This window comes from Vanacampus margaritifer, chromosome 9, assembly GCF_051991255.1.
Source record: "Vanacampus margaritifer isolate UIUO_Vmar chromosome 9, RoL_Vmar_1.0, whole genome shotgun sequence".
Classification (NCBI taxonomy): Eukaryota; Metazoa; Chordata; class Actinopteri; order Syngnathiformes; family Syngnathidae; genus Vanacampus; species Vanacampus margaritifer.
In genome coordinates this window covers 18,647,772-18,891,564 of record NC_135440.1, presented here as the reverse complement: position 1 = coordinate 18,891,564, position 243,793 = coordinate 18,647,772, and the positions used below count along the sequence as shown (strand labels likewise).

General features: G+C 39.5%; 12 protein-coding genes and 7 long non-coding RNA genes across 38 annotated transcripts in view; 5 read left to right on the top strand and 14 right to left on the bottom strand.

The window, feature by feature from the left end:
* Positions 1 to 2,660: 2,660 nt before the first annotated feature.
* Positions 2,661 to 16,581, bottom strand: adar (adenosine deaminase RNA specific). 3 transcript variants are annotated; one of them, XM_077576240.1, is made up of 16 exons: positions 16,487 to 16,581; positions 12,355 to 13,765; positions 10,573 to 10,901; positions 10,249 to 10,441; positions 9,974 to 10,176; positions 8,702 to 8,837; positions 8,388 to 8,617; positions 8,086 to 8,242; positions 6,855 to 7,023; positions 6,656 to 6,749; positions 6,464 to 6,580; positions 6,231 to 6,358; positions 5,967 to 6,149; positions 5,596 to 5,708; positions 5,229 to 5,356; positions 2,661 to 4,174 (listed from the first exon to the last, which is right to left on the bottom strand). In XM_077576240.1, the coding sequence occupies exons 2-16, from the start codon at positions 13,678 to 13,680 to the stop codon at positions 3,862 to 3,864; spliced, it is 3,819 nt and encodes a 1,272-aa protein (XP_077432366.1). In that variant the 5' UTR covers positions 13,681 to 13,765; positions 16,487 to 16,581; the 3' UTR covers positions 2,661 to 3,861. The 3 variants fall into 3 exon arrangements, with proteins under 3 accessions (XP_077432366.1, XP_077432368.1, XP_077432367.1); XM_077576242.1 differs by having other exon boundaries at positions 10,573 to 10,886; XM_077576241.1 differs by lacking the exon at positions 16,487 to 16,581 and adding an exon at positions 15,331 to 15,605.
* Positions 16,582 to 17,519: 938 nt separating this feature from the next.
* Positions 17,520 to 28,089, top strand: LOC144057789 (neuronal acetylcholine receptor subunit alpha-7-like). Of its 4 annotated transcripts, XM_077575693.1 has the most exons (11): positions 17,520 to 17,657; positions 20,134 to 20,273; positions 21,610 to 21,654; positions 21,854 to 21,963; positions 22,098 to 22,177; positions 22,784 to 22,951; positions 24,735 to 24,929; positions 26,698 to 26,784; positions 26,861 to 26,970; positions 27,043 to 27,132; positions 27,208 to 28,089. In XM_077575693.1, exons 1-11 carry the CDS (start codon positions 17,606 to 17,608, stop codon positions 27,862 to 27,864), a joined length of 1,734 nt encoding a protein of 577 aa, XP_077431819.1. In that variant the 5' UTR covers positions 17,520 to 17,605; the 3' UTR covers positions 27,865 to 28,089. The 4 variants fall into 4 exon arrangements, with proteins under 4 accessions (XP_077431819.1, XP_077431818.1, XP_077431817.1 ...); XM_077575692.1 differs by having other exon boundaries at positions 26,725 to 26,784; positions 27,043 to 28,089; XM_077575691.1 differs by having other exon boundaries at positions 27,064 to 28,089.
* A 1,612-nt stretch (positions 28,090 to 29,701) lies between these two features.
* LOC144058030 (uncharacterized) lies at positions 29,702 to 32,686 on the top strand. 2 transcript variants are annotated; one of them, XM_077576222.1, is made up of 7 exons: positions 29,702 to 30,173; positions 30,239 to 30,310; positions 30,555 to 30,648; positions 30,734 to 30,846; positions 30,927 to 30,981; positions 31,838 to 31,939; positions 32,020 to 32,686. In XM_077576222.1, exons 2-7 carry the CDS (start codon positions 30,264 to 30,266, stop codon positions 32,602 to 32,604), a joined length of 996 nt encoding a protein of 331 aa, XP_077432348.1. In that variant the 5' UTR covers positions 29,702 to 30,173; positions 30,239 to 30,263; the 3' UTR covers positions 32,605 to 32,686. The 2 variants fall into 2 exon arrangements, with proteins under 2 accessions (XP_077432348.1, XP_077432347.1); XM_077576221.1 differs by having other exon boundaries at positions 29,703 to 30,310.
* A 3,221-nt stretch (positions 32,687 to 35,907) lies between these two features.
* On the bottom strand, positions 35,908 to 48,075 carry snx27b (sorting nexin 27b). Of its 3 annotated transcripts, none has more exons than XM_077576420.1 (13): positions 47,558 to 48,075; positions 44,511 to 44,742; positions 44,167 to 44,359; positions 43,920 to 43,984; positions 43,712 to 43,816; positions 43,546 to 43,624; positions 42,625 to 42,788; positions 42,464 to 42,553; positions 41,665 to 41,814; positions 40,255 to 40,383; positions 40,106 to 40,165; positions 38,418 to 38,480; positions 35,908 to 38,344 (listed from the first exon to the last, which is right to left on the bottom strand). In XM_077576420.1, the coding sequence occupies exons 1-13, from the start codon at positions 47,902 to 47,904 to the stop codon at positions 38,291 to 38,293; spliced, it is 1,731 nt and encodes a 576-aa protein (XP_077432546.1). In that variant the 5' UTR covers positions 47,905 to 48,075; the 3' UTR covers positions 35,908 to 38,290. The 3 variants fall into 3 exon arrangements, with proteins under 3 accessions (XP_077432546.1, XP_077432547.1, XP_077432545.1); XM_077576421.1 differs by having other exon boundaries at positions 35,908 to 38,309; positions 38,432 to 38,480; XM_077576419.1 differs by having other exon boundaries at positions 38,432 to 38,480; positions 47,558 to 48,074.
* An 896-nt stretch (positions 48,076 to 48,971) lies between these two features.
* Positions 48,972 to 49,918, bottom strand: LOC144058200 (uncharacterized). Its single transcript, XR_013295399.1, has 3 exons — positions 49,792 to 49,918; positions 49,545 to 49,719; positions 48,972 to 49,464 (listed from the first exon to the last, which is right to left on the bottom strand). It is a non-coding gene; the product is annotated as an uncharacterized LOC144058200 (long non-coding RNA).
* A 1,954-nt stretch (positions 49,919 to 51,872) lies between these two features.
* LOC144058063 (uncharacterized) lies at positions 51,873 to 53,037 on the bottom strand. The gene is made up of 3 exons (XR_013295375.1): positions 52,676 to 53,037; positions 52,324 to 52,491; positions 51,873 to 52,229 (listed from the first exon to the last, which is right to left on the bottom strand). It is a non-coding gene; the product is annotated as an uncharacterized LOC144058063 (long non-coding RNA).
* Positions 53,038 to 54,761: 1,724 nt separating this feature from the next.
* Positions 54,762 to 56,686, bottom strand: LOC144058061 (uncharacterized). Of its 6 annotated transcripts, none has more exons than XR_013295370.1 (3): positions 56,661 to 56,686; positions 55,188 to 55,357; positions 54,762 to 55,082 (listed from the first exon to the last, which is right to left on the bottom strand). It is a non-coding gene; the product is annotated as an uncharacterized LOC144058061 (long non-coding RNA). The 6 variants fall into 6 exon arrangements; XR_013295372.1 differs by lacking the exon at positions 56,661 to 56,686 and adding an exon at positions 55,837 to 55,855; XR_013295373.1 differs by lacking the exon at positions 56,661 to 56,686 and adding an exon at positions 55,751 to 55,768.
* A 1,280-nt stretch (positions 56,687 to 57,966) lies between these two features.
* Positions 57,967 to 59,036, bottom strand: LOC144058099 (uncharacterized). Its single transcript, XR_013295384.1, has 3 exons — positions 58,874 to 59,036; positions 58,584 to 58,753; positions 57,967 to 58,493 (listed from the first exon to the last, which is right to left on the bottom strand). It is a non-coding gene; the product is annotated as an uncharacterized LOC144058099 (long non-coding RNA).
* Positions 59,037 to 61,554: 2,518 nt separating this feature from the next.
* On the bottom strand, positions 61,555 to 63,354 carry LOC144057236 (uncharacterized). Its single transcript, XR_013295191.1, has 3 exons — positions 63,251 to 63,354; positions 61,935 to 62,081; positions 61,555 to 61,861 (listed from the first exon to the last, which is right to left on the bottom strand). It is a non-coding gene; the product is annotated as an uncharacterized LOC144057236 (long non-coding RNA).
* A 4,674-nt stretch (positions 63,355 to 68,028) lies between these two features.
* Positions 68,029 to 68,821, bottom strand: LOC144058264 (protein S100-A6-like). Its single transcript, XM_077576627.1, has 3 exons — positions 68,666 to 68,821; positions 68,410 to 68,588; positions 68,029 to 68,332 (listed from the first exon to the last, which is right to left on the bottom strand). The coding sequence occupies exons 2-3, from the start codon at positions 68,542 to 68,544 to the stop codon at positions 68,132 to 68,134; spliced, it is 336 nt and encodes a 111-aa protein (XP_077432753.1). The 5' UTR covers positions 68,545 to 68,588; positions 68,666 to 68,821; the 3' UTR covers positions 68,029 to 68,131.
* A 1,716-nt stretch (positions 68,822 to 70,537) lies between these two features.
* On the bottom strand, positions 70,538 to 74,275 carry s100a10b (S100 calcium binding protein A10b). The gene is made up of 3 exons (XM_077576628.1): positions 74,138 to 74,275; positions 71,917 to 72,075; positions 70,538 to 71,066 (listed from the first exon to the last, which is right to left on the bottom strand). The coding sequence occupies exons 2-3, from the start codon at positions 72,052 to 72,054 to the stop codon at positions 70,908 to 70,910; spliced, it is 297 nt and encodes a 98-aa protein (XP_077432754.1). The 5' UTR covers positions 72,055 to 72,075; positions 74,138 to 74,275; the 3' UTR covers positions 70,538 to 70,907.
* Positions 74,276 to 75,812: 1,537 nt separating this feature from the next.
* krtcap2 (keratinocyte associated protein 2) lies at positions 75,813 to 77,788 on the bottom strand. Of its 2 annotated transcripts, none has more exons than XM_077575828.1 (5): positions 77,627 to 77,788; positions 76,581 to 76,735; positions 76,418 to 76,481; positions 76,149 to 76,215; positions 75,813 to 76,074 (listed from the first exon to the last, which is right to left on the bottom strand). In XM_077575828.1, the coding sequence occupies exons 1-5, from the start codon at positions 77,628 to 77,630 to the stop codon at positions 75,954 to 75,956; spliced, it is 411 nt and encodes a 136-aa protein (XP_077431954.1). In that variant the 5' UTR covers positions 77,631 to 77,788; the 3' UTR covers positions 75,813 to 75,953. The 2 variants fall into 2 exon arrangements, with proteins under 2 accessions (XP_077431954.1, XP_077431956.1); XM_077575830.1 differs by having other exon boundaries at positions 76,581 to 76,732; positions 77,627 to 77,770.
* A 777-nt stretch (positions 77,789 to 78,565) lies between these two features.
* Positions 78,566 to 80,529, bottom strand: tmem107l (transmembrane protein 107 like). Of its 2 annotated transcripts, none has more exons than XM_077575961.1 (6): positions 80,371 to 80,529; positions 80,033 to 80,146; positions 79,823 to 79,890; positions 79,647 to 79,747; positions 79,099 to 79,195; positions 78,566 to 78,971 (listed from the first exon to the last, which is right to left on the bottom strand). In XM_077575961.1, the coding sequence occupies exons 2-6, from the start codon at positions 80,117 to 80,119 to the stop codon at positions 78,902 to 78,904; spliced, it is 423 nt and encodes a 140-aa protein (XP_077432087.1). In that variant the 5' UTR covers positions 80,120 to 80,146; positions 80,371 to 80,529; the 3' UTR covers positions 78,566 to 78,901. The 2 variants fall into 2 exon arrangements, with proteins under 2 accessions (XP_077432087.1, XP_077432085.1); XM_077575959.1 differs by lacking the exon at positions 79,099 to 79,195 and adding an exon at positions 79,269 to 79,365 and having other exon boundaries at positions 78,568 to 78,971.
* A 449-nt stretch (positions 80,530 to 80,978) lies between these two features.
* On the top strand, positions 80,979 to 93,336 carry trim46a (tripartite motif containing 46a). Of its 2 annotated transcripts, XM_077576767.1 has the most exons (12): positions 80,979 to 81,152; positions 81,492 to 81,750; positions 82,214 to 82,364; positions 84,615 to 84,813; positions 84,883 to 85,029; positions 85,110 to 85,205; positions 87,129 to 87,382; positions 87,458 to 87,579; positions 88,539 to 88,868; positions 89,686 to 89,915; positions 89,987 to 90,054; positions 91,741 to 93,336. In XM_077576767.1, exons 1-12 carry the CDS (start codon positions 81,093 to 81,095, stop codon positions 92,141 to 92,143), a joined length of 2,319 nt encoding a protein of 772 aa, XP_077432893.1. In that variant the 5' UTR covers positions 80,979 to 81,092; the 3' UTR covers positions 92,144 to 93,336. The 2 variants fall into 2 exon arrangements, with proteins under 2 accessions (XP_077432893.1, XP_077432894.1); XM_077576768.1 differs by lacking the exons at positions 89,987 to 90,054; positions 91,741 to 93,336 and having other exon boundaries at positions 89,615 to 89,759.
* A 4,994-nt stretch (positions 93,337 to 98,330) lies between these two features.
* slc50a1 (solute carrier family 50 member 1) lies at positions 98,331 to 102,965 on the bottom strand. The gene is made up of 6 exons (XM_077576916.1): positions 102,752 to 102,965; positions 102,438 to 102,515; positions 101,822 to 101,945; positions 101,584 to 101,745; positions 99,855 to 99,974; positions 98,331 to 99,686 (listed from the first exon to the last, which is right to left on the bottom strand). Exons 1-6 carry the CDS (start codon positions 102,817 to 102,819, stop codon positions 99,588 to 99,590), a joined length of 651 nt encoding a protein of 216 aa, XP_077433042.1. The 5' UTR covers positions 102,820 to 102,965; the 3' UTR covers positions 98,331 to 99,587.
* Positions 102,966 to 104,709: 1,744 nt separating this feature from the next.
* On the bottom strand, positions 104,710 to 117,574 carry efna1b (ephrin-A1b). Its single transcript, XM_077575999.1, has 4 exons — positions 117,361 to 117,574; positions 107,310 to 107,605; positions 105,875 to 106,060; positions 104,710 to 105,792 (listed from the first exon to the last, which is right to left on the bottom strand). Exons 1-4 carry the CDS (start codon positions 117,456 to 117,458, stop codon positions 105,671 to 105,673), a joined length of 702 nt encoding a protein of 233 aa, XP_077432125.1. The 5' UTR covers positions 117,459 to 117,574; the 3' UTR covers positions 104,710 to 105,670.
* LOC144057956 (uncharacterized) lies at positions 106,696 to 138,416 on the top strand. Its single transcript, XR_013295356.1, has 3 exons — positions 106,696 to 106,765; positions 106,867 to 106,921; positions 138,244 to 138,416. It is a non-coding gene; the product is annotated as an uncharacterized LOC144057956 (long non-coding RNA).
* Positions 138,417 to 164,784: 26,368 nt separating this feature from the next.
* The window catches only part of efna3b (ephrin-A3b), a 114,180-nt gene continuing 35,171 nt past the window's right edge, over positions 164,785 to 243,793 (bottom strand). For 3 of the 4 annotated variants that reach the window (XM_077575965.1, XM_077575964.1, XM_077575963.1), the window contains 4 exons: positions 177,926 to 178,218; positions 177,774 to 177,839; positions 175,878 to 175,955; positions 164,785 to 168,094 (listed from right to left, as the gene is read on the bottom strand). In XM_077575965.1, the coding sequence (XP_077432091.1) occupies positions 167,976 to 168,094; positions 175,878 to 175,955; positions 177,774 to 177,839; positions 177,926 to 178,218 (556 nt within the window). In that variant the 3' untranslated portion in view covers positions 164,785 to 167,975. Of the gene's footprint in view, positions 168,095 to 175,877; positions 175,956 to 177,773; positions 177,840 to 177,925; positions 178,219 to 241,126; positions 241,348 to 241,571; positions 241,945 to 243,793 lie in introns of those variants that run through there. The other variant, XM_077575966.1, reaches the window with a different exon arrangement.
* On the top strand, positions 204,930 to 236,594 carry LOC144057940 (uncharacterized). Its single transcript, XR_013295349.1, has 3 exons — positions 204,930 to 205,034; positions 234,283 to 234,360; positions 235,838 to 236,594. It is a non-coding gene; the product is annotated as an uncharacterized LOC144057940 (long non-coding RNA).

Below are 243,793 nucleotides of genomic sequence, written 5' to 3'. Positions count from 1 at the left end.
CTGCTGTTTCGGTTAGCATGTGTGCACACCATTTAAAGCCCCTCGGAATAACCCCAAATAAAGTTGAGATGTTCTAGTAGGCTTTTCTGAACATTTGTTTTGCTTTCTAACAAAAGTCTAAATTTTTTATTTTTTTTTGCAAATCACTGTCTATTTTGAACTGTTCTTAATTCCCTACGGCACATAAAAAATCTCAGATATGTGAGAAGCGTGTAAAAATGTCTATTAGAGGAATGGCCACTACTTTGTACTCTCTTTTTTGTTCACTTTGTTTCCTCATCCCCACTGGCGCCGCCGCCTCGTCTTTATTAAGCATCGATGCTCTTACAAGTTGTTGTGATCTTGTGTCTTTTCACACTTGACTCCAATGAGGCCTTTAACCCCACCCCCACCCCTTCCCCGGCGCCGCTCAGCTTCTGCCATATTTCCCCTTTCCCTCTTCTCATTTATTTCCTTTGGAGACCATCGATTGGCTCCTCCGAGCACTCGGCCCTGGACTAATATTTCACTCCAAGACCCCCCACCTCCCCTCTCCTACGTGCTTGTTGTCTCACTCTTCATCATTAGCCTCACTCTCAAAATACTTGACTTGGAAAAAGGCTTGGGGGAGGAGGGGGGGGGGGGGAAGCAGTGATTGAAAGAAGCTCTCATTATTGCACATAGGGATGCATAGCTGATGACAAATTAGATGGGAGCTAATAACTACATGGTCATTATACAAATGTTAAATCGGGCGTGTTGTTGATTTTGTTTTCCACAAATGTCTTTGGGAGGGAGAGAAGAGGTTATAATAAAATTATTTATGAGTAACATGACTAATTAGCTGGCAATATTGTCGTCTTGTCTCCTGACAGGAACAATGATTGCCAAGCTATGACAACCTCTAACAAAAGTTTTTTCACCTCAGCACAAGGTTGTCAGTGATAGTAAAGTCCTTACAGTGGTCAACATTAAATACTTCTTGATAATATGTTATAGGTGTGACCCCACTAGTCTAAACATGACATTCTGAGTAATATTACATATGTGGAATATGAGTTAAGCAGCAAAATCCAGCCATTTTTATCCATCTCAGGAGGCGGCCATTTTGCCACTTGCTGTCGAGTGAAAATGACATCACAGCTGCTCAGGTCTCAGGTAACAACCAATCACAGCTCAGCTCCAGAAAACAGGTGAGCTGTGATTGGTCGTTAACTGAGCCCCGAGCAACTGTGATGTCATCTTCAGTCGACAGCTAGTGGCAAAATGGCCGCCCCCTGAAATGGACAAAAACAACTGGATTTTGCTTCATAACTCATATTCTGTCAATGTAATATTAATCCAAATATCATGTTTAGACTAGTGAGGTCACATAAAACATATTGTCAAGAAATGTTTATGGTTGACATCCACTTTAAGATCTTCTATGAGGATCATTATATAGCATGTGAATCACCTCCATGCTTTTAGTGTAATTGATAACAAATGAATCATTTAATAGTTTAGTTTTGACCACTTTAATACTCACAATTTCATGATGAGAAGCATCACGTCACTCTCCTCTCCGCTATCGTGCCAGCAGTGCCGCTGCAACTTTCAAGAGTTAGACAAATTCAGTGTCACCATGAAAAAGGTTAACATTTTCCATAGTTTTGATAAGAAAAAAAAAACTCACCTTCTCTTCACAGGAGTAGCTCCTCTTTGTTTTCCTCACAAACATGCTAACAGCTTTGAACTGCTAATTGCTAGTCTTCGTGAATCAAGTCTGCACCATAAACAGTAATATGATGGTATAGTACATTGCAAGAGAATGGGGGGGGGGGGGGGGTTGATCTGCCTAATACTAAATTAAGTTCCTATAAGACGTTTGGGGGCTCCTGTAAATCTTAGAACCCGCTTGCCTAACCCCTGGTCAAGATTACAATACTACTTTAATAACATGTAATCAAATGTAGTGCTATACCGACTATTGACAATTCCCTAGATGACATCACGTCAAAATGGCGGCCTTATGCTGCGTTTGAAGTCGAATTGATCCCACTCGGGCAAACTGACACAATCAGAGTGGGATAAATCTGACTTCAAACTTTGGATCGCTGTCATTTGATTTGTGAGGACTATTTTGATTTAAAAATGTGATCAAATGTTGTTTGACTACTATAACAACATGCCTGGTTTGTATGCTAGTCACAGGTAGCAATAGCAATATGTTTAATGACTTCATGACATTTGGTCACCCTACCATAGCATCAAGTGCTCTTGCTTCTCAGTCTTAATAGCAGAACTCCTGCACTGAGTCAGAAGAAACCCCCAAACGAGATCTTGTTAACGTCCCACTAACAACAGGTCACCCGGACCGGATTCCACAAGGTCTATTCGACATTCACACCTCTTAAAGCCCCGAGCTCTTCACGTTCCCATCTGCTGATCCCAGCGAGCGCTAGAAGCCACTTTTAGCCCAACTCCCCCATTGTTATGGAAGCCTCGCACCCTTCAGTCATGTTTCAGCATAGAAGGGATAGCGAATAGATTTGGCACAAAGACGGGCAACCCCTGAAGGTTACATACAGTGAGCACCCCTCTAAAATTCTGCCCTGAGGTAAAGAAAGCACCCCTCGCCTCAGGGCTAAGCAGCAGATGATGAATGAATTCTGTATGAAGGATGAGAGGAAAGTTCCAAACACATTCCAATGGAATATGGTCAATTTATTCTTTTTGAGACTTCCAATCTTAATTTGTAAAAAAAAAAAAAAAAAAAGTTCTATACAAGATTTAATCTACATACACACACATTGAGTGTCTAGAATACAATGTATTGCTAATGGGGGGAAGTGAAGGCAAAAACTTTACATTAATTGTAAAATAAAACATTCTGTTAAAACAGATTTTGCGCATGCACCAATCAGAGGGTTGCACCACGCTAAGATAAATGGTTTGTAGGTACAATCTTAAATTTTAAATCAATTAATAAAAAAAGAAATACTGGGTGGATTTTTTTAAAGCTTTTCCACAAACGTGTCAGCAAAAAACAAAAACAAAACAATAAAAAGTCAAACTTAATTTCCAGTTGAAGCATGTGTGCTTAAACACAGTAGTCAGAAAAACTCATTTTACTACAATAAGTACAAATTTAGGCTACCTTTGACTGGAATTGTGTATTTGGATCACACTTGTGCATTTGCAGTTTGCATATTGCATCACCTAAACTAAAACTTAAAAACAAAAACACACACAAATCTCAGTTAACAACAAACGTGTTCACGGTCAATGAGCTCGTAGGACTTTTTCACTGCAAAAGTGGAATGACCAAATATGGACGCAGGACAAGTTAGAAGAAACACGGAGAACTCGTGTGCGGCCTGGAGGCCATGACATCTTTTTTTGTGTGTATATAAAAGCATAGGACTGATCAAAGAAGTGCACGAAACTATGGTGTGCTCACGGTTACCATGGCGACCATGTACAGATGGATGTGTTTTTTCATAGCTGGTTTAAATCACTAGAGGTGCCTTTAGTCCATTCAAAGAAATGCAAATCAAAGCTCGCTTGCTTGGTCTTCTTTCAGCTTCCCCGTTGGTCGTCAGGAGAGAAGGAAGCCACTGGCAGGTCACATGATGTTCAGACATGGAACTTGTCAGTGACTGCGGCTCTATGTATAAGATAGCATAGCCTCATTGCTCCCTATCTTTCGATTGCCATTTTCAAGCGTGCTCCTCCTTCAGGCTTCTCATCATCTCATCTTAAGTTCATCCGTTCCCATCAGTCTGTTAGCCTGTAGCCACGTTTCCATCAGATGACACACAGGCGGCCAGTGGCTAATCGAGGTTTGATTGTCCTTTCGCCTCCCTCCCTTTCCGAGCAGAGTCTCATAAACATCTCGCGCTACGCCTCCGCCTGGTTGTATTCCATCGGCCCTCCGTTCCGACTGCCGGCGAAGGCGGCGGGCGCGCTGGCTGACTCCTCCCCCGACTCGAAGCTCTTCTCCTCCATCGGTTTGCCGATCCAGGCGCCGTAGCCGTGGTCGCCGAGCGCTTGGAAGAAGCGGCGCTTGGCCAGCTGGAAGGAGCTGGCCGCCAGCTTGGCCTGAGAGTACGAGTGCATGGCGAGGAGGTCGGCGCGGTCGCAGCGTTGGCACAGTGTGCGGAAGAGACAGAATAGGTTGGACTTGGACACGCGGGACACGGCCAGCTTGTTCCTGTGGGAACCACATGTGGAGTATTGTTGAGGCATGATTTATTTATTTATTTATTTTTAAATACAAGTTGAAGTTTGTTTTTACTGTTTTAGTGGGACTTTAAGGCCCGCTGCACAGCGACCTGAGACAAAAAAAACTGAAATGTCCCCAACCCACCACCGTTGGCGAACATTTCCCCAGTGTTTTACAAAAAAAATTCCTTCGTGACTAAAAACAAAGCATGCACGCGCTCTAGTCCAGCTGTTTCATCTCAATCCACTTCTTCCTTGACAATCTTACCATGTTGTTGTGGTTCAATACACAGTATTTTGTATGTAGAGCCTCCAAACACAATACTGATATTTTAATAAAAAGTTAATATTTGTGTTATATCAAAGGTAAAGTAACAAAAGTATATTAAAAAAAAAAACACTAGGAAGCTAAAAAATTGGGCAAATTGTCATAACATGTCGAGGTTCAAAATGGCTCCATGTGGTAATTTCTTAATTATTGTAAATGGGAGAAGAGAAATAAAATTATTATTATAAATCATATTTTTTTTGTCAAAAAAAAGCATGCATAAAAAATCTGCTGTTATAATTGAACCTTTTCAAGGCTCTTATTTAATGAATGTTATATGAAATATTCTAATTAAAATTTGTAAAAAATATATATAAATACACCATATAGACAGCATAGTTAGCTTGAATCATAGCACAATAGTGCTTTTATTGTCCATAGAAGGCATAAAGGGGGGGTGGGGGGGGACTTATATACAGTAAGTCTGATGCCACTGAACATTTTGAGTAGTTGAAAGTAAAAATATATTCTTAATTAACTCAGTCATCACAATTCAAGAGCAGAGGCTATTTTGGGCTGAAATACCACAAGTCTAGAAAAAAAAAATACAACCCAAGGGTTAAGATGCTTAAAGAGTTGAAGTCTTGTGTGATTTGATGACATTCACCGTTTGTGCATAAATTTCCCCCCAAAATGTTCCAACTTGATGACTTTACAAGTTCCACACTTTCGGAAAGCTTCAACAAGAAACATTTTCTGTAGTTTGGTGACTTACCCATCTAGTTTGCCTTTTGTGCCATCCAGAACTTCCACACTGGTGTGGTCCGGAAGGCTCCAGTTCACGCTGGACTCCTTAGTTTTGCCCGTGTGGCGTGTGGAGTCGTACACGCTGACTCGGCCCACCTATGGAGCAAGGAATCCATGCATTGGGCCTGGTTAGTATCAGAATGCCAATTCTGTCAAGCAATGCGCACATATCTGAGATAATTAGTGCAACCGTAGTCAGATTTCACCTCACAGTAAGAGTGACCCGCTTTGTTTGGTGCTGACAGATCAATACACTTGTTTCGTTGATAAAGAAAACGGCTGGAGGGCTTCAATTAGTGAAAAGAACACCGGGTGATTGATGACAGTGCTCTCACCTCGGGGTGGTTCAGCTGGAAGGGAGGAGGGAGACTTTGACTGAATGCGTCCCCATCTCTGGCCAGCCTGCAGCACACAGCCCGAGTCAGGTGACCGTGGCTGTACAGATAGCCTAAACACAAGAACGGTTACAAAATGAAGGAAGCTTAAGATTTCAGCCCCCCCCTCACTGGTGACATGTAAACAAGTCAATTTTTTTTTTAATAATCTGCAAGCCATTTTTTTTTTTAAATCGTGTTGTAAATGAGTTTGAAATGAAATAAAAGGGATAGCTTGCGGTGTAACTAATTGTATATAAACACGTTGTCTAATTATAGACAGAGATGTTTAAAAGCTATCAAGCCTGAGAGCGTGTAACAAAATGCTTTACCAAGCGTGATTGACTTCAGGTAGATGGGATGCAGAAAGTGAGTGAGCAGCGCCCCCTGTAGGCCCAGCACGTTCCAGCGCATGATCTTGTCACTGCAGCTCATGGTGCGCAGCCTCTCCCCGTGCTGTATTCCATCCCAGGTGGGCACAATCGCGCTGGACTCCACCGGGATGGTTCCCTCGCCTTGTAACGCACAAACCGACATGATCACATGGGTCCAAAGTGTACGCCGAGGATCATCTTGGTGTGTTTTGAGGGTCTCACCATTCTCCACCTTGGTGCGCAGCTTGCCCTGCTTGGCATTCTCAAACAGGGGCTGGTGGCAGCCCACCTCTTCGCCCGTTTCGCTGCACGACTTGTCGAACAGGGCGCCGTCCCCGCATGGCGCCGTGCTTCATGTGAGAGAAAAAGAAAAGAGCAGTAAGATCTGCCATGATATCATTGGTGCATGTGGCAGAGAAAGGGGCAGAAGGGGGAAAAGGGAAATGTCATCCCACCTAATGTAGAGGTGAAAGGTGATGTCAGATTTGATCTGCAGTTTGTTGTCCGCCGCCATCTCAAATATGCTGTTGTCTGTACCTTCAACGTGTTTCAGCAACTCACTGTACAGAAATCTAAGAGGGAGATAGATTTGTAAACAAAAATGAAACCATTGATTTTTTTTTTTTTTTAAGAAGATCAATTTGTACCTAACAAACCCCCTCCTGGAGATGATTTCAGCATGGCCATCATTCACAGTGTCCCCTTTCAGGCTCAGCTCCTCCCCTTTCACACAACGATTGCCTGGAATTGACAAAAAGAAAACACAATCAATGTCACAGATCATTGAAATATGCTACGTAATTGATCAATAGTCATTTCCTGGGAAAACACCACACACACACACACCCGTTCCCAGGCTGACAACAGTTCCTAGGCCTTCCCCCCTCCTCATGACGATGGTGGCCAGGATCTTGCGTCCCAGCAGGCTGTGTTGGATGCGAGTGGTCAGGGCGTTGAATCGCTGGTGGCTTAACATGGCAATCTGGTCGTGCAACGTGCTGCCACTCACAGGAAGCTAGAAAAGAGAGATACAGGACGATAACGACATCCTACAGTCGATCATTTTACTCAAAATCAATTTCCTGAGGTATGCTGTGGTAACTGTATAGTATGGAAACATAAAATAGCGTTTACGATGGTTGTAGCTTTAGGCCAAATGAGCAATTGTTGATTTATTGATGCATCTGCAAATAAACTAAATACAATACAATGTATTTGTTTAATCATTAGTTAATGATACAGTTAATATACTGTCATTTCATAGTGATTATTAGCAGTTATTTGAAGGTAAAATTATACATTAAGATTTAGTTAAAAATTGTGTAAGAGCATTGATTTGTTCTTGTGTTAAATGGTGTGTATTGAATTATTTTTACCACTAGGTGGTGGTAGAGTCTGCTATTGGACATTAATGTGCGTTCGAGACAGATACGAAGAAAAAGATGCACTTGTTGCCTATATAGAAGAGCGAAGAAGAATCGAGATTAATAGAGAGGGCGGAGAAAGACGTGAATTACGCAGTTGTGTTTTTTTGTGTGCACGTTGGAGTAAAGAAAACAAAGAAAAGACAACTTGAGACTCGCCTACATTTTTGTATTGCAGAAACTTACAATTAGCCCCCACAGGATTTGTTTATTAAATAATCTAAACTCGATAGTCCAATAAATTTAGCATTTGTAGAAAATGAATTAAGCAGCCAAGTCCACACGTTTTTATCCATCTCAAGGGGCGACCATTTTGCCACATAATGTTGACTGAAAAAGGCGGCTCACTTGTTTTGGTCGTTTTGTTTGCAAGCTGAGCCGTGATTGGTCGTTACCTGAGCCCCGAGGAACTGTGATGACATTTTCAGTTAACAGCGAGTAGCAAAATGGCCGCCCCCTAAAATTGAGTTTGCTGCTTTATTCATATTCCACAAACACGGCAATATCAATCAGAATGCCGTGTTTAGACTAGTGGAGGCGCATATGACGCATTATTGTAAGGAAAATTTGGGGGTCTACTTCCCCTTTAAGTGTTATCTTCTATTGTGTCCCCTTCGCAACTGGGTCAGCCACCATTAGTGACTAAAAAATACCTCAGCGGGGATGAGCTCCCCAGTGCGGGCTGCCCTCTCCGCCTCCCCAATCAGAACACGTAGAGCAGCGTCGGCCGCCTCCTGTTTGCCTTGCTTCTTGTTTGAGGCGCAAACTGGCGGGAACCAGCGTCCACCCAGCTTGGCCTGATAGGTGAACCTGAAAGCCAGAAAATAAATCAGGGCATTTTTTTCTTATTCCCCAAATAAATAAATAAATAAATAAAAATTAAAAAAAATTGATATATATTTTTTTAAGACATTCCCATGAACTATCGAGACAGACATGTGAAGCTCACACATACTTAGGCTCATGCGCTGACCCAGACTGGCCCACCAGGCGGATCTCAGCAGCAAATCCTCTGGCCCTGGCGTACTCCAATAGCCCCGACACAGCGTTGTTGTTCAGGTGGTTGATGAGATCCCCGACCCCGGCCTCGTGGGCTGCTCGCAACTCGTCGGCTGTCAAAGGTGGCAGAGAGGGGCAAGTCCCGCAGCTATCGCTATCGCTGGAGGAGCCGAGGGGCAACTGGGGCTGATGGCAAGGAGACGAGGAGAAAATTTTACAGAACAAGCAGGGAAGGGGAAGACAATAGAACCACGAGAAAAGTTTGCTCACCTTGTTGAGCTGCAGCCTACCGTCGGCCATCAATTCTTTGACGGCCCCCTCTGCTGCCAGCTGGCGCGCTGCCTTTTTGCTTGGAGCCGAAGCCTCCGCAAACAGATTCTCTCCAACCTTTACTCTGTACATGAACCTGAGGACAAGAGAGGCGGTTGACATCCAGTTTAAGTGTTTGAACTCGAAACATATCATCACACTTCTAGGCTTCTATTGTAAATATATTGTTACAATGAGAGGAGCTGATGGTGCAAGTCAAGACGGATTAATACATGGCTTATGGCAAAGTTAGAAAACACAAGCTTGCTGTGTGTCCTAGTCAGCTGACTGTGACCAAAAGTAGAGGTAAAAAGACTGAATTGACACAGGCTGTATGACAAAATACTCCTGGAAGGGCAAAGTGGGATGAGATAAAGAACCTTCTGACAAGCATGTGACCACGCAGAAGGAAAGACCCAGGGGGAAGGGGTCGTGAACAGACTTAATGTTAGCGAAAACATGCTAGCTTTTTGTTGTCTACGCAAGAATGTTTAGCATCGCCGTAAATGATTATAGGGGGGTGGTAATGCTACATAATGCATGGTTTAATGGCTAAATCAGGCCCACAATTTTCACCTGTAAGTATCATACTGTCCTATGTTTGGTTAATTGAAACAAAAAAACTAGAGATAGATCATATGTTTTTTTTCAGGGCAGATACCGAATATTAGTTGTCACGGTGGCCGATAATCAATATTTGAAGCCAGGAAAAAATAGTGGCATCAGAATGTTTTTTAAACTACAAATGACAATCTTGAACTTTGTTGTAATGTCTTAAAGCATGTTTTTTGAAAAAAAATTCTGACTTTTCAAAATGTGGATTAAAAAAAAAAAAAGTTTTATCAGACCTAGACTTCATTTTAAATTTCTAAAATATCAGTACACCTTAAAATGTCAAAAGTAAAGTAAAGTAAATACCATAGCTCACTAGTCCCAATAGTAATAAAAAATTGAAAAATACCTGACATCTTAAACTTTCACATTTCTTTGTTTTAATGTCAAACAAAAACAAAAGGTTCAGAAGGTTCCTAGGGTCAGCAGCATCTCTTATAACGATAACTGAAAATTTAAACAAATGGTTCCCTGAGATTAATAAGGTTTTAGATTCACCTTTTATCCCTAAAAGAAACATGGGTTTGGTTCATTTCAGCCCCCACCACCATAGAGGAAAAATATTTAAAAGGACAGTTCACAATAAAAACCCAAAGGCTGTGGTAGTGAAGTCGTAAGTACCTTGGATCATGTGGCGGGCCAACTTGGCCTGTGATGATAAATTCAATGGGGTTCCCGCTGCGTTGGCTGTATTCCATCAGAACCGACACGGGATTCTTTCCCCCGGGCAGTGAGCGAGACAGTGGCTGGCGAGGTCCCTCGGGCATCCCCATCACTTCCACAGTACCTGCTCCGAAAACACCCCCGGAGCCCTCAATGGTGCCCTGAAAAATCAAAGCCAGTCGTTACTGAAAGCTTAATCTGACCAATGGTGTGACTCTGGAGTCCCGACTTACATCACTGGAGACCGCGTCCATTGTTTGGTTCATACCGGCAGTACTTCCTTCATTCCCGCTACTTGTACCTCCCTGCATCTCTCCGAAGAGAATCAGCAAAGTGGCGGCGGCGGCGTCTTTCTTTGCGACCTTCTTAGCAGAGGCTTCGACAATTGGAAAGAGTCTCCCATTCAGCATCACCTGCATGCGGAATCTGCCAAACAGAGCATAAATAAGAGTAAAAAATTAGGCGCTATAAGCAAATCTATTACATTCAGCATGCTAGCATTAAAGTTTTTATTAAAAGCTATTGATTTTCCTAAAGCATACGCTTGGGGGACTAACCTGGGGTCATGGGAGGGTCCTGACTGGTCGAGGAGTATGAACTCACAACTCTGGCCCAGAAATTGAGCGTATTCCATTAGGCCGCTGACGGGGTTCTTCAGACGAACCTCCTGCAGTTTTGCCCAAAGGTTCTGTGCCGGCGGAGCAGCCAGAGACACAGCAATAGTTCCAATCGGGTTGGCGTTGTCGGCGGCCGCTCTCTCCACGTCCGTCTGTTTGCGAATGGCGTTGAGATATTCTGGAATATCGTCGGAGGCCCACTGTCCTTCAACAGTCATTTCCTCCTGACTTGAGGTTATGGGTGGTGGTTCAACCTTGGTAGGAGACAGCTGACAGTAAAATTAAAATCCGATTAGGGAGTCCTGAGCTTCACACTTTTGTTGCTTATTTTACTATTGTTTTCAAGTCAACCTTAACTCTTTGACTGCCAGACGTTTTCAGAAAAGGGATGCCATGGGTGCCAGCCGATTTAAGCATTTTTGACTGATCTTTCAAGGTCCACAGAAAATTATGTGTTTGGACTATGGAAACACACATACTACCAAATGAAAGATTGGACTCTCATCTTTCATCAGAAAAAAAAGTTTGTTTCTACCTTATTCCGTTTTTCAGTAATCAACAATAGAAAATGGTTAGTTTCACCTCTGTTTTGAAAAAAACGTATTTTAACGTCTTTGGCACTCCTCCATAGGATTTTACTAAACGTTATTTAACGTTTTTGGCAGTCAAAGAGTTAAACATGTCTTGACAATAATATGTTATATGTGACCTCACTAGTCTAAACATGATATTCTGATTAATATTACATTTTTGGAATACGAGTTATGAAGCAAAATCCAGCCATTTTTATCCATCTCAGGGGGCGGCCATTTTGCCACTTCCCGTCGACTGAAGATGACATCACAGTTGCTCAGAGCTCAGGCAACAACAAATCAGAGCTCGCCTGTTTTCTGAAGCTGTGCTGTGATTGGTTGTTAGCCGAGCAACACTGATGTCATCTTGAGTCGATAGCAAGTGGCAAAATGGCCGCCTTCCAATATTACATGTTTGGAATATGAGTTATGAAGCAAAATCCAGCCGTTTTTATCCATCTCATAGGGTGGCGATTTTGCCACTTCCTGTCGACTGAAGATGACATCACAGTTGCTCAGGGCTCAGGCAACAACCAATCAGAGCTCACCTGTCTTCGGAAGCTGATCTGTGATTGGTTGTTACCCGAGCAACATTGACGTCATCTTGAGTCGACAGCAAGTGGCAAAATGGCCGCCTTCAAATATTGTTAAAACAGCTAGATTTTGATGCTAAACTCGTACACCATTAACATAATATTAAACCAGAATACTGTATTTAGACTAGTGGGGCTGCATAAAACATATAAATTAAAGGGGGGTGGGGGGTGTTGGCTTCCCATTTAAAAGATAAATTAAATATTTAGGGAAACATTTAACTGGTAATCACTCTGAGCAGCATTTGGGTGCAACTTTCAAACATCAGTCTATAGTGGACCACAGAAACATTATGGTTTCCCTCAAAGGTTTATTAGCCTGGTGGGCCGCAAGGCTTAGCGTCACCAACGTAATCACTGAATTGGGCGCTAGTCGTTCATCGTCCACACCCCCTAGCCACCAGGCTTACAAATATTTTGTAGGGGAACATGGATTTGACGAATACATGGTCCAAAAGTCAACAAAGTAGACTTGATTTACATGATCCAAAATGGACAAAATGGAGAAAGCTAAATCTTTATACATACAAATCAAACAAACGTGAAAGAGAACCTACCACTTCAGTCTTTGGCGACCAACTTTCAAACGGCAGCTGCTCAAGCTGTGACGTTGGTTCAAGTGGTGAGATAGGTTTCGCCTCATTTTCCATTTTCACTATCTGATCGCTCTGTGCGGCTTTAAGCGTCCTCATCATCTTCTCTTTGCGGTGGGCTGAGAGCTCCCAGGTGGGAGGTTTGTCGTCACGGTTCCTCACGACTTCCCCGAGCTTCTCTAGGGCATACAGGGTGGAACTGACCTGCTTGGAACTCTTCAAGCCCATGTTTTTGGCCAGCACAAGGGCAGATACTGGCGCTAAATCCATAAGGTGCTTCAAGACGAGCTCCTTTTGATCTGACATTGTGAAAGGTTGATGTTGTTGACTTTGACCAGATGAGTGAAATTCTTCAGAAGCAAAAGACTCCGAAGAAGAAGTTTCTGTGTCAGAGTCTTCTTCTATTTCTGTTTTAGTCTCTAACTTGACTACAGTTTGTTGGGGGTTCCTTGAAACAGACTTTTGAGGTTCCTCGACCCTGACAGGTTTGATGTATAAAGTCCACTTCGGAGGAGTTTGTCCTTGCTTGGAGACTTTCTGTAAATCCGCCAAAGAGTAGAGGGCCTGGTTAATAACCTTCTTTGGAAGATGTAGTTTTTTGGCCAAGAATTTTGCAGAGACACTTTTGATTGGTTGTAAAGCCCTGTGCACCTGGTCCTGGATTTCTGGGGTGAGAGGAATGACGCTCAGGGTTCTTTGGTAGAGGGACAAGCTCTGAAAACTGTCGCACAGAACGTTATCATCCACGCTCCATTTGCTGTTGGGGACGCGGTATCTACTTTGCACCTGGTTTTGATTTGGGTGTCCAGCAAGACTAGGGGCCTGGCTGTAATGACCTCGAACCCAGTTGGGCTTTGGATATCTACTATAACCCGACTGCTGCTGGTATGAGGGATTATTTAACCGGGCAGGTTTGTGAGGACTGACTCTGAACTGCGGTGCCTCAGCACGCTGTCCTCTCAGAAACTGGACCTGTAGGTCCTGAAAGGAATTGAGGTCAGGGTGGGAATCACAACTCTGACTATGTGAGGGTGTGTTAGGGATAGGAGGTTTCTTAGAGGGGCTTGGTTTGGGTGGGGCAGGGGGGCTAAGGGGGGGCGGAGGCCGTGTGGATGCTACAGGATAGACATGTCTGTTGCAGTAATTTGGAAACGGTTGATGGAACTGCGGGGCGCTTCTCAGGAAGGAAGCGGATGGATCCGATTTTTCGTAACGCTCCCTCGTCTGGAGATAAGGTGGTGGGTACCGGTAGAATTGATCGTTGTAAGGCCCTCCTTTACCTCTGCTCATAGCGCAGGGGTCGAGAAAGAAGGGGCCGAAGCGGCTGGATGTAAAGTCTAGGCAATTGTACACCTACCACAAGCAACAAGTACACCTGGAAGACAAACAAAAACAATCACAGGACAACATTAGAATACAAATAGAAGAAGCTATTTCCCGTTAAAACCCCTTCTGGTGACCCTTCAACCTGACATGATCAAGTGTCTCTGAATAATGTGATGCACCTCATAAAATATAAAATATCAATACCACACCAGGGGCCTTTCTTTTCCCAACAGACATCTCTACCCTGTGATATAAGAATTATATCAGTACCATGGGGGAAAAAAAAGATAGAAATCAACACCATGGCTGCCATGGTATGCATCCAGAGAATTATAACCTTGTCAGTCAACAAAGACATTGCAAAGTGACTTAGCATCTCAGTCCCAGGCACACTGAAACTTAATCCCTGGGTAAAAGGACAGGGATGAATAATTTAAATCTTGTTGTGACTATTCCATTTTATTTCGGGCCTTACAATGTTTTTGATGGATGTGAATTTAACAAAGTAATGTGAGACTGCCGCAGACAAAAAGTCACCCAAGCGACAATGTTAAAAAAAAAAAAACTCACAAAGGGCATTAGGAATTCACTTTCACCTGCAACCACACCTCATGCACACACTGTACTTGACTATATTGACTTTATATTTATAAGTTAGCAAATAATATACATTGCTCTATTGCACAAGATTGATTCAGAGGTGAGCCTAATTTTTGTATACACAAGAACAACAACAAAACACCAAATACTGGGTCAGGTTTTCTTCAGTCAGCAGATCTGACCTGTCACATAGATGTAAGCAGCCACGTTAAGGGACAACACTGCAATGTTGGTGCATCACGGTAATTGGGACCGAAATGAACAGAAGCCTGCAGCTATGGCACGGACAATGAGACAAAGTTTTAGGATTTAGGATGGGGGATTTTTATAACTATTACAATGTTTGTTTGTACACTTAACATTTCATTTTCGCCTGTCAGAATGTGCCAATGGGTTTGTATCCACGCTAGTTCAGTTTTGATAAATAATGTGTGCACTTGGTAGTTTGGCAGAGTGATCAATTCTTAAAAAAAATTAAAAAATGCCAAGTTCTTGCTTCAAGCTGTCTATTGACATTCCCAATTGAAATTTACTGTCAAACTAAAAATAAAACAAAGAATGCCACAGTGAGTATTGACCTAACTTTGCACCTTGTGAAAGCCTGTTAGCTTAATGCTAGCACAAAATGCAAAACACCATGGACAGACTAATGAAATTAGCAGCAATGTTTTGGTGATAGAATCCTTTAACTACATTTTAACGAGCAACAACACATCCTTTATCCTCTGTGAAAACAACAACTAATATTATTGCAGTTTACACTTGTTATGGTCTTCTTCAGAGTATCAAAATCATAATTATGTCTGCACATACACTAAAAATTGAGGAAAGCACTGCTAAAGAATAGTGAGTAAAATGAATTTCCCCTTGACGGATTAGAACTACGGTATTGTAAAAAAAATATATATGTATTTTTTTTTTAAAGCTAAATATTTCTGATTAATGCTAAATCATTGTTTTCCAAGTGTCTACGGTGCTAACAGGAATTGCGTTTAAAAGTTATGCGATCCTCACCTTGTTGCTGGAAATGGCTGCGATGATGAGTTTATATTACGATAGATTAAAATGGGTGGCGGTGAAAGTGGAAAATAACACGCAAATTCTACTGGAGGTTAAATACGTTTTGTCTGCTTCTTCCAGGTGCGGACTGGTTGTCGGATTTTTCCACGGAGCAAGAAAAGAACATCAGTAGTAATCTAAGTACGGCACCACACACTGTCTTAATACATACAACTGATTTCACCAGCAAAAATGTCCGACAATCGTGCAAAAGGACAAGGTAGAAAAACCGCCGTGAGACAAATTTAGTTTCGATTTCCCTTCTTGAAAGATTGTTAACTTTCGTTTGAGTCATGTGACCGGAAGGTAGACTGATTGTAAAAAATAAAATAAAATGACGTTTGTAAAAACAGAATTTATGGTGCGATGTTGTGGCATTTGGGCAGAGAGTGAAGGTCACCACAGAAAAAAAAAGTAGTGACTGCAAAAACACATGGTGTCAATCACAAACGAGTGAGCACATGTCGCATTCAGCCCTTAAAAACGCAAACATCACCCAAGGAACCAAAACAGTCTATTTTAAATTAAGCCTAATTTTATCAACATCCCATTACGAACACAAATACACATCACTTGTCTAGTCTCGTTCATAATTTAGTACACGCGCACATGTACATTTGTGCACGTGTTAAATGCAGCATTAAACCTACGTGCACGTGAAATCGGTACAAATTATGAGGCGTATAAAGTTATAAACATATTGACAGATAGGTGTGCAAACAAAAGGTAATTTATAAAGTGATAACATTAATACTCTTATTTTGGCTGGGGGTTCTTCGCGATTTTGAGGTGGCGAGACCTACACGGTAATCTAACGCAACATTGCTTTACATTACAATAGGCGTACACGGAGCAGTGTTTCAGAGTGTGTTTGTTTCGAGCGTCACGCTAAAAACAAATAAATTAAAAGTGCGAAGTGGCGACAGTGCAAGCTAACAGATGCTAGTCTTTAGTAGCCTAGCTCCATTATGGTGGCGGTCGCCGCACCGCCACTGCACCATTTTTAACCTACCGCTTGGCGCATAGACCATTCATTGGCCACATAATACAGAGCTTTAAAAATAAACTCTCCAAAATATTTGACTAAACAGCGAGGAAATCCATCCCCTACCTCGATCCACTGTTTTGTCCACGCTGGCTCAGGGAACAGCGTATTGCGGAGATGGAAACAATCTCGGGAACGATAGACGGAATTGTGACGCAATCACCATGTGACAAAAACGTACGAGGACGTGTCGCGTTAAGATTACGTCACGAATAAACAAACAACATCTTCTAAAGAAATACTGATAAGAATGCAACACAGACAAGCAAAACGTGTTTGGAATAACAGTACTAAAGTTAATATTTTTTTTGTTCACAATTTTAAATAAATCTCATGAAAAAATGTTTTAAATATATGTTTTCGCAGTTGGTCACTCGTAAAGCAGATAAAAGTAACTAGGTAATGGCATCTGCTAATATATAGAATTTTTAGAATCCCTACTAGGAAAATATTTTTAAACATAACAGTAATTCTTATTGGCATTTTTCTTGTTTTCTAGAAGGCTGACTTAATACTTAAATTGAAATATGAGGAGTTACAATCCCCCCCCCATGTAATAAAGTACATATATCATATGTTTCAATAAATTTCCAATGTACCTAATGAAGCGTGTAGAATTTTTTTCACTTGCTGTAATATCCAGTAGGTGTCAGCATTGCTCTACTGTGAACTGCACAGGGGTTTTAAAGATACCAGATGATTTCGAGTACTGTACTGCACTGTAAAGTGCCAGTGATTTTGAGACCTGTTGTGATTTTGTTTCTTCATAGAATACTATATATAGAATACTATACGTTATACCCTCTTAAATAGGGTGGGGGGCTGATGGGCCTAATGAATGAAATGATGAACTTCCCTTAACTAAACTACAGACTGGTAAAACAAAAAGTGCCAAATAAATGTTGTATATGTGTATGTCAATGTAAAACACACTACAGGTAAAAAAAAAAAAGAGTATCCTCCTTCATCCCACTAGTGTTTGTTTCACTCCATCTTTCTCTCACCCACCCTCTCTCCTCTCTCTCTCTCTCTCTCTCTCTCTCTCTCCTCCTCCTCACCTCATCTCCTGCTCCTTCCCTTGCTCCGCTGCTGTTCATTTCACACTCAACCTCTCCTCACATCTGGATCTATCCATCATCTTCCACCACTCTTTCTCCGTGCATACAAGAAGGGAATGCACGCAGCATGTTGCAGGCTGCGGCACTTTGGCTTTTGACACTTGCCACCCAGCTGCGAGGTGAGTGACTTTGACAAGCCTGGCCTCTAACAAGTGTGGTTTTGTTTGTGTGCGTGTGCGTGTGACCTTGCATGTTTTGTTTCGCTACCGAAGAAGCTGCTTTGTGACGACAGCCGTCATGCTTGAGATATATTCATCTCAAATTATTGCTTAGCAGCGCATGAGAGTACTGATTTAACCATGCTGCAATAAAGAGATAGCGATTACAGGTCATTAAGTGGTTACTTAAAATGGCTTGACCCATTGGACTCTTGCAGTATAGCCATAATCAACAGATTAATGCTCTGGTAAATGCTACATGACGGTGATTAAAAAACTAAAACAAAACAATACAGTACATACAGTGGATATCAAAAATCTACACACCCATGTTAAGACGCCATTTTTCGTGATAAAAAAAAAAGAGACCAAGATGAATCGTTTCAAAACATTTTCCATCAGCAATGTGTGACCTGTACAACTCAAATGAAAAAGAAAATCTTATCGAGGGAGGAAGTAAACATAAACAAAAGCCCCACAGAACATCTGAACTTTATGTGGGGTTAATCAGAGGTACTTTAAAGGGTGGCAGTTGTGTGCTGAATACCATTTAACATGAATATGGTTTATTAATACCAATTACAGCCACACCCCCATTTAGAAGAGGGTGCTTACACTTGTGCAAACACATTGTCTCAGTTGTTTATTTTTTATTTATTTTTAGCTTCCCCAACTAAATTCTACAGGTGATAGGTCACATAGGTGGATACAGTTTTGAAATGATTTATCTTGGTATCAATTTTTTATATCGCCCAAAAAAAGGGGTGTGTAGACTTTTTATATTCACTATATGGCCTGTTATGTTACTTTTATATTAAACAATTCTCAAAAAATACTTGTACTAGTTTGACTCTTCTATTGTTTGTGTTTATATCTCACTACACTGTAACCATAGCAACAATTGAGATGTCAGAAAGTTAGATTAATGTTTTAGTCATCTTTCACCCTCAAGGCACATTCAGCTAACCAGAAGTGAAAATAAACACGTCATCAAACAAAATGCCATACCTAAAAGCCATAATAAATGGCAATTACAGCACTCGCAATGAAGATAAACAAGTAAATTGATTACATGATTATATTAATTATGAATACTTTTTAAAAGCTCTCAACTACAACAGTGTTAATTTAATACTGAAACAATCTTGCATCATGGATCCCCAAACTGTGAGGATATGAAGTGGAATGGAATACCAATTAAACTTTTTTTTGTGATTATTTTTTTAAATCACCGCCACCAAATAATAAGAGTGTGACCCATGGACCACGTACTGTACATAATTGACATTATCAAGATTCCTAATATATGTGTTGCTTGCTTTCATTTAGCTGTTTCCCCCTAAAATTCAATAATTCAAATTTACACGTCGAGAGGAGTAATTTAAAGTTTTATGACTGCAATAAAATGTAGGGGGTTTCAATCTTGGTGGTTTATAAGGCAGTGATTCTTCTGGATACTAGTTTTTACTTTTACTCCGTACATCTTATTATTTAAAAGTGGAAGTCAACCATAAACATTTCTTGACAATAATATGTTATATGTGACCTCAATAGTCTAAACATGACATTCTGATTATTATTACATTTTTGGAATATGAGTTATGAAGCAAAATGCAGCAGTTTTTAATCCATCTCGGGGGGCGGCCATTTTGCCACCTGCCATCGACTGAAGATGACATCACAGTTGCTCAGATCTCAGGCAACAACCAATCAGAGCTCGCCTCTTTTCTGCAGCTGCGCTGTGATTGGTTGTTACCTGAGACCTGAGCAACTGTGATGTCATCGTCAGGCGACAGCAAGTGGCAAAATGGCCACCTTCTGCTGCATTTTGCTGTTTAACTCATATTCCATTAACACAATATTAACCAGAATACCATATTTAGACTAGTTGGACTACATAGAACATATTATTGTCAAAATATATCCCAGATTGCTTCTGACTTTGTGGAACACTGTGAGGAAGGTCCTTTTTTGTTCCAAGAGTTAACTTAGCATCCATCATATACAGTAGACCAGTTCTTTTGTCCATATGTAAAGTGTACCGTGGCTCTTAAATGATCGTTGTGTCCACATCAATGTAATTACCCTCTTGAGAAATCACCCAATGGAAGCCTCCTCATCTGGAGTTATGGTCCGCGGAGTGAAAGCTCATATTCCAGTGAATGCTGTGTGACCCGGTTATGTCCACGTTTAACAGCCTGCTGAAACGCAGCGGACATCTTTACAACAGCAGGAAGAGCATGTGTGTCGGCCGGTGATCAATCAGGGGTCGTAATTGATTAGAAGTAGCGAGGTTCTATTACTCTTTTGCTTTCTTCTGACACAGCGTTCTCTTGTTCATGACTCCCCTCTCCTCTTTTCTCCTTTTTTTCCCCACGTAATCAATACTTTCCAAATTCTCCATCTGCACTTGATCCCCTTCTATCGACCCACAAAGAGACAACGCAGGGTCCCCATCAACGCTTTTTGCTCAGGGAGCTGCTGAAAGATTATAACCCCATGGAGAGGCCCGTGGCCAATGACTCCCACAGCCTCACCGTCCACTTCTCCATCACTCTAATGCAAGTCATGGATGTGGTAGGCAAATCCACACCACCAGCACAACACAAATCATGTCCGGTTGAATATTGTTATTCAAAAGCTATTGTTACAAACAAAAATACTTTATTTGAAATACAAACACCAGGTGTGCAGGTTAGAGTTGCCGGCTGTATCATTTTCACAATTGTCCAGTTCAGCCAAATCACTCGGTGAGGCAAGCCTGAACTCCACTTTAAACTACACAGACTATTCATCTAGACCCAAATCTGGATTCATGTGAAGCATGTACACATGATATGATATTGTATATGTACATAGTGCATTTAACTCTATTTATCATCATCAGTCATTCAGGTCAAGATTGTATCATTCAGAAATCATCAGGGAATTTCTGGAGTCAGTTGTCTGCACTGAGAGAAAAGGGGATGAATAATTCCATACATCCTACTTTTCAATTATTGTTTTGTAAGGGGAAAAAAAGAGTTTAAAATATATAAATTTTGTTCCACTTCAGAATTGTGAGTGTTGATTCTACACACACACACAATTTTTTTTATATATATATTTATGTTTAAAGCCTGGAAAGTGGTAAAAAGATTTAAAAAAAAAAAGTTAAAGTAAAAAAACAAACAATGAATTAATAATATTAATGATTTATGTATATTTTTCTTAAACTATAGGTCTATACAGATTTTATTTAAAAAAAAAGAGAAAGAAACTAATAATGAAATTAAAGTATTGATTATGTCATCATAATAATATTATATATATATATATATATCTTTAATTTTATGGTCTAGTATTTATATCATTTATTTAAAAATAACATTTTGCTTTTTTTTATGAAATAGTTTTAAATGTAAAGTACACTGATAAGAATAAGTACTACAATAAAATAAACAAATTACATGCTATTGTAATTATTTAAATTATTGTCATCATAAAAATCGACCCTATTTTGAAAAATATGATCTGAGGTGATTTAGGCCCTATTTCTTTTTTGTCAATATGCAATTTTCCATATTTTCTCCTCTCTGGGACTTCTCTCGCAGGGACACTCCTGTCTTTCTCCTTCAAACGTTTCCTTTGATGGCATTTTCTTGTTAAGACTGCTACCTGATGGTAACGAAATAGAGAATTACAATTTTGCAGGATGCTCTGTTACTTTTAGTTCAACTCCCAATAGCTATGTTTACTCTAATTTAAGTTATCAATAACCGACAACTGTACAATGTTACCCAGTAGGCTCCGCCAAGGTTGAACAATTCTTTAGTAGAGAAAAAAAGGTCTGGAATGTGTCTATTAAATATGAATGAATCACTTCACAGCTTAAATTGCTTGTTTTTTTCCATGTACTTTTGCATTGTTCAAGGATGAAAAGAACCAGATCCTCACCACAAATATCTGGCTGCAGATGGTGAGTTATTAATTAATAATCTGTTATTATAGCTGTTTATAAATAGACAAGCCCACATAGCAACAGATGGCAAGAATAAGTGCAACAGAAATGCAGAATTGAATAATTTAATACACTTGACTGCTGTATAATTTATGCTTGTTATGCTGATCTGAGCACCAGATTAATCATCAATAAACTGTATATTGGTGCCCCCCAGCAGTGGTATGATCACTACTTGCAGTGGAATCAGTCAGAGTACCCTGGAGTTAAAAACCTTCGCTTCACTGCGGATCAAGTATGGACACCTGACATATTGCTTTATAATAGGTTTGTCACGCACACACACACACACACACACACACACACACACACACACACACACACACGCACACGCACGCACGCACGCGCACACACACACACACACACACACACACACACTCATCATTGTCACTCTACTGCAGTGCTCACAACAAGTTTGACGGCACCTTTAAGACCAACGTGCTGGTAAACTCCAGTGGATTCTGTGAGTATTTGCCTCCAGGTGAGTTGCTGTTATTTAATTTATTTATTTTCTAATTTTTATTTTTATTTTTATTTTTATTTTTATTTTTATTTTTATTTTTATTTTTATTTTTATTTTTATTTTTATTTTTATTTTTATTTTTATTTTTATTTTTATTTTTATTAAATATTTATGTTTTTGTTTTTATTTATTTATTTTTAGTTTTATTTATTAATTAATTTTTTTAAATTTTTTTTTATTTTTTTAAATTTTAATTTTAATTTTAATTTTAATTTTAATTTTAATTTTAATTTTAATTTTAATTTTAATTTTAATTTAAATTTTTATTTTTATTAAATATTTATGTTTTTATTTTTATTTATTTATTTTTAGTTTTATTTATTAATTAAAAAATTTTTTAATTTTTTTTTTATTTTTTTAAATTTAAATTTTAATTTTAATTTTAATTTTAATTTTAATTTTAATTTTAATTTTAATTTTAATTTTAATTTTTATTTTTATGTAAAGCACTTTGAGTTGCTTCTTTTCATGATAAGGTGCTATATAAGTAAAGTTGACTTGACTATTTCAGAAAAAAAATGTTTTTTAATGCCTTTGGAACACTGACACTCCTTTGTTTCTAAGGAATTTTTATCAGCACCTGTAATGTGGACGTGCGCTGGTTTCCATTTGATATTCAGCGATGCGAGCTGAAGTTCGGCTCCTGGACGTTTGATGGCTGGTTGCTGGACATCCAGATGAAGGAGGCAGACGTGTCCGGATACATGCCCAATGGGGAGTGGGACCTACTGGGTGAGGCTGACTGTTTACATCTGGTAAAAAAAACTAAACAAACATGTTTGGTAGCACAAGTGGGTGTTCAAAATGAGCCTTTCATGCCTCATTAAGAGTTGATATTGTAGTGTGATACCGTACTGTGCAAAAGTCAACAACAAAGAATATCTTTGCATCAGTTATCTTGATGTTAAGAAACGGATGCTGTTGTGCTTTGGCAGATGTGCATTGCAATGTAACATCTCTAATAGTTTGCACAGTACTGTATGATTATCGGGAAATACAATTATTATATATACCTTGTGAAAAATGTCTTTGGCAAAAATGAGAAATATTGCATTTCAGTTTGAATGCGTGTTAGTTAACAACGATAAACTAGAGGAAGTATCCCACCGGGCCTCACCCACTTTTTCCCGATGCTATATTGTGTACACAGTATATTTGCACCAAGAAAGTTGCTCCCCGATGAGACTTTTTTCCCTTCTAATTTATATTCTAAAATTTGTTATTAGCTCTCCTGCAGCTGAGAATGTAACAACCTAAACTTAGGAGGTCCGTGGTTTTGCTTCAGTTCCTATGGTGACGATGTAACCTGAATATCAACATAAATCAGAACGCACTGTAGCCTATCACTTACCTACAGTGTCAAGAGAAAAATGTTAATCCTTTGAAGGCAAAAAAAAAAACACACTCAGAGAAAAATGAGAGATACAATTGAATTCAAACTTACATGCAAGTAAACAGGTGAAATGCACCTGATGGCGTTAAGGGCAGCCGCAAACTGTGCAACGCTTGATCGCCCCCACACTTTGGGCGATTTAGCATAAGGACGCTGCGATGTGAACTGCATGAATATGTATGGTCTTCTCCCCATACAACAGATTGGATTGTATCTTTTTTTTTTTTAATCCATAAAAAGATGGCGAGTCAGTAAAGGAAGACTCAGGTTGCAACAGAAAAAGGGACATGGGCGAGAATAAAGACAAACCGTTCACCACACCGCTCGCATATATATTTAACAAAAGCGTGAAATATTTCATCCACAGGTACATATTAAATTATAAATAAGATCAAGTACTTTTGGAAACACAATATGTGTACTGTGTATACTGCATTTATATCGTGACCAGTGTCCAGGTACTCGTTTATAACCTGGAAATAGCGTCTGTACATTTCGCTATATTTTGCGCTGACCGCGATTTGTGTTTTGAATCTTCATTAAAACCCTGGAGAACCCACGGGGTCAAATTTGGCCCCTATAAATTCTGCTACTCAAATAACAAAGACCTTTTTTTTTTTTTTTTACAAATTTAACTTCAAAAGTCCAGAGTGCCACTTCTGACCCCTGCATGGGGCCATCTAGTGGATGAATATTGCACTTACATGAGCCAGAGTGGTGGTGACAAGATGGCTGGCAACATGCTGTTTTGTTGAGCTGGAAATCAATCCAAACAAAACCATCTTCTCAGCAAACCATCAGATGGTAAAATTGTGTTTTTTTTTGTTGATCTATTTCATATCATGTTGCAGAATACCTAGGAGTATGTTTTATATACATATTTTGATAAATTAGCAACTCGGAGCTAGTTTAAAAAAAAGGGTTAAAATTGAAAAAACATATATTTTGGTGTTCATAGCAGTCATTTAATGTATAATTCATAATTTTCCAAAGAAGAAAAGGGTTCTTGGGTTCTCCAGGGTTAAACCAGCGGCCCACTTGTGGCATCACATATAAGGACCATCATAAACTGAGGAGCACTTCCACTGTATTGTTTCATTGTCCCACTCGTGTCGCCCTCAGAGGTTCCCGGCACTCGCCATGAGGTTTTCTACGAGTGTTGCGCGGAGCCTTACCCGGACGTGACCTTCGTGGTCACTCTACGCCGGCGGACCCTCTACTACGCTCTCAACCTTCTCATTCCCTGCGTGCTCCTCTCGTCCATGACCCTGTTGGTCTTCTTGCTCCCGGCCAGCTCTGGGGAAAAGATCAGCTTGGGTGAGGAGACGCCAATATGAGAAAGCGCGCTTGGGTTAAAAGTTGAAACACGCACGTGCCCGTCTGCATATTCGACACTAGTGGTTCTTTTCGAGTCTTGCTCTGTCAACATGATGGAGAAAAAAGGAATGCTGTCAGAAAGTCAGCAGGATTTAAAAAAATAAAGTAGAGAATAGCAAGTACAGTAGAGTGGTAAACATTGGTGTGACTTTGATTTGAATGACTCTCAAAACAGAATTTTGCATACGGACATAACACATGAAACACTTTTGATCACAAGTGACAAGCATATGGCAGCTAAAGCCCGTATCCCACTGAGGAGTGAACATTTGCGACGCTAACAAACATTGATTTCACGTCAGGGTTCGTTCAATGTCTCAGTGTTTCCTTAACATTCTCTAAACAGTCTTAATGGGGCTCTAATCAGTCTTAATGGTCTTTGTTGTTGCAAGAAAATATTGATCATGTCTTTTTAAATTTCAAACTGTTTAGAGTACCATTAAAATTGTTTCGAGAAAATGTTTCCTAAATGTTTTCTAAAGAGTCTTAACGGTTCTCTACACAGAGAACGTTTAGGAAACCCTTTCTCGAAACAGTCTTACTGTTTAGAAAACCAATAACAGTAACAGTAAACTTAGAGAACGTTCAGCAAACTCTTTCTCTAAACAGTTTTAATGGTTCTCTAAAGTGAAAGTGTTTGCTAAACGTCTTAATGATTCTCTACTCTCTAGACAGAGAACATTTAGAAAACTATTTCTCTAAACAGACTTAATGGTTCTCTAAATGTTCTCTAAACAGTCTTTATGGTTCTCTAAACAAAGAACATTTAGGAAATGCTTTTTCTAAACAGTCTTAATGGTTCTCTAAATGTTCTCTAAACAGTCTTAAAGGTTCTCTAAACAATCTTACTGGTCTTTTGAAAATGTCAACATGTTCAAAATTTCCTTGCGAGAAGAAAGACCAGTAAGACTGTTTAGACACCCATTAAGAGTATTTAGAGAACGTTTAGGAAACGCTGTGACCTTGAAGGAACTCACGCTAAAAAAAATGAAAAACGCTCATCCCTAGCATGACAAGCTAACAAAGGAGTCTACAGCTTCACTTAGGGCTCCTTATTGTCCAACAGCATAAACAGATGGAATCAAACAACAAATGCAAACCGGTCATAAAAGATCTGAATCAAAAGTATTTTGTTCATACAAAGTTGTGTGTTACCAGCTGAGAGTCCTATCGAGCAAATGGCAATAGAACAAAAACAGGAAGTAGAAACCAACCACCCCCCACCCTCCCAAAAAATAAATAAATGGTCAATTGTATCTCTTATCTACACCATGTAGTGCCAAAAACACTTCACAAATTCACAGCTGTTGCAATGCACACTGGGAGCAAACTAGAATTCACTGTCTTCACCAAGGACACTTTGACAGTCACAAGTAGGAATTGAACTCGTGATCCTTGTGTCACTGAATGAGCCGTTCGACCCCCTGAGCCACAGTCACCCGAAAACAGCCTAACAGAGGCGAGAACTTCTGCTATAGTCATCTACATGACGATAGTCTCCGGACATCCAACTGTCAGCACACAAGCAATGAAAAGTTAATTTGCCAAAACATGCCCCCTTTAAATACGTCAGCTTATTTCACAGTTCAGTGCAAAGTTCATCCTTTGACACGTTTCTGAAATGAAGTCTAGGGAGGTGTGCTGTCAGCTCATCAACTCCAACTTGACTCTTCTGTTAAAGATGATTCTTTTTATCTCGTCCTTCTAGGCATTACCGTTTTACTTTCTCTAACAGTCTTCATGTTGATGGTTGCCGAGATCATGCCCGCAACTTCAGATTCTATACCACTCATAGGTGAGCTTCTTTATGTTTTTGCGCAGTTTGACATTCATTGATTTTTCAGGCAAGACGTTAACAATTTCTTTCTCAGGTCAGTATTTCGCCAGCACGATGGTGATTGTTGGCATGTCCGTGGTGGCTACGGTCGTTGTCCTTCAGTTCCATCACCACAACCCCAACAATGGACAAATTCCACATTGGGTGAGTCGGATCCTTCATGTTGTTACTTCTGCGACGCAAGCACTCTCTTATTCTACTGTCGTCGTTTGACAGGTCAACCTAATCCTGCTGCAGTGGGTTCCTTGGTTTCTCCGGATGAAACGACCAGGTGAGGGAGTCGAACAAGATCTTCACAACAGCCAGGTGGACGCTCAAAGCAAGACCCTGTCCTCACCCGCCACCACCACCACCACCCAGCTGACTTCCATCCTCCCCCAGAGCCTCGCCTCCCTGAGAGCCAGCCTGGCTCAGCTCCACCACTCGCCGCCAAACGGGTGCATCTCCCAAGCCATCATCCTCCCGCATCCCATCCGCAGAGATCCCGCCCCCAATCCGCATCCTCAGCCGAACGGTCATCTGCCCTACATGGGCTTCCAGGCCTTTTCGTCCACAGCAGAACTGGAAGCTCAGAGTCACGGTCAAATGAGAGGCTCTTACGGGGCAGCAGGCGAAGATGGAGAAGGATCAGACGGAGGCGGAGATATGCCGAGTCATCAACATGTTTCATCCGGCAAATCCCAGGAAACGGCATTGTCGCCGAACCTTGAGTCAACCGCCGCGTCTCCGGGGCCATGTGGGTTAGAAACTGGGACGGGCTCAGGGAGGGATGCCACCTCAAACACCCACGGTGGTCTCAGTGGAAACAGGGCAGTGGACAACCAGCTTCAGGCGCTTCTCACGGAAGTGCAGTTCTTGGTGGAACGGGTTCGCGAGCAGGACCGGCAGCTCAGCCTGGCCGAGCAGTGGCAGTTCGCCGCGGCCGTCATCGACCGCCTTTGTCTGGTCGGATTCAGCGTCTTCAACATCATCTGCACCATCGCCATTCTCATGGCCGCGCCCAACTTTGGAGAAGCTCTGGCCAAAGACTTCCTCTGAGAGGCCAACCAGACGGACGTTTGCAAGCACAATTGCCGTTTTTTTTTTCTTCTTTTTTTTTTGCCGTTTGCTGTTAAATGAAATGTGAAGATATGAGAACTGCATGCAAAGTGAAATATGTGTGTCCTGGGACACATCATGTTGCAGATTGTATGCATGTACATGACATCCAAGCACATCAATATTTTTCTCCCATAGGCTATTAAAACAAACATGTTAAGTTTAGAGATTGGTGGTTCTTAATTGCAGTTATGATTTGCCAAATTGTTTATTTTACAAATATTTTTTTTATTTTATTATTCGCAATTCACACATTTTTATTGGCCATGATTGAAGTCAGCTGCGACCTCGCTTTCAGCGGCGCAGCCCTCCTTCGTCAGATCCGCTGGCCTTTTACCAACAACGGGGCTAAACCTGCCTCAGCGCAGAGTTGTGCGATGTGCACGCAGTATTTATATGCCAGTCATCAAAATAGAGCAATATGTGTCTCGGCAAAATGATCCCCTATTAAGATATTTTAGATCATTTTGTAGAATGAACACCAACATTGGAAAAACATCCTCCTCTGATGGAACATTCAAAAAGATTCAACAGGGGGTGTTGCGATGGGATAACTAGCCGGAGAGTGATGGTAGTGGAGGGAGTGATTTGTGGAGCATAGCGATAAGGGAGGGATAAGGCATAAATGAGACGGAGGGGATGATTGAAGACAGAGGAGGAGGAGGAGGGCTATGCAGAGGATGCAAAAAAGTAAAGAATATGCTTGAGAGAGAGGAAGGAGGGAAACCTGCTGAGGAAGCAAACGGGCTTTTACAGTTTTAAATGATTGGCCATTAAAGCGGGATGCAGCTTGAGGGGAGTGACCCCGACTTTGCCATGTAAATAACAAGCACAACGTCGAAGCTATAATTGTTTTGTTCCATTAACAGCTTCGATTCTGAGCGTTTCGATTCTTGCAAGGTGTACCTTATTATGTGGCCACTTAGCATGTAACACGACTACTGTACAGGGTAATGCATCGTTCGTTGCATCAAGTGACTGTGCTGCTGAGCCGCAACTGAAACGCAGTGCAGGTAATAAATTTAAAAGACGTCAGGCACGTGCTCTATAATAACAGCACCGGCACACCGAACATACTCACAGAAACATGCAGGTGGTCTGCTATGGTACTACAAGTTTAACTGAGGGCATTGAATGACATGTCCTTGAATAACTGGCTTTGGTGGAAACACAACTGTTAAATCATGCCAGAATTAGAGCATAATTCAGTCACTGACATATTTAAAAATCATCTTATTGTATGTCTGGTTAGAAAACAGGCAATAAACAAACATATTGTAACACCCTCATATGTGGTAAAAGGACAACACGGTTGCTGATGCTCTTCTGTCGCTTTATTGCCACAAGTGATGACATTCACACACAAGTACGTTCATTCAAAAGCTGTCTTCCCAATTTAAGCTAACCTTCAATCTGCTCTTCCATCCAACACTTCACGACACACTTATGATGACAAAGCAAATAAAGACCAACTTTTAACTTAATGCAACTATATACAATAGTGGGTTGATGACACGATGGTTTGAAGTCAAACTTGCTTTAAAAAAAAATCGTTATGGTTGGTGCGGACAAAAGTTAAATAAACGTAGATAATTTATTGGTACCTGAATGAAATCTAAACATTGGCTATTGCCATCTTCATAGATCATTGTGGTGACATTTTGTGTTACAAAAAAAGAGGACATTGTAGACATTTAAAGTTCCCAGGGTGGTATGTCAGAATTGTTATGCCCTTCGACATTCACTCCAGCGAGGAGGAAATTTGACTTCCTGTTTTAAGCATGTAAGCTATAATTTTGAAAGGGCATGCACGGAACTCAGCGTTTAGCGCTAACGGTAACTTACAAGAAAGGAAAAGATGGAACCACGCACGTAACGTGTATTCTTTTACAACTAGGCACACAGGGTTTAAAATTGTAATACTGTCAGACAAGTTTAATGTGAATTCTGTTCCAATAAGTTTTGATCTAAATGAGTTACAGTATTTCACTTTTGATGCAACGCTAGCGTCATGTTAAGCTAACGATATGGCAAAATACAATACTTTTTCCTTTTCTATAGCAACGGAAAATGATTCAGGATAACCCGTTCAAGAAATCGTTGGAATTATGTTTGATCTAACTTGAAAACTTAAAACATCTTCAGTTGTATTGTCGAATGGACAAGTAGCGTCTCAGTGACGTCACGTGGACAGTGATTGACGATGAAAGAGCAAAATGAAGATCAAAGTGATGAAAGAGACTTCGCAGGTACAAATAGAGAGAGTGGACAAAAAAAGAACTTCACACTGCTTACAAACTCAAACAATTCAAAGACCAGCAGAAACGCACGGAGCTCTCATGACTTCAACTATGGGGATTCTAGCACCGACTCTAGCCTCGATCAGGTTTGTAAACTTTTAAGAAACATGGACATTTAATGATTTTGGGTGGGGAAAATATAATATAAGAACGTCAAAAAATAGCTAACTTAATGATGTATTTATATCTCATAAGAGCCTATAATTTTTTTAAACAATGTTTGCTATATTGCATTCTCATGATACACAGTACAGTATATGTTCTCAATTCTAAAATCTATTTTTTTAATATATATTATAATATATAATAATATATATATATATTTTTAAGATCTTACTTCAACGCTGACGCTTACAACCTGCTTGAAGAACTCGTCGAGATGACCTTTTTGTCTGAGCATGAGCAACGCATGTACAATGCAGAGGTAAAGGATTTTAAAATGATACATAATATTGTGTCCTGGTGTAGCTTCTCAACAGCATATTTTGTGTTTTTTGTATACAATACAGAAGGCGTTCATGAGGCAATATGTACTTTTGGCCAAGGAAAATCGAGTTCCACCATGTCTCTCGCCAAAAGACATGAAGGTGTGGTTGCTGAAAAGAAGGAGCTTCCAGCGAGAGTAAGTACAAAGTGGTCAAGAAATGATGTTGTTTTTTAATTGGCTGCATGTGGAAATAACTGTTTGTGTATATTTGATAGGTACCAAGATATGCGCACGAACGTGGATGACAGAATGTTTTATATCCTTTACGTGGTGAGTACAGAATAATAGTTGCAATATTGAATGTCTAATGTAAAAAAAAACTAAGTGCAAGCAGGAAGTCACAAGCTCAAGAAATTTGAATATTTACACTGGAAACTATTAATAAATTGTAAAAAAAATAAAATAAAATTCAGAAGGCAAATTCAATTCATCCCCAATTTTAACTCATTTACTGCCATTGACGCCTATTAACGTTAAAAAATCATTTGAACTATTTCTATTAGTTTAACATTTTTTCCCCACTTTTGTTAACATGAGTATGAAATCCTAGACTTTTTTTTTTAATAATCTTTTTTTTAAAGAAAAGATTATTAAAAATTAGGGGCGTCCGGCGATTAAATGTATTTTATTGTAATTAATCGCATGACTTCAATAGTTGACTCACGATTAGTCACAAATTCTAAATCTGTTCTAAATGTACAATATATTTTTTTCTAGGTTTTCATACTCTTGTTCACAAAAGTGGAAAAAAATGTTAAACTAATAGAAATAGTTAAAATGATTTTTTGATATCCGTAGCGGTCAATGGCAGTAAATGAGTTAATAAATTGTAAAAAATAAAAATAAAATAAAATAGAATAAAAATAAAATAAATAAAAATAAAATAAATAAAAATAAAGATTAAAATAAAATAAAATAAAATAAAATAAAATAAAAATTGAAATGAAATAAAAATTGAAATGAAATGAAATGAAATTAAAAAAAATAAAATAAAATTCAGAAGCAAATTCCTCCCCAATTTTAATGTGTGATGAATCTATATAATACAGTATGAGTTAAATAAACAAACTTATCTGTGATAGTCAAATCAACAACATATCCATAAATCTACTTGACATGTGTCCAGGCCTGGACAATGGCAAGGGTCTTACGCCTGAACAAGATGCAGAGAGAAGTCAACATGGAAGTACACGAAGAGCAACGCCTTTCGCGATTGCTCGGGAGGAAGGTAAGCAAAATATTTCCTGCACTAAATGAACCACGTGCAACAATTCAGTCGCTTATTTCCCATTTTTGTCTTTTCAAAAGGTGACACTGCAAGGCCTCCACAGGTACCTGTCAGCACTGTGGCCCCAAGCCGAACGGGACACGGACACCTTCCTCTGCCATCTGCTTAATGATCTGCTGACGTTGCCGGACAGCACCGAGATGACCGTGACACAAAAACTGTTTTTCCACCCACTGTTAAACCGCGCTCTCTGGTCCCTGGTGCGGACGATGGTAGAGTCGGCTCTGCGCGTCCTTCTGCAGGAGCTGGAGCCGCCTGCCAATGAGAGATCCGTCACGGCAACTTTGGTAGAAAGATCTATGGGCGCGAGCGAGGAGATCGGCAGGATGCTGATCGCCGCCCTGATTTCGATCCCCCGCCTGAGTCCTGAATACATCGCACAGGACGAGCTTGTGCGCCTCTGCTCTGTAGTTGCTTTGAAAATCACCCAAAGTTTGTTTCAAAAGTTCGTGGAGTGTTTTGCAAACTTTCCCCTGATGGACTCGGATGACACCTCGGTCACTGCGCGGGACAGCGTCGTGAGTGCCATCGTGCAGATGGTCTACACGGCCAGTCATGAAAACCCGTGCTCCTCTGCTGCTGTTGCACACAGCAGGGGGAATTGAAGGACTACGGGCATTATCACGTGTGTTATCATTTTACATTTGTTCATTTGTTCATTAAATGGTTTAATAGAAGTACCCTCAATCAAGTGTTTGTTTTTTGTTTTCTCTTAGGGCAATAGATATTTTCCAATTTGGGAGCTAGTCTATGTTTATGCATGTTTATTAGGGTTGGGAATTTTTGAATGTCTCACGATTCGGTTCAGATTTTTGGGTCTGCGATTCGATTTTCCATTGAGAACGGTTTTTAATTCATAATGATTTGATTGACAATGATTTTTGCTTCAATCTATAGATGTGCAAGGAATTGTAATGATCTACTTCAGTCTGACTCGCTAATGCTAATTAGCGCGCTACTCGCGGCACATTCATCACTTAAAAGAGCGGCTCCACACTGAAAAAAAAAAAACTTTTATTGGAATAACTTGACCGTGACTTTTTCCTTCTACTCTCTAATGTGGCTACAACTCAACAGTGTATTAGACCGCGTGGAACCACACTGCCCCTCAGTGGCCAAACCGGGTACAACATGTCCAAATAAAGGCACACACAGACAAAGGCAAGACAGTATAAAATAATTTAAATAAAATCGATTTGGGGACATTAAAATCGATTCTGAATCGTACTAAATTTTTTAAATGATTTTTGGGCACACCCCTAATGTTTATACACCTGCCCCAATGAGAGTGCAAACAAAGAGGTGCGATTAATTGAATTATAAATGTCATTTAAATCCATGAGAACAACAATTAAATATTAACTTTAAATATGAATATACCTTAAGTTGCAGTCTGTTTCTGTGTAGTGTATCAGAATACTATGATTATGACTGGATGCATGTTTGGAGGTCCATCAATAAAAAAGGGATATATCAGCACGGACCAGGTGAGTCATTTTATCACGCAGACATTTTGACTACCTGCATGAAGCAAATAAAAACAAATGATTAAATTATTTCGATTAGTTTACCATTTTTTTCCACTTAAGAGTATGAAATCCTAGACGTTTTTTATAGTACATTTAGAACAGATATAAAATTTTTGATTAATCGTGAGCTAACTAGTGAAGTCCTGCAATTAATTACAATTACAAATTTTAATTGCTTGTCGCCCCTAATTTGTAATAATCTTTTTTTTTTTTAATCTATGCCAGTGAAAGAGTTAATTTAAAAAAAATGATGAGGAGCTGCAGCTGCATCATTGGGTGGATGGAGGCAATGTTTTAGTCGTTATTTCAACATCAAACTAGTGATTCAACAGTGCCTAGACCTACTTGTAGTATAACATAAAGACCAAATAAACACACACACACACACATATATATACAGTATAACTACACAGTAGCGCATTATAATATTTATCCAGAGGTGACATCTTAAAGAGTTTTTGTCACCTTTGAGATTGATCATCTCTCTTTTCCCGACATGTTTCTAAACACACATCCTGAGATCATATTGTGCACCACCAGCAGCCAATAGCTATTAATTACATAGCGACGGGGAGTTGGTGCGGGTCGATAAGGAGCGGCCATTTTCTCCGCTTTTGGGTATTTGTCTCCCACATCTCATTAAGGGAAGTTGGGAGACGAGGAAGGCGATGAGAAAGGGAGCAGGATAAGAGAAGCGAGTGGGAGGCCTGGTGGAAAATCCTCCTAACAGGATCAGTCTCATTCCCAAAAGAAAGTGTAAACAGTCCATTGCGTCAATAAAATGGTTTATTTAAAATAATATTTTACCATTGATTACAATAAGCCAACAATCTGCAGGTTGTCAGTTATCATGTGGGGCTATTATCACAAATGCAGAAATTGATCCTTAAATAAATAATCAAGGCGACAAAATTAGTCTCAAGCAGGAGACGGAGAAACAGAGACGCGCACGCGCAACGGGGAACATCAGACACGGTCCGGTCAACAAACAGAATCCCGCAAAAAAAACGCTCCGGCAAACTCCAACCGATCAATTTCGAAGCTCATCACATTCAATTAGGTCTCCTTCGCACGACTCTGTTGAAGCTCATTAATCACTTGAAGACTTTTAAAGGAAAGTAACATAACATCTTGCAAGATGCATTAACGTTGCGATCACCCACACGGCTTGAGAGCGGCAGCTTTTAAAGTGTGAGAGGCTCAACAGGCAAAAAAACAACAACACACATTCCGCTAACTAGAAAAGCAGATACATTTTTAGATCGGATAGTGACAGGAGACAATCTGGGAAAGAGCATAAAACTTCCAGAAAAGACTCTAGAAATTGAGTTTGTTAACGAGGGCATCCATTAACTCATTCAAACTCCAAAATGTATGAATGTTTTTTTAATACTTGTCCTTCACTCCCAAAAACGTAATTATACGTTTTTGTTATGTTTATGTTTTTTTGTTTTTTTTACAGAAGGCTTTGATACAGCTTCTGACATGAAGAGGTCGCATAAAGCAATGGTAGTTATCACAAAAAACGTCCAGCAGGTGGCAGCAGAATATAAGAGATCGGCCTGGGCCACAACAAGCTCTTTTTCCCAGTGTTTTCAACATGTTTGTGAAAAAATTATGAAACTTTGCTATATTCTAATGCAAATTGCTGCAAAACGGAAACAGATACAAATATACCTTTTTTCCTGATGAAAGAAGAGACTCTAATCGTTCCAATATATATAGAACAGAATATTCTGTGGACCTTTTAAAAAATCCAGTAAAACAGCTGGGAGCGAAGGGGGTTGCGTCAGTCAAAATGGCTGGGAGTGATTAAAAACCCTGTAAAGTAATTCAGAGATTGGTTTCAAAATACATCATACAAAGATAATTGATGAAAACGTGCTAAGACTGAGAACCATGTAGTATTGAATTGTGTCGATTTTAGTTTTCCACTATTTCAGTTTTCTTCATTTTTTTTTTGTCTGTGACTCAAACGACGGCAAGCACTTTGGAGTTCGGCGTCACTTGTCCTTCCCCAACCGGAAGGCCTTTGTTTGCATCAGCGGTTAGCAAGCTAGTTATGCTTGCACCCACAAAATACATCTTCCCTTTGGATAGTCGACTGGCATGGTCGCTTTAGAGTGCCTCGTTGTCGGGACGTGAACGTGAGCAATATATTGAAAGGCTGAAGAGCAAGGAGTGGGGGTGGGGATCATTTTTCAAAAAGATCAACTTGACAGCCAGCGTGTGGACCCGGGCTTCGGGCTGGCATGGCTGCTTTAGAGCGCCTCGTTGTCGGCCATGAGTGCATGCACGTCACGGAGAGAAGAGCTATGCATATTTTCTGAATCATTCAAATTTGTCAGGGTTGCTAATAACACTCATTACTGTGGTGCGTCAATTACACAAGGCATTTATTTTCACTTCATTTGTTTTAAAAGCATCTACATACAGTCGGTGAAAATGCAAACGTTCAGCACAAACTGTTGTGTGACAAAGGCAGACTTCCGAGTCACTCTCATTTTAAAAGCACTTTTCCCCCCCCAAGGGGAATAATACACAGTGAATTAATTTGTTCCAGGCTCACACAGGTGGCATTATAAAATGTTAATTAACTCTCCAGGCAATGCTTTAATGAAAATCTTCACATTCTAAATGTGAGCCTCAATCCAAGTGTGGATGAGGAGAAATGTTGAACTGATGGCTTCGTCAAAATACAATATAAACATATCGTTACATTAAAACTTGACATAATTAATACTATAAAGGCGCCAAGCATTACTATCATCAATAAGGCAGAATTTTTATACAGCTCTCATGTTGGATCTCATGAGCTCTGTCTGATGACATCATCACTCACAAGTTGGCTTCTGTTTTGATTACCACAATAACTACCTTTTCCTCCTAAATGATTTGAAATGCAAATAATAATAAATATTCACACATTTTCATATTTCATGGATGTTAATGTTGCATATTTTGCATGAATAATGGCATAAGCTATAATTACAATCTCTTATTACATTCCTCATTTGCCATACCTCATTTCGGTGCCGTTTGTATTAGATTACTCTGGAAACAATAACAGGATATCAAATTAGACAGTTCATCACATTAGACTGCAGCTACTGTGTGTCCAGCCCTTATCGAAAGTGCATGTATGAATTTCTTTAGTGCCGTTGTAAATATTTGTCAAATACCGGCTGAATTGGGAGCGCGTGAGGGATTTACCCGCTGAGCGAGGAAGCATCTGCAGCAATAAATTGTCGTATGTTTGAATTAAGGCCTATTAATTACTGCCAGTGGGGGAGCCAGCAGGGGGAGAAGGACCCCTGCTGGTCAGTCTGGGTCATGCACACAGCTCAGAGTAAACAACTGTCACTTTTTCTCAGGCTAATTCTCCAAAAGGACTTAAGTCTTTAGGCTTGTTTATATAATACTATAAATATATGAAGGGTTGAATGATAGCTCAATGCGGAACACACAGCGGCTTAGAAACCAGTCAGTCACAATTTGAAAGTAAACTACAGTGCAAACCGCATCAATCCTTGGGAGGGAGAATGTGAAAACACCCTGTTGAAATACTGGAAAAATATATAAATATACTTCAATCCAAAACAGGTTCGGACTTAAATCCAAAAGCTGAAGTGGGCATCGCAATCTGACACATTTGGAGAACTTGCTGCAACCCAAATACTGTATGACTGAATGCTCCCTTTTACCGGTAAGCTAAAAGTGCTCCAACAATCGTCTAGGTCGAATTTCACTTATTTGTAACCAGCTTACTGGGTTTATTTGTTGCAACTTTTCCCTCCTCAAAGATTGCTTCGTTTTTTTGCTGCTCACTTTCTATAACCTCAGTACGTGGCATCCTGTAATACATAACGCGACGTCTTGTGTATACAGTGGTTCCTTGACTTAAAAGTGAGCTGACTTGGTTTTTGCTTTTTGAACAAATACGAAATATAAAGTGCTGGGTGGCGGCAGCAAATTCAACTCAATTTGCTTCAAACACACAGTGAACAATTCTTCAAAAAAGGCATTCAGCTGTTTAATGCCACTCCCAGTTGATGTTTACGGTCAAACTAAAAATAAAACAAAGAGAATTCCACGGGCGTTGGCCTCCGAGAACCAATACATGAAGGCAGACAATATACCAATGCTCAGGCATATATTCTTTATCTTCCACAAAAAACAACTAATATTACTATTATTGCGACTTACTGAGTTGTGAAATTCTTCATGCGTGTGTCTGTCTGTATTACACTGCCCCTTTCCATGGGAAAAGATGACTTGACTTGTGAGTGTTCTGAGATAAGAGCATGGTCACAGATCATATTGGACTAGCAAGTCAAGGAGCCACTGATCAGTTCGCGTGAGCTTTTAGAACCCATTACAACAGGCCAAAACTGTCTGAGGATGACGGTTTCCTGCTCCATATTTTCCAGTTTCCCTTTTAAAAGTTGCAAAAGACGTTGTCTTTTCATCTCCGCCTCTTAAGGCTAACTTACCTCACGTTGTCCGGATTGCAGTCAAGTTGCTCTTGATGCTCTCAATGCATGATTATGTGCTGGATTCAAAAGTTCTCTACATGTTTTGCAGATGTTTACTGGTTCGTGTGTGTCTGTTGGACGGAAGCGTAAATGCTGACCGTGTCCTAAACAGCCGAGCATCGCTGCAGTTCAGAAGAGGGCCGGGCTGGGGCGAGTGGACGATTCCGGCGTGTAGTCAAGAGGTGACGACGATCTGTCTCGCTGGGGGCCTCCATCCCTTCGGTACCTCAGCAGCTGGAAAATATTCTGCGGCGGCAAACAGGACGGGGTCTGAAATAGACCTGAGGAAAAAAAAAACAGGAATGATCATGTCAGGCTTTTTGCTTATTGGGATTGAGGCAGGCAAAGCTTTACCTTGCCACACATACCGTCGTGGGAGCAGTTCTTGTTGTCTTTGTCCGTAGCCTCCTCCTCCAACTGTGGACATTGAAAACAGCGCATAGGTTTCATAATACTAATTCCCCCCCCCCCCCCCCGCCACTTCTTCATACAGGATTTCTGCAGGTATCAGCAAATCGAATTGAATGCTTTTAAGGCCGTTTTTAATGCAACTTAACGTTAATATATCCATATATGCATATACTGTACTCATTATACATTAGGGATGTCGGTGATTTGCATTAATTAATCCGTTTCCATGATTAATCGCAATTATATCTGCTCTAAATGCACAATAAAATATTGTTTCAAGTTTTTCATACTTTTGTTAACATAAAATTGGACGAATATGGTTACCAAATACAAATGCGGTTGTAACTTATTTCATTGATAAAATTATTTTATAGAAAGTATTACATAAAGTTTTTTAAGTTAAAAACACATACCTTTTTCCCCACTAGTTGGCATTAGTGTTTCATGTTGCACATTGGTGACAGAAATAGTATATTTTTATTTTCAATTTCAGAGCAATTGGTACTTGGAACATGAAGCAACTTGTGGACTCCACCTGAAAGAGGCTAATTATTTGTCCTCTTTTGCATGTTCCAAATTTTTGAAGACAGATTTCTTGTAAGAAAAAACACCTTGCAAGGATGATTTATTAAACAGAGAATTCTCCGGTCACGGCAACAACACTGAACATCACGTATGAGGTGGACTTTTCAGAGTGCGCATGTGCCCCCTCCCTCGGGGAAGAGGGCTTCTTATAGTAAAGTAAAACGCCTCTCTCCTCCTACTAAGAATGAGTAGAACAGATTGGTTCTCACACAATATGTTACATAATATTATTTTCATACACAGACTGCAGCTGTATTCATCTCTAGACAAAATATACTTTCAGGGCACCTCTCGTCCCAAAACAATATCTCACAAACAAATTGAACCAGATTTAGAGTGGCCGTGAGCGATGGTGCTCTCAGCGTATGTGTGTGGCAAAATCTGTTCTCACGAACAGAATGTGTTTTCGCACAGAACACTGAGAAGGAATTTTAGACGAAAACAAGGTTAAGGGCAAATTATACTGAGTTCAACACTATTTCACCTACTCTAAATTCTATAAAACATTTCAACATGGTTAATATATAAAATAAAGAATTAAAAATGTTAATAATGTCTAACACACCCTATTCACTAGTCCCCACAGATATATTGTATTCAAATTTTTAATGCCTCTGAACATCATATATAATGCTTGTTAATGCCATTCAAGGCCTTAATTTCTTTAGCAAAATCCATTTAATGCCTTTGATTGCTTTCTAATGACCCGTGGAAAACCTGTAATAAAATCCAATAAAAATCACAAATTTATTCGCCATTGATGCAAGTCGCCAGCCAGCCAGCCATGTTAAAGTCTGCGCTCATGCTGCCCCCCCAAACTAATTAAAAAAAAGCAAACGACTGTGGCTACATCATGTTCCCAAAATCTTCCTCAAAAGGTCTTGGATCCATGAGTGATGCAGTAAATAAAACGATGAGCTGACTAAACCAGTTTAACGGCTAACGGACGGAAATTAATGTGCACACGGTTACCTTTGTGGCTGACCACTTCCCTCTGAAATCAAGTACTGTTCAGTGGAAAGCAGCCAAAAATGGACGGTCCTTACCTCCTTTGTCCACTTGAGCTCGCAGAAAACTCTCTCGAAGCATTCGTGCATGTAGTTAAACTGGAATGACAAATAAGAAGTTATGGTAGAATGCAAAATGAATCCCTTTCCTGTGATTAAAAGAGCAAAACAAAGCTTTGTCTCCTCACATATGGTGTGAATATCTTGACCCAACGTGGTTTCTTCTCCCCTCGAACGTACTCGAAGCAAAAAGCGATGCCCTCTTCGTCAGTGTCCCACCGCTGCATCTCCCGCCACTCAAAGGCAATCACCTGGTTCTGAAGAGTGGTTGTTAGCGGACACAATGGACGGTAAGAGCCACAGGTTAAACCTTGGGCGAAGGGCTGAACATGAACAGACCCACTGGCCACTACATTAGGTACACCTGCTTCAGATTTGCATCAAAATCCTGTTGAAGGCATATATGGTCTGTATACTGGGGCTAGCTTTTGAAGAGGTGGACTGCACTTCATCATATTTAGAGCTGTTTCGAACATTTTTGTTGCATTATTTAGAAAATGGTTCAAAATATGGGCTGCATCTCTCGTATGACGCAAGACAGTACACCACGGCAACATCACCCACAAAATAAACTGCTTTTAGTTGAATCAATACCACTGTGACGTGGACGCTAAATATTATGTGAGTGTATAGGGGGAATACCAAGTTTATGTGAATCAAATAAAAAATAGATATATTAATTTCCCCCACAGATAAGCGACACCCCCACCCCCCCCCCCCCCGCTCTGTGATTGGCTGGAGGGGTAAACATAGACTTTCCCGCCCACAAACGTCTCTCTCATGGCAAAAACACAACAAAATGGCAAAATACAGGCTGTGGTGGCGGTGGATGATGACAAAAATCACCACCACACATTAACAGAAGCTCAGAGGTGTTGATTGAGAAAGATTACATGTGTATACATCCAGTGTTTAAGAAGTGTTTATATCTGAGTGAAAACTAAAAACCTCACCTTTAATCAAAATAATCTAGAAGAGTTTGTCCGACATGGAGTCTGCATTTTCTCTCTTTGCTTCCTCCCACATTCCCAAAAATATGCCTGCTAGGTTCATGGAAGATTCTAAGAGGTGAATGTGTGTGAATTTGTATTTGTCTCTATGTGCGCTATGATTGGCTAGCAAACAGTCCAGGATGTAGAAATTTAGCAACCGGGTCAAAATATCAGCTACACCTTTTTCTTGTTAAATACCTCTCCAACTAGCATATTGAATATGATTTTGTTTTTCTCATTGAGTAAAATAGCTTTTTGTTGTTAGCATTAGCTCAGCTCAAGGTTAGAACCAGAAATCAAAGTAAAGGGAATTACTGCCCCATAATGGTGCCACTTGGATTTTTTTTTTGCTGAGGGGCAAAGTGTTTATTTCTTCAAGGGAACAACGCACACGCCAGTTAAGAGCGGCGACGGCATCTATTAGAGCAGAGGTCAGTATTTTCCCGTAAGCAGCCCATGTATTGGATCTCATTAGATTGTGCAGGTGTGCCTGATGATCGTGCGTATATAGTTAAGTGGCGCACGCTAAGAAGCAGTTGCCCTTGCCTCGAGTGTCCCCTCCTCTGTGCAGGCGTGCAGCTTGAAGTGCTGAATGCTGATGGCCGCGACGACGTGGCCTTTACGTCTGGAGTCGCACGAGCAGTGAGGGAACAAGATTTCATTGTAGCCCTCGCAGACCCTCAACAAACTCAGATACTGTGATGGGAAAAGGGAGAGGACAGCACAGGTTAAAGATGACTTGGAACGCATGCAAGACTTTTCTGATACTTCAAAAATGACAGAATGTTTGTATGATTTTGTTTTATGTATTGATACAATGGATTGTAAATACAACAGAAAGGCCAGTTAGTGATCAAATAATAATGTTATTTGTCTTTTGACTTGATGAAGCAGCATCTGGCTCATGACCCACTGTTATTTTTTATGCACTGTACACCACATTCCAAGTAACTGACATTGGCGGACTTACCATTAGGCAAAAATAGGCAAATGCCAGAATTTTCCAGGGGCCCACAAATGTCCAATAAAAAACTGATGAATAAAGTTTCATCATTTTCACAATGCTTAATCTATCACGAACATTTCGGGTGCTGCCCCTCTTTTCTCTTGCGATGGAATATTCCATCTTCTTACTGTGTGAATGTTGTGTTAGTGTTATCAATTACTGGAAAAGCTTCGACAGCAGCTGTCGCATTTCTCTTCTTTCTTGTGAGGAATAAACCAGAAAGACAACCCTACCAATGTTTATTGTCATGACATATAATTATTATAGGTTCTGACAAACCTGGATTAAAAAGCTACTGTAAAACTGTCACTGGTATGTGTCTGTTTATGAGAGACTGACCATGGACATATTTTTCTGCTCGGCAACCTTCTGCAGCTGGTAGGATTTCTGCTCTACTTTGATGAAACCTTTCTTTACATCCTCCAAGGCCTGTAAAAAGAGAAATCAATTTAAAGAGGGGAAGAAATAAAGGTGCCGCCATTACAGAACACAACAAGCACCTGGTGGAAGAAGTAGCAGACAGCAAGTTGGTTGTCATTGAGCAAGGTCTCCTCTTCGGTAGTGAAGAGCCATTTCCGCATGATGAGGCAGGTTCCAGGGATGGCTGAGGTGTAGTTTTGCACGTACAGCTTGTGGGGGAACTCGTTGGGGGCGAGTTTACGTACTGAACAAAAGAAAGGAGAGCAGCTGGAGAAAGACGACAAATGCAAAATATAGAGGACAAATATGCCTCATTCATAAGGTAAAAAATAAAAAATATATTTTTTTATGAAACAAAAATTTATTCACTGACAATTATTATATATATGTATGTTTTTTTTATTATTTATAGCCAATGTGAGTAGTTTTATTTCCAATCTGTTTACACTGTTTATCTCACTTTATTTCTTTACTATAATTTCTTTTTTCCTTTTACCCATTCATTTGGTCACACTGACTTCTAATTAAAGGCAAATATGAGTCATAAAAGTTTGGTTCTTAACTTGTTCACTCCCAGCCATTTTCACTGAAGCAATCCCCTTTGCTCCCGGCTGATTTACTGGATTTTGACTGATTTTGCAAGGCCCACAGAATATTGTGTTCTATTGCTATAAAAACACCTACCAAAAGAAAGATTAGAGTCTCTTCTTTCATCAGGAAAAAAAAAAACATATTTAAATCTGTTTCCGTTTTGCAGCAATTAGCATTAGAATGTAGCTAAGTTTAATCATTATTTACAAATCGGTTTTAAACACTAGGGAAAAAAAGGCTTTTTGCAACATGGCCCTGGTTGATCTCTTATACTCTGCTGCCATCTGCTGGCCATTTTTGTAACAACTACCATTGCTACAAATATGTTTTTTGGGACAATGGTAATATTTAAAATAGAACACATTTATACGTTTTTGGGTGCAGATGAGTTAATTATAATATATACTCACAGAAGGTTTGCTCGATGACCTCAAACAGTGCAAAGTAGCTGGCCGTTAAGCTGTCCATCCCTAGTTTCATGACCAAAGCCTGAAAAACAAAGAAAGAGGTCAAGCAATATGAGAAATGTAACATGACTAATAGTAAAGAGACATGACGTTTTTTTTTTTTTTGTACCTGATACACCTCATCAGTGGTGGAATTTTTGCGAACCCGCACAGTGAGCGTGGTCATATCGGGAACGGCTATTCTCAACTCCACATCCCACACGCCGTTGTAGTTCTAGATCATGAGAGGGAAATATGTAGTGAGGTAATATGCTGCATTGCAAAAAAAAAACATGCACATATTTGCATATAATGCACAAATAGCAATAATTTCTTACTTCATCTGACTCGGACAGGAACTCTTGCATGATGTCACTCTCACCAATGACCCTCACAGAGCACACTGCAGATAAACGGTATAAAAAAGTGGAAGTGGAAAGATGGATGTTATACGAGTCCTCCCAGTTCAGTGTGCAGTAAATATTATTGGAGTTCATAAATATGTATAAATATTTGGGACTTATTTATGATGCATGCTGCAAGGTGCACTAAAAGATATGCCAAAAGAACCTTCTCACTCCACACCTCTCTCCAGATATTCTTCCAGGCCTCTGCGCCGCGCATCCAGCTGCTGTTCCGACAGAGAAAAAGGCCATTTCCCGGGAAGTTTGGGGAACGTGAAGTTGGCAAACTCTCTCTTCAGGTTTTGGTGAAGTATCACAAACTCTCGATAGCGTTTAGAGCACAGCTGCCTTCCCGCTATGTAGACATTATATACCTGCAGGGAGAGAAGGTAGATAGAGATAGGTTAGATAAAGATAACTATATAGCGCATTTGCTAATGTAACAACATACTGTTTCATTAGCATTGGACTTCAGAGGTTCGACCAAAACTTTCCAGCACTCAAATCTTCCTCTCAAGTACTCACCACAAACTTATCCTGATTGAGCTCAGTGTGTTTGTAGCTGGGCACCGAGATTGGGACGGCCTGCTTGTCCAAGTAGTCGTAACAGAATTGGGCCGAGCCGTCATCCCCGACATCCAGGCAGTCGGCTTCCTGAGGCGGGACTGAGAGCACGGTCAGCACCAGCTCCATCTCTCCGGCCCGGATCAGGTCCACCACCTGCTTGTGCGTCGCGCCTTCGACATTCACTCTGTTTCTATTCAAAGGAAGACGTGTCAAGGAAGGCAAAATGATAAGTAATTCACAGACAAGGGTCACAACAATCACAATTTTATACCATCAAATATGGAAAAATTAAGTTAAGATCACTTCAGATTTTTTTTTTTTTAAATTGACCTGAAATCTTCCTGTGTCAAAGTGAACCATTAGCTTTAAAAAAAGACAGCAAATTAACCTTACTCGGTTCATGTTGTCAGCTAACGGTTAGCCAGCTGCTAACCTGAGCCAACTCTACACTCTTATTCGACGATTCCCACGTCAGTCACCGTTTTAACCAAACACACTCTAAGCCAAACATATTATAGCACCTAACATGAGGGTGGCGACCATAATCATGCCTGCACCTCATATGCACCTGTTGTGTGTTGAACACTGTAATATTGTCATATTTTAACTCATTCAATGCCATAAAAATAAAAAATAAAGATTATTAAAAATTAGGGGCAAGAGGCGATTACATTTTTTTATTGCAATTAATCGCATGACTTCACTAGTTAACTCGCGATTAATCACAAATTTCATATCTGTTCTAAATGTACAATAAAAAAATGATAGGTTTTCATACTCTTGTTAACAAAAGTGGGAAAAAAATGTTAAACTAATAGAAATAGTTAAAATGAATTTTTGACGTTTATAGCCGTCAATGGCAGTGAATGAGTTAATAAGCGGTTGGGATGAGGATCAGCACCTCCAAATCCGAGACCATGGTCCTCAGTCGGAAAAGGGTGGAGTGCCCTCTCCGGGTCGGGGAGGAGGTCCTGCCCCAAGTGGAGGAGTTCAAGTATCTTGGGGTCTTGTTCACGAGTGAGGGTAGGTTAGAGCGGGAGATCGACAGGCGGATCGGTGCAGCGTCTGCAGTGATGCGGACGCTGTATCGGTCCGTTGTGGTGAAGAAGGAGCTGAGCCGAAAGGCAAAGCTCTCGATTTACCGGTCGATCTACGTTCCTACCCTCACCTATGGTCACGAGCTGTGGGTCGTGACCGAAAGAACAAGATCCCGGATACAAGCGGCCGAAATGAGTTTCCTCCGCAGGGTAGCCGGGCTCTCCCTTAGAGATAGGGTGAGAAGCTCGGTCATCCGAGAGGGACTCAGCGTCGAGTCGCTGCTCCTCCACGTTGAGAGGAACCAGTTGAGGTGGCTCGGGCATCTGGTTCGGATGCCTCCTGGACGCCTCCCTGGGGAGGTGTTCCGGGCATGTCCTACCGGCAGGAGGCCCCGGGGACGACCCAGGACACGCTGGAGAGACTATGTCTCTCGGCTGTCCTGGGAACGCCTTGGGGTCCCGTCGGATGAGCTGGCTGAAGTGGCTGGGGAGAGGGAAGTCTGGGCTTCCCTGCTAAAGCTGCTGCCCCCGCGACCCGACCCCGGATAAGCGGAAGAAGACGGACGGACGGACGGAGTTAATAAGCACAACAAAAAAAAAATCATCAAAATTGGAAGTTGGGTTTTTGTGCAAAAAATCTGTGCCACCATGAAGCAAGAGCAGCACAGTGTAAGTTAAGTATGTGGAGCAGCTGCTGTTCATGCTAAAGCAGCTGCCAAAAGTGCGCTTCAAGCTAATTAAAACAATTCCCAAAAGGACCTGGTGGTGTTTTGTGTTACGATCTTGCTAATGGCGCTGATAGAGAACAGCAGTGATGCAAGATGCTGGTAGCAGAGGCAGCTGGAACACAGACCAACAGGAAATGCTTTTAGGACTTTTAACTTGTGACTGACAGCTGATCTGTTGTCAGCTGTTATTATTATGTCACACAACACGGTATAATGCTACATGAGTCCAACAAATGAAGCCAGGAGGTAGAATGAGAGGCAATAAGCAGGTGTAGTGACAAAAAAAAAAGTGGTGACCAGTGCAAAGCACCGACTTAGCACTTTGGCAGCACTTCAATCCTGCAGTTTTATGACTCCATAAGCACCTCATGCAGTGACTTTTGGTCCTGCAACTTCAGCGCTTTCCACTGTGTCATCAAGTCAGTTGTTTTCCTGTGTTTCCAGTGAATGATTTATGTTTTCAATTGCCTTGGTTCACCTGTGATGAGATCTCTTTTTTGTTGTTGGTCATTAATGATTTCATCCTCTTTGCAAAACAGTCTACTTGTAGAAGTACTTGGACAATGAACTTATTTGTCATCATTTTGCCTTCACACGCCGCATAACATTATTTGAAAGAAGTCTAGTAACTACATTTTCAGGGGCTCAAAAGTATTTGGACAAGTGACATGAAAATAATTTCCCTAAATTTTGAGGCAATGAAATATCAAAATAAAGTCTCATACGGGCAATGACAAAACCTATACACAAGCGCCCAGAAATATTGGGGTCACCAAACTGCCAGGTTACTGCAGGCTATCCATTGCCAAAGCGGCATGCAGCTGCCAGCCAATGAGATGGCAACTTTGCCAGAGAAAAACCAATCAGTGATAACCGTTCCTGTCTTTGCATACCTTGCACGCACACACCCACAGATGAAACTGAAGCAGATGCTGTACGCTGTCCTCTCCATAGCAACAGAGCCTAACATCATCAACCGCCAATCAGCGTAATGCGGTCAAATGCAAGTCACAATTTAGTGATGCTGAGCGTGAACTGGCTTGATGGTGATAGGTCGAATAAAAGGTGTACAATTATTAGAATTGGGGTGCGAGATGGAACTAGTGTGACAGGAATGTATAATGACCCCTTGCACAAACATCCCATTCACTAGCCCAGTGCAGCTTTCACACTGACACACTACACTGTCTGTCGCGTTGATTTTGTAAACAAACAATAGAAGCATGGGTGTTCCACTTACACTTCAAGGATCCTGTCCCCTTTCGAAATACCGGCTCTCTCGGCAGCACCTCCCGGTAGGACCGCACTGACGTGCTGCAGCGGAGCGTACAGTTCCCCGTTGATGCTCCGAAGTTGCCCTCCTTCACTAACTTGGCCCCGAACGTTGAAACCATAACCCGAGTCTGACTTGACTATTCGGATAAGCCGTGGGCCCGACGTCACGGTGCTACTCGGGCTCTGGAAGACGCCGTAGCCGTCGCCGTCGCCGCCACCGGCGTCCGGAGTAATGTCGCCGCTTCGGGTGCCGTTACACGCCGAATGCTGAGGCAGCGGTGTACAAAACGCGTGCCCCTGGACATCCGCCATTTGTTACAGCACTTTTGCCATCCGCCCCAGTAGGGAAAACGGAGATGAAGCGACGGATATTAGCTGGATAGCGGCAGGCTAATCAGCTGTGTTAGCTAACCCGTTAAACTGCCCGGGAGAGCGGAAAATTCCGAAAGAAGCCGATGGTTAACGAGACCGCGCCTCGGCGCGTTCACGTGAACTGTATTAGTGGTGGCTGAACCCAACCGATTTTCAATTGCACAAAAAAAAAAAAAAATCTTTGAAACAAATCTCACGGTAAACCACCAAACAAAAACGTCACATAACGTATGAGTACTAAAAATAAAGATGATGTCTCATTTTACTACAATTGACGTACTTTGTGTAAAATCTGGGTCGGTTAAATTGAACACAAAGCTGACCTACTCTCGGGAAGCCATGACTTATTCTCACAGATGGATAGTTGCCAACAATTGTACTCAAGTAAGAGTAAAATGTACCCATCAAAATAATTACTTGAGCAAGTAAAAAAGATACTCAAGTTGAAGTGCTGTTGTACGGAAGCGTATTGCATTCACTTGGGGGAAAAAAAAACCCCTCCTGTTTTTCTGACAAATTTTTTTGGGTTGCTTTTTTTTAGAGTATTTTTTTTTCTTTCTTGTTTTTCTGACTAATTTTTTGGGGTTGCTTTGTTTTTTTGAGTATTTTTTTTCTTTCTGTTTTCTGAATATTTTTTTCAGTTTTACTGAAAAAAAATGTCCCAAAAAATATTCAGAAAAACAGGCTGAAAAAAAAAATATTCAGAAAAACAGGAGAAAAAAATGTTCAGAAAAACAGAGGAAAAAAATTATTTAAAAAAACAGAAAAAAAAAATTCAGAAAAACAGAGGGAAAAAAATATTTTAAAAAACAGAAAAAAAAATTCAGAAAAACAGAGGAAATTTTTTTTTTTAAAAAACAGAAAAAAAAATTCAGAAAAACAGAGGGAAAAAAATTATTTAAAAAAACAGAATTTTTTTTTTTAAAAAAACAGGGGAAAAAAATATTCAAAAAAATTAGTCAGAAAAACAGGACTTTTTTTTTTCAAGTGAGCGCAATACGCTTCCGTACTGTTGTGAGTTCGTATTTATTTATTTTTAATCAAATCCAAATATTACCCAACAACATAACTTTAACTTTGATTGATAAATCAGCAATGCTGGCACGTTTTCTTATTCAAAATCTCAACACTAGGTGGCAGCAGTAGTAATGTAAACACAGTCCAGAGGATGCACATACAGTAGCATACAGCATTAAAAAAAAAATCACACAAGACCAAATTAATCAAATACAATTTGTATGGATCAAACTGAGGAAAAAAGTCATTTATCATTCATGACATTTTATAGTCAAGACTAATACAAGTGTATTACTCAAGGACTTAGAATAGTTTAGTGTTTGTTAAAGCAAGCATAAACATACAAAGTATATGTTTTCATGAAGGTGACAACAATGTAAGGAATGTTGCCATAAGAACACAAAACTCATTGAAGTCCATAACACCGTCGCCATTGGAGTCCAGCCTGTTGAAGAAGTCATTCAGTGACTGACTGCTGTTGAGCTACACAAAAGCAGTAAAATAGTCAAACACTTGGGAATGATAAAGACTTTCATCTTTTTCTCTCTCTCTCTCTCTCTCACCTGCATTAAGCACTCTTTGCGGAGCATCAAAGCAAAATCTGCTTGGGTCATAGTGTTTGTTTCCCCTGACATCGCTGCATACTCTATAAATGTTTCCTGTAGAATGCTCATTGCTTCTAGCAACCTTGGCTTTGTGCACATTCCTTCCAACTTTTTCTGAGTGCTCATGTTGGTTCTGGAAGGAGAGAATATCGTATGTACTTAATGTCTAACACAAATTTTTTTGGGGAAAGAAATCTCCACTTACCGAACTTTGTGTTATCAGCTGATGAGTTTAAATGGCGTTGGAGAGGAAAAGTGTCAACAGAAGACGGTACAGACCTTTTAAGCAACAGTTGGCGACACACCTTGCCACCCCTTTTGAGCAATGTGAAATGTGGCGTGTTTTGTCTGAGCAGATTTGGGTGACAAGAAGCCCTATTTGTAGAATTTAAAAAGTCATATAGCCTAACCTACAGAACAGTGGTGCCCTGAAATGCAAAATTGAAGTTGAAATCAAGTTCAAAAAATTTGGAGGGCAATAATAAGTTCTATGTGCCCCCACTAGTCTAAACACGCTATTGAGATTGAAAGATTACCTTTATCTTTGTAATCTTTTGCGTGTTCAAATAAATCAAAGATGAGATTCTTGTGAAGAGGGTCCTTGTAAGGTTAATTTATTACAGAGATCTCTGGTCACACACTTGTGTATGAATTTATAAAACCCCACCAGACGCCTGGACAGGATGTAAAAAAGTGGACATGTCCAGGCAAAAGAGAACATATGGTTATCCTAGCGTAGCGCCCTAGCATCCTAGCTAGGGCGGCCCTAGCATAGCGCCCTAGCTGACGTGAATCTTAAATCAACATCACATGATATGGCTTTACAAAATAACAACATATTCAAAAGCAACGCATTATCTCGGAAGACTAAGAGGATGTTTTGACACGGAACTTTTGATGACATTTTTATTTACCGGTTCTTACTGAGAAATCCACTTCTATTTTTGGTCTCTTTTTGTCTCTGACACACTTTGTTTGTTCTAGTCTGCAACAGGTTCTCACAACCAATTTGATGTCGGCAGTTCAATTATTAAAAACAAGCTTTTGGTGACACACCCAACAACACACTTTTGACAGTAACAGTATGTTCTAATTTAATTTGCTTGTTTTGAGTCACACGGCAAAATTACGTTCTATTTACAAAGGCACATGTTCATGTTATTCACATCACATGATACTTGTGTATGCGGAATTCAAGCCTTTCGTTCTTCACATTGGCCATTTCTTCTTCTTCGTGTGCCAGGTCTGCTACAGAGTTCGGCGATCATTATTTACCTTACTATATAGCTTAATAAACATGATACATACGTCTTTAACAGTATCAAAATGTAGCCATAAAAGCAGAATATTCACTTGTCTTCATTTTTCATCATGCTTTGTAGCAGAATTTCATGAATAGAGGTTTTAACAGATTTTTGCACAGATTAATTTTGAGAGCTGATGTCCTTCAGTGATGAAAGACGTCACGTGTACTATAAATAAACAGGTTTCCTGCTATTGCTCCTTTAACAGCTTTCTTGAATGCCTTTTTTGCTACCATGGCAACAGCCACAACAGAATGTGACCTGACATGACCTGATCTTATCTGACTTGAAAATTACCTGACATGTCATGGCATGAGAAGACATGATCATGACATGACCTAGAGGAAACTGACGCAAGTTACGGAGAACATGCAAACTCCACACATGAGGGCCAAGATCCAAACACCAAACTTTAACACTGAGAGGCAGGTGTCATTAACTCATTTGCTGCTATTGACGGCTATAGACGTCCAAAATTCATTTGTACTATTTCTATTTAACATTTTTTCCATTTTTGTTAACAAGAGTATGAAAATCTAGATTTTTTTTTGTATATTTAGAACAGATGTAAAATTTGTGATAAATCGTGAGTTAACTAGTGAAGCCATGCGATTAATTACGATTACAAATTTTAATCGCCTGATGCCCCTTATTTTTAATAATCCTTTCTTTTTTAAAAAAAAAACTAAGAAAAATTAATCAACTTTTTTTTTTAAAGAAAAGATTATTAAAAATTAGGACGTCAGGCGATTACAATTTTTAATCGTAATTAATCGCATGACTTCACTAGTTAACTCGCAATTAATCCCAATTTTTATATCTGTTTTAATACAATAAAAAATGTTCTAGGTTTTCAAACTCTTGTTAACAAAAGTGGGAAAAAAATGTTAAACTAATAAAAATCTTTTTTGCTGGAATTTTTTACGTCTATAATGGCAGTGAAAGAGTTAATGTTGATAATAAACAGACAGGATCACCAGAATGATCAATCTTCATTGTTTATTCAGTTAATTGCATTGACAAAAAAACTGAGAAACATTAGTTTGGCATTTCAACCCTAATTATTGCCCCTCCCGCCTCTGCCACCTCTGCCGCCCCGGCCACCTCGTTCTTTGTCATCATCATCATCATCACTGCTTCCTCCTCTGTCACCTTTCCTACCTTTGCCACCACCCCATTTGCCACCACCACCCTTACGACCCTTCCTGCCAGCCTTTTTGCGGTGACATTGAATCATTTTGCCCACAACGCAGATGTATTCCTTGAAGGTGAGCTGGCCATCATTGTTCTTATCCAGCTCGTCAAAGAACCCGTCGATATCAGATAGCTCGAGTTTTCCCTGTAAACACACAAAATGGGCCACTTGAGGAAAAAAAAAGAAGCCATACAACCGTATTCTGTGGTGAGAATAAGTTTGCTGTTTTGTCACTTACGCTATAATCAGGTGAATTGATTTCCTCAGTCACCAGCGCCGTAAACTCTTCCCTGCTCAAACTGTCGCTTTCATCACTGGAGTGCTCTTCAAAGAGATCCACAAATTTTTCAATAACATCTTGCATCTTTTGAGGCATAGCTGCTTTGGGAGGGTAAAAACTCTGTTTCTGGTAAAAGATGTGGGGGGAAGGAGAAAATAGGTCAATGTTAGGGATCTTCAGCATGTTTGCGGAATGGGCTAAAAACTTAATAAATTGGTACAAATGCAAATGACATTGTATTGTAATAATGATAAAATAATGCAGATACAAAAGTCATACAGTACATATCACAAGTTCCATCAGTACTTACGGAATGTTTAGTGAGATCTTATCTGGTTCTCCAGCAACGGTAGTCGTCTGAATGAAGTGAACTCTCTCATATAGTGTTTACGTGACTCATCTTGACTCCACCTTGACAGGTTTCACTGGTTTAATTGTGACTAAGCCTCGTTTCCACCGACCGTATCTACCCATGTCTACTCTACTTGGCTCTACGCCAAAAAGCAGTGCGCCTCCACCACCCCGGGAGCCTCTCCTCACCTTGCCAGTGATGTCATGCTAAGGCGACCGCAGCTAGCGTGCGCTGCACACACAGGCAAAAACAATGGCGAGCGCAAGCAATGGTTTGTGCCTGTTTAATTCAGACCTGAAGACATCGAATGAATATTGCAACAACCAGAAGACTGCATTCAATAATGTTGAAAAGGTTTGCACCTCCTCAAAAGTCCAAGCATGAATCCGTTTGGAAGCCATTGTTGTCCTCTCTTCATTGTTAATGGCAGCTGTTTTTCCGGGGTGGTGGTTTACGCAGCTGCACATTGATGACGACGAACCAATCATTGGTCTCGTTTTGGAACTGGGCTACTTTTTTTTTTTTACAACCGCAAAAGAGGAAAAGCCAGGAAAAGCGAGTAGAGTAGAGCCGGGAAGATTCATTGGTGGAGACGGGGCTTTTGCAAAGTAGAGTAGAGTAGATACCGGCGGTGGAAACGAGGCTTAACAGTGCAGATGCTGCAGCCATAACATTTGTGAAATTTTTTGAATGAAGTGCACATTTTTGCTTTGACATAAATAGTCAACTTTTTTTTTTCTTCAAGAAAAACAGTGTATTCTAAATAACATTGCATTAGTGGACCAAGAAATAAACAGAATCATTCATTAGTCTCAGGTGGCCGCCCTATTGGGCACTATCACCCGCTGAAAGTAATGTCATAACGACATTAGCACTTTTCCAGCTAAAACAGCACATTTTAATAAGCCGGGTTTCATAAAAATAGATTGGTATGAACTGCAACTGTGTCAGCCTGTCACCATCAAGCGCATGGATTGAGTTTTATCATATTTGGATATGGTGTTGAACTGTTGATGTTGGTGGTAACAGTATTGTACGCTGGCAGTATAAACTGGTGTAAGGCCAGCTCCCAATCAAAACGACAAGTCAAGTAATGATGTCATGTACGCAGGTTACAGCTGAAGAGGGTCTTCTGCCCAGATTTAGTCATAACTGTTTTAATTTCCTTATTTCTTTTGTCGCGATTTCTGCCGGCATGTCTGGAGGGCCTCCTCCATTTCCACAACAATGGGCCATTGTCTGTGGTTGAAGTCAATGTGTTAGTATGATGTCTTTAAAGTATCTCATGTCCGGTGAACTCCGGGTGGGCTGTTTCCTGGGGGTGTTGTGGTACCGCCCTTCAAGATAGTATAAGAATGTTGTGAGTCCTCTGAAATCTTCGCACTTGTGAGAGGCTGCAGCCACTGTCTGGAACTCACTTGTGCCCGGAATATTCTGTAGAAATAAAAGCTTTGAAGTGACTGTTCATCGATCTCCAGCCTGCATTCGGATAACCAACATTCTCACTACCCGAAAGAAAACGAACACGCGGAAGAAAAATATCCTTTTCTTCAACACAGCCTACAGGGAATGTTATCAAGCCGTGATTCCTCCACAAACCGGTGCGATAGAGTAGACAGAGCTTCTTCCAGCTCAAGCGAAGCTTCACAGGTAAAGTTAATAACGTGTATATCCGATATTTATTTTATAGAGTTTATTTCAAATAACTTTGGACTTACAGTCTTGTAGCTTTAGCTAAAGACATGCTATAGCACTAAATTATTAGCATTTGGATTTGGCTAGTGTTAGGTAATTAGCACTGGCATATATTATGAAAAACTGTGAGAAATAAACTTGATACATTTATAAATCGTGTAATTCAGCGCATAAATCCGCCCATTGCTCTTTGCTATCCCTCCACCGGCTTCAATGTAAACATTTAGCTACGTAGCATGTACCACATTGGCTATTGAGGGGTTTATGAACCGTTTTCTTCATCCAAAAGGGGCATGACAGAAAATAAATCTTGAGAATTACAGTAATGAAGAGACAGGACGCTGAAAGGTTTGTTATTATTATTATTTTTATTTACTTCCTGTCTTGAAAAGAAGCATACAGAATAAAAAAAATAAGGTTAAACAACTTTGCAATGGACCCAAATTAAAGAATTCCTTTGTCACCAATTAAATATGATGCCTTTTTTTTTTTTGCTATCCCTGATTATTTGATATATTTTTTAATCTCTTGCCCCTGGCGTAGTCTTAGTGTAGTACAAAATTGCCAGCTTGGTCATCGCGTTGCAGAATTCAAGGAGTTTGACCTCTTCATCTTTGTTCCTATCCACTTTCTTCAGTGTCTCCTTGATGTTCTCCATCGTGATTTTCCCCTGTTCAAACCCAAATCAAGAAAACGTTAAGTCACAGGGAACATTGTACGCACGAACAACCGAGTCCTGTGCTGTGAATGTGTTAGCGTCGGTACGGCCCCTCACATCAAAGTTAGCGATGGTGACTTCATTTGCAAGCAAGGCGTCAATCTCATCCTTGTCCAAACGCTTTTTACATCCGCCAGTGTTGTATTCCTCGAAGAGGTCTGACATCGTCATAATGACTTTATCCAGGCGGCCCATAGCTTCTACTCAGGTTGGGAAAAAATCTATTCCTGTAATTGTTATGAAAAAAACAGGAGTCATTGTCTTTTTAAAAATACAGCACAATAGATTTAAACATCACCTGCAATGACAGATATACACGCATCCAGCAAACCCCGTCAAACAACTTCCTTCCGCACTTACAATATGTTCAGCAGACAAGATGAGAGATGTCTGACAAGTCCAAGAGATGTGCACCTTCTTATTTTCAAATTTGCACACACACACACGCGCAATCAAAATGCGGTTTAAATAAAATGTTTCAGACAACACCTAGACTGGTTTCACCTTCCAGCCCAATTTGACAGAGAATCCACTTTCTTTCATTTGTTCCGAACCACTTATCCTCACGGGGGCGTGCTGTAGCCCATCCCAGCAGTTAATAAACGAGTGAGAGGGTGTACCTTGATGAACTAGTTGCCAGCTGGAAAAAAACAAACCAAAAAAAAAACGTTCACCTTCACACCTTTCGAGTCACCAGACAACCTACCAAGCATGTTTTGGGAATGTGGGAGGAAACCGAAGCAAATGGAGTAAACACGATGAAACCACTTGTACATGTGGAAACTGTTTAACACAAGAGAGTTTCTCTTCCTCATTGTGTTTGTGGTGTACTTACTGGCAACTAAGTAAAACTTACATAAAAGAAGAATGTCTTTGTACTTGCCACACCTATGTTAAAAAAGTGCACAATGAATCCCATGTACAATCAATGGCTGTGATTTCAAAGTCGCATAAAATGACTATTTCAGAAATAATCTTAACACAATTTTTATTATTATTATTGACTCCACTACTAAAGCACTGTAATCGTGCCATTTTACCATTACGTAACTTAGCTAGCCTTGATTTTTCTTTTTTTAAATTTTGCGTATGCTGCTGAAGTCCTCTGATGTTACACTTTGAAATCACAGTGACAGACTAAAAAAGGTCATCTGGGGTTGCCGTGGCAACTTGCCATCGGCAAGTATTATTGCGATGTACTGCTGCTTAATGAAGATTTCCTTTAATTAAAAGCGTGCTTATATGCCTTTTTGCTGCCAAATGTTAATGCAGTGGAACCACTACTGTGCTAATTGTCAGTAAGGTAGGGGCTTTAGGACCCAGATGCGGGAAGGCAGAGCAAGGAGGCAGAGGTGCAGTCCAAAAAGAGGTTTTAATTTCTAATAAAAAAAAAACTAACTTCAAAAAACAAAATAAACTGAACTAACAAAAGATGAAGCTAAACATGACAAAACAACTAAGGCGAGACTAACAATATGACATGCATCCTGATAAGGTCACAAGGTCAGCGTGACGTGGCGAAAGACTTACGATAGTGGCAACAGCAAAAATGAACCGACACAGACAGGGGGGAGACAACCGACTAAATACACCAACACTAATGACATGACAAGACACACCTGGCTGAGGGCACTGATTGGATGACACATGAGGGTGATGGGGACACAGGTGGACACAATCAGGGTTGACACAGACACCACACGAGGAAGGGCAAGTGACCAGAAACGAGAGGAGTAGACTTTTCACAATAAAACAGGAAATGACAAGACAAGGGGAACACACAAGGAAAACATGACAGGGAGTAAACAAAACTGAAAATAAACATGACACTAATAGGTCAACGTTATTTATATAAGTGTACAACTTTTGTATTGTACCATACTGTATTATAAGCAGGTCATCCTACAGATATTGCTGTTCAACAACAAATTTCAGGTTTTACCAGTCAGCATTTGAGGACCATTATGTAGGAAAAGAAAGTGTCATGAATTAGTCTGAATATCATTCAAAGGGAAAAGTTACACATCATTTCTTTAAGGTGTGTCGTCTCTTCTTCCTTTTTGGTTTGCAGACATGGTATCGAGTAAAAGCCTGCATGACTTTTTGTTATGATGAAATGTCTTGAAAAAGCCGTAACCCTTCATTGTTTGATGAGAAGTAGTGTTCGTGATGAGATAATTAATACTGCAGGGCTAAGTTGGCCAAACGTAAGTAAATACTTATGTATTTTAAGAAAATAGTTCTATATGTTACAACTTGAAAAAAGTCAATATTACTTGTTTTTGGTCTAAAAAATGCTATTTTCAAGACCGCTGTGGATGATATGAATATATATATTATTTTCTTATTTTTCAAAATCTTGTCAAGTAAAATTTTCTTGTTCTGTAGGCAGATCATTTTGCTTATCGTATTTGAAGTCATATTTTTCTTATTTTACTTTTTTCCTTAAATTTTATTATATTAATATTAATATTTTACTGCACCTTTTTGCAGTGTTGTATTGTTTTGTTCCCGTGTTTTTTAGTACTTTACTTTGTCCCACTTCTCATTTTTGTATTTCTTAAATTTATTTTGGTCTGTTAACCATGTAAAATGACTGCAAATACACATTTATTTATTTATTTATTTATTTATCCATTTATTTATTTAGGATTTTTCTGGGTAAGTATGTATGTTATGTTTTATAAAGAGTAGTAGTTATTTTGTAAAGGAATACTACACAGACATGTCTAGCCCATTTTATTTGCCGAAGCACCCCTAAAATATAAAACACACCCCAAATTTGAGAGAAAGTGAAATTGTAATTACTGCACACAGCAAAAAAGAGACAACACCCTCAAAGGGTTATTATTATTTTTATTTGGTTCCTGTCTTGAAAAGAAGAATACAGGGGGGGGGGGTGCAGACCAGTAACGTTGTAATCGACCGATATAAAAGAATTTATTTGTGAAAAAAAAATATATATATATATATATATATATATATATATATATATATGTGTGTATATGTATTTAAAAAAAAAAACATTTATTAATTTTTTTTAAATTGATTTGTCTGTTTTTTTTTAAAAAAAAAGGAGAGCAATGATGATGTCAAATCGAATGAACAATACTGAGCTCTCCTGAAAAAAAAAAAAAAGAATTTATTTGTGGTTAATTATAGCAATATGATGCCATTTTTCATATAACTATCCCTGATATTTTTTTCCTTTTTTCTTTTTATTTATTGCGCTTCCTGTTGTTTCCTGCGGTAGTACACAATGGCCAGTTGAGTCAAAGCTCTGCCGAAGTCAGAAATTTTGAGCTCATTGTTCTTGTTCATCTCCTTCAAAGTCTTCCTCATAATCTCCATAGTGAGTCTCCCCTGTCAAAACCCAAATTAAGAAATTGTTAATATTGCACACTTATGCAACCATGTCACATGCTGTGAATGCATTTACTGCGTGTCCCTCACTTGAAAGTTGTCTATGTTGACTTCATCCTTAAGCAAAGCTTCAATCTCATCCTTGTCCAACCGCTTTTGATCTTCGTCAGTGTTGTATTCCCTGAAGAGGTCTGACATCGTCCTAACGAGTTCATCCATGCGGCCCATGGCTACTCAAATTCGGGAAAAGGATGTTCCTCCTGTATGAGTTTTGGTAAAAACAGAAGACATTCAGACAGCACCCGCAATTACAGATATCCGCTTTAATTTTTAGCCTAACGTGCATCCAGCATACTCCAAACATACAATTGAGCACGTACTGTATGTTGGACAGGCGAGATGAGCTCTTGTGTGACTCCCCAAAGATGTCCAAAGGGCTCAATCGAGATGCATCTTTTTATTGAATGTCTAACCCATTTATTCAAATGTGATCCAAGTCAGATGTTCCGGACTCCACCTAAACTGGTTTCACCATTCTAATTGGACCCAAGTACATGTGCCGTTCTTAATTTGACAGTGACAACAATTAAATGGGTGAGGACTGTTTATCACAAAGAGTTTGTCTGTGTACGAGGCACACCCATGTTAAAACATGCTCAGTAAAACCCTCTGCATTATATAACTTCCTTAATCAATGGTCGTGGGTTCATTGCAGGGGTGTGCGGTATGGGTTTGACTGAACAAACTGTATGTATAAATTTGGACTCTACTGGCCAATAATATATATATACTGTCATCTAAATGGCCCAACATGTCTGACTGCACGGCTGGGGGGCTGCAAGCACTAATTGGTAGACACAAGGGATGATGAGAACAAGTCGACACACAAACCTGACCATAGTGACAAGATATATTAAAAAAATGCAACACAGAGAAAACATGGTAAAACTAAGTCCATTCAAGACCAAATGAACATAAGCACAGATCATGACAGATAAACCATGCGGTAAGAAAGGTGTGCTGCACTAGCTAATGAAGGTATTATTTGATTACTATATTAAGTGTAATCTTTGCGTGTTCCAAATAATTGCATTGAGATCTGATGAAGAAGGATTCTTTGCAAAGATTTATTTAGAAGCTTCCAAAGACACAGTTAGGACACCCACTTCTGAATGCAACGTGGAGCCCCAAGTGTGTACTCGAATACAAAACATCCACTTATTTATAGTCAAAAGATAAAAGGTTCCTCTTCCCGCCTCTTGATTGAACAAAGGACAGACATGTCGACTCCTAGGTTGAACAAAGGTGTAATGTTGAACAAAGGACAGACATGTCAACTCCTAGGTTGAACAAAGGTGTAATGTTGATGGTAAACAGACATCTTTAACAGTTCCCCTTCTTGCTTGTGGGAACAGATGCAATCAGGATCTGACCCCAGTCCTTCAGTCCCTAATGACAAGAGACTCTGATAACATCATGCACATTCCTATCTTCAATAGCTTTGAGGGTACGAAGATCAAATAAAGTTCACAAAATCACCATCCCACTGTATATATATATATGTATCTATATGCCTGTAAGTAAATTCAAAAACAGCAAAACTATAAATTGAAAATGTTAAATGTCTTCACTAACTACAAACTGCGGCTACGTAGCATTGCTTTTCTGCCCTCATTAGTCGTGACCATATTTTATTTATATATACATTGAGACACTAAACTTATAAAAAAAATAAAAATTGTTAAAACATTTTCATCATACTCTCTTTTGTTCAGCCTACCATTTATTTTGGGTGTTATCCCATTTTAGACCACCAGGTGATGACAGACAATGTAATCATCAGTAACCAGGTAAGTACTAACGGACCTTCTCAGTCCGTCAAGGCCAGATAACGACGCAAACGCTGACAGATGCCCACTTCACTGTCGCACCGCAAAGTACTTCAACTTCTTTCCTGGGACTGCAGCCGAGCCACTCTTTTTCTCCTGCAGCAAGCAAGTAAACATACACTTAGCAGGTATGCTAACTTGCTCACGCACTGAAGACATTTAACATTTTCAATTTATAGTTTTGCTGTTTTTGAATTTACTTATAAAGCATATAGATGTGATATAATCATGAGTGTTTAATAGAATACAGTGGAATAATGATTTTGTGAACTTTATTTTATCCTCTCACCCTCAAAGCTATTGAAGATAGGAATGTGCATGATGTTATCAGAGCCTTTTGTCATTAGAGACTAAAAGTCTGGGGTCAGATCCTAATTGCATTTGTTCCCCCAGTCAAGAAGGGGAACTGTATGTAAATGTCTGTTTACTAATAACATTACACCTTTGTTTAACCTGGAGTCGACATGTCTGTATGTAAATGTCTGCTTACTAATAACATCACACATTTGTTCACTAGGAGTCGACATGTCTGTCCTTTAATCAACTTAGGAGGGGAAGAGGAACCTTTTATCTTTTGGTTATAAATGAGTGGATGTTCTGTAGACTGTTACAGACTTGGGGCCCCACGTTGCATTCAGATGTGGTGTCCTGACTTTGTCTTTAGAAGCTTCTAAATAAATCCTTGCAAGGAACCTTCTTCATCAGATCTCGAATACAATTATTTTGGAACACGCAAAGATTACACTTAATATAGTAATCAAAATATTCCTTCAGCACCATTCTCCAAGCCTTCTCTCTTCTGGCTCTGTCCCAATTCTTATAGCTGGTCGTGTTGTAGAGCTCAGGTAACTACAGACCGTGACAATAATGTTTTGAATTTCTCACTTATGCGAGCATTAGTTGAGTGCTAAATTCATTTTACATCAGGCACGTTGTTAGACAGTTGGGGTCCTTTGCTGCGCCATTTTATGTCAGGCAGGTTATTGAACAACAAGGGGTCATAAAAAGGGAAGTATCGGGTCCGTTGGCGATCTTCTTCTGCATTCAAGGAAGGTTTTGAAGTTTGAAGAGTGTCCCGGTTCCGCCTTGAAAGCGTTGGAGGCAAATGCAAACAACTAAAATGGCTGATTCCGATAAATTGACACGATTAAATGACACAAGATTAAACATGATCAATCGTCTCAGATTTTTATTGAATGCCAAGATTACTGACATCAGAAGAAACACGACAAACGGTTGGACGGATTCCTCCTGGTTATCGGGCAATGATGTCAGTCGAATTTGGTATGCAAAGGAGGGGCTAATAGTCGGCCTTTACTTGCGAGGCCCACCTCTGGATTGCCCTGCACGCATTTTTTTTTGGTGGCAAATTTTCATAATGAGACTAACGATCTCCGTGTATTCTACAAAGTCGAGTTTGTCATCTTTGATCTTGTCCAGGTGGTCGAAGGCCTTTTCGACACAGCTTTCATCGATCCCCTGTGGAACACAAGTTGGCCTTTTTGAGAAAAAGAATCAATAAACAACTGTTGCCGTGTCATCACTTGTGTACCTCGAACTCTTTTTTGATGAATCTTCTGAACTCATTCTTGTTCAAAAACTTGTCGTCGCCCTTATGCTCGTTAAAGAAGTCATTGAAGTTGTTCATGCCACACTGCGTACTTGCCATGGCTACTCGGGCAGTCTGAAAAGTCAGCACCTGATAATTGTTGTGTAAAAACAGGAGAGAAATGTCTTTGAAAAATATGAAATAGTATAATATATAAAAGTTCATCTGAATTTGTTGTAAGTAAGTTAGTTAGGTAAGTTTGCAACACATTACAGCCATGCTATTCTGGCGTCCATTATAACAGATTACAACATGAGATAAAAATGTTTTCCATGTTGTTCTTATGTGGGGAAAGAGTCCAAATCATTTTTTTTTAAAGCCCAGCAGAAAAAATGCGGGTCTGAAGGGGTCAAGTTGTTTTGACCCAGAACTTCTTTTAAAAAAATATCCATAAGGCAAATTTTCCGTTTCAAAGAGTAATGCATATACACCTTAATTATTGGTTTGATTTAAAGCTGCGATATGGAATTTTTTGAAAAAGTATTACATTTGCCAAAAATACCTTTACAGTAGCCTTTTTCTTTGAGCATTTATGACTGAAATGTCTTCTAATTAGTAGATTAACTCCTCAGCTGTTCATAACGGGAACTCCTGCAAGCCTCTGGCCAGTATTTTTCAGACTGGATTGTTTTTTTTGTTTTTTACATTTTGATGCCTCGTTTTATATAGGTGGTAATTTATTTATTTATTTTTATCATTTAAATTTGCCAGGATAGTTAACAGCACTCTTCTCTGTGGTGTGTCAACTTTGTAACACATTTGCTTTCCCTTTACCGGGATTTTAATTGTCTCCAAATGTCAATATTTGTTATGCGTTTTCATAAAATCAGGCTTATGTCGTTGAAAATGAAAAATAGCAGTAGCGATTCGAAATTCAATTTTCTGCATTCAGCAGCTTGAAGGAAGAAGAAAATACAAGTATCATCCTTGAATCCATAGAGGAGGTGTGACCGTTTAATATGGCTGCATTTTCGAAACCACAATTGAAAAAAAAATTGCAAATCAGGTTTGTGTCGAGTTTAATTTAAACAGACGGTATAAAGCGGAACATCATTTGCATCAGAAGTATGAATAAAGGTTCTATTCTATTTCTCTTCCACGTCAAGATCAGATTTATGAAACATATATCGCACTAATAATTTTCAGAAAATCTTAAACTAAAAGTATCTTCCTCATCACTTATAAACCCTACAGGGTTGAACTGAATTAATAATTGAACCGTTGTCTAGTTGAAGTCCCATCTTGATTTTAATACTCACAGTATCTTTAGGCGAAGTGAATTCTTGTGTTCTCCAGCAATGGTGATCTGCAATAGAGAAGCCCTTTTATACTTTCAGGATCAATATTCATGATCTAATTTTGATTGTGTGTGTGTTGGGGGGTTGGGTTTAAAACCAGTTTTTCTGTCCCTTGAGTAAGTGGATTATCTTTTCGGACATGTGGAATCTGTGGAATGAATAAAGTCAACAAAAAAACAAAACAAAAAATGCGGCCGCAAACTAGTGCGCCTGTAGCATGGCTCTCCTCTATTCCGTCCACTATTGAACCTGCTTATTCGTTAGAACTGATTTGGTTCTAAATAGTTTTAGTTAATTTTGTTTGCATATTTGTACCATTTTAGTTTCTGTGTTTTATATTACTTTACTGCATTATATTCTTTACTTTTGTATTTCTTACGTTTATATTGCGCTTTTAATCCTGTAAAGTGACTGAGTGACATGAAAGACCCCCCCCAAAAAAATATATATATATACTGTATATAATGTATTTATTATTTATTTACACATTAGGCGAATCATTCTTCACTTTTTTAGCATTGCACAAGTGAGTCATAATAAATCTACGTATGTAGCAAGCTACAAAATACTACTACTACTACTACTAATAATAATAATAATTAGTAGTAGTAGTAGTAGTAGTAGTTAGTAGTAGTTAGTAGTAGTAGTATTTTGTCATGTTATGGCTGTCTATGTACAGAGGCCAAGTTTGAGCATTTGGACCATTTCGGGCCACCGTACTTTCTTTTGTTATCGTCATTGCACACACCCTCACGTCACTTTTGTACACGCATTCAGTGTCATCTCTGCATAAAGGGCAGCAGCCCCCCCGTGAACACAAGGGAGTTTCTCTTCCTCATTGTGTTTGAGGTGTACTTACTAGCAACTAAGTAAACCTTACGGATGTCTTTGTACTTGCCACACCTATGTTAAAAAGTGCACAATGAATCGCATGTACAATCAATGGCTGTGATTTCAAAGTCACATAAAATGACTATTTCAGAAATAATCTGAACATCATTTTTATTTCTATATTCAGAAAAATATGTATGACATAGAAGAAAAAAAGCTCAGACTCCACTACTAAGACGCTGTAATCGTGCCATTTTACCATTACCTAACTTAGCTAGCCTCTGGGGTTGCCGTGGCAACTTGCCATTGGCAAGTATTATTGCGATATACTGCTGCTTAATGAAGATTTTCTTTAATTAAAAGTGTACTTATATGCCTTTTTGCTGCCACTACTGTGCTAATAGGTCAACGTTATTTATATAAGTGTACAACTTTTGTATTGTACCATACTGTATTATAAGCAGGTCATCCTACAGATATTGCTGTTCAACAACAAATTTCAGGTTTTACCAGTCAGCATTTGAGGACCATTATGTAGGAAAAGAAAGTGTCATGAATTAGTCTGAATATCATTCAAAGGGAAAAGTTACACATCATTTCTTTAAGGTGTGTCGTCTCTTCTTCCTTTTTGGTTTGCAGACATGTTATTGACTAAAAGCCTGCATAACTTGTTGGTATGATGAAATAACCCTTCATTGAGCGATAAGAAGTAGTGTTTGTGATGAGATCAGTAATACTGCAAGGCTAAGTTGGCCAAACATAAGTAAATACTTATGTATTTTAAGAAAATAGTTCTATATATTACAGCTTTCAGCTTTACAGCTTGTGAATTTCTCACTTATGCGAGCATTAGTTGAGTGCTAAGTTTATTTTACATCAGGCACGTTGTTAGACAGTTGGGGTCCTTTGCTGCGCCATCTTATGTCAGGCAGGTTATTGAACAACAAGGGGTCATAAAAAGGGAAGTATTGGGTCCGTTGGCGATCTTCTTCTGCATTCAAGGAAGGTTTGAAGTTTGAAGAGTGTCCCAGTTTCGCCTTGAAAGCGTTGGAGGCAAATGCAAACAACAAAAATGGCTGATTCCGATAAATTGACAGGATTGAATGACACAGGATTAAACATGATCAATCTTTTATTGAATGCCAAGATTACTGACAACGTCAGAAGAAACACGACAAACGGTTGGACGGATTCCTCCTGGTTATCGGGCAATGATGTCAGTCGAATTTGGTATGCAAAGGAGGGGCTAATAGTCGGTCTTTACTTGCAAGGCCCACCTCTGCATTGCCCTCCACGCATATTTTTTTGTTGGCAAATTTTCATCATGAGACTTATGATCTTCATGAATTCTTCGATGTCGAGTTTGCCATCTTTGTTCTTGTCCAGGTGCTCAAAGACCTTTTCGAGACAGCTTTCATCGATGGTCCCCTGTGGAACACAAGTTGGCCTTTTTGAGAAAAAGAAACAATAAACAACTGCTTCCGTGTCATCACTTGTGTACCTTGAACTCTTTTTCGAAGAGTCCTCTGAACTCATTCTTGTCCAAAAACTCGTCGTCGCCCTTATGCTCGTCAAAGAAGTCCACCAATATTTGCATGCCACTCCGCATCCTCGACATGGCTACTCGGGCAGTCTGAATAGTCAGCACCTGATAATTGTTGTGTAAAAACAGGAGAGAAATGTCTTTGAAAAATATAACATGAAATGAAAATGAAAATGAAATAGTATAGTATATAAAAGTTCATCTGAATTTGTTGTAAGTAAGTTAGTAAGGATAGTTTGCAACACGTTATAGCCATGCCATTCTGGCGTCCATTATAACAGATTAAAAACATGAGGAAGTAAGACGTAGTCGTCTTGAGTCAAGTTTTTGCGCCTGTGATTGTGTGTGTGTGTTGGGAGGTTGAGTTTAAAACCTGTTTTTCTGCTTCTAATTAAGTGAATTATCTTTTCGGACATGTGGAATCTGTGGAATGAATAAAGTCAACAAAAAAACAAAACAAAAAAATGCGGCCGCAAACTAGTGCGCCTGTAGCATGGCTCTCCTCTATTCCGTCCACTATTGAACCTGCTTATTCGTTAGAACTGATTTGGTTCTAAATAGTTTTAGTTCATTTTGTTTGCATATTTGTACCATTTTAGTTTCTGTGTTTTATATTACTTTACTGCATTATATTCTTTACTTTTGTATTTCTTACGTTTATATTGCGCTTTTAATCCTGTAAAGGGACTGAGTGACATCCTGTAAAGTGACTGAGTGACATGAAAGACCCCCCCCCCCCCCAAAAAAAAATATATGTAATGTATTTATTATTTCTTTACACTTTAGGCGAATCATTCTTCACTTTTTTAGCATTGCACAAGTGAGTCAAAATAAATCTGTGTATGTAGCAAGCTACAAAATACTACTACTACTAATAATAATAATAATATTTATCATTATTATTAATAGTAGTAGTAGACGGGGCCCAGGATTTAATCTACAATCTTGAAGTTAGGAAACAAAAACTCTACCACATGAGCCATGCTACATGCTATATGCTAAATAATCAACGCTACGTTCCAGTTTCACCCACTGGACTTGCCGAATTGCAAACAAAAATGCTGTGTCATGTCCGTTTGCAAACTTATCACTACTCTTAAATATAACATACATGTTGGAAAATGGAAAACGAGAGACATCACGTGGGGTGTGCTGCCTTTTATGCAGAGTTGGCACTGAATGCATGCACAAAAGTGATGTGCGGGTGTGTGCAATGACGATAACAAATGAAAGTACGGTGGCCCGAAATGGTCCAAATGCTCAAGCTTGGCCTCTGTACAGAGAGCCATAACATGACAAAATACTACTATTACTAACTACTACTACTACTACTAACTACTACTACTAGTTAGTAGTAGTAGTAGTACTAATTATTATTATTATTAGTTAGTAGTAGTACTAATTATTATTATTATTATTATTATTATTATTATTATTAGTAGTAGTAGTAGTAGTAGTAGTAGTAGTACTAATTATTATTATTAGTAGTAGTAGTAGTAATACTAATTATTATTATTATTATTAGTAGTAGTAGTAGTAATTATTATTATTATTATTAGTAGTAGTAGTAGTAGTTAGTAGTAGTATTTTGTCATGTTATGGCTCTCTATGTACTATGTACTATGTATTATTATTATTATTAGTAGTAGTAGTAGTAGTAGTAGTAGTAGTACTAATTATTATTATTAGTAGTAGTAGTAGTAATACTAATTATTATTATTATTATTAGTAGTAGTAGTAGTAATTATTATTATTATTATTAGTAGTAGTAGTAGTAGTTAGTAGTAGTATTTTGTCATGTTATGGCTCTCTATGTACAGAGGCCAAGCTTGAGCATTTGGACCATTTCGGGCCACCGTACTTTCATTTGTTATTGTCATTGCACACACGCTCACATCACCTTTGTGCACGCATTCAGTACCAACTCTGCATAAAAGGCAGCACACCCCACGTGATGTCTCTCGTTTTCCATTTTCCAACATGTATGTTATATTTAAGAGTAGTGATAAGTTGGCAAAGGGACATGGCACAGCATTTTTGTTTGCAATTCGACAAGTCCAGTGGGTGAAACTGGAACGCAGCGTTTATTATTTAGCGTATAGCATGTAGCATGGCTCATGTGGTAGGGTTTTTGTTTCCTAACTTCAAGATTGCAGGTTAAATCCTGAGGCCCCGCCCTTGAACAAGATACAGAGGAGATATGATATGACAAAAGAGAACATGACATTATTATCTATTGCATATAATAAGAGGAGATGATGAGGTAAATCTGCTACAGGTTGGTTGTTTTATCAATATGAGTAACGAGGGGAAAAAAAGAGTCAAAGTCTTGTGTCGATTTGTGAGTTGTAATAAACAGACAGCATTAAAGTGTTTAAAATGATCAGTCTTTATTGTTCAGTTTTTTATCAATGCCAAGGTTGTACTGAAAAAGAACAAACACATGGAAGACTTCCTCAGTAAAAGCGCTAATCTTCATCTGCGTCCTCTCCCTTACCGCCCCGTTTGGCGCCCCGGCCTCCCTTGCCACCCTTGTTATATTTTTTTCGGTAGTAAGCTTTCATCAGTATAGAAATGAATCTGGAGTACTCCTGGATGTTGATTTCTTCATCCTTGTTTTTGTCCAACCTATCAAAGGCCTCAGTGAGATCAGCCCTCATAAGTTTCCCCTGCGAAAGACATCGAAATTTTAAGTGACTAATGTCACAACATGCGACAGCATCCTGAGCACTTTTTTTTTTTGTACCTTATAATTAGAGGCATCGACCTCTTTTTCCATCATTGCTTTAAACTCGCTCATGTTCAAACAGTCGCTGTCCTTGCCACAGTTCTTCACAAAGATCTCCACGCATTGTTCGATGGCTTGGTCCAGCTCGCCCATGGCTATTCGGGAAGGCTAAAATGTCTGCTCTTGTTGCACAGGAACTGCTCAGACAGACGGACAGAAGATCAGATAAGATAAGATAAGATAAGATAAGATAGATGGATAGATAGCTACTCACGGTATGTACAGCGAGCGTGTATCCTCTACAACACAGCCTGATGACTGCTCTCGCATGAAGGCAATGACTCATGCGCTGTTCACATTGCCCAGACAGGTTTTTCTGGTCCTGGCGTGGCTCTGAGTGCTTTGTGAATGAGTCACAAAATGTGAAAGAAAGGAGAGTCTGTGGTTTAAAACTGCTAGCAAGATTTGAATGTAGCTACTACCTCGCCCCCCCGCCCGAACAAAGCTAGGCCCCTGTCGAACAATTCTCAAACATGGCTATTCATAATGGCATGTGATTTTAAAAGTGCGTAGTTGTGATAAATACTGAGAACACATACTGAGCTTCATCAAAATACCAGCGCTAGCAATGCTAAGTTAGCATTACTGTAACACTGTAAACAAGCTAACATTAACCACGACCGCTAAGTAACAAGATCAGGTCAGACTTTATAAAAAAAATATATGACAAGTGTTTCTTTGTTGTTGTTCTTTTTAAATGGTAAACTCCCTATTTAAGTTATGTATAAATATTGCTTCTTCTTTTTTTATTATTATTATTATTTTTACATGCAATAAGCATGAACTATATACCGTCATGTTTCAATAAAAAACAGACTTATGCATATATTTTGTCTGTATTTGAAATAGCATTTTTGTCATACATCTTGTCAGGAAGTGCATGATAGGTCAACTATGTGGCCCCACAGTAGATCCATGCTGCCACCTAGTGTTATTTTTTGCTTTCTACTCCCCAGCCGAGTCAAATCTGGGGTTTGAAGGGGACATGTACTGAAACCTGTTAGCATGTTAACATTTGAGCAATTATTTAAAAAATAGTACCAATTTTATTGATCTACCTTTGGACTCATGTTTCCATATTGCTATTTAAGCCACGTGTTAGCATAATGACTTGTAGCATGTTAGCATTTCAGTTATTGTCATTAGAATTATGACAAGACTATATAAGACAAATAAGACAAAGATGTGAACTACATATCCACTTCCTTTTTCACTTTTGTGTTTGTTTGTTTATGTATTTATTTGTCTATATATATATTTATTTATTTTAGGTTAAAGTTACTATAAAGTCATATGTTAGCATCAATATGTGTAGATATTCTTTGGCACAACCGCACATGTCCTTTAATTTATAGGCTATAATAAGTAACACTACATTCCAGATTAGAATTCACATTATGGTTGGCTTATGCTCGTTGTTAGCATGCTATGTGTGTTAGCATGCCAACCTTAATTCTGTGTATTTCTGTTAAATAACTTGCCTTTAGTTGGGATTTGGCTCTCTAAAATAGTGCCATTTGAGATGAATGGCTTCTGGTGTGGACAAACATCAGTGCAGACAGTGTATACTCACAAGCAAGGTTGTCATGGCAACGTATCACATATTTTGAATTCCTCTGATACAAATAAGCTGTGTTCTAAGGGCGTGATATATAAACCCCTTGCAAACCTTTGGTGCCAGATCGTGTATCATCTTGCAAGTCCCAAGTCATAAAACATTGCTGGAATGACCAAAAGTATAGATTTTTGAAAAAATATTAAATTTGCCAAATTGTGACCGACTTATGAGGTTTCAGCCCAACCTCCGCGATATGTTATATTCAGATCAATGATTTATATAGTTTCCCACAGTGCACGTGATGATCTCTGTCCCTGGAAAGTGTCACCAGTTTCACCAATCGACATAAAATTAGGTGGATGTGTATATCATCATCGCTTCTTAAAACTTTAGTTTTTTTGGTGTGTGTGTGTGCGTGTGTTTTTTTTTTTATCTGGCTTGAATGCCAGCATTTTTTGGACCCCCATCAAACTCTGCATAGCAACAGCTGGCAATGCAAATGTTAGCTAAGAAACAGGAAAGAAGCAATTCTGCTAGCTGGTTAAGATTTTATTTTAGCTGTGAAAAGTTTTATCATGACTCACATACAGTACGTGTATCATTTGTTAGCTTTGTGGTTAGAAGAAAAACATCCATCCATCCTTCTAAGGAAAACCAGACAGTAGTGCCAAATAACTTTTAGGCCTCTTGCTATTTATCAACTGCATGGTTATCAATCACAGTGTTTCAGAGGCGGTAAGACCAGGGTGGACGTCTTCGGGCTAAAATGTTTCCATGTGTTCAAATCAAGCGTAATAAAAAATACAGAAAAATAGAGACAGAGACAAGTTGCTATTCAGTCAAAAAAAAAAAAAGATACTCGTGGAACAGACGCTCAGAACAGAAGTGTCTGTTTCCTCTATTGTTTGCCCTTCTTTTGGTGAAGCACGTAACACTTCTCACAGGCCAAGGAGAGGCCGGCGATCAGCGGGAGAAACTCTTCAAAGTCCAACTTGTCGTCTTTGTTGAGGTCCAGATCCTGCAAGATGCAATCCACCGTTTTGGGGTTCTTTTGAGTCTGGAAAAAAAAAAGTGGGGGTAAGGGGTGGAGGAAGAAACACAGTCGTGATGCTTGGCTCAAGGAATAACAATTCGATAGCTAATTTAGCTGACTAGCTAATTTTAGTATATGACATAATGGACATAGAAAATTATCTTTTCCACATGTATGAATTAAACCTTGATCTAATTACTGAGGGAAAGTAAGTAAGATTCTTAACAGTAAAACAATGTTAACTTTTTTCATTGGTTTATTTTATGTTACCATAACAACTGTTAGCAGGTTAGCATTTTAGCAATTATCATTAATTGCCCTGCCTTGCTCCTTATTATACTCAGATTATTAATCTTGCTATGTGTTAGCATACCAACTGTTAGCGTCTTTGCTTTCTACCTATTTGTGGACTTTAGAACTACATTATTTAGGCGCATATGTCCGTTGAGGTCAAAGATGTTAAAGAATTAACATTATGATTATGAATGTGTTTAGGTTTTTAGCATGCTGTCTGTTAGCTTTTCGTATTGTTAAATTATTATTTTTTTTTTTACTCAAAGTTAATTTGGTGTATGTTCGTGCTGCATTAGACGCTTTTTAATGAAGTCCACCATGGACCATATAGACTATTTAGAAAAGAAAACTGTCATTTTGGCCACTCTTTTATACGACAGTAGCAGGTCACGAATAAATAACTATCACATTTTGTTGTTAAGCAGTAATGTAAGCCATTACTAATATATTTTTAACTTTTGGTGAACAGATGTGTCTTTTGTCCGGTTGGGTCAGCTTTTTGTGACCTCTAAAAGCTCCCCCTTGGCATTTTATAATGATATGTAACTTGCCCCATTACATGGAGAGAACGTGCTCTCACCTTGAGGAAGGTCGGCAACTCCATCTCCAGCAGTTTTTTCAGTTCTTTCTTGCTCAGTGTCCTCCCATCGCCGTCGTCTTTGGCGTAGCGGTGGAAGATAACAATGAGGTTCTCCATGCATTTCTCCAAGTCAGTCATGGCTGCAGAGACAGGTGGACGCTGCAAAACGAGAAGGGGCGGGAATTGTGGTATTGTCAATAACTGAGATAGCCATTAATGAAGAAAAACTGTCCGTATCTCATTTGGGGTAATACGGAGATTTACGACGTACTGAGTTTACAAGTCACAATTGTCATAAAGTGTCACATTGGACAGTGACAATATCAGTATTTGAGAGAGTTGTATATCGACTGCATTATTTATTTGGCCCCACCCTTTACTATTGATCTATTTTGTTCCGTGGGGAAATGTATGACTAACAAGAGTAGCTGATAATTTAATGTTTTAAGGAAATTATCAATCTCATATTCATAAGCACAGAGGGCTATTTAGACCTCTCTGCATCATAAGAAGTCATCATTAGTATGTTTTGTTTTATACAGTGTTTATGCATTTTTTAAATTTAATTAATATTGTTTGTATTCACAAGCAGTTATATTTATTAACAGCGAGGTATATATAGAAATAAATAAACACTATAAATAGGCTATTTTTTTTAATGATAAGATAAAGTTATTCATGCTTCAAACTGCATGAATATGACATATTAATATGAAATTGTTTCATTTGTTAAATTATTACATATTAAAATATCCATCCATTTTCCTAACCGCATGTCCTCCCTCACAAGGGTTGCGGGGGATGCTGGAGCCTATCCCCAGGGATGTGATTTGACCAAAGTGAAATTATCTGAAAATTTAGCCGGGGGTCTGGGGGCCGCTGGCACCCAGCTAGGTCCAGGGCAGTGCCCTTCGCCCCCCGGAGCTCATGGGTTTTCCGTGTTTTTAAGTACTTTCAATGCACTCACATGACAAAGAAATAGACAAAACAACAGCATAAATTTTCAATGTATATTGAACTATCCCATATAAAATGGCAGTTTTAGTCAACTCAAAATCAGTCACATTCAAAAACATTGGACTGCCTTTGCTTTTAAAAACTATCACTGAGAATATCATCATATCTAACTAATGTGATTACTAAGTTAACACATAAATAATGTTGAAGAGTTCAAATTTCATGAACAAATAATTGTATCATGACCAAATGAAAAGTAACTCATATTATTATTATGTCTTTGTTATAGCAGAAGATGTTATCTGTCGGAGTCATGTGCATACACAATGAACTACAAAAAAAAAAAAAAAAAAAATCGATTTTTTTTTTTTGGGGGGGAGATAAAAAAAGCGGAATTCCGCGAATTAGCGGAAAAATCACATCCCTGCTATCCCAGCTGGCTTCGGCAGTAGGCAGGGTACACCCTGAACTGGTTGCCAGCCAATCCAGGCATATTGAAATATATTATTTTTAAATTTAAATCAAAAATGTGTATTTTATTCATATTAAACTGTGCTCACTGACGATGATATAGTATATTATAAAACAAAAAAATATGTAAATTGAGTATATGTAAGAAATAAAAACACATGACAAATGATAGCATGATCTACGTACAGTATTTTTTTTTTTAAAGGTCAAACAAAGACAAACAGCTCATTATATCATCAGCAGCCAAACTAAACAGTGTAGCACTAAGGGAGGATACAGGGTGTTGCTTTCATTGGCACTCGGAGCAAATTCTTTTAATTTTAGGCCAAATGTTCCAGAACATACGGACATCCTTATCTCATGGCTACTGCCCTTTGCTCCACGTCCGCCTTTTTCCCACTGGAGCCACACGAAAAAAGTCGTAAAAAATAATACAAAGAGCATGATGGAATCACTTTTAACAAAAGGACAGGAAGCAGAGGAGCCAACAGCAGCAGCAGCTTGTCCCTTGGAAAAGTAGAGTGCGCGCAAACCGCAGACCACCCAATGACGCATGGCAAACACACCCAGTAACCATCATGCAGCATTTTGCGTAAAATTGATGTCAAATAACCATAAACCAGAACTAGGATTTGGACCTTTCACCCGAATCCATTTAGTTGTCGTTTTAAGCCACTGTGATTATGTTTTTTTTCCAAGTTTCCATGAACTATACGTTTTGGTATGCATGCGTATAATGAGCGCAATCTGCCCCTCCCCAAAAAAAGTGTCAAATGAAGAAACGGGGACTTACCAGGCGAGGAGGAGGCTGAGTGAGCAAGATGGCTTTGAGAGAAAAGCAGGAGTTCACTACGAATTTATTGGAGTTTATATAGTCAGCCGGGCAACGCCCAGGACGAGGAGGCGGGAGGGAGATGAAGAAATACGAAGTGGGAGGGAGTTAAAGCAAAAAATGTGCTCATGGAGTCATGCCTCAGTCTACACACGACACTCGCATTTGATTTTTTTTTTCCCGCACCCCCAAATATCAAAACCACAAAGCTGACTTTTTCCCTATTGAAGCTCGGAGGGAAAGTTACACTCTATAATCAGCATCCTTGCATACAGTATGAGATGCTTACAGTCACAAGTTTCCATACACTTTCTCAGGCTGTTGAATGAGAGGGTGTGTCTAAAACTTTTCACCCAGTTTCTGAAACGTCTCATACCATGTACAGTGGTGTCTTGATATACGAGTTGAATCCGTTTTTTTGGGTCACACTCATAACACAAATCACTTGTATCTCAAATTATTTCTCTCCCATATAAATACATGGAAATGTTTTTATTGAGAGAATCAACACTTTGTAATATTATACATTATTAAAAATATATATACTGTACAATGCACCCTGTTATTAACTCATTCACTGCCATTGACGGCTATAAACGTCAAAATTTCATTTGAATAATTTCCACTAGTTTAAATTTTTTTTCCACTTTTGTTAAAAAAAAATCTAGAAAAAATGATTGTACATTTAGAACAGATAAAATTTGTGATTAATCGTGGGTTAACTAGTGAAGTCATGCGATTAATTAAGTTTAAAAAATGTAATTGTTTAATTTTTAATAATCTTTTCTTTAAAATAAATAAAATAGTTTGTTTTTAAATAATTTTTTCTTTTAAAAAATTTGTTTTTTCGCATGACTTCTCTAGTTAACTCACAATTAATCACACATTTTATATCTGTTCTAAATATACAATACATTTTTGTTTAGGTTTTCATACTCTTAACAAAACTGGGAAAAATTAAACTAATAGAAATTGTTAAAATGAATTTTGCCGTCAATGGCAGTGAATTAGAATTAAACTGTTTTTTTGTCACAAGGCTTCCTGGTGTGCGTGCCTTGGCCACCTGGTGGCAGTATAATTCATAATTCACACTTCACTTTCCTGCCAGGTGGGGCATGTCCTGCCTAGAACTTCAGTGGGATTCATGAGACACGACCCATAAAAACAGTTTCCAGCCAGAATAGGGTGTGTAAAGTATGTTATAATTCTTGTGGTTCACCTTGTTATATGTATTTTATTATAACAGTTCCTCTGAGGGGTTTTTTTGTCCTCAGAACTACTCATGTAGGCTGTAGGTTTCCGTACTCTTACTATTAATCATCAAGTCCAAAAGCAAAGTCACAATGTGATTTGCAGATAAAAATTGAACATTAAATGAGTCACAAGTTGAGGTTAACAAGCAAAATGTTGAGCATAAACAACAATATTTGAACATGTTACCATCAACAGGAAGTAAAAAGTAAATATTTTGTTTATTTTCAACATAATATAAATGGGAGGAAAAAATGACAGCTCCAGGAAGAAAATTTATTATTACCTAATTAATTTGAGCACTGGTGCTGCCTTATAAATTGTGAGATATGCGCTTTTCATTAGACAGATTTGACACAATTCACATAGAATGAGACAAGACACATTCAATGTTTTTCTTGATTTTAATAACAAAATGTCTTGTGTTGTATGAATAGTAACTGAATGTGGTGCAGTAATCTCTTGAGTGGAATGTGGACCTGGCCGATGAAAGCAGGAAATCTGTTTTCGTTCACCCGTTCTTTTATCAGTTCTTCCTCTTGCCCTTGGTCGCCATCTTGGCGGGGACGGCCGCGGGTGCGGCCGCCTGGTAGAGGGCGGCGGATATTTTGTTGATGTAATACAGGGCGAAGAGGGAGAAGATCAGGCTGCGAGGAGAGAATGTGGGGGTAAAAAAAAGAGAAGCGCATGTGGAGGGCAGTAAAGTGAAGAGATGACTGACCATGTGGTGACACACACGCGATGAACCAAACCGGATGCAAACAGCGACAGGCACAGGCACAGCAGAACTGAAAGTCCAACAATGTTGTTTAAGCAGGGAATGTTAAACTCACAGCTGAAAAGTCCTGGTACAGATCCGTGTTAGCTTACGTTTCCTCCCACATTCCTTACATTCTGTACACATGACATCATTGAAGACTCTAAATGTCCGAAAGTGTGAATGATTTATATATGTATGTATAAGTATATCTTCATTTTGCATAAACTTACTTTCTGGGAAGATCTTGGCTTGGAACCCTTTCCCAAAAAACAGATTTTCCAGATTACTAAATGCCTGAAGAAGATGAGTCAAGGCTAATGATTTGTAATAGAGAATGTTACGCAATTGAGTGATACCAAGTCAAGTGATCGGTCCCGTGGACAAAGAGGATACAGTGAGGGAGCAGATGAAGAGGATAGAGCCCAGGAAGCCCCCCAGGATGGTGAGCCACTCGGTGGATGCCAGCTGCTTACTGAACATCTGCATGCCGGCGAAAACCAACACCGACAGCAGGCTGGACAGCACCAGAGACGTGCCCGTGTTGACTGCTGCCAGGACAAAAACCAGCAGCTTAGTCCACTAGTTTGCTCCTTTCATGACATGTTGACTAAAATTCTCTTTGTATAACGCAGTGTTGACATTCTTAAATCCAATCCAAGTTACGATAAATATATCTATAAAAATTCTTACATTTTGGTCTGTGGAAAATTTACAATAGATGATGTCAGCGTTTTTTGGTGAATATCTACAGAACATACTAAATCAGTTAATCCTCCTTAAAATATATTTGGGCTAATTAAGAGCGCTGATACTTTTTCGTCTGAGATTTTTATCAAATAACTAAACTGACAGGAGACACAATGCCACACACTTCCTCAGAAAAACTATGAACCAAATGTTTATTAGTTCAGATCTTAAACGCATAAGTTGGAACACATTGTACTAATAGAAAAACACGAAACCAGATTTATTTTCGTAAACCCAAATTCAGCCTTTTCTCGCTTGTTTTACGGTTTCTACATAAGATAGTTGTTTCCTTTAAATTGACAGTGCAGTAAACAACTATTGCCACTTTCGGGATGACTTACTATTATCATTTATATACAATAATGGCCAAGCATTCGTTTCGAAATCCAACTTCACGCCTTCCCTAATGACACGTCAGTGTTCAAGCGGAAGCCTGGCAAATGCTAACATCAAGTCAACGCACATTAGCCACAACGTAGCCAGTAGTGATGTATACACAAGGTTTTGCATTTAGAATTCAGCTTATTACTGTAATCGATCAAACATTTGGCGCTAATATTGTTATAAATCGGTGCTAGTTAGCTCAACAGTTAGCTGGACAAGCTAGCTACTTGAGCAGAGTAATTGTGCCGGACGTCTGTATAAACACAAAAACCAAATAGATAAATTCTCATTAAGCGTGTAATACATACCCATGGTTCCAAGTTAATTTGCCGTAATTGTGGTTATGTTTATTTCCTTTTAAAGGTCCAATTTAACTTCGCCGAACTAGCAGAATAGGAACCGAAGGAACTTTCACCCGGAAATGATTACAATGCTGCGGGTTACGGTAGACATGTATGAAGTGTCTGCCAAGCTATGAAAAAATATATTGGCAATTTTTAAATAAAACTGTAAATAGTCCACAAATTACATAAATATAACAAATAGTAATAATAATACATTCATGAACTTAAATAAACAATTAAAGTATACAAACATATCTATAAAAATAAGATTAAATAATCAATAGTTATCAAATATAAATTAACAAAACTAATACTTATCAATATAAAAGTAAAAATAATATATGGAGATCTTATAATGCTCTTAGTAACAAAAATAAAATGAAAGTGTAAAATAATACTAGCTACAATTTTTTGGGGGGAAATACATCAAATAAAAATATAAGTTAAACAAATAAGGAATGCATTAAAACAATACATAAACAGTAATAATGATCATCTTCTCCTAGAAGAACAAAAAAAGTAATTGTCATTATCTATGTATAAATATTGAAACAAATGAGTCAAATGTATTATTATTTATTTTTCTTTCTTTCTTTTCTTTTTACAAAATGTATGTATTATTTTACATTTCTATGAAACGTTTTTCAGCTGCAGTGACAGACTTCAATCACACAATTAAAAAAAGCAATACAGTGGACTGTCCCGCTATTTGTGGGGCCAACCTGTGAGTACCGAAAATCCTTGCAAAATTGATGCCCGTTGAAACGCATTGGGGATTTTTTTTTAACCCACACAAAATGATTCAAAACACACTGGTATACCTACAATATGCCCCCCCCCCCCCCAAAAAAAAAAACAAACAAACAAAAAAATAAATAAATAAATATACATACATATATATATATATATATATATATATATATATATATATATATATATATATTTTTTTTTTTAATCATCCAATAGGAGAATCCACGGGTACCAAACTGCGAGTATGTAAGGGACCACTGTATATGTGAACATCCATCAATTTTCTATAGAGCGTGTCCTCATTATTGTTGCAAGTGAGTTTGAGCCTATCCCAGCCGATCACAGAGCACCTGTAGATAATTATTCATACCTAAGGACAATTTAAGATTCTCCAATGAATCTAACGTGGCTGTTTTTGGAATGTGGGAGAAAGTCAGCGTAACCAATGCACGAGGAGGGACATACTCCACATATAGAGGCCGGTGTACATCATAATGGCTTCTTTGACAGTCCAAAAACAGCGATAAATAGAAGAATCTCCATGAAGGCAGGCAGCACACTAAAAAAAAAAACACACACAGAGAATGACATGGAGTCACAAATATTATTTTCTAATTTGTAGTCTCAGTCTACTCTATTCCCAGAAAATGACACTCATAAATATAAATCAGCACATGTGCACCAACCTGCAGGGGACAAAAATAATCCAATATGTCCAGCACTCCCACTTCTCAAACACAAAATAAGACAAGGAAACTGATGCGCTGCAGTGGACCGTCAGTGCTAGATAATGTGTATGTCAGGGAAAAAAAACAAAACAACTTTTTTTTGGGGGGGAAAACTCCGGCAAACTGACCTGCAGAAGGCAACAATCCACCAATAGACGGAGCAATCCCACTTCTCAAATAGATAGAAAAGCAGAGCCACCGAGCCACTGGCATGGGCTCCAGTGGCTAGTGCAGGAGTCATGGAATTGCTGTACAACTGATGACAATTAGCAGACTTATCAGTGCATAATGTGCATATCCTGAACTGATTTGGTTTTATTTTTATTGTTATTATACATTAAGTTTATTATTTACTTAAGTGACAGCAGATAAAGAACACACCCTTGTTTAATTAAGATGGTGGTTGGAGGCTCCTCTGTCTTAACAGGTGTTCACTTATTCTCCACATATGTGCATCACTGTGTGTTTATACATTTATGATCATCTCAAAAGCGGGTGAAGGATACACAGAAGGCCTTGGCTGCCATTAAACATGGACACTCCCGAGAAAAAGCCAGCTAGCTCGATGGCGAATAACACAAGTGTTACAGACAGAGCCACCACCAACCTGTAACACACAATACATAGTAGTACATGATGTAAGCATATCTGTGTGCATGCATTCACTTTTCTTTTTCCTTACTTTAAGTCCTCGCTGTTGTATTGCTCTTGTGTGAACTCCAAAGGCAAGCAGGCCTTCACGTTATATTCCTGTAAAACCAATAAGACTTGGTGTCAATCAAATCACCTGAATAAAGTTCTTCAGTTGACAAAAAAAAACTTGTATATAACCAGCTCGAGCCTTGTGAAGGGGTCGCAATGTTAAAATAACAATGATCGTAAATGAACTCACCCTCGTCCAAAAGATTGTGATGACAATAACAAGGTGGGCAATGATGGTCAGGAACCGTGCAGGAACAAGGCTGCTGATGGCCGACATCTTTACTTTCTAGCTACCTATTTGAAACTAAATAATAATTAGTGTTTTAATAATCCACAACAAAATTGGAAAAAGCTATTATTTACTATATTTGTCGTCATAACTTGCCATATAAATAGATGGGGTATTCACAATCATAGCACACAGCAAATACACCAGCAGCGTGGATTAGTTGCTATCATTTAGCGATTGTTCGTCAATAAAACCACACTACATGCAACACCTTTTAAACTAAGTAGAGTTAAATTCACCTTGTAAAATAGCGCATCAGTCTAGAAAAACACACAAAAGTTAGTTGAGTCCGTCAGTCTCCGCGTTTTACATGTTCAAAACATTCGGCTGCAGCCGGAAGTAGCATCGGTTACTACAGCAACTGTACGATTGGTGCGTCGTTGATTGCACACCAGAGGAAACACTAACCAAAGATTCATATCAATAACGGTTCCGACCAGACGACAATGGTGAGGGACGTGTTTTCTGTTCATTCTTGCTACAATGCTGCCGTCTGTTGGCAGCTCAAAAAACTAGGCCACGGGATTTTTATTTTTTTATTTTTGTTATCAATAAGATTGTAAAAAGCGAATTGTAAAAGAAGGGACAGTGTTTTTTTTGTTGTTGTTGTTGTTTTAGCAGAAAACTCGAATGCATGTAATTAATATTCCAAAATTATAATAATAATAATAATAATAATAATAATAATAATAATAATAATAATAATAATAATAATAATCTTGGGGGAAAATATCTATATATCGTTTGAACAAAGGAGCTGAATTAAGCCTCGAGATGAAAAGCCGCCCCGACTCCCCCTCCTATCAACGTTTCCCATCCCCTTTTCCCTTTACTACATCACCAGCAGCAGAGTACATGGCAGTGTGGTTGCACATAGCAGCACGTCAGTAGGCTGCGCAGGCCTACCTGGCTAGCACAAACATAAAAGGGCTACCTGGCACCGGCTTTCCTTTGTGCAGTCATGGCAGACACGGAATTAAAAAGCTTCACTTCCATCATGGACGCCTTGCTTCGTATCAGCGTGAGTAAGAAAAAAAAATCCTCATGATCTTTAGTCCCCTCAAGAAACGTACACATTCGTCGCTACGTTATGACATTTCACCTTAGAATAGCTTCAACTGCACATGCACCTCGCCTTGTTTTTAGCCACCAATTGCTAATTGAAGGTTTTGTAATGGATAGTAAAATCCATATGTGAGTCCAAACGTGAGAGAAATATGTTGAAAAATAGCAGGAAGCTGAAATCAGAGGTGATGCATGTTGTCATAGAAACGGGATGCTGCTTCTAGCTGGTGCTTATCATGATAGAAAATAAATGAGCCATATTTATTTGAATGATAATCTATTTTTCTCATTCCAGTCCAATATGAAGAGCATGGAGCGTGAGCTGCGTTGTCCCGTGTGCGACGACATGGTGAAGCAGCCCATCCTGCTGCCGTGCCAGCACAGCGTGTGCTTAATGTGCGCGGCCGACGTGTTGGTACAGAGGGGCTTCCCTCCGCCTGACCTCCCCCCAGAGCCGCGGTCGCCGGCCTCCACGCCCAACAATCGCTCCCCGCGACAGCCCCGCAGACCCACGCCTAGGACCCCGGACCACCTGGAGCGCGTCCTAAGAACCGGTAAGGGGAAAAAAAGACAAGTGTGTGCTTTCAGTGTGTGATGTCAGCATTTATGTGAGTCATGAGTGACAACGTTTATATTATGGAAAGGGAATGTTCCAAAATTGAGTGCTGAGAGATGATGTCACATGTGTTTTGTGTGACATCACCATGAGGTCAGTCTTTCTTTTGGAATAAGCATCAAGAAAAAGTTCCAAAAAGCAAATCATGGTTGAGCTAAAATAGAGTGGGTTTAAAAAGTCTACACACCCCTGTTCAAATGTGATATAATAATAATATAATCCTTCCAATTTCACCTGCCAAATTGGCAAACAAATACTAATCATTTGATTGAAAACTATCTACTTACAGTATAGTGATGCATGCGCTGCATGTAAGTAAATAGTCCGTTCCATTGGCACTATTTCCCACATATTCCATCTGCTTTCCTGCACCCCCTCCCCACCTTTCCTCCTCCCCCAAGCATGCAGCACTTACCCCGGGCGGCGGCGTAAGGACACGGCCCCTCCCCCCATGCTGTTCCCGTGTCCTTCCTGTCAGGAGGATGTGGAACTGGGCGAGAAAGGCCTGAGCGACTGTCCCCGTAACCTCACTCTGGAGCGCATTGTGGAACGGTAACTGGAATTCAACATTTGGAAAACGGCGAGGGTTGTCTTTTTAGTTTCGTCTTGAGGAGACATGCAGTTGAGTTTACAATGTCCTAAAACTTAAATGGCATCTGCCGTCACATTTTTACTAGACATTTATATTTTTAAAAAAAATAGATAAACTGGTGAATTTCAGTAACTTATTATACTAAGTTATTTTTTTCAGTACTATATTATACATGGCAGCACGGTGGCTGACTGGTTAGCACGTCCGCCTCCCAGTGCTGAGGACGTGAGATCGAGTCCGGGCTTCGGCCTTCCTGGGTGGAGTTTGCATGTTCTCCCCGTGCTTGCGTGGGTTTTCACCGGGTACTCCGGTTTCCTCCCACATTCCAAAGACATGCATGGCAGGTTAATTGAACACTCCAAATTGTCCATAGGTGTGATTGTGAGTATGGTTGTTTGTCTCTATGTGCCCTGTGATTGGCTGGCAACCAGTTCAGGGTGTACCCTGCCTACTGCCCGAAGCCAGCTGGGATAGGCTCCAGCACCCCCGCGACCCTTGTGAGGAAAAGCGGTCAAGAAAATGGATGGATGGATATATTATACATATTTATTAAACACAAGGCCAATTATGACCTACTTTCTGTATTAAAACATTTTGAGTGTTTCTTGTGTAATATGGAAATTTTAAAAAATTGAGTTTTTGCTTGCTGCGAGCTTTAATATCAAAATTATAAGAAATACAATCATGAACTGTATTACTGTATGTAGTCCATCTATATCATAGCCTATATGTTTTTATTTTTTTTAAATTGAACTACTGAAACAAATTCAGTTTTCCACGCTTTTCTAATTAGGTGGTTTTCTTTTTCTTTTCTTTTCTTTTCTTTTTTTTTTTTTACTCCAAGTACCACCTAAAAAAAATCAACTAATATAAGTACCATTATAATGACCAACATTTAAATACTGTTGTAAACCCAAGTGTTCGTTAACTCATTCACTGCCATTGACTGCTATAGACGTCAAAAATTCATTTAACTACTTCCACTAGTTTAACATTTTTTTCCATTTTTGCTAACAAGAGTATGAACACCTAGATTTTTTTTATTGTACATGTGATTAATTACAATTTAAAAAAAAATTAATCGCCTGACGCCCCTAATAAAAAAAATAAAAAAATAAGGGGCGTCAGATGATAACAATTTGTATTCGTAATTAATCTCATGACTTTAATAGTTGACACACGATTAATTGCAAATTTTCTATCTGTTATAAATATAAATGTATAAATGTGTTTCTAGGTTTTCATAAAAAATTTAATGAAATGAAAAAAAAATTTAAACTGAGAGAAATAGTTTTAGATTAGGTTCGATTTTTTTACGTCTATAGTTGCCAATGGCAGTGAATGAGTTAAAGACGAGACAATGTATTCCTTAAAGTATATTAAATAGTCTGCGATTGGCTGGCAACCAGTTCAGGTTGTACCCTGCCTACTGCCCCAAGGCAGCTGGGATAGGCTTCAGCGCCCCCCGCGACCCTTGTGAGGACAAGTGGTTAAGGAAATGGATGGATGGATATTAAATAGTATTGAAAGCATCTGATTTGATAAACAACACTGCTTAAATATTGGAAAGTAAAAAAAATCTCTTGACTAACAATTCAATTAAAATTGATCATACATGAAAATAAAAGTAAAATTGTATTTGAATGTAAGATTAAATCTGTTCTACCGTACTTGAAATATAAAAACAATTGAACTGTGCTTAAAAAATATTTATATTCATTCGAATAATACTCAATTTTGCTTAATAGTGAAGTGAGTTTTTTGTCATTGGATGTGGAAGGAGCAAGGAAGTAAATAAAAGTTAGCAATTTTGGTTTAAAGCAGACATTTTCCAATTATTTTCAATGACAAATTTGTTCTTGAGATTTTTTTCCATTGTAACCAAATTTGAAATTTTTGACTCATGGAAAGTAAAGCATGTACAACACTGGATTATTATTATTTTTTTTAAAGTTAAAACAAATGTGTAGCTACAAGATGCATGTTTAAGATGTTTAAAATTGTATTTGTATTTAATTCAGTGATTGTTTTGCGTACCATTGTAGAGAGGCTATGTACCACATTTTGAGAATCTCGATTCAAATTTTTTGAGAAGCACATTTACTTTTTTTTACTTTTTTCCATTTCATTTACCTGACCACATCTGTCCTGGTAAATTTCCATGACTGTACTATGCACGCACAACATGACAGTGAATTCTTGCATGCCAGGTACAGGCACACGCTGAGTCTGGGCAGCATAGCCATCATGTGTGCTTTCTGCAAGCCTCCGCAATCTCTGGAGGCCACCAAGGGCTGCGCCGACTGCAAAGCCAACTTCTGCAATGAATGTTTCAAACTTTACCACCCCTGGGGGACCCCCCGAGCACAACACGAGCACATCCTCCCCACAAACAACTTTCGCCCAAAGGTTTTTATCTCTCTTCCTGTTTCTTCCACAAGATAGTTTCCGTTGCATCGAATGTTTTTCCCCCTCAAGGTGCTGACGTGCACAGAGCACGAGCAGGAGCGTCTGCAGTGGTACTGCTGCACCTGCCGCAGGTTATTGTGCCCGCTGTGTAAGCTCCGGCGCGTCCACCACGGCCACAAAGTGTTGCCGGTGACACAAGCCTACCAGGCCCTCAAGGTGCCTCACATCTGCTGATGATTTGTTGACATTTTATGGCACCAGCTTCATAGTATCAACTTTGCTTGCTGTTTTTAAAGGATCAGCTGACCAAGGAAGTGAACTACATCCTGGCCAATCAGGAGACCATACAGAGTCAGATCACACAGCTGGAAGGGACCATTAAACAAATGGAGGTCAGATTTTATTTTATTTTATTTTATTTTATTACTACATTCATTGAAATAAACATGTGTTGGGTGATATGGCATTAACTCATTCACTGCCATAAATTCATAAAAAAAAAGATTGTTAATAATTAGGGACAAGAGGTGTTTTTTTGTTAATTTTTTTTATTGTAATTAATCGCATGACTTCACTAGTTAACTCACGATTAATCACAAATTTTATATCTGTTCTAAATGTACAATAAAAAATTCTAGGTTTTCATACTCATGTTAACAAATGTGAAAAAAAGTCTAACTAATAGAAAAAGTTGAAATTTTCCAGAAAAAAAAAAAGGAATAGTTGAAATTAATTTTTGACGTTTATAGCCGTCAACGGCAGTGAATTAATAAAAAAAAGAAGGAAAGAAAATATAAAAAATTTGGGGCATCAGGCGATTAAAGTTTTTAATCGTAATTAATCTCATGACTTCACTAGTTAACTCGCGATTAATCACAAATTTCATATATTTCATAATTTCATAATTTTAAAAATTCTAGGTTTTCATGTTCTTTGTTAACAAAAGTGGGAAAAAATGTTAAACTAATGGAAATAGTTGAAATTTTCCAGAAAAAAAAAGTTGAAATAAATTTTTGACGTTTATAGCCGTCAATGGCAGTGAATGAGTAAAAAAAAAAAAAAAAAAAGGAAAGAAAATATAAAAAATTTGGGGCGTCAGGCGATTAAAGTTTTTAATCGTAATTAATCTCATGACTTCACTAGTTAACTCGCGATTAATCACAAATTTCATATCTGTTCTAAATGTACAATAAAAAAAATTCTAGGTTTTCATGTTCTTTGTTAACAAAAGTGGGAAAAAATGTTAAACTAATAGAAATAGTTGAAATTTTCCAGAAAAAAAAAGTTGAAATTAATTTTTGACGTTTATAGCCGTCAACGGCAGTGAATGAGTAAAAAAAAAAAAAAGGAAAGAAAATATTAAAAATTTGGGGCGTCAGGCGATTAAAGTTTTTAATCGTAATTAATCTCATGACTTCACAAGTTAACTTGCGATTAATCACAAATTTCATATCTGTTCTCAATGTACAATAAAAAAAATTATAGGTTTTCATGTTCTTGTTAACAAAAGTGGGAAAAAAATGTTAAACTAATAGAAATAGTTGAAATTTTCCAGAAAAAAAAGAAAAAAAAAGTTGAAATTAATTTTTGACGTTTATAGCCGTCAACGGCAGTGAATGAGTAAAAAAAAAAAAAAAAAGGAAAGAAAATATTAAAAATTTGGGGCGTCAGGCGATTAAAGTTTTTAATCGTAATTAATCTCATGACTTCACTAGTTAACTCGCGATTAATCACAAATTTCATATCTGTTCTCAATGTACAATAAAAAAAATTCTAGGTTTTCATGTTCTTGTTAACAAAAGTGGGAAAAAATGTTAAACTAATAGAAATAGTTGAAATTTTCCAGAAAAAAAAGTTGAAATAAATTTTTGATGTTTATAGCCGTCAATGGCAGTGAATGAGTAAAAAAAAAAAAAGGAAAGAAAATATAAAAAATTTGGGGCGTCAGGCGATTAAAGTTTTTAATCGTAATTAATCTCATGACTTCACTAGTTAACTCGCGATTAATCACAAATTTCATATCTGTTCTCAATATACAATAAAAAAAATTCTAGGTTTTCATGTTCTTGTTAACAAAAGTGGGAAAAAAATGTTAAACTAATAGAAATAGTTGAAATTTACCCCCCGCCCCAAAAAAAAAGAGAAATAGTTGAAATTAATTTTTGACGTTTATAGCCGTCATTGGCAGTAAATGAGTTCAAATAAAATCTAGTTCATATGTCCCAATAGTTAGCATGTGCTAAGCTAATACCTTCTTTTTAGAGAAATGTCCTGGCATCCATTCTCAGAGTTGCCATTTCTATTTTTGCGCGCAGGCCAACAGCGCTGTATCTCTCCACCACCTGAACCGCTGCATGCAGGATCTGGCCGCGTCCATCGCCGAGCGTCATGGGTTCTTGTCCGTGGCCCTGGAGGGCTCGCGCAGCCGCAGGGAGGAGGCGCTGTCCGGCCAAGCGTCGGCCAGGCGAGACATGCTGGAGCATGCCGGCATGATGGCCTACACTCACGAGCTCCTCAAGGAGAACGACCAGCCGTGTTTTGTGCAGGCGGCCAGAATCACTCACAACAGGTTGCTTCTTCTTAACACTTGCCAACTTTTTGTTTTTAATTCTCTAAATGTGATTGTTTGAATCTCCCTGGACAGGCTGGTGAAGGCTATCACAAACCTGCAGTGCTTCTCGCTGTCTGCTGATCCCTCATTCAGACACTTTCACCTGGATGCAACAAAAGAGATCAAGCTCATCGACGGCTTGGAGTTCATACGTGGTAGGTCCTGCACTGGACACTTCATTAGGTACACATAAGCATATCCAATAGTATCAACTTAACAAAGATAATGATGCTCAATTTTGATCAGAGAGGTATTCATTTGATAATATTTTTATCATTGTGTTGTAAAGGGGCACTTAAACTTAAATTTAAGAAACTAGCATCAATTAAAACACATTTTTAATTATTATATATAATATATAATTTATATTTATAAACAAAGTGCTATATAGAGAAAAAAAATGAAACGTCAGAAACACAATAAAACATGGGGAAATAAAAAAAAATCTTGACTTGAACTCCTTAGTGCAAAGTGGATGGAGGCCAAAATATTTTTTGGTGCTCCCTCTTATGTGTTCCAGTGAGTAATGACATGTTTGTACATCACTTTACGACTATAAAAAGTCCGATTTATTTGTTTGTTTTCACAGACAAGGCCACAAAGTATTTCTTTTGACAGATGAAAAATAAAAAAAACACACATAAAATAATTGCTAAATAAAGTTCTAATTACAGATTGTCAAATATACCAAAACAAAGGTCAAGGTTGAAATTATTGAAATGACTGGCAAAAAAAAAAAAATACAAATATTGTTAAACCATACATTGTAATTAAAATACATCTAAATTTAAATTAAAAGTTAAGTGAATGCTGAGATGCCATTAATTAACTAAAAAGGGCTTCAATGCTAATTAATACATCACAGCATGTCTTAACAATGCCCCCTGGTGGCTTTCATGGGCATTGATAATATCAAGCGTAAGCTTATAAATTAAATACTGATTTATTAAAAATGCTTTTCTTAGCATTCATAGCATGAATAACTCATCAAACTGAACATTATTATCTTTGTAAAGTCTTGTGCTGATCTCGTTGGATTTTGTGATCAGTGAATGTACAGTATAATTTAAAGTAGGTTAAAATAAGTCATCCGTACCCCCGACCCACCTGGCAGCCCCTCTAGCCCCAGTCATCGACACTCAGAAGACGCTGGCGTACGACCAGCTCTTCCTGTGCTGGCGCCTCCCCCAGCACTCGGCCCCGGCCTGGCACTTCTCCGTCGAGCACCGAAGGCGGACGGGGGCGTCCGGTGACACGTGGGGCGGCACCCGATCCCCCAACGCCTCCGCGGCGTGGCGGAGACTGGACGAGGTGCGAGGAACCAGCGCCATCGTGGACCAGCTAGAGATAGACAGCGTTTACGTGATGAGGGTGCGAGGATGTAACAAGGCCGGATTTGGAGACTATAGTGAGGAAGTGTACCTTCACACGCCACCGGCTCCTGGTAAATACTTTTTTACGTCTTTTCTTTTACATTTAATGCCAACATTAAAACTGACAAACAAAACTATGATGATATTTATTGACAATAAATGTTCTATGCAGCCCCACAAGTCTTAAATTAATATTGGGTTATTGGAATATGAGTTAAACAGCAAATCCAGCAGTTTTTATCAATATCCGAAGGCGGCCATTTTGCCACTTGCTGTCGAGTGATTTAAAAAAAAAAAAAAAAGTTATTTATTTTTCTTTCTTTTTTTTGAGAGCGAGAGCTCAGTATTGTTTATTCGGTAATCTTACCGATTCGACATGTCATCATCATTGCTCTCTCTCTCTCTTTTTTCTCCCTCTTTTTCTTTTTTTTTGTACGTGAAAATGACATCACAGTAGGTCAGGTCTCAGGTAACAACCAATCACAGCTCATCTTCAGAAAACAGCTGAGCTGTGATTGGCCGTTGCCTTAGCCCCGAGCAACTGTGATGTCATCTTCAGTGGACAGCAAGTGGCAAAATGGCCGCCCCCTGGGATGGATAAAAATGGATGGATTTTGCTATTAATCAGAATGTCGTGTTTAGACTAGTGAGGTCACACATAACATATTATTGTCAAGAAATGTTTAAGGTTGACTTCCCGTTTAAGATTTATGATATTCTTTCACAAATTATTAAATAAAATAAATCTTTTCCCTCCACATTCCTTGCTCCTTCCTTCAAATACTCCTTCTTTTTGTGCTCTCCGTTGTATGTTCAGCTTGAGAATTCCTCTTCCTTTCTTCCCGCCCTGTTATGCCCTCCGCCCTCTTTTCTTCTCTTTCCCGCCAGTGCTGTCTTTCTCCCTGGACTCTCGCTGGGGCTTGCATTCCGACAGGCTGGCGCTGGGCAAGGGTCAGACGTACGCCCGCAGCGTGCCGGGCCTCTCCCTGCTGAAGGTCGCCGACCGCGCGCTCACCTCCTGTCACCTGACCGCCGACCTCCTGGTGGCCGACCTGGCCGTCTCGCAAGGGCGGCACTACTGGGCGTGCTCGGTGGAGCCGGGTTCCTACGTGATCAAGGTAGAGAGTGCGACAAGTTGAAGCGTTCAAGGACCCTCAGACTTTTTTTTTTTTGTGTGTCCGTCATGTAGGTTGGAGTCGGACAGGAGGCGAAGCTTCAAGAGTGGTTCCATCAGCCACAAGACATGGCCAGTCCACGGTGAGAGCTTTAAATATGGCATCATGATTGACAGGTGAGCAGGTGTGCATGGTAGACCCTGCCTTTCAATTTAAGACCACCCGATTGAATGGCTCTAAGAAAATATACTTCAAATCTGGCCAATAGTTGACAAGGTTTGTAACGGTTTGCCCCAAAATACCTTTAATAGCCTTTTTATTTGACCATTTATGATTAAAAAAAAATAATTAATTAGTAGATTAACACCTTAGTTGTTCACAATGGGGAAACTCCTGCAAGCCTCTGGCCAAAAGTTTTCAGACTGGATTCAGGTTCGAATTTCCCGCCCTCTGTCTGCGGATGTGATGTCATGTTCGCATTGTGTGAAGTTAAAATGCAGTTTCATTTTCCGGCCACAGGTGGCAGTTGACATTCGAAATTCAATTTTTCCAAGTGTAGCTTTAAAGTAGCACTAAGGAACTTTTCAACCTTTTACTCATTCACTGCCATTGACGGCTATAGACGTCAAAAATTCATTTGAACTATTTCTATTAGTTTGACCACTTTTGTTAACTAGAGTATGAAAACCTGACTGACGCGAGCTCAAAAACAATGCAATGCGCTTGTCCTCATGGGAACTGTGGTCTTCCTTCAGGCATAACATTACCGCTTTTGTCCATATGGCACCGCCATAATCAACATAAACTGAAAGTTCCTTAGTGTTGCTTTAACGAGAACTAAGGAAATAAATAAAAATAAAATTGAAAAAAAAAATTATTAATGAAATAAATAGAAAATAAGAGTGCTTTAAAAAATGCTAACGGCTGTACAGAAGGAAGAAGGTCGAACGATGGGAATTGTCGTTTACGTTACTTTATTATATAATACTTAGAAACCTGCTGGTTTTTATCTTAAAATTGACAAATATTCCATATTGATGCCATCTTAAAATAATCGCAAAAGTCATTTTTTCGTGTTTTTCAGGAAACACAAATTTTTTTACCATTTGCATCATGAGGGGATGATTTAGGCAAAAAAAATATTTTTTGTAAAGAAATTACTTTTGACAATTATTTAAGAATGGTGAGGATGTATATATACTAAAACTAATAAAAAATAAAAGCTAAACTAAAATAAAGTTGTTTTTTTTTAGTAACAACAACCTGACAAACCCACTCTAAAAACTAATCGAGCCAACTCAATTTAAAAAGCAAAATTCAAAACAAAATACTAAAAATATACAGTCAGTATACAGTGTATTTTTTAACCCCCCAAAAAATCTTTAAAAAAAAACTGATAAACATTCTGTATAAATTTTCCATGAAAATTGAGGGTGGGAAAATAGGGGAAAAAAACTTGAAACAATAATAATAATAATAATAATAATAAATCTGAAAATGTGCAGGTGCCAAACCACAAATATGCGGGCGGGGATTGACTGTAATGAAATATCCCAAACTATAACCTTGCTGGTTGCCAGCCAAACCAGCAGCACATATAGACAAACAACCATTCACACTCACATTCACACCTATGGAGTATTTAGAGTCTTGAATTGAATTGCGACATGTTTTGGGGATGTGCGAGGAAAAATCCCACAGAAGCGCATATGTAGAGCATGCAAAATCCACACATGAGTCGAGAGTTTGAACCCAGATCACCGTTTCGCAAACTTTATTGAAAATGAAAATTAATTTAATTGACCAAATGTTTTCTCCCCATCCTAAGCTATGACCCAGACAGCGGCCATGACAGCGAGGCAGAGGACGGCCAGGACTCGCCCGCCTTCTGCTTCCTCACCATGGGCATGGGCAAAATCCTCCTTCCCCGAGGCCATAATAAACACCTGAATTCCAAGCCCGGCCACCCTTACACGACGCCTCTGCCGCCCAGACTGGGCGTGTGCTTGGACTGCGACGAGGGCAGCGTGGCCTTCTACGACGCCCACTCCTTACGCGTGCTGTGGGAGGGCCACGTGGACTGCTCGGCCCCCGTGTGCCCCGCCTTCTGCTTCATCGGCGGGGGCGCCCTGCAGCTGCAGGACCTGGTGGCCAGTCGCAGCATCGAGGAGGAGGAGGCGCCGCCCCGCAGGGTTGTCATCAAAACACGGGCAAACAATCGTAGTAAATAATCAAGCAACCTATATGTTACGATTCTATTTGTCCAATTGAGTGCTTTTTAATTCATGTTGACGTGGCTGAAGCAAAATTTAGACTATGCAGACTTCGAACATTGCATGTGGACATGACTAGGATTTGCTATGCGCAGATTCATACATGAAGTATTATGATTGTGACCATAAAAAAAGCACCACAGATGTACTGTTTGGAAGAGTTTGAAATCTTTATTTGTGCATTTTTGAAAGGTCTTGTGTTGTCTTTCAGTGATCATATTTGCCTCATTAACTCATTCACTGCCATTGACGGCTATGGACGTCAAAACATTCATTTGAACTATTTCTATTAATTTTACACTTTTGTTAATAAGAGTATGAAAACCTAAAAAAACGGATATAAAATTTGTGATTAATCTTGAGTTAATTATTGAAGTCATGTGATTAATTACAATTGAAAATTTTAATCGCCCGACGCGATTTTAAAAAAAGAAGAAAAGATTATTAAAAATTAGGGGCCTCAGGCGATTACATTTTTTAAATTGTAATTAATCGCATGACTTCGCTAGTTAACTCACGATTAATCACAAATTTTATATCTGCTCTAAATGTACAATAAAAAAATCTAGATTTTCACACTCTTAACAAAAGTGGTGGAAAAAATGATAAACTAATAGAAATAGTTAAAATTAATGTTTGACGTCTATAGCCGTCAATGGCAGTGAATGAGTTAACTTTATGTTCATGCCTTGAATATGAACGTACATTACATGTCATCAATTGAATGTTTTGTATGACTGTTTGATTTACTGTGTGCGTGTGTGTGTGTGGCCTCACAGGCACATTTATTGTATCATAACTTAGCTCCGAGACAGGAACGGTTTTAAATCACTGCAAACCGTAATAATTATATTACGCAACATATTGAATAATAGCTGTGTGACAGTGTCAATGAAATATGACCATTCTTTTGTGTGTGTGCGTGTATTGGCTGTGCATTGAAGTGGTTGTTTATGTCTGACAGCACAGATTGTCTATATTGTAATATTTCTACATGATTTAGACTTGATTGTATCTGAAGTTTTTTCTAGTGAATGTGGAAAACGGAGTGGAACCACTTGAGACTGTTGCAGATATTGTGATATGCTTTGCTTTTTTTTCTCTTTTCTTTTTTTAATCACGACATGAGTGAAAATAAACTGGTAATCTGACACGTGTATATTGTACGATGTGAAAAAGGAAACATACACCCGAACATCTTTTTGGGTCACGTGATACGTTTGCGCCCTCGAGCTACAGTAGGGTGGATGTTTTGGTCGCTAACAGCTGCTGCTTTTTATGATGTTGTCAGTTTGTGATTGATTGACTGGTAACTACGAGACAAGTGGGGATTAGATGGGGGGGAAATTACACACGCTCCTTGAGTGAATGTTGCTCAACACACTAGGACTAAAAGGTGCCACCGTCGTGTGAGGGCACGTCTCCCCTTAATTTGGATGACTTGACAGCTCCATTTGTGTGAATATATAATAGCTATAACAGACAAAGCACACAGGTGCAAACATTCAGCAGTAATCATGAATTTACTGTATGCTAAAACAGCGGCCCCCAACCACCGGTATGGGCCGAACAGAGACCGACAGACAAACATAATAATAATAATTTTTCAAAGTAAGCTTTTAAACTATTGCTAGGGTATCAAAGTAGGGTTTTTAACTAGGATTGGGGTTTTAACCCGTGGGCAGTATTTTATTTTGAAATGGCTTGGTCAGAACCAACAAAAAGCCAAAAACGGGTCACAATAACGCCTAGGGGTTTTAAAGTAAGGTTTCAAATTATGCTTTTAAATTAGAGTTAGGGTTTCAAAGTAAGGTTTCAAACTCGGGTTAGGGTTTCAAAGGGTTATATTAGTAAAAGTAAAAAGTAAACAATGACCGGATGTGCAGTTATTGGGCACCCATTGGCGTTATCTTCCAATCAAGCTATTTTGACAGGAGATTAAAGTATCGTCGTAAAAGACAGAATGTTCAAAGTTTGGGATCATTTCTCATTTAAAAAAAGAAGAAGGAAAGGTGCAATGTGTCTGCTACATCTTTGCGGTTGCAGGTTTAAAGTGAAAATTCTGACAGTGCCTCACCAAATGGTTTGTCTGACGAGTGAGCATGCAATGTTCCAGGTAAACCACAGGATGGCGACATTGTCTGAGATTTTGTGGTTTTCTGAGTTAGTTTGCAACAGGCGCACTTTCAAAGCAGAAGCAGCTCTGCGGTGTTTTGATTCATTAAATGTCGCTATCAAAATGATGTGACAGGCTTGTAACATGGACTTCATTGCCATGGCAACCCTACATGACCTCCTACACTTTAGTGTAGGAACAGTGATTCCCAACTACTGTGTGCCATGGGAAATTATTCAATTTCACTACGTTGGACAAAAAAAAAATCTTTATACATATAATAAATCTTTATATATTACATTTTTCTAATGTATCTTTGCTCATTTGGTGTACCCGTGCCAAGAAAGGTGCCTTCAGTTGCGAGTTCGGGGTGAGGGTTTGTTTGCATTTAGCAAATCCAGCTTTCCTACAACAAAACACTAGTCACGAATACTTGTTGCCTGGACTCCATTCATATCATACTTCACGACATATAATGTTATAATAGTGATACATTGTATTCAAGTTTATCAAATGACATTATGCAAATGCTTTTACATTCATTTAAAAACTCACAGAACACCGATAAAAATAACAAGTAAACAAAGTACAGCATATCCCATTAGTCACATAAACACAGTAAGCAAAACACGCTTTGACAGAACGATCACTTCTGATTGGCTCTTTCTCAAAACTATATAAGTTGCCCCCCCCCCCCCCCCCCCCCACACACACAAAAAATCCCTTAATCAATTGCCTCATAAAAATGCTCCATAAATGATTGATACAGTGCAGAAAGAAATACCTTCAATCTTCCCACGAACACAATCGACTGGGAGTTGAGTTTTATGGGGCCATTTGTATGCTGATAAAAAAAATAAATAAATAAATCTTCAAGAATTATTTGCAGGCAATCACATGCCCTCTCCCCTGTGGTCCCCACATTAGTAGCACAACAAACACACGTACACACAGACTTGATATTTGTGACCAGCTTTATCGTAGCCCCGCCACCCCGGGTCAAAAAAGTGTGCAGAATTGTCAAGGATGTCTGCTTGAAGGGGCTTTAAAACATCAACACAAATATTTTTTGTTGATTACTGCAATGATCTTCAGCTTTGTGCAGTTACTAAAAGACCTTTGCTCTTCACATAAACAGGCAGAAACCGCCCTCAGTGTATGTGTGTGTCCTGAGGGTGGCGCGCCAGATAGACAACCCCCCCCCCCCCCACCCCCTTCGTCGTCTTCCTGGTATTTTCTTTGCAAGTGAAGGCAGGCGACGTCGAGGTGACATGTGGACAGGCTCTCATTAAGCTGTCAAGGCAAGACGGGCCTTCTCGCTTGCCTGCATGCACACTTCTTCATTTCATACAAATCACCTGACACGCACGTCTCACTTTACACTCGCGTCTCAATAAACTCACTTCATTTGCCTACGGGTTGGATTTACTCACTTATATTCTTCCATACTGTCATAACGTAAGCTTTGTTTTTTCATGTTACTGTCAATGTGCAGGAAGTTAGTCAACCCAACAGGTGCTGCAATATAATTTTTTTTTATGTCGGGTTAATGTTTTTCAAGTCACAACTTCATTCTGCCTCGGCGTGCGTGTGTGTGCTTGCAGGTCTGCCTCTGCCTTAAAGGTACAATGAAGGCCTTTATGCGTTAAGTTTACTACACTTGCAATAAAGTAAACACGACAGCAGCAGGCTTGTTTGTTGTTGCGTGAGGGTGTAGTAGTGGAGTAAAGGGTGAAGGTGGTGTCGCAGTGGAGGTGATGGAGGGGGTTGGGGGGAGGGGGGGTTGCAATCAGCTGAACAATGAGTTCAACTTGCAAACAGGATCCCTCTGTTTCCTGCCTCGACACGACACGCGCAAAACACACGAACCCGAGCTGACTCTTGCATTTTGCCCCCCCCCCAAAGTAAGAAGCAACCTTGTACAGCTTGCAGAAAGTGATGACATGCACACACGGTTAGCGGACACTACTCAGCACACGGTGCACCCACGCAGGGAGGAAAAGGCTGTCCCAGTAAAAGCACACCTGCCCCAGCTGCTGTTTTCTACATTAAGAATGTGCTTTCTATCACTTTCCAACCGAGATGCCCCCCACGTGCTCGTACCTTCTGTATTTTTAAGCTCAGGTGTGCACATGGATCCAAACTGTCAAAGTTTATGACAGTATAACTTACATGATTTATTGATTTGCACAGTGTAACCTGAACTCAATTTGTTCTGTTTACAAAACTAACATCCCCACCGCCCCCAAATAGGAAAAAAATGTTCAAGAAGTATTTTAACATTCTCACCTGACATACAAGTGTAAAACATTTTTTTATATTTACTGTTGTTTAACAGTAAATATATTTTCCAAAAACAAAATATGACTACAAAGATTACACATTATGTCTTGAGAAAATTTGCAAAAAAAAAAATAAAAAATCTGACTTTGTTCTTAAAAATAAAAACTTTTCTCATCTATTACAAAAAAAAATTAAAATAAGAGTGACTGGACAAACTAAGGTAGGCACCTAGCAACTGCATAGTAACAGACAGCATTCTCATCATAAGGAACATAGTTACTGCATAAAACCTGGCAAACTAATAGTCCTTATCACATTATTATCAAATGGGACATAGTAACTGCATAAGCACAATACACCCATAACTCAATGACCCCCTAACCTGCATAAGCCTAATAACTCACCAGAAAGGACATAGGAACTGCATAAGCATAATACGTCCAGAACACAATAACTTTATGTCCTGCATAATAACACATCATAAAGGACATGGTAACTGCTTAAGCAGAATACATCCAGAGCACGATGACCCCCCTGACCTGCATAATAACTCATCATTCTGTGGTACTTTTAACACACAATAAAGGACATAGTAACTGCATAACATAATGATTCCCTAAACCGCATTAGCCTAACTCATCATAAAGGACATACGGTAACTGCAGAAGCATAATATGTCCAAAACATGACCACCCGGCCTACATAAGCCTAACTCATCCTAAAGGGCATAGTAACTGTAAGTATAATGCATCCATAATACAATGACCCGACCTGCATAATAACTAATCATAAATGACATAATAACCACATAAACAAAACATCCAAATACAACTGAACTGTACTTTGCAAATGTACTGTACTGGATAAAGAAATTAACACTGTAACCTGATGTACGTTTGAACATTTAATACAATGATTCTAAACATATCGTACCATGAGAAAAAGTAGTGCTTGCACATCACTAGTGGATTTACATATCTTTATTAGCATAACATTTATGGGTAATTGTACGTCATATTTCCTGACCTTAAAAATCTGGTTACTAACGCAGGTGGTTATTCAAATAACAGACATTTTTAAACTGCTGCTGCGGCTTAGTTCATGTAATTGATATTTGCAGCAATCTACATCAACTGAACTCACATTCAAAGGTCCTTGTTTGTTGACAGTCACTATTAAATGTCAGACAAAACGTACATGGCAACCATTTCAATGCCTGCCTTTGATTCATGACCTGCCATCCGTTGAATATGTGGCCGACACGTTGGGCCACATTTGTTTCCCACCTCCACTCACTTAGCGGCACAATGCCGTGTTGTGTCTGCGTGTGTTGTGTCAGGGCTGTTTGAGCTCAGGAAAAGGATTCATGCAACACACACACACACATGGGATGAGAACCTCTGGCGTGGCCTTTCCCACCACTGGCCTCTCTCTGTATCAACACACTCAACACACAAACAAGCTCATTCGCACCGCCGTGCCATGAAACAAGCTTTTGTCTTCTGCACACACTGGCCAAAACCTTCACTATCAGTCGATGGGCTCCAGGGGGCGCTATAGCTCACTCACTTATTTTATGTATGATTATTAGCGCTGAAATGATCAAATCAGCATATAAGGATTGATTTTGATAAAGAATATGCATAAATCCTAAACAATACGCTTATTATTATGTTTGTTGTTCGCCATGTTGCTGCGTACTGATGTATGTTTGGTTACAATGGGGAAAAAAAACACACTTGGCACTTCCTTATCATCATCCTTTATTGACATAACACAGCCTCCATTCATACTTAGGTCCCTTTGCACATAATTTTTTTTTTTTTTCAAAAAGTTTGCAAAAATAGCCAATGTAAACAGTCTTCATAAAAACAATACATACTGTAACTTAGTGCCACTGATATGCATTGATATGTTATCGAATAAGAACAGGCACAAGAGGTAACAGAATAGAAAAGTTTTTCCCGATAGAAGACAGTAGAGAGGAAATGCTCCACACGAGTACCGTACTGTGTATTCAAAATAGCAGCCTGTAAACATCACAGTCTTTGGATTGTAGAAAAAAAAAAAAACTCAAATCCAATTCAATGGATTATCATTAGAATTGAAAATATTGGTGGCTCAGAAAAAGTCACTTTCTTAATAGCAACATCTACAAAGGAGCATTGGAAACACACAGAAAAGAAAAAGAATATTATGTGCTAACATTATGCAAAAATAAGTGCTATTTTTTTCAAGAATAGAGAGATAAGTTGCAATCTTATGAAAGTGAAAGTAAAGTTCCTCAAAAAAAAAAACTAGGTAGAATAAGGTGGTATTATTTCTGGGGGGGGGGGTATTTTTTTGGGGGGGGGATATATCGTTGTTTTTTGTTTTTTAAAAACAATTCTTAAAGTTACAAATAGTCATATTTTCTTCAAAAAAAAAAAAGTTTCAGAGGGAAGCCATAATCTTTAGAATTTGTTTTGGGGGCGGGGTTTCCAAGGAAAAAAATATCAAAAAAAAAAAGGTTCATTTTTTTGTAAGGAAATTTCTATGAGGAAAAAAAAAACACAAAAAGAAAAGAAAAAAAGCATGACTTTTCACTTATATTATGACATCTTGTGAGACTCCTTTTATTTTCTTCAAAATATTCTCAAAGCATGACTTTATTTTCATAGTATAATTATTCTGATTGGAATCTGATTATTATTATTATCCTAACAACATAAAAAAAAAAATCTTACCTTGCCATTTCTTTTCTCAGTTTTTCTATTTTTCTTTCTTTTCCGTGTGTCCCCTAATACTCACTCGTACCCAACAGAAGGCACTTGAAAGGGGACAAGTTTGACAAAACACCTGATTTTGTTTACCCTTCGTATTCTTTAATACATCCTTGGGCAATAAATACTTTTTTTTTTTTTTTGTGTACCTCTGTGGAATGTAGACATTTATTGCCAGCTGTCACACAGGGGCACTTCCTCGTAGTGTAACATGTACAGTCCATCACCGTATGTCACATGGTCATATCTGCATGGACTTATAGGGAGAGCTGATGTGGGCAAACCTCCAAAACAGGTAAAACCTGATGATGCTAGTGAGGATTCCAGGAAGGTTAGGGGCCTAAAATGCACACACATAATAATAAGATGATAGTGGTGGCCCAAATTTTCAAATTTATGTAAATATTTATTTTGTGGGTCAGTTGTTATGGATTACGATTCCTTCTAACGAGGAACACATTGACCTGATAATAAATATTGTGTTTGGCATGGTGCAAGTGTGTCGTACCAGGATGTATAAGTCACCCAGCTGGATGCCGTAGAAGAACCAGGAAGTAGAAGTGAAGAAAGTGGCCACTGTCAGAGGGAAGGACAAGCACTGCACGTTTCCACTGCGCACGATGGCCATCTGAACGAAAGGACCAGGCGGAAATAGAATCAGCAACGCTAGGAGCAGCCTCGACAAAGACCCGTCACAGAAGACGATGATAAACGGGTTAAGCAAGTATGAGCAGGTTAGGTGAAGCGTGCAGACTCAATGCAGTAAGACTCCAGAAGTGTTGCCAATTCGACCAAACAAAGTTGGAATATGAGAATACAGTGGACTGTGGATACTTGTGGTGCGGCACCCACGGATTTATCGAGTCACAGATTTTTTTCTTTCTATTTTTTTTTCTTTGTTTTGGTTCAGCCAACCCCAGTTTTTCATGGAAAACTACTGGAGGTTTATGAGCATTTTTTTAAAAAAGATTTACTAGGATTAAAAAATATATATTTTCTATATATTTCAATGGCCGTCAATTATATGCGCATTTTTGCTTATTACAGTGGTCCGCTATATTATATTTTAATTTCTTGGGGGGAAGAAAAAAAAAAAAAGTAGTCCGGAACAAAGATGTTTTTATTTTTACATTTTGTTATTTTTAAAGAAAAAATGTCAAAACTTTTCTTGAAGATATAATAAATATATATATATATATCTTACAAAAATATATAAATTAAAACATTTAGATAATAGATTTTTATATAAAGGTAAAATAAAAAATGAATGTTTCAAAAACATCTGCAAAATATATAAATAGATAAATTTGATTACACACAAAAGTTGTACTTTTTTTGTTTGGTTTTAGGGGAAAACTCATTTTTACAACAAATATATATATTTTAAGATTAAAGTTAGGGTTCTTCTGGAAAAAGTCAATCTTGTGAAAATAAAGTCAGGTTTTAAAAAAAGTAGTTCGAGAACAACTGTTGCAATTTAAAAGAATATAATCAGAATTGTTTAAATACTGTGTTTATTACCTATGATGAAGAATATTTTTATGAAAAATTTGAATATTAAAATGTTTAAACCGGTGTGTTTTTTTTTTTTAATTTCAAAGTTTTATGGTGGCAACACTTTAAACAGATTACAGATTATTTCCATTCCCATTACTCCCTATGAGGAAAATATTACATTTAGTACTAAATACAAATTGCCCATATTCATTCATTATTTCAAAATAGTAAGAGTTTGTCTGTTTAAAACAGACTTATAGTGAGTAAAGGTGAAAAGAGTGTTTCAAGGATTAAGAACCCCTGAAAGAACTCTGATTAATCAATCTTGCACTCAAATAAGAACAGGATTTCAAACTAAATAGGGGGTGCCAAGTGCCATCACATCATTAGGCCAACTGTAAAACGTCAACAACGAGGGGATGGGGGGCCACGCGGTGAAGGAATAACAGGAAGATGCAGATGAGGAGGAGAAGAATGGCAGGAAAGCGAGCGGCTGCTTTCTGACTGTGAGGCAGATGGAGGGAAGGAGACAAACAGGATCACAGACAAACACAACAGGAAAGAAGACATCTGATGGGTCCCAGGACACCTGACTGTTCTCTGCTACACAAACGCACAATAGTATTGTGGTGGATTTTCACCTACTGGAGGTGGGTTTGGAATGCATTCCCAGCATGCACTGGGGGTTGATTCCATATGCCCCACTTGGGCATTCCTTCACCAAAATACAGGTTTCTTACCAGGTCTGCGAGCGGGGACAGGTACACGCCCACAGTGGCCATGCTGCAGACGAGTCCGAGCTGGTTGATCTGCATGTCGCCAGGAGGAAGAAACAACGAGAAGTACAACCCGGCGCTGGTTGCCACCGCTCCGACGGCAACTATTTGGAACACGACGTCTTTCTGACAAAACAAAACAAAACGCGGCCTCAAACCTCACGTAAACGCGCGCCAACATGATGACAGCCGCCACGCTGACCTTTTGTTTTGTGTACTTTACGTATACGATGATGTAGAGGGTTTGCAGTAAAGCGCCGATGAGATTGACCACGATAAGCGTGTAGTCGCTCTTCAGCATCCCATAGTATAACCAACCCAGGTTACTGTGAAAACAAAAACGATGGAGATGATGAACAGGGCAAGGTGACGGGAAAAGAACACTTGGAATGCCGCACATGTCAGTTTGTGGTAAGAGCTTTGTTGACTGTCATCTAGACAGCAAAGATCTTATTGACAAGCAAAAAAAAAAAAAGCTTTTAATCTGGAAACCATTGTTGACAGCCTTTAATATAAGGTGCTGGTATAATATGGTTTGTTGCACATTGATTTTAATTTTTGAATTTTGGATGAAAAAACTCACTAAAGTATCCCAAAACGACAGATTAACAAAATGATGTAAAACACAATCTCATGTGATGTTATTTGAGAACAAATTTGCGGTTGCTGCTGATTGTCTTCACAAAACATTTTTAACAATGTTTAAGTTTTGCACAGGGAACTCGTTTAAAACAAGTCACCACACTTTGATCCGACTGGAAGACTGTTGAGAGGGTGCTTCTGTTTTGGTTAGCAAATGTCTCTCAACCAATACATACTTTACACACGTGGTGAGGAAAGGCAGAAATTGGATGTTGTCGGTGCTCTTGTCGGTTTGCATCTTCTTTAGGTCGACCCTGCACATAAACACAAACAACAAGACAAAGTCAACCTAGAACAATATGATATCATCGTGTATCTAGTAAATATTATCACTGCAAATGACAGCTACTCCAGTGCAACAAGTTTTAATTCCGTGAAATAAATCAATTTCACCTCACAGACGCAATGTTAAAAACATTTGCACAAGATGATCATTTGGATAGAAGCGGGCTGAAAGTTTGCCACGCCGCAAAAACAGAATGCCACTTACAGTCCAGTCGAGAACATCCCGAGTGTGAATATGATGCACGCCCATGATAAAAGAAGCAGCAAATCCATAAAAAGGATTTAACAAAATAATAAATATAATAGATATTCAGAGTGTTAATGTCTGATTTTCGACTTTAGAATCTGAAAAACCGGAATTACTAGAACCTACGGCGGGCTTCTTTTCCGCCTGGATTTCCGTGTTTGCAATCGGAAACTCGGAGATTCTGCGCTATGATTGGCTGTTCACTGAATCATGTGGTGCGGATTAGGTCCAATGGGTGCTGTAACGGATGCTTCTGACGTCACAATGTTGACAAATCCGGGTGGTTGAGTTTTGAGATTTCTTAATGTTTGCTTTTGATTTCAATTTGTTAAATAAAGCAATAATAATAATAAAAAAAAGAGTTTTGATTTAGCAAATGAACGATGATAGCTATCCATTAGTTTTTTTTGGTAATTTAACACATTTAGAAACATTTAAAACAGTAAAGATTGAATTAAAAAAAATAAAAATAAAAACAAAACAAAACTTTTCTAGTATTGTTAAAAATGCTAGATAAAATGAGGAGGTTTACCTCAAATATTTAGGTACACCTGTACATTCATCTCATTAATCAATACAAGAGCTATTGTGTATTAAAAAATATTCATTTCACAAAGCATATGTTATACTATACACAATATTCTACATTTATATGTGCAGTATTGATTGCCACCAACTGAGAAGTATTTAGCTAGCATGGGGCTTATGGTGGTGGTAAACTTTAATCACACTACATTTTAGTGATACATTCAGCAATTTTCAGGAAAATGAAAGTATTGAGTATCAAAATAAATACATTTTCATTAAAAGCTGTCTGTATTATTACAGAGGAGATGAGCCAGTAGAATACACTCGTCGCCCTGACAACACTCTTGAACAACTCTCAAATTTGACCTTTAGCAACAAACCTTCACACATGATTTCTCCTTCCTTCCTGTCTTTGCTTCATTTATTTTAAAGCATTTATTTTATTTTATTTTTTACATTTTATTTGTTTCCCTCTTGGTGTCTGTCTTTGACTATCCCAAAGACTTTGCCATTTTGAGAGATTATGTTATCTCTGCGTGTTCTGATTAATATTGTATTTGTGGAATATGAATTAAGCAGCAAAATCTACAGTTTTTTTTAAAAAACTCAGTTGGCGGCCATTTTGCCACTTGTTGTCGACTGAAAATGACAATGTCTCAGGCAATGACCAATCACGGTACACTTACTTTCTTGGTTTGTTCATGTAACGTTCACAAGCTGAGGCCATAACTCCACATAACCCTAACGAGAAAACGGATGGATGATGGACATTATGTGACATTGGCATCTGCTCGGTGATATCCTCATTGCTTTAACACATATTGCGTGTACACAGGCCATCACATTGCACAAGTTCTCAGAGGCTGAGTTCATTTCTGATGAGTATGTACCAAGCAGGTATGACGTGATGGTGAAAAAGTAAATAAGTCATCCTTATGTTCTGCTATGGGATGTACAGTATATGTTGCTAGCTTTTTACAGAGGATAGCGACTTTTGACAGTTTTCAGCCATTTCTGAGGTTTTTGACGGCTTGTTTGCCGAGTCGCTTTCAATCCAACGTGTGGGCACGTTCTCCTCTTTCGCCTGCAGAGAGGATGTATGGAGCAGTGAAAGAAAGAGGCCAAAAAGGCCCAGAAAAAAGGGTGCAAGTGAGGAGGCGAGAGTGACACCTTCGCACCCGCTTGCTAGCGTGCATCCCCCCCCATCCGTGTTTGCTTTGCAGTCTGTGAAATGGAAGCCAGAGCAAACTGCGGCACACGGGATGAAAGCCGTGGAAAGCTGAGGCTGGCCGTGAGAGGTCGGGAAAGACCCGTGGGCGGGCATGGAAGACATCGGCAGGGATAGCGTCGCCATTTGCCAAAATGAGGTGAAAAAAAACAAGACAAGATTTATATTACAACTTTTTCATTTATTCCATTAAGTTTTCACATCTTTAAACAATATCTTATAGTTTTGCTATGTACACATGTACATATAAACACATAGAAAACAACTGTACAGTGTATGTTTTCAAGAAGTCCCTTCAGTTTGAGGTTCGACAAGTCTGCAAGCGTGTACCATGACAAGACTGACTTATGTTGGCTTATTTAGGACTCATGACCATTTTCAAGAACAGAAATGAAAAAAAAAAAAAAATCACAAATTTTGAGTCGATTTTGTTTGTTCTAGTACAATGATTCTCAAAGTGTGGTACTTGGGCTCAATGTAGTGGTACTTGAAAGAATCATAGCTTTTAGTACAAATTTCCAATATTTAGCCACATATGATATTCAAATTGTGCGTAATGTTACAAGGACTTGCAATAATATCTTTGTGAAAACTTGTCGGTCATCATGGTAGTATTTGAAGCGCTCAATATTTCTTTGCATTTTTTGGTGGTACTTGGTGTAAAAGTTTCAGCTTCATGACAAACATCATTTAAAATGGTCGAAAGTATTAAAGTAAATGCTTTTGATGCAGTCCCTGAATGAAAATGTGTTGTAGTGAACAGTGGTATGCTGATTTGAGGCTCGCAGAGATGAGTGCTACACAATAACGGCACGAAAACAAAACAAAAATAAACAGCCACAGTACTGGCGGTGTACCTACTGAGTGGTATGAAAAACTCATTTACAAATTGCTCAGAACAGAAAATGCTGCTTCATCCTGATCAGAATACAAAAAAACAAAACAAAACGGAGGTCCTCTTCTTTGGAGTGATCCACACTCCACATTCACATTCCAGCTTTGTTTATTTTTTATTTTTATATAAAAGCTCTGTATTCATTGTAAAAAACAAAACAAAAAACAAAACAGTGTCCATGACCCCAGTGACCAGCACTGGGCCGCTTTGCAATGTTTGTTGTTGTTCAGTGTAGCACCACCGCTAACAAAACCGCAACAAGCGTCGAGACAAGCGAGAAGCAGACGGGCGTCGTTCCTGAATTTCCGACGCTCCTCTGGACGTTGGGCTCCATGGCGGTCGGGTCGTCTGCGAACACGAACGAAACAAAATAGTGAGCGTGTGACTTGGTGGCTCAGCCGTGTGAAAAGTCATCCTCTTGATTCCTCACCTGCTGGGAGACGATTGGAGAGGTTGTGGACTCCGCCGGCAGAGACGAACTTGGCTTTCGACGCGTCCAAGCTCTTCTCCGTGTCCGCCTTGGACTTGCCCGCATGAGTCTTTGCCGAGCCTTTCTGTCCGGCCACGTCCACTTTAAGCCTCAGACAGTCCTGGCCGTGATGATGTATCGGCTTGGCTGTTGGGAGCACACAGATATAGACGAAACATTGTGAGTACTTTTACATTTTATGCATTGTATAATATAATGGTTAACTTGCTTTAAAGTATTCAGAATGTTAAAATGTTTCATTTTTAACAATGTTACTAAACAGTGACGCTTTCTCCATTATGGGTCTGTCAGGCTTTAAATGATGACTAGTTTTACTTTATTTTAGTTGTATTGCGCAGTAGGTAGCTTGTTTTTATGTTCGAATGTCAGTAAGAGTGTTAGAATTTGACTTCTTTTTTTTTTTTTAAACAATTTTACAAAGCAGAGAAGCTACACTGCTCTATTATGTGCCAGTGTGGCTTGTCTTATTTTTTTTTTTTTTAAATACTTTTACGATATATAAAATATTATATTTTCACCAATTCTACTAAAAAGTGAAGCTTTCTATAAACTGTTTTCTTTTTCCTTTTCATAATAACTGCCATATTGTCATTTTTGTGTGGATTTTTGTTCTTTGCGTTTGGGTGTTTGTCACCACATTGCACCAGAGAGGGCGCTGTAGGCCGTGTGTGAATGTGATTGGGGAGAAGAAGAGCTTAGGATGGCTGGTGAGAAAGTATCATAGCAAGACATGACAGTAAGTGTGAAAGAGAGAAATAGAAATAAGAAGTTAGAAGAAAGGAAGCTAAACCTAGCTCTTTTTTTTTTAGGGACATTTACATAGCCAAGGAGGTTAGTTTATTTTGTCTGTCAATGTTTATGTAAGTTAAGTTGACGTTGTCTTGATTTTCTTTATGCTAATTATTGTGTTTGTATGTGTATTTTTGCTTTAGTTTTCACGGTGGATTCATCGTTTGTCAATAAGTTCTGTGAGTACATCTTCAAATGGTGAGTAGTTTTACTTTATTGTAGTTTTTACTTGTACGACCAATACATTTTTTTGCCCAACCAATTTTACAAAGCAGCTACTATTTTTATAGACTGCTTCCTGACCCCTTTTCCTTTACATTAGTCAGGATTCAAACAGTAAGTCGTTTTACTTCATTTTAGCTGCACTTGTTGTATACCAGTTGAGAAATGTTACTTGAAACTCTGCACAGTTAAAAAGAAAAGAAGAAACAATAACAAAAAAAAAAAACATTTGGCTCTAATTTGACTTTTTATTTCCATGACCTCTCATGAGAAAACTTATTTATCCAAACTTTCCTGAACCCTGCCCGCGTTCGACCTCAACGTTTGCACTGTACTCTCATTAATATTGCCGTCAAATACTTACAGATGTAATAATAGCTCTCTCCCTGCTTGAACTCCTTGCCCAGGGTGAAGGGGGTGAAGCGCTGGAACTTCTCCGAGAACTTCTCGGGAGCGTGGGGGGCGAAGGGCCGCGAGCACTCCCAGCGCAGCTGGTCGAACGAGTGCGGCTTGCACACGTCGTAGTCGTCCTTCTCCACCATGTAGAGCACGTAGCGCTCGGCCGAGTTCGGCGGCACCTCGCCATGGCTGTAGTGCGGGCAGACGATGTCCAGGTAGTCGTTGATGCGGACTTCCACCGTGTAGTCGTCCCACAGGAAGCTGAGGGGGAGACGAGAAAAGGCGATGATGGATGAGAGAGGGCCTCGCAAATGTTTTTGTTGGAAGCAACCCGCGTTGACGCTAATAATGAGGTTTAATTACGCGTGTCGCAACGCAGCTCGCACCTGTTTACCCTCTGGTGCGCGTGTGCGGCGTTTGTCTAGTTCAGCTTGCATAAAGCGCTAATTAGTGTGACAATTTAAGTCAGGTTGGACTTGTTCAGACTTGGCGCCGTTCCGCTCGCACACCTTATACTTACTCTCGCTACCAAACACCACTGTAACACTTTTTTTTTTAGGCACACACTCAAAACACTTCTTTTTTTACACTCTCAATGTGTTTTTCTCCACTTTGCTTTCTTCAAAGACGGAGACAAAGGGGGCGTGGTTGAGTCAGACTGACGCCCTCCTGCTCTCTTTTCATCTTAATCCTTCCTTTAGGTTTTATGGCTCTTTTCAAGCCTCGCCGGCTCCACTTTGCGCACTCATGTCAACATGAGAGTTGTGTCGCAAAGAGGATATTATACTTCAGCAATACTAGCAAGATAAATAAATACAACGGAGGGGAAAATGTGAAACAAAATAAAATAAAAACAAGAATATCTTTAAAAAAAACAAAGCTAAATGAAAGAAAAAAAACAAAAACTGATTACGCCGAAAATGTCCATTTACATCTTTGTCAATTAATTCTAATTAAATATATCTATTTTCTGTATTACTGTTAACTCATTCACTGCCTTTGACGGCTGGCTATAAGAGGTCAAAAATTCATTTGAACTATTTCTATTAGTTTAACATTTTTCCCACTTTTGTTAACAAGAGTATGAAAACCTAGAAACATTTTTATTATTGTACATTTAGAACAGATATAACATTTGTGATTAATCGTGAGTTAACTAGTGAAGTCATGCTATTAAATATGATAACAAATTTTAATCGCCTGATGCCCTTAATTTTTTAATAATTTATTAAAAATAAAAAATAAATGAATTACTTTAAAAGAGAAGAAGAAAAGATTATTAAAAATTAGAAATTTTTCATAATTAATCCCATGACTTCACTAGTTAACTCTTTTCATACTCTTGTTGACGTCTATAGCCGTCAATGGCAGTGAATGAGTTAATTTGGAAATTGTAGTTCATTTATATACTTTATTTTTTCTTTCTTGGACTCATCATACTTTGTTTAAAAAAAACACACACTCACATACTAAAAACGAATTCAAACTAATTGACAAGAATGCATCAGCGAGTGAAAGCGCCGACAGCTCCCGTGTGCTGTTTGTGCGTCTGTGGCCATCAAAGTGCAGGACGTGCTGCCTCTTTACCCCCCTCCCCAAATCTCCTCCTGTTGTTGTGGCTCCTGCTCGGACCCCCTGGCCAAAGCAGACACAGTGGCTCCAATCACGGGCCTTTAACCCCTCCTTCCTGAAACTGCGTGCGTGTGTATATGTGTGTATACGTGTGTGTGTGTTAGCAGTAACCCACCAGTCAAAACATGCTTTGTTAGCTGACTACAATTCTAAACTTGTTTGGTGGGGCTAATAGGTTGGTCAGCCCCCAACCACTACGCATTTCCTCAACATGTAAACTGCCCAAGAATGAAATTTGTTGTAGCTTTTAAAACAACAACAACAAAACACCTCTTGTTTCTATTATCTTTCTGTTACAAGTTTATATGTCCTGTAAAGCAATCTATCAAACCCGTCCCCGTATCTATTCCATATCAGTTTTAAGTCCATGTATTACTATGCCCTTTGTCCTCACTATAACATTTCATCTCACTAGTATGACGACGAGGTCGCACTAGTAGAACAACTGCCCCCCCCCCCCCCCACTACTACCTCCCACCAATGTATGACTAGGGTGCACTAGTAGAACAACTACGGCGACATAAATGCACCATTTGACACCTGCGTGCGACTTTTACTATTACTAGTGAAAAAAAAATACGTTATTGTGATATGTCACATGTGGTACTAGTACCACAATGTTAACTAGTGTAGTTTTACCTCACTAGTAAAAATGCAGTGGTTCTACTAGTGCACAGAAATGTTGTACAATAGAAAAAATAATGTTACTAGTAAGACACTTAATAGTAATAATAGACACTTAGTAGTACACAAAAATGTCGCTCTACTTCTAGTGCACAAAAATGTCAAAATATAAAAAATAAAACGTTACTAGTAGTAAAAACAGTCATTCTACTAGTGCACAAAAATGTCAGAATAGAAAATAAAACACTACTAGTAAAACGGTCATTCAGTGTGCAAAGGCGTCAAAATATAGAGAGTAAAACAGTCATTCTACTAGTGCGCAAAGGTGTCATAATATAAATAATAAAACGTTACTAGTAAGACAGTCATTCTACTAGTACGCAAAAATATACAATATAGAAAATAATACATTAGCAAGTCATTCTTCTAGAGTGCAAAAACACCAAAATAGAGAAAATAAAATGTTACTCGTAAGACGGTCATTCTACTAGTGCGCATACAATGTCATACAATATAGCAAATAAAAATGTTACTAGTCGGACCGTTGTTCTAATAGTGTGCAGAAATGTCACACAACAGAGAAAAAAAAACATTACGAGTAAGACCGTCATTTAGCAGTGACCAAAAATGTCAAAACAACAATAGTGAAAAAAAACCATGACTTTAAGACAGTTGTTTTCATTGCGAGTCCAAAGAGCCAACGAGTGCAGTATATGTACCTGAATCTGGACATCAAGGATATTGAACAAATGCTCGAAGGTCTAGCACAGTACCGTCCGCTAGTGGACCTTTTGTGTGTCTGTGTGTTTAAGCAAAGGCATACAAGGGAACTCTAATTGGCTAAACAAGCTTGAATGTGGCCGTTCAATATGGTGGCTTGTCCAAAGCGGAGCAAATGGAAAGTCTTGCCAATTTCATTCATCATGAGGGAAAAAGTCTCCTTTCATTCTGCGCCTCCAATGGCCGAGCTAATTAAAAGCTGTTAAGCGGTCTGGGGCCAACGTGTTGGGAGGAGAACTGAATCGGGCGTAATTATACCCTTCCCCTCCCCATGGAGCGCGGAGGCCCGAAGGCTCCGGGGCCCCTCCAACCTCCGCGCCTTACCCCCCGTGGAGCCTTCACTTTAGCATGATTGGAGCGGATGTGTCCAATTTATGAGCTCATCCAGTGTGCTTTTCTCACAATTAAATTGTTCCGGAATGTATCCGAAGCGCCGTATGATGCAACAATCGGAAAACGTTTATTATGATGTATTATGGGCATTTTCAGCGCTTTTTTTTTTTCCTCTGAGGTTTCATTTGTTTTGTTTTTAAATATGGGATGAAATGTTCCCAAGGGGTTCCCGCCCCTTTACATCTGGCCCATCAAAGCTCTCTGGGCTGCCCGCGTCTCTGGCTGCCACGGGCTGACACTTCTCACGGGGGTGAGAGTCGCGTTAACGTGATACTGAAGCCGCGTCGTGGGGATGCGGGGCCAGGTGTGCGTGTGGGCTCGCCAATTTGCTCAGGTTTTTCCCGCGTGCCGTTCTCATGGGAAGGCGCTCTGAAGACCCACATTAGTCTCATTAAGGGAGAAGAGCACACTTCAAAAGGGTTGCAGTTAAACCGTGCTGAAGAACTACTTTATTGGCAAAGGGCCGGTGAAGATAACACTTGTATTGGCACAGTTCACTTTGGCTTGGTTCATCGCTGTCGTATGATGTCCATTCTGCGCTTTTGTTACTTTGTTAAGTAATATGGGAGTGTCCATTCAGTAACATGTACCACAATGAAAATAGGCTGAAAAGTGCTACAAAATGATCTCATTGATTGAGTAATTGATAAATATGTATTTTATGTTATTTAATACAATAACCTGCAGGTATTATTTTGGGGAATTGGGCTTTAAAAGGCAGAGCCTGGCCTTTAGCGTGACATGGGTATTGAGTGTAGCGATAGCTAGCTGTTAACTAGTTAACACGTTGGCCAGTCTGCGACTTAAGTAACTCCGAGTTGTGTTTATCGGCAATAAAAAAAAGTTTTTTTTTCCCAATAGAGCGAGTGGACTGGCATATTGTAACATCACTTGCAGGGACGTTACAATACGTTCAAAACAAACATTGGCAAGTTTGATTAAATTAGCTAACATTAGCTAGCTCATGTTGACGCCGTACTCCTGTGGTACACATAGCACTTTTGTTAAGTGGGAAATTAAGCCAAACTTTGGACATTTTCTGTCTTTTATGGACTCTTTGCTACTGCCTCACTACCATTGCGCCAACTTTTGCATTTTTCCTTATAGTTTGTTTTTATTTCGTTTTGAATTTTGTTATCAAATTCTGTTAGTTCTAATTCAATTTTAGAGCACGTGGATGACCGATCCCTGCAAAGCTTTGAGGCAATTTTTAAAAATTAATCATTAGCCCTACTCGTAATGCTATAGTGACATAATTTAAAGATACAGGTAGTGGAAACCTGGCTTGCGTCGTAGCAGGATGCAATTCACTCTTCAAAAGACTCGTCGCTTTCGTACGCGAATGCAATGAACTGAAATGATGTTGCCTGGTGCTAACGTGGCTATTGAGGCCAACTGAAGTCCGCGGGCTCATGAACACGTCTGTTTATTAAGGTCGACTGTCTGTTTGTGGCAGAGGTAGGTCAGTTCACACTAATGAGCTTTTTTGCATCGCCGGCCATTGTTTGCACGCGAGTGTCTGTAACATTTGCAGTCCGCAGACGAGCATTGTCACATTCTGCCGCCACATTTTTCCACTTCCACACCCCCCCCTTCCATCGCTCGCCCTTTCCTCCATTCACCCTGACCGTGCTACAGTGCCTCCATTTGTCCCCGGAGCGCTCGGCTGGCTGGTTTGGGTCAAACAACTGACACGCTCTTTCACTGGGGAACGCGTGGGTCAGGAGGTCAGAGTTCACGGTTGCTACGCTTCGCGCACACACCTCGTATCGGTTTCACGCGCGCAAAACCGCAGTCAGCAACACCGAAACACTAAACAGATGAACCTCCGATGCACCCTGCCACCGCCATTTGCTACTCAGGTGATCAGAAGTGTGTGCGCGTACTGGAATGTTACGACGAGGGGGTTGCGGTTTGGACGGTTTAGTGCTAAGGACCCGTGCTCATTTAATACCCTATTAATTCACTGTGCTGTGTCAGATTTCCGCCTCTTTAGCACCGGCCAAGGAGCTGTCAGTGGTTCTTCCACAGTTGGATCACTCTATCACAGCTGATTGACTTTTAGTGTACGGAGCTGCCAATAGTGTGCCGTAAAAGGACGGGCATAATAATACAGTAGTTGATTAATGGATCATTACTCATTGTGTCACCTTGGACTTAATTGGGTGATTGCGACAGAATGGAGTGCACCGGCAGAGTTTTCGTAACTAGTTTTGCTGTCAAAAGCAAAACATGATGTTAGCTAACTATTTGTTACATATTACACTGGAAAACACCCCCCAAAAAAATCTGAGTTATATTTTTATGCTGATTCCAAAATTGTAGTCAATTTTTTTCTCGCTCGTCAAGCTTTTATCTCCACATTTTACCCTCCAGATAAGTAAAATTCCACTGATTAGCTGTACAAAGACTGTAGTAAGAAGATCTGATATCCACAAAACTAGTTTGTGCAGTCACAACTGAGCTCCCAATAGGTCAGTCCTATCAATATTTACAAACAGAAAACTAGCATAGTGGCATCGGACATCCCCGTTTAAAATAATTTAAAAATATAATATATTAATAGTTGATTCCCTATCATGTAAATCACGCAGTGCACCTCCAGACTTGTTTTTGCGCAATATTTCCCAAAGGAAAACGACCAACCTAGCTTCTATTCACTATTTGCACTTGGGCGTGCTTTTATGTGCATACGCTTTTTTTTTTTTTTTTTGCATTTGCAGAATAAGAGGGTTTAAAATTGTCACCGCCGCCATTTCACACTCATTCAATTCCCCCAAACTTCTCCCCTCCCGTCATCCATCACTGTCCACTCTCTCCTCCCTTCGTCTGCCTCGCCTTTATTCTCACAAATGAGACCGACCCCCTCACGTCTTCACCTCAGGTTTGTTCCGTCTCTTAATGCTGACTTAATATACCAGGGCTCTTCATCCAGGCTAATTTTTCAACACGCGGTCTAATCCCTCTTTCACCCTGTGCCCAGACCTCTACTCCTCCCCTCTGCCCCCTAAATCCTTTCACCCACCCTTTTTTTCCCCCTCACATCCTCACATACTGTCAGCCATGAATAGCAAAAGGCTAAATTGTAGCATCTTGGCTGAATGTGGCGGAGGGCTTCACAGGGAATAAATTCAGCAAGATGTTTAAAGTAAAAATCTACCAAGTTATGGCTGATTTAATTAAGGTTAAAGAAAACCACCACGCATGGCTAAAACTGCCCTTTAGGGGGCGATGGTGGGCTACAAGCTGGATTTGCAAAACTATGTGTGAAATGCAATGAATGAGCAAGTGTACACACACACATAACGCATGCCTGCCCACACATACTACAATGCCGGGGCCTCTGGGATACTAGCAGAGTTGAGAGGTGCCCTGTCCACCTCCAGTGGAAAACTACCAGGGCCAAAACAGAGAAGGGTCTGTGAAAAAAAAAAAAGGTTGGCGGGAGAGAGAAAGTGAGTAGGGGGGAGGAGGAGGAGGAGGAGGAAGTCTGAAGCACAGATAAGGAAGTGAGAGGAAGAGCAGAAAGAAGGAGAGGACAATCACAGAGCGGGAGTACATCCACACACAAGTGAGTGATGGGCGAAAAAGAACTTAGCCTTGTTATTGATTTTTTTTTTTTTAATGTATACTCCCATAAAAAGGGGGTGACTTACGACTCCATTACCGTCATTAGTGACACACTGCACTGAAGTACCCGATAAGGCTCATTACCGGACTCCAATGTAACTATTATGCAGTGAACCCCTGCCTATTCAAGGTTGTCATTCACTATTTTGTAGTGTCTTGGTGCCAAGGAACTATGTTAAAGTGAGTTAAGGAGTTTCATTTAGTCAAAATTTGTGATTTGCTGCTATCTTGGCACCAAGGAACCACATTGAAATGTGTTGAAGATCTTAATTTGGACAAAAGTGGTGCTTAGCCACCAACTTGTAGCATCTTAACAGCCAAGGAACAATGTTTAAGTGAGTTGAGGGGCTACATTTAGATAAAAGTGGTGCTTTGGCACAATCTTATGGTATTTTGGAGACAATGGACTATATTTAAGTGAGGTGAATACCTTAATTTAGACCAAACTAGTGTTTTGATGCCATCCTGCGGCCTGTTGGCGCCAGGGAACTATGTTGAAGTGTGTTGAGGAGCTTCATTTGGACACAAGTAGTGATTTGCCATCATATTGGTCCCAATGAACTATGTTGGAGTTGAAGAGCTTCATTTTGACAAAACAAGTGCTTTGCCACCATCTTCTGACATCACCATGGAACTATGTTGAAGTGAGTCGAGGAGCTTCATTTAAACAAAAGTAGTGCTCTGCTACACTTTTGTGGCATTTTGGCGCCAAGGAACCCCTGTTTAAGTGAGTTAAGGAGGTTCATTTAGACAAAGGTAGTGCTTTGTCACCATTTTTTGGGGTCAATTAAAAAATATATATTTTTAAGGGGGAAGTCAATTAGTCACAGATTTTTGAGATTCGCGGCAGGGCTTGGTCCAAAACCACACATTTACAGATATATACAATTTTGGAGCCAGCCAGTCGGAGCCAAGACCTAAACTGACACATCTGAATCCCTTCTGCATGTGCCCTGCTGAGAGAATCCTACCCAGAAAGTACAATGATGTACTGTACTTACTTTCGAGGATGAAAACAATATAGGAGATTATGCAAAGATTGAACCTGCTGTTGTCTATTTTTGCCTCATAGATTGTCACGAACATAATGTAATGAAACGGGCCAAAACGTTACATCACCGGATCACAGGAGAAAATCAAAAAATAGCACCGAGCCAAGCCAGCGAGATGATTCTTTTATGTCTATGGGTCAGATGGTCAGATTACAAACCGTCTGTAATCTATATTAGTGTGCGCTCTCTCTCCTTCTGGCGGGATTAAACGGCCCCGGGGAGCAGACGGGCTGGATATGAAGAGGGGAGGGTGACGAGTGGCAGAGTTGGAGGTTGGCCGTCTTCAACTTTTAACTCGTGTCGAGACAGGCCCGAGACGTCACGCTGGAGTCCTGACTGACACCAATCACGGGAACGAGCGGGGTGGGGTCAGATTTAGCAGTCAGGAGCAAGTTTTGAAAAATAATAAATAACAGACAGGTAGTCACAGAAGAGCTCCCCTAAACACGCAGCTGACGGCGCGGAGTGCCCACTGGAATGCCGCCTGATGCTAATATTAACATTGAAGTCCTCGCTCGCCAGCCTACAAGCATGTGTACGTGTGGACTCGCGCATTTTCAAGTCTACGTGACCACGCTTGAACTGATTGCCGCTCCCCATTTGGCTCGCAGTCCACAATTAATCTCCAATCACTTCCCATTCAAAGCTGTCTTAAGCTACCAAAGGTTCTATTAAATCACACCACAATTCTACAAGAAGAGGCATGTAACGTGAGAAAAACAAGACTAGACCTGACTGCGCACAACACGCCTCACCACCTGTCATGAAGGAACACACACGCACGTACTAAATCATTACTAGTGGACACTTGCGCGACACACACACTCGCCTACATGAATGGGCAGACTGCTGCCATCTGCTCGCCGTCCTCATCCCTAAGACAAATCACTCGCTGTACAATCGAGAGAGAGAGAATCAATTAGCATCACTTATCCACAGTCACGGCGCAGTCAAATGGTGCTGACGGATTTAGGGTGAATCCCGCCAACAGGTGACCGATTGATCATCAGGGGGTGGGGACCAGATTGAGGATTAAGAAGGTTCAAACTATGTTTTGTGCTGCTAGAAATTTTAAATAAAAACATCTAGGGAACTATTATGAAATCCAGTTGATGCTCCATGAAATTTCCCCGAGCCCCACCCCCCCCCCCCCCCCTCAGGTGTAGTGACTCAGGTGGGTCAAACCTTAGTCACTCATAGTCATGACTGCAAACTTTCCACTAGCCTTCCCTTTTTTTATTCAGGCACTGTCATGGTGCCCCTTTTTAGGCCCACTGTCATGTTAAAGGTCAATTAAAGCACCACTAATGTAATCAAGACAGAGTTGGGCCTTAATGGCTTTTGCCTTGCTATTTTATTGTTGGTCTCGATTAATCGAACGAGCAATGAGTGGCTGTACAGTCAGTCCTACTTAAACCCCATTTATTTTTTATTTTTTATCATCTTTCTTTCTCTGTACACCGCTCGCACTGAAAGCTCAATAAATCGCACCCCTCCACGTCAAGTCGCATCGATCCTATTGAGTGGTCGGCTGGAATTACATTTCTGACCCCCCCTCCTCTCTCCCTTGCCCCCACGGCAGTTTAGTGCAATCAGCATTTTGTGCACGAGTGGCAGCACTTAGTGACGCTTCTTTTGCACAATCTATTTATTGCTATAGCACTGTGCATTGCTGTTAAATATATAGTTTACTAGTGCTGCAGTGCACAACCTGCCGGGTTGAAAAACTTCAAAACATCAAATTAATGAAAAATAATACAAATTCGTTTAACGTACGTCTTCAAAGGACATGAAAGAGATTGCCCCCAAAAAAACTTCAAAGACGCTCTTTGTACCAAAGAGGACATTTGTGACGTCATCAAATGACATAAACAAGCATTCTAGTGGACGCACGTTGCCACTTACTTTGGATTGGAGCTGTTCCAGTAGACGCTGTGCCTCTCCGCGCGGGCGAACCAAGCACCGACGCTCAGCACCAAACACAGAGCAAACGCCAAATCCATGGTTGATCTTCTCACCGAGCAAGTAAATAAACTCACGCGAGTCGTCTTGTGTGTTTACTCGAAGCAGGTCAGACGTTCCAAACACTACTGCTCCACTGACTGACTGTTTAGCCGGAGCGCGTCTTAGGTCTGTTTTGTCTACTCGAGACTCCGCCTCTCGCGTAGAGCCAACCAATCACGAAGAGGCGGCTGCGTAAGTGCCATGCCCACCACCAGGAGCAAGTGCAGACGCGCCCTCCAGCTGCTGCGAGAGAGAAAAAAAACAAAAACACAAAAACAACCATGAGCAGTTGTAGAATTAGAGCGTGGTGAAAAAGAGTCAACAAGACGTAAGATTTAAAAATAGTTAGTTAGCTACATCATGCGGGCGGTAAAATGCAATGGAAACATAAATACAACTAAGGAACATGCATTTAAAAAAAAGAGTAGTTTAAAAAAATAATGAAAATACAAAATTACGTGTTTACAAGTGTGATTAGTGATAAGCAACACCGCAAAAAGAATGTTGCAATAGTTAAATCGATTTTCCAGGTTCTTAGGTTACACTCAACATTTCTAAACTGTACTTTTTCTTCTCTGGAACAGTAAAGTCAACAATGTTTGTGATTTTTATTAAGTTAAATTGGGATCCTGGGGACCATGAGCCAGAGAGCATTAACTACAATGGCAACAGAATAGATTTAGAGACATGCTATTTACCATTAGAGCCTTATTTAAGAGAATTTTGTTGTTGTTGGTTCAGGTGATGAGTCATTGGAAATTTTGCAAGTCTAAAAACCACCAGCTTCTGGTATTCAAAAATCATATACGTACAGGTAATAGTTTTATTTATTTTTTAGTTCTGATTAGCTTTAAGCATGTTTTTGGTTAGTCATTTCACATTTGCAAAGCTATGGGAACACGTTTTGATGGCATAAAAGCCTGAGCTAACGCTAGTTTTTTTTAGTGCCAGGTTATCAAAGTAAATAATGTACTGTGTACTTTTGTGTCTAAATCTTTACTTTTTAAAATATTTTTTTCTAAGTACAGGACTTTAATAAATACTCCTACAAGAAGCTGCTTGTATACGACCTAGCTTGTAGCAAACTTAGCTTGTAGCAGACGTTATGCATGTTGTGCTGCTGAAAGTAGACTGATTGTCTCTTTCATCTATAACAAACAACAAACATCAAAGCGTATGTAGGAATGAAACAATTTTGGTTTGTTGTGATTGTATTGCTGTTAATGTTTTATGTTATTTTTATTCTATGTCGTGTTTCTGTAAAGCGCTTTGTGACAGTTAAGGCTGTTTGAAAGCTAGCTACATCATGCAATCCGTAGAATAGGATGGAAATGTAAATACAGCTGGAAAACATGCATTTCTTTCCTACAAAAGTTATGAGTGGATTTGTAAATTCACACATTCAATGTCAGAAAAGGGTATGTCCTGTATTGGGCAGCAAAAAGTACAAATGTATACAAAAAGTTATCTTCAAAGTCAAGTGTGTACGTGTTGTTACTGTGAAACCAAATGTCTTATTAATTTACTGATACTACCAGCTGCCGTAAAAAAAAATCTGCTTCAAAGTGTCTCAAGTGTAGTGATAAACACTTTTTGACCTTTAAAATATGCAAAACACATCTAATTGGTTGGGATTCAAGAAGCTAAGGAGCAAAAACTGGACTCAGTTCAACAAATGATACGTCAGGGGGCCATTTTGTTTGTAGTTATTTAGTCCGCTTATATTTGAGTTGTACAGGTTGTCGGTCACAATAAGCAGTTTGGAACCTGGCATTTCAACTGGGGTGTGTAGACTTTTTATAGAATTCCTCTTAGGTTCACCACTGCTGGTGCAATCTGTTACTTTCCATACTAACTCATGGGATTGGCTTTCCACACATTTTTTATACATCATGTGGCGATGTTGTAACACAACTAGTCTGCGTCTCCTCTCTTGCGACGTAACACACTAATCTACAAAAACAGCCTGTCAACCTGACTGCTTGTGTGAGAAGCCAACCCATGAGAAGTGCGTATTTAGTTCCAGACCGCAGTCCGTCGAGGCACGCTAGTGCACTGATTACATTTTGTCAGGTAGTAAAGAATTACTACGCTCTTATCAGTCCCATCTCGTGGTCTGCGCTCGGGCCGCGTCCCCAGACGGGGGACTGCAGAAAAACACGGGTCGCAGATGGAGTGGATAAAGTCCAGGCCGTGGTGTGTCAGTGGGCTTGTGGCCCCAGCAGGAGAAGCCTTCCCTGGGGCGTGGATGGAGCCCGGCCTGGGTCAGCTGGCTCGGTGTTTCATGACTGCGGGGGGGAACAGGAGGGGGCATTGTCTGTGCATGTATGTACATGGAGGAGTGTGTGTGTGTGTGTGTGTATGGGAGGTTGTTTGTCTGTCCTTAGGCTTGGCTGGACAAGCACACACACGCTCTACAAGTCTGACACAGGATCCCTCACACACTGAGGGGGTGTTAATCACGGCTGAAGGAGATATTACGCTCAAGTGACGGGAAAAATGACACAATGTGATGTGTGAGTAAAAATACTGACAGTAGTAGTCAATTAAGGAAATCGAAGAATGCCAATACACTCACCAGTCGCTCCATTAGTTACCAGCTCAGATTTTGACACCGTCTGGGAGGTATTTACTTAACTATGTTTATTATTATGTTAGTAGATTGCACTGCATCATGCTAAGAACAATTTTTTTATACTTTGGTTACCTTGTTGTGAGCGCTGCAAACTACAGCCACAATAATAAACCTAAAGCGGAACCTCTAAGGTTGTAAACACAATTGTTTCCAGGAAACTTTTCGAGTGTTTTGTTGATATATATATATTAAAAAAACAAGTTCCAATGAGAAACAATTGAAATAGAAATAATCCGTTCCAGTACTGCGTACCATCGTAAAACCTTAACTAACTCAACAGGCAATGTTTTAAGTAACATCCTTAACTGTCACGCAAGTAGAAAATACAGGATAATAAAACTTAAAAAGTAGCAAAATGGGTACGAAGTAACATGGAGGATGTCTGAAGGACATATGCAACAATGTGCACAGCGTGTGCCTGGAAGGCGAGACTCTTCATATTACCGCACAACACAGCTGACTTTGCAGTATGCAGTCAATTCTATGCTTCTTTGATATTTAATTAACGATGCTGACTTATTTTTTGCTTTTGCTTCTATAAGTTTTATTTAGAGTCTTATCGCCATTATCACACTGCAAATGTGGAAGAACCGAGAATGAATCTAAATAAACAAAAAATATTTAAAAAGAAAAAAGGCAAACAAGATTTTTGGAAAAATCTAAATACTAAATTAAGCACCACCACCACAAAAAAATAAATAAAAATAAATAATAAAAGAAAAGAAAAGAAAAGTCATGAGTTAAATACATGAAAACAAAACACTCGGAGGGTGCTGATTGGTTGATACAAGGAACAGGGCTGACGAAAACGGAGTAAATTGACAAGACATAGACAAGAGATAGAAAAACATTACAGAACAAAACTAAATCAAATTTAAACAAAGTCAATCGGGATTGATGACATTTTCCTTCTTCTGCTTCTACTTTTTTTTTTCTACAAAGCTTGTAACAGATATTTACTTGAGTAAAATCTTGAAATTAATGTAAAATCATCAAATAGAAAGTATATTTAGAATCAAAGACTGTGTATTTGATTGCTAAATCGAATTATTCTCCTGTAAATTACAACTGTTGAACAAAATGATCAAAATGGACCCAGCCATCTGTTTTCTCATAGAAACAATTCTCAAAACTTTGCGCTTCCACGTTTAATCTCCAGAGTTAACACTTTCAGTATGACAGCCCCAAAAATTACTTTATATGATATATATTTTTTGATTGCGCTCTTATGTTGGCTCTCTCGTGCCAGTGTCGCCCAACAAATGCCCCAAACTCCCAAAATAGAATCAAATATAAAAACTAACCAATCCATCTCAACTACAAACTGGTGTCAACCGACCGGCCACTGCATATTGATTCCTCGGGGCATGCGTGAAATGCAAATACAGTTCCAGCAGCTCCAGAACCAGCCAGTGACTCACAGGGTTCAGACTACCAGCAATCGGATCGCCCAGTTCTCACTCTCGCACGCACGCACACACTACAGTGAGTGTACAGTACATGTGAAACGCCGCCCCCCCCCCCCCCCTCTCGTCAGATTGGACACCTCCTGATCGTTTTGACTCTTACAACCCACAAATACACCTCGCCTCTGCTGAGGCAGCCAACTCTCAGGCGTTGGGGATCTCCCTTCACACACACACACAGTCACTAAAGATGAGCAATGTTCTGGAGATCCTAAGCCAAAAGGTTGCCGGGTAACTATAATGCTATAAAAACACACACACAGCCACACAAAAAGTTTTAAGATGACAAAAAAAGTCTGACATTACAGGCATTTGAGGGACGCCCTGACCGCCGTGTGTAAAACTTTCCGGAAAATCGGCTTGTTTATTTCCTGGGGATTCGTTTCTGGGCGGCGCAGTCTGTCGCAGGTGTTGTTCAACAAACTATGGGAATTCCATAATTACGTAACATATCATTAGGTGAAATAAACGCAAAGTGCGTGCTGCTTTTCAATGTAGCATCCTTTCTTCTTTGTAGAATACACATTTTCATCACAGGGGTTAGCACGAGGGCACCGTGCAGCTGTTTTTAACCCGTTCAATGGACTTTTGTTTACCAGATGAGCTCCTTGATCCACTTTGTCAACATTTCTCTTTCTTGCGTGCAGCACCCGTCAAACCTGCACCTCCAGGTTGCTCTCAGCGATGAAGCAGATAGCTGCCGACCTGCATGAATACCTTGTTGTTGATCATGAGTGCGCGCTGATGCTTGTCACCTGATTGTGTTAGTTGCTGTGTTAGTTCTGCAAAAGCCGACACGCAGGCCACTTCTCGGCACGATGACTGGAGTGCTGTCTGTCTTCCTGTAAATGAGCACAAAGCCAACTTCTCTCGCCAAATAATTGGTAATATCATTTAGTGTTTAACAATTGGGGTTGATGATTGAGCAAAAAATTGAATATGTTATTGTTTCAAACAAGTGTGATTTGACAACACTTTATTCATAAAATTTGGACAGCTTTTTTTAACTTTAAGATTAATTCACCTAAAAGGGTTACTTTTCCTGTAAAAAAAAACCACTAAAGCTATTTCTTTTATTTAATTTGCTGTAAAAATCGTGTCTGTTAATATTACACCTTTTTCTAGTAAAATTAAGACATGTAAATTGTGTAAAATGACAATTTTCCCCTCGCAATATTTTGAGAACATTATTCTTGTTAAATTACAACTTTTTTCAAATTACAATTTATCCATGTCAAAGTATGTAAAATCTTTTTTTTTTCATTAATTATAAATTTATTCTCAAAATTTAAAACTTTCTCTCAATATTTCAACTTTATTCACATTAAAAAGTTTTTTTCCAATAAAAAAAACAAAAACATTTCCCCTTAATACTACGAACATATGATTTTTTTTTTTTTGCTTGTGATATTATTTTTTCCTGATATTTCCTACTTTTATTTTCTCATGTTATGATTTTATGGTCATTAAAAAAACAAACAAACGTTATTCTTGTAAGATCCCAACTTTTGTCCTCATAATATTACTGGCGCAAATCCAGCGTTGCATGCGGTCTCAATCTGGGGCATGTTAGACCGGGTGTTAGTAATTTCGTAGACACGTCCAATGTATTTAAGAAAGAAAGAAAAAAAGCGTGATTTGCGCTATTGTGGTTATGAACAAAACCAACTTAATTCACTGCCAATCAAAGCGGCTCTTCTCATTCCCTTTAAAATCCTGCATCAACACATCTCAGTGCAGAAAAGGACTCAGTGATTGTAACTGTATCATTGCCACTGCACTGACGGTGCGGCAACAGATAACGTAAGCGGTTACTCCAATTATCCTCATTAAATCCAGAACGAGTTGGTAATAGCAACTGGTGAATCAGTCAGGGGACCTCAGGTATGTATCCCCACTCTGAAGCGTTAATGGACCCTCGCCCGTCATAGCTGACTACCGGACAGTCACATTAATGTCTGAAATGCATCTGATGTGTCCAGGCACATGTTGGCGGAGCTCAAAATGTCTGCCAGTGCCCTCGATCAAACTCCCCAAAATCACATTAGGCTACCTGTGCCACTATTTAGACATGGTCTGAGCTGGCATATCATTTAGACCGACTTTCTGCCAGGCTTATCTTCAGGGACACGCCCTCCTTGGAATTCCCAGCATGGTGCAGCACTGTCTGTCAAATTGACAAACAGGCCCAGCGAGCGAAAATCAGAACACGCCAGCAGTTCCGCATGAAAATACATTCCTATGCCATTGTTCTTGTATGATTACTAGAACTTTTTTCCCCTAATTTAAGTATGACTTGTTTTTCATAATGGTATGATTTAAAAAAAAAAAAGAAAATTTAAGGTCTAATATCCTCTCATACATTTACAAAGGTATTTTTCCCCCCATCACTGGTAAGGTAAAGCTATAGCTTTTAGATCACATGAGAAGCCCATTTTTTTTTTCTACAGGTCATATTGAGTGCCATCTTCATATGTGATACATGTTTTTGTCAATTTTTTAAACTCTATTTTTAAGCGTGATATTCAGCAGTAACTCCCTTTTCCTGAAGTCTCCAGTGTTCTTATCTTACCTTTACCACATATGCTTCTCATCGGCTAAGATGGCCTCATGGTTAGGGGTCATAGCGCTCCCCCGTTGCTTTGGTATGCACTTGACAGAAAAAATGTGTTTGATGAAGATGGAGATTTCTTTTAAACACCTAAAACAACACAATTAAAAAAAAACAACGCATTTTTGCCTTGATAAAACTTTACTTGAGATGTAACCGAATAAGGTAAGATGGCCTTTTTACCCTAGTGATACAGTTGGTAAAAACACAACAACACGAAAACAAAGAAACAAAAATATCTGAGTCATATATATGAGCACCTGACAAGAGAAACACAAATCGAGGTGGAGTGAACGATTGAAAACATCGCATGGCCGAAGGGCAGCTGGGTCTAAAAATACACGTGGAAACGTTAAGTGTCACCCTGAAGCTTTATAAAGACTAAAAACGTTTGCACAAATGCAGGCTGCTGCTTGCATGGATAAATTAAGGATGGGTTCACTAATTTTAGAAAGACGACCTGTTGATGACGTCTCTGACTCTTGTTTTCTCACACCGTCGCACGTGTTGTCCCGGTGCCTGGTTTGCAGACGCCCTCCTTGCCTCCCCGACATTAGCCGTGTATGCTTGCGCGTCAATGGAAAAAAAAGGTCACATGGAACATCAACATTGTGCGTGATGACTTGGAGATGAAAGGAGCTAAACTTCGTAATATGCTTCTATTGACTCTAGCGGATCACAGATTGCATTTCAAATGGCGGCCTTTTGTCCAGCCGATCTTTGCCATTAGAGCCAGCTTAGGCTTGTTAACACTTGGCATTGTTTCATGCTCACATGGACAGCTTGTCACCCCGACGCCCTCTGCCTTTATCCCCGGCCCCCCCGCAGGCCCGAGCCCCTTTGGCTCATAGCGGCACACTCTGACAAGCTGCTGCCTCTCTGGCACCACAAAGACACATCTCCCCCCCCCCCCCCCTTCACACACATTAATCTGCATACAGGTGGTCTTTCAATTCACACACCGTGAGGCACACTTATGCTAAATAGTGCTCCATGTGTTCACAGTGAAGAATAAACAGAGTTGGCCAAAGTACTCACACTCTGTATTTAAGTCGAAGTAAAAACAAAGTGGTCAAAGTGGAAGTACTGATTCAACTTTTGTACTTTGAACGCTGGAATATAAGTACAGAAGTAAACACCAGTTTTACTGTCGCTCCCAGTTGTATAACTTGACATTTAAAGCAATTTCCCACTTGTATTAACTTACATAGTGCTCATAATTGGCAAATGAAAAAGGAAAAAAGCACCTTACATGTTGCGCATTGTTCCTTAAGGACTAGCTAGCATCAAAACAACATGTTCCTATAGCTTCGCTTATGTTGTGAAATGAGTAACAAAAATGCTGGATTAGAAAATACTGTAATAACAACTGAAAAGTCCACTTTCCTTGTATGTGTGTGTGTGTGTGTGTGTTTTTTTTTTAGATTAGTTGTATAATTTGTGAACGACAAAATTTTGGTAAAGCTAAATTAGGTTGTGGATGAGGAATATGTTGCTTCTCAACCCCAGTTGACTTTAATGCTCAATATTTACATGTTTATTTTTTTAATATATACTGCAGAATATATAAATATATTAAATTACACTTTATTATGAATAAATAACACTTTGTGTCCACTATCAAATCAATACGCTTAGCCTTTTAACATATAGCACTGATAGCATTCTGCCCACAATGGCCAGCGTGCTTTGCATTGTGGGTTACCGGTTTCTATGGGCAATGTAAATAATGCTGTCGGCACAGCACACGAGACAAGAACGGGAACGTGATTTAAGGGTGTACTTAAACTTTTTGCGGTGTGGTTAATGCTGGCTGGCTGGGATTGGTGCTAGCTAGCCGTCGTTAGCTAGCCAGTACTAGCTAGTTGTTGCGGAGAGAAAACTAGGAACTTCTCGCCGCCTTCATCTGCATCCAAGATCAAAGTTAGTTTATTGCTTGTCTTTTTTTCTTTTTTTTATATCTGCACTTATGTTAATGATCTTTGGGTGGTGAGAACGTTGCTATACAAATTTGCTTTATAAGATGGTAGATTTTGTCATACCAAACTATATCACAAACACAACTGCCGTCCTTGTGCTCTGTGATGAATTTTTTTTTCTCAAAAAATGTTGCGCAATTTGTTTATATTTGTCTCATTTGTTTAATAAAGAAAGACATATCGTAATATATAAATACAAACAATATTCATACCGAATGTAAAGACTGTTTTTTATAAAGTGTAAGCTGAAAGTCATGTGTGTGACATTTGCTTACAGTGCAGTTAGTTAATTGCTCCTTGCTAGTGTCTCAATTTTGTTTGCCTGTGTTTGACTTTTTGTTATGTTTAATTAATGTCCGAAATTGCAACTTGTGAATAAATATTGGCTTGCAACATAAAGTAACTTTAAAAACGTAAAAATTGGGAAACTCGTAGGTTAAGGTACCACCGTGCATGAAAATTTTACTAAGAACAGTAACATAATATTTTTACTCAGTTACTTCCCATCACTAGAAATACATGATTTGTGCTTTGAGTATGACACCAGAGTCGTGCCTAACAGTGCAACACATTCATCCATATGTAGACAAAGTTGAAAAATGTTGCGTGTTCGCCCTCGGGGGGGGGGGGGGGGGGGGGGGGGGTTAAATGAACCCCCACACACACTCTCATGGGCTAAGACTGTCTCACTATTCAGACCAAAGGAATCATTAACCGGGCTAGTCAACAGACACACTTTGCTCGTTTGCTCCCTCCCCGCCACTCCTGTCCTCCTTTCCGTCTCCTGGGGACTACTACACATTCTCATGCACAAACACACACACTCGAGTGCACAAAAGCACCAACACGATCCCAGTGAAATATTTAACCGCACTGCTCGGCTGTCATTTGTTCTGCTGCATCTCCCTTCGTCTGCCCTCCTGTCTGTTCTCTCGGCTCATCTGTTGTTTCTGCTGTCGCTCCATCCTTTTCCTATTCATCTGTTCACTCGGTGGTCAGAACATACCAAGTACATCTCACACAAGCTACTTTCCCATTCCAATTGTTGCCTTTTCGGCTCTATTGTTTTATTCAGGCCCGTGTGGACCAGATTTCTTCGTCTTCTCTTCTTTCCCGAGAACCTCAACCTCAGGCAGTGCATTTGTCAAGAGAAAATCCATTACCCTCCTTCATCCTTCCTTTCTATTGTCCTCTGTTATCTTTCTCGGCGTCTCTCTTGTTCCCTCCTCTCCGCACATGCTCCTGGCCTCGGCCCTATATTAATTACCACAGTGCTAATGATCCCAGATGGACCGACATCACCTCGATGTGGGGTGCGGGCGGGGGGTGGGGGGTGGTGGGGTGCGAGTGGCCTACACGGTTGTGCGTGGGCCACTCATGGATCCGATTTGGCTACTGTATGTGCGCATATGTTGCCAATGATATGCATCGCTTACACCGTCTGTCAGCAACTCTAAACTCTTGCATGAGTCACAATCGCTGTAGATTCAAACGAAGATGTTCTGAATTTTAATGGAAAATGTCGCTGCACGTGGGTATATGCTCATCACAAAGTCAAATGAAGCCATAATTAAAGTGAGAAATGTCTGAATATATGTCAAAAAGGCATTCTCAGCAGTTATGTCTGCTCTGTACTCAGCCCGATTATATCCAACAATATCATACATTTATATTCAACGTTTACTCACAGTTAAGATAAATTCATAACATTAACAACAGACAACATTTTCAATATTAACTCATTCACTCCCAGTCATTTTCACTGAAGCAACCCCCTTCACTCTCGGCTGTTTCACTGGATTTTTGTAATGCCCACAGAATATTGTGTTCTATTGCTATAAAAACATGAAAGATTAGAGTATTTTCTTTCATCAGGAAAAAAGTATATTTCTCTGTTTCCATTTTGCAGCAATTAGTATTAGAATATAGCTAAGTTTCATCATTATTCACAAATCTGTTTAGAACTGTGGGTGAATGAGCTTTTTTCAACATGGCCCTGGTTAAACTCTCTTTTGTTCTAATGCCACCTGCTGGCCGTTTTTGTAATAACAACCATTTATTTAACCGTTCTCTGCAGAGAGGCTGCATCATAGCCTTCTGTATGCTCTAGAATACACCCCCCCCCCCCCCACACACACACACACAAAAAAAACATATAAATACGTCTTTGGGACACAAACCATTTAAAATAGATCGTATTTATAAGTTTTTGGGAGCAAATGAGTTAAGTACTAAATCAATTTATAAAATGCCCAATAAGTAAGTATTTCATGTAACAAACTAGTGTATAAATCAAATATCCTTCACAAAAATGGCTGAAGCAGATTAGTTCATCACAAAGTCAAACAAAACCAAAAGGAAATGGAAAATTGTCTTCATATTCATCAAAAATTATTTATTGTAAATAATAATTATCAGCCCTTTTATGTCTGGGTGTGCCACAAGGCTCTGTACTCAGCCTCATAATATTCACTACTGTACATTTAAATATTACAAAAGTGAGTACAAGCTTAAGTTAGCAATATGGAAATGTCATTTTAAATAATATCATATTACAAAAATATATTACATAAACAAAAACAAAACAAAAACATTTATACCTAGCACCAGTACAAACCTCTTAATAATCTTCTTGTCCATTAAATGTTCATGAATGTATCACATTATGACCTCATTTTACAAATTGTACATCAACATATTGATCTGCAACCGTAACCTTACAAATATTCATTAAAACAGATCCTCAATATTTATCCACATTGATTTTGCTTACTTCAATTTATTATTTTGCGCTGATAAATAAATAGAACACAGCACAATCAGATGATAACCTCCATTGATTGTCTAACTGAACCCAAACAATGTGGAAACATAATTATGCTATAACCCCTGGCTTTGTTTTTAACATACATGGCAAATTCTATTCTAATGAAACCAAAATACTGCGATGTTAGTATAATTTCTGGAATGTGTCTAAAATGATATTGCTCAAGGCCAAAGAAAGTCCAGAGAAATGTTTCCTCCAAGTTAGGCATGAAAGCATTTGACCGGCCCGTAAGGATCTCAGTCCGTGACCTCGCCAAAACACCTTCAAAATGAAGTGGAACAAACACAAACTGCTGTCCAGACATAATCCCCAAAAACATCAGCACCTGCCCTCATAAATTGCTCTTAGGGTTAAACAAATCCCCCTAGACATAATTGTGCAAACTTTGTTTGGATGTTGCTCAGCTATGTAGTAATTGCATTACGTCTGACTTTAATGCATTAATTCACCAGGGTAACAACCCACAAACACGTAAGCTATGCTAACAGTTTCTTTGTATAGACCCAACGGATCAACACACGGACCAGCCAAGACGTTAAAACCTCGCTGCTAAACTGCAAGCGCCCACACACGCGTACACTCACACTCGCTAAGGTTAGAATGTTACAGGTGCAGGGGCAAAGTGCATGAATGTGTGTCATGGATATGGTAGCATTCTTGAAATGCATACACACAGTCACACATTGCTTGACCCCTTCCAAATATAGTTTAGAACATCCTCACTTGTAGATTGAATCCCAGCTTACCAGTGGTGGGCGGTCAGGGTCAGTAAGGCCTTCTCTACTGGCCAAAAAACTATCAACAACTTCCAACCTACATTTACAATCTAAATTAGTTTCATGAAATGATATTCAGCAACATTTGTCTTAATTTGGTAGCATATGTTGTGGCTACACTGATTCTAGTGTGGATGTTAGTTCATAATTAAAAAAAAAAAATCTTCTAATTTAGACACATTACAGAGTTGAGTGTTGTTAGCAACCTTGCCAAATTTGAATGATTAGTGGCCAGGCTAGCACGAAGCCTCTGTCTACTGTAAACGCTGGCTGTCAAAACGGACTTTTTGAAGAAAAAAAAAAGTTTCTCCTTCCTCACTTTTCCGCCGTTTTCTCGGCGATGTTTGTGCACTCGTGGCTGATAACGAGGTGCTCTAAAGTAGCTGGGCCAGTAGACAACCCTAAGGGAAAATTCATTTTCAGGGTGTAGACATACAGTAGCTAGCTAGCTAGCTAACGGCATGTTGCTATTGCGCCAGATAATCGTTGATTAAGGCATTTAAAGGTGTCAAGTCAAATATTTTCTTTGTGGAATATGAATTAAGCAGTAAAATTCACTTGTTAAATTTTTTAAAATTGAAAATAGAAGAATAAGGCAAATACCAGTCAATCCAATTTACAAACATCAAAATAAAATAAAAATAAAAATTATAAACAGGGAGAAAAACAAACAAACAACAACAATAAAAAATAATAACATTGTTATTTCCAAGAGTTTTGTTGTTGTTGTTGTTGTTAGAGATTTAGAATAATTGTCAATCTCAATATAAAAAAAACTTAAATAAAGGTTTCAAGTTTAGGAATTTACATTTATGGATACAAAATGTTCCCAATAAGAAATACAAATTAAGCAAAGTTGACTATTTTTTTTGTTCTTAGATTCAAAAAGGGTAACAGAAGGCGGCCATTTTGCCACTTGCTGTCGACAAAAAATGACATCACAGTTCCCTAAGGGCTCATCTTGCGTACGTCACATGACACGGCAGTATCCTACAAGACAAAATGGCCGCCCCCTGAAATAAAAAGGGTTTTGCTAATCAGTGCCGTATTTAGACTGATGAGGACGCATAGAGCATATTCCTAAAGAAAATCTTTGACTTCAAGTGCCTTTCCTCACCTGAGTGGTTATCTGGTGCAATGGAGACATGCCGTAAACGCCTTCTGACTCCCACCACCGCATTCTACACATTGCCAAAGTTTCCAACTAACACTTTTAATCAAGTAATGCCTTTTTACTATTGTACATCTGTCTTGCTGTGCCTTCAATTTTATTGTCCCTTTGTTTTGTTTTTTTGTTTTTCATCACAGCCTCCTGTTCTTTATTATTTGTTTCCAATCACTGGCATTAACAAACTCGTTGCATAATTGTGCAAATGCTTAGTTCTCAATTTCCGTCTGGCACTTTCCATATCAGGGACAGTCCTTGTTCCACTTTACACTCACGCACCATATGGACAAAAAAAAAGAAATGAGTCTCTTTTGTAATCATTACTACCTGTTTTCTTCGTGCCTGTTGACCAAAAATGTGAAGGTTCCACTTGAATGAAACCTGTACGTGCAATTACCGGCATCAGCTAATCCAGCGAGCCAATTCCACCCACGCTCAACCTCTTAGCCACACACCTACGATTATTATGCTTCCTTATTCAAGATTTCAAATACTGCAATTGCTTTGAAAAGTGCATAAGATACAAACCAAAATCACACTTCCGAAAGATATGTGCTCACAGAATGGAAAACGTGAACTGAGTATCTATCTATCTATCTATCTATCTATCTATCTATCTATCTATCTATCTATCTATCTATCTATCTATCTATCTATCTATCTATCTATCTATCATTAAAATAGATCGTTTCTAGAGTGTGTTATCGTTACGGTTACCGTAGTGATTTGAGGCTCGCACCAATAACATTGCTGGGGAGGTTGCGACGTTTAGTTGAGCAACCGAACAAAGGAAAACCAAATGGATTTTCTAAACTTGTAATGACTTGCATTTCCATTTTAAAAATGGATTTTCCATCTCATCTCTGACTCAAAGGCTTTTGTTAGCAATTCTTTTCACTATTAGACTCGTTTCGAGAAGTGGCTCAAAATCTTACAAACAAATAAATAATTTAAAAAATGCAGTTCACAATTTGGAGCGATTACAGTTTCTCTCCATAGGTTTGGCACATTTCTTGAAACTGGGATGACATTTTCAAAATACCATGGACAAATCCCTAAACTACCTTACAATTGGTCTCAACTGAAGGGCATTTCTCATTGCTTTTATCAAATTGCCAATGTCTTAGAACATGTCTCAATTGCCTCAGTGGATCCGTGCTAATGGTTGTGTACATTTAGCCTTCAGTTAGCACAATCCGCCCACATTTAGCACATTTTCCAAATCTTGCTGACCGAGCTTCATTTAATAACGTTTTTGAGCCAGTGCACATAGTTTACATTATACACTCATGTCAGATAAATTAAGCTCTCTTGTGTAATTTTGCTTAACCATTTGTAGTTTTGCTGCTCTGTGAAAAACACTTTTTCCCCCTCACTTTTATGTTTTTGGGATGAAACTGAATGCAGACATCAATTAACAATTAAATTTTTTCCTGTGTCTTATTATTTTTCATTAAGCTGTATGCTAACAGTGGTTAATTTTTTTAAACATATTTTTTGAAAAAGTGCCCAATCAAAAGTGTTATGTGAGTGACAGTGTTTGACCCTTAAAATGATATTTCCATTATTTCCAATTTCGGAAAAATTGCGTCAAAATCCAAACAAATCAGACCAGCAGCCAGGGTCGTTCCACTGTATGTTTTTTCCCCCGTCTGCCCAGCATGTCTGTCATGTTTGTGGAGCATATTTCAACAGGCCTCTGACATTTCTGGGGTTTGTGGTGATAATGGCTCAAAAAAAAACATCCATTTACAAAATTGAAAGTACAGTAATGCTCAACTTTTCCTCTGCTTGTCTAACTTCACAGTAAAACAAAAGACACATTCACTAGGCGTTTGAATGGTTTATAGCGCAGATGTACAATACGTCTAACATGTTCCCCGTGGGATATTCCACACCTGATCATCTGAGGGTCATCCACACATACTAAGAGGCCTACTTGACTTGAGTGATTTATTGACACGCATCCACTGAAATAATCCAAGAGTCCTAAACAGACGGAGGCCGCGCATTCACTTGGCTGATGACAGCAGGTGATGGCCCGTTGGAAGGTCGCATTTGGAGTTCAAACAGGCAGAGAGAAGAAAGTTCAGAGGGTGGTCTCATCTCGAGCTCAAAACTGCTCACAGATGGCGTTTGACTCAAAGACAGTGATTGAGTATGGCAGACACAAAGAGATGTTCAAAGAGGCTTTTGGGATTGGGAAGGATGTTTTGTTTTTTTCTTGAGAGGGAGGTCCTGATCTCCTCATTCAAACAGAATGTTCCTGTGTGATGTGGGAGCGTGTTGGATTGTCAGCGAGGGTGTAAGTGCACAAGCAACATGTGTTCATGTGTTGGCCCCGCGCCCTGCACTACACCCTCAAAAAGACGTGTGACGCATTGTGCGATATCCTGGGATCATAGTTGAATGTCAAAGAATGGGAGTTTGGAAATGACAAACGGAGCAAAAATTGGGTGTGTTTGAGATGTTTGGCTATGATTGCAACCACGTGCGGGCGCTTCCATGCCAAACCTTTTTTCTTCACAGGCACGTCCAGATTTTTGGGGGAGGAGCAATTTGGTGAATTGATGACTTCATTTGAGGCGCAACTTTCAAATAAGCGAAGTGCGCATCTATCTCGGCAGGCCGGCTGGTAGCCTACTACCAACTTTTCATTGAAAACTAATGGAGTCTAACGGGGTAAGCACTGATTTGGACCATTTCAACCATTGGAAAGTTGATTTTTTTAATTTAATATATTTTAAACATGCATAGCGTGTCATTACTGACTTTGACTGAATGTGTGCGCTTTAACGGGAGTTGGACCGAGGACACAACACCGGAACGCGATCAAAAGACTTTCTTCACTGAAGGGGTTAATTGGGGCTGGGAGCAGGTTCTTAAATGACTCCATTAGTTTTGTTACACGTAAGTCTGCTAGCTAGCTTCGTGATGCTTCTGTCTGTTCCCTCGGTTTCAGGATATTTTTCCATTTTAGTCTTTTTTATGTTTGTTTGCATCTTTCTTTTCTGTCTGGAAATTGGGAAGAGTGAACGGAGGTTTACAAGTGTACACTTTCGTCTTCTGGAGATTTGCAATGGTGTTTTTTTTTTGCCTATAAACTCTATTAGGACAGTTAAAAATGGCACCAAGTGCACCTGTCGTTTTGTCACTTAAGGCTGAAAGTCGTTTAAACAATGCTTGCAAGATTTAAGGTGTGCAGTTACGTAAACATGTTCTCAGCACTCTAATCTTTGCCATTCAAATGACTTCTATGTTTGGTAGCAATATTTTTTTACTTGATTTTCACGCATGCGCAAATGTAATGCACACTTTGCTTATTCTGTGGAGCATTAAAAAAAAAAATTGTAATGTATTGAGAAATTATTAGGCAGACCTCAAAAGTCAAAATCAAAAATAAAACAAATAATATTACTGATATAAATATTATATGCTACTTGCATATTAATCAATCATTCATCGTGACTTTCCAGATGTTAAAATTGCATCATCAAAGAGAACAAGCCATTTCCAACATTTAAAATTGGCCAATAATTCATAAAAATGACACCAACATGTGTGGACTGACCAAAAGTATTGATTTTTGAAAAAATATCAAATTTTAAGAAACCACGCCTGGCTGACATAAGGCGTATTTTAGCGTAATTCATTTGTGTTAACTGGTTCTGTTTACCAATTAGACTTTCTCTCCGGAGTTGAACACTTATTAATTTGCCTGCTATTTTGTTGTTCAAAGTTGGATTTTCTCCACTTTAACGCGGTTCCAGCCAGATATCTCTGAAAAGCGGAACGACCCAAACTCAACTCAAGTCGTAGGTTAGCTTAGCAATTAGCATGGCTTTCCCCGTCATCCCTTTGTGAGAACCATACTTGTCAGATGAGTAGCTTATTCGCTTCGATGGAGGTGATGATTACTGACTCAGGAGTGTCGAGCGAGTCCGCAACGTGTTTCGCCACAATAGTAGTCAGCGAAGCTTGTTGTAAGCTAGCTGGTCGTGGTGTAAGTAGCACTGAGCTTGTCTCGACGGTTGAAGTTCAAATTTTGACCCGCAAACTGTGATACGAAACCGCTTATTTTGACTTTTTTGTATTCTTGTGACTTCTTTCCTATTGAGAACAAACTTTTTGTGTCCGGCCGCTAATGGATGACATCCATACAGTGGAGGTATGTAACCCTACACGACCTTCATGGTGGTCAGGTTAAAGTGGAAACCATTGAAGGACAGGTCATTGGGTTACACAAAGACTAAGCTAAAGGCCACCACTGCACAGGGTTACTTAGCTCCTCAAAGAATCTCTTGTCCAATTACAGTCAGTCACATTACAGACAGCAGGTGGGTCGAGGTCCAGTTATAACAAGCTTATGGGAAAAGACTGTAAGCAGCCAAGCGCGACGGGTCATCGGGCTATCCAATATTCTGTCATGTAGCCTCAGCAGGAAGGAGTATTTAAATGATCCTTTTAGCGCTGATGATTTCATGGTTTTGAGAGTGCCGTCCGCCCCGTCTTCTGTCAGTGTGAGAGGAAATCCGATCATTGGATGTTATACTTAAGTGGGTTGACGTCAGTAGCTTTGGTGTGAATGACAATGTTGTGGCGTATTGTACATATTGGCCTAAATCAGTCAATAACACATGCCAGATTAGGGAATGATGACTCCAAATGAAAATATGAGACAATAGATTATTTGGTGTTCGTGTTGGAACGCCCTTACATTCTTATCTAATGAATATGCAACAAATAAATACATTTCAATTTTATTATTTGGATCTTTTGATACATGGATCCAGAAAGTGTCAGTTCCACCATTGCTCATAGCAAGATATTACTGTTTATTTCCACTCGTTGCACCAAAATAGGATTTAAAAATCACTGGCAACCGCGGGTGACTTTAGTACTCACATAATCCACCGCGCAGCACCGATATGGATTTTTAGTGTCAACTTTTCAAATGAATTCCGTCCGCCTCCGCTCAGCCACCGCACATTTTTTGTTAGTGTAAAAATTGGAGGAAATAAAATATAGCAGGCTTGAAATTTCATTAAAGCAACCTTGGAGGATGGCATGAATGTGAAATTAATCTGTAAACCTCGAGGGCGAAGAAGAGCCCTTGAGTCAAGCAATCTCAAGGTTGTAATATCCAGCCATGTGCTTATGTTTGCCAATAAGCAAGTAAATAGGAAACTAAGAGATCCCCCCTGAGAAGTTCGCTGTGAATTTTTCATTGTATCGCAAAAGAGAGCATATACAATGCACAGATTGGTCAAAAAGGGAAGTCAACTCTTCTCTCCTCACTGCCGTATTTTCAATATTCTCGAGGAGCAAATTGCACATTTTCACTGTGGCTAGCTTGTTGCGGTGTCGACTCTCCACACTCTTTTTTTTTTTTACACTCCTTTGCTGGCCTCCACACCAGCGTGACACCACTGGAAATAATTGCCTCGGGACTCAGTCGTCGGTTCAATTCCCACTTCGGCGTCCACGGAGAATCGAGAAAGAGAGATGGGCCGAAACGAACAATAGGTCAGCTCTGACATTTCTAATTACAGAGCGGAGAGAAGCCAGTTAATGCACCGTGTTTCGGACTGGCTGCTATAATTACAACCAGGCTGGCATAGCGATGGGCCCTGTCCATAGGTGTTAACCCCCCGGGGCTCTCATTAGAGGGCACGGGCTAATGAGTGCACCACACACACTCGCAGTATCCAGACTTTGCTTTTACTGCGTTCCGGCTCCCTTAATTTCCCCCAGTGACACACAGAGATGCGTACAAACCGGCAGAGGTGTGACGTTAAACATTATGAATGGGACCTGGGAAAGGTCCAATTAGGAGAGTGTGATTTTAATTAACGCCATACATTTTACAGTGTCCACATGGGAAATAGAAAGTCCAGGGAATTTAAAAGGAAAGACATTAAACGGTGGGAATTGGCACGAGAGAGGGGGAATGTTTACGGCGACGGAGGAAGACGAGGGAGAGGGGCAAGATGAGGGTTAAGGGTAACCTGATCCCTGTCAAATTTATTTTGGATGGTCCCAGAAACGGCTCGCCGTTACCAAGCAGATTATCAGGGCACAGGAGAAGACTGACGAGAGAGACTGAAAAAGATTTGTCTTGTGCTCAGACATGAATGACTAAAATATTTACCAGTGGGGGGGTTTGAAAGTCAGGCCTAGCATGTGACACGTCACATGTAGAAAATTCTGGGCGATACACACACAGTTGTGGAAGTTGTTGGTCTCCGAGGGCTGGGTGGTGTGCGCGTTTGGGTGGGGTGCGTGAGTAAAAAACTTTGGGTTTGAGCCATGAGGCGTTTTTTGCCTCTTATTTAGGCCCAGATTGCACTGGACTAAAAAAAACGCACAAACAGCCCTCTAAAGGACGACGTCACTCGGATTGTTCCCGGAGATCAGACGAGATCAATACATGAATGTGTCAAAGTTGCCGTGTAATGCTCTGACCTAAATGCCAGTAAGTGACCATAGTTTCAGACATCCAACAGTAGGCTAAACCCTGCTTAAGAGCAACCGCGCACACACAATGACTGCAGCTTAAAGCATCGCTGTTCTGTGTTATTAGAAGTGCGCTAATACAGTCGCCTTTGCTTGGGAGAATTACGCAGAAATATGAGAACAGTTATATTAAGGGCAGCATTTGCACAAATGCATCTTGTATCCCTTTTAATGCACTCTTTAGGCCAGTGGTCCTTAGCTTTTTTTTTTTGGCCCACGGAAATTGAGAAATTTAGACTAGCGTAGAAAAAGATTACAACCAAAAAATACAACTCACCATTGAATGCAGTTGTTGTCTGTACAATCTTGTGCTAATGGTAAGGTGAGCAAATGTTGTTTTCCAAAGATGACGATGCCATACATTATAACTAAAGAATAGAAGTGATGATGAGACAAGCCACGCCTACATCGTGTATCATGAGAAAGTAAATTGTTTGCCATTACTGTTATTATGACAAAAAAAAAATCCACATAATATTTCAAGTCTTTAACAATATTAGACATCTTTTACCCATTGTGTATGCGGTGGAGGAGATTTCCACCTCAATAAAGTTAGCTTTTGGGCAAGTAGGCTCTTCTTGAGCCACACACCTCACTGAACTTCTTTCAGAATCTAATCTAACACTCAATAAAATATTTTTAGTTCAGTCTTTATCTGCACCAAATGGTCCATGGACTGTTACCAGTTCACTCCAGTGGTTGTGGACTACTACTTCCACGTCCACAGGATCAGACATGGTTGATTTAAAACCATTTCCTAAGACCCCCAAATGTCTCCAAAAGATGCATTTTCTTCTTTCTGTCAGGCCTGAGTGCAGGAGAGATGAGAGACCAGTAAGTCCGAGTTACCATGGCAACTACAGACGCAGTCGCTGCTATTACAGGAGGTACAACTGGTGTGTTTCTTTCCCCCACCTTGAGGCTGCATACATACAAGTCTGTGAATTCATTGCTGAAGGTCTTACGGATGGGATTGCGTGCAATAACAATCACTCGTGTGACGAATTGCTACAGTTGCACATGGACGTGTACGTGCATTCCGTCATTGGGACCTCTGCGAGGACCATTAGGTACGTGAGAGTGTGCGTATCTTGCACACGAACACACGTTACAGGCAAGGATATAAAACGAGAGGAGTGTATGTATCATTGTGCTCGTTATCATAACTCGATACAACTTTTATTGTCTGACGTGTGTAGGGGCAAAGTTCACCGTAGTTACTTAAGAGCAGACTTTGGAGGGCTTTGTTGTTTAGGTTCAACACACAAAAGTATCTAAAAGTGTTTGCTTTTCTCGGTATCTGCGAGATGCTATTAAAGTTTGTGGAAGAACACTAGTGTTTGTGTATGCATGCATTAGCGCGTGGCTCTTCCGCCTGCAGGGCAAGCACACACATACAAGTTTGTGTGTGCATCAATAAAGAATAACTGACGTATATGAGGGAATAATAAGCACAACTGGGCATGTTGTTACCCACACAGGAGACGTCTGGGTCACGTAGAAAAAGTATCTTAAACTCTTTATTGACCAAAATGCCCCCGCGGATCATGTTTTGCTACATAAACGAAGAGGGAGATAATAATATGTTTAAAATGCAAATATAAAGTTACAGTCTACACATTTCAACTATTATAAAATGCTCATGAAGAAAAGAAAAAAACACATCTGTGCATCAATATAGCCTTAGGGTGAGCTGATGCTGAGCAGGGAGTCTGCTGGAACGCATTATTCATGAAGTAAATCAACCAGACAAATGCAGTGGAACCTCGAAAGTCAGAGACGTTTGGAAGAATATGCCATTCAAGTTGCACATAAACACAAAATAGTTGTCGGGACAAATATTAAAAATTAGGGAACATCTTAAGTAGTGGTCCGCAACTACCGGTACCAGCCATACAAACAGATAAAAAACAAAAAAACGAAATTAATGTATATTGTTTATGAGACGACTCACCTCACCAGCATGTTCCTGTAAAATTTATTTTATTTGACTTCACTCTATTAAAAAATAACTATGGTTTGAAGTCCATATTTTCTTTGGCTATAAGGAAGTTGATTTGAAAAAAGGTGGCTGCACGGCAGCACACCTTCCTCGTGCTTGACAGGTTGTGGGTTTGAATCTTTGCTCAGGCCTTCCTGCATTCTCTCCCATGCGCTTGTGTGGATTCCTAAAACATTCTAAATTCATTGTAGACTCTAATTTGTCCATAGGTGTGAATGTGCGTGTGACTGGTTATTTGTCTACATGTACCCTGGGGACCCTAATGAGGACGAGCGCTATAGAAAATGGATGGATCATATTTAAGTTCTGTAATACTGATAAATGAGGTCAGACAGCAACTATTGTTTGTTGTCCGTGCTAATGTCAGCACTTCATGGTTTTGTGTTGTACAAACTTTGTCACGCAATAAAATGATCAGATGACGTTATATTTCAAGATAGGATGGCAAAACAACAACGATCATGACTTCATGTAGGCTGCTCACTAGGCACGTTTCAATTTCTTTCTTTCTTCTCTCTCTCTATTTCAGATTTTGAACTCAACTATTCCGCAGCGTTAATAAGTGAAGAACTTGTATTACTGTAACAACATAATGACATATACAATAAAATACAATAAAGGGTTATACAACCAAAATACGCTTCCAGCACGTGATGTCATCACTCATTTGCGATGTAGGAATTAATAAACCAAATTGCCAGGTAAAAAAAGAAAAAGAAAAAAAGGTTGAATTACTGGGAACGGGCTCTGTTTATAATTCCCATTCCCAGTCATCATGTTACAAATGCAGAGACTGCAAGTCACAGAAGGACAGTAAAATGGACACACTTGGAAAAAAGAAACATTTGTTGTGAACTTTGCTGCTACAAGTTGTAAATGTGCATTCCAAAGTTAAAGGGGAAGTCAACCTCAAACGTGTTTTTTTTTTTTTTGACAATAATATGTTATGTTCTCAGGTAAACAACCAATCACTGCTCAGCTTCAGAAAACAGGTGAGCTCTGATTGGTTGTTGCCTGACCCCCGAGCAACTGTGATGTCATTTTCACTCGACAGCGGCAGCAGTGGCAAAATGGCCACCTTCTGATATTGATAAAAAACTGTTGGATTTTGCTGTTTAACTCATATTCTATTAACTCAATATAAACCAGAATACCGTATTTAGACAAGTGGCGCTGCATAGAGCATATTATTGTCAAGAAATGTTTGGGGTTGACTTCCCCTTTAAAGTAAAGGTCAAATTAAGTTCACCTGTAAAGATTATAGTGCATTATACTTTCATCGTAAAATTTCACCAAAAGCCCAATAAACCTACCCCTAACTTTTACATGTTAGGCCAGTTAGTGTTTCAAAAGCAAGCAACTCAGAATTTTCCATATTTGCAGTTTTGACAATTGTTTTCTTCCATTGCCTTATCACTCTTTAAACAAATGACATCATGCATGTGTGTAATCCACTTCTGGTCAGTGATACTACACTTTACTGTACACGCATCGGGAAACTCGACACTTGTTTACGTGACTACCTGCACTTCGCGCCGCTGTCTGACTCATGCCAAAGCGTGCTGCTGCGGTCAGCGTTATTCCAGGCGCTGAAACGTGAAGCCTTTGTGACATGCGTTTAGTATCGCTGCTTGAACCGACACTCCTCAATGCCTGCTAATTGCAGCCTGCAGGTGCTCGCTCGCTGACTTTTTTTTTTTTATCTTATTGGAGTTATTCATTTGGTTTCAGGAGACGTGATGTAAGGCAGTGAAGTAGATCCAGGAAGCAAAACACTTCTGCCTTCCTAACTGGACATTTTTCATAATGATAAGTCTTCTTTCAATAAAAGAATGAGTTATTGCCGTCTAGTGGTTATCGCAGAGAAGACGTCACTTGGTCTTTTGGAAGTTACAATCTACTGTATAATTGCACTGTGCGATGTCAGCAAAAGAATCCAGTGCGGCCTATCTCTCGCATTTAGGTCAGAGGCGATGAAAGCCAAAGCGTGTTGTTGTCCCCGCCGTCCTCTATCATTTCAGTCTGCCATCAATCACCCCATCTCCGTTTGACCTGTTGCCGTGTGTGTCTTCGTACCACAGCGTCTCTGTGTCTGTCGCGACCGTTTCTGCTTGTTTGTGCAGCCAAACACAATTGGGTTTGTTTCCAAAGGGAAACAATTAGGCCTGTGTGTGTGTATGTGTGTGCGTGTGATTAAGTGGACATTTGTTTTGGCCAAAGCAAGAGTTCAGAGAAAAACGAACGAAACAGGATCTGTTTAATTTCACTGTAGTGTAATTGTACTTTTTGTCACAATTTGATCATAACATTAAATGTAAAATGGAGTATAGTTCTTTATCTACCCCATATGTTGTCCAAAGTACTCATATTCACTTAAAAAAAAAACACATATAGCAGTTACTGTATCTGGCGCTAAAGCAACCGTCTCAAGCTACGAAAAGGTTTACCTTTTTAATTCAAAATTACTTACTTTAACCTTCAGAATCCCTCTCTGTGCTCTACACTTGCTAACGGCAGAACTTGCTTTTTCACTTTTTCGTAAAGTTTTCCATCCATCCGTGTTGTTGAATAAGTGAATCCCCGCCGCCTTCTTTTTCTTATTTTTTTTAACAACTTGAGGTATGTGATTGAGTGACGTGTGTAGAGGATGACGTAAAAGAGTTTTTAGAAACCTTTGTTTTTAATGAAAAAAATCCCCGCGGACGTATGGATGGCAGGGCAAGCCGCAGAAAGAGAGTTTCTTTGGTCTTCCTATATCACAACTTTTTAACTACAGACGCTCCCCTACTTACGAACATTCGAGTTACGAACAACGGTACATACGAACATGTCTGCGCGCATGTCAAAAAATGTTCGGAAAGAGATGCTGTAAGTTTGATTTTTTTATTGCGCACCTTTTTCCGAGTACTGTAGTGCTTCTTTCCGCCGCTAATACCGACGCTTGGCGCTGTGAGAGCTCACCCAGCATTGGAGGCTCAGCAACGTGTCGAGGAGGAGGAAGAAGAAGAAACGCCTGTCGCTCATAGATAAAGCCATCGCACTCTTCGAGCAGCAAGACCCAAATATTGAACGTTGCACAAAGGTTGCAAATCAATTGAATGATGCCATACAGTGCTACCGCATCATTTATGATAAAAAAAGAAGAAAACTGTGCAATCGTAGTTAGATCGCTTCTTTCGGCCAGTTTCTAGTAAATCCTCCAAGGAAGATACTCATCAACCCTCATCTTCTTCTCCTCGACCCTCAACTTCTTCCTACATTGAAGTTACGGAGGAGGAAGTAACTTTTGAAGCCCATTCCAGCGACGACGAAGAACCTCTCATGATATAAAATCCTCCTCTTCCTCCTCCTCCATCATCTCCTTAAGCATCGAGTACATCTTCCAAAAGTAAGTTAAACTTCATTTTATTTATCTTATTACGTACATGTACATACTGTGTGTGTCTCTCGCTCTCTCTCTCTAACATACGTAGTACAGTACTGTACGTATTCTCTTTAAACATCATTTATAATACAAAATATAGCACTGAAGCAACTTACGAACAAATTCACCTTACGAACGATCGCTCGGAACGTAACTCGTTCGTAAGTTGGGGAGCGTCTGTATTGCATGTGGCAGGTTGCAATCCAGAGCGTTTCTCCTGTGACAAAAGCATATTAAACTGAAATGACTGATTGATTTGCCACCTCATGGTCAAAAGCACTCCACCTATTAATAACATATCTGCAGATTTAATTGATATGTACGGTAAACATGTTCCACCACGAGCTACACAGAGCATGAATCACGGCGCCTGACACGAAAACAACTTGAAGTTACAAATCAAGTTTGGTTTGCTTGTTAATCCTGTTTTATGCTCTTATTACTTGTAAACAATCAGGAGAACTGTGCAAATGTCACAGTGAGGGACAGTGAGTGTTTACACCGCATTTGCTGTTAACTATGGTAAACAGAAGATAGAAAACACACGTGGCTAAATTGTCAAGACAGGACTGAAACTGGAGGTATGAAAGATTTTTGTTGATAGTAGTTTAGTAAAGTAAAAGTAAACACATGAAAAATCTCCTTAAGCACTTTAAAGTACGGAAGCCAAAGTAAATGCTTTTGACTGGCAAATGGGTTCAAAGTTTCGAACGTACTTGTTTAAACGTATTTGCAAGTACATTTGAACGTAGTTTTTGGCTAAATGCTAAAAAATTTGCATTTTTTTCCATAATGCCATAGGGTATTGAATTATGCATATGCAACTTAAACAATGTTATTTTCTTTAGCAATTTGCCTATATTATACCAATACGTTCTCAAATTAAGTATGTAAACATTGTTTATTCGTAATTTTTGTGATTTATTATTGTCTGCTGTGAATGATTTCTGGCATTTGATGACATGTGCATGTGCATACCCAGTGGCATTATGGGGGAAAAAAATGCTAAAATTTCAGAACTTAGCTTACAAGTACGTTCAAACATATTTGCAAGTATGTATAAATATAAAAAAAATATTTATATTATTCATTATATTTGCAAATATGTTCCAACATATTTAAAAGGTACTGTCTAACATTTTCCAGTTTCTGTTCGTAAACACAATATTCAAAACTGATGCTCAAGGAAGTCAACGAAGCAGCCAACCAGGAATGAGCGTGAAAGCAGTCCACCAATCAAGAGGGGGGGTTCGGTTCGCACAGCAAAATTTGCATAAGCCACTTGTAGTAGCTTGCCTTCGCGGCTTGGCTGAAAGGAAAAGTATTTGCCCCAGATAAACCTTTAAATACGACTATACCTTTAAATACATTTGAATCTAATTGCCAGTCAAAAATGTTTACTCCACATCGGCAGTTCCGCACTTCCGTAGTAATGAATTATTGTGCGTAGTTTGTTATTTCCCGCTGCTGCTGGCATGTAATGAGTGCTTGACTGTTTACAACCCAGATGTAAGAAGAGGGAGCAGTCAAAGCACGCAGAGCCTTTTGGTTTGAATTCATAAAATGTAATTTATTACCTACATGCGGACAGAAGTAGAAGGAGTCGTGTGTTTGTGTGGTATTCCATGAGTGTGTCACCACACTCCAGATGTTCCCAGATTACTACTTTCCTCCCTCCATCCCTCCATTCATCATGTTTGACCTGCAGTCCTGCCCCACTGACTTAGTCCTGTTGTTGTAATCCCACCTTTTAACTCCCTCTCCGTCTTTATTATGCATTTGTCTGGCCATCCATCTTCACATTTAATCTCTTCTCTAATACTTACTGGTTATTTCTGGACGTGTCACATATGGAGGGCACTAGAGTATTTATAGGCTGCAAACTAGAATGAATAGCCCCTCAATATACGCGCGTGTTAACATGCCGCCGATGCCAAAGTGAATCAAGGGCAGCCTGCAGGATGCGTGTTAATGAGGGGATTCATCTGTGTGTGTGTGTGTGTGTGTGTGCTCACGCTGTCTCTTTGTTGTTGTATCTGGGTCTGTGTGCAAGTGTATGACACGAGTTCCGCTTAATAAGGGATGTAATTCACGGTTCTGCAAGTTGATCCTAAATCAAACTTTTTAAAGGTCGTAACTTTTTTAGCTTTACCAAAAATTCTGTTAACAAAAATATTGCCCTAAATGTATTCATTTTCTGTATCGCTTGTCCTCATTAGGGTCATGGGACGGTGAGCAAACAACCATTCACACTCTCACTTGTTTTTTGTGGCTTTGGTAACAAGAAGAAGAACACAAGAAAATTATAAAAATATATATAATTCTGTTAAGAAACATTTAGCACCATTTTATGTTTTATTTTGAAAAGTTTAAATCCAGTTTTTTCCTTTAATTCATTCCTAGAGTGAACACTGCAATTTTGCTGAAAATCAAATATACAATAACCTCTCACCAGGAACTATTTATAACAAATTGAATCACTCAATCTGGTATTTGTGTTATTGCTTTAGCTAATGTGAAATGCTATCTTTGTTGAAGGTTCAACAGTGCTAAACAATGCAATGCACTGACCATTATCCTTTTTTTTTTTGCTTGATCCCAGCAGCTACTGGAAGCTGGCTGTGCCGTTTACCTCACATCTGTCCCACATTGTAACATTGGAAACATGTTACAAAAACAATGATCTTATTTTTAGATTTATGTATTTATTTTTTTGTATAAGAGTTAATGCTAATATGTTACCATAAGCGTTGCCTCATTAATGTGTTTCTGGTTACAACAGTTTAACCCAGTAGTAGTCAAATTATTTAGTATGGCTAAATGATTAGTTATAACTAACAACCAGCGTCTCGGAACTGATTGCGTTTGACCTTGGAAGTTCCATTGTATATCATCGTCATAGCGATCCATATTCCTTGAAACACAAATATACGACTGCTGTCCACATTGATGCCACAAATAATAAATCTTGGGCTGTGATTACATGTTCTTACAAAACAACACATTTATCTTGTGTACATAAGCTAAGTGCTCATTTTCTCTTTGGAGAATTTTTTTTTTTTGAGTTGGTATTTAAGTGTATGACTTGGTGGATTTGCATGAATAAAAGGTCATGCTGTTGCCATTCGTTTTTGTAGCTAAGAAATTAATTGAGTTGATGCACTTTGAAGAACCCTGACTTAAATGGTAAAGAAAAACCCATACAAGAGCGAACAAAAAATATTACACTTATGACTTATAACAAAAAAAAAAAAAAAAAGACAATAACATTATTCAAATCAAGTTTTGCTTTTTGTTGTTTCCCCCCTCTGGCATTTGTTTTATTTCTCATGATACCAAACCAGCTTTGAAAGTTTTTTTCCCCCCCTGCACATGAATTTCACACACTCCCACATAAATAATAGAAATACATATTTTTCTTCACAATAATGTAAAAATAATTGTTTCCACTTGGAAAAATGTATTTTTTTGTCAAAACATGTAGTATGTAAACACAATCTTTAGCAGATTAACATTTTAAATGTTGAACAATATAAAGAAGCTACTATGCAAAATGGACATTTAAATGTTTGTAGTAATAGTTGCATTTCTGCAGTGCCTGTCCTCCCCTCAAATGAGAAATTAAGCAACCAAGTACAATTAAATAAAATGTACTTTCGCACAGAGAGTTTGTTGGGAACACCGACTGTACTTTTGCAAACTAACTCAAGCAATAAAGCGCTTTGAACTATGGACGCCGTTAATAAAATTTGATTACAAACAACACCCTTACAAACTCGAAAAAAATGCATTGTCCATCACAGTGGAGGGATAGCGTTAGCTATGCTGTAAAACGAAAGTTTTGACATGGTAAAGTTATAGCAACATACAATAATAAATACTGTAAATATTTTAAAATAGCTTGCCTAGGGTTTACAGTTCTGATTATGTCTAAAATTGTCTTTATTAGTGCCTGTGAACCACAACCACAATTTGCTACATTATTAAGCAATTGCTTATTTGATAAAAAAAAAGAGAAAATTATGGATTTTGACTCCAACATTTAAGAAATGATTAAAGTGCAGACTCCCATCTTAAATGTAGCGGCTTACACGCAAATATGGCATTTAACATTTAGGAATCAGAGAATCCATGTCCTCCATGTCTAATAGCTGAAAATGAGATGGATAAAGTGACACAATGCTGGATGTTTTTATACAACTCACGTATTTGAAGTCGATAAATAGCACCGTGTCCTAAAATACTCAACATTAATTACATTAAAGGAACTTTGTGTGTACTCGATGTGTAAGTGTGCACACTCACAGCCAGTCTTTGCTTGTTAAAGATAATTTTAGCAGTCAAAACAGTAATTATATTTATTTCTTGGCAGCACAGTGGTCCAGGCAGCACATTCACAGCTGGTAGCTGTTGGGGGTTGAAAAACATTACATCTGCTTTTTTTTTCTTTTCTTCTTCTTCCCACAGTTATCACCTGCATACGATGCAAAGCGGCACCAGTTCTTTTGTGATAACAATTACCAACAAAAAGAGAAAGACAGTTGGTTTTTAGCCGTAGCGTGTTTTTTTTCCCCCCCTCAAAGAAAACAAGACCATTAAATCGCTGCTTTTGTAAGCGTTCAGCGAATCAAATTCCATGTATGCAATGCGTGGTAACGTACAGTCATAGGGGAGATCAAACGAATGGCATGCTATATATGTGCATAAGTATCTTATGCATTCCAATTACATTTTTTGCATCAGTATGGCACAACGTTAATGCGCAATGTTTTTTTGAGATGACGAGATGAACGCTGGCTTGATCGTCATAATGAAATATTTTGGAGCGAGCTGAATGCACACAGAGGTTATATCAGCTGCACTCACAGAGATTAATCACAACGATAACAATGTCTGGCTCGCACAATGGCCACTGTGGCCCGCACATCTCTTTGGGGAGATATGGAACCAGTTGGTATTCATGGCATGTGAAGGTCAAAGGTCAGGCCAGATCAGTGAGAAAGTCGGTTGGTTATGAAACCAATAGGAAATAATAAGCCGTTAAGGGCTCATCCTGTTATGCGCAACTTGTGTAAGTACTTATCGCTGTGTTGCCTTTTTAATAAATTGATCATTAAAAAGTACAATAAAGGCTATGTGACCACCGATGGCAAACAAACAGAAACAATGAACCGACACAGGTGGCTGAGAGAGCTGATTGGTTGGCACAAGGTGAGCTGACAGGAACAGGTGGAAATGATTAATGAAAACTTAACGAGCAAGACAGGACATGAACAAGGAAAACGAGAAAAAAAGAAGAAAATGAAACAAAACGAATCTAAATAACAAACACAGATCAAGACAAAAAATAAAATAATCAAGACTAACTGGAATACGGAAGCGTATTGCATTCACTTGAAAAAAAAAAGTCCTGTTTTTCTGACTAATTTTTTTGGGTGAGCGTTGTTTTTTTAAATATTTTTTCCCCCTGTTTTTTTAAATAATTTTTTTCCAGTTTTTTTTTTTTTTTACAAATGTTTTTTTCCCTGTTTTTCTGAATTTTTTATCCTGTTTTTCCGAATATTTTTTTGACAGAAAAAAAAATTCAATAAAAATGAAAAAAATATTCAGAAAAACAGAAAGAAAAAAAACAATACTCAAAAAAACAAAGCAACCCCAAAAAAATAGTCAGAAATTTTCAAACCTGTGTGAGGGACAGTAAGTAAAAGGCAGTCAGCAGACCACAGCGACCTAAGAGGGCAATGAAAGTCTTCCACATCCACTAAGTATAGAGGAGACTAACCAGTGAGGGCCTTATGAGTGACTGTTAAAAGTTCGTACTGAATCCTAAATTGAAAATGGAGCCAGTGCAAGGACAACAGAATGGGAATGATGTCACTATGGGATGTAGACAAAAACTTAGTGTTGGCATTTTGAACCAAATGAGACAGATGAAAAGAGAATTGCAAAAGTGGGAACAGTTGTTCACCCAAGTTTAGAAATATTTTGGTGGTGGAAAAAGACGTTACAGTTTAAATTTGCTTTTCAAAAAGTGACCCCAACATTTGACCCCAGCTCACTGGAGCGGTTCGCAGCCGAGTGTGAAGCGGTTGGGATGAGGATCAGCACCTCCAAATCCGAGACCATGGTCCTCAGTCGGAAAAGGGTGGAGTGCCCTCTCCGGGTCGGGGAGGAGGTCCTGCCCCAAGTGGAGGAGTTCAAGTATCTTGGGGTCTTGTTCACGAGTGAGGGTAGGTTAGAGCGGGAGATCGACAGGCGGATCGGTGCAGCGTCTGCAGTGATGCGGACGCTGTATTGGTCCGTTGTGGTGAAGAAGGAGCTGAGCCGAAAGGCAAAGCTCTCGATTTACCGGTCGATCTACGTTCCTACCCTCACCTATGGTCACGAGCTGTGGGTCGTGACCGAAAGAACAAGATCCCGGATACAAGCGGCCGAAATGAGTTTCCTCCGCAGGGTAGCCGGGCTCTCCCTTAGAGATAGGGTGAGAAGCTCGGTCATCCGAGAGGGACTCAGCGTCGAGTCGCTGCTCCTCCACGTTGAGAGGAACCAGTTGAGGTGGCTCGGGCATCTGGTTCGGATGCCTCCTGGACGCCTCCCTGGGGAGGTGTTCCGGGCATGTCCTACCGGCAGGAGGCCCCAGGGACGACCCAGGACACGCTGGAGAGACTATGTCTCTCGGCTGTCCTGGGAACGCCTTGGGGTCCCGTCGGATGAGCTGGCTGAAGTGGCTGGGGAGAGGGAAGTCTGGGCTTCCCTGCTAAAGCTGCTGCCCCCGCGACCCGACCCCGGATAAGCGGAAGAAGACGGACGGACGGACCCCAACATTTCTGCCAAGGTGAATTCATTCTTTAAATGAATAAATTCAAAAATGACTCCAAACAAGTGCAAACTTTAAGAGCCAAACTGTGGGCAGCAACAATTCATGATGACTGCATTTAAATGAAATGAGTTGTGAGTCATCCTGCTATTAATTGCAGTCAAACAAATACCGTGTACTTAAATCAGGGCTGAAAGAAAAATACATCTAGGGTATGAGATGCCTCCAAATTGGCTGAGACATCTCTGAAAGGAATCATGAGTGTGGATGGGCCCCAAGATTGTACCTTGAGGAACACCGCGTGAAAGGGGGACCAAATCTGATTTAGGAGGGACAACAACTTGTGATTGACTGGCAACTACCTGAGGGTGTATAATAAGCAAAGGATAGGCTCAAGCTCTCTGAAACCCTCAACATGTTATATAAGCAGCATAGAAAATGGATGGATGGAATTTAGACTCTTTTAGAATTGAGAAAGTTGCACTCAAATACGGCATTAACATTTAAGAATTTGACACCTTTTATGCAGATGGCCCAAAAGTAAAGTGACACAATTGTAAACATAGTATAATCATTACTTTTATTATAGGGATAATGTATGGATTGTGAGGTTTCTTGCTGCCTTCTCTTTTTAATAACTGAAAGTCACGCTCTACTAGGTTGACACCACTTGGCCATTGAAAAAACAACAACAACATTTAATTGCCTTCAAAAAGTCAAGTTGCCTTCGCAGTACTTAAGGGTCCTCTAAGCCTGCCACTTTTGTAGCATTAATTTGAATGCGAGTAGTCCTCTGCACCTCACAATTCATCTTGTTACATCTGCCAGCAGTCACATCATCAATTAACACCGGAAAGCATTTTCCCTGAGCAGCCATGCTTGTCCATGTCACAACAACTGTCTGCCTCCCGCATGTTTGACACGCTGTGGATTGTGAGTGTTATTTAATTGCTATCCGGTTCCATTACATATTTTTACATGAAAAATAGTCAAGCTGGAGCTTATCTCATCGGCATACCGAGTCTTCAATGACCCTAACAATCATGTCCATGCATTTATTCATTCATGCCCAGCAAGGCCTGAGCTGATATTTCAACCAACAACTTTTCAACCATCAACGCCCTCATTTGCGTCATTAAAAATAAACATAGACACTTTTCTCTGGACATTTTCACAATCTCAGTCTGCATGTATTCTTCCACTGAGCTTTGTCTTTGGTTTCTCTCCTGTCTTTCATCCCACTTGTTAGCATCTGACTCACTTTTCATGAAGTTGTTGTGTACTTTACGTCTTGTCAGTCATCATCAGGAGTTACTCCCAGAACAGGTTTTCTTGTTTGCTGTAGCACTTAGCACGTAGTAGGGAAGATATTTTTTTTGTGTGCCAAATAGCGAAAATGAAATGTTTAGAAAAAGGCTAGACATAGTTGTCTTTTAAAGGACATACTGTCAATGTTTGAAATTTGACCACTCTTATTTAAATTCAGTAACGAAACAATCTGTCACTCTTGTTTTGAGGTAACTTTTCGGCAGCCACTGCAAGCACTAAGCCAACGTTGATTTGTAATTACACGAGATAAGAAGATGACTGGAGGTTTAGCGATGTCTTGTCTAAATGAGAGCGGTTATTTGTGTGCTGGGGGGCGCACGGGACCAGACACTCATTTTACAAGCTTAGGCGACTGTTGGGATCGTGACCCTGATGTTCCAGGGTGGATGTTGACTTGCTGTGCATGCGTCCGCCAACGAGTGCACGTGCAGGACAAATGCAGACGAGCATGTGCACACAATAATGACAATGTGGCAGAAAGTTGTTTTTGCTGATCGGTTTTTGTTTTTGGTCTGCATAGTGAACTGCGGCAGGTGCAGATGCAGGTGTGTGTGTGTATGCTTGAGACGGCTTTACTCAAGTCGGTTAGCAGTTGAGGCTTTTTGACCAACAAGGCGAAAGTACAGGAGAGAACAGCCCACCATCAAGGTCTAACCTTTCACTGCTTTGGGTTCACTTGGTATATTAGCATTATACTGTTGCATTCCTGCTTCAAGGAGGAAGGAATAAGATGACAAGAATGTCTTTTTTTTAGCGAGGCAAATTGTTTCATCTTGACTGAAACGTCAAAACAAAAGACCGCATTCCTCGTTTCACCAACTTGTCTTTGCGTTTGTTTGTCGGCGGGCCACTTCCTGGTTCATGTGGAAAACAGCATTTGCAATTGTTGGGATTTGCACCAATATTTAATACATTCTTCCGCGTAACATGCAATTCATGGACATTCCGAAAAAAATTTATTTTGACTAATCAACCAAAGATAAACAAAACAACCAAAAATTAACCAATTGACATATGAACAAGCCAATAATCAACCAAACCAACCAACTAACCATTTGAAAAGCAACCACGAAGTCAACCAACCATGAAATAAACCAATCATTTAACCAGCTCACTGACCAACAAAACAACCAACCAGCAAACAAATAAATTAAGGAACTAACTGACTGACAAAACAACTAATGAACCAAATTACCAATCAACTAATCAACCAACCAACCAATAAATTAAAGGGGAGGTCACCCCCCCCCCCCCCCCTAAAAATTTGTGACAATAATATATTCTATGCAGCCCCACTAGTCCAAATATGGTATTCTGATTAATATTGCGTTAGTGCAATATAAGTTAAGCAGCAAAATCCAGCGGTTTTGAATCAATATCTGAAGGCGGCCATTCTGCCATTTGTTGTCAAGTTAAAATGACATCACAGTTGCCCAGTTCTCAAGAAACAACCAGTCACAGCTCAGCTTCAGAAAACAGGTGAGCTGTGATTGGTCGTTGCCTGAGCAACTGTGATGTCATCTTCAGTCGACAGCAAGTGGCAAAATGGCCGCCCCCCTGAGATGGATAAAAACGGCTGGATTTTGCTACATTCCACAAATGTAAAATTAATCAGAATGTCATGTTTAGACTAGTGAGGTCACATGTAACGTATTATTGTCAAGAAATGTATGTTTGATTTCCCCTTTACGGAACCAACTGACCAATAAAATGAACCAACCTAGCAAGTTGCAACCAATAAATTAACAAAACCAACTTAACAACAAACCATACAAAACAACCAACTGACATGTCAAAATCAAGAGTTGTTACAGAGAAGGCACAATGGCTTTACTGCCTAGAACTTTCCATCCAAATCTTTTTACAAAATAATATTTATTGAGGCCACCATCAAAAGCGAATCTGAATTGAAAAAGCCACGTGCATCCCTTCACAAAGCGCTGCTCTGCATAACGCTGCCTTAATCAGTTATTATTAAGTGTCACGACAAAATCCACACTGTATCACAGCCAGACCAGATTTTAACAAGTCACACACACACACACACACACACTACAGTGTCCCACCACGACAGCCTGTTATTTCTTCCCTCATTAATTCCTCGATTTGGTTCAAACAGTACTCAGCAAGTTGCAACGTGCTCACAGCCCTCGTGCGCGCGCGTGTGTGTGTGTGTTTGTGTGCGCGTGTAGCAGCCAGACGGCTCAGCTGTTTGTTTGGAAGTCATCAGGCATTTTTAAGGACTAGTGTGGATAAAAGTGGAAATTACTTTACAAGTTTGGGAAAGGGAAATGACGTCTGTGCGAGCAGGGTATAAAAGTAGTGGATGAGGCGCATGAGAGCTTAGGAGGAAATCTAGGGACATAGCGACATGTGGACATAACAACATATGCCTTTTTTTTTTTCTTAAGAGCTCAGTATTGTTCATTCGGTAATTTGACCGATTTGACATGTCATCATCATTGCTCTCTCTCTCTCTCCTTAATATATAAATAATAATAATAATAAATAACAACATATGGCACAATATCCACCACCCTTTGGTGGGCTGGCCTAATAAGCTTTTGATTTTGCTCCTTGGACACCCTCAGTGAAATGATGGGACATTGCACTTCTTCAGCGGCCAAGTGGACTGGTGCTGATTCATGGAGAAACAATGGACACACACACACACACACACACACACACACACAGTGTTACTATGATATTGTCAGTATCAAAATGTTCTGAGAGACCCACTGAACAGCACCCGAGCCTAACGTGTGATGCGAGATCCAAGTGTAAAATGATTCTATTATTGAAATATCAGAGGCCCGTTTATGTGTTTTACAGTTCACAAGCTGCTCCTGATTTGAATCGTTTTCATGAGGCGTGGATACGCCGTGCGTTACAGTGCGTATATGCCACACGTGAGGACGACATCATCCTGGTGGGAGGTTGACGCGCGACGCGGCAACATTTCAAGCCTGGTTGCGGCATTAAGAGGAAATCAACACGCGGGAGTCTCGTAGGCTGGTGGCAACAAGATGCCTCATAGGAAAGAAAATAGTCGGAGATTGAAGTTGATGTGCGTCCTGTGTGAGGTCGTGTGGGTTAACGCGTGCACGGGTGTCATCATGGATGACTCAGATCAGCGTGACAGATTTCCACCCATCAAACCTGTCGTGCGTCATGTGTGTACTTGTAACTCGTGAGGTCTTTTGACTTGACTTGTCATTGACAAGGATCTAATCAGATGCAACTAGCGTCAATACATTTTCTTTCCACTTATCTAGGACACAGGGGCAGGACGAAGAAGCCTTTCTTGTCTCCGGCATCTTTTTTAGTTCCACCATGTGGGGTACTTAAGAGTTTCGAAATGGTCTCTCCGGTGTTGCCTAGGTCTGCATTGAGGCCTTGAGCTTAGCTGCTTCTTCTCAAAGAGCCTTGAGTCGGTTGAGTTGGTAACCCGGTGGGTGTCTGGTCGGTGCTGGATTTCACTTTCCTTTCTTTTCTTTGATCCTTCCTCGGGTCTCCTGACAACCTCACGACTCAGCTGGATTCTGAAGTATTTGGTTTAGGTGAACGGTATGGGATTTTTAATGAGTTTTAGGTGAATTAATGAGTAGACACACACACATACACACACACACATACTCACGCACAAAATAATAAAAATAAAATTTTAAAGAGAGAAAGAGCAATGATGATGACATGTCGAATCGGTAAAATTACTGACTGAACAAAACCGGTGGGTGTCTGGTCGATGCTGGATTTCACTTTCCTTTCTTTTCTTTGATCCTTCCTCGGGTCTCCTGACAACCTCACGACTCAGCTTGATTCTGAAGTATTTGGTTTAGGTGAACGGTATGGGATTTTTAATGGGTTTTAGGTGAATTAATGAGTAGACACACACACATACTCACGCACAAAATAATAAAAATAAAATTTTAAAGAGAGAAAGAGCAATGATGATGACATGTCGAATCGGTAAAATTACTGACTGAACAAAACCGGTGGGTGTCTGGTCGGTGCTGGATTTCACTTTCCTTTCTTTACTTTGATCCTTCCTCGCGTCTCCTGACAACCTCACGACTCAGCTGGATTTTGAAGTATTTGGTTTAGGTGAACGGTATGGGATTTTTAATGGGTTTTAGGTGAATTAATGAGTAGACACACACGCACACGCACACACACACACATACTCACGCACAAAATAATAAAAATAAAATTTTAAAGAAAGAAAGAGCAATGATGATGACATGTCGAATCGGTAAAATTACTGACTGAACAAAACCGGTGGGTGTCTGGTCGGTGCTGGATTTCACTTTCCTTTCTTTGATCCTTCCTCGGGTCTCCTGACAACCTCACGACTCAGCTGGATTCTGAAGTATTTGGTTTAGGGGAACGGTATGGGATTTTTAATAGGTTTTAGGTGAATTAATGAGTGGACACGCACACATGCACACACACACACACACACACACATACGCACAAAATAATAAAAATAAAATTTTAAAGAGAGAAAGAGCAATGATGATGACATGTCAAATCTGTAAAATTACTGACTGAACAAAACCGGTGGGTGTCTGGTCGATGCTGGATTTCACTTTCCTTTCTTTTCTTTGATCCTTCCTCGGGTCTCCTGACAACCTCACGACTCAGCTGGATTCTGAAGTATTTGGTTTAGGGGAACGGTATGGGATTTTTAATGGGTTTTAGGTGAATTAATGAGTGGACACGCACACATGCACACACACACACACACACATACTCACGCACAAAATAATAAAAATAAAATTTTAAAGAGAGAAAGAGCAATGATGATGACATGTCGAATCGGTAAAATTACTGACTGAACAAAACCGGTGGGTGTCTGGTCGGTGCTGGATTTCACTTTCCTTTCTTTTCTTTGATCCTTCCTCGGGTCTCCTGACAACCTCACGACTCAGCTGGATTCTGAAGTATTTGGTTTAGGGGAACGGTATGGGATTTTTAATGGGTTTTAGGTGAATTAATGAGTAGACACGCACGCACACACGCACACACACATACTCACGCACAAAATAATAAAAATAAAATTTTAAAGAGAGAAAGAGCAATGATGATGACATGTCGAATCGGTAAAATTACTGACTGAACAAAACCGGTGGGTGTCTGGTCGGTGCTGGATTTCACTTTCCTTTCTTTTCTTTGATCCTTCCTCGGGTCTCCTGACAACCTCACGACTCAGCTGGATTCTGAAGTATTTGGTTTAGGTGAACGGTATGGGATTTTTAATGGGTTTTAGGTATTTTAATGAGTAGACACGCACGCACACATGCACACACATACACGCACATGCACAAACTCACGCACAAAATAAATAACAAATTTATAAAAAAAGAGAAAGAGCAATGATGATGACATGTCGAATCGGTAAAATTACTGAATGAACAATACCGAGCTCTCTCAAAACAAAAACAAACAAAAAAAATAATAAAAAAAGAGCCTGAGTCACTCCCAGATGACCAAGTTCCCCCATCAGATCTCCAAAAGTGATCCCAGACATTCCACAAAAGAAGACTAATTTCTGCTACTTGTGTATCATGTCCTTTTAGTGGAAACGTCAATGGAAAAGCAAAATTGACTGTCTGACATCTTTTCTTCACTTGTGAACAAGACCTCCCCAAGATAGCGCTTCACCTGAGGTAGGGATTTACTCACCATTTCCAACTTATCAGAGGATCGCGGTCGTCAATATGATGGTGTCGATTCGCAGCTTCACACGCAATTTGTGTTCCTTTAGAATTGCTAGTAACCCAGTATTGTAGTTGGAGAAGCTTGAAGAAAAAGCTGTCCAAACATAAACTCGAATGGCAGAACCAAGGATGAGCTATTAACAGTGCATTTATCTTACTATCCAGATTTGGGCCCAAAAAAAGTCATAGGTTCTTCCTCACCACATGTCAACTAACCACAAATATTTATAGAAAGAGCCTCACATTCCTTGTTAGTGCCTTACACACAGGACAACCAACCAACCAACCAACTGACAAACAAACCAATGAATCAACCAACTGACATTCCCTTTCACGCAGCTTCCATTCAAACTCCCCGGTCGGATCATTTTGCCATCGTGAAACTTTTCAAACTTATTTCTTTGTCATTGTTGTGCAAAACTAACCTTGCTTGTCAAAGGGATATCGAAGCTGTCAAATCATTTAATGCATTTATTTACAAGACTTATTGTCTTGAAAGGCATTCAGTGAAGAACGCTGACAACTCACACTGGAATCCTATTATTCAGGCTCAACACAATAGCTCCAATTTTGTCAAAAGACTTGATTGATCAGTTTCTTTATCTGACACAAACTGTTTTTAAAGAGCACCGCACGTCTGGAAGAAAAAAGATAACAGACAGCGATCGCACATCATACAGTACATCACCTTCGCGATTGTTGTTCTCTTACATACAAATCCTCTAGAACGAGTTGAGACGGACAATCCTACGCCTGCCCTGAGACTGAAGCTGTTTCTCTTGAAACCCGTGGCCGCATAAGCTGGCGATTAGGGGCTAAGGAAGGACATTCAAAACCATGGCGCGCCGCCACTCGGAATAATCAATTACATCTAAAGCCATTAAGTCGATCTGATAACCAGTCACCTGTGTTCGCTCTGCACACGCTACTGTGTGTAAACAAAAACATGTGTCAGGGTGGGGAATATAAAGTCAAAACATCAACATTCTTTTAGTTATCAAGTTTGTTGAACGCGGTGGTCAGGCTAATGTGTGCTAGCTAATGCTTTATTGACACCACTAAGTAAACGAAATAAATACAAAATAAAGAGGCTACACTTTGAGAAGTAGACAGCAAATTAGCAAAACATTTCCCTGGTTACAACTAAATTTCTCCAGAGACTTGGGTCACTAAATACAAGCAATTAAAAAAGTTAATTTCCCATAATATAACCCCTCTTATATGACCTGTTTTACTTTTAATTGCTGTCATCCTCAAGTTTTACAAGCGAATCTCTCATTTGTATATTTTATTTAAACACTGTGGCGGCGTTCAAGTACGCTTTTTTTTTATTTATAAATATAACCCTTCCCATCTGCTGGTGCAGTCCAGATGCTGTCACAGAAATAGAGGATTAAAGCTAAACTTAGAGCGAGGAGGCTGTGCGTCGAGGGGGGAAAAACCGGTTGGTGACTAACTCGCAGAGCATCAATCCGAGGGCAAGTGACAAGAATCAAAGCAGCCAATAGGAAGGACGGAGAAAAAACAACAACAACAACAACTTGAGACTAGCGCACACAGTGTGAAAATGAAGCCATCCATAAGCGGCAGGAGCCGTCAGGAGGGGAAAGGAAAATGTCCAAACAGTGAAGACGGCGAGAGAAATGGAGGTTAGACAGCGACAGGGCCATTTGTCACAGTCAGCTCAGTGGCTTTGTTTGATGAGATCAAGTAGAAGAGAAAAACATCCACTGTGTTGCGGAATCTGCTTGAGCGCATGAGGAGAAAATTGCCACGGCGGTGTCGAGACAGGGCCATAGCTCTTCAAGCGCGGCATTTTTACAGGAGAAAAAAAGTTTGGTGTCAAGACAGAGGCTAAAAGTGGCTACGAGAGATTCAAATCCTGTTAGCATGTCACGCTGCATTGCATCAGTAGAAACAGAGGCGCTGCATCCAAAATAGTTACCATGCATGCTTGCAGCGTTGTAGGAAAGGTGATTAAAAGGTGACATCTACAACTTCCGTGGGCCTGAAGAACCCACCAATGCGTCCATTTTTTTTTTTTTTTTTTATAAATGCGTGTTGCCCTCATGGGGTTGTTTAGCTGACTTGGAACTAGAGGGTACCGATGAACATAACCACTCGCACCAATTTACGACAACTTAGTCTTAGGCCACCATTGGATCGAGTTGGAATACGTCGCTGGGGGGCGTTCTCAGCAAATTCGACATGTTGAATCGGCGTCGGGGCATTTGATCACCGTGATTGGCTGTTAGCTAGCGAATCAGAGCAGGAAGTGACAAACGCGGATAAACAGTACTGATGGAAACCCTGGACCATTTTTTCCCCCTCTCATGTTGCGCATCGTCACCCTGCTTTACCCTCCGCATTTTAATCGTACAATGTCTGTCTGGATAGAAGATCGGGAAGATGATTTTGCCTCTTTTTTTCAAGAGAGACCGGCATTGTATGATATTGCCGTTAAACGGTATGCCGACAAATGCGACTGGATTTTAGCAGTTAGGATTTACTTTTATACTTGAGAAGTATAGCAACTGTTTGTCATTGGTAAATATAATTACTTTTTCAAAAGTAACCGGTATGCTTTGTTTACTTTTTTTTATATAGCTAGGCCTTTATGTGAACCTAAAATGCAACAAGCAATCACAGTCCACCTGTTTTCTGAAGCTGAGCTGTGATTGGTTGTTACCTGAGCAACTGTGATGTCATTTTCCTGCGACAGCAAGTGGCAAAATGGCCACCTTTTGATATTGATAAAAACTGCTGGATTTTGCTGCTTAACTCATATTCCATGAATGCAATGTTAACCGGAATACCGTAGTGGGGCTGCATAGAAAATGTTATTTTGTTAAGTTGACTTCCCTTTTAATTAAACAGTTTTCAACAAATGCCACACCATCACACAGCAAAGCTAAGATTTGAACTCAGAAACTCAAAACTGAGAGGCAGACTTGCTAACCACTCACACAATATGTTGAAGCAGCATTGGTGTGTTTTTTTTTTTGGGGGGGGGGGGGGGCTGAAGTGTGTGTATCCTGGTGCAAATTATATGTGGGCATCAAAACTTGATGACCATTTTGAGGATCCGCTTTGAAAAAATGGCAGCTTTTATTTGAGAGCGCTCAGTTTTGGATAGCAAATCATCAAATTTTATGTCATACTGAAAACTCAAACGCTTTCCCAGGAGGAGTTTATAGACCAAAATATGATCAATATGATACGAGTGCTTCGAGCCAAAATGTCAGACGTCCTGTTCATTTTTCACTATGTGTTGACATTAATAACATTAATTGTGTTTAACTTGCTGTGTGAGTGAGAATGCGTAGGTCTCATCAAATGTGGGCAGTGTTCAACAATGAATGCATGAGGTCACTAAAACACACAAACAAAAATCAATTTGTAGCTCTTTCTTTTCAATGCACATTCACCACTCCTAATTATATTAAAAGCGTTTCACAAAAGGAAACAATCACACATTAGGTTTTCACACAAAAATGGTATAACCTCTGCCAAGGCTTAACAATTCTTGTTGTGGAGCAGCGCCAAAATGTTGAGTTGATACTTTTAGGCACTTCCTGCCAATGTTTCTATTTTGCTAAGGAGATTCATGCATTATTGATTCCGAGAAATATAGAAAACTCTTGCAATGTTAAACAAGGTAGTGACATTTCGGCACCCGATACCCTGTGGCCCTGTTGCGTGGGTCTCATCTAGCAGTCTTACATGCGATGTGCATTTGATTATTCCGTTTTTACGTTAAAATATACAAGACGCCTTCCACTTTGTAAACGACATCACTTTAACAACGTGCATTCTGAGGTCGCAACGTGATAACGTGTGATTGTTATCCCTATAAGTGACGATGACACAAGCGCAAGCGCACGGGGTAACGCACGAGGCCGGCGACATGAGGCGCATGTATGACAGGCGCATGCGACACCTTATGCTAATGGCGCTTCACAGCTTCCTGAAAAGCTGGCTTCACGTGGAACACATGAAATGATTAAAGATGAAACGTGAGGGCTTCCCCACCCTGCTGTCAAGGTTGCCATCTGCACATTGGCAAAACATGGCTGCCTTGTGGGTGGCAAACCGGGGAGCCGCGTCCACGAGGGCGAGCTTGGAGGCGAATTTTTTATTTTTATTGAGAACAGCTGAACTTTATTTAGGGTTAATCAGACGCCCTTTAAATGGTTGCAAGTGTGACTTCCTTTTAACATCAATTGTAATGTGATTGGTTAATTCGGAAGAGGGTGTGTGGACTTGTGCAACTATACTGTGTATCTGAATATATATATATTATGTTATCTGAGTTTCTTTTAAAACATTGTTTCTCACTTTCTCAAAAATGAACAGGGGTGTGTAGACTTTTTAAATTCACCGTACAGCCTCATTCAGACCATATGTGGGTGCAAACAATGCAGTACACAGAAGATGGATTGAAAGTGACTTTTCCTCTCCGACTTCCAATGCAAGACCTTGACTTGTCACTGATAACACTTAAAATACTTGTAGTAGTTGGATAATAGTTGTGTGTGTGTGTGTGTGTGTGTGAGTGCTCATCTCTCATGGGCCTGCAGCCACACAATTGTCGTCACCTTCCCTGCCCATGAACTCAGCACCCCGCACACAACCATGGTTATATCATAACCCGATAAAGCAAATCTGTCCGATTAATCCCAATGCCTTTAGTTACACAATGGCCATTGTGACTTGAACGGATTTGCTCGTGCTGGTGAAAGATGACAAAGGATCCAACTCGAGGCACCTCTGCTTGCTCTACAGTGACACCCTGTGGTTGTGCGCAGTACTGCAGTTTGTTGGGGGAAAAATGGAAAAACAAACGCAAACATTTGATTTACAACACAAATACAAACATTTTCATTAAATAATAATAATGGGTGTAATTGGTTGTGCCCAGTGACTAGTATAACAGTATACAAGAGCTAAAAACATTCCAGATTTTTCCAAACAAGCAATTTAAGTTGGGTTACACATTGGGTTAATATAAAGTGAGTTGATCATTTTTGTCATAATCACCGTAAATCACAATCTTGATGCCAAACGTAATACGGTATGTTAGCATGCTTGCTAGCTAGTTTATTACTAGAAACGTGGTTAATCAGATAGTTGAAGCTATTGGCTCTGGTGATGTTAGTTGAGTCAATGTGGACTAATTGATGACGTGGTTTACATTTTCTTAATTGTCAACTTGGTTTCCTCGCAAATGTTTGCAAATAGAACCTCGGTCTCCTCGCCATAGACACACCGCCGTCCCCAGGTGCAGACGGCCCGCCCTCTGACTCACTCATCCAATCACCTTCACTGCCTTGCAGACGGTGGGAAATTGTGTTAAGTCTCACTCCAATTCACATGTTCTATAAATTCAGACCGAGGCAGTGAAGGTGTCTACGTGTGATTTGAAATTGGACGAGTGAGTCGCGGGGCGAGCGGCAGGAGAAAGACGAACAAACTGATAAACATTTCAGGGTGATTTAATAACAGCGACCGGCCTCAAATACTTCGATCAGTTCTCTTAAGGCAGAAAGAACGGTTGACGCCAAGTTCTGGTGTTTTGTATTGAAATGAATGAATCCAAATTAAAACATCTCAGATCAAAACAGAATATTTTATTTTTGGCCTGTTTTTTTTTTTTTTTTTGCAGGCTGAAATGCTCTGGCGGGCTGTCGGTTGCCCACTCCTACAGTGAAATGAACATAACGACGCTTATTTGAAACTCATAAACTTCTCAATGCAAACGTACTGACTTGACTCTTTACACACAGGACGCAAATGAGAAAATGATGAACACTGTAAATGAACATGAAGAAGAAAAAAAAAAAAGCAAGGCAAGAGCATCGTGAAGGCTGAACATTATCCCGTCTGACTAAATCAAACGCCTCAATGCCTTTTTTCCTCCCTCTTACAAATAACACTTGTCAGCCATTAGTCATGATTATTATAGCGTTTTTCCTTGCGGCACTTTTCCACTTTTTTTGTTGGTGTAAAACATTACCTGAATTAAAGGTAATGGGCTTAAACGATATGAGTCAGATCTTATGTCTGACACAGAATTTTTCTCTGAAGCTCCATTAGTCAAATAGCACGAAAGGGTGCATCATTCATCCTGTCTATCTTCTGTCATGCTTTGCTTGCACGTGTGCTCCCGTGAGAATTTGGTGGAAAAATCATTGAAAATGGTCAGCACTATATCATGTTTGGGCTATTCATCATCAGCCGTTCTCATCAACAAACACTCTACTATGTGAAATAATTTCAAAGGTATTAGAGTTATTAATGAAAAAAAAAAATTGGGGTAAAACCCCCCCAAAAAAACTTAATTTATACAAAATGCTTGCGTAAAGTCTGAGCTAGACATTCTGTTCACTGGTAGACGGAGAATCGCTAAAACAAACTGCATAACATCAGCAGTATTCACGTGTCATTTTATTCTTGTTTCTGATCAATAATGCAGCGTAGTTTGAAGCAGAACGCAAGTACATCCATTACATCAAACTGACACAATAATAGATGGAGGACAGCAATAATGAAAAGCAACACTGTTCCCGTAAAACTCTCTAAAACTCGATATACTGTACTTTTAAGATTTCCCATGAAGTCAGACCCTTCTGAACATGACCGCAGAATCGCAGATGCCTTGTCTGAAGTTAGCGCATTGTTTGTTCCTGTGCTGACAGAGTGTGTGAATAGAGAAATTTGATTGCTAGCCAAGTTAGCCAACGTCAAAAAGTTGTGAATTACTGTGTGGTGTTTGGCTGCAACAACACAGTTCAACATTTACCGCTAATTACATCCGACTCCTACGATGCTAACCGCTATAACCTTGAGGCTAATGTTTGGCAAAAGTCAAATGCTGTTTCAGCTAACGTAAGCTAAGCTGTCAGTGTCGACCATTTATAGTCATTAAAATGAAACAGTATCGGGTTCATTTTAGTTAAGCAGTGAGATAATGTTTGAGTTGTGTTTGTTACTGTATCCAAACTGCTAAATTCAAACCGTTTCCATCTACAAATAATTTCATTTCCAGCCATGCTTATCCAGAAGATCTCAACCTCAAAATACCCATTACTTGATCTAAAACTATCTTTTAAAATATCTTAAATAGCACATAGCTAGCCTTGTTAGCATTACAGTGTATAACTAGGCCCCAGGCTGGTTGCATAATGTTAGCATTTTATTTAACAAGCGAAACGCAGGGTAGTATGCATACAAGGTCTACATTCTTTATATTGAAGGAGACAAAAAAGCAGATTAAACAAACTTTGCGGATGAATGTCACGCTGTATCGTTCATCTGGGGTTATTTTTGGAAACATAATTAAAAATATATACAAAAGTTAGCCAGCTAGCCTCGTTAGCTTAGCTTGCTAGTGCCAGTGGTAGTAACCAGGCTTCTCATCAATATTTATGAAATAAGCCATTTTGGTTGATCATTTAACAAAAACTTTTTACATTCATTACAGTTAGCACATTGCTTACCTTGTCTGCCAAAGGATGGTTGCCAGATGCAATCCTGGGAAGGGCAAGATAGTAGAGCATTAACTCTTACACTTGCAAAACTTTATTTAGAAAAATAAACCATTAGTGGCACCTGTTTTTTTGTTGTTGTTTTTTTAAAGGAGCTGTTTATTTGTGGATGACACACCCAGTGACAACATTACAAGACACACAACTTGGTGTTTAAGTGCAGGCCACTCTTACCTACATTCAACCTGTTGCACAAACATGGCCGACACCAACAGGACGCCTCCGTCTGCAATCATTCACGTGCTCAGCAGGTGACAGAAGCTCTTATCCGTGGAGTAATCGGCGCGTGTAAAGGCATTACTGGCAAGGGAGAGCGTCAACTTTGATATGGAAAAAAAAAAAAAAATCAAATCTGACAACATTTTCTACACAGCACGCACACGCTTTTGCTGCAACATCTCCAGCTGTTCTCCTGGATTGGATTAAAGGTCCATTTTGTCACATCCTCAAAAACAAAACCAGATTGCGATTGATGTGTTTGTTGAGACAAATAAGAGTCGGAAGCACATCTTGTTAAAAGTAGGATTTGTATTACTTTTGTTATCACGCTCATGGTTAGAACCTCTGTTGTTATGCTTTGTTTGTTCATTTGTTGCGTTTACATTTAAAGTCATTCCAGTCGAAAGGTAAACATGATTGTAACTGTTGTTTCCAACACTAGTAAATGCTTCTGTTGCGTCGCCAGACAACGTCGCAGACACTTTCACACGCACACACATACGTTCTTTTGTGTCCTAATTCTTAAGTGCAAGAATGATTGACCCTTTTCCCCACCTACCCTCATTGCCATATATACACACCTGGGCTGGATCACACACTGACTGCATTGTGCTGAAACTAGTCCATATGCATTGTATCATAATATAAGCACAACGATACACTTGGAGACATCTTGAGAATGAAAAAAAAATGATGCCCACACTACATAAAAAAAATAAAATAATTATATATATATATATGTGATTTGAAAGGCCACTCTTTTAAAAGCAGGCTACAATGTAATAATAAAAAGAAGCCTCCCACACATATAAACTCTAAGCTCTACAATACAGTCTGTCAGTCATGTAGCGTTTCAATGTAACTGTCACAGAAGAGAATAAAGTGAAACCTCTGAAGTACATGTGCCAAATTCAAGGACAGTTCCGACCCTCTAGTCTTTTTTTTTCCTTCCTCAGTTTGTTAAGCATATAAAGAATAAAGTCCACAAAAATGAGCAGGTTTTTTTTCTTTGGCTTTTTTTTTTTTTTGTCATATCAGAAATGACAAAGTGTACCAGAAATGACAAAGAGGAAAATTGTGATCTTTTGATTTAGGATCTCCCTGTCCTGGCTGCTCAGCGCAACATGGCTAAATCAACATATTTGTTAGCGCCACTATGTAAAACGAATCATCCACCACCACCGTTACATGCCATCAAAGTTAAGGATGCCTTTTTTTTTTTTTTAGTTTTAGCATATAGCGGTTAACCATTTTTCATATTGTGTCACAGGTAAAAAAATAAAAAATAAAATAGTTACTTAAAAAAATTACATTAACCCTGGAGAACCCAAGAACCCTTTTCTTCTTTGGAAAATTATGAATTATACATTAAATGACTGCTATAAGTTCGCTGAACACCAAAATAGATGTTTTTTCAATTTTAGTTTTATTTTAGTTTTTTTTTAACTAGCTCAGAGTTGCTAATTTATCAAAATATACATATAAAACATACTCCTAGGGATTCTGCAACATGATATGAAATAGATTAACAAAAAAAACAACACAATTTTACCATCTGATGGTTTGCTGAGAAGATGGTTTTGTTCGGATTGATTTCCAGCTCAACAAAACAGCATGTTGCCAGCCATCTTGTCACCACCACTCTGGCTCATGTAAGTGCAATATTCATCCACTAGATGGCCCCATGCAGGGGTCAGAAGTGGCACTCTGGACTGTTGAAGTTAAATTTGTAAAAAAAAAAATAAAAAAAAAAGGTCTTTGTTATTTAAGTAGCAGAATTTATATGGGCCAAATTTGACCCCCTGGGTTCTCCAGGGTTAAACACATTCACTGCAGTGGGCTTTATTTATTTATTTATTTATTATTCGTCAGCTGGAATCCACCAAACCGTTCACTGCCACTAAAGAGGCTCTTGCCAAGCTTGTCTGTGAAATTAATTGTAAAAAAAAAAGAAGAAGAAAAAAGAAACTAGAAACAAACTTTTTTTTTTCTGCTGAATGATGTTTTAAAAACCGCTGCCAGTCGATCAAAGTTATATAATGGCCACATTCTGACCTTGGGATGGTTAAATTTAATTTCCAAACAAAATGGCAAAAAATACATTGTGTTCAACTTCAGAGGTTCCACTATATTCCCAGCAAAAATGCGTGAAAATGTTTCGAGGTCGATTTTAAGTAGAAGAAACAGTTGGATTGAAATGAAACTTCTGCAAAAACACTAACAACCTCAAAATGTGATAACCAGTCTGCATGCAGCCCAAGTCGACATATGGCTCCATCGTGTTCCATCGCCATTAACAAAGACACGTCACAGAAAGATAATAATAAAAAAAAACAATCAAACAAAAGTTACACTGAAGGACACTGAGTTTCAAGTTGGTAGAAAAGAACCCACTTTCATTACATTTCAAAACATTTAAATGTCCATTCGCCGTCCTGTCTTGACATTTACAAGCACACCTGAACGCCTCATATGCCTCTGGATTGTGAGGGGTGGGTGAGCGAGAGAGTCCGTCAGGGCGTCCCAACTTGAGTCCGTAATGATTGGCTGGCAGGGGGGGTGGTAACCATGGTGAAATAAGGTGCTAGTTGCCATGGGAACGCTCTCCCTGGTAAGCAGTCGTTATAGTAGTAGTAGTGGTTGGCTTCTGGCTGGACACAACCTCCTCACCTTTTTTTTTTTTTTTTCAATCGATTTTTGCATTTGAATGATGATAAGTGTGTAGATGTGTTGCCGGGATGTTTGTATCCGCTCGCACGCCCACGCGCGCGTACATACAAAATGGCCAATGGAATTGTGGTCGAGCATAGCAACCAACGCCAACGCACTTCTTCATCCCTCCTCGGTATTGCTGAGTGTTCACATGCAGGGATGATCCGTCGCGACTGACGCATGTGCTTTGTTAACCTCAGACATTTAAATGCTTTTGCGAATGCCCCCCCCCCCCCCCCTGCTTAAAGTGGAGATGATGGAAAAAAACAGGAGTCCCATGTTGTGTTCATGAACTATCTTCTGCTTGGGGAAAAAAAAAAAAGTCCTTCAACTCTCCACAATGTTCCCCCTAAAATCCATTCGATTCAGTTCACTTGAGTTCAATTTGTCCCGTTGCGTGAAACCATGGCAACGAAGCAACAGGAAGTGAACCAGCCAATCAAATGCGTGGGTGGATTTAATGATGTGTGTGTTTTTTTTTTTTTTACTTTTTTTTTATTATTTACAATTATTTAATAATTTCAGTCTGATGTTGCCACTTTTATAAATGCTTTGTGTGGCGTGCATGAATCAACACCCACCCACACACACACACACACACACACACACACACACACACACACACACACACACACACACGCGCACACGCGCACACACACACACAGACGACACGCATACACAGACTGCATCTTCACTGTCCCGCCCGCCGCTGTACCGTCCACCCTCCGAAGGCTCGTTGGCATGGTGACGCTGATGCGACGGCCATTGCTAGGAGACGAAGAGCGCGGCCAGCAGCAGCATGGTGACGGTGAGCAGCAGGCGGTCCCGGGACGGGTTGCTACCGCTCACGCTCTTCTCCAGCTTGGGGACCGAAGGGTTAAATTCATCTGAGGGAGAGAAGAGGAAAAAAAATGAGTATCAGTAGTACTTTGGTCCTTGCAGTAGTGGGATTGAGGGTTCGAATCTCAAATCATGTGTGGAGTTTGACTAGAGTGTGAAATAGTGTTAATTTTATCGGCCATTTTTAAATTGAGTCTCAGTTTTAGTCCAGTTTCAATCACGCTTGTTAGTTTTGATCATAGTTGATCAACCTCACTATAAATCTATCATTTTAGTCTTTGTTTTTGTCCAAGAAAACACATCTTATTCATCTAGTTTTAGTTAGGACAATATTTTTACCCCTGTATATTTTTTTGGGTCAGCAGATTATGTTGAACATTTCGGATCTAAAACTATTTCACATAAAAAAAAAAATTCTCAATTTCACACACAATGACAATATGTCAACAAGTGGCTACTATGGCGCCATGCTATAAGCTAATGAATTAGCCAGCATTAGTTAGCGGTCGAGTTAACATTATTGTTGGAACATTATAGCCGTTGGATTAATGTTACATTATAGCTATAATTTACTTGCCTACCTCCTGTCAGTCCCATGTCGCACTTTCGCTAGCTGCAGATTTGAAAGGGAGTGCGTCACTGTGTGTCACATGACATTGTCACAGTGACAGATTAGCAGAGACAAGATTTTACAAAATCATATCATTTTCGTCTCGTTTTCGTTCATGAATTAAAATGTCTATAGATTTTAGTTCGGCTTTATTTTTGCCTCGCTTTAATTAGTCGATGAAAATGCATTAATTATTAAGCCCCAGTTATTGTTTATTAATGAGGGTTTAAGTCTAGTCTAGTCTAGTTTTAGGCCAGTGAAAAATGTGCGTTGACAAAATTATTTTTGTTGATGAAATTAACACTAGTGTGAAATACACTTTTATAGTTCAGCAACACTTTTATAGTGATTTATAATGCATTAAATGCTAACCAATCACAGAACAGTCACATCATGGATCCTGAAAGCTATGCTTGTAATGAATTCCGTATGTATACTTCTTTTTCAATCATTTTTATTCATTGTTCGGGGACGAGGTGGTTTGCATTTTATTTATTTATTTATTGAGTGGTCCATATTCTATTTCGAGAAATCTTTGGAATAGAACAAAAGATTGCATTGCGTCAAGTATGTTCAAGTAAAAAAAAAAAAAAAAAAGTGCCTATAACCCATTTTGTTTTCATAACAATGTCAATGACTAGGACGGCGTGTTAGGTCCATGTATAAATAATATATATCATTTTTAGAGGGTGGTGGCAATATTCAGAGAAAAAAACTCGCAAATTTGCGACTTTATAAAGTGGCAGATTTGCGAGAGAAAAACTCAGAAACTTACGAGAAATACATTTTTAAAGTGGCAAACTTGCGAGTTTTTTCTCAGAATACCCCCCCCCTCTGAAAATGTATATATATATATATATATATATTGTATATATACGTGGCCGTAATAGTAGCAAAATAGAAAACTGCAAACTTTAAACAGAATGAATGTATTGTCAAATAAATACGATTCTGACAGTGTCAATCAAAAGTGCGTATCAATATTTTTGCAAACGCAGAGTATGTCTTGGCTCTGATTTGATTGTTCAGGTGTCCAGTAATGTTTCGTAATAAAGCAAACAGGCGGCTGAGTGACACACGCAGCACGTGTCATGTTATCATAAAGCTCCTAATTGTTCTGCAGTGACACACTCCCCCCCCCCACCCCCCGACAGACGCGCGCACACAAAAACACACACCTGATGATGTCATAGAAATAGTGCCGTACGTGGAAAATTTTGTCTCGCCGCACTTCATGACGTGCGCTCAGACACACCTTTTGACCAAAGCCGACTGACGCGACGGGGGAGCAGACGTTTTGTTATTCATGTTTAATGGTGCTCAAATAAAAAAAGGCTGATATTATACTTGTAGTCTGGCAGCTGCTCAGACAGCAGACTAATGTGATGACAGGCCGGCACCTGCTTTTAAAAGCCGACTCTCGTCTCTCACCTCTGTGAACTCGCTGCAGTATATAAAGTATGACCATTTCTGCTCAGGTTAAGTTAAAACATATTATTGTCTTGTATAACATAAAGATTGACAGTGACTCACAATATAAGTTGGGAAACAAAATATTATATTGACAACTCTGTTGCTAACCAAAACAGCAGCACACATAATATGTCAAAAGTTAGCTTTGTGTCTATATGATACACTTCTTGTATTGGATTTCATTTTGTCCGTTTTAGTGGCTACGACTTTTATTTGTACTAATCTATTCAATCTTGGTATTTTACAAAACATGATATTGAAAGAGATCATTTCAAAAAATCAACCTGTACAATGTTATGCAATTGGATTTGGCAGGGCACTGAAAATAGATGAAAAGCTGTTTTGACTGCACAAATCTTCTTTGAGGTCATTATCCAGTCGTCGCCAAAAAAAAAATAAGGGTGTCCTCGGGCATTCTAGCGAGTTAGCAAACAACACTGCACCGTTTGAATAGAAATGGAAGACGAGCCCAGGCTCAACTTAACAGCGCTGAACTTTTGCCATCCATACGGTCTTGCAAAACCATTTAAATAGTTATATAATAGCTTTATGGTCTGGGAAAAGCGCCCTAATAGAGTGAAAATTCAAGTCGCAACACGGGCCAGAAACCCGTTTCGACCTCAGCCAGAACAATTCCAGACGGCAGCTGTCATTTCGGATGCTTGCGAGTTCAGTAATTTGATCAAGTCAGCGATTCAGTTCATTATGATATCATGTTCATCATCATCATTTCAACCACATAGCCGTGAGCGTTATTTTGTTCAGCATTATTACTTTATTATTACGCTAATTGTCCATATTAAATACAGTCAAGGAAAACAGTCCGTCTAATATTGAGGACTGTTAAAAATGGCTGAAAATATTTTATTTTATGTTTCAGCCTACCCTTAAAAAAAAAAATAAAAAAAAACAATCACCAAAATATGTTTTAAAAAACAAAATAATTAAATTGATGATTGCATAAACTCATGATGATGAATTTATTGCGGCTCCTTCGGGTGCGTACGATTTGGCCACCAGGGAGCAGTACAATACTGTCGTACAGACACAAAAAAAGAAGAGTTTCACAAAACTATAAGACTCGGGAGGTTGGCAGTTTTTCATTCAAACAACCAGAATTCCTTTATTTTAGTATTATTTCATTTAATTTACCCCCCCCCCCCACCTACCTTTATTTAACCAGATTAAAAACCCATTGTTATTATTTATTACAGTGTTCAATTTGCACGGCAATTAAGAATGTCACGTCTAAAATAAAATTTAAAAAATTAAATAAAAAAAAGAGAGCAATGATGATGACATGTCAAATTGGTAAAATTACCGAATGAACTGAGCTCTTAAGGAAAAAAAAAAAAAAAAGGAGAATGTCACGTCTTGCTTTACTTTCTTTGCGCGGTTAATTCAGTTTTTGAACCTGGAACAAATTCATTCTCTTTACATGATTACTTAAGCGGACAAACGGCGTGCAACTTTAGAGGTTGCACTCAATCAGAGTTGTAGACAATGTAATTTGTAGTTAAAAATAAAAAGGCACTGGATCTGTAAACGGCCTCCCGTCGATGCTAAAAGCGTCCGAGTGACTAACATTACATTCTCATCAGCGACATCCCTCCCGATGTTCCTGGAAGAGGTCGTCCAACACGTCGTCAGCGGTAATTGCTGCCATAATAAAGCCCATTAAAGAAAGAGCTTCTGATTTCTCCCGCTAATGGCCGGACCTGCTGGTCAGACGCTGAAACCCGACCCGCCGGTGACGGGCAGATGAACAACATCGTGCCGCTCGGGGAGTCGCTCACGCCATCTCGCGCCAGATGAAATCGAATCGCAGAACGGTGGTAAGAGAGATTGGAGGCTGAGGGAAATGGAAACTGTGACAACAAGAAGGCTGATTTGGAACTTGGCTTGCCGTCCTGAATGTGAAAGGTGAATAACAGTAATTAAAAATGTGTCGCGACGAGCGTAATTGGTCGTCGTTCAAGGAGACGCTTTACTTGCTAAGCGTGTTTATGTGCTTGCTTGTGCGTGCGCTTGTCGTCTGCAATCGCTCTTTATTACTTTATTACATGACTCTGGCAATTGCTATTGTTATATAAGGACAAAAAAAAAAAGAAGAAACAAATGTTCATCCGAAAAACTTTTATAGCCACCACTGATGCTCACTCACTGACACACAAGTCACTCACCAGGCCAGAACTTGCCTTTTAAAGCCACACATACTAAAAGTCACAGATACGGCAGTGTAGACCATAAGAATGGTGGACAAAAATTAGACCTGCACCTCACATGCGCATTTGGCCTGGTATTATGTGTTGCAAAAATGCTAAATATTTTTTTCTTCCATGAATTAATTGACAGGATAATATTTGATAGCTGCAGCCCTAACTCCACAGATCAAGGTCAGAGTTGAGATTCTAACCCTGGTCGTCACAATTGCCACTAGTGCACTCTGCCTGAGTTGCATGTATGTCTTAAAAGTGGCAATTTCATTTTCAACATTTTTCATAATAGGAAAGCAGTTAATGTGATACAAAATGTCATCATTTCATGGAATTTAAAGAATGAGATGTATTCATTTTTTTGCCCATATTGACATCAAGTGATGTTACAAAATCTAAATAAAATCCATAGGTTTCCAGGACGAATTAATAGTTATAATTTTTACATATTTTTTTACACGCAATGTCCAATGTTGCTTTAATGATGTGAATTTGTGGGACTAATGAAGGTCATCCAAACAAAATTAAAATGTAAAAATTTAGCGTCCTATTTTTGTGTCCAGAAAAAGTCTAGCCCAAAGCGCAACTGTGTGCACGGGAGGAGTTTCGTTTCTTGTGCAGTGAGTTACAAAATTGCATTACACCACCTGCGCCACAACTTAGACCTGCTCCGAGCTGGTCTAAAGTCGTCTACGTTCAATCGGGGGGTTTGGGGTGGGGCGCTAAACTATTTCAGCGAGTTGATATGACCCGCAGTCATTCACCACAGCAGTGATGACTTTTCTCATGGCAGTTATGAAAACAGACTTATGATTTATGAGGCAAACACGCACACACACGGATTAATAGCAAGCATATTTTACAAGCTGCCACGGAAGAGTGCAAACACTTGACAGGACGACGATTGATGCCCACGTGGCTGCTTGCAGAACGAGACCCGGGCGGGTGCACGTTGTTGTTGTTGTTTTTGTCGCCGTAAAGCCACCGAGCGCACCATCGCCGGAGACGTTTAATTGTGTCTGCCGCTTAGCGATTTACTAGCCGCTCGGCTGCCAACGTTAAATCAGCGCTGACAGATTTAGCGTCATTCCTGTGACATCAACTGCTGTATAATCCTGCGCAACATACAGCTTGCCAATATGTTGTAACTTAGTGGAAGGAATCCAACCTCTCTGTATACACTCACAATGCAATTAAGTCGGAGCCAAAAGTCTCAAATTGACTCATCATGTTTGACAGAGACACGGTTTATATCAGCGGTGTTGGGCTCAGGAGTCAGTAGCAAATATAGTCTATATTGTTGTTTGATGTACATAAACAGAAGTACAGTACAGGTAAGGGCATAATCAAGTGAATCATTCTTAGCGATTTGGTTGATTATGTGGAACTGATTGCTTGTTGAAGCAATAATTATTAAAGCCCTGGTAAAGTGAAAATGTACATTTATTACAGAGAAGTCAAAATTTGCCAAAAATCACCTAGTATATAAGAGGGGTGGGAATCTTTGAATGTCTCACGAGTCGATTTCGATTTTTTACTAATAGTGTTTTTATCCTCACGCTTTTAGTGCCACTTTTGGCCAACTAGTACACAATTAAACCTTACTAGTAAACTACTGTTGGGCAGTCTTTTTCTGGTCCGTTTCGAAACAAAAGGGGTTTCTCCCGGGTGGGTTGTTAGTAGGGGTGGGAATCTTTGAATGTCTCACGATTCGATTCCGATTTCTGGGCCTGCGATTCGATTCAGAATCGATTTTCAATTAAGAACGATTTTTGATTCAAAATGATTTGATTGACACCGATTTTTGCTTCAATCTATAGCTGTGCAAGGAATTGTAATGATCTACTCCAGTCTGACTCGTTGATGCTAATTAGCACGCTACTCGCGGCACAATTATCACTCAAAAGAACGGCTCCACACTAGAAAAAAACGACTTTTATTGGAATAACTTCATTGTGACTTTTTCCTTCTACTCTCTAATGTGGCTACAACTTAACAGTGTATTAGACCGCGTGGAACCACACTGCCCCTCAGTGGCCAAACCGGATACAACATGAACAGCGCTCCAAATAAAGGCACACACAGACAAAGGCAAGACAGTATAAAATAACTGAAATAAAATCGATTTGGGGACTTTTAAAATTGATTCTGAATCCTACTAAATGAGAATCCCGATTCTTGTGAGAATCGATTTTTTGGCACACCCCTAGTATATAAATGAAGGCTGATAAGTTGTCCCCACTATCAAACTCACCCTGCTCTTCTGTTAACTGTCAATCAAATACCACTACATCTCACATCTTTCTTATGCCTACACATCCTACATGTTTGAACCGCAAAAATATATCCGCTTAAAGCCTCCGATGGCTGCTGTATATCCCACCAGATCCTTGGGGGGGCTTTCAACTGTCAATCAAAAAAAAGCACATGAGGTCTGTGCACAAAAAAAATTATGTTTTCGGGATTCGGTAATAGTGTACTCAAAACAACCATTTGTACGTTTGGTTGCAATTTGCCACAATGCCAGCAGATGGTGCTGTGGTGCCATCAACAGACAGAGACTTCAAGACAAAGACAAAATCTAAGCAGCTTTACCTGTCCATGGAACTAACAGGTTTCTATCAGATATATATGTTCAGTGCTTGACTTTTACTGTAAATTCAATAGTGTATTTAATGTGTAAAAAGTTTTAGTTTGAACCACAGCTCTAGATTCTATGCTATGCTAAGTTACCATGATAAGTTAAATTGCAAAATGTAAAAAAACAACTAAGAAAATGCTATTAATGTGTTATCCATTTTTTTACGAATGAATTCAAGAATAATTTAATTTAAACCCAATAAGGCTCTGAGGTCTGCAAGCTCGGGTCAATTAGTGGAGGCCAGAGTTCGGCGCAAACATGGTGAAGCAGCATTTAGGTGTGATGCTGCACACAAATTGAATGTGATACCAACAGAAGTCAAGTCAGCCCCAAGTGTAAATGCTTTTAAATGCAGGTTAAAATTTATGATTAAGAGCTTTTAAAGGATTTAAAAAATCTGTTTTTCCAGAATCTTGTTCTTGCACCGTACGTTTTTCAGTAAGACACTTTTTATATCTTTACTTCACTCGTTTGTCAATTTTAAATGTTGCACTTTTAATTACGTGAAGCACATTGAGTTAGCATGTGTATGAAATGTGCTATATAAATAAAGTTGCCTTGCCTTACAATTTTTCAGCACGTTTTTGTGTCTCTTCAAGTCAGAAGACACCCATTCAACACAAAATATGAAGTCATGAGGCATGAGGATGAATAATTCAGGGTTTATGGAACTTTTTCTGTATGAGAAGGCCCCATTTGTACCTTGTTAGTAAAGTTTTCCACCTATGGGAACAAATGCCATCCATGCTCGTTTATGACATTTGGCATGAACGCCGACGTCCCAGCTGTGATTCCAGTGTGAACAAGTACTGTATGTGTCTTGTTACATCCTGATATGCCTCAAAGATATTTTCCACGCTGGCTCAGGTGCAAAGATGAACATGACTCACCGACGTCGTCCATTTTTAGGCCCGGTCTAAGCGTGTAGTCTGCCTCTGTTGGTTCTGGCTCGTCGTCCGCATCGGAGGCTAAGCCAGAGAAAAAAGAGAGGGCCAGGGAGCAAGGGTTAAACTATTGACCAAAGGGATTTTAATTACTTCTAACCAGAGCGCTTGACAGACACGTGCAAGAGAGCAGCAAAGGAAAGAGCGTTGGGGTTAACAAAATGGCCTGGAGCGCTCTGATTGACAAGCCACGGCAGCACTGTGAGTCCTGAGGAAGGGGAGGGGAGGGGGGGGGGTATGTTTTGTGTGAAAAAGGATGAAGGGCGACCAGTCCGCCAGGGAGGAGTGGCTAAGTTAAAAAGACCAGACAGGCCAGGGATCAAAGTGCGTCGTCAGTGTGTGTTTGTGTGTGTGAGAGAGGTTAAGACGACATAAACATAGACACCCACTGACCACACGTTGTGGTAATAAATTGATTCTGACAAGGCGTGAGGGCGGTGGGGGGGTTACCATCAAAGACAGAGCTACTGAGAGAGAGAGAGGAGAGTGAGAGAAGGGGTGAGGGGGAGAGAGACAGAAAGAGAGGGGGATAGAGAAAGAGAGAGAGGGGGAGAGAAAGAAAGAGAGAAAGAATGAGAGAGTGGGGAGAGAGAAATGGACAGTGAGAGAGGGGAGAGATAAAGTGAGGGGATATAGAAAGAGAGAGAGAGGCTGAGAGAGAGAGGGTGAGAGAGAGAGAAAGAGAGAGAAAAAAATGAAAGAGCGGGAGGGGGAGAGAGAAAGAGAGAGAAGGGGGGAGAGAGAGAGAGTATAGTGAGAGAGGGGGTGAGGGGGAGAGAGACAGAAAGAGAGGGGGCGAGAGAAAGGGTGAGAGAGAGATGGGGGAGAGAAAGAAACAAAGAGAGAAGAAAGAGAGAGAGGGGAGAGAGACAGAGAGAGAGAGGGGGGAGATAAGGTGAGGGGGATGTAGAAAGAGAGAGAGAGGCTGGAGAGAGAGTGGGTGAGAGAGAGAGAAAGAGAGATATAGAGAGAGAGGGAGAGAGGGAGGGGGAGAGAGAAAGAGAGAGAGGGGGGAGAGAGAGACAGAAAGAGAGGGGGTGAGAGAAAGGGTGAGAGAGAGATGGGGGGTGAGAAAGAAACAAAGAGAGAAAGAATGAGAGAGGAGGAGAGAGAGAAGAAAGAGCGAGAGGGGGGAGAGACAGAGAGAGAGAAGAAAGAGAGAGAGGGGGGGAGATAAGGTGAGGAGGATGTAGAAAAAGAGAGAGAGGCTGGAGAGAGAGAGGGTGAGAGAGAGAGAAAGAGAGAGAGGGAGGGGGAGAGGGGGAGAGAGAAAGAGAGAGAGGGGGGAGAGAGAGACAGAGAGAGAGAGGGGGGGGGGGCTAGGTGAATTCCCAAATGCCACATAATTAATTATACGGAGCACTAAACAAAACTCAATGCAGCTCTGCTTACCTTTTTGCTTTCACTTGAAAGTGTTTTAAGAGAGTGTAATCCAGCGGCTGGGCGCTAGCTGTCACTTGAAAGTGGCTCTGGATCTTTGCCAAGCCTAGTGACCGAGTCATGGGCGCAGAAAGTCGGTGTGGTATTATGCAAGTTAGCCCGATTGAATTGGAAGGGCTTGCTCACGTCAACTTTTTTTAGATGTAGGCTCAGATTTACTTGATTTCACACTTGAGGGATCCAACTATTTGCATACAAGCAATTAAAAAACCTTTAAACCTGACAAAAAAGCAATGTAAAATAAAAAAAATCTTCTCATCCAAATTTTTATTTTATTTTTTTTCGTGTGGCGGTGCAGCCAGCAGGTGTCCCCAGCGAAGCATAAAGACGTGCTAGTGTTGTGTGTGGGCAGAACAACCCCAAAGGATGCTGGCTGTGGGTGTAAAAAAGTGCCAGACTCACCTGTGGAGCAACAGACGTACACGCGTAGTCTCAGGCAGCTGCGGCCGTGGTGATGAGTCGGCGTGGCTGTAACAAAAAAATAAAATAAAATAAAAAACCTGACGTGTAGATCTCAATAATGACATGAAATAAAACAATGATTGAATCCTTACAAATGTAGTAGTACTCATGGCCGACGTGGAACTCGTAGCCCAGCGAGAAGGCGCTGTAGCGCTGGAACTTCTCCGAGAACTTGATGGGGGCGTGGGGGGCGTGCGGCCGGTTGCACTCCCACCTCTTGGAGCCCGTCTGGGGGTCGCAGTTGCGGTAGCCGCGGTAGCTGACCATGTAGAGGATGTACTGCTCGCTGGTGCCCACCATGCGCTGGCTGTCGTTGTAGTGAGGGCAGTAGATGTCCAGGTAGTCGTTGACGTTCACCTGCATGGTGTAGCCCTCGCGGCGAAGACTGCACACGAGAAAAAGATCAACCGGGGATGTTGTTCGTTAGCAACAGGAAGCCGTTTTGGTTCAAGATGCAGGAGCTTGTTTTTAACTCATTCACTGCCATTGACGGTTAGAGACGTCAAATATGCATTTGAACTATTTCTATTAACTTTATTTCCCCCATTTTTGTTAACAAGAGTTTGAAAACCTAGATTTTTTTATTTAGAACAGATATAAAATGTAGGATTAATCGTGAAGTCATGCGATTAATTACAATTAAAAAATTATTAAAATAAAATAAAAGATTATTAAAAATTAGGAGCGTCAGGCGATAACATTTTTTTATCGTAATTAATTGCATGACCTCAATAGTTAACTCACGATTAATCACAAATTTTATATCTGTTCTAAATGCACAATAAAAAAAATCTAGGTTTTCATACTCTTGTTAACAAAAGTGGAAACAATTTTAAACTAATAGAAATAGTTCAAATGAATAAAAACGTCAATAGCCGTCAAAGGCAGTGAATGAGTTAAAGGGGAAGTTAACCCCCCCCCCTTTTTTGGGGGGGGGTGACAATAATATGTTCTCTGCAGCTCCACTAGTCTAAATGCAGTATTCTGGTTAATATTGCGTTAATGGAATATCAAAAATTGCCTGTTTTCTCTTCTTTTTTTTCTCACCAAATCCTCACTGTGCTCCACTTACAGGAGCTCCAAAAAATAAAAAAATATTTGCTTATCTATCTATGCCATCTACTTATGGTGACAGGCAAAACAAATGTTAGCAGATGGCTTCCTGCAAGTATATCATCTTTGTGTTCAAAATAAAAAGGCCCACATTTCACATTGTGTAAGATGAGATCATCATGATTCATATTCGCGTACTCATATTTTTTTTATATTTTTGGTGACATTTTGGCTCAATCGAGGTCCGCGAAGCATTCGAATCAACTCCACATGACAACATTGGCTTCATGCATATTGATAAACAGTATGACCGAATCATTTAGGATTGGTTGCCAGTCAATAACAGCACATATGCAGACAAGCATTTATGCTCATATTCATACCTATAAACAATTAATTAACCTAACGTGCATGTTTTGGGAATGTGAGATAACTTGGAGTACCTTTACTGTTGAAGTCAGATTTCAACTTTATGCATATAGGCCTTGTAAGAAAACTTTTAGAAAAGTATGGAAATGAGTCAACAAGTCAACTAAAACAGTCAAGCTAAGTCACGCTTGCTAAAATTTGTCGATTTGAGAAAGGCAGTGACGCGCCCACACCGGCGCAATACATCATTGTGCATCAGGGATCATGCAGATCTCAGCTATATCTACTGAGCTATTAATAACACAAAGCAGGTGTGTAAGTAAATGTGTGTATTTGTCGGCTCTTCAGAATGGACTCAGGACCCACGGGTGAGAGCTTCTCTTCTCCGTGTTAGCGCCACGTTGTCCCCTAACCCCAATGCTCGTTCATCATCAGCCCCCCAAAAAAAGTAAAAACAGGAAGATAAGGTCTGGCAGTGTGTGTGTGTGTGTAGGTAGGCGGTGTGACAAAATGAAATATATTCTTTCCTGACATCCAAAATCATCTTTCTCTTCCCATGACTGACCCTGGCTCGTATCCGCTGTAAATCAAGGAACATACAGTATGACAGTAGCATGATGCAGTCAGTTGGAAAGTTCCATCAAGGAGTGTGTGTTGCTAAAATGTCACCAGGGGGCAGCAGAGTGTCAGGCTGGGTGTGATGCAGCTTCTCTCCTCGCCGGTTCTAGGTCAGGTCTCCAGGGAGATTATTATTCAATTATTAAATGAAGATCGAAACACTGCGCTCAATGTCTTCCCCTCACCGCGCTCCCCCTCATTTCCTCGCTTTTATGGCCACATGAAGGAGTAATTAAATGTTGGACATTCATTCTTTCTCTTCCTGCCTCTACTAGATGTTCTTCTCCCTTGGGCAATTGATGTATATATATATTTTTTTGTGGTAATGCGCAATGCAGGCATATTGTATTTGATCGAACAAAAAGTGAGCATGTGGCTTACTTAAGAGGGATTACAACAAAAGGGGAAATGAGCTTCAGACATGGGAAATGTAGTTTTTGTATAATAATTTTGGAGGACTGAGGAAATGTGTACTATAACGTAAGAGTCAACTGCAAAGTAGCACTTTTTAGGGTAAGGAACCATGTTTGGTAACGTCAACTCAAAGAATGCGATGTTCCTGCAGAACAATGTGATTTTACAGTCAATTTCAAAATAAAATACCCAAAAAATAGGTAAAATAAATAAAAGCAGATTAAAAACTAATGATAAGGACTAAGCATATTTTAAAAATGGTCAAAAGTACAAAGCATTAATGTAATACAAAATATTAATTAATGTGATATAAAATATTCAATATATTTTGAAAATATGAAAAATAAAAAATATCCTAAAATAAAAAAAATAAAAAGATTTGAAATCAATAAATAAAGTGTATTTTTGTACATGCCGCTTTCATTACTTCTTTGAAAACATTCTCTAACCATCATTAGTCAACTCATTGAAATACAAATTCAACCTTTCATTTTTTAAATAACTACTTATTTCACTTATTATGATCATGAGTTTATGATACATTTATTGCACGATACAACTCAACTTTACCTAGTCGTTTTCTAAAGCTAGCTTTACCGTTAAATTCAAGTATGAGACACTGATATTTAAACCTTAGACATGTATTAGAGGACACAACAGCATTTTTCATTTTCAGGCTCAACTGACACTTGAAATTGCTTCATTTCGTTGACCTTATTATTCTTAGATGAAATAAATGTGCCATTTTAATGGCTTCCCCATGCAAATAAATAAATAAATAAATAAATAAGGTGTGATCATCTTATGCAAATGTTCACGTCTCATAATAGACCCACCAAAAAAAGAAGAAGAAAAAGAAAATTTCATTTTGGATTGATACCTATTTTTTATCACTGTTCGACGTAGAAGAATGGCGCAAAATAGCATTATTATTTTTTATTTATGAGTCACCACAAAGACAAATTTTGTGTAGTGAAATTGCACTCATGCAGAAAGCCATAGATGAAATAACACACTCAGTAATTTGTTATATTTATACAGAGGCTGGCGCCATCTGGTGGCATCTTGGAGTCAAGGAAGGATGTAAAGGTAAGTTGAGGAGTTTCATTTGGACAGAAGTAATGGTTTGACACCATTTTATTTTATTTTTTTTGAACACTGGTGCAATGCATGCATAAATGCGCTCAAGTTAGCATAAAGCTAATTTAATTATTACATTATTTGCGTGCATGGCTTTGAAAAAATAAATAAATAACTGACCACACAGCAATGCAAGTGCATTGTCGACACCCACTTCCGTTACAATAACAGCCCTTTACTCCATAAAGCGCAACTGTCAAACCCAAGGTCGAGCTATTCTTCAATTTGTTGCGTTTATGAGGCCATCGTACATTTATTTGGATTCAGTCACAACGGGCCTCCAAAGCAAACCATAAATGCACGACAAAAATGAGTTTGACACCCCTGCCGTTAAAGGGTTAAAAAATAAATAAAAAAATCCTCTCGTGTTTACGACTGACTTGAGGAGTCAGCGGAAATAGAGCTATTGTAACGAGGGTTAAAGGTGAAAGTCGCCTCTCCTTTGCTGCCGCGGAGATTTTTGTTGCGTAGGAACAGTGTAGCAAAAAATACAGTGTAAAACGTTTCAAGGAGGCAACAGTATTTACAGTGTTTGGGGGGGGGGGGAGTCGAATGAGGTATGCTTCCACCAAGGAGGCCTGAATGCAGATCAACTAAGGGAGCGGTGGGACCAGGCACGTAAAAAAAAAAAATTAAAAATCTGCAAATGGAGAGTTTTAGCGCTTGCAAAGAATAGCAGGGGAAAAAAACAAAGAGAGGGAAATGAGCTCGGAGCATCTTGAGTAATCTGGAAGCAAATCCCCGCCTTAAGATAAAAGCAGGTTTTACCATCCCTGCTGTGCGTGTGTTTGTGTGTGAATGTGTGTGTGTGTGTGCACCTGCTTCGCTTTTCTGCTGTGGACAAGCATTCACTGTGTGTGTGTGTGTGTGTGTGAGACATCAAAGCACCGAGCTAGAATCGTACTGACTTCTAAACTGGATGGAAAGACCTCTTTAAGACGTGCATCAAACCAAATATGAAGGGATGCAAAATAGAATTGAAGCGCAGGACAATAGCTGGAGGTGCGATCCCCAAATACGACTCTAATGAACTGCAGAACACCAGGAGAGAAAACAGAGCAGTCCAAATGCATAATGAGTTTGTATACCGCAGGAACGAGTGATTTGGGGCTTCAGGAATAAGAGAAGTTATTAAAGCATCCGTCTCGTTGCGCCGCTGCCGACTAATCAAAAAACGCATGTTAAACAACGTAACAGCCGCGGTCATGCCATGGTCATTTGGAAGCTCGTTTAATGATTTACGACGTGTGCTCCGGCGGGTTTTGCCCCGTGGGGAGCCCGGAGACTTCGCGGGAGGCGTGGCAGATGGAGAGAAAGGATGTTGTTATAAAAGCAGCTAAAATAATAACAGATATGTTTCTTTGTCTTCCGTTAGCGGTCTTCTTCTTAGGAGACAACAATTGAAGCGTGCATGACAGAAATTTGGAGTTGAATGTTTTTGAAATATGGTAGTGGAAAATCCTCCATAAGTTGCATTACAGCGGGAGCGTGGACCTGCCAGATATAATAAGTAAACTCTCCAGAAAAAAAGAAGAAAAAAAAAATAATAATAATAAAAAAATAAGTAAACTGTTTTGTTGGAGATATGTCGTTCAAATGTACTTCAAAGTCGTTTGAAAGTTTTGATAAAGTAGTTTGAACATCCTGCAAAGTTGTTTGAATTTGTTTTCCCATTTATCCCCCCCATAATGCCTTGGGGTAATGTCAAAATTGCGCAATAACTCGTGGGATTATGGGAAAATAAAGAATGTTTGTCGCATTTAGCCCACGTTTTGAACATGCTAATTAATACGTTTCAACAACTTTACCAAGACGTTTGAACGACTTCTTCAAGACATTCAAACGACGGTAGAAATAGATACAAACAAGTTAAACAACTTTATCAGTACATTCAAATGTTTTTTTACCCATGTTTTCAAACGACTGCATAAACACATCCAAACAACTTTATCAAGACGTTCAAACAACTTTGCAGTACGTTCAAATGACTTTACCAAATACGCACGACTGACTCGACCGACAGGTTCGAACGACTTTAGCAATACATTTGAACGACATACCCCAGTCAAATCTGTTTACTTGCCAATGGCGGTTGTATGCCTCCGTACATTATAACTGTAATTTAAAGTTTTCAGAAAATTTGTCAGAGAAAAACTGCAAAGGAGGGGATTGGCGAAAAATAAAAAGATGGAAACATGCGAGGGTCTGCTGTTATGCATGATTGCCTCATTTATACTTAAATAGTAATACAATTGAGTCATTAGCACGGATGGTTGTAGTAATCGATTATTAAAAATATTAAGTGATTTTTTTAAATGAAGCAGCATGTTTGCTTTTAAACTTTTACAGACTTTTATTCCGGTACAATTCTAGTTAGCATTTATGTACATTTTAACTCATTCACTGCCATTGACGGCTATAGACGTCAAAAATTCATTTGAACTATTTCTATTAGTTAAACATTTTTTTAAACAGAGTGTGAAAACCTAGAATTTTTTTATTGTACATAGATACAAAATTTGTGATTAATCGTGAGTTAATTATTTACTCTTTGACTGCCAAACGTTTTCAGAAAAGGGATGCCGTGGGTGCCAGCCGATTTAAGCATTTTTGACTGATCTTTCAAGGTCCACAGAAAATTATGTGTTTGGACTATGGAAACACACATACTACCAAATGAAAGACTGGACTCTCATCTTTCATCAGAAAAAAAAGTTTGTTTCTACCTTATTCCGTTTTTCAGTAATCAACAATAGAAAACGCTTAGTTTCACCTCTGTTTTGGAAAAAAAAAAAACGTATTTTAACATCTTTGGCACTCCTCCATAGGATTTTACTAAACGTTATTTAAAGTTTTTGGCAGTCAAAGAGTTAATTACAATTAACATTTTAATCGCCTGACGCCCCTAATTTTTTACAATCTTTTCTTAAAAAAAAAAAAAAATCACATCAGGTGAATACAATTTTTCATTGTAATTAATCACAACTTCAATAATAAACTCACAAATTTTATATCTGTTCTAAATGTACAATATTTTTTTTTAGGTTTTCATACTCTTATTAACAAAAGTGGAAAACTAATAGAAATAGTTCAAATGAATTTTTGACGTCTATAGCCGTCAATGGCAGCGAATGAGTTAATTACATCCCAAGTTAAATATTTTTTTTATTTTCCAAATTTAAACAGAGCAGGCAATGCAGTATTCTATTTTGCTCATTCATGTTTATAAAGCAACAATTCAGAAGGAGTCCTTTTTTTTATTAAATAAGCCCTGTGAATAAGTTAAAAGGGAAATCCGACTTAAAAATTCTCTATTCAGCATGAAATAGGCCAGCGGATGCTCACGCTTTACATGCCGCCGCGCTTGTTTCTGTGTGTAAACCTCATGTGACGCCCGCCATCCTGTCAGCATCACATTTCTTTAGTGAGCTTTTTACATTTCAACGACGGATTTCCATAAAAGCGCGCCCGTTTAGAGTGTCGGGGAAAAATGGATTTTTGTGTTATTCCAAAATGCCCTAATGGATTTCCATTTGCCTTGATGGAGTTTATTACATAAAAATGCTCTTGGGAAATAAGTGAGAGAGGGAAGCAAACAAAGTGGCGTTGTCTCCGCTTCCCCTCACGTTTCATGTTGGATCACTTCTCAGTCCATTTCTCTTGCAAATACAAGGAATTACGGCCTAATATGACCATTTTTACAAAGTCTTTTGTTCCATCATCTAACCAGAAGTGGTTTTCAATAAATATTTTATATTATTAATATATGGCAAGTCTCTAGTGGCAAGTGGTGTCAGGCAGTTGCATTTAGATTCACAGTCACAAAAATGACTACCTTATTCTCGTAACGGTCTTTTTTTTTGTTCTTTTTAAGTGTGGCCCTAATACTGCTGCGTTTTCTCTACACGGTTTCAATCCCACTTGAATAAATGAATTCCTTCCTTCCAAAAGGTACTAACTGTGATCAATTCAGTTCTTAGACGCTATTGTTCATACGCAGACCTTCGTCTTTGTAAAGTGAAATGAATGTCTTCTAAATTTGACACGTCAAAGAAGAGTGTTGTTAATAACCCTGCCAAAAATTGTCCACGTGTATAAAATGGGAAACAAAGCCATTGTTTCTATTCTCAAACGCTGTCGGTAAAGCCACGCTTACCTCAAATGTCAATCAAACACCAGTACTTCGATCTTGAAAAAATGGATGCTTCTCTTGCCTACAAATAACATGTTTAAACAATGAAAATACATCTGTTTATTATTTTCCACTGGGTTGTCACGGGACTTTCCACACCGCAACAACGAGGCGCTCTAAAGCAGCCACACTAGCGTGAAGCCCTGATCCACACACTAGCTGTTTAGTCAGACTTATATAAAAAATAAAAATAAAAATACTCCCCCGCCTCACTCTTCAGTCCTTCTCTATGTGACATGCGTGCACTCGGTGCCAACAACGAGGCACTCTAACATATTCATACCATCAGCCCACACACCGGCTGTCACGTCAAACTTTTTTTTCTTTACTCTTATGCCTTCTCTCCGTGACGTGTAGGCACTCGGGGCCAACAACAAGGCACTCTAGAACACATGAATAGTAGGTCTGCTATCAGTTCTGTACACTAACAAATATGATTTTTTTAAATTAGTTTTTGGGTATAAGGATAGATCAGTTAGCTTTATTGCATGGAAGCCTCAGAACTGTACTTCCCCCAGACAACAGCCCTTTATGGAAAATTGCACACAATGGAAGCAACATTATTCGCTTGTGCCCAGTGGATTTCTCACTCTCTATTATTTGTCCACGCCTAACCAGACTCGCTACTCCGGTGGATGGCGTACAAAAGCTCACCAGTGCCCTTTTTTAAAACACTCTCCAGTGAGAAATGATATTAACAGGTACATTTTGTACAAGGGCTTATTAAAACCTCATTGTTCAGGGCTTGTTCAGGAGAACGCGTCTTAATTGGAAATGTTGAAATAATCTCATCAGCAGCCTTGAAAAATTGGTGTGGAGACCATTAAGAAGACAAGAATGAAGCGGAATGAGATCATTGCTCAACCGTCCACCATTGATGTAAACATGCAACTGGATATTAACATCATTTATTCATACAAGTGTATGTAGATTGCTCATTTGTGTCTTAACTGATTACAGTTTATAGTATTACAAGTATTAATGCTAAAGTTAGCATTCCCTTTATCCTGCTGGCTGGCTCATCTCTTTAGCTCACAGAACGCACAATTAAAAGTCTATTTACCATAATGACGCATGGGTTCCATCCCCGCACGAGTTACAGCGGCCTAATCACACCACATCATTGCGATAGATGACACACCCTGTCACTGGAACCCAGCCAGTTAAACAGACGTGGATGTGGCGGCGTTACCGATGAATTCATCGTGATCGAATTATGTACGCACGTCTTTGTCCTGCGCTTCAATCGTATTATGGAATACGATTACAGCGGAACCTCTGAAGTCAAACACAATCCATTTGGTGATGCAGGTTGACTTCCAAGATTTTCAATCAAATTTTCCATTGGCACACATTGGGAGTTAAATTAAGCTGTTGCAATCATATAACTGTACAGAGTGGACATTTTGTAATGTGTTTTTTAATAACAATAAAAAAAATTGTACTTTATTATATTGTACTTAAGAAAAACAATAACATGATAAATAAAATGTAAAAAAATGGAAGAAAAAAAGTTTAGCCACATTTTATTTTTTTTTTTTTTGCTTTAATTCAATGGACACTGTGCTGTTCCTAGTGCACATACTTTAGCCAACTGGGGGCAGTATAAGATACAAATCACATGAGATAAGATCAGGCCAGCCTGTGAATAGTGAAAATCCGCCTATAAATGATGCCCATGAAATGCAATGGTTAAAAAATTTGATTTAAAAAAAATGGTTAGAAACATTCAATATTGTCTTCCATAAAAAGGGCGGGAACAAACCCAAAAACTGCAATAAATCCCCAAAATATTTAAAAAATATAGAAAAAAAGTTTTGGGGAAAAAAAAATCTGTGACTATGCAAAAAAGGAGGTGCCAAATCGTGAGCATGATGGGGTCAACTGTGCATAAATGCGGTTAAAATTCTTCAGTGAGCCCCCAGTAAAAATACACACTCTTTGCAGAGGATAAAGAATATATGCCTGTGAACATTGTTATATTTGTGTGTCTACATGTATTTAAACACGTGTGGAGGCAATTCTTAAGATTCTCACTGAACTGAAGTCTCATAACAACTGATACATCTTGCATGGTATCCCACTACGCTTGGTCTTAAAAAAAAAAAAAGCGTCGATTAACTAGAATAGCAAAACATAGCGAAATCTATTTCTTCCTAGAAACGCGCCCAAAGAGATGCAAGCCTATGCTATCTTCAAAGTGGTCCAGCCATGTTCCAAACATTACTATTCAGGATTTAAAAGCTATTCAGCCTCCCGAGGCCACCATTCTTCATCTCATCTTACTCCAACACCGAGATGCCAACATTGTGCGAGCGGGTGTGTGTGTGTGTGTGTGTGTGTAGGTTCCAATCAGGCATCAGAGCGGAAGATAGAAGGGAACATCTCTCCTGTTGAATGGAGACTCCCAGACATGTGTAGCATGACTGACGCTGCCATCAAACACGGAGGAAAATCTTCCGACTCCAGCTCCCTCAGCTCACCAGTCTTTGTGTCCTAACTTCCATTCAGCCTCTATCTGATTTTTTTTTTTTTTTTTGCCAGATGAGAGTTACAAACTTTGATAGCTTGCTTTTTGATTAGGGATGTCTTTGGTATCTAATGAGATCTGTATCGAAATATCTATAGTCAAAACAAAGAAGAAACTGTTTATTGCTGTGGTTGTGTGTGATGTAGAACTGCACTGCATCACAATGTGAGCTAGTTGGGAAAAAAAACAAACAAAAAAAAAAAACAATGTGAGCTGGTCCTCTAATACAGCAAATAGTGGCGGAATTTTTAATATTATTGCTACATTACAATATATGTTAGGTGAAAGTAACGACAATAAACAAGGCAGATTGGGTGTAACAAATTAATCTCGCTGGTACATAAACAATGTGGAGTGATCACATAATGTAAGATCTTTTTTTAACACTACATTAAGTGCAGGGTATATAAAAAAAAAAAAGTGTACACACCCCTGTTCAAATACCATGTTTTTATTTCATTTCAATCACTGAGTCAGGGTAAAGGGAATTATGAACACTTCCAATTACCAGTCTGTGTCACCAGGAGTCAAAACAATCAAAAAGACGTGACACATATGCCAGGTCTATGGAAAAACGTATAGAAAATGTCAAGGAAAAGCCATTTTGCTCAAATGTGTCTGTCAAAGAAGCAGGAGGCTCGAGATGACAGTGAGGAATTGAGTGAAACATTTTTCATAAAGACGGCGATGTCATCACATTGTCCACAAGAATAAAGCGCACAGGACAGACTAGCAGATGACAAATGAACCGCGCCACTGTTCGTTAATGGGTCAATTCGAACATTTAAAACTGACACTGGGGCCGAAGCTAATTTGCGAGTGAGAAAGATTTCATGAAAACAAGTCACACCACTCAAGGCTTATAATATTATACTCCTTGCAAAAGAAAAGGCAGATTTTTTTTTAATCTTAACTCAATCACTGCCATTAACGGCTATAGACGTCAAAAATTATTTTGAACTATTTCTATTAGTTTTCCACTTTTTCCACTTTGAGAGTATGAAAACCTAAAAAAATATATATTGTACATTTAGAACAGATATAAAATGTGTGATTAATCATGAGTTAATTATTGAAGTCATGTGATTAATTACAATGAAAAATTTTTATTCACCTGACGTGATTTTTTAAAAAAAATTAGGGGGGGGGAACACGCACATACACATACTCACCCACATACAAAAAAAATAAAATAAATATATATATATATATATGTATATATATATATATATATATATATATGTGTGTGTATATGTATATATATATGTATATATATTAAAAAAAAAAAAAAAACATTTATTAAATTTTTTTAAATTTATTAGTTTAAAAAAAAAAAAAAAAGGAGAGCAATGATGATGTCAAATTGAATGAACAATACTGAGCTCTCCTGAAAAAAAAATGAAAAAAAAAATTAGGGGCGTCAGGCAATTAAAATGTTAATTGTAATTAATCGCATGACTTCACTAGTTAACTCACGATTAATCACAAATTTTATATCTATGTACAGTAAAAAAAATCTAGATTTTCACTCTTAACAAAAGTGGAATAAAATATTTAACTGATTTTTTGACGTCTATAGCCGTCAGTGGCAGTGAATGAGTTCATAGATTGGATGTGCAGGTGTACCTAATGAAGTGGCTGATGGGCGTGCTTTCTTGAAGAGAAATCAATAGGTGTCTGGAGTGTGTCAAACAGGCTGGAATATCCTTCTTTCAAGGCTGATACAACACGTATTCTCTCAACTCATGGCCCATTGGTGGTTATTGATAAAAGTGTTATAGCTTCAACATCTTTTCATTCTCCTGCCGTGCTCTCTCGCTCTCTCTCTCTCTCTCTACTCATCTTCACAGCATCCTGTCTTCATCTTCCTCCTCCATCCATCATCCTGTTTCTTTTTTCCTCTCCCGGCCTGCGCAAGGCAAAGGCGTGCGCGTTCAAGCCGCGCCAACCTAACAGTATGGGCCCTTGAACACGCAACAAAAGTGTTGGGACATCATGCTATTACACGTGGAAGTGAGAAATGAGGAAAATATGATGTTTAAATCGTTTAAAAGTCAACCAACAAATTTGCTTTACAATATGGTATGTGCAGCCACGCTGGTCTTAACGTGGTCTGATTAATATTGTGTTTGTGGATATGAATTAAGCAGAAAAATCCAGGTTTTTCTCAATTCCACAGGGCGGCCATTTTGTCACTTGCTGTTGACTGAACGACCAATAAGGGCTCACCTGTTTTCTGAAGCTGAGCCTTTTAGACTTTAGATTTATGGAGTCCCATACAACATATTACTGTTTAAAAAAAAGGGGGGTTGACTTCCCCTTTAAATAGTGCTGCACACGGCCAGTTTTTTTGAATACATTTGGTGAAGATCGGCTGGTTAATTACTTGTTTTTTTGTCACTTGCTGTTTGGATCTGAAAAGCAAAGAAAATAATGCTTATGATAAGAATGCTTTTTTGTGTTTCTGACTTTTGTTTTACAAGAAAATGCTCATTTACAGTGTACAGTTAAATCTTTCCACGTTCTTTCAGCACGTTGCGTTCGACAGTCGACCTACTTCCATTCATTTTTTTTTTTCTTAAATCGTCGCTGTCCAATAAAAAAAAAAACATGCACTGTATTTTTTTTAATTGTATGCAATAATCAACACATTTTGATTTTTTTTTTAATTGTATGCAATAATCCCAAAATTTTCTTTGATTTCATGAAAAAATAATAATCAGGGATGTGATTTGACCAAAGTGAAATTATCTGAAAATTTAGCCGGGGGTCTGGGGGCCGCTGGCACCCAGCTAGGCTAGCTAGCGAAGCCCCCCGGAGCTCATGGGTTTTCCGTGTTTTTAAGTACTTTCAATGCACTCACATGACAAAGAAATAGACAAAACAACAGCATAAATTTTCAATGTATATTGAACTATCCCATATAAAATGGCAGCTTTAGTCAACTCAAAATCAGTCACATTCAAAAACATTGGACTGCCTTTGCTTTTAAAAACTATCACTGAGAATATCATCATATCTAACTAATGTGATTACTAAGTTAACACATAAATAATGTTGAAGAGTTCAAATTTCATGAACAAATAATTGTATCATGACCAAATGAAAAGTAACTCATATTAGAGCATACCACAAATGTCTTTGTTATAGCAGAAGATGTTATCTGTCGGAGTCATGTGCATACACAATGAACTACTAAAAAAAAAAAAAAAAAAAAATCAGAATTTTTTTTTTTGGGGGGGAGATAAAAAAAGCGGAATTCCGCGAATTAGCGGAAAAATCACATCCCTGTAATAATACATTGAAATTTTAAGAAACTTTTTGATCGGCAGCAACAATATTAAATTCATATTATTTTTTTATGGTTAAAAATGTAAATAAAAGTTTTTTCCCGCATATCCCTCTTTGAAGAATCATATTTCGATTGTTTCAATAGAGCAAACATATGTTAGTTGAAGCCGATGTTTAAAGAGAACTGGGAGGCAGTCCGCCGTGCTGACACGTACGAGGATGTTCACCGTTTTTCAAATCGATCAAACATACAGTACATTGTGGGCGGACAACAAACACGGCCGCAATTGACGAGTTGGAGACTCAAAGGGGAAGCGGCGAAAGAGATATACTGTAGCTGAAAAAACAAACCGGGACTTAAACGGTGATTAAAGAGAAATGTTGGTTGCGAATAAAAGCCTGACAAGTGCTTTCGGCCCTTAATTTGCTTGCTTATTGATTTTCTTTTCACCTTTATTTATCAAGCACTTTACAAGCATCCGGCGTATCTCGTCACTTTCTCTCTGGCAAAGCCTCACAATCCCTTCCTTTTATTCCGTCCCTCCGCTCCCATCAATCTTTTCGGAGGGGGGGAGGCCCCTCCATCCCGGTGTGATGCCGGCCGCTGTCGGCGTTCCAAAAGCCGGCGCTGGAGCGAACGAGGCTGCAAGCAGACGTAGGCGGCCGGCCAGCGCAAGCCGGGGACGTACGCCGAGCGCGTTGTTGGCAAAGCTCTGCTATGATTGATGCTGATGCAGTCGGACGGCTGTGGATAGACTCAGCACTCAGCCAGACATTACCCTCTGACCCAGCTATTGATTCTCGCATCCATCGCCCCAAACGACACAACGGCCGGCCTGACCCCGCTCGCGCCAACGACCGCACCCAAAACACACACAAGTATACGGTGGTCTCGATTGATCGTGTAGCGTCGTCCTGTGAAAGCTGGTCAATGCGCCGCATAACAATCACTCTGCTACTTCCTGGCTCAGCGTGACGGTCCTCTGTCCCACTGACTGATATGTTTGGGTCAGGCGCTGAAGGATCCAATATCAGTGCTTCGGGGGGGGGGGGGAAAAAAGAGCTCAAGCAACGTTTCCAACGATAACAACATCACTCAGGACCGTCTCCTGAGCCACATTCAATACGAGATCCAACGGAAAAAATACGTTATTTTCCAGGCAGAGAGAGATGATGTGGGGTTAGAAAAAGTCTCGGCGTGGATAATATTTGCTTAAAGTGGAAAGGTGGAAAAGATTTCCCTCATAAAAGATATCACAAAGGCTTGAAGCTTGCGACTTAGCTCATACTGTAACCTCGAAAGGAGAGCACAATCTTTTTCAGGATTTCTTCATATTTTCAATCATCTCACACAGGAAATGGTGGAAATAGATTTTATTTACATACCACTTTCAAGTTCAGGAAAAGTTTACAAGTATTATGAAAACTTAGTAATCAAATGTAAAAAAAACTTGCCTGAGTTCTGCACAGTAACAGACGGCAATCTTAATCGAACCTAATCTAACCTACCCTAAACAAGGCTAGCATAACCTAAAAGCAACCTAGGCAATTTCTACAATAACTTAACTCAACTAAACAATCATATCCTAAATTAACCGTCCTAACCTAATCCAAACAATTTTTTTTTAAAGTAATCTAAGCGAGCCTGACCTGAACAAATCTAACATAACATAACCTATAACAAACCTACTGCAACTTAACCCTAACGTTTACCTTGCCTAAACAAATCTACAGAGACCAAGACTGAACTAAACAAACCATCAGTGCCTTAACCTAATCTAAGCAAACCTAAATTAACCAAACCTAAACTAAAATAACCGGACCTAAACAACCCTAACCTAAATAAACTTAACCGAACCTGAGCTAAGCAAACCTCAACGAACCAAAACAAACCTACAGTAACCTAAACAACCCTACAGAAACTTAACCAGACCTAAACAAACCTGCAGCAACTTACTACCATGACCTATAACTAACCTATCATATCGAACTCAAACAAACCTAAACATTCTCGATTGTATGACTACTGAAGGGAAAAAAAAAGGGACATGCTTCATACAGGGTCAGAATAATTTGCCGCAGCTATTTGACCCAAGTCGTATATTCCGACAAGTTAGACACGGAGCAGCGGGTTTGATGACTGTAAGTCCAAGGAGACTAAGCTGAAAAGAAAGAGCCCTAATGGGCTTCCAAGACAAAACCACAGCTGGCTTTCAACATTAGTCTCCATGGCGACAGAAGAAGCCCTCGCCATGGAGCTTTTGTAGCCCCCCAAAAAGGGGAGGAAGGAGGAGGCCGCGGGGGTTCATTGCTTGGTCTTCAAATCCATCCATTCGCTTTTTATCCACATCCCTCCTCAGACTCCCTAATGGCTAATTAAGTAGCACTTATTACTGCTGCACATTATCACAAATCATCAGCTATTACAGTGGCAAATTGTGTTCCGTCCTGTTTTTTTTTTTTTTTTTTTCCAGAGGAGACACTTTCCCCCCCCCCCCCGTCTCACTTTGGTTGCAAAATGAACAAAGAACAAGGCTAAGAGCAGCGTAGGAGGCTGAGTGGTTACTGTGGACTGGAGACAATAAGGCTATGGCTGAAGACTGTATTCACAATCACATAAATTGCAGAGGGGATATTCTTATATAGTGAAAAATCCATATTTGTATCAGAAAAGTTTAAGATTCGGATCAACGATGTGGATGTTTACATGTCAATGATGCCAGTAATGACGACTTGAATATGCAAACACACAGGAATGCCGCTGCTGAGATTCAAACCCAGAACCCCACGGCTGAGGCAGACGTTCTCGCCACTAGGGCCCATGTTGTGGTAACACCAACACAAATAGAGTAATCCACATGATTTTTTTTAGTTCTGCGTATTGAAGAAGAATAAAAGTATTTTGTCCTCTTTGCGTGTTCCAAAAATGAAGATAGATTTAATGTAAGAAAAATACACCTTTTCAAAAATGATTTTTAATCAGTCAGAGATCTCTGGACAGATAACAGCCTCTAATTCATCACTTAAACAGGTGGGATTCAGAGCGTCAAATGTAGTTCTTCCGCATGTACATTGGTTTCTTATAGTTAAAAGACCTCCTCTCTTTCATTTGAAGACAAAACATACTCTCTGGGTATTTTCCATGAGCGATGGCGAAAACAGAGTCAGGTGTGGGTGTTCAAAACAGATTCTGTTCTCAAGGACCAAATGTGTTTTCACACAAAACGGCGAGAAGGAACCTTTTGAGACTAAATAGTATGTCCCAGTTTAAGGTCAGATTACACCGAAATCAACACCACCCGCTCCGCACAGGACACAAAACATTTCGACAAGGTCAATACTGAAGAATTAAAATGTTAATAATGTGTAACAATGGTTAATAAAATAAAATGAAGTATTAAAAATGCTATAATATCTATCAGTATCAATAGCAAGATGTGTCGCGTTGTCCAGGAAATGCATTAGAAACAGAAAAACAGCACGATTCTTTTTCATTCATAGGATACAGAAGGTTCGAGATACTTCAGCGTCTAAACTTTGCGGGCTTGAAAACAATTAATCAATCTGACGTGTCAGATGGTTTTGTTTATACACGTCTTTTCCTTCATAAATCCATCTGGCGAAGAGCCAAAGCAAACAGTTTGGAGGAGGCCGAGCACTTTCAAAACCTCAAGCCGACCACCGGCTAAATTAATTCCATCTCCCTCTTGCTTCAAAAAAAAAAAAAAAAAAAGCACAACCATTACAAGCAAATGGGAAACTCATGCTCAATCCATTTGGGAAGTAGCAGAGGGGGGGAGGCACAAAATTAGGGGCCAACAACATCGAGAAAAATACATAGCTTAGCACGAGCTTATAGTGGTTGGTTTTAAATCGGCTTAAAAACACCTTTTCCAACAGCAGCGGCCTTCATTGCTCTTCTTCTCTGCTTAATGTGGAGTTCAATACTGATCAAACGGCCTGCACGACAGCTCCTCGCGCCCGACCATATTTGAAGTCATCCAAGCATGCATTTATGGATTTTGGCTTCGTGCATTGGAAACAGAACAGTCCAAAATAATCTCCATAAACATGCTACATGTGCTCAGATCATGTGTTAGTCTTGTCATGGTGAAGCAGCATGTGGTCCGTTATTATTCTTACACGCTATGTTGTAAGTTACTGAAAACAATTGGATGTTATGGAAACAAAGTGTCACTTTTTAAAATATATATATTTTTTAACTTAAGTATAGCCTGGAGGCTGAGTTGGTTAGACATTCAAACACGCCCTCCTTTGTTGTGTTGACGCGCACAGGGACTCGGGTCGAATAAATGAAACGTATTCACGCGTTGTTGTTGAAGTGAAAGCCTGCAGATTGGAACAGATTGTTCATTTAAGAGTTTTGAGCTCAATTGGCCATTAAGAAAAATAATTATCTGTCAAAGAAATCAATGGAGCAAAACAATGCGAGGAAAAACATTGCGAGGACGCTCTTCTTTTCTACTTGCGGGAACTGTTGTTATGCTTTCTGCATTAGCTGACTTCCCATTGTGTGAGTTGTATGTGTATATAGATGACTATTTCCAAGTGTGCTTCCCCCCCCCCCCCAATTCTGTTAATTAAAAACAATACAACAGGACCAGGGTTATTATAGTTTTGGAAGTTTTATTTTAGTTAGTTTTCATTTCATTTTGAATTTTGTTTTTTAAATTTAGTTAGTTTTAATTAGTTTTCAGGGTGGTTCTGTTAGTTTTTCTTAGATTTAGTTTTTTTTAATGCTTAGTTTTAGTATTAGTTTTAGCTTTATTTTTTATTTTTTATGTTTTACTCGTAAAATGGAAAAAGTAACACATTTCTTACCTAGCGTTGCATTCCGGCTGAATTAAATGGAAAAGCATGTGAGCCAAAAAGTCAAGCATGCATTTTTGTCGCCTTGGAGCGACGTCATCTGAAGGTGCTTTTCTATTGGCTGCTGCTGGATGACATCATTTCTGTGACATCACTTTATTCTAGTTAATATCGAAATAAATAGACCTAAAATCACATTGAAAATCATGGATTGAATGAATGACCAAAGACTAAAATGAAGGACATTTTTGCTACAATTATAGTTAGTTTTGTAAACATAAAATGAAGTTTCAGTTAATTTTTGTTTTTTAAAAAGCATTTTTGTTTTTATTTTATTTCGTTAACAATTTTTTTTAAAATTTATTTTAGTTTTAACGTTAGTTTTCCTTAACTAAAATAACCTTGAACAGGACAAATAATTTAGCATTACAGTGGGGCATTTAGTCCCAAAAGATGTCAAATTTGAGGGGGGGAAAAAAGTCAAAAATATGCCTCAAAAGTCAACGAAATATGAATGACTGACCTTGAACAGGATAAGCCATGTAGAAGAGGATGGGTGGGTGGATGTATTGGCATTAAGTTTTCAGCTATACTGGAAAATGTATTTTTCATATTTGGTAAAGTACTTTTACCTGCTGGTGTGTGAAAGAGTGTGTGTTTTGTGGCGTCTTTTTTTTTTTTTTTTTTGGTCACGACTTTGTGGTGATTCTCTCCAGTGAACATGAGCCGACTCTGTCAGACTCAACAGTCTATCAGTGGAACATCCTTCTCCCATTTCCCACACTCCCTCCTCTGTCTCTCCGTCCTTATCAGCCTCCCTCCCATCTGTCTCTCCTTCCATTTCATATTTCATGTTCAATCTTCTTGACGGCGCTCTTCACCGACACCTGAGGCTCCATCCTTCCTCTTCCCTCCACTGGCCCGTCAATGTGTCGTCTCTTCGCCCGACCGTCCATCCCTCTCTCCCCTGCTCGCTCCTGATGTCAATATGTCTAACGGTGTGGTGGCCAGCTGTCAATCACCGCGTGGCAGTCAGCAAAATGTGCATTGACGCGGACCTGTGTGAGTGCGTATTAAATAAAACATCACACACAAAGACCTGACCTGCTTTCGCTGCCTTTGAAGCTCAATGTGACTCGATGCCGCCGCTCACGAGAAGCCGAGAAACAACAAACACCTTTTACTACCTGAACACTTTGGTTTGAATTTGTGGAATGATGAAAGGTGCAACAATGACAAAAAAAAAAAACCCTTAAACCTATATAAACGTCATTTGACTTAAAAAAATTAAATGGGGATATTTTTTGCCTTACTAAATAATTAAACACCGGTTCTCACGGCAAAACATTCTGTCTCATTTGGTATCACTCTGACGAGCTAACCTGCTAACAAACTTAACGACAAGCAAGTTAATCCAGGGAGATAAAGGAAGTACATTTCTAGCTTGCTATCTAGCAATTTTACTAATTAACTCAGATCATACTGTACTTTTCGAACTCTTAAGATAATAAGCCAGCATGATTGATAACTAATTACTTGACTTGAGAGATAACAATCAGCCAATCAATCAATTTGCAGTCAATTAGCTGTCTAGTAATTAACTAGTTAGTGAACCTGCAAATTTACAACACATTTAATTTAATGAATCCTACCTATTTAGCCATTTGTCTAAGAGCAGTAAATCCAGTCTGAACACTAACTAACTAACTAACTCAAGGAGATAAACAGAAGGAAATTTATAGCTTATTAACCAACAAGCTCAGATTCAAGTTAACATTCAAACGTTGTATCTAGCTAACGTGCAAGCAAGCAAACGAACTAACTAGCTAACTAACTAGCTAGCTAACTAACTAACTAACTAACTAAATCAATAAAAAGATAAATAAATAATAATCAGTGGCTGGAAATATTCAATACTTTGTAGCTAATTAGCAATCAAGCTAACATTCTAAGGAGATAACATTGAAATGTAGTTAATTAGCTAACCTACAAACAAACAAATGGACAAAAGAATAAATCAACAAATGGTCTAACTGAATGACTGTCTGACTAGTTAACTAACAAACTGCTAGCCAACTGCTGCTAACCTTCCAAATAGTTAATGTTTTAACTTCCGAGCATAGTAGCTACCTTAAAAAGAAACAAACAGGGTTACTTTACTCGCAACTCGCAGAGCAATTATTGCGAGATCCCTTTGTTAGTTTTGAGATATGAAAAAAAGAAAGTAACAAGTGTTTAAAATACTAAATAGTCAAGTTAGTAATTATTTAGTTGTAGTGGGCTAACTAACTAACTAACCAACTAGGGATATGAAGAAAAAAAAATCCCTGTTCTGCTTATGAGGCGTTTCTACAACAAGAGTGAAGTAAGACTGTAAAACACAGGCATTATTTGGCACAACAGGACTACAATCTATAAATGGAAGTGGAAAAGGCAAAATTGGCATTTATTCCCCAAAAGAAGACAGCGCAGGTTATTACTTTGATGCGGCTGCCGTCCTATGCCGTGAATCAAACAGCAGGCCGAGAGTCCATTTAGGAGCCGGTATTCTTCATACGGCGTTAAGGTTCGCCAACATGTCCCCATCTTTTCTAACGCCTTATGAAATGTGCTGTATTTATTCATGCTCTGCCATTCATTTAAAAGCGAAGTGCAAGAGCTGCGAGTGCTCATAAAGCCTCCGCACATCCCGGCGCAATGCCATTGAAGCCCTGCCCGCACCGCCCTGCTGCCCCGAGATGAAATATGTATGGGGCATAAAGAGCATATGGACCATCCATCTCAATATCCGCTCCAGCCCGCCGTCCCAAAAAAAAAAAGAAGAAGATCATTAAAGCACACACACATGCATAAACACGCGCACCCTATGCTTAATGGTTTATCAGTTTGAGTGCCAACTTTGTGCTGACGGAGCATATGCAATAACACACTCATGCACACACATTGAGGACAAGACAGCTGTGTACATTTGCTCACTTAAAATGTGCAGTCGTAATCCAAATGCATGACATCAGCAGCTGTGTCACAACACTAACATCTTTATGCGCTCCAAAAACATCAATGTACAGTCTTTCTTTTCTGTACAATACCCTCTCACACACGTAACCTCTCGGTATTTTCTTGACGTCTCCTCTATCATCGTATCAGTTACCTTCCACTGCAGGGAATTAAAACATAACATGACAGAGACGTTAACAGGTAGAAGCGATAGATGCCAAAAATCTAAGTCAGTGGATTTTGACCCAATGACTCTAAATTAAGCACTGACAACCTCTGTTGTGCCAACTAACTAGCTAACTAACTAACCAGCTCGCCAATTGCAGCAAATTACATTACAAACGTGCCGTTGTGGGATGGAACACAGCCGACTCCTGGCCAATGGAAGCGGCTCCCCTCATCCTCTTTAGAATAGACATTTAGAATCTAGACATTGCAGAAGCATAAATTAACTGGCTGGGGTCCATGCATGAGATTAGCATGTGCATTTATACAGATAAACCGCAAAATCTCCCCTTGCGGATGACGTAGTCGTCGTGCATGTGGCACTCACAAAAGCCCGTGTGAAAACCGGGCCCGATGAACTATCCTACTAACAATAAATGCACATAATCAACTCTTTGCAGCTAAGTAGATACAATTTTAACTAGCTAACCTTCTAACTAAATATCAAGATAACATATTTCTTGCTAGCTAACCAGCCCAACTAGTAGCTAACCTTTGTATTATCAAACTAACTCACTAATGGCAACAAGTTAAAAGACCACCCCTTTCCTATAGCTTGTTTAAAAATATTTAAAAATAAGTACAGATAATGAACCTATCACATATATTTAGCTAATAATCTAACTAGCAAACATACCTACTTTCTAGTCAACCGTTAATAAGCTAACTAGCTAACCAACCAATTAACCAAGGAAACGTAGATTAACTCTTTTCCAGTTAGCTAGCTAGCAAGTAAATAGCTAACCTGCTAAATCAAAGCATATTACTAATTTATAACACTTCCCCGGTAAGAATCTGGTGGCATCTTAAAGCAGCATTCTGAATTTGGGATGTAAAGTAGAACTGCATCTATGATTTATGAAGATAATAATATTCGTAATGGCATTCACTTTATGTAAAGAGTAAGTCTTAATATTAAGTGATTAACTTCATTTTGAGGACCAGTCCAGGGGGTGTACCCGTGTAGGCTCCAGTTTGCCCGTGACCCGAATGAGGATAAGCAGTAAAGCTTAATGGATGGATTGATACATTCTTTTTACATCAGTATGGCAGCCCACAATGTTAAAATGTAACTTAAAACATGGCCTGTAGAGTTACAAATGACTTCTGCCTTAAGTGCGAAAGACGCTTTAGTAGGACTCACCAATGAGTCGCAAATAGATTCCTTGCGTGGCGACTGATTAACGAGGTTAATCGTTACTGGCGTGCGGATTAGAGACTTCATTTCAAAACACATGCTTTGGATGTTTGTCGCCTTGAGAGTTGGCATCGCCGGCTTATTTCTCGTCGCCTTCCTTCACCTTGGCGAGTTTCCTACAGCCCCGGGAAGGCCCCCGGCACTCCCGGTTGAAATTGTAAATGTGCACTTTGAAGGCAGATGTGCCACCTGCTCACCTCGGCTCCTCTGGACCTCATTTGACAGCCAATTTTAGGCACACGTATGAAAGACGCTGGTATATTTTCGGAGGCAGCTGGCTTAGGAGTTTGACTTTTTTTTCCCTCCCCGTTCCCTCTGGCAAGGACTTCTTCCGCCGCCATCCGCCACAACTGCCATCAAATGCAATTTCTTTCTGGTCTTGGTCACCGCCAATCTCTCCAGTCTTGTGTAAAGTTGTAATCCCTTTGCCACCTGTCGTTTTACCTGCCTCCGTATCGGAGTCATTATCTCTCCGCCCTGTCCCCTCCTGTCATATCCATCTATCTTCCCCTATTTAAAATATCTCCATCTGCTTTGCTTATCTAGCATGGGTTGACCCCCTTCATCTCCTTGCCTGTCTGACTCCGACATCCCCCCCCCCCACCACCCACTCCCCCCTATCAGTCGCCGATTGAAATGCAGAATGTTGCTGATTCGCTTATCCGCATCTAAAAGGTGGCATCAGGTTTGTGGCGTTCAAAGGCTCAGACAAACAACAGGCATCCGTCCATTAGTTTGTTTATCAGGAGGATCACAGAGCGAACGGCGGAAGAAGGCAGGGGGGGGGGGGGGTTCTTTATCTACCGAGTGAAGTTTGTATCGGAGAGTAAAGTCACTTTAAATAATTTAAAATGCTTCCATTTGCTTGTAGACTTATCTCGTAGCCACCTCCGGGCCTTGTTAAAACGGTCTAATGGGTGTGCGTTTAGTTCAAAGGAGTTAAACAATGAATTATGTACACACAAGGTCAAGCGTTTAGAGATGCTTGCTGGACTTAACTACAATTTGTCAGTAAATTATGGGTGCATCTTGCACTAACAGACAAAAAAAGTCTTGGAGGAATGTGATATGCAAATCCAATTGGAATGCATTTAAATGTTTGATGATGTTGAAATGCACGTGCATATTTTTGTAGCGCAATTTGTAAATGTTTTTGGACGATTAGGTTCTAATAATGGGCAGCGCAGTGAACATTTAAAAAAATAATAATTCTATCCGAATGACCCCCGCATTGCGGTACCTGTGTTTTGCAAAGTTTTCATGAGGAACTGCAGGCTGAAGTAAGTCACATGTAATACTTTTTAGGACCTTTTAAAGGCCACTTTGATCAAATTTAAGATCATACATTAAAAAGTGTGCACATAACAAATCAGTATCCAAGCACCCACTAAACCGTCTCCTATTGATGGTGTTGGCCATTGTGATCTCCATTATGCTAAAATGCAAATCATTAATTACAAAATCAAATAAACCCAACTATGGCAATGTCTATAGAATCTGTGACATTTTTTAGACTTCTGAGCAACAGATTTCCAGAGCCATTTTTAAGGATGATAAAGGCTTTGGTAAGGACGATCTAAAAGCAACTGTGAATATGTTGACAATATCTCGTACTCAAAAAACAAAGCAAAGCCCAAGGGCAAGTGCCCTAGCACCCTCGATTGACCATCCGCCACTGGAACAGAGGCATGCCTGCATGAGTGTGATGATTAATATGAGAGCATAACAACTAACATCTATTCTTGCACCAAAAACAACAACAACAACAAATCCCGACGACACACTCCAAAATCTGGTTGAATGTCTTCTCAGCTGACTGGAAACTGTTCTCTATTATGTCACGTGAGGTGCGGAAATTGGACCCAAATGCAGGAAAAAAGAGACTATATACAAAAATACAAAAAGGGAAAACTCAGCTAAGAGACAAAAGTAGCATTCAGTAACTCTCGCTAGCGCAACGCTAACAATTATTTATGGCAGAATAAATGCAAATACAGAAGTTAAATAAGAGTGACAATTACATGAACATAGTATCTGCATAGCAACTGAGAATTTCATCATCCCAAGGAGCATAACAACTGCGTAGCAACTGGCAACTTTCTCATCATAAGGGACATTTGCATACGATCAGACAAACTGAGAATTGCTAATACATCATCAAACATTATCATCATCACGGATAGCGTAACTGCATAATATGCATAACAACCGCATACGCGTAATATGCCAACATCACAACAGAACAACCCAACCCAAAACACAATCATACCAAGTCAATTATTAAAACCTCTGAAGATAAAACATGCACCTGGAAAGTTCAAACATTATCATCATCAGGGACATCGTAAAGGCATAACATGCATAACAACTGCATAAGTGTAATACACCAACAGAACAACAGAACAACCCAACCCAAAACACAATCATACCAAGTAAATTATTAAACCCTCTGAAGATAAAACCTGGGTTTTGGGCAGAATAAATGCAAATACAGAAGTTAAATAAGAGTGACAATTACAGGAACATAGTAACTGCATAGCAACTGGCAACTTTCTCATCGTAAGGGATATTTGCATAAGATTAGACAAACTAAGAGTTGCTAATATATCATCAAACATGATCATCATCAGGGACATTGGAACGGCATAATATGCATAACAACTGCATATGTGTAATACACCAACATCACAACAGAACAACTCAACCCAAAACACAATCATACCAAGTCAATTATTAAACCCTTTGAAGATAAAACCTGGGTTTTGGGCAGAATAAATGCAAATACAGAAGTTAAATAAGAGTGACAATTACAGGAACATAGTAACTGCATAGCAACTGGCAACTTTCTCATCGTAAGGGATATTTGCATAAGATTAGACAAACTAAGAGTTGCTAATATATCATCAAACATGATCATCATCAGGGACATTGGAACGGCATAATATGCATAACAACTGCATAAGTGTAATACACCAACATCACAACAGAACAACTCAACCCAAAACAATCATACCAAGTCAATTATTAAACCCTTTGAAGATAAAACCTGGGTTTTGGGCAGAATAAATGCAAATACAGAAGTTAAATAAGAGTGACAATTACAGGAACATAGTAACTGCATAGCAACTGGTAACTTTCTCATTGTAAGGGACATTTGCATAAGATTAGACAAACTAGGAGTCGCTAATACATCATCAAACATTGTCATCATCAAGGACATTGTAACCGCACAATGTGCATAATAACCACATAAGCGTAATACGCCAACATAACAACAGAACAACCCAACCCAAAACACAATCATACCAAGTCAATTATTAAAACCTCTGACGATAAAACCTGCACCTGGAAAGTTCAGAGCAGCATACTTCAAATAGATGTGTACAAGAAGGTCAAATTCTCCGAGAAAGAAAATGACATATGTGTTGTACTGTTGCATCTGAGGGCTTTATGTACCTGGCGGAGTTCATGAGTCATAGAATAGGCAGTAAAAGGAACAAACAGCAGAAGGTAAGAAATGATGATCACCGCCTTTACTGCTGGAATTGGGCGATACATCAATATGATGGCGACATCGGGCTAAACTGCAGAATTATCTAATTTGGCTGAAAAGACCATAAACGATGCATCACAATACGCCTTCATTCGTCCTCCCACTCTTTAAGTATTAAACCGAGAAAAGTCATCATAAACAACAGGCAAATTCTCATTTTTGATCTATTGAGATATGAACTGAAATCTCTTTTGTGCGTTTACGCGAGGTAGTCATTACATTAGAGACAGCTTAGCATTGCAACCAAAATCAAGCATTAATTTATTTAGAAACCCATCATTTCTAATCAAATGAAATGACATACACGTCTACAGGTGGACTAACGAGTCAACATGCATGTCCAGCAGTGCAAATAATGAGCAGGAGAGTGAGAGAGCTTGACTATCACGCTGAAGACAGCTGTTTCGAGCATTGTGTGCTTTTGTTCAATCTCCTAAACAAAACCACAAAAAAAAAAAAAAGCTTCCACACAGCAGTGGCCTGCCAAGCGGAACATATCCAAGTCAGCCAAACACTGGGCTTACAATTCATCCATACACATGCACACACTTTCATCATTCACTTTTCGGGGAAAGGGGGAGAAAAATTTGGGCGGCCACAATATGACTGTGCTATCAAATTCGAGTCCCCGCGGAGTCATTATAACAAGCACGTACACACACATGAGGGACGGGCGAGAGACCTGTGGGTTACAGTTCCACAAGGTCTGTTTCTGACTCTGGTGAAATGTGATGAAACCGGCAGCGGGCCAATCAGAGGAGACTATTAGCCAACCGGGGAATCACCTACAGGTCAGCCAGCCACACACACACACACACACACACACTCTCTAGCAGACCGAATCATCCTGGTGTTCTCACTTAAATCTCAATGCTGTTGACTGCAGGCTGAACAGAGCCTTTCCTGCTTTCCTGGCTATCAAGCGTTGCATGTAGACAGTAATTGGACCGCTCGTAATTGGTTGTGGTCCGCTGCTTCCGAGAGTAAACGCTGTCTTTGCATAAACACGCGACCTTGTCTGTGCTGAGCGAAATTATTATTTTTTGGGGGGGTATGATTAGCTGCGTGTTGCATTTGGGAAAGTGAGGTGAAGAGGTGCATAGGAGAGGGAAAAAAAAGGAGTGGAAAAACGAGATGGAAGGGAGAAACGAGGGGTGAGAAAGAGGCTGTAAAAGTCAGCGTGACAACAAACGGCCATGTTTGCAGCTGCAGGAAGCTTGACGCTCGGCTCGTGTTCCGCGTGTGTGTGTGTGTGTGTGTGTGTGTGACTACACAAACATGGCGGAATCATGGTGGCGGGGTCACTCCACATGGCTGAGGAATTAGTCCACAAACATGGTGGAATCATTCCACAGACATGATGGAAATGAATATGGCGCGCGCCGCAAACACAGCTTAGGAATGACTCCTCAAATACAACAAAATCAATCTACAAACATGGTGGAATCGTTCCCAAAAACATCACAGAGGAATTACTCCGCCACCAGGACGGAAGCGTCAATCCACAAACACGACTGCACTCCACAAACATGCTCGACTCCTTCCGCAAATATATCAAAAGCACTCGTCGTGGTAGAAAGATGGCACAATCTCTTCACAAACATGGCGGAATCACTCCATGGAGGAATCAATCCACAAACATGGCGGAGGAATCACTTCATATTCTAGACAGATTTTTCAGGGTCGATACCGATGTTGACTATTAGTAGTCACAGAAGACTATCATCGATATTTGGAGCCGATATTCATTTTCAGTAAAAAGGGGCGGAGATACAGCATTGGCGTCAAATGTTTTATAAATACAAATGCCAATCTTGACTTTGTTTTCATGTCTTAAAGCATGTTTATTGAACAAATTTTCAGACTTTTCAAAATGTAGATTAAAAAAAAAAAAATCATAGACATCCTTTTAAATTTCGAACAAAATGTCGAGGGAGCTGCCAAGTTTATCAGTACGTCTAAAACGTTAAATGGAAACAAGACAATATCATAGCTCTCTATAGTTTTCTAAAGTAAATATTTTTCCCCAAAATTAAAAAAAATACATGAAATCTTAAACTTTCAAATTTCTTTGTTGTAATGTTGAACAAAAACAAAAAGTTCTCTAAAAAGTTAACTGAAAATGGAAATAAATATTTCCCTATATTAAAAAGCAGGGGTGGTCTCGAATGTCTCGATTCGATTCAGAATCGATTTTTGATTAAGAATGATTTTTGATTCAAAATGATTTGATTGACAATGATTTTTGCTTCAATCTCTAGATGTGCAAGGAATCGTAATGATCTACTCCAGTCTGACTCGCTAATGCTGATTAGCGCGCTACTCGGGGCACTTTTATTACTCAAAAGAACGGCTCCACACTGCAAAAAAAAAAAAACTTTTATTGGAATAACTTCATTGTAACTTTTTCATTCTACTCTCTAATGTGGCTACAATTTAACAGTGTATTAGACCGCGTGGAACCACACTGCCCCTCAGTGGCCAAACCGGGTATAACATGAACAGCGCTTCAAATAAAGGCACACACAGACAAAGGCAAGAGAGTATAAAATAATTTCAATAAAATCGATTTTGGGACATTTAAAATTGATTCTGAATCGTAGTAAATGAGAATCGCGATTCTTATGAGAATCAATTTTTTGGGCACACCCCTATTAAAAAGGTTTTAGATTTACTTTTTATTGGCCGGCAGATAAAAAATAAAAAAAAAGAAGAAAAGGCCAACACCGATATTCGTCAAAATGCCCCAGGCTGATTATTGGTCTATCCCTACTCTATAAACAGAGCAAAATTACATTTCAAAAATTAAATAACTACTCAGTTCCTCCACAAATATATATATATATATTCTACATGATGATTCACATATGTACCAAAAACAAAAGGACTGTACAGTACAGTACTGCATTCCATTCACAGTTGATTTGCTCCAGTGTTTTCCACTCCTCTCCCTTCCACACACACATGCACAAACACACACACGCAGTCATCAGCACTATGTTATGAGCTGAGACAAAGACCTCCCACCAAGCGCCAAAGTGCAGCGTCAGCCTTTATCTTCTCCTTTATTACCCCCTCGTCTCTCGCCTGCCTCCATCGCAAAGTGTTGACTCCCTTCCTCCTCCTCCTCCTCCTCACCCCGTTTCCTCTCCCGCTCATCGTCCCTTGCACTCGCTCCTCTCGGTGCAACTGACTAAACCGTCCATAGGGTGCGAATGGTTGTTTGTCTACAGTATGTCATAGCGGACCAGCCTGGACACCTTTTTGCAAATGTGTTAGCCGTAGCATAAATGCTAATGTTACTGTTAGCACGCTAAAATGATTAGACGCGTTAGCCTTGTAAACTTCTTGAAAATAATTTCCACATAAAGACTCGTTAAAGTTGCTCTGTTCTGCGCCATAACTGAATAATTATCATTATTCGGGAAGTTAAAAACTTGACGAATGACAATTAAATGCTCAGCTGGGCTGTGGTAGAAAGTGACAGACATTACCAGGAACGGGAACTATTAATAGAAGGCTGTTAGCTGAGGTCAAAGCCTCATGTCTCACTCTATCATTACATTGCAGTCTTTTTTTTTTTTTAAACTTCTATCTTGTCTCTGCTCAATCACCAAACACTCTTGTGCATCTATAAGTTGAAGCTAGAACATAACAGATGCTAGCTTCTAATGCTGCACAACTTAGGCCATTCAATCAAAGTCAGATGTAACTGCTTAATCTAATATTCACAATCGCATTAATTATTCAAAACGTGTTCGGCAACCACCGGCCAATGAAAGTGTCTTGTTTTGACTGATTGAAAATCCGTGCGCCTGGATTCACTCTTGTTTACCCATAAAATTAGAGGACTCAAATTAAACACCTACCCCACAACATGTTGCCAGTGAGGAAAAGTGACCAGCCATTTTATTCCACTTTGAGTCTTTATAATTTTGCAGTATGAATTATTCAGCCCTAAATGCAATCATAAACAATGCTTAAACTGCAAGGGAAGTGATTTGCAAACCAGCACTGACATTTCAAAACTAATTACCACAAAATAATTGATGAAATGCTCCAGAAAAGACATTACATTTGTTACAAGAATTAGAGGGCATTGGACTAACTAGCAACCAATTAATCAATTATTTTTTGCCGACTATTAAAGGTGAGGCTTTTATTAATAACTTACTACCCTTTTTTTTGTGTGATGGGAATGGACTTCCGACTTCCACACATCAGCGTCGTTTCCGGCCGCGTTCCAACACTGGCAACCCCACCCCTGCACCCCCCAACGGCGCTCCTTCCCCCCCAAATCTCTGAAATGCTTCGGACAACTGAGACGGATACGCTACGCGCTCGCAGGCGTCGACGGGAACGCGCAACCGAGGGGCTCAAAGGGCGGAAGCGCAAGAATTGGGACGCAGCCCACACGTCGCAAACAGGAAAAGGAAACAAAGCTGATGTGTGAAAACCAGGAAGTCCCGCCTCCTCCGTGGCATATACATATAACAGTTTGTGTGCATCAAAATCAATTTATTGCCGCTTTAGTGTGCAACTTGGCCACCGGGGGCAGTAAAGAGACAAATGAAGAAGATTTTCACAAATAGTCAAGGCGATTCACTAAGTTAAAAATAATGGATTAAAAATAACCATTGTTTATCCACAGATGATAAAGTATACAGTATATGCTTGTGAGTCTTGTTATGTTTACGCATTCCGCCATTTTGTGTTCAAATGTCTGCTGCTTAAAGCATTATAACACTGCCACATATGCTATTCATTAGCCTGTTTATGCATTGTTAGCATCAAGCTAAGTATGTAGTTTGAAAAAAAACAAAAAAAACCTAATATAACCCTATATAAAGTACGTAGATGAAAAACATTTTTGAAAGGTGTCATCTCTGTGGATCATCAATAATGTTCCCCCATTTTGTGTTCAAATGCTTAAAGCATTACAACACTGCCACGTATGCTATTCATTAGCCTGTTCATGCACTGTTAGCATCAAGCTAAGTATGTAGTTTGAAAAAAACAAAAAACTAATATAACCCTATATAAAGTAGATGAAAAACATTTTTGAAAGTCGTCATCTCTGTGGATCATCAATAAGAAGCTTTCTTAGTGTGGGAGTCAAGAATGGAGAAAAAGCACATTTTTGCCGGCAAAGCATTGCACCTCATCTCCCCCCTCGAAAGCAGCTCGACCCCAACGCCGTCTCCTTTTCATTGCACACAAACAACCCCACTGTACATTGCGAGTCTCTTTAACAAATTCCCTCGTTTCTTCCCAATCATCTAATCTCTCCACTTTATCTCTCCGCCATGGCGGCGTTGTGACCCCGGCGAGCGAGGGCGAGAAAGACGTAGGGGACGGCGGGAGAGGGAAGGGAAAAGGTAGAGGGCAGCGGAGGGCGAGGTTTCGATTTCGCCGCAGACAAATAGGCCGAGCGTGCGCGGCTAACCTCCGCAAATGGGTTTTCGATCTCTAATTCTCAACAGATCTCTACAAAATGATTACATAAAGACACCGACGCGGCCGGCGGGAGGACAAAAGCGGGAGAAAGAATGACGACGTCTAAGGAGAGAGTTGCGGACTAACACCGACCATTACATTCCGTCTGCCGGGTGAATCAGAGGAAGTGCACACCAGCAAAGCAACATGGCTTCCGCCCACTTCAAATATGGATGCGCGTCTGACCCTAATGGCCCCCCTGGTAGTTATTTTGCACAAACGGCTTATTTGTTGACAACCGCAGTCGCTCCGCTAATGCATCCCATTTGCGGGTTATCTATGCCAGTGATTCCCAACCTTTATTGAGACAAGACTCCTATTTTTTTATATATATATATTTTTTTTTATTTGATTTGGTTTTATTGAACATATAAACATAAAGAAAACACAAAACGCATTACAAGTATAAAATATCAGTTGAAGTAAAAAATAAAAACGAGAATAGGAAGAAAGAAAAGAGTTTATGTGTTCAAAAGGGGTAGGAGGAAGTTAAAAACGTATCTAGTTTTATGTTGATAAAGGTTAATGTATATATGTAATATGCCGGTAATATCGTAGAAGGTATGATATGGAACACCCCTATGCGACAGCACATTTTTTGTTTTTGTAATCAGTTATTCCGCTCTCACAAATAGATCCCCCAAAAGTAGCATTATCCGCAGAGGTAGTCGTTAGCATTATATGCTAACTAGCATCTTCAACTTTAACACAAAGAAAAAGAGAAAAAAAACGCAGCTTGTACGATGATCCATTTCACATCAAGTCATGTCATGTTATTAAGCAATTAGGTGGGCGCTTTATAAACGTTATACAAAGTAGTTGGAAAATGTCAAATGAAGCTAAATGACACGATGAGTGTGCATTCTTTAGCCATGTTAGCATCCGCGCTCCTTTTTACTTAATGCTCCAATGAATCACATACAGTAAGCATACATTGAGGTCAACGGCCTTTGTCGTCATTTGACAACAATTCATACTTTACCCCAAAAATTTATTTAGGGGAATATATATAAGTTTGGTGACTCTTTAGCATTTCACAACAATATTCGATCACCACTGACTGTGGTGGACCAAATTAACAAGAGGAAGGATGATATGTTAAGTCCAATTAGAGGTGGCAAATCCAGGTCCAGAAATGGCAAGATGTCTTGTTAACCACCTACCATAATAATTGGAATTCTTTCACAACAGTAATAAACATAGTTCAAATCTAACGTAGTACTAAACATTTTTTTTTTTTTTTTTTACATTGGCAACATAAAACACATACTGTAGCGGGCGGAATTGTGTTTGACCTTCGAGGTTAATATCACACAAAATACCGGAAAATGACTATATCCGTTCCATTCTAAGCACTCAGGTATTTAAAAAAAATAATAATTGTTTCCTGATATAGGGTACAAAATAATTCTTTATGAGGCACCTTTTATTTCCTGCAAAAGTTTGAGTCATATCTGGGTCGTAAAAAATAAATTCACACATTTGCCTCTTGCAGCTTAATCTGCATTAAACTGCAAGCTTGGTTTATTGGCCTGGAAGAAAGATTAGGTTCAATTTTGTGTGATTGAGCACCGATGGAAATCAAAGCTGACCATCACGCGTTGCCTTCATAAATCCTCTCTTCGTCACCTGCGAGACATTTTCTTCAATTGCCCTTAGATGACGGATGACAACAGAGCAAGAGTTCACTTCTCCTCTTAATAAGCCTCATCTCTACTTTGTGTTTGTTGCTCCTAGATTGCTTCTGGCCTCAGCCACTTTGAAAAGTAATTCTACTCCACCATATTCAATTGTTTTATTGTGTCATTACGGCACATTCCACTAGGCCTATTAGACTGTAATGGCTCCGGCAAGCCACATAAGTCCTGCGACGGCGTACACACCAACGGGCGCGTGCACCGCCGTGCGCACACACACGCTATTAAACGGCAATGTCGCCAGACGGTGATATGAGTCAATATTACGGCCGAGCGATCTGATTAAGTGCGCAGACACGGCGCGTGTTCAGTCCGACCGCCATCGCTTTCCCATCGGCGCCTTATAATCGGAATTAGAGCACGGAGACACGCTCGCACAAATAATAATACTTCTCGGGCTCCTCGCTTTTGCAGAGAGACGGGGGGGAGATGTAGGTAGCAAGAAGAAGTACTAATTTCACTCATTCACTTGCAGTAAATTACTTCAAGTAACTCAGAGGATTTGCGATGGGAAAAAAATGAAACAAAAATAATCATTTATGTGATCTACAACCTGTGGAACTCAACTGAATTAAAAAAAATCTATTTTTGATTTTAAAAAAAAAAAAAGTAAAAAAAAAAGTAACTGAGACAGGTTGCACAAGTGTGCACACCCTCTTATTTATTAACTCGTTTGCTCACAAAAACGTATAAAAACGTTTTTTTATGCTAGAGCATACAGAAGGCTTTGACGCAGCCTCTGAACTGAAGAGAATGGTTGAAGCAATGGTAGTTATTACAAAAACGGCCAGCAGGTGGCAGCAGAGTATAAGAGATCAACCAGGACCATGTTGCAACAAAGCTCATTTAGCCACAGTTTTAAACAGATTTGTGAATAATGATGAAACTTAGCTATATTCGAATGCTAATTGCTGCAAAATGGAAACCGATAGAAATGTACTTTTTATTTCCTGATGAAAGAAGAGACTCTAATCTTTCTTTTGGTAGGTTTTTTGTGTGTGTTTTTTTTAGCAATAGAACACAATATTCTGTGGGCCTTACAAAATCAGTCAAAATCCAGTAAAACAGTCGGGAGAGAAGGGGGTTGTTTCAGTGAAAATGGCTGGGAGTGAATGAGTTAATTAACCGGCATGTACCTGTGTTCAAAATGGACCAATCACATTCAAACTCATGTTAAATGGGAGTAAAATACACCTGCCACCATTTAAATAGACTGATTAACTCCAAATAAATTTCAGATGTTCTAGTAGTCTTTTTTTTTTTTTTACTTTCTAGCATAAGACATAACACAAACTGTTATTTAGAACTGTTCACAATTCCCTCCACATTGACTAACGTCCCAGTTTCAGCCAGGGTTTCTCCCAGTGATTTATAGGCCTGGCGGGCCGCCAAGCTTTACTTGCCCCAACAGCCCCCCCCCCCCCCCACCCCTTCCATCGAATCCACCGCAAGACGTTCGTCGTCCGCAATTTCCCGTTGGCGAATATTAATTACTGTATCTTGGTGTCATTTTTCACAATCATTACAAAACCCTGACATTTGAACAGGGGTGTGTTGACTTTTTAGATACACTGTAAGTAAAAGTAGAAAAAAGTAAGATAAAAAAAAAAAAAACGAACTAGCGTTGGCTCAGGCTTCTTCTATGCAATCAGAACAATGTGTTCCTGTAGCTTTGCTCAAGTTATGAACTAAAAAAATAAAATAAAATTATTCCAAATGAGCACATAACTGAAAAAAAAGATACACTTTTCTCGTATGATTTTTTTTTTTCAGATTAGATTAATAATTTTTAAAGATGATGGTTTTTAGTCTGACGTAAGACATTTACCTCAAGTAATTCTTGGATTTGACAACATCAATCAGTTCTCAGCCCCGAGATCTCAAACAACCAATTGATTAATCAATCAATAGCTTAACTATGGTTCACCTCTCTCTATTTACATCTAATCTTGTGTCATTATCTACAGAGGTAAAAAAATTTTTTATGAACATTCAGATGAATAAATATATAAGTATTGATACCAGAATCGACTTAAGTAAAGGAACAAAGTACTTCTGCTTTACAGTATGTGCATACATTTCCATGGGCAGCACCAAGGAAGAGAAGTCCTGAGGAAGTATAATGAGGTGAGCGTCTGCTAAGAGAAGAATGATGGATGGCGGAGGAGAGGCAGGTGAACCCGAGCGCCTCCCTGCAGCAGGAGGCCTGCCTCTTCTGCGACAACACAATGACATCAAATCACCTCCAGCGGCTCGGGGGCACACGCGGAGCACGCTTACGCACACACTCAGAGGTGAAAGCGACAGCGGCGACTAGCTCGGGTATTCCGGTGCTGGCGGCTGCTTGATATACACTCACTGGCCACAACATTACGAACATCTCAACGACCTAATGAGATCCGGTAATTAGTTGTCATACGTTGACGTTTTTTTTTTTTACGTCTGCGTTTGAGATGTCCTGTTTTATGGTGATCTTTGAATGCACCGTCAAAACTGAACCTATGATTCAGCCACTTATAGCTCGAGTAGGCGACTTAAATGACTCAATACCATTTTTGGGGTGCTAGTGCACATATTTCTTTGCCCTCTCATGTGTGATGTTATTTTCTGCTAGCATGTTATTTAGATTACAATGCTATCTATTACTATTAACTCATTCACTCCCATCCATTTTCAAAACGCCGGGAAAAAGAGCTTGTTGCAACACATGGCCCGGGCTGATCTCTTATACTTTGCTGCCACCTGCTGGCCGTTTTTTTGTAATAACTACCATTTACACGACCTCTTCATGCTGTATCAAAGCCGCATTAACATTTAAAAAAAAACATTACAAAAATTATAAATACGTTTTAGGGAGTGTGGGGCAAAGTATTAAAAATGTATGGATATGTTTTTGGGTTTGAATGAGTTAATAATGTAATTTGTGTTGAATACGATACTGAAAACAATAGTTTATGTAATATGAGTTCATTATTGTGTATATGCTAGATGCATGGTGTTGATGTTTTATGATCCTCTCCATTTTAATCTCAATTTCATCATCGGCTCTCATCGAGTTCACATGAATCTTCACAAAAATAAATATATTGCTAACTTAATGCTTCTTTGGGAGTGTCAATCAAAATGGGCCATTTTCATTATTGTAATGGGAAGAATTTTCCGATACAATTATTGTAGTGAGTCTATATATATATGTCACACACTTAAGCTACAGTATTGTTAGCACACCGAATAAATAAATTGCAGACATAAAGTTTGCAAACCAAAAAGTAGAAAGGAGTCAAGTATGCAAGTGAAAGCTGGGTCAATGATAGGAGGGACTCCCTCGGGATCAGTGGGGGGGGGGGGGGGGTTTACATCTCAGTGTGTGTGCGTGTGTTAGTAAAAAAAGAAGAAAAAAGGAGGCGCATCAATCTCACTGGATCAGATCGTTACTCTTTTTTTTCATAACAATAAAGCTGTGAGCGAGCAGTTTTACAACTAGCATCTGTCACGACGTCTTGACACCGCCACACTAGCGCTCCCTTTTCTGTCCCCGGCAGTCATTAACCGGCCTCTCTGACTTCCCGCCTTGCCGCATTATTGAGTGTGTGCGTTTTGTTGTGTGCGTCTGTGCGCATGTGAGACTCCCCGCCGCCTGACAATGTGTGCGGAATTTCACGCCGTAATCGGCCGGGGACCGGAACACACGGCAAACAAAGCAGAGCGCACACAACATTGAATTGGGGACCTTCGGGCGCGCATGCCTCACATACCCAACACACGTACATCGGGAAGTGGAATAAATAAGACCGCCTACGCAGTATAAGTCAGTGAAGATGTGGTAAAAGGAAGAAAAAAAAGTACAATATTGTACCTTTAGGGGTATAATACATTTTCCACAGGTAGTACGCTATAAGGTACTGATCTTGTACCCTTGACTTTTACTAGCTTGGGAACATACCTTTAGCTTTTTGACCCTGGAGATACTGTTACCTTAGAATCCAATAATTGTCCCAACGGGGTACATTATTGTAGCCTGTAACTTTTTGTCATTGAGGTAGTATGCTTTCGTACCCTTGGCACTGGACTTTTATAACATGGGACAAGATCTGCTCTTGTTTTGTCCATGAAATGAACCAAACAGTCACTCTTGGGTCCGATAATTAGCACAATTTGTCACATCATTGCAGATTATACCTTTAGGGGTAGTCATGACTTGTCACTTGGGTTGTAGCCTCTGAGGTTTTTTGTAACATAGTTAGGACTGCATCAATCAAGATCAAGACTTTGGGATTGAGGCCAAGTTAAGACCAAGACTTTGGAGTTGGGGCCGAGTCAAGAACAAATATTTTGGAGCAGCAGCCGTGTCAAGACAAAAGATTTAGGAGCCAAGGCTGTGTCAAGTCCAAGACTTTGGAGTTGCGGCCCAGTCAAGACCAAGACTTTGGAATTGAGGCTGAGCTGAGACCAAAGACTGCGGGCAGCAACCAAGTCAAGACCAAGATTTTGGAGCCGAGGCTTTGGAGTTGATTAAAAGTCAAGGCGGAGATTTTGGACTTGAGACGGAATAATGACCAAGACTATGGCATTAAGGCTGAGTCAGATCAAGACTTTGGAGCAACAGCTGAGTCAAGACAATGACTCTGTAGTTGAGGTCAAGTTAAGCTTAAGGCTTTGGAGTAAATACAAAGTCAAGACTAAGACTTTTTAAGCCGAGAGCGAGTCAAAATCAAGACTTTGGAGCTGAGGTTAAACCAAGACTTGTAAGCTGTATGACTTTGGAGCATAGGCCAACTCAAGAAACCATTGGCTTGTAAGTTGAGGCCGAATCAAGACTTTGGGGTTTAGGGCAAGTCAAGACACCAAAACGTTTTAGTTGAGATGGAGTAAGGACCAAGCCTATGGTATTAACGCGGAGACAAATCAAGACTTTGGTGCAACAACCGACTCAAAACAAAGACACTGGAGTTGAGGTCAAGTCTTTGGAGTAGAACCTTTTGAGTTGAGGCAGAATCAAAACCAAGACTTTGGAACTGAGGTAAGACCAAACTTGTAGACATCATGACCTTGAAAGGTGAGGCTGAATTAAGACTTTAGGGTTTAGGGCAAGTCAAGAGACCAGAACCTTTTAGTTGACATGAAGTGAGGACCGAGCTTGAGGCATTAAGGCTGAGTCAGATAAAGACTTTGGCGCAACAGCTGACTCAGGAAAAGGACTCTGGAGTTGTGGTCATGTCGACCTTGAGGCTTTGGAGTAGAGACCTAGTCCAAACCTTTGAGCTCAGGCAGAGTCAAAACCAAGGCTTTGGAGCTGTGGACGAATTAAGACCAAGACTTCGGAGCAGTGGCCAACTCGAGACACCAAGACTTTGTAAGTTGAGTCAGATCAAGACTTTGGCGCAACAGCTGACTCAGGAAAAGGACTGTGGCGTTGTGGTCATGTCGACCTTGAGGCTTTGGAGTAGAGACCTAGTCCAAACCTTTGAGCTCAGGCAGAGTCAAAACCAAGGCTTTGGAGCTGTGGACGAATTAAGACCAAGACTTCGGAGCAGTGGCCAACTCGAGACACCAAGACTTTGTAAGTTGAGTCAGATCAAGACTTTGGCGCAACAGCTGACTCAGGAAAAGGACTCTGGAGTTGTGGTCATGTCGACCTTGAGGCTTTGGAGTAGAGACCTAGTCCAAACCTTTGAGCTGAGGCAGAGTCAAAACCAAGACTTTGGAGCTGTGGCCAACTCGAGACACCAAGACTTTGTAAGTTGAGACAGAATCAAGACTTTGGCGTTGAGAGGAAGTCAACACACCAGAACCTTTTTAGTTGAGGCCAAATAAGGCTTTGAAGCTGAAACTCAGTCAGTGCAGTAAGACCTTGATTGAAGCGGAGTCAAGAACAAGACTTTGGAGTTGAGGCTTAAAAAAAAAAAGTTGCAGATAAGATGAGTAATGTACCACTTTGACACCCTCCATGGGGGACCAACCCATGTGAAACAGCACTTAAAGGGTAGAGCTAAACAAAAGCGTTGATTGGTCGAAAGAGAGTGCTTTCATCCGAGCAACAACAGCAAACGAATCAGGTTACAATCCATTCATTTACAGTAATGAGTCCAATTAGTAGCAATCACATGTGTTTTGTTGCAGATGCTAATATCCATCAGGTTCCTCCTTGAGGGGCCACTTAGGATTCGAATACACAATGTGGAAAAACAACCTGAAACACGGTCACATTGATATGGAAATCGACGCCATCTAGCACTGGTGCGAATGCCTAGAAAGCATTTAAGTTTAAAAACAGACAACATGCAAATGGACATCAAGACGGATATGCATGTAAATGCTATGCGAGTATCAAAGACTCCCAAAGCCACAGTCCAGCAGGCCTTGCAATACACACTTAGCATCAGAATGCATCAATGGAGCACAGGAATGGAAGCACGCAGGCTTTCACACCGCCCAAAAACCACCTACCGCCTCCATCTTGATCCCCTCCCCCCTTTTTGTCCATCCCACACCTTCACCCCCCACTCCGTTTTAGCCCCTTTTTTTGCTATTATCTTAAGACTACATGCTGGCAAGGAAGCCTCTTTAACCGTGACCAGAACTCAAAGCTGCAAAAACCGTGACCACGGAGACCCCCGCGACCACAAAGACATTGTGTGTGTGTGAATGCGCAAACGTGTGTATGTTGTGCGATAATTAGTTATGAGCGTCTGCCTCAGATGCCATTTGGCTCCGAGGGGCCATCAACATTCATCCCGGCACCTCGCTGACTAACTCGGCTTAATGGAATCAAACTTGGCCCATCAAACATGTGTCAGCGCATGAGTGTTGGCGCGTGTGTGTGTGTGTGTGTCTTATTTGTCAATACCCAGAGAGTCATCCTGAGTATTGGAGAGCGAGCGAGGTAGGAAGAAAAAAAAGCTCCCCCTTCTATTTCTAATTACAAATGACAAATCTGCTGCTGAGTCGGTCTGGCACCTGACGATGCATGATAACCTCCCAGCACTCTGCGGAAACACAGCCAGGGAATGCAGTCTGTGTGTGTGTGTGTGTGCTGACTGACAGATTAAAACAAGACCAGGACATCAAACAGCATCTCGCCCGGCGCCCGTGATTCTCCGTGACAAAGCATGACGTCCACTGCCAATATCTCAGCCGTCTTTCGCTGCAACTTTTACTTTCTCTTCAGTTACTTTTTCTTCATTGATTTTTTTCCCACAGTCCTCTTCCTCACTCATTCTCATCCTCTTCTTCATCATATACAAAGAAAAAAAACAAGAGGATTGTCCATTTTCTTCCCAGGTCCAGAATTGAAAGTCTGGTAAAAGTAAAGGAGGAAACGTTGCACGGGTATGTAAGAATTCACGGATCATTTGACAAATTGCATTTAAAAGCAAATTTAGGGACTTTCTTGAACGCATAATTTAACAAAAATGTAGGTCGCAGGGCTTGAAGGCCAAAGTATTAAAAAAAAATGTATGGATATGTTTTGGGGTTTGAATGAGTTGTTAACGTAATTTGTGTTGAATACGATACTGAAAACAGTAGTTTATGTAACATGAGTTCACTCCCATCTATTTTCAAAACACCGGGAAAAAGAGCTTGTTGCAACACATGGCCCTGGCTGATCTCTTATACTTTGCTGCCACCTGCTGGCCATTTTTTTGTAATAACTACCATTTACACGACCTCTTCATGCTGTATCAAAGCCGGATTAACATAAAAAAAAAATATATCACAAAAATAATAAATACGTTTTGGGGAGTGCAGGACAAAGTATTAAAAATGTATGGATATGTTTTTGGGTTTGAATGAGTTGTTAACGTAATTTGTGTTGAATACGATACTGAAAACAGTAGTTTATGTAACATGAGTTCATTATTGTGTATATGCTAGATGCATGGCGTTGGTGTTTTATGATCCTCTCCATTTTAATCTCAATTTCATCGTCGGCTCTCATCGAGTTCACATGAATCTTCACAAAAATAAATATATTGCTAACTTAATGCTTCTCTGGGAGTGTCAATCTAAATGGGGCATTTTTATTATTGTAGTGGGAAGAATTTTGCAGATGGCCTTGAAAAAAAAAAAACCTGTAGAAGAAAACTTGACAAAGAAACCTCGACATACTGACAAATGTTGTCACTGAACTAGCACCAGCTAGGGTCATGCTAAATTGCATATGACAGAATAAAGGCCTATATGGCAAGATAAAAGTGACAAATAGAGGGGCCATAGCAACTGCATAGAAACTGACAACATCACAAGGATCCAATCCAAAACACTGTCACAACACTAGTCAATATTGATGTTTAAGGTTGTTTGATGACAATACTTGATTGAAATACTCACACATAAAAAACGAAATAAAGTCAATAAACTATTTCCCAAAAGATTATTTAGAATGGAGAAAAAAAAAAAAAAACAAGATCATCTGTACAGGAAATAAAGTTGTTGAAATAACTAATATAAATTCACCACCCAAAAAAAATCTCTCTCTCTTTTATGCTGTTATTACAGTATACTCTCTCTCTCTCTCTCTCTCTCTCTCTCTCTCTCTCTCTCTCTCTCTCTCTATATATATATATATATATATATATATATATATATATATATATATATAGCATAAGATACAAGTTATAAAAACAACAAGTATGGGAGAAATTGACTACTCACCAACGAAAACATTAAGTTAAAAAAAATGACATTTCAACAAATTCATTCGACAATGACAAGGTATTCATAAATGAAACACAAATGTAAAATAAAATTTCAAGAAAATGTCTTTTTTTTGGAAAATAATTGAAGTACGATTAAATAAAAACATACAATAACAAAAATAAGATTTGAATAACATGAACAAACACTATAACAGAAATTGATTACTCATAAATTAAACAAAAAAAATATGAAGTGAACTCAATACCAAAAATACCATTTTTAAAAATGAGAATAAGTGTTTCGGAACATGGATGGATGAATTTTCAGAACTTCCCACAGACGTGAGTAGTTCCGAAATCCTCCATCTTGATTTCTCCACCCTTTTTCTATTCCTAGTTGCGTCTACTTGCTCTATTGATCTCCTCCACCATCTTTAGAAGGATTACAAAAACTACATCTAGTGTACTATCATTCAAATCAATAATCATCATATTGTTATACATTATTAACATTTTTAATTCTTTATTTCATATATTAACCATGTTGAAATGTTTTATAGATGTGTAGAGTAGGTGAAATAGTGTTGAACTCAGTATAATTTGACCTTAACCTTGTTTTTGTCTAAAAATTCCTTCTCAGTGTTTTGCGCACACACATTCTGTTCGTGAGAACAGATTTTGCCACACACATACCCTGAGAGCACCATCACTCACGGCCACTCTAAATCCAGTTCAACTTGTTTGTGAGATATTGTTTTGGGGAAAAAGTACGAAAAGTACCCTGAGAGTATATTTTGTCTAAAAAGATGAACACAGCTGCGGACTGTGTACGAAAATAATATTATGTAACATATTGTGTGAGAACCAATCTGTTTTACTTATTCATGATGGGAGGTGGAATAGGTGTTCTCTTACTGATTTGGATTCTTTAAAAGCTGTATTCCGCAAAAGAGGGGGCACACACGCACCCTGGAATCCCACCTTTTTACGTGATGTTCAGTGTTGTGTGACCGGAGATTCTCTGTAATAAATCATCTTTGCAAGGAGTTTTTCTCACAAGAAGTCTATCTTCAATGTTTTGGAACACGCAAAAGAGGACGAAAAATTAGCCTCTATCAATATCACACAGTGCGGCTTTACATCACTACCAAATAAACCCCTAAAAGTTTTTCATCTTGAATTTTAGTACTGACTGTTAAAAACTATTGCTGGTCTGAAACGCACATACTTAATGAGGTAGTCAGCAAGTGGAGATGTGCAAGTAGTTATTCATGCTTCACTAATCTGGGGCCCCGGAGTCTTGCGATGGGACGGCGGCAGCTGCGATGCTGCCGACGCTCCCACCAGCCGGCTCTCCCGAGTCATTACAGTATCACACAGATTGCTTGTTAAATATTCACACAAATGATCCGCCAGCTCTGACTGTTAATTGAGAGCAACCGATGGCATTCGCATTAGATGAGATACCACGTTGACCCCCGCGGTACGTTTAAATCCGGACTTTCTACCATAACGTACCGCTTTGATTACCGTATGAAGCTAAATGAACCACGCAAAAAAAACCAAAAACGCAGTGATTAAAATTTGGGTTCAATGAATACACATCTCTGACGGTCCAAACTGATTTCATCGGATTGTACCATTCTGCTTATGTTGCGCTATTCTTTGCTAACTGGCAGTCAGGACACTGAACTTGTGCAATAATGTTAAATGTAGTCAAGCAGCTGTGCAGGGAAGCACAACTCCGCCAAGGCACGGCAGGCTAAATTTTTGTCCTGAACATTTTGTTTTAATGACTCCGGGTCCGCGAGCCTCCTTAAGGGACTTCCATCGGGGAGCGGCTGTCACCCAAAATTAATAGGCCCGTGTTGCACCTCTGCACGCCGGGATCAGGCAAAATTGGACTTGTAGCTTTTTTTGGTGTAATCCAGTAAGAACTTAAATCAGGTCACGAACAGGAAGAACAAACCCAGATGTGTTGTGGTTGAGATAAAATATGTCCCCCAAAATATGTACTTACTTTTTGAGTGCCCATTACTTAAATGTTTTTTATTTATTTATACATGATTAACTTCTGAAGAAAGAAAAACTGTCATAAAGTCCTACTTCAAGTATAAAAAACAGCACAGACATGCAAAGAAAATTTAAAACATGGCATCACTACAGAAGCGTACTGCATTCGCTTGAGAGAAAGAAAAAAACACACCTGTTTTTCTGACTTTTTTAGGTTTAATTTTTTTAGTATTTTTTTAAATTCTGTTTAATTTAATATTTGTTTCAGTTTTTTTTTTTGCTGTTTTTAAACAAATGTATTTTTTAGTATGTTTTCAGTATTTTTAAAATAAAAAAAAACAGATTTAAAAAATATATATTATTATTAAATTATTTTAAAAAACATTCAGAAAAACAAGGAATTGTTTTTTTTTTCAAACAGGGGGAAAATTTACTCAGAAAAACATTTAATGAAACAAAAAAAACATATTTAAATGCATAATATTAAATTTAAGCTCCGACTAAAGAAATGGTTAATTAAGAATCTGAAATTTTAACACTAATAAGAATATATTAAAATAATAAGATTTTTTTTGTGAGTTAGCTATGCTATCACTTGAGTTAAGTGGAAAAAAAATATTAGATTTACAGGACAAAACAGATTTTCAGTATATGAGCCGTTGCTTGACTGAATTTTTGCTTTAACTTGTGAGCAAAAATTTGAGGTACGATTGCTAGATGGTGGCAGCAAACTCTACTCAACTCACTTCACAACAAGCAACAGTTTGGCAAATAGCAAACTATTCTTCAAAATAGAGGCTTCTAGCTGTCTATTATCACTCCTTATTGAAGTTTACTGTCGAACTAAATATAAAACAATGTGAATTTCACCTTGTGTATTCAAAAAGAGCGCATAACTGCTTTAGGAAAGTTTGCTAGCTTAAAGCTAACAAACAACGCAAATGCTATAGGTGGGCTAACGAATAGCATCATGGCGTAGTGTTAGCAGCACACATAACACAAATTGCAGTCTTTGCCATTCATTCTATTACACTGCATTTTCGATTTTAATTTGATTACTTTCCCAGCTCTATTTTATTTACAAATGAAAGCGGTGGCAGACGCGAGTTCATCCCAAGGGAACGAGCGACATCCCGTTCCCACTCTGCATTGACTCCCTGCTGAATGGCGGCGCGAAGGCACAGGGTGCCGCTAACCAGGAGGCACGATGGCACGCCACACTGCTCCTTGGCGGCCGAGAGGCGGGCGGGCATTGATATGGTAATGCCAGGGACGTTGCGGGGGCCGGAGCTTTTGGGACCGTGGGCGCTCTGTGATCGGGCCCGTCCCCAAAAAAAAAGGACAGATCTCCGGGGCATTGTGATCGCACCCAGCACAGTCAAGGCCCTGAGTGATCAGGATAAGCCCGTCCGCGCCGCTTTAGCCCTGTCACTCACACGCTATTGTGGTCATGCTGAACGGCCATTTTCATCACAATTGACCTCGGCTTTGGCAGGACTGTTCTGCGGGGAACCTCCTCTCGCCATTCTTCCGCGGCCTCCCCTCCTTCTTCTTTGCCCTCCGTCAGTGAGTTTTTTTCTATGTCCGTCTTGTTGTGTTCTTTTTTTTTTTTTTTTACCCCTCCAGGAACAACACTGTCTGAAAGATGTGGCTGATGCACAGTAGAATGTAACAGTCGCCTACTCGGCTGTCACGGAGCCTTTGATTATCTCAGCTGATACTGTGGAAAAATCAAACGTGATGCAGAAAGAACAGTTGAACACGCACCGAGTGGGCGGTTTGGGTGGTGGCATCAGTCAGCGTTTTATTTAATTGGGCCTTAACCAACAAAAGACAGTTTGATGTCACTGCTCACATACAGTGGAACTTGGATTCAGTCATCCCGACCGGCGTGCGGTGGCCAGAAGTGGCTACAGTAGCCAAGAATTGTACTCAGTAAGAGTACGGTTACTTTAGAATAAACGTTTTTAAAAAAAAATCCCTAACATTGCATGAATTTAATAACATTTTTCTATTCTTCTCATATAATTTCTAGTTCCTGATCACAAAACAGCCACAATAACTTGAAATAGTGTTTGGTATCGGCCTGATACCGATACCTGGTATCAGTACTCGCCCATCTCGACTTTATATAATAGCAAACAATAAAAAAATTAAAAAATTATAAAAAAATTAAGGCAAATTCAGCCTCAATAAATAGTCCTAAACTATTTTCTTTCCACAAGAAATTACAAAAACACGAACAAGACTACAGTGTAGTGTATATAAAAAGTCTACACACCCCTGCCCCAACGCCAGATTTTTGTGATTTAAAAAAATAAGACCAAAGTAAATCATTTAAAATGTGTTCCTCCATTGTTGTGACCTGTACAACGCAGCTGAATTGAAAATAATCATAAATAACTGAAGTCATGTGGTTGCACAAGTGTGCACACCCTCATAACTGGTATTGGCTATAACTGGCTGTGTTCTACAATAACCAATTCATTCAAACTCATGTTAAATGGGAGTCGATGCACGCCTGCCACCATTAAAAGTGCCTCTGAGTAATCACAAATAAAGTCCAGATGTTCTAGTAGGCTTTTCCTGACCATTTTCTTTTCTAGAAGACGCAGTTTGTTTGTTTTTTGCTAACACTGACTACTATTTTTTTTTAAACTGTTCATAATTCACTCCACACTGTCACAAAATCCCGCACGTACATGTGGACAAATACATTATTTTCCGCTTAAACAAAGGCCGAACACAATCATTTTCAACCTTTAAGCTCAACTGTATTTGTGCGGGTGCTGCCTATTTGCTCTAGTTTATATTGCAGGGCGAACACAACAATACGCTCCCTCGAGAGAGGTAATGACAGCACTTGTACCCGCGTATACTGTATGCGCTTTGTGTGACTGAATGTGGAAGAAAATGAAACGAGAGGGTTGAAGAGGAGTATGCATATTTATGGGGTGCATGTGGGTAAAGTATGTGGGTGGTATGGCTGTGGCTGAGGGGGATTCGCATGCTCTCCTTCACACACACACATATATATATATATATATATATATATATATATATATATATATATATATGTATATATATATATATGTATATTAGGGATGGGAGGAGTGTTAGCCTGGCTGCATAAACTCTTCTCCCTCCACACAACAGCTTCTATTCCACAACATCTCCTCCCACATCTCCTCCCCTCGCCACTATCTTTACTTCCCTTTCTCCCGGGAAGTGACACAGAATTCTTTTGAACCAGGGTGCATTCACTCCAACAACCCCCCCCATACACACATATATCTTACGAGAACCCCCCCTCCCATCCTCCTCCTCCCCCAGTCAGGCATGCCCGGTTAAAACAGCGGCTCACCTCCCGCGGGCCAAGCTTGGACTTTAATTACGCACACGGCAAAGAGAGACGGCAAATTCTCATTCATATGCCGTCTTACTACGGCGAAGATTCTTCCACGCCTGGAAGCGCGGCAGACGGCGTGGGTGTTTGCACTTAGGCCGGCTCGCATCCCTCGCTCACATCCACAGCTGCTGACATTTACACAGGAAAGAAATCAAACCAAATGATACTACAAGGTGCACGGACACACACATGGACGCACGCAGCTGGCTGCGCAGGTGGGGGTGCAGATGATGATTTATATGATGATATACATCTGTAGCAATGTGATTTGCATCCCAGGCAATGTTGCATATCAATGGAGCAGGGGAAGCGTTTCATGGCGGTAATGTTATTTTGGCTTCACTCGCGCAGTTATTTCACAGGCATGAGACCTCATTTATTCACAAGCCATCTATGGAGAAATATATTATTTCAATTTATAGGGCTGCTATGGAGATGCGCATGCCACATTATGGATTCTGACTGGATCGTTTTTCTTTCCCGTCATCAATCATAAAAATAAAGTGAGGTCAGAGAATAGATAAATCCATTATTTTCCACACATGGCGGTTTTCATATGGAATAAAGTATTAGTAAATATCTGGTGCGTGGACACATGCACAATTCATGATGAGTGACACAAAATGTTATTACACCAACATGAATCCAAAAGCCCTATGGCAAGAAATCCGAGCCGCTTTCAAAATCAATAAAAAAAACACCCAGCCACCTGTTGCTAGGCAGAATCCATGAGTCTTGCTCACTGTCATTCTTGAATGGCAAACTTGGGACTGAATGACACTAATAAGTGTTATTAGTATCAGATTATCAAACTTAACTTAACTCTTGAGTAGTCACCAATACCGATACCAAGAACCAATACCACTAGTGCTTTTGATACATAAAAACTATAATATAAAATATATATATATATATAAATCACAATATAGCATTTTTTTCTTAAAATTGCATGAAATGAATGGCAATTTCCTATTCTTCTCATTTCTAGCTCCTGATCATAAAACGGTCACAAGAGGGCAGTCAATACTGGTATCGGCTACAGTCGCAAGTACCAGTACGTTGAAAGGCCGGGTACTAACCAAATACCAATACCTGGTATCAGTGCCCGCACAGCCCTTCAATACAGCGGCAATGTATTAAGAAGGTAAATAGACTTTATCTACACCATATGGTGCCCAAAGCGCTTTACAAAGCCTCACATTCACACACACACAATCATACACCAGCGTTTGGCTGCTGCCATGCAGGGCACTGCCAGAACCACTGGGAGCAATTTAGGGTTCAGTGTCTTGCTCAAAGATACTTTGACACGGTCACAAGAGCCGAGGATTAAACCCACAATCTGCCCGGTTGAGAGAAAACCACTCTAACACTGAGCCATGCCAAGGAAGATGCTGCTATACAGTACTTCCACAAAAACGGTTTAAAAAATATTTTAAAAATAAAAATAAGTGTAAATTCGCACAAAATAAAAGGACTTTCAATTAATAAAATGCAGAGTAATGGCAAAAACTAAGAAGGATCTAGTCTGAACGAGCAAGCCCACACATTGCTCTATATTAATTATAAAATATTAGGGGTGGGAATCTTTGAATGTCTCACGATTCGATTCCGATTTTTGGGTGTGCGATTCCATTCAAAATCGATTTTCGGTTGAGAACGATTTTTGCTTCAAAATGATTTGATTGACAATGATTTTTGCTTCAATTTGTAGGTGTTCAAAGAATCGTAATGATCTACTTCAGTCTGACTCGCTAATGCTAACTAGTGCGCTACTCGCCGCACTTTTATTACTCAAAAGAACGGCTCCACGCTGCAAAAAAACAACCTTTATTGGAATAACTTGATCGTGACTTTTTCCTTCTACTCTCTAATGTGGCTACAACTTAACAATGTATCAGACCGCGTGGAACCACACTGCCCCTAAGTGGCCAACTCGGGTACGACATGAACAGCGCTCCCAATAAAGGCACACACAAACAAAGGGAAGACAGTATAAAATAATTTAAAAAAAAATCTATTTTGGGACATTTAAAATTGATTCTGAATCGTACTGAATGAGAATCGCGATTCTTATGAGAATCGATTTTTTGGCACACCCCTATAAAATATACAGCATTGCTATCTGCTATAACACTCCATCCATTACTCTAATAGGAGTCAAATCCAGCAAAGAAATGTGAAGTTCTATGTAACAATACAAATCAGATGGGCAGATTTCAAGTCCCACTACGAAATGCTGGATGCTTGCTGGCTACTGTTGGAGTGCCCTTGAGCAAGCATCTCCCAAATCGAGACTCCTTTTCACTTTGACATCCCAACACGCCTGCCCGTGCATTATTTAATTCTATGCGTGCTGTGCAACACAAACTACACAGCAGGGTGCCAATTGGATTTCCCTCCTAATTAATAACATTTAAAAAAATACATCAACAGAAACTTTCATTTGCTTCAAGTAAGTTAATTTCCGCAGTGACTCCAACAAACTCACACGTGTGCAAATTCCAAAGTTTTGTTGAAGTGCTGTGGCGGGATTTATCGATTCCAGGACGGGAAGCCAAAAACCTTAATCCCTCATAAACAGGCAGGAAGGAATCAGGGAAAAATACACACACACACACATTTGGAGAATCGTGCGATGGAGAGTGAGGAGAGAGAGGAAGAAGTGATGCAGAGAAGCCAACAATAGGGCCGTAAAGGAAGACGACTGTGTGTGTGTGTGTGTGTAGGATGCCAGTGAATAACAGCACTAACACAAACAGACAGCAAGAGCAAAAACAAAAGAAGAAGAAGCGGGCCGAGACAATGACACAGCATGCATGTGGCCGAGATACAGTCAACTATCATGTCAAAGTTGTATTTGTAATTACAAACAACATTCGTTTGGTTGTTGTTGTGCGGCAAACACTGGCCTGTGACTTGTCGAAACAAGGTCACAATTCACTTAGCCCTATCCCAATTTCCGCATAATTACCAGCTAGGAGGAGAGAGAAAAAAAAAAAAAGAACGCTCAGACACAGACACATTAACTCTGTGATGTGCGTCATTATGGCGATGAGAGTGGTTAAAAAGCTTTCAGCGTCGGCCTCTTTGTGACAGCTTAAATGGATAAAACCTCAATTAAAGACGTCGGCTTTTTTTTTTTTCTGTGAGTGGAATCGCAATACTGCCTGTTTGTTGACTGGAGGAGCTCCGTTGCCCTCATAATCAAGTGTCTCTTAGAATTTCTTGACTCTCACCAACTCCATTAAGCGGATCAAAACATATACAGAAGAAGCTGCACATTCACATTGCCTCCAAATATTGGACCATTTGTAATTCTACCGGCATTTTTCAAAACAAGGCACAGACTGGTTCAGAAACTTTCTACACCGAGTAGCCTACCGCCTCCAAAAATGACTTTGCCTCTCCAATAACTTACAGTACTAAAATACAGTAGCATAACAGCGATCATCAAGTGAGGCTGAGGTTTTACGCCTAAAAGGTCAATTTCATATTATTGTGAGCTACTGAACAGTAACACTGTTCTTAAAATATAGCCATAGATAAATAAATGAATAAAATGATTATTTTAAAACGTTTATCACATGAGACTAAAAAATAATAATAAATAAATAAATGTTCGGGGGGGGGGTTACTGCTCTAAAAGATTACATGTAAAAGTATTGTACTTAAAAGTTAAATACAACTGAACCGTACTTAAGAGATGTACTGTGCTCAATTGAAATACAAATTTAGGCAATTGAAACAATATGCAAAGACGGAACATTCGATTCGGCAATTAATTGGCGCACCACAAGAGGGCGCCTGCATACCACAAGGAACACGTTGCTCAATGAGCATCCAAAATATTTAGCATTCCAAATATATCCTTATACGCCTGTGGCTTTCTTTTTCTTCGTTTTTCATTTAAAACTAGCACAGAAATGGCACCTTGAGATACGAGTTGAAATTGCTTCATGACCACACTTGCATTTTAAAACATTTTTATCTCAAATTATCTTTATGCATTAAAATCAATGTAATTCAGTTAATCTGTTCCAATGTCCCCATAAATAACAAAACTTTTTGGAAATATTTTAATAATCATTAATAAAAATATTAATATTCTATACATGATACAGAATACTATTATACTTTATGAAAACATACAGTAATCACGTAACAAATGACACCAATTTTGCTTCAATTCAATGGACATTGTGTGGCTCCTTCTGGTCTGCACAACTTGGCCACCTGGGGGCAGTATAAACCAGGCATATGGATATACATGAGACTCAATGAGTAATATACCAAGTGTGAAATGCGCATTGCAAAATGTAAATAAATAACAAATTTTGTAAAACATTGCCGGTAACAATAATACGCTTTTAAGGTGGCCACAATATAAACCAGACGAATCCTATTTCAATCATTTCCCACGGGAAATGTTATTTTCCAGATGAAGCGGCATCGAGAAACAGATTGTGCGCAGCCTTACGCTTTCCAGCGCACGCCATTGAGTGTCGTTAAGTTGCACCTCTAGCCGGGGCAGGTGGCTTGGATGACAAGGTCTACGTTCCTCCAGAGGATAAGCCCTAATTGTGGTGTCGCTAGGCTTTATTAACACGAGCCCGGGTCCGCTCTGTTGTGAGCGGGCTCAGCGTAAGGCTGCCGACTCGCCGTCATTAGCTGCAAACGCGCCATATGCACACAGCAGGTGCGCACATGTGTGTGTAGAAGCTCAAAGAGCAGCGGCGAGAGAAAACACACACACATCCATACATTCGCATTATATATTGATGTATGTATAAAAAAGTGCTTTGAAAACAGGTTGTAAACAGCATGGCCTTGTTATTAGCACCTGATTACGCCACTGAAGCTGAGTATCGACTGACAACAAGTATGTGTGTGTGTGTGTGTGTGTGTGTCCGTATGTGTGTGTGTGTGTGTGATTTGCCTCCAGCCCTTTGCTGTGGGATTTGTTCTCTGTGGGCAATTTGTTCAAATTTAACACATGGGTGGGGAAGATAAATTCCCGTTTCACCCCACGTTTCAGCTAAAACGCGGCAGATAACAAAGGGGAAGGGGAGAGGCGGTCAGTCGTCGATTTGGCTGTCAGGAGGAGAGAGAGAGAGAGAAAAAAAAAGTGGCTATTTATTTGCTTCAGGCCATGTGCTTTTTACTGACGTGCATTTAGCATTTAGCAAGACTGGTGACAGCATCTAATAAATGTGGCCATCCCTCTTTTTTAGAGGCATTTTAAAAATGTGCAATCCATCTTCTCTGTCAAGATCTGCTTTTACTACAACCATATTGGCCGCTTCTGATTAAAATGCTTTTGCGGAAAATCTATACGTGCGCCATTCCACTGAATCGGCGCCGTTTGCGTCCTCAGGAACTAAAAAATGTATGGATGCACCATCAAATTAACTGTAAAATGTGTTTTTGGTTTCCTTATCAATCAGAGTTTTCTGCACATTGATGTGATTGCAAATGTAACACAAACAATTTGAGCAGTGCCAAAATAGATATAGATAGATAACACCGGCTTTTGTTGTTTGTTAGGTCTGACAGCTGCACAAGCAAGTTGCCATGTAGCTAGAGATGAGTCCAATCGGAATCAGCTCATCTTACTACAGTCTTTCTACAGTGGGATTTTGCTTATCTGCATATTTTTGAACGAATTTAATTGAATTCCTTCAAATGGCTAACACAATTGAATTAAGTTAATTCAAGTTAATATATCAAGTTTAATTAATTAAAATATAATATTATATTATATTATATTATATTATATTATAATTAATTAAACTTGACATATTAACTTGAATTATAATATAATATTATATTATATTATAATTAATTAAACTTGAAATTATTAACTTGAATTAACTTAATTCAATTGTGTTAGCCATTTGAAGGATTTCAATTAAATTCGTTCAAAAATATGCAGATAAGCAAAATCCCACTGATTAGCTGTAGAAAGACTGTAGTAAGATGAGCTGATTCCGATTGGACACATCTCTAGCTCATCTCACAATTAAAAACAGCTGTCAGACCTAACAAACAACAAAAGCCGGTGTTATCTATTTATATCTAATATAATATAATATAATATAATATAATATAATATAATATAATATAATATAATATAATATAATATAATAATATAAAGCAAGTTTTCCTCATCTACACACACTTTTTTTTTCATGCTTCTAACTTTCTTGGAAAAGTTCTTTGAAGGTCCATTGCCCAAAGTAAGGTCCATAAATGAATGCTTGGGTGGGTTTGGAACCAAAATTCCCAGAGACATACTCCAAAATCTTGTCGAAAGTCTTCCCAGAGGAGCTGTTAAACTTAAGCTGAGGAAGGCCAACTTTCTCACTAAAATTCCAGCAAGAATTGCCCGGTTGGTTCACATACTTTCACGTGACGTCCTTGAATCAGTCACTTGTTCGCAATTGTCGTCCAATCAACTTGCAAATCCACATTTAATGACCTTTACATTATTTAAACCTTCTGAGGCAACGTTTGAGTTGAAAGCAATCACAGTTAGCATTGGACATCAATACTTCATTTTCACTCAAGTGCTTCTGATGAGTTCCTCATCAGCACGGGAGGGAATGAAACAGTCAATTGAGACCAAGTAGAGCTGGATTTTTAGGGCTTTCCTTATTATGCACATCAATGTGAAGGGTTTTTTTTTGTATCGCTTTTGGGTAAGATAGGACTTGTTTAAGGATATGTTAATGAAATGTGACGTAGGGAGATTGACAAAAACTCCACTTTTCTATCATCTCAATTTTGGTGGAAATGCTGGAAGCGCATATTTTATTGGGATTCTTTATTCTTACTGTACAACTTAATGTTGTTTCTAACCTTTATTATTATAGCATTTTATTTTTTATTCACTTTTTTTGCCATTGAACAACTCCCACATAAGACTTTCGATTTACACCGTTCAAATTTCAACTTGCTTCAAAAAATTAAATCCAACTTTAGACAGATTGCAGTTCAAGTTTTCTCATTTAACTACATTTTACAATTTGTAATTTTCACAATCTTTTAATTTCCTTCATAAGCATTCATCTTAGCATTCAGCTTCCAGCATTCCCACACAATTTCTGCAGAAATTGCACTTCATCTAGTTCAATTTAGTATTATTACTGTATCTTACACGAATATACATAAATATACAAATCAACACCCTCTTAACTCTTTCACTGCCATTGACGGCTATAGACGTCCAAAATTCATTTGAACTATTTCTATTAGTTTAACATTTTTTTCCACTTCTGTTAACAAGACTATGAAAACCTAGAAAAATTATTTGAAAATAATTTAAAAGATTATTAAAAAATCGGGGCGTCAGGCGATTAAATTTTTTTAGCGTAATTAATCGCATTACTTCACTAGTTGACTCACAATTAATCACAAATTTTATATCTGTTCTAAATGTAAAATAAAAAAAAACTAGGTTTTCATACACTTGTTAACAAAAGTAGAAAAAAAATGTTTAAGTAATAGAAATAGTTCAAATGAATTTTTGACGTCTATAGCCGTCAATGGCAGTGAATGAGTTAAAATAATTGCCGTCATTTTTTTTGCAAAAATAATTTTGGGGCCTAAATCATCTCCAAATGATGCCATTTTTTTGTGTTTCCTGAAAAATCTGGAAAAAAAATGACGTAGGCGATTATTTTTAAGAAGGTGTAAAAATATACAAAAGCCATTACAGTAAAAGTTTAGCAAAGTGTGGGAAAATGTGGTTTTGGTGTCAGTGTAGCCTTAAGTCCATTCATTTTCTAAACCGTTAATCCTGTTAGGGTCATGGAGGGGGTTGACTTAGGGTGAGAGGCGGGGCCCCGGGACTTATCACCTGTCAATCACAAAGCTGACACAAAAAAGTCTCCTTAAAATAGCACAAATCTAAAACAGTTCTTCACTTTTTCCCAGCTGAAGACCGAAATGAGAAATATAGTTCCCGTATCAGCTACCATATCATCGACTGCGCATAAGAAATCGAGACGTTAACGACTTTCTTTCCTCATCCCGCATCCAAATTTACTTCGCAGAGAGCATAAAAAACCACTGCGTCTTATTACGCCAACAGCAGTCATCCATCACACAGGTGTGTTCCCTATTGTCTCTAATTAATGGCGCCCGGGTGCAAGTGTCTGCGGCACGCCACGCGCACGCAAAAAAAAAAACTTCCAGCACTTTGTTCCCGAAAAACCCAAACAAGTCCAGAGCTCGCTCGCACGCTGCAAGGCCTTATTATTTGTGACTAATGACCGCTCGCATGGCTGGATCTATATAACTGCTATGATGATTGCTGAGCTGGTGCGTGAGCGCGCGTGTGTGCGTGCAGAGGTGCTATCTGACATCTAGCAACAGTGCAAAAAAAAGTCCGTGATGGATGTCTTGTACATACTAATGCGCGCGCAAAAACACAGACGCCACAAGATAGCGTGTGAGTAATAGTCTCCTTTGTGCACATATTCATAAATGTAAATGTTGTTGTGCTAAGTGGGGCCGGGAGACGGATTGTTTGCGGCGCTGTCAGGAGGGCTGCTTGATTGGCTTGTTTAATGTCTATGGGATGTTTCTCGACACGCACATTCAACACTATTGTGTTTAAATAGAGAGCGTGAGAGAATAAATGCATTGGTCAACCATCGGCGTTATTATGCGCTTTGCTTTGCTATGATTAAACGTAAAATCATTGTGGCAAAGGAAAGGTTAGGTTCGTTAGTTGGTTCGGTACATTCGTCTTGTAACATTTTTTTTGTGTCCTCATTAGGTTTGCGTCGAACCGGAGCCTATCCCAGATGACTTTAGGCGAGAGGCGGAGTACATCCTGGACTGAAAAATACTTCAGGTACAAAGTGAATTATATTGAAGTATTAGATCTTTTTATTTTTTTTATTTTTTAATATTTTTTTTATTTATTCATTTTTTTATTTTTTTTTATTTTTATTATTTTTTTTTATTTTTTTATTTTTAATTTTTTTAATTTTTTAATTTTTTATTTATTTATTTATTTATTTTATTTATTAGTTCTGGTAACTAGTTCATGATTATTTTTCAGATTTCACTCATATCTCGGTGCAGCTCTGTATAGCAATATTTGATATGTGTAGTGCCTATAAAAGTACCCGGAGATGCTTAGTCATCCTCATATAGTGGATCATAATTATTGTGGCGACTGTAAAAATTCAGTTTACTGTCAAACCGAATACAAAAAAAAAAGTGAATTACACATCTCAGTTAACAAATAATGGAATAGACGAGCTAATGGGTAGCATCTGTGTGGCAATATGAGAAGGCTTTGGGGAACGGATCTTTGAACATAAATGGTGCAGCATCACATACAGAGAGAAATAATCACAAACATATATTTCGAGGTATTGGTCTTCACGTTGGCCGTACCACCTCTTGTGGCCGTTTTACAATCAGGAACTAGAAATTACAAATGAGAAGAATAAGAAAAATAATGGCCATTAATTGTATGCAATTTTAAGAAAAAAATGCTACAATGGGGTATATATAGGTCTATCTTTAAAATGATCTGTGAGTGTTTTTATTTATCAAAAATAATTGTGGTATCAGTACTTGGTATCGGTGATTACTTAAGAGTTGAGTACTTGTCGTCTCATACTGGTATCAGTCTGGGAAAAAAAGTGGCATTGATCATTCCTGACTAATATTACTGCAGTGAATGAGCTGTTTACAGTAGTTGTGAAACTCCTCTTCATTTGTGGCTCCGTAACAGTATGAGTATGCCACCTGGTGAGCAAGTCGCACAAACCAGAAGAAGCCACAATGAATTAAACAATAAGCACAAATTATTTTTATAAAGTACAATAATATAGAGTGTTATTTTCGTTATTAAAAAACATTTAAAAAAATTGTGGTTTGTTTTGGGGGACCCTGGAACGAATTAATGGCATTTCCATTCATTTCAATGGGGGAAAATGATTTGGGATACAAGTCTTTTGAGTTAAGTGCTGTCAGACAACAAATTGAATTCTTATCTTAAGGCACCACTGTATGTGAATATGGACCAAACAAATGGCTTTTAAAAAGTTGGCCATCATGAATACAAGATGTAAACCAGCATATGTGATGTGAGCAAAAAAAAAAAAAAAAGATTTAATGTTTAACACTGCTAAATTAAGAGATATCACCAGATAGCCATTATGCAAATTAGTAAGCTGCTGCATTATTAGATCTCACGCACACATAAGCACACGTCGCACACACCCAATCACAGCGGTGGCTAATTGCCAGGTGGTGGAAGATAATGTGTGATTTAATGGACTGATGGATTTGTTTTTGTTTCCGTCACCCGCCAGCGAACAGCAACATCTGTAACCGCCGACAACCGACTTGCACACATATGCCGGCGCACGCCAGCCATCGAGCAATGAACGCCGTGCCCAGGGACAATGGTGGCAAGTGACTGATAGGCTTTGTGCAAAAGCAGGAATTGAAGCATATTGCCGGACGTGAATGCGAGCACTGTCTATTTATGAAGCGGCTAATCCTCTGTAACAGTCTGTCTCACGAGGTTGATGAGAAAGCTCAGGGGGGGTCAGAATGCGGATGAGGAGCCTGCAGCTTTTACAGTGTGTTTACCGCACTGACTGACAGCTACACCGCAGCTTATTATTGGCCTTGGAAACCTCCACGCCGCACCGCCAAGTGAGAGAAACTCTGGAGAGTCCACAACGCCGGCGGCGAGACACATGCACGCACGCCAACAACAACAACCTTTACAACAAGTGGGTGTTGCGGAGTCCGGCGCGCATATACTACGACAAATACTGCAAATGGGATCTGCTGTTGAAAGGGGAGTTGTGTGGAAAAAAATGGATTTGACAGGTTACGATGCACTTTCATGGCCACCCTCGGTGCGTACAGTACATTCACACTGTGCCTATTCGCATATTAATAAGGTACAGTATGGATAGAAAAGTATGTTATGTATCTCCAATAAAACACCATTCGATACGTACGGTATATCGATAAACGGGTTGCGATACGATTGAAGGACGGTTTGATTTAATGGGATTCCGATTGTGATACGGTACGGCTCAATTCGAGAGGGTATGCCGCAATGAGTTCCTTTTTGTCACGTTACAACACGAATGAGCTCGGAAGTACGGTAAATGTGGTATTTGCACTCAAGTGATGATAGATATATACATATATATTAGGGGTGTAACAAAAAAAACAAACATTTTTTGATTTTAAAGATGTAACCGCTTTGAATCAAACCAAATTCCACTCGGAACTATATCGAGATACATATTGAATCGTCTTTTATTGGAGAAATATATCTTGGAAGAAAATGGTACATTTACACTACTGACGAATTCATTCAAATGTATGTAAAATTACCGCAAAAAAAAAAAGGTGTGCCGTATGGAATCAAATCGAGTCGAACCGAATCAAATCGTTTCACTTTCAAGTTAATCGTCCTTGAACTGTTTGTGCACCCTACGTATGGAAAACCGTATTATGTATATATATGTCTTTTGTAGCAAGAGATGTGCACCCCTAATATATATATACATATATATATACATACACATATATATATATATATATATATATATATATATATATATATATACACACACATTGATATTTTAAAGTAGAACGATTTGATTCAGTTTATCTTCTAAATAATAAACAATTGTCTGATTCAAACCATTTTTGGTAAAAAACTGCGTTTATCAGTTTATATATATATATACATACACACACACACACACACACATGGGCCCATTCATTATCAATGGCCGGGTGACCAGGGGTCGAAATCTCCCATAGGAAATGAATGGGGCCCATTCATTTTCAATGGCCGGGTGACCAGGGGCACAGTACCACCTGCCACCATTAGGGGCGCTGTAAATATATCTATATATATATACATATATATTGTAACCTATGTCCATTTTTTCCCCATTTTTTTTATTTTTACGTTTTTGAGATGAATATCATCCCAAAAACGCAGACATAAACAAAATAAGAAAAAAAATGGACACAGGTGTTTTTCACAGAGCAGCGACGATTTACACATACATATATAAGTATGTACAAAAAAAAGTTCCTCCTCTCATGCATACTGTACGTTCACACTGCGCAGTAAGGAAAGAGACAAAGGGAAGACTTGAAGATCGGGGATAAGTCAGGTCCACTGAGATGCCGTGTTCTTTAATTAAGCGCGGTCTTTTTTCTGAAAGACACATAGTGAAGGAGGCTACACCGCTGGGAGGAAGATTGGCAGAGAGCGCAGGAATCAGGAGGGTCAGGTTACAGATTAAGCTGCTCTCTGATAGCCTTTGTCTGAGAGCCAAGTGATACACCCAGCAAAGAAAGACGCCTAATGACACAGAACTTTTAATAAGACGTATTCAAGTCTTTTGCTATAAAACCTCGGTGTGTTTAACTATTCCTGCAAGAATAAAAGGCACGTTAAAAGGTATTAGAAGCCACTCTGCTTGCAAGATTTAATAAAATATGCAGCTACTTTCTCTGCCATTCCACTGCTATTGTTTACACTCAAACGCAACCAATTAGCTGATAATGACTATTCATATAGTGGCCTAAAGAAGTTCATTTACTCAAGGACATAGAGTACCAACATCTACAACACAGGAGGCATGCTTTTAAAAACATTATTAAATGCTAGGGATGCACCAATACTGAAACCATTACTGGGCATCTAGAGGCGCGGTATCAGTAATCGTAAAAATTCTCTGATATTATAAAACTATATTCGCCACATCACCAGCCTGACGTATAGCTATCATTCTTTAACCATTCACTGCTGCGGATTTTTTTATTTTTTTTTTTACTCATCCAGCGAAATCCGACCGTTTACTGCCACGACGAAAATATTCATCAAGCACGTTTTTCAACAAGTAGTTGGAAATCCAGATTGTAAAAATTCTGTTTTTTTAAACTACTGCAATGACTGGTAATGACCTGTAGATGGTGGCGTAGTAGTTGTGGTAGTGATGCAATACCACCGGTGGCCACATTCTTTATAACGTGCTAGCGAAGGTGGCAGTAATGGCGACGAAAATATTCATCAAGCACGTTTTTCAACATGTAGTTGGAAATCCAGATTGTAAAAATTCTGTTTTTTAAACTACTGTAATGACTGGTAATGACCTGTAGATGGTGGCGTAGTTCCTTACTTTACTTTAGTTCTTTATCTGCAATACCAGCGGTGGCCACATTCTTTATAGCGTGCTAGCGAAGGTGGCGGTAATGCACCAAAGAGTATTTGCCGATTGTCAAAAGGAGAGCAGAAGAAGAAGGGTTGTCATGGCAACGGATGTGAGCTATAGCTAGCTTAGCATGTGGCTTCTTTGCACCACAACAAAGATTGACAGCGGCAAAGGGCGCAATAACCCTTTGGTCGCAATGTAACACGGGATTCTAGTTAAGGTAAGCGTCAACATTGGGTATAGTCAGAATTTCCTTTTGATGCTGGTGCTGCTGTTTTGGTCAGCAAAAGGGTCCAAATGTGCACGAGTAAACTTCTTTTTTATTTGTGGAGAGTGTTTATTTGTTTTACGCAGACAACACACCAGGTTAATAACGCCTGAATTTCCTGTTGTAAAAACGAAAAAAGGCTGACTGATAAGACTGACGACTAAATGTTTGATTCTTTTCCAGCTGAGTTTTCATATTGTTTACATCTTTAATAAGCGCAGCCATAAAAACTGACAGCGGCAGTTCATCTCTTTGTCTTAGGGGCCCAATAAAAGCACGGCGGAGGTACAAACAAACTGAAATAGTCAAAGCGCATATGAAAGATGGTGAGTGTGCCTCACATAGGCAGATGGAGGAATATTTGTACCTCTTAAAACTAAATCACTTTTTCTTTTCCCCCAAGCATTCGGTGACCTTGCTGGGAAACCCATCTTGTTGTGGTGTCAAATCTCACCTTTAGTTACGATAAGAAAATATGCATTGCTTGATGTTAGTACGCTACTCACAAGGCTGAAATTGAAAAAAAAAGAGAAAAAAAAATCCACAGCTTGAATCACTTAAATGGAGAAGGGAACGAGGGGCCAGAGGATTAACGGGACAACAAAAAGGACAACGGAGTGAGTGTAGACTTGAACAGGAGGGTTGGGAGGGGAGAGATTGAACAGTGACACGGCTACAACACAATGAGGTCAGCGACAAGAAGCGCTCCTAATTGAACCAGATAGCCAAACCGCGACGAGAGAGAAACTCTTGCTCGTCTTTCTGTTCCTGCACGGCTGATGCTGAAGGAACGAATATGGAGGCGACTAAAACTGTACGCGCAAGTGAAATGGTCCAGAACAGGGACTCATTCAGGATTTTCTCACGCATTCCAACACAACTGGTTGAAAAGAACATCACAAATGACATACAGCATGGTGTGAGAGTGGGCATCACGTCTGCCTCGCTATTTCAAAGTTCAGGGTTCAAATTGATATCTCCGGGGCGGAGTAAGCGTGTTCTCAATTGTCCATAGTTTGTGAATGTGAGTGGTTGTTTGTGCACTGCGATTGACTGGCGACCAATCCCAAAAGTGCCCCGCCCCTCGCTCAAGGTCAGCTGGGTAAGGCACGATGGAAAATGGTCGCACGGTTACAGCTGAACCTCGAAAGCCGTACAACGCATAATATGAAACACATGGCTTTAAAGTCACATAAGGCTCTCGAGAGCTAGCTAGTTAGCTAGCTTTTCACAGGGTTAGCTGTAGGTGTGCGTGGTGACTTTTTGGGGGGGCTTTTTGGGGCGACTTATTTAAAGGGAGCAAGCATCAACAAGGTAGCGAAAATACATCCTTTTTTTTTCACATGTAATTTAGTTTAAAGGCGGAGTTTATTTATTTATATATTTATTTATTTATATTTATTTTATTTATGACTTAAGAGTAGTACCGTTATCGGTTTTAGGTTATGCTTTTTACGAGACCATGACAAATGATTGACACTTCATAAGTCGCGCCTCTGTCTCTGATTGGTTGTTTTTCTTTGGGCGTGGTGGTTTCTGTTATATCAAAACAACGGCAGTAAACTGAGCTGGAGATGTCTATTTTTTTTTTTTAATTAATTAATTTATTTATTGTAGTCACATATATTTATCATGCATTGTGAAGTCATAAATATATCTTTTTTAAATGCGAAAAATTCCCACTCCATCTTTATTTTTTTTTAATAATGCATGACAAGTAAGAAAAAAAAATGGCAATTTAAAATGAAGAATTTTTAGCTAACAGTTAATGTCAAAATGTTACTTGCAGTATGGGGGCAATAGTTTCACATTTATATTCCTTTCTAAATCTAAACAAATTGGATATCAAAAGATTGTGTTTTGACCTTTGAGGTTCCTCTGTATATGCTTTGGCCCATGTTGAGACATGTTGCAAATAAAACTGTTATGCACATACACACAGACACAGACATACACACACACACAAAAATTTGCAGCGGATGCAGAGGATAAATCCAAAGTATCCCAGTGGGATATAATAAAACAGAAAGAACGGGCAGAAAACCAGCACATTTCTTCTTTATAATAGGATAATAACAAATGACCCTCTCTCTTCCTCACACACACAAACCAAAGAAGGCAAAAGGTCTTACTGGATGTTGGAGCTGTTCCAGTAAACGGAATGCCTGCTGACGGACCCCTGGAGCGGGCTGGCCCAGGTGAGAGTCGTTAGCACCCAGAGAGACAGCGGTACCAGAGCCATGCTCTCGGTTCCCCCTCCCCTCAGTGTCTCGGGCCACTCTCACTCTCTCCCTCTCTCTTGCTCGGTCCTTCAGCCCACCAAAGATCGCGACTCAAACATCCCAGCTAACGCCTGTCGGACAGAAAAGAGGGCAAAACAAAAAGCGAGCTGAGTGCTGCTGCATGTGCGTTTGGTTAATTAGTGTCGTAAAAAAATAAATGGAGAAAAAAAGTCTATTGTGGCGCACACACACACACACACACACACACGCACGCACGCACACTCATAAACCCATCCTCCACTGTAGTAGGAGTGTAGATTTTAAAAAGCTGGACGTGGTCCTCCTTTTCTCTCACCGGGAACTGCTGCTGCTGAGTCCGCCAGAGGAGCGCAGGTGACCGGGCACGCTCAACGAGGGATGTCGGTCTTTCCGGGCACGGAATGCTCCAGGAAACAAGGCGAAAGAGTTGATGTGGAAATTAGGCACTGTTGTCAAAATATTTCAAAAAGCAAGTCCTCATTAAGTTGTTGTTTAAGGTGATGCGGCTTCCCCTTTTCTCTGTCCCATCAATCAAAAGCAGCGAAACAATTCATCCCAGGCTCAATCCGACAAGCATCGCTCCCTCCGGTGAGCCCGCCTGCCTCCAGCTCCTCTCCTGCGCGCGTCTTCCTCCTTTTTGGCAGCCAGCGCTCGTCCACTCGGGCGGCTCCGCCCACCGCCGCCGACGTCACAGGCGCAGTCCTCCAACGTGGTGGCGCAAACACATCGGGAATCGCCTGGCTGCCACTTCCAAGTTCTTGTCAGCCACTCCACCCATCATCTGCCAGATACGTCTGGCTGCAGCCAAGGGACACATCTGGAGCCCTTTTTTTTTTTTCTTTTTCGCATGGGCACGCCCCCTACTACTATACACACACATGCTACATGCACTTACAAGCACACACACATTCAAGGCTGAAATAACACCTTGACTTACTTACCTACTGTAAATGTTTTAAAATTGGGAGGTAGCGTACTTCCAAGATTAATTTATTCTGTCAATCCATTTTCACTATCGTAATAAATTAAAACGCAATTATTTTATTACAGACCCTAAAAAATATATTTTTAATTAAATATAACACTGTATTGTATAAAAAAATAAAAGAACATGTAAATAACAGGGTTTATAAAGTTGAATTACTGTGTTCAACTCATTTTTTTTTTGTAGAGGATTTCAAAAAGAACCACAAGTGAAACAAAGTGCTGCTCATAAATAAACATCAAACACAAGAAAATTGAACATGATTTAAAAACACGAAAACAACAACAAAATTCAAAACAAAAACAAGGGCAGAGTCTCATGCTGTGTTGAAAGGTTTATGAAATAAAAATGGGTCTTTTAAGATGGATTAAAAAAAAAAAATGATAGCGAGGAGATTTTTCCAAATGTGCACCAGGAGATCGCTCGGACCAGCAGCAGCAGCAGCAAAAAAAAAAAAAAAGAAGCTCTATCCCCTGTGAGCTTTCACTTATTTTATTTTATGACATCGGTACCTTTAGGAACATCTGGTCAGCTGGCCCGAGGCACTGGGCAGAAGCGTAGAGATGGAGTAGGTAAGGTGGGGTGAGACCATTTAGAGATTTGAAAAACAAATAGAATCTTAAAAGAAAACTCCAAAAAGGCAGCCATAGTGGAGACAAGCCAGGAGTTACACGTGCTCCTTCATACGTGTTCCAGTTGAGAGACAATCACCTGGACTGGATTACCTCACTCCCCAAAAAAGGTTTGTATTTGTATATATTAAAAGCCATTTCAAAATAAAATACTGCCCACGGGTTGATAGTTCAAATCCTAATTTTTAATACAAAACACAAACCGTAAATTAGCGATCACGCTATAATGGCGAAGGAGTCACACTTGAATATACAGCCAACAAAGAAAAAAGAAAAAAGAATAAAGATATGTCTTACTCATAACAAATGAATAAAGACGCGTCTCTCTCAGTCATATCCAAATGGTGGGAACATCATTTTGGCAAATCTTCACCCTGGCTGGAGTTTCTTAAATGATAGCCAGGCCTTCTTGTCCAACATCGCTGTCCTCTGACCTCACAAATGCGCTTCTCAATGAAAATTTGGACAGACATTCGCTAACATCTTGCAGAAAGTCTTTCCAGAAGAGTAGAAGCTGTTTGTCATACAAAAGTCCATGTTTTCTTCCATTTTCAATTCACTTTTAAATCACGACTTTTCTTATTAGTGGGATTTTTTTCTTAAAAAGATGGATAGATAGATAGATAGATAGATAGATAGATAGATAGATAGATAGATAGATAGATAGATAGATAGATAGATAGATAGATAGATAGATAGACAGAAAGAAAACAAAAAAATACTTATTTTCTGGTAGTATTACCACTTGTAAAATTTACGGCTATTTTTCTTAGCAATTTCACTTTGTTTTTTTAATAAACTACCTCAGTGATGAACCAAAGGAAATAGTTACAGTTGCTATTAAAATACTATATTTAAAAAAAATGAATATGATATTTAAGAAGTCCAGGAAAATTGTGACCAAGTCAAACAACCAATAGA

Bases quoted from the DNA above. Each gene is read 5' to 3' on its own strand.
- adar (XM_077576240.1), bottom strand. From the start codon at position 13,680: ATGAGCAGAGGTAAAGGAGGGCCTTACAACGATCAATTCTACCGGTAC. The intron at 6,150-6,230 runs GTGAGACCCTCA...GTGCGTTACAAG, and splicing joins GCGCACCAAGGTGGAGAATG to GCGAGGGAACCATCCCGGTG. The intron at 4,175-5,228 runs GTAAGTCACCAA...TGGTTCCCACAG, and splicing joins ACAAAAGGCAAACTAGATGG to GAACAAGCTGGCCGTGTCCC.
- LOC144057789 (XM_077575690.1), top strand. From the start codon at position 17,606: ATGTTGCAGGCTGCGGCACTTTGGCTTTTGACACTTGCCACCCAGCTG. The intron at 21,964-22,097 runs GTTTGTCACGCA...ACTCTACTGCAG, and splicing joins GACATATTGCTTTATAATAG to TGCTCACAACAAGTTTGACG. The intron at 22,178-22,783 runs GTGAGTTGCTGT...TTTGTTTCTAAG, and splicing joins CTGTGAGTATTTGCCTCCAG to GAATTTTTATCAGCACCTGT.
- LOC144058030 (XM_077576221.1), top strand. From the start codon at position 30,141: ATGAAGATCAAAGTGATGAAAGAGACTTCGCAGGTACAAATAGAGAGA. The intron at 30,847-30,926 runs GTAAGTACAAAG...TATATTTGATAG, and splicing joins AGAAGGAGCTTCCAGCGAGA to GTACCAAGATATGCGCACGA. The intron at 31,940-32,019 runs GTAAGCAAAATA...TCTTTTCAAAAG, and splicing joins CGCGATTGCTCGGGAGGAAG to GTGACACTGCAAGGCCTCCA.
- snx27b (XM_077576419.1), bottom strand. From the start codon at position 47,904: ATGGCGGATGTCCAGGGGCACGCGTTTTGTACACCGCTGCCTCAGCAT. The intron at 44,360-44,510 runs GTGAGTACTTGA...CTCTCCCTGCAG, and splicing joins TCAATCAGGATAAGTTTGTG to GTATATAATGTCTACATAGC. The intron at 43,985-44,166 runs GTGTGGAGTGAG...GTTTATCTGCAG, and splicing joins GGAAGAATATCTGGAGAGAG to TGTGCTCTGTGAGGGTCATT.
- LOC144058264 (XM_077576627.1), bottom strand. From the start codon at position 68,544: ATGGGCGAGCTGGACCAAGCCATCGAACAATGCGTGGAGATCTTTGTG. The intron at 68,333-68,409 runs GTACAAAAAAAA...TGTCTTTCGCAG, and splicing joins TCGATGCCTCTAATTATAAG to GGGAAACTTATGAGGGCTGA.
- s100a10b (XM_077576628.1), bottom strand. From the start codon at position 72,054: ATGACTGACTTGGAGAAATGCATGGAGAACCTCATTGTTATCTTCCAC. The intron at 71,067-71,916 runs GTGAGAGCACGT...TTTTTTTTCCAG, and splicing joins AGTTGCCGACCTTCCTCAAG to ACTCAAAAGAACCCCAAAAC.
- krtcap2 (XM_077575828.1), bottom strand. The intron at 76,216-76,417 runs GTAAGTTTATGC...TTGGACTTTCAG, and splicing joins AGCCAAGATCTTCCCAGAAA to TTCTGCTGTGCCTGTGCCTG. The intron at 76,075-76,148 runs GTCAGTCATCTC...CTCTCCTCGCAG, and splicing joins CGCGTGTGTGTCACCACATG to CCTGATCTTCTCCCTCTTCG.
- tmem107l (XM_077575961.1), bottom strand. From the start codon at position 80,119: ATGTCGGCCATCAGCAGCCTTGTTCCTGCACGGTTCCTGACCATCATT. The intron at 79,196-79,646 runs GTATCCTTCACC...CACATTATCTAG, and splicing joins TGGCAGCCAAGGCCTTCTGT to CACTGACGGTCCACTGCAGC. The intron at 78,972-79,098 runs GTTGGTGCACAT...TTTTTTTTTTAG, and splicing joins ATTATTTTTGTCCCCTGCAG to TGTGCTGCCTGCCTTCATGG.
- trim46a (XM_077576767.1), top strand. From the start codon at position 81,093: ATGGCAGACACGGAATTAAAAAGCTTCACTTCCATCATGGACGCCTTG. The intron at 81,153-81,491 runs GTGAGTAAGAAA...TTCTCATTCCAG, and splicing joins ACGCCTTGCTTCGTATCAGC to TCCAATATGAAGAGCATGGA. The intron at 87,383-87,457 runs GTTGCTTCTTCT...CTCCCTGGACAG, and splicing joins GCCAGAATCACTCACAACAG to GCTGGTGAAGGCTATCACAA.
- slc50a1 (XM_077576916.1), bottom strand. From the start codon at position 102,819: ATGGATTTGCTGCTTCTTTTATCATGGGCGTGCATCATATTCACACTC. The intron at 102,516-102,751 runs GTAAGTGGCATT...GTTTATGTGCAG, and splicing joins GGGATGTTCTCGACTGGACT to GGTCGACCTAAAGAAGATGC. The intron at 101,746-101,821 runs GTCAGCGTGGCG...TTGTTTTGTCAG, and splicing joins TAAAGTACACAAAACAAAAG to AAAGACGTCGTGTTCCAAAT.
- efna1b (XM_077575999.1), bottom strand. From the start codon at position 117,458: ATGGATTTGGCGTTTGCTCTGTGTTTGGTGCTGAGCGTCGGTGCTTGG. The intron at 106,061-107,309 runs GTAAGTATTTGA...TGCTCCCAACAG, and splicing joins AGAGAGCTATTATTACATCT to CCAAGCCGATACATCATCAC. The intron at 105,793-105,874 runs GTGAGGAATCAA...TCGTGTTCGCAG, and splicing joins CTCCAATCGTCTCCCAGCAG to ACGACCCGACCGCCATGGAG.